The 288,358-nt window shown below is 38.3% G+C and overlaps 2 protein-coding genes across 3 annotated transcripts; both read right to left on the reverse strand.

Moving 5' to 3' along the window:
* Positions 1-70,889: 70,889 nt before the first annotated feature.
* On the reverse strand, positions 70,890-183,485 carry PLOD2 (procollagen-lysine,2-oxoglutarate 5-dioxygenase 2; the record flags this gene model as incomplete). Of its 2 annotated transcripts, XM_084231277.1 has the most annotated exons (20): positions 70,890-71,045; positions 71,223-71,348; positions 71,455-71,601; positions 72,773-72,877; positions 73,901-73,966; positions 84,252-84,365; positions 85,358-85,420; positions 86,542-86,683; positions 88,831-88,956; positions 90,859-90,963; positions 93,411-93,532; positions 95,069-95,194; positions 98,946-99,047; positions 109,058-109,155; positions 110,419-110,482; positions 112,220-112,332; positions 122,428-122,591; positions 135,958-136,094; positions 138,232-138,323; positions 183,371-183,485. In XM_084231277.1, 20 exons carry the CDS (start codon positions 183,483-183,485, stop codon positions 70,890-70,892), a joined length of 2,283 nt encoding a protein of 760 aa, XP_084087403.1. The 2 variants fall into 2 exon arrangements, with proteins under 2 accessions (XP_084087403.1, XP_084087404.1); XM_084231278.1 differs by lacking the exon at positions 85,358-85,420.
* A 42,132-nt stretch (positions 183,486-225,617) lies between these two features.
* On the reverse strand, positions 225,618-243,122 carry LOC311170230 (phospholipid scramblase 4-like; the record flags this gene model as incomplete). The annotated part of the gene is made up of 7 exons (XM_084232617.1): positions 225,618-225,668; positions 226,575-226,733; positions 230,744-230,905; positions 233,048-233,274; positions 234,172-234,214; positions 236,997-237,232; positions 242,957-243,122. The coding sequence occupies 7 exons, from the start codon at positions 243,120-243,122 to the stop codon at positions 225,618-225,620; spliced, it is 1,044 nt and encodes a 347-aa protein (XP_084088743.1).
* Between the last annotated feature and the right edge of the window lie 45,236 nt (positions 243,123-288,358).

Raw genomic sequence — 288,358 nt, forward strand, 5'->3', positions numbered from 1 at the left:
AATACTTCTCAAAGACATTTATCATGCTTAACAATTAGTCTTTAGTTTACAATCCTGTACTCATTTCCTGGAGCATGGCAGAAAAATGTAACTGTGACATCTCCAAGTACTTACATTAAAGGAAGATTGAGTGCTGGGTCAGACTCATTCAATAATTCCTCATAGACGGAGGGGCTCTAGTCCTTCTTCAGGTTGGCTAATGATTATTTTAGCACTAGGGAGGAATATTTAGACCTTATATCCCTTATTCACCTTTGACTGTTTGTTCCTCTCCATTCCCTTCCCTCTTAGCCTCAGAAAGTTCACTTTGCTTTCTTTGTCAAATGTCTGCTATGTAAATACCCAATATTTGTCATTTCAACTTGCTTTACTACAAAATTAATTCTTTCAAACTCCTTCCATTTTGCTGCAAATGGAAACATTTGATTGTTCCTTCTACTGAGAGGTATTACATTGTGGTGCCACTTTATAAACAGTCAACTCTTAGAATTCTGAATAGACACACACATGATTGTCCATGGCATCCCTAAAATGACCTTATCTTATTTGAACTCTTTCTGGATAAGTTCTAATTTAAAGAAAGTTACAAATCTTACACTAACTTGTGGTCTTATAGGACCTCAACACAGAAAAATGAACAATGCCATGGAAGTTTAGTTATTACATTGTTCCTAGTCAATGGTTACAGGGACATGCCAAGATAATTTCCTTCCTAGGCATCAGGTATTACCAAAATTAAAAACCTCCAAAACCTCCATTAAGTAAGGAAAGAATAAATGTGTTTGTTAGTTTTGCAATGGAGGCTGCCAGAGATAAATAAACCAAACTTTTCTAAGAATTCATCTCGACATCTGTACTAAGCATGTATAAATGTGAGGCAAGTGGCTGGAAAGGACAGAAACAACCAGTGAGTTATAGATGGATCAAGCTAGATGAAGCCAAAAAGAAAAAAAAAAAGGAACATGGTAGGATAACATAATATTTAAATCATTGTAGAGTTTCACTGTACTTTTTTGAAATTACAGTATTAACAAAATGTTTTGTGTATGTGCAGACAATGGTGAAAAGAATAAGTGCCCCAACTAGCAGTTACTTTTATAAAGTGGATGAAAATTATATTCCTTAATCATTGGAAAGAAATTACAAATAAGTCGGAGATAATTTGTTTTAGCTATATGAGCTTCAGTTCCACATCTGTAAAATCGCTATTTTGCAATTTTGAATGTACACATAAATAATCTGGGAAATCACCGTTACTGAGTACATTTCATGCTACAGAATGGCAACTTGTAAAAGGTGGCTGATAGTAACAATTGATGACTGTTCAATGCTATATCTTCCCTAAAATCTTCATGGTAAATACAGAGAGAACAATGTAACCTAGGAATTTTGAAAGAACTTAATGAGAATAAGCAACAGATTCATTATGTCAAGGCCAATTCACCATAATGTCAACTTTCACCAAGACTTTATTATAAAAAGCCACATGTTAATTGCCTTCCATTTAGTCCGTTCTAACTACTGTTTAAAAAAAAAAAAAATCCCCATTCTTAAAGAAGTAATGGGAGTGATTTATAAGAGAAGATACAGAAATTAGCCCAAGATCTTCATCTCCAGGTTGAAGTGTTCATTCTTAGAAATCTTTTCCAGAAATCTAAACTTTTTCTTATGGGTTCTTGCTGTGCCAGAATATGCAGCTCAAAACACACCCCACAAACCATTTCCTGGACTTAGCAAACTTCAGTCATCTTAGCCCGAAAGATACCGCTTATGTCATTTGTATATTCTTCATTATCCAGTATGTTTTGGTAAGTCAAACACTAGCTACAAGCAAAAATGGGAAAGGTAGAAATTCAATTACATAATTATGCACCAATCAAGACAGTGTTCCCAAGCAAGTCAGAGGCAAAAAAAAAAAAAAGAAAAAAAGAAAAAGCAGAATATTAATTGAGACTCTCATAAATTCAGAGCATTAGTGAGTAGAATTAACCATCTAAAAGAACACTACCCAGGCCTTCCTGGTGATCCAAGGGGTAAAGTCACAGCACTATGAAGCTGTCCACAGCCACTGCAGCAGGGTATGGCTTCCATCCACAGCCAGCCAGGGAGCTACCCACATGGCACAATGGTGCAGCAGACCTTTCCTGTTTTGCCTGCTGCTCCCTTTAGCAGTGTATTTCAGTCAGTCTGCATGTTCTGTTCCCAACTCTGTCTCTGGTGAATCCTCTCACCTCCCTCTCCTCTGGCCTGTAGCCCAGTTCTTGTCTGGAAAAATAAATAAATTTTAAAAAATAAAAAATAAAAACTACCCAAGATAAAAGGAGAGTGAAAGTTAAACTATGAATTTGAAATATTGAGTTATTTTAAATTTTTTAAATTTTTAAGATTTATTTATTTTTATGCAAGAACTGGGATACAGGCCAGAAATGAGGAGGGGTGAGAGGATGTACCAGAGACAGAGCAGGGAGCAGAACAGGCAGACTGACTGAAATACACTGCTGAGGGGAGCAGCGGGCAAGGCAGGAGAGGTCTGCTGTGCCATGTGGGTTGCTCCCTGTCCAAGGGAATGGAATTGAACCCACACTGCAGAGGTTGTGGACACAGTCCTGCACTCAACCCGCTGTGCCATAGGAGAGGCCCTTGACTTATTTTTAATTTGTGATAAATCACTCTTCTAAACCCTTCCTATGAATATATTTATTATTCACACATTATCAAGTTTTTAAACTGAGGCCCACAAAAGATAGTTTCCTTACTCAAGATTAGACATGTGTAAGGTGTGAGGCCATGTTCAAACCAAAGATGAAATGAATATTTAAATCAAAGATTTCTTGTTGCAGAACCAGAGCTCTTATCATTCCATGATCATGCCTTTCTAATTTGTTAAATATATTCATTCATAGTTTTTATGTTAGAATACATTACAAATAAAAATATATTTTTACTGGTTGTGAGACATTTTTTTTTAATTATGACTCCCTCTATGATTCGGTATCATTAATTATTACTTTATCAAGAAATAAGACAATGAAAATTTATGTCTTCTGTTTGAGGTAGAGAGCTTATGAAAGTTGTTTTGGTTTTTGGTTTTTGTTTTCCTTTGCTTGGTAAGTATGTCTCTGAAAGAAATACTGGAGGCTGCTTTTGGATCACAGACCCGGCTGCCGTGGATGGCATTATATTGTCTCTGTTTGGATCCTGCCCAGAGACCCATCTCCTCTGCTGCTATCACTTTGAGAGGTGAAAAGGTAATCCCATGTCCCTGAGCTATGGCAAGGAGAAGCCACTACCCACTGCCTCAGAATCAACACTTGTTCCAAGGGGAGGAGTGCCTGCACCTTAAAATAAGCCTGTGCTGGTGAAAAGATAATGAGATGACCACAGCTTACGACACCTACTTTTTGGTTTATAGCAACCAATAAAATAGTTCTCCCCCCCCCTTTCTTAAATTCCTCATGTAAAAGTAATTATCTTAGTTGATCTTTTTATTTAGGCATGAAACATTTTATACCAGCTGATGGAAAATTAGTCAAGCTCTTCTGGAAGGTGTTCTGGAACAGCCTTAAAAGGAGTCTCCCTAAGGATATGCTAGAGGACTTGAGCAGACTAGAGCATATCAAGGGTGATATTATGTAATTTTAGAACTATCTTTCCAAAAATAAAGGTTAAAGTCAGTTGAACAAATGAAAATCAAAGTGTGTTCAAAAAATGAATAAGTATAGAGAATAGCTTTACAACATCTTGGAAGAACTTTAAAGTCTATCAGAAAATTAATCAAATGTAATGTAAATTTGTATTTTAAGGCAATTATTGATATCAGAGCAATAATGAGGATTTTTCAGCTGTGATCAATATTATTTGTTTTTCCAGGATGAGAGCATATCACCAGAGACAGAAACAAAACAGTAAACTAGAACTATACTAACATAGAACCACTTAGCTTTGAAGAGAGGCATCTATTTCAAAGATCAGCAAACACAGTAAAAGGGAGGAAGCATTGATTGCAGCCAGATATCATGAGGCAAGTACAGCACAGAAATAGAGGAACAACAAAAGTAGTCATTTACCTCGGAAGGCGAAAATGTCAATTTTTATAATGCTTCAGAATATCACCATTCATAAATAAAGAAAAGTCAGTTAAGGAGCTTAAATTCAGTCATATTTACCAAACTAGGCATTCATACAAGATGCATGAATCTAAACACTAATTCTGCCTATAAACTTTATATCATAGTTATGCAAATTCTTTCCATAAGGTGAATTGGAAAAATATTAACAGAAAACCCACTTTCATTAATATAGAATTCCAATTTAATTAGTTATCAAACATTGCATGGTGGATTTTCTGTAATTAATACAAAGTAAAAATCAAAATCAACAAGCAACTATAAACCAGAGACACACTTGGGGGGGTGGGGAGAGGAAGAATTAGGTTCAAAATAAGGGGGGTGCAATTGTATGGGGAATATAACCAAAATGAAAATGCATACATTGTGAAAAAATGAAAAATTATGTAAGAATTATAGAAAATAAAATATTGAAAAAAATATAATAAATAAATATTGAAAAGCAGTGGTGAGAGTGGACATCCTTGTCTTGTTCCAGATCTTAATGGGAATGCTTTCAGCTTTTTGCCATTGAGAACGATACTGGCTGTTGGCTTGTCATATATGGCCTTTATGATGTTGAGGTGTGTGCCCTTTATCCCAAGAATTTCCAGGGCTTTTATCATGAATGGGTGTTGCACTTTGTCAAAAGCTTTCTCAGCATCTATTGATATTATCATATGGTTTTTATATTTCTTTTTGTTGATGTGTTGGATAATGTTTATTGATTTTCGGATGTTGAACCATCTTTGTGTCCCTGGAATGAATCCTAGCTAGTTGTGGTGAATTATCTTATGGATACATTGTTGGATTCTGATAGCTAAAATTTTATTGAGGATTTTTGCATCAGTGTTCATTAGGGAGATTGGCCTGTAGTTTTCTTTTTTTGTGTTGTCCTTGTTCGGTTTTGATATTAGTGTAATGTTGGCATCATAAAACGTGTTTGGTATTATCCCTTCCTTCTCAATTTTTGGGAAGAGTTTGTGAAGGATAGACACTAATTCATCTCTGAATGTTTGGTAGAATTCATTTGTAAATCCATCAGGTCTTGGTTTTTGTTTTTGGGGAGGTTTTTGATTACCATTTCAATTTTGCTGCTTGTAATTGGTCTGTTTAGGTGTTCTATTTCTTCTTTATCTAGCTTTGGGTGATTGCAGAGTTGTAGGAATTTGTCCATCTCCTCTAGATTGTTGAACTTGTTTCCATATACTGTTCATAGTAGTCTCCGATTATTCTTTTGATTTCTGCTGCATCTATTGTGATTTCTCCTTTTTCATTTGTGATCCAGTTTATTTGTGCTTTCTCCCATTTTTTCTTGTGAGTCTGGCTAGGTGTTTGTCTATTTTATTTGTTTTTTCGAAGAACCAGCTTTTGGTTTCATTGACCTTTGGATTGTTTTTTTTTAGTTTTAATTTCATTTATTTCTGCTTTGGTGTTTATTATTTCCTTTCTTCTACTGGTTTTAGGGGTTTTTTTGTTGTTCTTTTTTTAGTTCTTTGAGCTTTGAGATTAGGTTGTTTCTTTGAGTTCTTTCTTGTTTCTTAATGGAAGTCCTAGCCAGAGCAATAAGACAAGAGAAAGACATACAAGGAATCCAAATAGGAAAAGAAGAGGTTAAAGAAGTTAAACTATCACTATTTGCAGATGATATGATATTATACATAGAGAACCCCAAAAACTCCACAAAAAAACTAATTCAACTAATCAATCAATTCAGTAAAGTGGCAGGATACAAAATCAACATGCAAAAATCAGTAGCCTTCCTATACACAAACAATAAATCTGAAGAAGAAATAAAAAAAATACCTTTTATTATCAAAACAGAAATAATCAAATACTTGGGAATAAATCTAACAAAAGAGGTAAAGGACCTATAAAAAAAAAAACTATAAAACACTGTTAAAAGAAATATAAGACACAAAGAAATGGAAAGACATCCCCTGCTCATGGTTTGGGAGAATTAACATCATCAAAATGGCCATCCTACCAAAAGCAATATACAGATTCAATGCTATTCCAATAAAAATTTCGATGACATTCGTCAAAGAAATAGAACAATTATTGATGAAATTCATATGGAAGCACCAAAAACCCTGAATAGCCAAAGCTCTTCTGAAAAAAAAAAGAAGGGGATGGAGGCATCACACTCCCAGACTTCAAACTGTACCACAAAGCCATAATCATCAAAACTGCATGGTATTAGAACAAGAACAGACACACAGACCAATGGAATCAAATAGAAAATCCAGAAATAAACCCACAGATTTATGGTCAAGTAATATTTGACAAAGGAGCAAAGAATATGCATTGCAGAAAAGAAAGTTTGTTCAATAAATGGTGCTGGGAAAACTGGATCGCTCCATGCAAAAGAATGAAGTTTGACCACTACCTCACACCATGTACAAAAACCAACTCAAAATGGATTAAAGAACTAGACATAAGACTGAAACCATAAAATACATAGAAGAAAATATAGGTGAAACACTACATGACATGCACATCAACGATATCTTTACAGACACATCACCCAAAGCAGTGATAGTGAAGGCAAAGAGAAACAGCTGGGACTACAGCAAATCAAAGAGCTTCTGCACAGCAAAAGAGACAATAACCAAAACAAAGAGAAACCTCACCAACTGGGAGAACATTTTTGCACACAACACTAATGATAAAGGACTGATCACAAAAATCTGCAAAGAGCTAATGAGACTCAACAAAAATAAAGAAAATAATCCAGTCAAAAAATGGGCAGAAGAGCTAAAAAGAAACTTCTCTGAAGAGGAAATGCAAATGGCCAACAGGCATATGAAAAAATGTTCAATATCACTTCTAATCAGGGAAATGCAAATCAAAAGTACAATGAGACACCGTCTCACACCAGTGAGAATGGCACATATTAAAAAAAAAAAAAAACTAGCAACAACAAATGTTGGTTAGATTGTGAAGAAAAAGGAACTCTCCTGCACTGCTGGTGGGAGTGCAAACTGGTCTAACCACTATGGAGAGCTGTGTGGAGATTTCTTGAACTACTAAACATAGAGGATTTACCCAAATGACCCAGAAACAGTAATTCCAAAGAGCACCTGCACCCCTATGTTTATAGCAGCACTATTTACAATAGCTAAGCTATGGAAGCAACCCAAATGAACAAAAATAGATGACTGGATCAAGAAGATGTGGTACATATCCACAATGGAATATTACTCAGCAATCAAAAAAGATAAACACATGCAGTTTGCAGCAACATGGATGGAGCTAGAAGGGATCATGCTCAGCGAAATAAGTCAGAAAGAAAAAGAAAAACACCGGATGGTCTCACTCATAGCAGGAATTTAGAAAACCTAAATAAGAGACCAGGAAAATGACTAATGAATACAAAGTAAAAATCAAAATCAACAAGCAACTATAAGCCAATGACACACTGTGGGGGAGGGGAGGAAAGGGCAGGGAAAGGAAGGACTGGAGTCAAAATAAGGGGGGTGCAATTGTATGGGGAATATAACCAAAATGAAGATGCATACATTGTGCAAAGATGAAAAAAGATGTAAGAATTACATAAAATAAAATATTTAAATTTTAAAAGATAATAAATAAACAAACAAACAAACAAATGCCCCAGGAACCCTAAACTTAAAAGGAAACATGAGAAACTATTTGCACACAGCTGCAGGTAACTGCTTTTTCTCTTTGTTCCCTTGTTATTTTACCTGTCATTTAGGGAGGTGAGAGGGCAAAATGCAGAGGGAGAAGCAGATGAGACTTAGGGAAGAGGAAGAACATGACGAATGAGAGTGGGGAGAAGAGAAAGCAAGAGAAAGAAGAAGAAGAGAAGTGTGTATTGGAATGAAAACCAGGAGAGGAGAAAAATAGAAGAGTAGATGGGAAATGTAATGGTGTAAGGTAAAAGTCTACTGCTCTCTATTTCTCTAAAGGATTATGTAGGATAAATGCAGATTGTTCAGGCTTTTGTGCCATTGGCCTCTGACTGTCACCCATGTCCTTGAATGCAGGAGGCATTTGGGAGCGTGAGCTCGGGATACAAGATGTCTGACGGTGGACACCTGGAGTATGGTGAGCTGAAAGACTGAGGCATTGAGGGCAGCAGAGGACAGTGCGGAGTGGGCAGCAGTAAATAGCTATCACCACAAGAGGAAGAGACCATGAGAGAATGCTAGGGAGTGCAGAGGGAGTAAAGATTCCCCAGGGCTGGGAGGCCTGCCAGCCCCTGCCTGCCCTGCACATGGTTGACTCACTGCAAATTTTGTAGAAAGAGCATTCAAAGCCACTGAGAGCTCCAAGACTCTCTTTTATCCATCTGCCCAGATCTACGGAGAATTTGCCCTATGTCATGCTGACACTACAAATTAGAATATTGTTTTAGGTATAAACTGAGCTGAAGTTGTTTAAATTTTTAAGGCAATGTGAATTTTAACCTTGCAAATTTTATAGTTAAACCATTTTTTCTAAAGATGGGCAGGAAGCCTTTTTTTTTTTTTTTCTTTAAGTGTGTCATCTAGTTCTAAGGATGATGGTTAAGGGAAAAAAACAGTGCCTTCAAAGAAAGCTATAAAGAGATACATGATGTAGAAAATCTACCATTTATAAAGAAAATCTGGTGAAGAACAAATTTCTGGTTATGTTAGTAAAATCTGGTCTTTTACTAAGATTTTCCAGCTTATTTGCCAGGTTGGAAAGGAAAATTAGATGTAATTATTGGTTTTCCCATTGAAAATTACAGGCTTTTTGTGATGAAAGGAAAGTATCGGAGAGATCACAAGCCTAAAATCTTTAGGTCATAAATCAAAGTGCTTGCAGACATCGAGTACATCAATGTTTGAAGAGGTGCAATGAGTGCAGTAGCAATCAGGAGAGTGTATGACCCATGTGAAAATGGCAGGCAGTTCCACTTAGTTTCAACTGACATTCCCATGTGGAGCCCTGGTTTTGCATTGTTAGATATTCTAATTTCTCAAAATAAACTCAAAATACAGATCTGCACATAAAATAACATATATGTGTACACACATGTGTAAATGTATGTGTATAAATATATATGTATATATATTTAAAGACTTTATATTTAGAGCAATTTTAGGTTCACAGAGAGATCAAACAGAAGTTACAAAGATTTTCCATAAATCCTGTCCCCACATGACATAGATTCAAATAATGCATATCTGATTTCAAAGACCATGCTATTTCCAAAGTATCAAATGGTTTCTCAGTTTGAAATGCCCACCAACAATTATTTTAATTAATAAACTTAATTCTTTAAAGCAGGTTTAGATGTATGGCAAAACAGCAGAAACTGAGCATAATGTGCAGTGCTCCCCTATGCTCCATGTCCCCCCAAGCTCAGTCTCCCCCACTCTAAGCATTGCCCAACAGAGTGGTACATTTGTTAGAGTTGATAAATATACATTAATATATCTTTATTTCCCAGAGTCCATAGTTTGCATTAAGGTTTACCCTTGGTTTTGCATATGCTATGGGTTAGGATAAATATGTAAAGACTTATCACTGTAGTATCATACTGAGTATTTTCATTACCCAAAGTATTCTCTATGCTCTGCTTGATCATCCCTCCCCTACCATCCAGACATCCCTAGCAACCACTGATCGTTTTAGTGTCAACATAGTTTTGCCTTTTCCAGAATGTAATTGTACAGCATGTAGAGTCTCTTCTTTCACTTACTAATGTGCATTTAAGGTTCCTATGTGTCTTTTCATAACCTGATAATAACTCATTTCTTTTTAACATTGTATAACATTTCTTATGCGATATACCACAATTTATTCACACACTGCAGAGCATCTTGGTCACTTCCAAACTTTGACTATTATGAATAAAATGACAATAAACATCCAAGTGCAGGAGGTTTTGTGGATGTAAGTTCTGATGCTCTGGGTAAAAAAACAAAGAGCACAATTATTGGATCCTAAGATAAGAGAGTATTTTCAGTTTTTAAGAAACGACCAAACATCTCCCAAAGTAAATATATTGTTTTGCCTTTCCACCATCAGTAAGTGAGAGTCCCTGTTGCTTACAACTTGAAGTTATGAGTATTCTGGATGTTGGCCATTCTAATATGCATGTAGCAATATATATTTGTTATAAGGAGTTTTAAATGCTCATGACTCTTTGAGAGGCAAAGAAATATTCATAATGCTGTATCCTCTGACTTAAGAAAATTTATTAATTAAGTTCAAAAGAAAAATAAGGGGAGAAGGAAGAAAAGGAAGGAGGGAGGGAGGGACAGAAAGGGAAGGGGAGCGTGAGTACTTCATGAATCACATCCAGGTGCTGCTAGACTTCTGCTGCCATCCAACATTTTAGAAAATGATTTGGCCCAGGAAAGGTAAAGTGCTTAGGGAATGTTTCACAGTTTGGATTGGTAGAGAACAGTTCATTTTAGAATGCAGATTTCCTTTTTCCCAGTCCTGTGCTGCCTGGACTGTACAGACATACATATTTTCACAGATTCTTACTGCAACTCTGACTTTGGCAATGGCTTTGCTCATGTGCTTCTGTCTCCTTAGCAGCTTGGTCAGAAAGTCCTCACATAAACTCCAGCTCTACAGCCAACGCTGCTGTAGTCCATCCAGTAAATCTCCCAATCTGGGAGGCAAGTTGGAAAAGAAGGTTAGACATTGATGTTTTGTAGAAGTTCTAAGAGTCTGAGTAAGTGTTACTGAAACTTCATGCTAGGCCCAGTGCTTTAGAGTCTGGCTTTTCTTTCTGTTGAACATTAACAAAGTGTTGGCACTGAGATTAATATAAAAGTTGCTACCAGAATAAGGATTTTTACAGATCATAGGTTTTTGTTATTATTGTTTTGTTTTATTTGTTTTAATGCTCTGAATTTTGTGGTAAAACTTGGAGTCAAAGATTCTCTGCATGAAGCAAAGTTGTACATGGTCAGAAGCTTAAAGATGCTACAGAAAATGAAGATCTTAAAAGGTGAAAGGGATAGAAAGTTGGTAAATTATGAGAGGAAAAGTCAAACCCAAGTTAAGCAGAAAGTTAATACTCTGAGGAGTGATATTATTTTATTACATTATAAGTCTAACTCAAAAGATATTTTTAGGAACGTGATTCCTTACTACACCTTCAGTCATATATAGGAAGGAAAAAAGTTTCAAGACAATATTTGAAAAGTAATTATGTGAAATAAGTAAAAAGTTATCTAAGATATGTAGATCCTTCAATGTTAAAACTCAGTCCTATAATTACCAAGCAACATGTATCTGTCTTATACTTTAAAAATGAGTCCTACACAGAATTTGATGGATTGATTTCAAGAAATTCTCTTACATTCATAATTAAGAATCATTATTATTGTGAATTGTGAATATTTATATTATATTATGTCTGCCTTTATACCAAAAAATGTTCACTATTTAAATTCATGAAAGAGTCAGAGAGAGCAATATATTATAATACTGGGTAAGACTTGGTGGTCCCTGGAATCTCAAAGAGCTAATTATCTTTTCGGAGCTAATGTGACTATTTTCATCAGCAGTGTCCTTTAAAATGTGGAACATTTGATAGAAGGACCATTGAATGATGCATAAACGGAACACTCATGTACTTTCAACTAACAATTTAATTAAACATGGTTCATATGTTTTGTGATTTATTTTCAAACAAATCTTCAGAGTTGTGTGCTATTATTGAAAATTTTAGTTCACAGGACAAATGTCTTGGGTGGGAAAAGTAATGTATGTAGTATTTATTATTAATGTAGAGGAAGAGAGGAAAATAAACAAGATGGTGAAGAAATTAGGACTGAATTATATTTTTCTATATCACTATTTTTAAAGAAACTGGTTTTCAATTATTTACTTCTAGACATGCTATAACTATAAATGAAATAATACATGGAGTATTTCAAAGTGTAGAATTACCTTTTGAAGCACTCTCTAGCAAATTGCTTCCTTCTTCCTTGCTTTCATTTTGAGATGACCCAAGTTAGCCTTTGTAGGAGAGGCAGAAATTCCTAGAAACTCAGTTGGTCCATCCTTGAAACTTTTCCCCTATACCTCCACCTCACAAACCCTCAATTTCTATCACCAGTCCTGAACCAAAGAAACTGCTTTCCATCATGTTTTAAATTCCTGTATTTGGAGAAGTGGTCTCATCTGACCCCATCATGCTAAATATTATCTTAATGATAAAGATTCCCATATCCATCTCTCTTTTAGGCAAATCCTTGTTCCTAATCTTAGATGTCTGTATCTAACTGCCTTAAAAACACCTCAAATTCAACATATTCAAATGAAGTTGTCATCTTTCTCTAAACACAAATTTACTTGTGTCCCTGTGGAAGACAACTATCCATCCACGTGCCCAAGACAGAAATCTGGTTGTATTGGTCCTTCTTTGCTATTTTCCTAAATCCAATCATTGTGCATTTCTGCTTTATTCAGTATTTTCATTTGCCTATATTCTGCCAAATCTTCTTAATCGTCACATTGAAGGGCACCATGATGTATTTCCTAGATTATTGACATGTCATTTTGGGATATGCTTTTCCATTTTTTAACCCAGTAATTCATTTTTTAAGCCAAACTGACCTTTATAAAATGGAATACTGACGATGATTGAAACACGTCAATAGCTTCCCATTGTTCCGAAGGTAAAGTCTTAAGACTGACATGGCCTACACAGCCCCCACCAAACCTTTGGCTTCCCTTTGCACTACTTTTCCCTTTTCTACTTCCTTCACTCTTTCCCCAAATATTAATTGCTTAGTTTATCATTCTGCAAAACTTATCTCAGATATCACTTCTTTGAAAACTTCCCTTTATCTATTATGTGCTTCACTGGCATACTGAGGTTGCTTAACTTGGGACTCATAGTAACTACTGCAATTATATATTAGTTTATTCAACAGAGATTTACTGAACATTCATAATGTTCAAACATTATTCCAGATTCTCTAAGCTTAATGGTGAGCCAAAAAGTTTCTTCTCTGATGGATTCTATTTATATAGAAACTATTAAATCAGCAAGCAGGTGAGAGAGTGATAAATGCCATGAAGAGGGATGGAACAGGAATCAGGATAGCATTTCACTGGAGGAAGAAATCTTTGGTTCAGGGCAATCAGAAAACTTCTCTCATAAGTCAACAAGGTAAGTGAGCCTTGAATATGAGGGAGCAAGTTATGCCAAATTCTGATCAAGAAGATTACAAGCAGTAGAACAAGACACACAAAAACACTAAGATAGAATTGAGCTGGGCATCATCCAGTACAAATGAAGGACTAGTGAATCTGGAACTGGAAACCAGGGGGAAAGCTCTAAGAATGAAAGCAGAGTATTGGGAATGTGAGGCAGGAGGTGTTGGAGGCAGCATCATGTGGGCTATAGACAGACCTCACATAAACTTTAGGTTTTATGTTAACTGGAGTAGAAGCATGGGAAATTTGAAGTGAAGAGAGGAGTTCCCTGTCTTAATCACTCTGACTGCTATTTGGAGAACAGACTGTAATCGTCAAAAGGTGAGTAAAAAGGAGACTACTTGAAAACCAATTACAGTTAATAGTCTCACCAAGAAATTATAGCAACTTAACTTCAATGTAGTATAGAGACAATAGGAAGTGAGTGTGCTGGAAATACCTTCAAGGTAAAATCAAAAGTATTTGCATATCAGGCCTCCACTGGTGGCACAGGTGGTTGAGCACCGCGCTGTGAAGCTGTCTGCAGCTTCTGCAGTGCGGGTTCGATCCCGGCCTGCCAGCAAGGGTCCCACATAGCACAACAGACCTCTCCTGTCTCACTGGCTGCTCCCCTCAGTCAGTCTTCCTGTTCTGTTCCCTGCTCTGTCTCTGGTGAATCCTCTCACCCTCCCGTACATCTGACCTGTACCCCAGTTCTTGCATAAATAAATAAATAAATAAATAAATAAATAAATAAATAAATAAATCTTTAAAAAAATAAAAAAATATTTGCATATGTAGTGTAAATAATAGAGAGATATACTTGATAAAAATGGATTTATCAAGGACCACACCATATTTTTTGTCTGAGCGACTCTCAGAATAGAATTGCCATCATATTAAGAAGGGGAAAGCAGTTTAGAAAAACGAAATCAAAAATTCACTTTTTGATGTGGTAGACTTGAGAAGCCCATAGGAGAGAAAATAGAAATGAGGCATATCAGTTGGCTATATTAATCAGAAAGAATTCTGTTATCTTGGCTTACAACCTGCAATTAAACTATATGAGGACAGGGGAATTTTGTGTTTTAACTGATAAATTCCTATGCTTAGCTTCTAACTGGAATAGATTAGGTATTTAATAAGTAATAGATATTTTATTAGTAAATGGATAAATGAATTTCCAATTTCATGATTTGAAAAGAGGACTTCAGGTATATTAAGTAATTTCCGAGTCACCACCAGTGATTCTATAATTTCATATTTATTAAGAAATAATAGTAATAGAGAATGAGAAATTGTTCACTAAGGCAAAGTGCACTCTGAAATAATGTCAACAAGGCAAAACAATTATTTTTCACTGGACAAGGGAGCTGGAGTATTAACTTGAAAAACTTCATCTTGTAAAGGTCTAGGTGTCTATGACCAATGTACAAAAGATACTTAGGCTTTGTTTCCAGAGCCCACCATATAATGGACTAATTATTGCCTCTGTAACTATAATAAAATAGGGTCCAATTGCCTCCAATTTGGAGTTCATACAGAGTCTAGGAAGGTGTTTTCAAATTGTCCTCAAAATCTAGATCTCAGTTTTGGCCTATAGATTGATTTAAAAAAAAAAAACAATAATTGCCAATGAACAATGAAAATAATTTCACTTGTATTTGGAGTGTGGTTTTAAAAACATGCAAAAATTATCATATTAACCAACACTGTGTTAGCTTTCTGGCAATGCATTAACTGGCTGGCAGAGTGGCTGCTGTGCCCCTAGGATGTACACTCCTAAATCTCCACTATCATTGTGATGTAATTAAAATTACTTTGGGCAATGATTATAGAAAATACAGAATTTCCTTTTTTTTTTGAGACTTTCTAAATTTTTTGAGAGAAAATTGGTTTATATCACTGTACATGATTCAAAAGAATAAGTTCATATCTTCTCATCTATAAATCACCATACCCCACCTACCCAGACCAACTATATGCCTTTTATCATATCCCATTGGGTCCCTTCCCACTATGTTTCCATGACCAATCCTCCTTTTCCAGCAACCTTCATCTACAGTCATTGCTAGACTTGTGTTAGTTTAATATTGATAGTCTGTTTTGTTTCTCTATATGCCATGAATTAGTGAAATCATCTGATATTTGTCTTTTTTTTAAGATTTATTTATTTATTTATACAAGTGGGTACAGTCAGAAGCACGGGAGGGTGAGAGGATTCACCAGAGCCAGAGAAGGGAACAGAACAGGCAGAATGATGAAATACACTGCTGAGGGGAGCAGCGGGCAGCGGGAGAGGTCTGCGCGCCAAGTGGGACCCTCGCTGGTGGCGGGGGACCAAACTGGCGCTGAAGAGGCTGGGAGCAGCTTCCCAGCCCAGCGCTCAACCACTGCGCCACCAGGGGAAGCCCCTGTCTTTCTTCTTTCTTACTTAATTTAGCTTAATCCCTTCCAGTTCAATCCATGTTGTTGTAAATGGCAGGAGCTCATCTTTTCATACATAGTTGAACAGTATTCCATTATGTATATGGGCCACATCTTAATCCAGTGAACTGTCTCAGGCAGTTGTAAATGGTGCTGAAATGAACATGAGTACCTATATCCCTTTGAATAAGTGGTTTTTTTTTTTTTTTCATTCTTTGGGTGACTGTTGGATCAGAATTGTTGGATCATATGGTAGATCTATTTTTAATATTTTTAGAAACTTCATGTTTCCATAGGGACTGGAACAGTACATATTGCCACAAAAAGTGTAAGAAGTTTCCCTTTTCTCCACAGCCTTGCAATATTTTTTGCTTGTTTATTTTTTTCTGGTTGTTTTGATATGGGTCATTCTCACTGAAGTGAGATGGTATGTCATTGTGGTTTTGATATGCATTTCCCTGATAAGTGATGTTGAACACTTTTTCATATGCCTGTAGCCAGCATTTGTATGTTTCCTTTGGAGAAGTGTCTATTTTGTTCCTCTGCCCATTTTTTGATTAGGCTCATTTTTCACTCTTCATTGATTTTTATTTTATTGTGTGAGTTCTTTGTAGATCTTGAATATTAGACCCTTATGGGATGTATAATGGGCAAATATTTTCTTCCATTCAAGAGGGTGTCTTTTTGTTTCAATAATAGTTTCTTTTTTGTGTATAGAAACTTTATTTTGATATGGACCCTTTTTTTTTTCTTTGCCATTAGATTGAAATCCCTAAAGATATCCCCAATGCCATAGTGTGTTTTGCCTATGTTTTCAACTGTGAATTTAGTGTGTTTTCATCTTATATCCAAGTCTTTAATCCATTTTGAGAATTTTTGGTACTGTGTGAGAGAATGCTCTAGTTAACATTTCTCAGAATATTGCTGTCCAGTTATCTCAACAACATCTGTTGAAGATACTTTCCTTTCTACATTGTATAATCTTGTCTCTTTAGTTGTACATTAGCTGTCCATATATAATATGCACTTATTTCTTGGCTGTCAGTTCTATTCTATTGATCTATTTGCGTTTTTTTATTCTAATACCACACTGTTTTTGAGTAGTATGGTCTTGTAATGTATTTTGAGATCTGGAAGTATAATACCTTCATTCCCTTTTTGTTGCTAAAAATTCTTTGACTATTTGGGATCTTTTGTAGTTCCATAAAAATTTAAATGATGTTTACTCTATTTCTTGAAGATACTGGAACTTGACAGGCATTATAATGAATCTGTAAATAGCCTTAAGTAAGATGACTATCTTGACAATGGTAATTCTTCAAATCCATGAAGATGGAATAAATTTCCATTTCCTTGTGTCTTCTATTTCTTTTAGCACTGTCTGAGTTCTCACTGAAGGAAATTTTCACTTCCTGTGTTGTTTAATTCCTAGGTATTTAATAAATCTTGATGTTAATAGGATTATTTTCTTAATTACTTTCTCTTCATTTACATTATTTGTATATATGAATGCAGCAGAATGTACTTTAATTTTTAAGTCTGCCATTCTCTGTATTAATGGGTTCTAGTAGTAGTTTAATGGAGTCTTTTTAGCTATACATACATACATACATACACACAATTCATACTGTATATGTGTGTGTATATATATGTGTGTGTGTGTGTGTGTGTGTATTCACGTTATCTGCAAATAGTGGTTATTTCAATTCTACTTTTCCAATTTGAATTCCATTGATGTCTTTGTCTTGCCTAATTGCTATAACTAGCACTTCTAATACTATGTTGAGTAGTGGGGATAAGAATGGACATTTTTGTGGTGTACCTGATCTTAGAGGAAAACATTCAGTTTCTCATATATGAATTTTTATGTTTAGATGCATTTCTTCTAATTTCATTTTACTAAGAATTTTTATCATAAAGGGATACTGAATATTGGGGCCTCCCTAGAGGCACAACAGGTTGAGCACAGTGCTGTGGAGCTGTCTGCAGCCTCTGCAGTGTGGGTTCGATTCTTGGCTGGCAGGAGAGATACCCACATGGAACAGCAGACCTCTCCTGTCTCGCCTGCTACTCCCCTCAGTAGTGCTTTTGGTCTCTCTGCCTGTTCTGTTCCCCGCTCTGTCTCTGGTGAATCCTTTCGCCCTCACACGCCTCTGGCTTGTACACCAGCTATTGTATAAATAAAATAATTTTTTTGAAAATTAAAAAAATAAAAGGATACTGAATCTTGTTAAATGTATCCTCTAAATCTTTTGATATAACCATATGGATTTTATCTTTCCTTTTGTTATTCTGGTAAATCATGTTGGTTGATTTGTGTATGTGTATACTGAACCATGCTTGTAGCCAAAGAATAAACCCCATTTGGCCATGATATATTGTCCTTTTCAAGTATTGTTGTGTTTGGTTTGCTAAAATTTTGTTGAAGATTTTTACATCTGTGTTCATCAAGGATAATGTGCTATAGTTTTGGGGGGTTGTTTTGTGTGTGTGTGTATGTGTGTGTGTGTGTGTGTGTGTGTGATGCCCTTGTCTGCTTTTATAAAGATAGTAACAGTGGCCTTACAGAATGTATTTGGGAACATTCCAGCTTCCTTAGATTTTAGAATAGTTTGAAAAAGATAGGTATTAATTACTTTATGAAAGTTTGGTAGAATTCATTAGTGAAACCAGCCATCTGTTCCTGGACTTTGGCTTTGTGAGAGATTTTTGATTACTGTTTCATTCTTTGCTTATGTTTGACTGTACAGATTTTCTGTTTCTTTTTGTTCAGTTTGAGAAAGTTCCATGATGCTCAGAATTCATCCATTTCCTTCAGATTTTCCAATTTTTGGTGTAAAGACATTAATAATAATTTCTTATGGTTCTCTGCATTCTTGAGGTATGTGTTTTAGATTTCTACTCTTTCAAGTTAGACTCTATCTATGAGATTTTTCTCTTTCAGCAACATAGGCCTTACCATATACTTTACTAAACATTAAAAGATCTGCCTCTATTAGTATTTCTACTCAACTCCCCATTTTTCCTTGCCCACTAGCAGAAGCTGACTGAAGATATTGAAATTATTATTATTATTATTATTATTATTATTATTCCTCAAACTCTTGAAGCTGGGAAATATGAGATCAGAATGTCAGTAGACTTATTGTTTGGTGAAAACCATTTTCTTGTTTATAGGTTGTCCCTCTATTTTTTATGTGTCTTCATGTAGAGATCTGTTTAGCATATTATAAGATCATTAATCTCATTCATGAAGGCTCCACTCTCATGTCCAATCACTTTTCATAGTGCCCACCTAATGCCATCAGATTAGGGATTAAAAAAAGATTTATTTATGTATACAAGAACTGGGATACAGGCGAGAGGTGCGGGGGGTGAGAGGATTCACCAAAAACAGAGTGGTGAACAGAACAGGTGGATTGACTGAAATACACTACTGAGGGGAGCAGCGGGAGAAACAGGAGAGGTCTGCTGCTCCATGTGGGTACCTCTCTGTCCAGGGATCAAATGCTTGCTGCAGTGGTTGTGTATAGCTTCACGGTGCTGACTCAACCCTTGTATCACCAGGGAGGCCCTGCCATCAGATTAAGGGTTATTTTAACACATTAATTGGGGTGGGGGTTACATGTTCAGCCTGTAAGAGATCTCCGATCTCCTTGAAATTTTTTAAAATGTACATAGTTTACCCAACTTCATATTTCTTAGGAAGCTTCTGAAATAAACTTAATATAAAGTGCCACATCACTTTTCATCTATTGCCCTGAAGAAAGAAGTTAGCAACTTGCATCTCTTAATATCTTGCTTTCTTTTGCAGTCACTTTCTGAAACAGCATGTGTCTGTTATCACAGATGATTACCACTTGAGTATTTTCAAATGGAAACAAATCAGATTTTACAAACAGATATGAGATGTTTTGGTTAAAAAGGAAAAGCAGTTCTACATTGTCTGTCCAAAGAAAATACAAATGTGTCTTGCTTACTTTAAGATTGAAAGTCTAAAATCTCATAATTTTTTTTGTCTTATACTATACAGAGTTTCAAGATTACTGGAATCTAGGACATCTCCCCAATTTTTTAAAAGTTCATGTTTCCAAAATAAAAGCTTTTTATACAGGGACCAGTAGTTCATGGCTGATGTGGTGTCCTGACCAGGAAAGGATGAGAAATTGAATAGTCCACATTCCAGCCTGATAAGTGGAAAGAGATGAAAAATTGGAGGTGGTTTTTAGGCAGCCATAGCTCACCTTAGTCCATAAAATAACATTTTATTTTATTAATTGATTGATTAATTGATTGACTTGACTTGAACTTGATACAAATAAGGTACCAAAAACTTACTAGAGATGGAATTATTCTGCACATATATGGAGTATATTATGTCTTTTTTATTATATGTATTTACAAAAGTTTTTGGCTATGCTTAAAATAAAACAAATAAACTATGTAAATTGTTTTAATAAAAATAAACTGGAATATTGGCAAAGCACATTAAGATAGTGTCCAGAAAATATTTCTGTCCAGAAAGTACAGTTGATCTCTCAATAACACAGACCAAATGTTAGATAGATTCAAATTTGACCCCAAATATGACTTTGTTGTTACTTTGGGTAAGCTTAAATTACTACTCTCTATGCTTTATTTAACCTATCCTTGTAAACTTGTAAGTAATAGTAGTTTGTACTCACAAAATGCATGGGTGGAAAACCCCAGGACTGTCTGCGTGGCAAAGACTACAAGCATATGGGAATGATAAAAATCTACAGAGAGAACTAGTGGTAAACTAAATCCATAATTACAACTAAATTATAATGTGATAAAAATGTATAATGATTATCTTTTAAAAAGTTGATTCCTGATCAAAGTTGAGGACTTTTGTGAATATAAATTCCCCCATTTATTACTTCTTAAAATATACATATGGATATATATATTGACAATACAGTGGCCCATTTCTGGAATTATTTCTCATTGTAGTGAATTTAAGATTTGAAACTGATTTATAAATTAGCATATACTTTAACTTCAAGATGTCAATTTTTCTTTGAATAAAGTTATATTGTCTTCATTTTTTCTTATCATTAATGTGGATTTTGATTGCATTTTCTGCTATGATAAATTCATTTACAAAAAATTCTGAAGTGCAGGAGATAAATGATTTTTAATGAATTCCAATTTGAACATGATTGGTAGGAAACAACTAAGAATCCAATAAGGAAAATGAGATCATATGCATGAAACATACTATTGTGTTATGCTCCTAAATTCTAAAATATACCTTTCACCTGAAATCATCCAGTGAATGTAATCCTGATATAGTTACAGGATAATAATCACATTTCTTAGGTCCTAGGTTTTATCTCTAGTACAAGAAATAAAAAGAAAATACACTGGATTCTCACGAGAATGTCAGATTCTAGGAGTGTTCCTCTAACTATTCTCACACTAACACACTATGGCTTGGAAATTCAAGACACGGAAAACTTTTACTTGAATGAAACTTCAGAAAGATATCCAGACACATAGTTTGTTTTGTTTTTCGTATGTTTCTTTAAAGCTTAATGTTTTCTCCAAATATCTTCTGCACTCAAGGTTCCTAGCAGCAAGACAGTTTTATGGATTTTTGAGAATGGCCAGGTTTTGCAGAATTTGGATCCTTAACTTTGGACTTAGAGCAAAACCTCTTTTTGAAGCTCCCAAAGTCCCAGACTCTGAACATTTATGTTGGATTCCTGAATGCCAACGGGTCTTCGAAAAAATAAAAAGTAAATTGCTTGAAGCACCAGCTTTGGGATTGCCAGACCTCAAGAAGCCTTACAGACTCTATGTCCTTGAAAGACATAGAGGAGTTGAATTGGGAGTGTTGATCCACTTATTGGGACCAGAAATACAGCCCATTGTTTATCTGTGCAAACAGTTGGATCAGATGACTAAGGGATGGCCTTCATGTTTGCAGGCTGTGACTGTGACTTGTGACCTTCTGCATGAAGCAGAAAAGTGTACTTTGGGTCAACCCATTACTATGTATTTACCACATCAGGTTCTGACATTGTAAGAACAAAAGAGTGAAGTTTGGCTGACTGCTGGGTGCATGGGAAAATATCAAGAGGCCCTACTGGATAATCCCAATGTGCAGTTAAAAATGACCAGTTATTTAAACATGGCTACTCTGCTCCCATTTATATAGGAAACTTTAAAGATGGGAGCTAGCCCATAATTGTGTGGAGGTTATTGAAACAATGTATCCTAGCCTCTGCCAGATCCAGATTGGGAGCTGTTTACTGTCGGGAGCAGCTTTATGAACCTGGGCCGCCAATGTGCAGGATATGCATTGGTGACTCTTAAAAAGACTATAGAAGCCAAGTCCCTCTGGCAGGGACATCAGCACAGAAAGCTGAATTGAGAGCTTTGACTGGAGCCCTAGAACTCTCTAAAGGTAAAGGGGCAAATATCTTTACTGACTCCAAATATTCCTTCACGATTCTCCACTCACATGGTACCATTTGGAAAGAGAGGGGACTCCTTGCAGCCAACAACAGGGATGTTAAACACCCACTAGAAATTCTGGCATTATTAAAAAGCAGTAACCCTACAATCAGCTGTGGCAGTGGTGTAATGTCCTGGCCACCAAAGGGACAGGACTGAAATTGCAGGGGACAACAGAACAGCTGACCATGAGATTAAGGCCGCTGCTCCTTCTGCTATACAAGGTGCGTTAATCCATCTCGTAAATTTGTATAGGTATGTTCTCATATACAGTGACCAAGATGTGGAAAGGGCCCCAAAATGGTAATTTAATGAATTTGACTCCAGTTCAACTTGAAAAATGAACTCTCATTCTTCAGGATGAGAATGAATGATGATTCTCCCAGAGACCCTCCTCTATCTGGTATTGAAACATCTACATGAAGGATCACACTTTGGGAGAGATGCATTGCTAGAATTGATACACCCACATATAAGGGACCCAGTTTGCACCAGGCAGCTTAACAAATCACAAAATGTTGCCATATTTGTGCCAAAAGTAACCTAAAAACTGATTCACAACCCAAAGTTACTGGGTTTCAATATCAGGACAATTGCCCTTTTTGAGGATTGTTAAGTGGACTTTACACAAATGCCTAGAGTTACTGGAAATTATAGGTATCTATTAGTTTTTGTAGACACCTTCTCGGAATGGGTAGAAGCATTCCCCAACAAGCCGGATGTTATGCTACCTCTGAAGCATATTTCCTGTTAAAGGAAATAATTCCTCATTTTAGACTGCCGAATTCTATTCAAAGTGATAATGGGCCTATATTTGTCTCTGAAGTTAATCAGAAGATAAGTAGTGCCTTACAAGTAACTTGGAAATTGCATGCAGCTTGGAGGCCACAATCTTCCAGTCAAACAGAAAAAAAATGAATAATACACTGAAGAAGACTTTGGCAAAATTATGCCAAGAAACATACCTGCACTGGGACCAGGTATTATCCATTGCTCTCCTTTGTATTAGAGTGTCCCCCAGAAGTGGGCTACCATCAAGCTCCTTTGAAATTGTCTATGGGAGACCCTTCCAGGCCTCAGTTTTAAATGCTACACCAGAGATTAAACAAGAGTGCAGAATCAATCAAGATACAAAGCACATCCAAGAGATTTTGGCAGACACCTATAATTTTGCAATCTCTAGAATTTCTCTCCCCCCCAGATGAACCATTTCACCCTTTCAGATCTAGGGACTGATCTGGAGACCAGGTCTTACTTAAGACCTGGCAGAGTGAAGCTGCCCCAGCCCAACAGTCTGAGAAATGGTCTGGTCCTCATGATGTATTACTAACCACACACATTTCTTTAAAGTTTGTGGTTATAAAACCTTGGGTACATCACTCGAGGGTAAAGAGAGCTCTAAAAGATGACCCCGAGACCAGAACTCAAAGGACTTGTGAACTTGTTGAGGACTTGAAATATTTAAGAAAAAGGAAAGCTGATGGTACTCTTATTATAATGGTGTGGTCCTCCTGTTGTTGCCTTTTGTATTATGTAACATTTTTTACTTGTATGAGTGTAAGTTGTACATTTTTTGTGCTGTGTAACATAATTCCTTGTAGTTAACTGATGTAACTTATGGTATAATTGTAAGTAATGTATAATATTGTTATTTATAGCTAAGACAACAGGTGGACTTGTTCTATAGATCACCATGGAAATGGTAGCAAAATTGAAAGTGGGGAATTGTTACTGGAACCCAGCCATCTCAGCAGTGGGATCCAGCAGGAGCAGTGGTGTACTTTCAACCTGCTGCCCCACCACAAGTCAGTTGTGGCAGTTGCTCCTCATAGCCTGGTAACTGCACTTTATAATGGACCAATCAGGTGCGAGCTATGAGTTGATTGGTGCTAAATGGTTTAATCAGGCTTGTGGGTGAAAGAGGATATAAGCCAGGGTTGGAGGAGGCTGGGAAGCCCCCAAAGGAGGAGGAGAGATGATGGCAGCCTCCGCAGGAGGAGAAGACAACGCCAGCCCCTGAAGAAAAGACGATGGTTACAGCCTTCGAAGAAAGAAGAAAAGAAGCATCCAGCAGCCACCCTCTGAGGAAGGAAGAGAAGCCAAAGGACTCCATCACAGATTGGGCCTCAGTCCTGTCTCTGACATTGCCTGAAAGGGGCACCAAAGGCCCTGGGCCTGGTGTCTCAAAGAGCTGTTTGATGTTGGTATAACCCAACAACTCACGAAGAGCTGTTAACACTGGGTGTCTCTGACACCACATCTTTGGGACCAGCATTGGCCATCACTACTGGCTAGTGCTGTCCAACACTCCTGGTGAGCGGTGGCGACCATCACTGATGGTACCTGGGTGAGGCAGCCGCTGCTTGTGGATATGGTAAGCTCTTTATTTCCACTGTTTGTAAAATAAACCCCATGGTTGTTGTTCCTGGAGTCTAAGGTCTCTTGCAATTGTGCACGCAGGTGAGAACCCACAGTGAGTGGCCTGTGCTCTTATCAGGCACTGTCCTTTGTTGGCATAGCTCTTGGTTTTGGTTTTTGGCCTTTTGGGACTTTTTTGGTGGCTTTCTGGTCGGAGAGCCTGGGCAGGTGGGTGGCCATTCCATTATTTTCTCTCGATAACTGTGTGACTGTCTGTCAGCAAATGTTTCAATTTGATTTTCGTTTAATTCCTATGATTTAAGTGAATAGCAACGATTCTGCCAATGCTTAGACTACTCTTAATTGTGTTCAAAATGTCATAGGGAAAACTTTGGTGGGTTTATAATATATAGTTGTGCATGTATTTCTATTTAAAAAGACCCAACAAAAGCAGCAGACATACAAGTACCAGAGCTCAATGTACATTATGCTATCAGAGTCCTGAAGCAGATAATCTTGTTTAATTTTTTTAAAATGAAAGTTCACTACTTTGCAGATTCTTTAATATTTGTTAACATGGCATATTTGGGAACTTGCTAAAAATGGTAAGGTTGAAATGGGAAAAAAAATGTTACTCAATTTACATGCAAGCATTCACATAAGTATTCAAGTCATTATATCACTATTGCCATTATCATAAGGTAATTTAGAGTTTACAAAACACGTTTAAAAATTTCATTTCATTATATTACAGTAAACATCTTTGGAGTTAGAATGGGCATGTATTAATCATATCACTTTGAAGTGTATACAATTTAAGTTATACAAGTTAAGGTTCTAATAAAGATAAACATGTCCACTTTGTCTCTTCAACCAAATGCAAACAAAATCCCTTCACTGATGTCCACTCTCACACTGCTTTCCAATAAATAAATACACAATATTTATTTATTTGTGTATGGAGTAGCCTTACACAAAATTCCAATAAATAGCAAAAGGTGACTGGGGTAAGAAAATAAGAGTTTGAAGTATAGATATATAGTGGAGAGTGTGCTTATTTTCTCCCTTTTCCAAGGATATCTCCTGTCTTTAAATTATTATTAATCTCAAAATAGTGGACAAGGTATGAACTAAATGTTTTCCAAGAGAAATTACTCTTCCATTGGTCTTGGGATGAAGAAATAGACCCTTCAGATGTTAGAGAAACTGGTGGGGGGAAACTCCATGACTGTTTCTGTTCTCTTTGAGCTTTTCCTCAGGAAGACCCACTCCTGAAGCAGATACCCTGTAGTAGTAGTGGCAGAGACAGTAAGGCCATACCTAATGAGAGGAAAATTTTGCTTTATTATTATTATTATTTAAATTTTATTTTTACATTCCCCTTACAATTACAGCCCCCTTATTTTGACCCCAAGCCCTCCTTTCCCCGCCCCCCAACCCCCATAGAATGTACCTGGCTCATAGTTGTTTGTTGATTTTGATATTTGCTTTCTTATAGTTATTCTTTTTCCTGGTCCCTTATTTAAGTTTTCTAGATTCTTGCTATTAGTGAGACCATCCGGTATTTTTCTTTTTCTTTCTGGCTTATTTCACTGAGCATGATTCCTTCCAGCGCCATCCATGTTGCTGCAAATTGCATGTGTTTATCTTTTTTGAATGCTGAGTAATATTCCATGGTGTATATGTACCACATCTTCTTGATCCAGTCATCTATTTTTGGGCATTTGGGTTGTTTTCAAAGCTTAGCTATTGTAAATAGAGCTGCTATAAACATTAGGGTGCAGGTGCTCTTTGGAATTGATGTTTCTGTGTCCTTTGGGTAAATACCTAGGAGTGGAATTGCAGGATCATATTGAAGCTCTATGTTTAGTAGGTCAAGAAATCTCCACACAGCTCTCCATAGTGTTTGGACCAGTTTGCACTCCCACCAGCAGTGCAGGAAAGTTCCTTTTCTTGCTCCACATCCTCGCCAGCATTTGTTGTTGCTCGATTGTTTAATATGTGCCATTCTCACTCTTGTAAGATGGTATCTCATTGTAGTTTTGATTTGCATGTCCCTGATTACAAGTCATGTTGAACATTTTTTCATATGCCTGTTGGCCATTTGCATTTCCTCTTCAGAGAAGTTTCTTTTTAGCTCTTCTGCCCATTTTTTGACTGGATTATTTTTTTTGTTTTTGTTGAGTCTCAACAGCTCTTTGTAGATTTTTGTGATCAGTCCTTTATCATTGATGTTGTGTGCAAAAATGTTCTCCCAGTTGGTGGGGTTTCTCTTTGTTTTGAATATTGTCTCTTTTGCTGTGCAGAAGCTCTTTAATTTGATGTAGTTTATCTTCGCCTTTACTATCACTGCTTTGGATGATGTGTCTGTAAAGATGTCTTTGATGTGCAAATCACGTAGTGTTTCGCCTATTTTTCCTTCTATGTATTTTATGGTTTCAGGTCTTATATCTGGTTCTTTAATCCATTTTGAGTTGGTTTTTGTGCATAGTATAAGGTAGTGGTCAAGCTTCATTCTTTTGCATGTAGCGACCCAGTTTTCCCAGCACCATTTATTGAACAAACTTTCTTTGCTCTAATGCACATTCTTTGCTCCTTTGTCAAATATTACTTGACCATAAATCTGTGGGTTTATTTCTGGATTTTCTATTTGACTCCATTGGTCTGTGTGTCTGTACTTGTTCCAGTACCATGAAGTTTTGATGATTATGGCTTTGTCGTATAGTTTGAAGTCTGGGAGTATGATGCCTCCATTCCCTTCTTTTTTTTTTTTTTTTTTTTTTCAGGAGAGTTTTGGCTATTCGAGGTTTTTGGTGATTCCACATAAATTTCATCAATAATTGTTCTATTTCTTTGAAGAATGACAATGAAATTTTTATTGGAATAGCATGGAATCTGTATATTGCTTTTGGAAGGATGGCCATTTTGATGTTTATTCTTCCAAACCATGAGCAGGGGATGTCTTTCCATTTCTTTGTGTCTTTGTCCATTTCTTTTAACAGTGTTTTATAGTTTTCTTTGTATAGGTCCTTTACCGCTTTTGTTAGATTTATTCCCAAGTATTTGTTTCTTTTGTTTCAATAATTAAAGGGACTTTTTTTTATTTCTTCTTCTTCAGATTTATTGTTTGTGTATAGGAAGGCTACTGACTTTTGCGTATTGATTTTGTATCCTGCCACTTTACTGAACTGATTGATGAGTTGAATTAGTTTTTCTATGCAGTTTTTGGGGTTCTCTGTGTTTATTATTATATCATCTGCAAATAGTGATAGTTTGACTTCTTCTTTTCCAATTTGTATTCCTTGTATGTCTTTCTCTTGTCTTATTGCTCTGGCTAGGACTTCCAGCATTATATTGAAAAGCAGTGTTGAGAGTAGACATCCTTGTATTGTTCCAGATCTTAATGGGAATGCTTTCAGCTTTTTGCCATTGAGAATGATACTGGCTGTTGGCCTGTCATAGATGGCCTTTATGATGTTGAGGTATGTTCCTTGTATCCCAAGAATTTCAAGGGCTTTTATCATGAATGGGTGTTGCACTTTGTCAAAAGCTTTCTCGGCATCTATTGATATTATCATATGTTTTTTTATATTTCATTTTGTTGACGTGTTGGGTAATGTTTATTGATTTTCAGATGTTGAACCATGCTTTGGCTCCTGGATTGAATCCTACTTCATTGTGGTGAATTATCGTATGGATACATTGTTGGATTCTGATAGCTAAAATTTTATGAAGGATTTTTGCATCAGTGTTCATTAGGGAGATTGGCCTGTAGTTTTCCTTTTTTGTGTCGTCCTTGTTCGGTTTTGGTTTAGTGTAATGTTGGCTTCACAGAACGTGTTTGGTATTATCCCCACCTTCTCAATTTTTTGGAAGAGTTTGTGAAGGATAGGCACTAATTTATTTCTGGATGTTTGATAGAATTTATTTGTAAATCCATCAGGTCCTGGGCTTCTGTTTTTGGGGAGGTTTTTGATTACCATTTCAATTTTGCTGCTTGTAATTGGTCTGTTTAGGGGTTCTATTTCTTCTTTATCTAGCTGTGGGTGACTGCAGAGTTGTAGGAATTTGTCTATCTCCTCTAGATCGTTGAACTTGTTTCCATATAACTGTTCATAGTAGTTTCTGGTTATTCTTTTGATTTCTGCTGTGTCCGTTGTTATTTCTCCTCTTTCATTTATGATCCTGTTTATTTGTGCTTTCTCCCTTTTTTCCTTTGTCTGTTTTATTTATTTTTTCAAAGAACCAGCTCTTGGTTTCATTGATCTTTTGGATTTTTTTTTTTTAAGCTTCAATTTCATTTATTTCTGCTTAGGTGTTTATTATTTCTTTTCTTCTACTGGTTTTGGGTTTTTTTGCTGTTGTTGCTGTTCTTTTTCCAGATCTTTGAGCTTCGAGATTAGGTTGTTTCTTTGAGTTCTTTCTTGTTTCTTGATGTGAGCCTCTAATGCTATATATTTTCCTCTTATTACTGCTTTTGCTGTGTCCCATACATTTAGGATATTGGTGTCCTCCTTGTCATTCAATTCAAAGAATTTTTTAATTTCCTCTTTGATCTCCTTATTAGTCTAGTGGTCTTCCAGTAATGTGGGTTTCAATCTCCATGAGGTAGGAGATTTCCTTGCCTTCTTTTTATGGTTTATTTCTAGATGATGCCTTCATGGTCAGAAAAGATGTTTGGTATGATTTCAATCTTGGTGTATCTGTTGATGTTTGTCTTGGTTCCCAGTATGTGATCGATCCTGGAGAAAGAACCGTGTGTACTTGAGAAAAATGTGTACTCAGATTTTTGAGGGGTTAGTGTTCTATAGAGGTCTGTGAAGCCCAAGCACTCTAGATCCTTATTTAGAGCTTTAGTGTCTTTACTTATTTTTTGTCTTGTTGATCTATCCATTGTTGATAGTGGTGTGTTGAAGTCTCCCACTACGTATATGTTTTCTCTGATGTCTGTTTTCAAAGATGATAATAGTTGTCTGATATATTTTGGTGCTCCTTCATTGGGTGAATATATGTTAATGAGTTTTATTTCTTCTTGAAGTATTGTCCCTTTGATCATAATGTAGTTACTGTTGGGGTCTCTTTTTACCTTTTTGAGTTTGAAATCTGTTCTATCTGATATAAGTATAGCTGTTCCTGCTTTCTTTTTTGTCCATTTTCTTGTAGGATTGTTTTCCATCCTTTAACTTTGAGTCTATTTTTATCTTTTGTAGCTAAATGTGTTTCCTGGAGACAGCAAAAGGTTGGGTTTTATTTCTTAATCCAGCCTGAGACTCTGTGTCTTTTTATTGAAGAGTTTAGTCCATTTACATTTAGATTTAATATTGATATGTTAGCATCTGTATTTGCCATTGTGTTTTTCTTTCCTTTGATTTTATTATTTATTCTTTTAATAATTTTTTTCTACCTTCTTTCATTGTTATTTGTCCCTCTGAGGTTCTGGCTTTAGGATTCCTTGTCGTATTTTTTGGAGTGGGGGTTTAGTCGTAATGAAATTCTAGAGTTTCTGTTTGTCTGGGAAGATCCTTATTCTTTCTTCATAGAGGAAGGAAAGCTTTGTGGGATATAGTATTCTTGGTTGGCAGCTGTTTTCTTGGAGTCTGTTGACTATGTCCCTCCACTCTCTCCTGTCCTGTAGCATTTCTTCGGAAAAGTCTGATATCAGTCTGATTTGTTTTCCTTTGAATGTTATCTGTTTCTTCCCTCTTGTCTGCTTGCTTCATTATCTTTTCCTTGTCTTGGATTCTTGGGAGCTTTACTATTATGTGTCTTGCTGTGTTTTTCCTTTCAGCATGGAAGTTTGGTGTTCTTCTTGCTTCTTGTATATCAATTTTCAGCACCTTCTTCACGTTTTGGAAGTTCTCTTCAATTATTTCCTTGATTATTTTCTCTGTTCCTACATCTCTCTCCTCTTCTTCTGGGATTCCTATAACTCTTTTATTTCCTTTCCTCATGGAATCAGATAGTTCCCCAAGTCTTTCTTCGGTCTTTTTCCTTCATACTTCTCTTTCCTTTTCTGTTTTAGTTCTTTTTATTTCTGTGTCTTCAAGGGTACTTATTCGTTCTTCCATTTCATCTACTCTGCTGTCATTGCTTTTCCCAGAGTTCTTCAGCGTCTCCGTTAATTCTTTGATCTCCTGCATTTCTTTTACTTCCCTCTTTAGGGAATCAATCTCATTCTTCTGAGCATTGTTTTCCTTAATGACTTCCATCAGTTTTTTCATCATGGCAATTTTAAATTCTTTTCCTGGAAGGCTCAGAAGTTCTTCCAAGTCACCGTAGTTGCAAACTGGTGGTTGGTTTTATTTTTTTGTTTTTTTGTGGTGTGTTTTTTCTGAGGCATTGCTACTTTCCTTGTAGTTTTTCTTTTCCCTGCTGCCTGTCTTCTAATTTGCCTTATGTGTTGGGACACTGTGCCACTAGTACTGGCTGGCATCTTTTTGGTGTGTTCTTTTGGGACTTTCAGAAACTGGCAATCCAATGAGTCAAAAACTGTTATGCCAAAAGTCTAGTGAGGCAGGGCCTCCCCAGTGGCACAGCAGTCGAGTGCTGGGTTGCGAAGCTGCCTGCAGCCTCCGCAGCGCCGGTTCGATCCCCGGCTGTTCCCGGGCCTCCGGAGGAGGGTCCCACATGGCGCGCAGACCTCTTCTGCTGCCCGCTGCTCCCCTCAGCAGTGTACTTTGGTCCTTCTGCCTGCTCTGCTCCCCGCTCTGGCTCTGGTGAATTCTCTCACCCTCCCGTGCTTCTGACTGTACCCAGTGCTTGTATAAATAAATAAATCTTTAAAAAAAAAAAAAGTCTAGTGAGGCAGTGGTACTTTGAGTATGTTAATGTTCACTGTCACAGAATCTCTCTTCCTTCTGTGTTTAGTTACAAATGTGCGTCTTGAAGTCCCACAGACTTTCCTGGAGGTGGGACAGCTGGATTACACTCTGGGTTCCAAATCTATGGATCCTCCTCTGGGCTCAGACTTCCTGCCAGATGGGACCAGGCTTGTGGGGGCCTCCAGCTCACCACTGACTGCACAAGGAACCTTCTCCCTCTGGCTCCACAGGGAGCCTTCTGCCAGATTCAAGCAGTCTTTATTGAAGAAAAATCCCTGTTCCAAAATGGCGCTTTGGAGACAGGCACACTCTTCTGCATGCCTGGTCTGCCCCAGCCGTGGGTGCCCGCTCCCCCTCTGGGTTCGGACTGCTGGCCTGAAGGGGCCTGGCGTGGGCAAACTTCCCAGCTCACCTCTGGCTCCTCCGGGAGCCTTCTGCCAGTTTCAAGCAGAATGGAGATTCAGAGATAGGCACACTCTCCAGCACACTGGATCTGCCCAAGCCGTGGGTGCCCACTCCCCCTCTGGGCTCGGACTGCTGGTCAGAAGAGGCCTGGCTTGGGCAAACTTCCTAGCTCACCTCTGGCTCCTCTGGGAGCCTTCTGCTGGTTTCAAGCAGTCTTTATTGAAGAAAGGTCCCTGTTCTAAAAAGGCGATGCGGGTATGCACTCCCCTGCACGCCTGGTCTACCCCTGCGCCCGTGTGTGCCCGCTCCCCCTCTGGGTTCTGACTCCTGCCCAGAAGTTTCCTGGTGTAGGCAAACTTCCCAACTCACCTTTGGCTCCTCCGGGAGCCTTCTGCCGGTTTCAAGCAGTCTTTATTGAAGAAAGGTCCCTATTCTAAAATGGCAGTTCAGAGACAGGCACACTCTCCAGCAGGCTGGATCTGCCCTGGCCATAGGTGCCCGCTCCCCCTCTGGGCTCGAATTGCTGGTCAGAAGGGGCCTGGCTTGGGCGAACTTCCCAGCTCACCTCTGGCTCCTCCAGGATCCTTCTGCAGGTTTCAAGCAGTCTTTACTGAAGAAAGGTCCCTATTCTAAAATGGTGATTCAGAGACAGGCACACTCTCCAGCAGGCTGGATCTCCTGGCCGTAGGTGCCCACTCCCACTCTGGGCTCGGACTGATGGTCAGAAGGGGCCTGCCTTGGGCAAACTTCCCAGCTCTCTGGCTCCTCCAGGATCCTTCTGCAGGTTTCAAGCAGTCTTTACTGAAGAAAGGTCCCTATTCTAAAATGGCAATTCGGAGACAGGCACACTCTTCCACGCGCCCAGTCTGCCCCGGCCGTGGGTGCTCGCTCCCCCTCTGGGTTCGGACTGCTGGTCAGAAGTGGCCTGGCTTGGACGAACTTCCCAGCTCACCTCTGACTCCTCTGGGAGCCTTCTGTAGGTTTCAAGCAGTCTTTACTGAAGAAAAGTCCCTATTCTATGGGGTGTTGGTGATTTTTTTCTGGTCTCTAGGTGGCGCCAGAGATCTCTCCTAGTGTCCTTGGGGAGCTCTTTTTTTCACCCCGTGGGACGGGGAACAGAGTGGGAGTGGTGGGGAAAGCCTCAACGGCTTTGCGGTGCTGTGTCTGCCTTGTGCCCCACCGTCGTGGGGATCCCATGCCCCAAATTTCATGCCCCGGGTCTCAGTTCCAAAACCCTCAGGTCCAGGACACAGGCTGTAACCCAGTTCAGTGTCCACAGAAATGGAGCCTTTTGCACCCCGCTCCCATGTCCGGGCGCCTGGTTTCTGATTACTCAGTGAGGGACATTCACATCAGTGAGGGCCCCTGTGAGTCTCCCCGCAAGCCTAGGTCACAAGCGTGGGGACCTGGGCAGCTGTGATCCTCGTATCCTTTTCAAGCATGCCACTTTTCTGCACAAGCTTACCACCTGGCCTGGGGCTGTTTGTAGGTCTTCTGGAGTCTTTGTTTTTCTCTAATGGCGCCTGGAGCCATTCGCTCACCTCTGAGGTGAATCCTGCAGGGTTCTCCACAGCTCCCATTCACGGGGTGTGGTGGCTGAAATAGTTCCTTTCCACTCAAAGTCCCACTTGATGTGTAATTTGTTCTTGTTGGTTGTTTTACTTTTTTTTGTTTTTGTTTTTTCCTCCTTTCTGTTGGTTGGAGTGTGCTGACTTTGTGGGTGGGGGAGGGTAGCAGGGTTCTGAACTTTCCTCCCTTCTAGTCCTCTTTTATGGCAACTTTCTTCTTCGGGTAGTTTGCTGGAGTCGTCCGTTTATCTTCCGTGTCCCAGTTCTCACTGGGACCTGCCGCTTTTTCTCCCTGTTAACTTTTTTTTTAATGGGAGATCTCACTCGCAGCATTTCCTTGCCGCCATGTTGATCTGCCCTCTCCTAAGTCTACCGAGAGGGAAATTTCTAATCAGAAATACTGTATAGTCCAAAGGCCATCGGTTAAAATTAAAACAAACAAACAAAAAAAACTCTATTCCCCCTCTATCCTCTTGCCACATGAATCGAATCTAGAAGCAAAATGAAGCAAAGGACTTGAAAGACAGGGTAAGGAGACCACTTAGAAGACTGAGAAGGAGGGACTTCAGCTGTCAATAGTCTGGGAAGACTTAAAAAGGGATCTAATAAAAGGGTCCTAAGATTGTTTATATGCCTTAAAATCACCCCTGATAAACTGATAAGTGGATCTGGTGCTAAATAGTGTACCAATCACTTTGAGATTTCAAGTATGAGACCGACTATTCCATAGACTTCTCACTAGTGTGTCTGTGAGTGGTACGCATGAAGAGAGTTGAGTAACATTGCAAAGACTTTGAAAAGTATAAAATGACTTAAACCACTATCCACATAAGGCATGTCAGAAATTTCACTCAGCATCTAACTGACACAATAACCTACTAAGATGAAAGGATAACAATTATCTATAGAATTTAATTAACACCAGACCCTCATAACATAATATTCAAAATATCCAGCATATAATCCGGAATCATTCAACATAAGGGGAATCAAGAAAATCTGACAAATTACTAAGGGAAAATAAAAAGCATTGGACATGAACATAATGTGATCCAGATGTTGAATAATGAGACAAATATTTATAAAACATTCAAAGTATGAACAAACATTATTAAATTTTTTTAAAGGAAAGATAAATAGAAAACATTAAAGAGAAACAAATGAAAATTTTAGAACTGAACAATATAAACATGAAAAAAAATCACTAGTGAACTCAACACCCAAAAATAAAAGAGAATCAAGATAACTTACTCAATGAATAAGTTAAAGACTCCAGCGATAACTATGAAAACAGAATAGCCAAAATGGAGGGTTAATCAGTGATTGAAAAATAAAAATGCAAAAAGAACTCAGTGGGAATATACAACAATCTCAATGAGATGTACAAATTTTATTTTCTCATTTTTTATAAGATTTATTTATTTATGCATACAAGAGCTGGGGTACAGGCCAGAGATGGTAGGGGGGTGAGAGGATTCACCAGAGACAGAGTGGGGTACAGAATAGGCAGACTTACTGAAATACACTGTTGAAGGGAGAAGCAGGCAAGTCAGGAGAGGTCTGCTTCGCCATGTGGCCGGCTGGGGATCAAACTCGTACTGCAGAGGCTGCGGACTGCTTCATAGTGTGGCGCTTAACACTTTATGCCACTAGGGAGGCCCAGAGACGTACAAATTTTAAAATTATACAATCACCCAAGGTGAATAAAGAAGAAATAGAAAAGTTAAATAAACTAATTACAAGAAAGAAATTTGAAATAATAATGAAAAATCTCCCTGTCCTTTGAAAAAGCTGAGGGTTTCACAAGTGAGTTCAACCAAATATTCAAAGATGAACTAATGCATATCCTGCAATAACTCTTTCAAAATATTGAAGAGTACTACTAAATATATTTCACAAACTCATCATTACACTAATACAAAAACCAAACAAAGACATCATAAGCAAAGAAAACTACAGACCAATCTCCTCAACAGATGGATGCAAAAACTTCAACAAATTCTAGCAAACCTGGGCCTCCCTGGTGGTGCAAGAGGTTAAGCATAGCACTGTAAAGCTGTCCACAGCCTCTGCAGCATGAGTTCTATGCCCAGCCAGCCAGGGAGCTACCCACATGGCACAGCAGACCTCTCCTGTCCCGCCTGCTGTTCCCCTCAACAGTGTATTTCACTCAGTCTGTCTGTTCTGTACCCCACTCTGTCTGTGGTGAATCCCCTCACTCCCCACACCTCTGGCCTGTACCACAGTTCTTGTATGCATAAATAAATAAATCTTAAAAAAAATTCTAGCAAACATAATCCAACAATGCATCAAAAGGATAAAAAATCATGACCAGGTGGAACAGACACCAGGGACACAAGGATGGTTCAATATCTGAAAATCAATCAGTGTAACTCATCACATCAACAACAAGAAAAATAATAAAAACTATATGATCATATCAATATGTACTGAGAAAGCATAAAGTATAGCATCCATTCATGATGAAGGCCCTCAGAATTATTGGAATAGAAGGAACATACCTTAAAATAATAAAATTCATATAGGGCCTCCCCTGGTGGTGCAGTGGTTGAGTGCTGGGCTGTGAAGCTGCCCGCAGCCTTTGCAGCACCAGTTCAATCCTGGCCACTGGCAAGGGTCCCATATGGTGCGCAGACCTCTCCTGCCATGTCCACTGCTCCCCTCAGCAGTGTATTTCATCAGTCTGCCTGTTCTGTTCCCCGCTCTGACTCTGGTGAATTCTTTCACCCTCCCACACTTCTGACTGTACCCAGTGCTTATATAAATAAATAAATAAATCTTTTAAAAAAATAAAATAAATAAAATAAAATAAAAGTCATATATGAAAAACCTACAGCCTATATCATTCTTTTCTTTTTTAAAATTTTTAAAATATTTATTTATTTATTCATACAAGAGCTGTAGTATAGGCCAGAGGTGTGTGTGGGGAAACAGAACAGGCAGATTGACTGAAGTCCACTGCTGAGGGGAGCAACAGGTGAGTCAGGAGAGGTCTGCTGTGCCATGTGGGTTGCTCCCTGGCCGATCAGGGATCGAACTCCTGCTGCAGAGGCTGCGGATAGCTTCATAGGTTGCTTCTTAACTCCTTGCACCACCAGGGAGGTCCACCAATAACATTCTTAATGATGAGAAACTTAAAGTTATCCCTTTAATCTGGAACAAGACAGGGATGTGCACTCTCACACTGCTTTCCAATTTAATACTGGAAGTCTTTCTAGAGGATTTGTTAGAGCAATTGGGTAAGAGAAAGACATACAAGGTATCCAAATAGGTCAAGAAAAAATTAAACTATTAATATTTGCAGATGATATAATAACATATATAGACCCTAAAAATGCCACAGAAAAACTAGCTAAAACAATAAATCAAGTTAGTAAAGTTGCAGGTTACAAAATCAACACAAAAATCAATAGCTTTCTCACATGCAAACAATCTCTGAATAAAAAGTAATCAATAAAAACATTCCCTTTAAAGTTGTACCAAAGAAAATTAAATAACCTGAGAATAAACCTAAGAAAGGGAGTGAAAGACCTACACAAAGAAAATTATAAAATGCTGATAAAAATCATAGAAAAACAAAGAAATGCATAGACATTTACTGTTCATGGATGTGCAAAATTAACATTAACAAAATGGCCATCATATGAAAAGCAATTTGCAGATGCAATGCAGTTCCAGTAAATATTTCAATGGCATTCTTCATAGTAATAGATAAAACACTGCTGAAATTCATATGGAATCACAAAAAAACTAAAATAGCAAAAACTCTCCTGACTGAAAAAAGGAAGAATAGAGCTATTACACTTCCAGACTTCAAACTATACTACAAAGTCATAAAAATTGAAACATCATAGTACTGGAACAAAAACATACAGACAAATGGAATCAAACTGAAAACCCAGATATAAAGCCTTACATATATGGTCAACTAATCTATGACAAAGGAGCAAAGAACATGCACTGGAAGTATAGGATAGTTTCTTCAATAAAGCTGCTGGGAAAAATGGACTGCATCATGCAAAAGAATGAAACTAGACTACTACTTCATAACACACACAAAACCAATTCAAAATGGATAAAAGCCCTGAATGTAAGACTTGTAACGATAAAATATATAGAAGAAACACAGGCAAAACAATTCAGAAATATAGCTCAGAACCATCTTTGAGGACTCATTCCCTGATGCAAAGAAAATGAAGGAAAAGATAAAGAACTGGAACTACATCAAACTAAAAGGCTTCTGTGTAGCAAAGGAGACAATAACCAAAATGAAGACACACCCCACAGATTGGAAGAAAATATTTGCTCTCCATACAGCTGATACAGAACATATGTCAAAGATCTACAAAGAACATGCACAACTCAATAAAAACAAAGTAAATAACCCAATGAGAAAATAGGCAGAAGACTAAAAACACACTTCTCCAAGGAGGAAGTGCTAATGGCTAACAGGCGTATGAAAAAATGCTCAACATCACTTACAATCAGGGAAATGAAAATCAAAACTGCAATGAGATAACACCTCATGCCAGTTAAGAATGGCCCACATTTAAAACAAAACAAAACAAAACAAAACAAAAACTGGGAACAACAAATGCTGGCGAGAATGTGGAGGAAAAGGAACCTTCTTACACACTGGTGGGGATGCAAACTGGTTCAACCACTTTGGAAAGCTGTGTGGAGGAACTCAAATTACTAAAATATGAGCTACTATATGACCTAGCAATTCTATTCTTTTTTTAAAAGATGTATTTATTTATTTATACAAGAACCAGGGTACAAGCCAGATGTGTGGGAAGGTGAGAGGATTCACCAGAGACAGAGCAGGGAACAGAACATGCAGACTAATGAAATACACTGCTGAGGGGAGCAGCAATCACTACAGGAGGGGTCTGCTACACCATGTGGGACCCTCGCAGGCTGGCCAGGATCAAACTGATGCTGCAGAGGCTGAGGACAGCTCCACAGTGCTGCGCTCAACCACCTGGGCCACCAAGGGAGGCCCAGCAATTCTATTCTTAAGAATCTACCCAAAGGACACAAAAACTTGAATTCACAAGGAATCCTACACTCCTATGTTTATTGTAGCAATATTTACAATAGCTAAGATATGGAGAAGACCTAAATCCCCAAAACAGATACTGGATGAAGAAGATGTGGTCTATATACAGGTTGGCATACTACTCAGAAATCAAAAATAATACACTAGTCATTCACAGAAACATGATGGAGCTGGAAGTGATTATGCTCAATGAAATAAGTCAGAAGGAAAAAAGAAAATACCAGATGGTTTCACTTATAGGAAGAACATAAGGAACCATATAAGGGGTTAGGGAAGAACAAAAAAGACAATAGTGGCAGTCAAACTATAAATTGCAGACATTCATCAGGAGAGGGAGAAAGAAAGGGGTCAAAACAGGAGGGAAGAGTACAAGAGTCTATAGTAATTGTTCATGGGTCTTCCTGACGGTAATTTAATGGGGACAACACCTGAGAGGAGAAATCAGACATTGTGCAAAAATGAACAATGTAAATATATAAATGAAAAATAATAATTGGGAATAAATGAGGAATTAAATTAATGACTATCAGAAAAAAAATCTAGCTAGGCCTGAAGAGTTCTACACATTAAATGACAGTAATTATGGCATCAATTAAATGTCGAGCCAGGATGGAAGGAGAAACCACAGGTGCTTCTCCAGAGAGAAGACCTGGCACAGGTATTTGTCCAGGTTGTGGGGCTTCAGGTCTGTCTGCTGGGAAATTGAAGCAAACCTTCCAGATCCCCTTCCAGCAGGATCTTTCTCCTTGCGGGGGTGGGGAGGCGGGATAAAAGGGGTAATAAAGTAATAAGGGGAGAGGGGTAATAAAAGATCCAGCAGGATCTTTCTCCTTGCAAGGTACACCTGGATGGAGCTGTGGTGACTCCCAGACCACTGAGGGCTGTGTGAGGAAGAGCAGCAGCCATAGCCACCCTCTGCATGCCCTGGAAGGACACCTGGATGTTGGCCAGGATGTGTCTCAGGTGGGCAAGCTCCTTCCTCAGCTGTGGGGCCATCGTCTGGTCGCCCAGGACTGCCATGAGTCTCCACTCAGCTTCTCCTTCATAGGACCCACTCATGCTCAGGTAGAAAAGGCTGGTCCTCTCTATCTCTCCTCCGTGTCTCCTCCCATCTTCCTGCAGAGGCTGGGTGCCAGGTCTTCCTGCAGAGCGGGGTCCTCGGTGTGGATGGAGTGGTTGGGGTAATTCCCTAGACACCAATATTTTCTGCATCTGATGAACAAAGCCCTGATGGATTCCAGGACACTTCTGGAGAGTCAGCTGAAGCCTGGATGTCACTGCTGAGCTTGGCATTATTAGACTACAGAGAGTCTAATAATGAGTCCACTACAGCCTGACCTCCTGTGACCAGCTTCTCTGATGGTCCTCCCTCCAGACTGCTCTTCAGAATGACACCCACAATGATCACACAGACCAGGAGCACCCAGGGAAGCCCCAGACTGGTGTGAAGATTTTTGATACAGAACACAGAGCAGCCCATGGCCTCTGCAGCACCTGCTGGGGAGCTTTAGAGGTTGGGGAGGACAGGCAGCAGGCATTCACTAGCTCCATTGGGCCCTCGGAGTCTGCCTGAGTAGCCAGCGTCCTGAGGAGACACTCCTGACTGTTGGGAATCCTGAGGAGTCCTGGGTCTCCAAAACAAACCTGTGCCAGGCAACTGGCCACGCCATCACCAGGCAAGAATGGGGGGGGGGGGGCGGAGACTGAAATGGTTCTAGAACACAGTGTTCTCTGGCCACTCTGCCCACTGCACTGATATAGATGGAATGGCCTGTACAGGACAGGGACAGGTTGGTAAGTGGTGTTGCTGAGGACAGCTGTTTTCCTAATAAACTCTCTTTTACATTTCAACTGTAGGTGTATTTGGAGTGAGCTTTGAGAGGGTCAAGTAAAAAGGGGGAGCATGTGGTGAAATTCCTGTGAGCCACCACTTGATGCCATTCCTCCTTTGGTGACAATCAAATGAAGTGACACACATGTAATGTCACACATATTAAGTCATTATGGATGCCATGTTATGGTGTGATGTGTGATCCCCACAGAAGGGGAGTTCTAGGTTCCCTACTCCACCTTCAGTGATGTAGCTGAGCAGAGAGCGAAACTAACAAGGACTTGGGAGAGAAGACTTTACAGAAGACTTAGAGAAGGAAGGTGGAGCAGAGAGACATGTGAAGAAATCTCCCCTGCTGGCCTCTGCAGCACAAGTTCGATTCCTGGCCAGCCAGGGAGAAACCCACTTGGCGGGACAGACCTCTCCTGTCTTGCCCACTGTTCCCCTCAACAGTGTACTTTGGTCTGTCTGCCTGTTCTGTTCCCCACTCTGTCTCTGGTGAATCCTTTCACCCCCTGCATCTCTGGCATGTACCCCAATTCTTGTATAAAAATGAATAAATCTTAAAAAAAAAAGAAATCTTTTCTGCCACTTGGCCGTGGGCCCCAATTGGGACTTGTGGGTCGTATGTATGGGCACCTTCATCTTGACAATATTATAGTTCTGCTCCTTTCCCTGCGGGCCTACCTGGCCCCTCCTGCCCTTTCCTGTTGTTCCCCAACAAAAGGTCCTTAGACTTCTGGCAAGGATTCAAGTCTCAGTGCCTGATTGCCTGGGCATTTGCCCACTAGGGGACAGATACCATTATCTGTTGACTGGAAACTATTTTTTTCTCTCTAATGTGCACAATTCTTTTAAATTCCTTGTCTATTGAGAGTCTCATGCACCAGGAGTTTGTTTTGTGTTTATGTGGTGGATGGCAGAACCTATTTAGAGTGGGCAGGTTTGGGGATCCAGAGGTGCTGCACAGTCTGCTGGCTAACAAGGGCACATTACATATGACAGTATATACAATGTTTTTAAAGATTTATTTTATTTATACAAGAACCAGGGTACATACCAGATGTGCAGGAGGGTGAGAGGATTCACCAGAGACAGAGTGAGGAGCAGAACAGGCAGACTGACGGAATACACTGCTGAGGGGAGCAGCGGGCCAGACAGGAGAGGTCTGCTTCCCATGTGGGTTGCTCTGCTGCCGGCAGGTATGGAATCGGCATTGCAGAGGCTGCGGACACCTTCACAGCACTGTGCTTAACGGCCTGCGCCATCAGGGAGGCCCTGTATATACAAATTAAGAATAATATGTGATCAGTCCTTTATCATTAGTGTTGTGTGCAAAAATGTTCTCCCAGTCGGTGGGGTTTCTCTTTGTTTTGGTTATTGTCTCTTTTGCTGTGCAGAAGCTCTTTAATTTGATGTAGTCCCAGTTGTTTATCTTTGCCTTCACTATCACTGCTTTGGGTGATGTGTCTGTAAAGATGTCTTTGAGGTGCATGTCATGTAGTGTTTTGGCTATATTTCCTTCTATTATTTTATGGCTGCAAGTCTTATGTCTAGTTATTTAATCCATTTTGAGTTGATTTTTGTGCATGGTGTGAGGTAGTAGTCAAGCTTCATTCTTTTGCATGTAGCAACCCAAATTTTCCCAGTACCATTTATTGAACAAACTTTCTTTGCTCCAGTGCATGTTCTTTGCTCCTTTGTCAAAGATTAGTTAAACATAAATCTGTGGTTTTATTTCTGGGTTTTCTATTTGGTTCCATTGGTCCATATGTCTGTTCTTGTTCCAATGCCATGCAATTTTAATGATTATGGCTATGTAGTATAGTTTGAAATCTGGGAGATTGATGCCTCCATTCCCTTCTTTTTTTTTTTTTTTTCAGGAGGGTTTTGGCTATTCAGGGTTTTTGGTGGCTCCATATGAATTTCATCAATATATTGTCTATTTCTTTGAAGAATGACATTGAAATTTTAATTGGAATAGCACTGAATCTATAGATTGCTTTTGGTAGGATGGCCATTTTGATAATGTTAATTTTTCCGATCCATGAGCAGGGGATGTCTTTCCATTTCTTTGTGTCTACTTCTATTTCTTTTAACAGTGTTTTATAGTTTTCTTTGATGAGACTCAACAAAAACAAGGAAAATAACCCAGTCAAAAAATGGGCAGAAGAACTAAGAAGAAACTTCTCCAAAGAGGAAATACAAATGGCCAGCAGGCATATGAAAAAATGTTCAACATCACTTGCAATCACGTAAATGCAAATCAAAACTAAAAATGAGATACCATCTCACATCAGTGAGAATGGCACATATTAAAAAAACTAACAACAACAAATGTTGATGAGGATGTGGAGAAAAAGGAACTCTCCTGCACTGCTGGTGGGAGTGCAAACTGGTCCAACCACTATGGAGAGCTGTGTGGAGATTCCTCAACCTACTAAAGATAGAGCTTCCATATGATCCAGCAATTCCACTCCTAGGTATTTACCCAAAGGACACAGAAACATTAATTCCAAAGAACACCTGTACCCATTTATAGCAGCACTATTTACAATAGCTAAGCTTTGGAAACAACCCAAATGCCCAAAAATAGATGACTGGATCAAGAAGATGTGGTACATATACACAATGGAATATTACTCAGCAATCAGAAAAGATAAACACATGCAATTTTCAGCAACATGGATGGAGCTGGAAGGGATCATGCTTAACAAAATAAGCCAGAAAGAAAAAGAAAAATACTGGATGGTCTCACTCATAGCAGGAATCTAGAAAACCTAAATAAGGGACCAGAATATGGGGGGGGGGTGAAGTAGGGATAGGGGTCAAAATAAGGAGGTTGCAATTGTATGGGGAATATAAAAATAAAATTTTAAAAATAAAAAAATAAATAAAAAAGAATGATATGGGAGGGGTGGTGTATAAATTAGTTGTGCTCAATAAGATATTTATTCAAAAGATTTAAAGTTGAAATGTACTCAAGATACAAAGGGGATTAAATTCTCCATGTCCACCAAAGTCCCTAAATTGCAAGTTCACCAGCCTCTTGTCTGTGCTTTCAGATTATAGGTGAAAAGCCAGCATCTGTACAGTTATTTTGCATATCTCTTAGCATGAGGAAGTTGTCTAATTATTTTATTTGAAAGCCTGCTTTTCCTTTCTTGTGGACTCTTGTCATCTCTTTTTGTCAGTTTTCTTTCATACTTTTGATGTTTTTTTGACTTATTTAAAGGAATTCTTTGTGTATTAGGGAAATTAGTACTTTGTTAAAGGCCTGTTCTACCACAAATTTCTTGTCTTCAGGAAAGTATTTTAGATTTTGTATCATGTAGCTTAGTAATTAAAGAAACCTCCCCTAGTCCAAAATTATTTTAATATCCCCTCATTGTTTCTCCAGTGCTTTCATGAAATCGTTTTTTTTCCCCACATTTAGATTTCAGGTCAGTTTCACTTATCTTTTAAGTATCATGTCAAGCAGCCCCGACTTCATATTTCCCTCCACAGCAAATAAGTTACCCCAATACCATGGACTGCACATTTCATCTGTCTCCCAATTGATTTGAAAGGCATCCTCTACATATACTAAATCCCTATGTGTTCTTGCGTTTAAAATGTAGGATTGCAAAGACAACATGTTGTAACTAATATGTCCAGGCAGAGCATAAGAATTTGTGAACTTGAATTTACCCATTCAAAATCGTACATGGAACAGGGACTATTACCAATTGAGAACACAGTGGATTAAAAGAGAATATATTTATTAAATTCATTTCTTAAGTGTGTGCATGTGGGTAACACAATACTCTTGGCATTGTGAGCACTTTTGGGGGGTCACATTTCTTCTACCAAATCATTGGTTGGTTTAGAAGTAGGTTTTGGTACTACAATGACCAACCACCTTGATCTGAGAATGGTTAGCTTAGATGGAAAGTTTTCCTTAAGCTTAAAGCAGGTCAAAATGCAGGGACCTTCCTATCTGTCTCTGGATAAGGCATCTCCCTGACTAAGAAATTTGCAGCATCTAGGTCCCAAGCTGGGAGGCAGCCTGAGAAAACAAACTGAGAACAGGAGAGTAAAAGAAGGGGATTGGGTGGACCTACCTTTCAAATTAATTAATTAAATTGCTACCCCTAGAGATTTCCTAATATCACACTTTGATAGAAGGCTAATCAATGACCTTCTCTTTCAAGACCTGCTACTTGTACTTTGATACTTGCATCTAAATTATCCTTACATCCATCTTCTCTAAGATGCTGAAAAATCTAGAAAGTTCTCTTCTTGCATGATCTGCCCCTAATCTCTCTTTGAAGTCACTCTCTTTCAGTGCAGAACAGGGTGAGAAGGGAATTTTTTAAAACTCAATAGTGTCAAATAAAATTCTAAAAGGCTCACATTAATACCAAACCAAGCAAAGACAACACACAAAAAGAAAACTACAGATCAATCTCACTAATGAACACAGATGCAGAAACCCTCAAAAAATCCTAGCAAATCGAATCCAACAATGCATCAAAATGATAATACATCATGACCAAGTGGGATTTACACTAGGGACACAAGGATGATTCAACATCAAAAATCAATTAATGTAATTCACCAAATCAATGAATAGAAAAATAAAATCCATATGATCATATAGATAGATGCCAACAAAGTGCTTAATGAAGTTCAACATACATTTATGATAAAAGCCCTTAATCACTTAGGATAAAAGGAACATATATTAACATAATAAAAGCCATATATTACAAGCCTGCAGGTCACATCATTCTCAATGGTGAACAATTGAAAGCCTTTCCATTAAGATCTGAAACAAAAGGAGTATATTCATTCTTGCCAATGCTTTTCAATACAGTATTGGAAGTCCTAGGAAGAGTAATTAGGCAAGAGAAAGACATAAAAGTAATCCAAATTTGGAAACAAGAAGTAAAAACAATGACTGAAAACTAATTAAAATAATAAACTAGTTTAGTAAAATAGCAAGTTACAAAATCAACACAGAAAAATCAGTAGCCTTGGGCCTCCCTTGTGGCACAGGTTGAGCGCTGGGTTGAGAAGCTGCCCGCAGCCTCTGCAGCACTGGTTCAATCCCCAGCCACCGGGTGAGGATCCCACATGGCGTGCAGACCTCTCCTGCCGCCCGCTGCTCCCCTCAGCAGTGTACTTCATCAGTCTGCCTGCTCTGCTCTCTGCTCTGACTCTGGTGAAATCTCTCACCCTCCCACACTTCTGACTGTACCCAGTGCTTATATAAATAAATAAATTCAGTAGCCTTCCTATATGCAAACATTTAGTCTGAAGATAAAGAAATTAAGAAAAACAACCCATTTGCAATGATACAAAAAAAATTGTGAATAAACCTAACAAAGCAGGTGAGAGACCTATATAAGAAAATTACAAAACATTTTTAAAAGTAGAAGACACAAAGGTATGTAAAGACATTCCCTGCTCATGTAGCAGATGAATCAACATTATCAAAATAGCCATCGAATCCTACAGATTCAATGGAATTCCAATAAAAATCTCTATGGTATTCTTCAAAGAAATGGACAAATATTGCTGAAATTCATATGGCATCTTAAAAAAACACTGAAGAGCTAAAGCTTTCCTCACTAAAACAGGGAAGGGAGGTATTATACTCCCCAACTTAAAACTATACTAAAATTCCATAATAATATAAACAACATGTTATTGGAATGAAAACAGATATAGAGACCAATGGAATCAAATTGAAAACCCAGAAATAAAACCACACATATACTGTCAAGTAATCTTCGACAAAGGAACATACACTGGGAGAAAGGAACCCTCTTCAATAAATGGTGCTGGGGAAACTGGACTGTCACATGCAAAAGAATGAAATCAGACCAAAACTATCTCACACCTGAAGAAAAATTAATTCAAAATGGATAAAAGACTTGGATGTTATACCTGAAACCAAAAAACATAAGCAAAACACTCGATGACATAAACTTCATAAACATCTTTGAGGACTTGTCTCCTGAAGCAAGAAAAATAAAGGAAGAGATAAACAGTGGGAACTACATCAAACTAGAAAGCATCTGTACAACAAATGAGACAGCAACCAAAATGACAGCAACCACAATACTGTAAGGGAGAAAATATTTTCACATTATGCATCTGATGAGGGACTTTGTAAAATATCTGCAAAGAGCTTAAAAAATTCAACGAAAACAAAGCAAACAACTCAATCAAATAATGGGAAGAAGAGAAAAAAGACACCTCTGCAGAGAACTGCAAATGGCCAAACATCGCTCATATAAGGGAAATGCAAATTAAAACCACAATTATATACCACCTCACACCTGTGAGATTGGCCCATATTAAAATACTAGAAACAACAAATACTGGCAAGGATGTGGTGAAATAGGAACCTTCTTACACTTCTGGTGGGAACGTAAACTGGTCCAGCCACTATGTAAAGCTATGTGGTGGCTCCTCAACATATTAAATATGGATCTACCATATGATCCAAAGAACAAGAAAACACTAATTCAAAAGGACATATGCACCCCTCTGTTTATTGCAGCACTATTTATAACAGCCAAGATGTGGAAACAACCTAAATACCCCAAAACAGATGAATGGATCAAGAAGATGTGGTAGATATACAGAATAGAGTACTACTCAGTGATCAAAAAAATATAAATCCATGCCATGGATGAAATTATGTTAAGCCAAATAAGGCAATACACACACACACACCCATATCTATATCTATATCTATATCTATATCTGTATCTATTAGATGGTTTCACTTATATGTGTAATATAGAGAAACCAAACAAAGGTTCAGGAAAATGACAAAACTTACAAGCTGACCATATATCTGAGGCATACAACAGGAATGGGGGAGGGGGAGAAATTTTCAAAACAGGGGACTGTGGTGATGGATCACGTGTGTTATCATGGTAGGAGAACTACAGGGACTACACCTCCGAGAAGAAATCAAATACTGTCCAAAAATTAACAACAATGTAAGAAAATATATAAATAAATTTTATTAAATAAATAAGACCATACGGTAAAAAAAAAATTACAGAAATTCATCTCAATCTAAGAAATAAACCAGACATTGCAAACCAAAAGGCCCAAAGAGTTCCAAACAAAACAGTAACAGAGACACACACACACCAAAATACATTATAATAAAGGTGTTCAAAAACCAATGACAAGAAAAGAATATTTAAAAACGAAACGGAAAAAAAAAAAAAAGAGTAACTTACAAGGGAACATCAATGAGACTGTCAGCAGCAGAATTTTCTGCAGAAGCACTATGGGCCTGAAATGACAGAAAGGAGATACTTAAATTACTTAAAGAAAAGACTTCCAACCCACAATCCTTACACATACAAGACAAATACTCAAGACAGAAGAAAGAATAAGGTGCTTCACAGAAATTCCAAAAGGGCTGTTATAAAGCAATAAAATGATGAATATTGTTGCAAAAGACACTTAGCATGGAGGAGGAAAATAACAATGTGAGGACTCCCTGGTGGCGCAAGGGGTTAAGCACCGCACTATGAAGCAATTTGCAGCCTCTGCAGCACGAGTTCAATCCCCAGCCGGCAGGGAGCAACACACAAGGCACAGCATACCTCTCCTGTCTCGCCCACTGCTCCCCTCAGCAGTGTACTTTGGTTGATCTGCCTGTTCTGATCCCCACTCTATCTGGTGAATCTTCTCACCCCCTGCATCTCTCTGTACCCCAACTCTTGTATGCATAAATAAATAAATCTTTAATAAAGAAAATAACAATGTGAGAGAACCAGTCAGAGTCCATAATGTTCGGTGGATCACACACATAACACACCACATACTAACCTCAGTAGAACCTTCAAACAAAAATTAATAGAAGTAACTCAATAGATAATGGAAATGAACTTGAACAAAACGTAACTAGAAGTCCTTAAAATATACAAAGACAAGAAAAACAAAAAAAAAATCAAACAAAGAAAACAAAAAGCATAACAAATGGCAATAAGCCATTACATATTGTATAATATCTATATAGTGAGCCTTTATATATTCATATATATTTATGTCTATTGAGTCATAACAAACATATATCTCAATAATAGCCTTAAACATAAATAGCTTGAACTCACCAGTCAAAAGGTATAAAGTGGCTGAATGGATATCAAAATACAATTCAATCTTGTGTTGCTTATAAGAAACTCTTTTTTAAAGATTTATTTATTTATGCATACAAGACCTGAGGTACAGGCCAGAGGTGAAGGGGTGGTGAGAGGATTCACCAGAGACAGAGTGGGGAACAGAACAGGCAGACTGACCGAAATACACTGCCTAGGGGAGCAGCGGGCCAAACAGGAGAGGTCTGCATAGCTCCCTGGAAGGCAGGGAATAGAACTCATGCTGCAGAGGCTGCGGATAGCTTCACAGTGCTGTGCTTAACCCCTTGTGCCACCAGGGAGGCCCTATAAGAAACTCTTTTTATCAACAAAGACAAGCACAGACCTAGAGTTAAAGACTGGAAGATAGTTATACAAGCAAATGGCAACCCACCACCCCACCACAAACCCCAAAAAAAAAAAAAAATCAGGATCAGCTATACTTATATATGGTGAAAATGAACTTCCAGTTAAGAAAGGTAATGTGAGATAAAGATGAATGCTATTTTATGTGCAAGTGTCTAATTGAACAAGAAATAATAACATTCCTAAACATACATTCACTGAATGATAGAGAACCCAGATACGTAAGACAACCAATAAGTGAATTTGAGAGATTTTGATAACAACTTGATAATAGCAGGGAATTTTAATACTCACATACAGCAACAGAGAGATCAACAAGAAAAACAATAAATCATGAAATAATATCCTTAAATTAGGAGTTAGACCAAACAGACATCAATAAAACCTTCCAACCGAAACCACTGCATAGATTTTATTAAAGGACACACAGAACTGTTTAAAGAATTTCAACAAATTCAATAATAGAACATATCTTGGGACACAAGTTAAGTGTGAGTAAAACTACAAAGATTTAAATTATGCCTAGTATTTTCTCTAACCATAATTCATAAAGTTAAAAATCAGGAAAAAATATGACTATATGGAGATTAAACATGTTCCTTAATAGCTGGATAAATCAAAGTAGAAATTAAAAAGTAACTTGAGACGAATGAAAATGATGATAGAAGCTACCAGAATCAAAAAGCAGTCTTAAGGGGAAAGATAATTGCAATGCAGGCCAAAGTGAAGAAAGTAGAGAAATCCTAAATAAACAATCTAATATCACATCTCAAGTAACTTGGAAAAGAGGAACAAACAAGACCAAAGTTAGTAAAAGAAGGAAATAGTGAAAATAAGGACAGAAGAGAATGAAATGTAGATCAAAAAGCCTATTTAAAAAAAAAAATGTAACTCATAGTCTGGCTTCACCTCCAGAGAATGGAATTTAATACATCTTCATGGGGTTCACAGTATTAAGTGCTTTTGAAAACTTCAAACTGCTTCATATCTAAGTCATTGCTCTAAAACTTCAGGATTCTTTGCTTATTTTCATTTAACTGCATTTAAGCATGTTGTTTGTTTAAAAAGAAGGAAATTTTAAGTGTTGTATTCATACAACTGAATAGAAAAGAATTAAAGTAAACCATGCTCTCACACCATACAGCAAAAACAACCTAAAATTAATCAAAGACTTGGGTGTAAAACTTGAAACCATAAAAATACATAGAAGAAAACGTAGGCAAAACATTTCATGATATAAGCTTTAGTGATGCCTTTAGGGATCCATCCCTAACAGGAAAGAAAACAAAAGAGGGCATAAATAACTGGGACTACATCAAACTAAAAACTGCTGTACCATGGAAAAAAATAACTAAAATAAAGGATACCCAATTGATGTTAGAAATTATTTGCATAGCATGCATCTTACAGAGGACTGATGGAAAGACATATAAAGAACTTGAAAAAGTCACCAAAAATAAAACAGATAATCCAATTAAAAAATGGGCAAAAGAACTAAGCAGACACTTCTTGAAATAGGACATTAAAATGGCCAACAGAAACATGAAGAAATGTTCACATTATCTTATTAGAGAAATGCAAGTCAAAACCACAATGAGTTACCATCTCACTCTGTGAGGATGATAGCAAGTGCAGGTGATGACGTGGAGAAAAGGGAACTCTCCTACACCATTGGTGGGAATGCAAAGTGGTGCACCCTTACAAAAGCAATATAGAGGTGTCTCAAAACATTAAAAATGGATCTTCAGTTCAACCCAGGAATTCTACTCAAAAACACCCATTCAAAAGGAAATGTACACTCTCTTGTTTACTGCTGTGCTGTTTACTACAGATAAATTATGGAAACAATCAAAGTGCTCCAGAACAGATGAGTGGATCAATAATACAGGAGATATATATAAAATGGAATAGTACTTAATGATCAAAAAGATAAATAAATAAACTCATGCCATTTGTGGCAACATGGATGGAGCTGGAAGAAATTATGCAAAGTAAAATGTCAAAAGGAGATAAATAAATACCAGATGGTGTCACTAATATATGGAATATAAAGTAGTAAAATTAATAGTCAGATAAAGGCAAGCTTGAAAACAAACCCTTTAAAACTGTGTACAGAATGGAAGCACCAAGATGGGGAGGAGATGGGAAGGGTTAAAACCAGAGGGAAGGAAGCACAATGGTCTATGGTGACAGAATACGGGCGACTTGGTGATGGGTGCACTTTGTTGGTAACATCTGATGGGGGTATCCCAATATTACTCAACTTAAAAAAATTAAAATTTTTTAAACAAGAAAGTTATTAACAGAAAAATAATTGTAGTCTTTACACTGATTAGAAAATTCTCCAAAGCATTCCGATTTTTGTTGGGTTTTCAGAAAAGTTTTATAAATTATCAGGATGCAGTTATTGAAGACTCACTCATCATTCTGAGTGTCATGAACCAGAATGAAAATGACAAACCCATGTTTGTCAGTCGAGAATTATGCTGAGAGCACTTTCTAAACATTGCAAAAATATAAAACCATAGTTTAAAACTAATAAATTTAATAGTCTTCTATACTCAGCTCAATGAAAACAAGTTCTGTTAAAAAAAAAACATGGCTCACAAATTTCCAATGTGAAGAAAACATATGAACTAACTGCATATTGTTAGTGATATAATACCATTGCCCAATCTCCAACAAAAGTGATTTGATACTAAATTCACAGAAATCCAATATATGAGTGACTCTTCTCTTTGTTTATATATCCTTTTATCTTACTTAGTGTAATGAATTTTGTTCTGGGCCCCATAGCCACAAACATATTGACATATCATCTCAAGTGTAAAGATGTTTTGTAAAACGTTTTGTAAAATCATCAAGGCACGCTAAGAACAATAGGCTCTTATATGCTTAGCCTTGGGAGTGATCCATACGCTTTGGTCACTGCTCAAAAACAGTCACAAGGCCCCACCTAACTATGAGTGAGTTGGTAACCTGAGAAGCATGCAGATATTCAATGAAGAGTACATGCAGCTCTTACAAAAGTAAATCATCACTGAAGATTTACATTCTGTTCTATACGCCTGAGAGTGGATACAGATAAATTGTGTAACATGGACAAGTTCATATGCTGCACTGTTTTGTCTTTAATTAGGCTTTTAAAAAAAAGTGCAACATTGAGCTAATTATTTTCAAGAAAGTCTGTTATAGAATCAAACAGTGCAGACAGTATGTTTCCCCCCAAATAATAGAATAATCTTAAATCTTAACATCAACACAAATGTCCCAAATTAGTAGAACACCTGAAGTCAATGTAGAGTTAACAGGGGTTTATGTCATTTTTACATTCTTACTTAGGATATATTTACATTGACTATACATCCTGAATGTCACTGCACTCTCCCAGGTCTTTATTATTTCACATAATTGAATACACTGTTTGCCACCATTTAAATATATGAGGTCAGCAAAATTCATTAGCAATTTTGAACAGATAAAACTATCTCTTCAATATTTATAAAAAAAAAAAAACCAGTAACTTCCATATCTGTTTCATTCAAACTATTAGACACAGTCATGAATTTTCTAAGTGTTGTTTTTTTTCTTTTTTCTGACATCACATCTCCCATAAATAATTCATTTCTTGAACAGCTTCATATAGGTCCATACTTTTGAAATTATAATTTTAGTTCCATTATTTATCACATTTTTAAGACCACACTGAATAGATGTTAAAATGGTGTTTTTTTAAAATCAACAAGGCACGCTCAATGAGAGGTGCAATCTGTAACCATAGTAACAACAGTAGTTTCAGTGAAAATACACATTAAGGACACACTCTCCTTGGCATTTGAAAACCCACTGTTTTCACATTCTATTTTGAAACTATCTTTTAGTTTGAAGTGAAAAGATAAAGCATAGGGCCTCCCAGTGGTGCAGCGGTTGAGCTCTGGACTGCAAAGCTGCCCGCAGCCTCTGCAGCACCGGTTCAATCTCTAGCCGCCAGCGAGGGTCCCACATGGTGCGCAGACCTCTCCTGCCACGCCCGCTGCTCCCCTCAGCAGTGTATTTCATCAGTCTGCCTGTTCTGCTCCCCGCTCTGGCTCTGGTGAATTCTCTCACCCTCCCGCACTTCTGACTGTACCCAGTGCTTGTATAAATAAAATAAATCTTTAAAAAAAAAATAAAGCATAGTTTTTAGTCAATAGATAGACATAAGGCTTTTAAAAACATTCCACTAATTGCTGTTTTAAAATCTGTAATATCAAACTTATTTGTTTCAAAATGCTTATTTTGAAAAATCTAATACACATTAAGTATGTTACTCATAATCTGACCACTCTCCAACTCAGTTCTTTGGGCCAGAATGCTAATAATAATAGTGATAGAAGTTTCTTTTTATATCATCTTAATACATCACTCTATTTAAGCTACATATCACTTTATTAGGAAGAAACTGCATAATTTTTCTCAAGTCTTTAATCCACACATCATAACCAAAGTACATATAAATTTATTTTTAGTTTTAGTTTATCTGTTAAATTCAAAACTCATTCCCTTCAGCATGGTTTTGATTCAAATACAAACTCACATACAACCAACTCCCAATTACTCATTCCTGAGTACCTACTATATGCTGGACTGTAAGCTAAGCTATGAAACAGAAAAGATGAATAAGGACTAATACCTTCCCTCAAGGAGTCTTATAGAGAAAAATGAAAGGTAAACAAATAGTATAGTGTGGTAAGTACTCAGAGTAGGACCAATTATAGAGGCAGTAAAAGCCATTATTTTCGTTTCCATTTTCTATTCCTGAGTAATAAACTACACAGAACTTTGTAACTTAAAATAATATTAACTTTTCCTCTCATGGTTCTGTGGGTTCACTGAATTGGTAACAGCTGATGTACGAGCTCAGCTTCAATTGTTGGCCAATGCTTTTGCATGGCCTTTCTAAGTAGCTTCCCACAGAATGGCACTTGGGTTCTAGAGTCATATCTCTCAGAGTCAATGTTCAAGAGATTAAAGACACAAAGTCTCTCATACCTCAATTTAGAAAATATGATCACTTCTTTTGCACAGTTTTGGTTACCGAGTGTCCACATAGACTCAACATGTAAGGTAAATTGTAAAAAGATATGAATCTTGATAGACATGATTTGTTGGGGAACATCTTTGGAGACTTTCTATCACAGGAGGCAAATCATTTCAGTTTCAATAATACATATATTCTAATCTCTTCTCCTTTTGGCTCACAGATGATCAATAGGGTAGCTATCTTGGACTAATATGAAAATCAATGAAGAATGAAATCACTACAGTTTAAAAAAAAAAGGAGCACCTTTATTCAGTCAAGCAGTCAAGTAACATGTTTAACCAATGAAAAATTGATCAAGAAGATGTGTGCTCAATGTACTGAATATGGGAGAGTTGGAGTAAATTAGAAAAATTTTAGCATATCTCCCTTCAACAACTTCAGCAAGAACAAATTTCATTAATCCTAAAAAAGTCAAAACAGAAATTATTACATTTACAGTTCATCTACATCAAGTATTTTTCTTGTGTAAAATTATAGTTTCTAATTTTTATTACAAAACATGTCCAATGCATATAGTTATACCTGATATGACTAGAATTATTAAATCAATGGCTAAATACATCTTAAATATTGACATACCTTGCCAAATTGCCCACCCAAAAATCTGCATTGACATACTTTCTTCAACAACAGAGCTCATTATTTACATCAACTCCAACACTAGATATACCCAATCCTTTGACTATTTGCCATTTCAAGGGATTTAAAAATAGTATCTCATTTTGGGCCTTCTCTGGTGGCGCAGGCGGTTGAGTGCTGCACTATGAAGCTGTCCGCCGCAGCCTCTGCAGCACCTGTTCTATTCCGGTGGCTGGCCAGGGTCCCACATGGCGAGCAGACCTCTCCTGTCGCGCCCCTCAGCAGTGTGTTTCATCAGTCTGCCTGTTCTGTTCCCCGCTCTATCTCTGGTGAATCCTCTTACCCTCCCGTGCATCTGGCCTGGACCCTGGGTCTTATATAAAATAAATAAATAAATCTTTAAAAAAATAAAAATAGTATCTCATTTTAATTTTGAGTGAAGTTTAATGGTTATACATATTATTCATATTTACATTATATTATGGAGAAATATTTTATATCTTTTGTTAATGATTTTTATATAATTTTTATTGGCATAGGTGTTCTTTATATTGAGAATCTTTAACTTTCTGTTCACATGCTTTCCCAATCTTTTGTCTATTATTTTAGTTCCATCACAGACAAGATACAGAATAGTTAAACACTAAAAACAACTCCATTGCACAATCTATGATCAAATCCTCTCCCCACTCCAGCAGTTGGCAACCACTGTTCAGTATTTTTCATCTTTTTGAGAATATAGTATGAACAGAACCTTAAATTATGTACCCTTTTGAGATTACACCAAGATATACAGCCTTTTGGTTTCTTTTACGCAATATGACTTTGAGATTCATCCAAGTTGTGTTACATGTATTAATATTCATATATAAATAATATATTCATTTTCATTCCTGAGTGTGAACACACCATCATTTATTTATCCAAATATCTGTTGGAAGTCATTTTTGTTAATATGAATGTAGCTGCTATAAACCCCATGTATAGTTTTTGTTTGTTTGTTTGTTTTTTATGAGCATGAGTTATCATTTTCCTGGCATAAATATTCAGATTTGAGATTGCTAGGTCATATGGTATGTTTAACATTTAAAGATAGTGCAAAACTGTTTTGAATGGCTGCATAATTTTGCATTCCATCCAACAATTTATGAGAAATTTAGTTGTGCATCCATCCTCACCAATTGTTGGCACTGTATTATTTTGGACATTCTAATAAACACAGTGTGGTATATAAAATGATTTTGAATAAAGGTGTGTTAAAGTCTTTTATCATTATTGTTTTTTACATTTTTCCTCACATTTCAAAAACCTTATTACACAGTTTACTCTGCTAACTGAAAGAATAATTTTACAATTTGGTAGGTTATTTGGGGACCTGAAATTGTTACTATCATTTAATTTAAGTGGAAAAAAATTTTGAGCATTCCCAGGCCAAAATAAACAATCAAGTCAAACTTCTTTAGTGCTCTACTTTAAGATTGCAGGGGAAGCATGCAAAAGTTTTGAAACAGAGTTTTTAAGATTATAATACATTAAAAAAAAATCTTTCTGCATAACTGTACTTTCATTGGCCAAAAAAATACCCCAAACTTTACTTTGTTCCTCCTAAAAAGTATTTTTGTAGGATTCTATTTAGTCTTAACACAACCATATATACTTTTGTTAGCATCTGTGTGGTATACTTTTTGCCTGTTTCACTATAATCTGTGACTGAATTTTGTCTTTTGGGCATAGCACACAGTTGGATTTTTGTGTTTCTGGTCAAGGTTAAGAAATCCCAGAATTTTACCTATTCACTTTTATTTTGAGAAAATAACTTGTTTTTATTTTGTGCATTTTTTTCAATGTAGCCTTTGATTTTCCTGGCTTTTGTTTGATTTTTAAATTCTATCCCCCTTTTTTGGTATTTTAGTTTGACATATATTTCCTTGTCTTTCTTCTCTGAAGAGAAGAGAATGTTTCAACTAAGCACAAGTTTTAAGTTAGTGGATACTGCACTTAAGTGTTTTGTTTTCAAATCATATCTTTAATTTCCTGAAAATCTAGAAAAAAGGAGGTATTTTTTTAACATCCCATTATTTATGGATATGATATCCTTAAAATCTCTGAAGATCTTAATAACTACATTATTTTTAAAATTTCTTGTTTCTTTAGTAACTATTTTGGTAAATAAGTTAATTTGTTTAAAATTGGTGTCTCCTTTTATGTTACTTGTTTCCTTTAAATTTGATGATACTTGGCTTTCCATATGTATAGATGAAGACTTGAGGTAAAAACTTGAAGTGCTTTTCCTCTGCCATATGAGAATTCTATTTTACTTTCAGTGAACACAGATTCTAATCATAGGCACCTTCAGTGATTATAAATGGAGTGGCAAGTCACTGTAGCAAGACAATGTGTGGACAGCCTATCTTCAGTTTCTTTTTGTAGGTAAGTGGCCAATGCCCTTAATCTCCAGTGCTATTGTTTTCTGTGTTAGAACTCCCACCTCAGAGAGACCTTTTCTTAGTTTTAGCATGTTGGCAAACTCCTAACCTAGGTACCTCAAAGATGAATGGAGAGGCTTAGCTGGTCCACTCTTTAATTGATTGAGCTTTCAATAATCTGCTGCCTTCTAGAAATTCCACATTATACATTTTCTGCTTTACAGCTCTGCTGTTTATTTTTGTTTTAGTATTTCTTCAGTCATTTCAATGGAATTCTACTTTTTTAAAGATTTATTTATGCACACAAGAACTGGGGTATAGGCCAGAGGTGTAGGGGGCGAGAGGACTCACCAGAGACAGAGTGGGGAACAGAACAGGCAGAGTGACTGAAATACACTGCTGAGGGGAGCAGCTGGTGAGTCAGGAGAGATCTGCTGTGCGTATGGGTAACTCCCTGGCCGGAGATTGAACTTGTGCTGCAGTGGCTGCGGATTTCTTCATAGGTTGCATCTTAACAAATTGTACCAACAGGGAGGCCCCCTCAATGGAATTCTACTTTGGTAATTTCTCTGAAGATCTGTTATTTCTAGATAATTCCTTTTCTTTGACTTCAGGTTCCAGAAATCACAACTGCTAAAGGAGTACATGTTCTAGCAATGAATTTATAGACTCCAGTCCCTTCTTAGTGACTCAGAATCCGAAGTTGTTATGGAAGTTTCTGAGGCCTCCTAAATAGAGGCTGGGATAGGGAAGGAATCAGGAGGCAAAGGTATTCTAGTATTATCTGCAATTTTCTGAAATTGGGTACTTTCCATTTGTCCTAGGGTGTTCTGCTTTGATTCTGGTTTTCTTCAAGTGTTTGGTCTTCCTTACTTGAATTACTATAAGTAGAATTCATCTGGGGAAAACCTAGTGAGTGAAAATTTTATGGATATATACCAGGCACTGGAGCAAGCTGCCCAAGCCCAGCATCTTTAAAGAGATCAGGAATGCATGGCACTTTTGCAAAAAATTCTCAATGCTGCCCAAAATACTTACATCAACCAAGATCATGTTTGTCAATGACCTTGTATGCAGGCTTAAGACAAAGAAAAATTTACATATCTTAATTGAGTATTTTCATGTTCCAGCTCACTGACTTTTGTTTTTTAATTAGCCTTAATTCCTCCAGTTTTTCCTGTAATACTTCTTGCCTTAAAATGCTTTTCTCAGGCTTTTCTTGAACACACTCTGAAGAATTATTAGCCTTTTTATTTTTTGAGGAAAAAGACTTTCTACTCTCATAGTTACAGGAAAATATGATTGCTGCAACTGATTTTATACATCAAAATTTTGAGTTTGTAGAAAACCCCCTTTTCCTTTTGCACATTCTGCAGGTCGCCAAGGCAGGAAACGACACATGCCAGGTGGTAGAAGTTCAGGAACATATTATTCTCTACCAAGGGAGTGTTTTATTTCTTTATTTACATGTTCCTTTTTAGCCCACACAATTCAAATAGTGCCTTTTCCTTTTCCACCACTTCCCAGTTTTCTTTTTCTGTCTACAGTTCTGAATAGTTCCTTCACTGTTAGAGAAGTTATCCACTAGTAATCTGAATTGAAACTCCAGTCTGAGGAACTTTATTTTTTTGATAACTACTTTCATCACAGAATGATCAAATGGTGGATTTTTATTTCTTTTATCCAGAACAACTAGAGTCCATTGTTTTCAAGGGCCTTTAGTAAAACCTCTTTGCTCCTTCATTCGTGAGTCCACAATCCTACAAAGTGTTGTAAGTCATAGATCTTCACTAAGAGATTCTATGAAAGCTTTTGCACCAAGGTCACCACTAAGCATATTGCATTTCAAAGTGATGCATCTCAAGCCAGCCATACAATCAAGGTCACATCTTCTATAACCAAGACCCTCAGGCCAGGTTTCATGCTGCCTCCTTGTGGTCTGATAATTTAAGAGCTTAGCCATGTGATTTGTTCCCTGCCATCTTAAATTACAGGCCATAAGAGTGCAGCACAGAAGAAGTATTCTCTCTCTCTCTCTCTCTCTCTAACCCCGCCCCCCCCAGAACAAGTCCATTTACCTCTCCATGTTCCTTGGAGCACCTCATATACTTGAAAAGTATTTCAGAACTTTTCCATGCCTGGAAGGTTACATTAAGTTTCTTAACGAGGGAACACAACTTCTGCAAATTTTTCTTTCTTTCTAAAAATGATTTATGACTGTTAACTTTTGGGCAGTGTTTGATTTCTCCTCTTAGGTATAGTCCCTGTAGTTCTCTTACCACCATAGCACTTGGGATCCATCTGAGCACTCCCTTTGTGTATCATTTCCTCCTTTGACCCATTCCTCTCCCTGTCCCCTGCTACATGCCTCAGATCTATGGTCAGCTTGAAAGCTTTGACTTTTTTTTTTGAACCTTTGTTTGATTATATTCCATATAAGTGAAACCATCTGATATTTATCTTTTTTCCTTCTGAATTATTTCGCTTAGCATTTTCCCTTACAGTTCCATATTCCCTTTCAGTTCCATCCATTTTGCCGCAGATTGCATGAGTTTGTCTTTTTTGATCTCTGAGTAGTATTTCATTGTGAATAAATATCACATTTTCTTGATCCATTAATCTGTTTTGGGGCATTTAGATTGTTTCCATATCTTGGTTATTATAAATAGTGCTACAATAAACACAGAAGAGCAAGTTGCCTTTCAAATTAGTGTTTTTATGTACTTTGGGTAGATTCCTAGGAATGGAACCACTGTGTCATAAGGTAGATCCACTCTTAGTGTTTTAAGGAAACTCCACACAACTTTCTATAGTGGATAGATCAGTTTACATTCCCACCAGCAACTAAGAGTTTCCTTTTTCACCACATCCTCACCAATATTTGTTGTTTGTTGACTTTTTATTGTTATTTTGGGCCAGTCTCACAGGTGTGAGTTTTTGATTTGCATTTCCCTGATAATAATTGATGATGAACATTTTTCCGTATGCCTGTTGGCCATTTGCAATCTTCTCTGGAGAGGTGTTTTCTCAGCTCTCTTCTCATCATTTGATTGGTCACTAGCTTTGTTTCTATTGAGTTAACTTTATGAACTTTGGTATCTATTCTTATTAGATGAATAGTGTACAAATATTTTCTCCCATTCAATAGTGTATCTCTTCATTTTGGTTGCTGTCTCATTGGCTGTACAGAAGATTTCTAGTTTGATATAGTCCCCACTGTTTATCTCACTTCTGGAGACAAGTCCTCAAAGATGTTTCTGAAGTTTATGTCATGGAGTGTTTTGCCTGTATTTTCTTCTGTATGTTTCATGGTTTCAGGTCTTACATCCAAGTTGTTTATGCATTTTGGATTTATTTTTGTCTATGGTGTGAGATAGTAGTCTAACTTCATTTTTTTGCATGTGGCAGTCCAGTACCATTTACTGAAGACAGTATATTCTTTGTTCCTTTCGTTCCATTATCACAGATTAGTTGGATTAATTGACTATATATGTGTGATATTATTTCTGCGCTTTCATTTCAATTCCATTGTTCTGTATGTCTATGTTCTGGTACTATGCTATTTTCATTATTGTGGCTTTGTAGTGTAGTTTGAAATCTGGGAGTATAAAACTGTCCATCTTCCCCTTTTCAATCAGGAGATGGCTGGCTTTGAAGTGTCTGGCAAGAATGTGAAGTGTCCAGGCAAGAATGTGAAGAGGGCAGCTACACCCAGTCCTTCAGAGGACAAAGATACAGTGCTAGAAGAAGCCAGTGGCACTGTCAGGGCACAGGTTCACCCTGTAGAACATACTGCAACAGGGTGGTCCCCAGGAAAGGGGGAGGTTCCCTGCCCCACCCAAGGGAGGGTGGAGCTGAGCAGGAAGAAGAGAAGCTGCAGAAGAGACTGAGGAAGGAAGGAAGCAGGATGGAGCCAGGAGACCTGGAGGAGGCGCATGGAGCCTAGAGACATGTGAAGAAACTGCGCTTGTCTTTTGGTCGTGGACTGGGTGACACAGATGTGGGTGAGACCTGTGGGGAGGTGACAATGGCAGCTTTTATCTTGATGTTGATTTTGCTCTTTTCCTTCCGGGCTTGTCCGGTTGTTTGTGACCCTTTTCTGTGGGTCCCCACTGGAAGATGCTTTAGACTTGTAGCAGGCTTTGGGGCCTTGTTCTGGGCCGATCCCGTATGGATGGACTTTTACCCACGAGGGGACGGGTAACTTTGGGTGCTTCATTTAGAAACTAGACTCTTTGCCTTACCTGTATTGTTTCCTAGTTTTATTAAAGTTCCTTCCCATTAAAGTCTCCTATGTTTTGTGTTGATGCGGCGGATGGCAGAACCCATGTAGAATAGGCAGGTTTGCGGGGTTTGGGCTGCCCCTCTCCCTGTCCTATAACAGATTTGGCGTCCCTGGACACCACTGCTCCACAGTTGGCTTGCAAAACCGGTCAGACACAGGGCAGGAAGTAGTCAAAGACAAAGCAACATATTAATGAAGAACCATTATTGCCTTAGAAATGCTAATGAGACAGCAGAGATTACAAAAAGAAAGAAAAAAAAGTTTCGAAGTCCTAGCAACAAGAATCTCTGAATTTTACAAGAGCACGCCAAGTGGCCTCAGACGCCATCTTTGATCTGACCACATGGTCCAATGTACTGCCTAATCTTGAGTAAAACCGGCGCAGAACAATTTCCACAAATTAAAATCTCTTAGCAAGTCACTACAAACAAATTACACACAAACACACAGAATCTTCACAAAGCCCAAGCCAGTTTTTCAACAGCAAATGGACATATGAAACAAACACACAGGAGAAACCAAAAAATCACATTTGCGCTTATGGTAGCCAGTGCCATGGGGAAGCCCAATTTCCCCATGGGGCTGACTAACCACGGATGGCTCTGTCCTAAATCACGTTGGACGCCACCCAGGGACGCCAAATCTGTTATAGGACAGGGAGAGGGGCAGCCCAAACCCCGCAAACCTGCCTATTCTACATGGGTTCTGCCATCCGCCGCATCAACACAAAACATAGGAGACTTTAATGGGAAGGAACTTTAATAAAACTAGGAAACAATACAGGTAAGGCAAAGAGTCTAGTTTCTAAATGAAGCACCCAAAGTTACCCGTCCCCTCGTGGGTAAAAGTCCATCCATACGGGATCGGCCCAGAACAAGGCCCCAAAGCCTGCTACAAGTCTAAAGCATCTTCCAGTGGGGACCCACAGAAAAGGGTCACAAACAACCGGACAAGCCCGGAAGGAAAAGAGCAAAATCAACATCAAGATAAAAGCTGCCATTGTCACCTCCCCACAGGTCTCACCCACATCTGTGTCACCCAGTCCACGACCAAAAGACAAGCGCAGTTTCTTCACATGTCTCTAGGCTCCATGCGCCTCCTCCAGGTCTCCTGGCTCCATCCTGCTTCCTTCCTTCCTCAGTCTCTTCTGCAGCTTCTCTTCTTCCTGCTCAGCTCCACCCTCCCTTGGGTGGGGCAGGGAACCTCCCCCTTTCCTGGGGACCACCCTGTTGCAATACCAGAGAACAGCCTTGAAGAACATCAGCAGTGAAAATGACAGCCAAAGTCTGGAAGCTCTAGGTCACTGTCAGGTGCCCTAGGCCAACCTGGCAGCTGTGACCCCACATCCGAGCATAGAAGTGGCAGCTTAGCCAGAAGACATGGAGTCACCTACTCCAACTAGTCTGCTTCCTAAACACAGAACTCCTGCACAAACTTCTACCCAATGGGCCACATTCTAACCCTCCATTGCCTCAATCACCCAATTTTTGTGCATCGGATACCTATCTTCATTGTTGCACTTATAAAAACTGCTTATTATGATGAAAAAAATGCGGTTTACCTCAAAGTGATTTTTAAAAATAAATTTATTTTTCTAATACAACCCTCCAGAACCACTATAAAATTATGCAAGATATTTTGCCTACACAAAGCCAATTACTCTTTCAGTTGTAATTGACTCTGATCAATTGGACACCAATTGTATTATTAAACCAGGTCCATATTCCTTAGTGAACACAGATTAGCCATTTACAAAATAGACAAAGAGTAGAAGCAAATTGCTTCATTGGTATTGGAAATATGCCATAACCTATTTGAATAAAATGTGTACTCTCCACATTAGGGGTGCTCTTCAAGGAGCCCTCTTTGGTGGACCCCACCACATGGAAGTTCATGCAGCACAAAAGTAGGGGCTGCCCCAGAGAGGGATATAGGATCCCACCATCTAGTCAAATAGAGGCATTTACCTTTCCTCCCTCTTCTCCACTATGCAACCAGTCAAATGTCAGAAAATGGGAGCAGAGGGGGGAATCATGTGGATCATATAACTTAATTTCTTTAATCTCTTTACCTGTAGATCTGGTTAAGTCATAGGAATACTAATTTTGGACAGCATTTTTACATCCTAATGTAACATTAAGTCATGTTTAGCAACTATAACTTTTAACATCTATAAAACATATACATTTAAAGAATCTAATTTTGGAATTTAAAAAGTAACTTGTTTTATATTTCTTTGAAAAAATAATATACATCTCCCATAGAAAATATAAAAAGAATAGATAAAAATTTTAAAGATAAGACCACACAGCATATTTATCCCTTAAACAGTTAAGCTTTTAAAAAGGTAAATGTGAACTGAAATCCCACTACTGAGAAATAACCGTGATTAAACTTTGTAATAGGTACTTTTAAAAAATAAAATAATATGATGTACTAATTCCTCCTTTTAAACTATTGCATTTTTGAGAGGATAATGCTGAGAATTAAGTCAGAAGGAGAAAGAAAAATACCATATGTTATAACTTATATGTGAAATATAAAGAAACAAAACAAAGGGTTAGACAAAAAAAACAGATCAGTAACAAACTCTGACTGTAGAATTGAGGTGGGGGAAGAAAAATGGGGAGGGGCACAATAAGCTATGGTGAAACACTATGGGTTCATTGGTATGGGAACACACATCTGCAGGGTGTGATCCTATACCTCTAAATCATACATTTCAACATTGGTTTCAACCAATGTTGCCTAAATAAATAAATTAAACAAAATAATGTATTGCATCACACTACAATTCCTATAGAAAAGTGAAACTCTTGAAACTATCAAAAAATCAATCTATATTATTTTTATTTATATTAGCTCAAGAAAAAAAAATGAAGCATGCATTACAAAATGTTCAGCTCTTGCTTTTTGCTTACATTTTAGACTATTAGTTATCTATATTGACCACAAGATGGGGCTGTGATGTCATATTCCTGCAAGATTTATAAAACAGATAAAACTTTTTGCAAAGACAGATGAAAAGAGTTTAGTAAAAGTTTAATGTGATAATCATTTTTCAGTTATTAATAGTCTTTCAATTAAAAATAATTGTTAATGCTTAGGAAAAGAAAAATATGCTTAATTAAAGCATATGCAAAATTAAAGCATATTTTTCTTCTCCTAAGCATTAACAACTATTTTTAATAGCCTATCACTTAATAGCATATTACTTAATATGCTTAATTGTCCATTTCTCACTTGGAATTTATTAAGATTTGTCAAATATAAAACTCTCTGAGTAGGTGCAAAAATACAGGTCAGCATGCAATTTTCTTAAGGATTCTTTTACCACTAAGTCTCCCAAAATTAGTTTATTGTTCAGCAAAAAGTTCATTAGTCATTGAAAATTTACATGAATTTTTATTCTTCACCATTTTAATTCCTTTTTATAATCTAATATTTTCTTTGTAGTGAGAGTGATTTGAAAGTAACAGTATTTTCTTTATAGAATTCATGAAAGTTTCCATTCCATGTGTTAAAACTATTATTAAATTGTACTTATGTTTTATATTGTTAAATAGGCAGAGATTCGTTTAGATTTTTCAATTGAGTATAAGTATTCAGATTTTTTTTAAGATTTATTTATTTATGCATACATGAACTAGGGTACAGGCCAGAGGTGTGGGGGTTAAGAGGATTCACCAGAGACAGAGTAGGGAACAGGCAGACTGACTGAAATACACTGCTGAGGGGAGCAGTGGGCGAGTCAGGAGAGGTCTGCTGCATCATGTGTGTCACCTCCCTGTCTGGGTATTGAACTCATGCTGAAGTGGCTGTGGACAGCTTCATAACGCTGCATCTTAACCTTTTGCGCCACCAGGGAGGCTGCTTCAGATTTCTTAATCAACCATTTTTCAGTAAAGAATCACATGCCAAAATAACATTACCACCTCAAAAATCAGCAAAGAATCTACTTTTCCAAATATATATTTCTAATCTATTTAAATATAAGGATAAACAAAACATATTTTTTAATCTTTAAAATTACATAAAATGCTGTAAGGAAATTTTAAAATTTATTAAATCCATACATTCCTAGGGCATATATATTCATCTTTCCAACTTTCTAATTTCATTTATTAGAATAATTTAGGTATAGACTACTTTGCATTTAAAGCATGTCCACATGTACAGTTTACTAGTCTTTTTATTAATAATTTCTCATATTCTTCTTCAAATTTAATCTAAAATTCATTGTTCACATTAAATAACTTTTTCCACTGCCCCTTTTTCCTCCACAGTGGTTCTTTTGATAGAGTTATTCTTAAAGGAGTCTGTGACTGGCTGTTCTAGGAAAAACACACACACACACACACACAAACAGTGCTGATTCACAAAGGCTACTTTCATGAAGTCTTGAAGACTTTAATTTTCCAAAACAGTCAACTCTAGTCAGAGAGGTATTTACCAAGACTGGCCCTTTGCCATGCTAAAAATTTTATTGGGATTTCCTGTAACTTGAAGAACACTTGGTGAATAGACCAAGCCATGTCTCCAATGAATGACAGATCCCAAGTCACTCTGGGAAACTAGGACAAACAGTAAAATAAGAGTGAGGGAATATATTGAAGACATTCTGTCATTAGGATGAGTCATTCAAGTCACATGTAGATTACTTCCATATTTTTATTCTGTTAAGGTGTATTTGACAAATCACCAGTAGAAGTTAAGTTACTAGCATTTTCTGGATTCCACCCACAACATGGCAGAATAAAGAGATTGGAACTAAGGTTGGTGACCACTGAAAACATGATAAAAAATATTATTTTTTGAATAATGAGGAAATGAGAATTTCCCACAACAGAATTAAATATGGAAATAAAACAAGCAGAGAGAACATCTAAATTTTTAGATGCAAAAATATCTACACCCACATACACCATTGTCAAACTATCAAAAATAAAAAATAAAAAAGGATAGAATTTGGCAGAAAGAAAGGAATACAAAATAAGGGCTCCAAAATTAAGATTTTCCCTTATTTCAGTCTAGACAATCTCCAAGCAAGAAGAGAATGGAAGAAAATATTCACAATCCTAAAAAACAGAAATTGTCAGTCAAGAATTCTCTATCCCACTAAATAATCAGCTAAGTATTAAGGAGTAATAAAGGTTATCTCAGACAAGTAGAAGCCAGTGGATTTTGCCATCAGTAGAACAGATCTTCAAGTCATACAAAAAGGAGTTTTTCTACAAGTTAAAAAAATTGAAGCACAAACTCCTTAAGAAAATGGCAAAAGCGGTAACAGTACCAACAAGAATACTATGACTCAGCAACACCAAATACTAAGGGTGTGGAAGAAATGGGTTGACCAATATATCAATTTTTGAATGTCAGAAAACAGATACCAGCTCATTAAGGATAAAAACATAGGAATTCAAGAATAACCCTCATGGTAATCATTAACCAAAAATCCAGAATAGACACCTACAGAAGAAGCAAATAAGTTGATAGAAATATTAAGGAAAGCCATCCAGAAAAAGCAGAGATAAATAAAGAGAAATAGAAACCACAGAAAAATAAACAGTTCATATCAATAATAGCCCTAAATGTGAATGATCTGAATATACCAATAAAAAGATATATGCCAACAATTTAGGTTAAAAAAATTCTATTCAGGGTCCTCCCTGGTGGCGCAAGGGGTTAAGCACCACATTATGAAGCAATCCGCAGCCTTTGCAGCACGAGTTTGATCCCTGGCTGGCCAGGGAGCAACCCACATGGCACAATAGACCTCTCCTGTCTTGTCTGCTGCTCCCCTTAGCAGTGTATTTCAGTCAGTCTGCCTGTTTTGCTCCCCACTCTGTCTCTGGTAAATCATCTTACCCCCCACATCTCTGGCCTGTATCCCAGCTCTTGTATGCATAAATAAATAAATCTTTAGAAAAAAAGAAAAATTTCTATTCATTAATACTTTGATTACAAACAACTTATTGAAAACCTAAAGATAAAATTGAACTAAAAATGATAGACTGAAATAAGTTTATACATGCCAATAATACAAAAAATAAATCAGAAACTACTATTCTTATATCTACTAAGTTAGACTTTCAACTTTCAACTAAAAAAGCAATCATAGACAAAGATGAACACTATATAATGATCAAGGGAACAACAACTTACCAAGAAGATAATACATTAATATTTATGCTTCAAATATAATAGCACCTAGTTATAGACCTAGGTTTAGATCTGTTAACAGACCTAAAACAATTTATCAACAAAAATACATCGTTGGAAATTTCAACATACCACTGACACAAAGGAATAATTATTTAGACAGAAAATTAATAAAGAAATCAAAGCCGCAAATGAAGTACTAGAACAGATGGAATTCTCATCCGCTGTTGGGAAGGCAAGCTGGAACAGCCCCCATGGAAAATGGTATGGACACATCTCAAGAAAATAAAAGTGGAAATTGCATTTGATCCAGCATTACCACTATTAGGTATCTCTCCAAATAACATGAAATATGTAATACAAACAGATCTATCAACAACTATGTTCATACCATGTTTTACAATAGCCAAATCATGGAGTCAACCCAAATGCCTTTCAGCAGATGGATAAACTGTGGATCACATATTCAATGGAAGTTTACACAGATTTGAAGAAAGACAAAGTGGTGGCATTTGGCTCAAAATGGATGGACTCTGAATTGATTATGATGAATGAAATCAGTCCAAAAGTAAAAGACAGCTATCAGATGGTTTCCCTTATCTGAAGAATATAAATATATATAAAAAAGATAATGTTTATCAGAAATGTTAGGGAGAAGGGTGGAGGAAATGGGACATGGAAATAAGATGAGTTATGGGCACTGGTATTTGGTGGAGGTAATAAAAAATATTAAAGAGAGATTAGACTGGGTACTTTCTAGAAGCATAGCTTCTTAAACTTGTGTTAGGCCCTGAAGGCCATGTATTCAAGTTATGCTGACAGATGGTTTTTAGAATCATCCAGGAAGCTGTTAAATCTTCAGATCCTGAAATCAGGCCAATGACAGTTATGTAGCATTCTGTAAGTAAGACTAGGACTGGCTTATGGGATTCATAACTATTTCATATTCTGGAATATATTCTATCAAAAAATTGAGTTCAGCAGAACAGCAGAAAGAGGTTATTTCCTATTTCTGGAAGCAGAGTATTTTTCTAATTTTATATTCTTTTTGAGCAATCCAAATAACTGGCTTTGTGGTCTATCATATTCACCCAAACAATATGCCAAACCTTGTGCTGGGCAGTGGGTAGACACCCATACACACACTTACACACACACAAACACAACATTGTTTTCCTAAAAGAGTTTGGAGAAAATGAATATGCTGGACCACTAATTCATATTTGGAGAACATATTCACAGTCAGTTGTCTGAGCATAAGGCATTAGAAATTACTGCCACCATGACGAGCAGTTAAAGCCATTCGATACTACATGTATAAACACATATGTGTACCTGCACACACAAATGGTTAATACTGACATAAGTATACTTCCATTTATTCATATTAGAATAGTTATGGTAACTTCTCTTTCCTATTAGTTATGGTAAGTTTATCTTGAAATCACATAATGCACAAATATATTTCAAAGTAAATTATTTCCATTTCTCAAAATATTAATATGATCTAGCAATTCCACTCTGAGTATATACCAGAAATATCCATTTCTGATATTGATCCATTTCTGAAAACATGGCATAAGATTAAAACAGCATTTATTAGTGACAGCCTACATATACTACAACTGAAAAGAACCAGGATCTGGGAGAAGACTTTCCTCTGCGGTGGTACCACAAGGGACATTAAGCTGACTTGCATGGGTAGAACTCTGCTTTTTAATTCATCTGTTCTGACTGAATGCTTGTATGACATGCTGATTGTTACATATTTGGAATACCATCCCTTAACTATAGTTAACATAACCATGCTAAATTACTAAAATATCTCTTCAACCAATGCTTCTTTCTCCTCTTTGGTGGCATTTACTTTGGGTATTACATACCACCAAAGAGGACAAAGAAAGCAGAATCCAACTTCCTTACTTCCTACAAAGTTCATCTCCCAAGATGTTAATTGTAAATTTTTGTTCAACACCATATCCTCTGGGCTGGAAGAGCACCAGGTCCAGAGTAGGTATATAAAAAAACAACACACACACACACACACACACAACACACACACACACACTATATGGTTTCTTTCCGCACTTGTAAAATGATTAGATAAAATCCATTTTAAGATTACATATAATACCATTCAATTTATAATTCAATAAACACAGTTTTGACTAAGTCATGATCAGTGAATATATCAAACAAAATTGAGGGAAAAAAGGACAGATTATTACATCCAGTTATTTTTTCAGGCTAGTCTACCACATACTCACTTTTAAAAAGAAATCAACAATAATAAAGAAAACAAAAGAAACTTTATTTAAATTACTTTATTTTTCATAATTTTCTAACACACAGTGTTAGAAAGTGAATTTTGGCACCATGGCTTAGAACTTTATTTCAAGTTTAACCTTTAAATTAAAAACAGCAGCTACAATAAAGATACTTAAACCTTACTCAGAGAAATGGCAAAAAAAAAAAAAAAAAAAAAAGAGTCCAACAATGTTGTGTGTTGGGGAAATTTTGGAAAGATAGAGGGGAGCTATTAAAAAGAAAGATAAAATGAACACTGTACTAGAAAGAAATCAAAGTGAGTAATTCTGCCTAAAAAAAGAATAAGGAGACAAAATGCAAAAAGGAAGTAGAAAGGCTCACCAACTTTATTTTCCTGATATAAAATTCAAGTACTTAAAATGTATTTTTAAATCATAAAATGTTACTGCAAAATTTTCTTTCTCCTCATTATTTTCTAGAATTGAAAAGCTAAGCAAAATCTGTTTTGACTTAAGGACATTTGCTGATCTTAGGTAGATACTTGATAAACTTTAAGAAAAGGAAAAGATTTGAAAGCTTTCCTAAATCTAATATCTACTTAATAGCATATACATTGGAACATTAATCTGAGAAACACAGGGCTTGATTTCTACTACAAATGTAAAAAAAAAAAAAAGTGTCTAAATATCTAAACAAAATGCTTTCAACTGGACATGTGTGTATATTGTGTTTTACTGTTTCTTGGGAAAAATATGATGTGTAAGATTGTTCCTTGTATTCCCTCAGTAATTATTAAAAAGCTACCTGCATAGGTAGGCAAAAAAAAAATCTTACACAATCAATCAATCAATTGCATCATATTCAGTTAGAAGCCTGGTTTTCCGATTGGAAATTGTCAATTTTCATTTATATCAATTTATCTATATGTTATTAAATATCATACTTCCCAGAATTTTGTTAAATAAGAAAATATTATTTATCACTTGTACATTTGTACCTGAATATTTCATCAACTGAAACACAAAATTAAAAAAAAATTATCATTATTCTTAGAGACAATAAGGCACAGAAATAAATATTTGCTTTAACTTTTGTCCTTTCTTTTCTTCTTCAATCTGTGTTTTAAGGCTCAGAGCAGACAATAAGAAATATCAAACAATTTTTTTACAAAAAGTTTTTCTAAATGTTTGGCCCAAAATGAAGTTGTTCTGTTGAAGTTATTTAAATATTCCTCTCATCTTCTCAAGCACAACTTCAAAGATATATTCATGTCCGTCATTCATTCCCAAAGAAAATTCAATTCCAAGAAAAGTAAAAAGCTTAGGGATCTATAAATGACACTGCAATGTATCTAGTTCCATTTTTAACAGGAAGCCCTTCATGCAAATGTGTGAGTCTCCCTGGATGCATGAAGCTCCAGCCTTTTCGTGGTGATTCAATAGAGCAATTGTACCTCAGAAATTTGCAGCCACCTCCCTAAAAGAAATGGAAAAAAAGTACATCAGCTTACTATGTTTAATTTTTAATTAGTCATAAAATTCAAATTGTACCATCAAAACCAAAATCTAAAAAAATAAAATAAAATTAAGGCAAAGGCCTCCTCATAATAGCATATTTCTTTTGAATAATGTAATAAATAAAAGCCATAATTACCTGAAAATCTTCTCCCACATTATTAAGTGCAATATTTATGGTAAACGTGGAGGCATCGTGGTGAGGACGAAGAGAACGCTGTCTATCAGGGGAGTATTTTACTACAAAATTCAATAGCGCGAAACCCTAAAAAAAGCAAAGTAAACTGATGGAGTTACTTATCAACAAAAATATAACGTAGAACATTTGTGTGAAAACAGGCCATAAGCAAGAGGAATGGGAGGATAACTACCTTCGTATAATACCCTGCAAAGACCTTCAGTGTAACTGGTGCAATAAACTCCCGGATAAAATGAAGCCATACAGTCTCCAGATCAATTTGCTTCATGTGGATATCATCAGTTGGGACATTTTCATAACCACCAGATATACGGCTATCCTAGAAACAGCATTAATGAAATCATAAAATGTGGTCCACATGCAACTCATATTTATATAGTCTCTTGGAATTTTTTCAACTGCAAGATCATAATAAACAATAAAAATAACAGTTCAATTATAGCACACCATCTGCTTTAACTGTAAAACTATCAAAAATAACTTACATGCCAGGCTTGCAAATGTATCAATAATGAAACAAGTATTACAGACTCAGTAGACTCCTTTCTTTCTTATTTAATGTGTGTGTGAGGTTTGGCTATAAAGTAAATAAAATTGATTTCTGAAGCTCTCCCTTATTCCCTAAAAAATAAATTTTTCACAGAGATCCTTCTGGAAGCTTTATTTACTGTGATGGATGATAGATTCTGCTTAGCTCCTTTTTGGATTACCTACCACTGTAGCGATCTTTCCCTGCTAGGTGTCTCACTTCTATTTTGGAGCACTGCAAAGTCCTCCCATGATCACTTTTCATTATGCTACAACTGGTGAAGTCAAGTACTTCCTCACACTTTGAACTTTTGTCTCCCTGCTCAGCTAACTAGCTGGGTGTGTAAATATTCAGAAGCAGTAATATTCCAAAATATTCCACTTAAATTCCTTGGTATTAAGGAGCTAGCATCTATGGATTTTTAGAGCAAAAAAAAAACATGTTGAATACCCACAATACTTCCTGCCAAGTCTTTAACACTGAATGTAAATGCAAAACTGAATTATGCATTCAAACACATTCCCCCTTACATTTACACACACACACAAACTTGGCAGTCAATCAGATAAAATTTTATCTTAGTATTCTCACTATAACTCCCTGTGAAAATGCAGAGAATAAAAGGTGACTTGTTGAAAAGCAATATCCCAATATTGCTTAATATTATAATAATAATGCATCTTTCCATCCCCAACCTCCAGGACACTGACCCTGAGGGACTATCAGGTCTAATTATATGCATAAATGAGAAACTGAGGCCCAGACAGGTAAAAATGTTAAATAGTTACAGAATTAGAGTGGAAACAGAGCTCTCCTGAAGTACTGGCTAGCCATTTCATTCTAGTGTAGGACTCAGAGATGTATGACAACATGGACAAATCCCCTCTGAATTCTCATAATACCTACTATTTTCCCAGCCCACATATGCACTTTAGTTTTTTTGTGTGAAATTTCAACTTACATGATGTTTTCCCCCAGACCACTTGCCATAGTTCTCCATTTCTTCCACTAATTCATCACATGCTTTTTCAGAAAATATGGGAAACCAAAAGACATCTGGACAAGGCTATAAAAGATGGCATCACCATTATGAGAATAACATTAATGACTTTTAACTAATAAATGGCATTTTGAAAATGGTAGGACAGAATACTTAATATTCACCTCACATTTTAAGAAGTTCACCCAACATTGTTGACATTATATTTACAAGCAATTCTAATAGGGTTTTCCTTTTTAACTCTCTCATACTAACTTTTTTTTTTTTAATTTAAACATCTGTGAAATCAAGATGTATTAGAGAAATGATCAGAGAGCCATTGTGATGTAACTGTAAGATCACAGTATAGGTATATGCTTGGTAAAATTTTCATTCTACCCTCATTGTATTTCTTTGTGCACAAGCACAGCAGATTTAGTTTTTGTTGCATTTGCTCAGATGACTTTTGTTAAAGTGCATTTTAAAGTGACTATTTTATTTCAAGTAACTCTATGATTTGCCACTGAAATGAAAAATTGTCACTAGGATATATGATAAACTCTTTGTTTTAACAAGTCTAATATAACTCTTCCAGCATGTTCAAGATAAAAAAAAAAATCTAAATGACTAGCAAACAATTGTCATAGTTTGGTAGTATTTTTTTTTTTCTCACAGTAAAAAAAAATAAATTTCAGACTTGAGGAAGCTTTACATTCTCTGAAATGAGGTACTAGTTGGAACACTAAAAGAGTTCATTTTTAAAAGGCCTCTCTGAACATATTCTTGGATCCCAATTTCCTTCAAATATAATCCTTCACTGAACAAATCTGGTGCCAGAGATCTGCCAATCCTTATATTAGTTGTTTCAGAGAACTATGATATTTGGGGTTGTGCTGAAAAAGAAGGTATTATATAAAAATCATTCCTAATTTCCATGCTCGCCATTTCTATAACTACCTGATCCTTGATTCTGCTGACCTAGTAATTCAGTTATATGAATTTAGTCATATGGTGTTTCACAACTTTTGCTGAAGCAGTACTGCAGTGAAGTAATCCCTTCTGGAAATCATCAAAGATGCTCTAGACATCACAGTAGTAACTCATACAAACCTGTTCAACAATATTTTCAGTGAAAATCTTTGGATAATCACGGTTTATATACTTGTCCTTCCAATCCTACAACAAAATCAAATGCACAGATTAAAACTAATTACCTTTTCAGAAATATTTTATACAAAATATAAATTATGCACATTTTAGAAATCACTAAATTTTTTAATGACTGTGTAGTGAACACAACAGGAATTCTCAGAAACCACTGTTTGTTTTTAAAATTTGCCTGACACTGTGCGTACTCATATAATTCTATGAAACATGACATTTTCATAGGTGAAGATATATACCACACGATTTTAAAACTTGAGTAATTTTTACAGTGATTAGATTTGGATGCTACAATAAATCTAATGCATATATGAAGGGGTAGTGATTTAAAGTGTAAGTCCAGGGCCTCTCTCGTGGCACAGGGGTTAAGACATAACATATGAAGAAATCCACAGCCACTGCAGCACAAGTTCGATTCCCAGCTGGCCAGAGAGAAACCCACATAGGGGACAGACCTCTCATCCACTACTCCCCTCAGCAGTATACTTCAGTCTGTCTGCCTGTTCTGTTCCCCACTCTGTCTCTGGGGAATCCACTCACACCCTGCATCTCTGGCCTATGCCCCAATTCTTGTATAAAAAAAAATTTAAAGGAGAGGGGCGGAGCAACATGGCGGGGAGGAGACGCTGCGAGTAAGATCTCCCATTAAAAAAAGTTAATAGGGAGGAAAAGCGGCAGGTCCCAGTGAGAACTGGGACACGGAAGATAAACGGACGACTCCAGCAAACTGCCCAAAGAAGAAAGTTGCCATAAAAGAGGACCAGAAGGGAGGGAAGCGCAGAACACTGCTCCCCTCCCCCGCCCACAAAGTCGGCACTCTCCGACCGGCAGAGAGGAGGGAAACAACAAACCAAAACGGCCAACAAGAACAACGGACGCAGCAAGTGGGAATGTGAGTGGAAAGGAACTATTTCAGCCACCACACCCCGTGAATGGGAGCTGTGGAGAACCCTGCAGGATCCGCCGCGGAGGTGAGCACCAGGCTCCTCCCCCAGGAGGAGACCAGCAACAGCACACAGCCCCGGCCGCCCGGTAAGCTTGTGCGGAAAGCGGCGCGCTGAAAAAGCAGACGCGGATCCGGATCGGATCGCAGCTGCCCAGGTCCCCGCGCCTGCGACCTAGGCTTGCGGGGAGATGCGCGGAGGCCCTCCCTTAGTGAGCAGGAACAAGGCGCCCAGGCAGGGGAGCTGGATTCAAAAGGCGCCATTCCCGCGCCACTGATCTGGGCTACAGCCCGCGTCCTGGAACTGAGGGCTTTGGAACTGAGACCCGGGGCATGAAATTAGGGGCATGGGTTCCCCACGACGGTGGGGCACAAGGCAGACACAGCACCCCAAAGCCGTTGAGGTGTACCCTACCATCCCCGCTCTGCTCCCTGTCCCACGGGGTGGAAAATCAGCTCCCCAAGGGCTCTAGGAGAGGCTCCTGAAGGAGCTAGTGGCCAGCTGGGGAGTTAGCCCACACCGGGCCCCTTCCGAACAAGTAGTCTGAGCCCACAGGGAGAGCGAGCACCCACAGCCGGTACAGACCAGGCGCGCAGAAGAGTGTGCCTGAGACCAGACGTGCAGGGAGTGTGTCCCACATCACCATTTTAGAACAGGGACATTTCTTCAGTAAAGACTACCTGCAGAAGGCTTCCTCAGGAGCCAGAGGTGAGCGGGGGAAGTTCGCCCACGCCAGACCCCCTCTGGCCTGCAGTCCAAGCCCAGAGGGGGAGCAGGAACCCACCGCCGGGGCAGACAAGGCGCACAGGGGAGTGTGTCCCCACATCGGCGTTTTAGAACAGGGACCTTTCTCCAGTAAAGACTGCTTGAAACTGACAGATGACTCCTGGAGGAACCAGAGGGGAGCAGAGAAGCCCACCCAAGATGCCGGCCAGTCCCAACAACACAGTGTCCCAACGCATACGGCAAATTAGAAAACAGACAGTAGGGAGGAGAAGAACCACACGCAACCTAGCAACTCTCCAGAGAAAAATCACACCACAAAAAGAAAACCAGCCCCCAGATTGCAACGACAATAACTTGGAAGAATTTCTGAGCCTTCCAGAAAGAGAATTTAAAATTGCCGTGATTAAAAAAACTGACAGAAGTCATAAAGGAAAACAATGATAAGGGAAAAATAATCAACGATCAGAAGAATGCAATTGAGTCCCTAGAGAGGGAAAACAATGGTCAGAAGAAAGAAATTGAGTCCCTAAAGAGGGAAGTAAAAGAAATGCAGGAGATCAAAGAATTAATGGAAGAACTAAAGAATTCTGGGAAAAGCAATGAAAGCAGAATAGATGAAATGGAAGAACGAATAAGTAATCTTGAAGACACAGAAATAAAAAGAACCAAAACAGAAAAGGAAAGAGAAGTACGAAGGAAAAAGTACGAGGAAAGACTTCGGGAACTATCTGACTCCATGAGGAAAGGAAATATAAGAGTTATAGGAATACCAGAAGGAGAGGAGAGAGATATAGGAACAGAGAAAATATTCAAAGAGATAATTGAAGAGAACTTCCCAAATGTGAAGAAGGAGCTGAAAATTGATATACAAGAAGCAAGAAGAACACCAAACTTCCACGACGAAAGGAAAAATACAGCAAGACACATAATAGTAAAGCTCCCAAGAATCCAGGACAAGGAAAAAATAATGAAGCTGGCAAGAGGGAAGAAACAGATAACATTCAAAGGAAAACCAATCAGGCTGACATCAGACTTCTCCGAAGAAACACTACGGGCAAGGAGAGAGTGGAGGGACATAGTCAACAGACTCCAAGAAAACAGATGCCAACCAAGAATACTCTATCCCGCAAAGCTCTCCTTCCTCTTTGAAGAAAGAATATGGACCTTCCCAGACAAACAGAAATTCCGGAATTTCATTGCAACTAAACCCCCACTCCAAAAAATACTACGAGGAGTCCTAAAGCCAGAACCTCAGAGGGACGAATAACAATGAAAGAAGGCCAAAAAAAAAAAAAAGTTATTAAAAGAATAAATAAATAAAATCAAAGGAAAGACAAACACAATGGCAAATACAGATGTTAACATATCAATATTAACTCTAAATGTAAATGGACTAAACTCTTCAATAAAAAGACACAGAGTTGCAGCCTGGATTAAGAAACAAAACCCAACCTTTTGCTGTCTCCAGGAAACACATTTAGCTACAAAAGATAAATATAGGCTCAAAGTTAAAGGATGGAAAACAATCCTACAAGCAAATGGACCAAAAAAGAAAGCAGGAACAGCTATACTTATATCAGATAAAACAGATTTCAAACTCAAAAAGATAAAAAGAGACCCCAATGGTCACTACATTATGATTAAGGGGACAATACTTCAAGAAGAAATAACACTCATTAACATATACTCACCAAACGAAGGAGCACCAAAATATATCAGACAACTGTTGTCCTCTCTGAAAACAGACATCAGAGAAAACACATACGTAGTGGGAGACTTCAACACACCACTATCAACAATGGATAGATCAACAAGACAAAAAATAAGTAAAGAAACCAAAGCTCTAAATAAGGACCTAGAGCAATTGGGCTTAACAGACATCTATAGAACACTAAACCCAAAAAAAACGGAGTACACATTTTTCTCAAGTGCACACGGATCATTCTCCAGGATTGATCACATACTGGGGCACAAGACAAACATCAACAGATACACCAAGATTGAAATCATATCAACCATCTTTTCTGACCATTAAGGCATCAAACTAGAAATAAACCATAAAAAGAAGGCAAGGAACTTTCCTACCTCATGGAGATTAAAAACCACACTACTGGAAGACCATTGGACTAATGAGGAGATCAAAGAAGAAATTAAAAAATTTTTTGAATTGAATGACAAGGTGGACACCAATATCCTAAATGTATGGGATGCAGCAAAAGCAGTAATAAGAGGAAAATATATAGCAATAGAAGCTCACATAAAGAAACAAGAAAGAACGCAAAGAAACAACCTAATCACGAAGCTCAAAGATCTAGAAAAAGAACAACAAAAAAACCCCAAAACCAGTAGAAGAAAAGAAATAATAAAAACCAAAGCAGAAATAAATGAAATTGAATCTAAAAAAACAATCCAAAAGATCAATGAAACCAAGAGCTGGCTCTTTGAAAAAATCAATAAAATAGACAAACCCCTAGCCAGGCTCACAAAGGAAAAAAGGGAGAAAGCACAAATAAACAGGATCATCAATGAAAGACCAGAAATCACAACGGACACAGCAGAAATCAAAAGAATAATCAGTAACTACTATGAACAGTTATATGGAAACAAGTTTAACAATCTAGAGGAGATGGACAAATTCCTACAACTCTACAATCACCCAAAGCTAGATAAAGAAGAAATAGAACACCTAAACAGACCAATTACAATTAGCGAAATTGAAATGGTAATCAAAAACCTCCCCAAAAACAAAAGCCCAGGACCTGATGGATTTACAAATGAATTCTACCAAACATTCAGAGACGAATTAGTGCCTATCCTTCACAAACTCTTCCAAAAAATTGAGAAGGAAGGGACAATACCAAACACGTTCTATGAAGCCAACATTACATTAATACCAAAACCGAACAAGGACAACACAAAAAAGGAAAACTACAGGCCAATCTCCCTAATGAACACTGATGCAAAAATCCTCAATAGAATTTTAGCTATCAGAATACAACAATGTATCCATAAGATAATTCACCACGACCAAGTAGGATTCATTCCAGGGACACAGGATGGTTTAACATCAGAAAATCAATCAACGTTATCCAACACATCAACAAAAAGAAATATAAAAACCATATGATAATATCAATAGATGCTGAGAAAGCTTTCAACAAAGTGCAACACCCATTCATGATAAAAGCCCTTGAAATTGTTGGGATACAAGGAACATACCTCAACATCATAAAGGCCATCTATGACAAGCCAACAGCCAGTATCATTCTCAATGGTGAAAAGCTGAAAGCAATTCCATTAAGATCTGGAACAAGACAAGGATGTCAACTCTCACCACTGCTTTTCAATATAATACTGGAAGTCCTAGCCAGGGCAATAAGACAAGAGAAAGACATCCAAGGAATCCAAATAGGAAAAGAAGAAGTCAAACTATCACTATTTGCAGACGATATGATTCTATACATAGAGAATCCCAAAAACTCCACAGAAAAGCTAATTTAACTCATCAATCAATTCAGTAAAGTGGCAGGATACAAAATCAACACGCAAAAGTCAGTAGCCTTCCTATACACAAACAATAAATCTGAAGAAGAAATCAAAAAAACCATCCCTTTTGTTATTGAAACAAAAAAAATCAAATATTTGGGAATAAATCTAACAAAAGAGGTAAAGGACCTATACAAAGAAAACTATAAAACACTGTTAAAATGAAATAGAATAAGACACAAAGAAATGGAGAGACATCCCCTGCTCATGGATTGGAAGAATAAACATTATTAAAATGGCCATCCTTCCAAAAGCAATATACAGATTCAATGCTATTCCAATCAAAATTTCAATGTCATTCTTCAAAGAAATAGAACAATTATTGATGAAATTCATATGGAATCACAAAAAAACCCGAATAGCCAAAGCTCTCCTGAAAAAAAAAGAAGGGAATGGAGGCATCACACTCCCAGACTTCAAACTATACTACAAAGCCATAATCATCAAAACTGCATGGTATTGGAACAAGAACAGACATACAGACCAATGGAATTGAATAGAAAATCCAGAAATAAACCCACAGATTTATGGTCTACTAATCTTTGACAAAGGAGCAAAGAATATGCATTGGAGCAAACAAAGTTTGTTCAATAAATGGTGCTGGGAAAACTGGGTCGCTACATGCAAAAGAATGAAGCTTGACCACTACCTCACACCATACACAAAAATCAACTCAAAATGGATTAAAGAACTAGACATAAGACCTGAAACCATAAAATATATAGAAGGAAATATAGGCAAAACACTACGTGATTTGCACATCAAATACATCTTTACAGACACATCACCCAAAGCAGTGATAGTGAAGGCAAAGATAAACAGCTGGGACTACATCAAATTAAAGAGCTTCTGCACAGCAAAAGAGACAATAACAAAAACAAAGAGAAACCCCACCAACTGGGAGAACATTTTTGCACCCAACACTAATGATAAAGGACTGATCACAAAAATCTGCAAAGAGCTGATGAGACTCAACAACAACAAAGGAAATAATCCAGTCAAAAAATGGGCAGAAGAGCTAAAAAGAAACTTCTCTGAAGAGGAAATGCAAATGGCCAACAGGCATATGAAAAAATGTTCAACATCACTTGTCATCAGGGAAATGCAAATCAAAACTACCATGAGATACCATCTTACACCAGTGAGAATGGCACATATTAAAAAAACTAGCAACAACAAATGTTGGCAAGGGTGTGGAGAAAACGGAACTCTTCTGCACTGTTGGTGGGAGTGCAAACTGGTCCAACCACTGTGGAAAGCTGTGTGGAGATTTCTGGACCTACTTATCATAGAGCTTCCATATGATCCAGCAATTCCACTCCTAGGTATTTACCCAAAGGACACAGAAACATCAATTCCAAAGAGCACCTGCACCCCTATGTTTATAGCAGCACTGTTTACAATAGCTAAGCTTTGGAAACAACCCAAATGCCCAAAAATAGATGACTGGATCAAGAAGATGTGGTACATATATACCATGGAATATTACTCAGCATTCAAAAAAGATAAACACATGCAATTTGCAGCAACATGGATGGCGCTGGAAGGGATCATGCTCAGCGAAATAAACCAAAAAGAAAAAGAAAAATACCGGATGGTCTCACTCATAGCAGGAATCTAGAAAACTTAAATAAGGGACCAGGAAATGAATAACTATAAGAAAGTGAAAATCAAAATCAACAAAAAACTATGAACCAGAGACACTTTTAGGGGTGCGGGGGCGGGAGGGGAGGGATTGGGGTTAGAATGGGGGGCTGCAATTGTATGGGGAATATAACAATAAAATTTATATAAAAAATATTTAAAAAAAATAAAGTGTAAGTCCATGAGACAGGGAGTAGGACAGCAGCACCATAGCTTATTCTGGGTAGGAGTATCTGTTTACTTTTATTTTTCATTAAATTTTTTTCTTACATAGTTGTTAATTTTTGGACAGTATATATTTCTCCTCTCAGGTGTAGTCTCCATAATTCTTCCACCGCCACAGCACCTGGGATCCATAGCCGCAGTCCCTGTGCTTACCCTTCCCTTGTCTTTACCTCTCCATGCCCTTCTCCCACCTATGCCTCAAGTCTATGATTAGCTTGCAAATTTTGTCTTTTCTCTGACCCTTTGTTCAATTTCTCTATATTCCCCATATAAGTGAAGCCATCTGATATTTATCTTTTTCCTTCTGACTTATTTTGCTTAATCCCTTCCAGTTCCATCCATGTTTCCACAAATGGTATGAGTTTATCTTGGGACTATTTGCTTAAAAGTAAAGGATAATGAACAAACTCCTGCCAACAAATAAAAACAAAAAATAAATATCAAATCAATTGACAATCATAGTTTTATATGAATTATTCTTTAACAATCTTTATTTTTTACTATATTTCTGATTAAACTTCAGCTTTTAATATGTATCAAAGAATGATCGTGGGATTACTAATACTTTCACTTTTTAGCTACTGAAATTAAGATATAAAACTGTATACTGAAAAAGAGTTCCACTTCATGCTAATTCATGAAACTGTTCTCTTTGATCAATCTCTGAGGTATAAACCACATAATAAGATACTTCAACTTTGTCAACACTGGCTAAGTAATCCTTTTCTTAGGATTTTGTCTCTTAGGTGAGACAGCCTAGGTAAGAGAAATTGCAGTGATAGGATAAATTCCCAAAGTCCTGTTTGACCATGTGAACTAAATCTTGGAATTGTGAGCCGTGTACACAATTCGGTACCCCACACAGACCATAAGATGTCTTGACTTATATATCATGAGTTACACCTTGACTAATGGTTATCTTAGAATTTCCCAGAGGGAGAAAACCTAGAGCCCATACTGCACGCTTGGAATGTAACCCATCTATGCATCCCAGGCACAGCCTAAACCAAAACAAGCTATGGCACAGCTCTCCAATTCCCCACCTCATGGACTTACCCTTTAAATACCTCCTCCTAAACCCATCCAGGGAGCGAGGTTATATTCTCCTTTCCCACACTGGCTCCCTCATTCATATGTCTCTTTAATAAAGCCTTGCCCTACAATTAGTGCTCTCTGGTGAATTTCTCCCAAGAGGACAAAGGACTCATTTTTTGTGTCAGGACCTGTAAAATGGATCAAGTGTTTTATTTAAAAATCCAGTTATATATTGAATGATTTGATCCAAAAAGGTCTCTTCATAGACCTATTTAGGTTGCTTATCAAAATCGTTAATTTTCTCTTTACAAAGTACAAATAGAGGGAGCCAACAGGAAAGAGTTGTATGGCTCAAAATAATTATAATCAAAAAATGTTTCAAAAGATATTTGTCTGAAATATATCTTTTGTGGTCACATTCAGAGAACCCCTGCTAACTTAATCATAAGGATCAAATTACTTTATTATCTCATTTTGATTGATGAGTGTTCTGATTAAAAAATGAGGGGAAATTAGTCATACGTTATGTACTTTTTCCTAAGCCTCATTACTGGTTTTTTTTTGAAAATAAAGAAATAAGCCCCTAAAATTTTACACTAAGTATTTAATATTATTTTTCATTTTAAACTATCTATCAAATAGTCAATAAACTGTGTTACTTTACCTAATATCTTTTAGGTTCTGAGTGATAATGAGAAATCATCAAATATTTGCTATGAAATATTCCTCAAAAGGTATATTGATCAAACTAATTTATGAAAGACAAAGCAAAAATATGGAACAAAAAGCAAGTCCCATTAATATCTGATACTCTCCTCACAATTACATTCTTACATTAATATCTAAAATTCAATATAATGTGGACATTGTTGTCAGGAAGCTAACATTACCCAAGAAATCAAGTAAATCTATACCTCAAAATACCAAGAAGCTTAGTACTGATGTAATATATGTAATTTCACCCAAACCATGAAGAAAAGTCTCTTTTAAATTCTGCTGCTGAGAAATATGAAGATACTGCAGCTAAAAATGGAACAAAAGAACTTTTTCAATGCAAACATGTCAAATGATACTTTTTCCCCCTTACAACAGTGTTAAGATATCATTATGGGGCCTCCCCTGTGGCGCAGCGGTTGAGCGCTGGGTTGCAAAGCTGCCTGCAGCCTCTGCAGCGCCGGTTCGATCCCCGGCTGCTCCCAGGCCACCGGAGGAGGGTCCCACATGGCGTGCAGACCTCTCCTGCCGCCCGCTGTTCCCTCAGCAGTGTACTTCGGGTCTTCTGCCTGTTCTGCTCTCTGCTCTGGCTCTGGTGAATTCTCTCACCCTCCCTCGCTTCTGACTGTACCCAGTGCTCGTATAAATAAATAAATCTTTAAAAAAAAAAAAAGATATCATTATGTTTACTGTCCTCAAATGTCAAACACTCCTACAAAATAAAAGACACTTCTAATCAGGTTGACCCAATCTTTTTAATTTATAACTTCACTGTGGCAAAGGAAAATCTTAAATAATTGTATTACAAAGATGGTTAGATGGTTATTCAAGAGAGTATTTTCTCTTGGATAAATATGCCAACTTGACTAAAGAAATTAGGACTCAGCAAGGCAAAAAAATAGTTAATCCCTGTATATTCAAATCCTTAAGGGAGATAAGTTTAGAGTCTAAAAGGAAATAGTTTCCTTAAGACTTTCTTTATATGCTGATTTCACTTAGTCAGCCATTTGTTATGGTTATCTTTGGTGCACATTCACAAAACTTTTATAAACAACACATAAAGTGCCTATAGTAAGTGTATTTTCCAAGCTAACATCTGTAATTTCCTCTTAAAAATCAGAATGTATGTCATATGTGAGCTACTTGCAAATACTTTTTCTAAAATCGTGATTAAAAATTGATGGTATCTTTGTACATATAAAACTGAAATACTGGAATAAATCAAAGATGTTGATGATTCCATCCCCATTTCAAATGCATGTTTTTTTTAAATACTATTAATCAAGTTTATAAGTATTTTGCAGATCATGTAGTTAATTTATCTTTTTAAAGATAATATAACTTAAAAAAAAAACAAACAAAAGCTTCTGACCACAGTTTCCTATTATCATCCCAATTGATTTACATCCATTTAGAGTTATGAGAAAATAAATAATAAATATAGCTGAGTATAAAATACATACCACAGGATTTTCAAAAATCTGCCAGAGGTCATTGTTATAATGGGAAGTATTATAATTGGCAGTTGATAACAGTCTTCCAAATTCATGTCTATTAGAAATGTACATAAACATACCCTAAATGCCAAAAAACATCAGTATTAACAATCTTAGAAGTACAAAAAATACATCTAACCATAGGAAAAATATACAGACAATGCAAATTTTAACTTTTATATTTAATTCATGAACATGCATTTTCATTTATCATATAAAACATGCATGATTTAAAATTAAAAAAAATAAAACTTGGTTATGTATTCAGACACCACACAAAACTAATTGATAGCACTGACACTCAACTGAAAAAAAGAAGAGGAAGAATGGACTGTTTTTGTCCCTTTCTCATTGATGCTAGATGTAGACATCTGGGGGAAAAAATTCCTGTTTAGAAGGAGAAATATTTTTGAGACACCAAAATACAATGAATTTTACCTCTTCTGGCTTTTTTTCTCTTTCAAATAAGCCAACATATTTTTAAACAAGAATTCAAGTGTCAATATTATTTCATCGGTTTATTTTAATTTTTCATCTTAATTTTTGAAATCTGACCACAGAAATTACTCATACATTATAAGGCAGCTAAAGCAATTAAGTCTTATATCCTTGCCCCCAACCAAATAAAAGTGGCAAATACCACTAAGGTTAAGAAGTTTCTTTCTGTACCTGTTTTAAATGATAAAACATTAGTTAAAAAAAAAATAAGAGTATCCAAATCGCATTTTAATCAATATGTATCTATACTTACATCTACCCCTTCTTTCCCTTAATAAAACAAAAAAATATAAACTGGAAAAGCTAGTGAAACAGTATTGGGTTAAATTTTCTCATCCATAAATATCTTAACTATAAAAAGTAAATCAGCCCAAAGAACTAAGAGTTGACTATGACACAATGTTCACCTCCAATGCACAAAGCATACACACGCATATGTACAGATTGAAAATCAATGATTACCAACATTTTACCAATCTAAGTGGAAAGGAGACTTTTGAAGAAAATTTACTGCAAGGCAATACCATATATAGTATTAATAAACAAAAATAAATAAAAGTAAATAAAAAGAACACCTTTGGGGGGCTGAGCATTTGGAATGTTTCCGGAGTAGGGGAGTCTTTTTCCCTTTGTAAAGTCTAAAATGAAGAGAAGCATTGGGTAAGTTGACCTGCAAACCCACTCTCTCAGTATTCTTAGGTAATAAAAATAGCAGCCCTGATCAAAAGCTGACATTCCAAAATGCGCTTTATAAACAACATGCAGAACAAGCAAAGCTCTCAGCGCACATAACTCCAGCCCTTTCTTTTTCTTTCTTTCTTTTTTTTGGGGGAGGGGAGTGTCAAACATAAATCCAAGCTCATTCCTTAGCAGAATTTTCATTAGACACAAAATTAAGACAAAGGAAAAAATGTGTAAGAGAGGCCATTCCAGTATGCACCACTGAGTCAAATTAGCTGAACATGAGCACAGATTACAATCACAGGTACTGAGGATATTCAATGAAAAAGTGCAGAAAGATTTGTAGGGAAACAAATATATTCAAACAATACATGCCTTATTAAAAACAAAGAAAATAATACTTGCCAATTTTTCTGATTTTCCCCAAATCTTATTTGCTTAGATAAATTTGAATAATCTCATCATTTATATGACGGAAATTTTAAAATATACTTTAAACATTTGCACATTTTGAAAAAGCAAATATTTTCTGTAGTTACTCAAGTTTTAAAATGAAAGTTGTTTTTAGAATAGCAATATATCATTAAATTCATATATATACATATATATTCTACATATCTTAATCCTTCACCCATTTTAGTGGTAAAGAAATCATCTTATTATAAGAACAATGTTAATAATGATAGAGAAAACATGGATATTTATTTCAGAACAAAAATGTGTTCTTAAATGTATAAATGATCATTTTACTTGGCCTTACCTAATTAATTTAATTAAGTCATTTTTACTGTAATTTCAAATGAAATTAAAGATGAACTCTTAAAAATGCAAAGCTGATTTGTAACAAATCCACATTTACCACTGAAATTCTAGTGTTTATGAGTTATCCTAAGCACCAAACCTAACATTTTCAAATTATGTTCTATAATTGCTCCCAAATATTCAAAACAGAACCAAAAAAATTGGCTAGTACTTACAAATTAGAAAGACAGAGATATCAAACTCACATTGACATATCAACTGTTAAAGCAAGCCATTTTATAAGGACTTTGAAGCAAGTCATCATTTTAAACCCTACCATTTCTCTAGCATTTCGGCAAAGAGCCATATCAGGATCCAATTTATCACGAACAAAATAATTCCTTTCACTCATCTCTGATCGCAGTGTCTTGCCTTTAATTAAGTACACATTAGCCATGTATGGGACATTCCATATCCCTCTAAAAGGAAAGAGAAGACATTCCAAAATACCACAAATACAAAATATTGAATGTTTTAGTATCATGTTAAAATAAATTCTTCACATGTTTATCAATTTTGTATATATGATTATTGGATTATTTAAAATTGCAAACACATTTAAGATAGCTGACAAATATATAAACACAATATACATATAATACATATGAGATTACTTGACAACTTGGTCTATACCACATTTTTATGAGCTAAATTACTATCTCCCTTGATAAACTTCAATTTTAGATTGATATTCATTGGGCATTATGGCTGTTGTCCCTCAATTTGTCATTAGAGAAAATATTGTTATACCGCAGTTTTTCCATTTAAGATTAAACAATCTGATACCAAAAATAATCACATACAACAGATGGTATGCTACAGCCAACTAACTCACCCTGGTTCCCCAGAGCTGATTTTTAGCTTCACTTTCTAAATTAATACTCGCTTATTTCACATTTGCAAATTTGAAATCAGTCATGGAAGAAGGATTTACATCACAGAAATTAGGAAACACTACAACCAGGGCACCCCCCACCCCCAAGAACTAGTTATTAAGATATTTGTCAATCATTCCCAAAATATATTCTCTTGAAATCCATTAAGCATCTCAAGTGTTTGTACAAAAATGAAGGTATGAAGAAATATGCATTGTTCGGGGCATCCCTGATGGCTTAGGGGTTAAGTCTCAGCACTGCTACCACCATGGCTTATCATGACAGCCTGGGAGCTAGCCAGGGACCTGACCCAACAGAACGCACCAGACCTCTCCTGTCTCGCCCACTGCTCTCCTTAGTGTACTTCAGTAGATCTGTCTGTTCTGTTCTTCAATCTGAAATCTCTCAGATCTCCCACCACCTCTGGCCTGCACCCCAATTTTTCTATGCAAAAATAAAATAAACCTTTAAAATATACACTGTATAGGATTTATCACTTGAATTAAAAAAGTAATCACTGGTAGATTGTGCAATGTTTCAATTTTGAAGAAAAACACAAATACATGTTTCAAAAGATGTCAAATTCCTTCATGTAGTTTTTGGATATGAAGTGTATTCCTTTATTGACTAAATCAAAAACCTCTACCATATTATTTCCCGTATATTTTAGACAACAATGACAGGAGGGTGGACAAGGACATCACCAGTGCTTAAGGCAACTTAAATGAAACATGAGTTCTCTATTCCACCTCTGCAAATGCTTATTCCAGCTATACCAAGCCGATATCAAGTGTATGGTCCATATAAATCATCCCAGTCAACAAAAGTACTTTGAAATAATAAAATTTGACCTCAGCGGTATTGTCTCAGATGTCAAGTTTCTTACCTGAAGCTAACAAAGGTCTTTCTCATATTTATATCATTTAAATTCACTATTACTATTCTCACATCTTTTACCACTCAACTGTTTAATGACAAGTATGTATGTTTTTTCCCCTAAATTTAAGTGCATATATTTCCAGTCATGAAAGAACTCAGTTCTAATTGTGGCAATATATCTCTGTCACTCACATCCATCATTTGTATGGAAAAAAGTCATACTTAATATTACTTGAGCAAAAAAAAAAAACAAACTTCAATTGCGAATATTTTAGTTAAAAACAACTGTTATTTCAGAAGTAAGTATCAATCATGGTCACATTTTATAAAAAGTATATATATTTTTAAATTCTTGAAATGGAAATCAGATATTGGTGAACAAAGTAGAATATGATCTATTTCATTTAACAAACTCCTGCAATAGAAAGTGTGGGAAGGCATTAATTATTGGTGATGTTCCTGTTTGTTTATTTATAAATTTTAAAAACTATCAAAACAACCTTCAACCTGGTCACTAAATAAATTAACTAACCTAAATTCCATTGCCCAAAGTTTTAACTAAATAATATTATTTTCCTAATAACCATAAAGTGGCTACCTATTTTCCATTAACAGTTCATTCTTTTGAACTTCAAAAAGTTTATAAAATATCAATTTGATAGTAGTATTTCAGGATCCTAAGTGATCACTGGATTTTCAAATTTCCATTAAACATAAAGAAAAGTAATAAAAAAAACACATTAATGTTAACAATGTTAATCACATTTTGGATTATAATATTTTAAATTAAACTAATAAATTAAGTCACTTACACTCTATTCCCTTGAACAATATCCACATAATCTTCAGATCGAGCATAATATCCATCAGGACTCAGTGCTCCCCAGAAGTTGGACCACAGCTTTCCATGACGAGTTACAAGAGGAGCAATGATCTTTCTAGTTAGAAAAAAATTCAAATCCAAGTAATTATGTATTTGTAAATTGCCACAGAGTTAAGTGTTCTGGGCTTAGCATGACAAAGAAAACAACAAAGCCATTCAATACACATGTAGTTAGTCTAAAAAACTAAAGGTAACATAAAGAAGGAATTTCTTTCCATTACTTCTGCTTAAATAAGTACACAATTGATGTTCAACAATGCTTCTTAGAATAAAATAACAAAGAATAAGACAAAAGTAATTAAAAATACTAATGAAAGCATAAAAATGAATTTAAGAAAAAATTATTGAAGTAATACTGGTTTACATCATAGTTTGTATTTAGGAAGTACAGGAGTCTCCATTCAGGCATTGCTAAATAACACTCCCACCACCAAAGCTCCCTTAGCCCAAATGACTTCTAAAAGTAACTTAGTTGTATCTAAAAAAAGTGAAGCTACCTTAATCATTTCAAGCATTTCAGAAATTATGTTAAATAAATCCAGTATTTTTGTCACTGGGCAGACATAATAGCCCCTGGTGCAATAAAGTATCTAATAAATATTTATTGAATTTTAAAGAAAAAATGAATGAAGATGGGCTGTAATATTTGTCAGTATGTTAGTTTTCTAAATTAAGTCCCACATTACTTTAAAGTATTACTTTTGCTTTACATATTTTAAAATAAGTTGTGTTATACCAGATAACAGTAAAATTTTTATGATCATTTAGCTAAATTAAAAAAAAAAATACAATCGAGGTAATTGCCAAGGTAACTTCTCTCTCACCACTACCAGAAAGTTGTCCCCTTGAAACAGCCCAGTTTACAATTTAAAAGATGCCAGGGAAATCTAATTTATAATCTAAAATTTACCAAGTAACCATGAAATATGAAGTTCCTCAGTATTACTTCTATTTTTTTTTTTATAGAGGCATGTTTTATTTATTTATTTGTTTGTTTGTTTTGTTTATACATGCACTGGGTACAGTCAGAAGCATGGGAGGGTGAGAGAATTCACCAGAGCCAGAGCAGGGAGCAGAGCAGGTAGAAGGACCGAAGTACACTGCTGAGGGGAGCAGCGGGCAGCAGGAGAGGTCTGTGCGCCATGTGGGACCCTCCTCCGGTGGCCGGGGAGCAGCCGGGGATCAAACCGGCGCTGCAGAGGCCGTGGGCAGCTTCGCAACCCAGCGCTCAACCGCTGCGCCACCGGGGAGGCCCAGTATTACTTCTAAAATGAACTGAACAATAGTAGTGTTCAGTTCAGGTAAGTAATTTTAAGAATAGCTCATGAAACTACTCAAGAGGAAGTATATGGACCAACAGTTCTCTATTAAAAAAAATGCAAAAACTTGTATTAGTCATGTCATTATTTCAACTAGCTTTCAGCTTAAAAAAAGCCAAATATAATAATGATATATTACACTTGTGATCATAAATAACATTAAATATATCTAATTGTATCAGGTTTTCTATTTGACTTAATTAAAACTAATTAGAATAAAAAGATTACAAACTTTGGAGACTAAGGTGTCCACACAGATGTAGAAAATGACTATCATTTGGGCCTCCCCGATGGCACAGCGGTTGAGCACTGAGCTGCGAAGCTGCCCGCAGCCTCTGCAGCGCCGGTTCGATCCCCGGCTGCTCCCCGGCCACCAGAGGAGGATCCCACATGGCGGGCAGACCTCTCCTGCCGCCCACTGCTCCCCTCAGCAGTGTACTTCGGTCCTTCTGCCTGTTCTGCTCCCCGCTCTGGCTCTGGTGAATTCTCTCACCCTCCCGCGCTTCTGACTGTACCCAGTACTTGTATAATTAAATAAACGAATGAATGGATAAATAAATAAATAAATCTTTAAAAAAAAAAAAAAAGAAAATGACTATCATTTAAAAAATAAATGTGTAAGGGATCTTAAGTAATACCTGTTTTGTTCAATCAAAATTTTTAAAGTCCTTGCATTTGTCAAAACAACATCTGCATCCACACTAAAGTAATATTCACAGTTTTCATCCTGACGGCAAAAATCCCTGCGGTTGAAAAAGAAATGAAAAAGAATTAGATAAAACAAATATTGCTGAATAAAAATGTTAACATGAAATTTATATGTAAGGCGCCTCCCTGGTGGCTCAAGGGGTTAAGACGCAACCTACGAAGCTCTCTGCAGCCTCTGCAGTACGAGTTCCATCCCCCGGCTGGCCAGGGAGCAACCCACATGGCACAGCAGACCTCTCTTGTCTCGCCCGCTGCTCCCCTCAGCAGTGCATTTCAGTCAATCTCCTGTTCTGTTCCCCATTCTGTCTCTGGTGAATACTCTCACCGCCCCGCAAGCCTTATGGACTGTACCCCAGCTCTTGTATGCATAAATAAATCAATCTTTAAAAAAAGCTTAAAAAAAAAGAAATTTATATGTAAAATAAGATTTCTCTACCATACTTTTCAAATCAAAATAGTAAGGACAAATACTGTCTTAAATTGTAAAATGGCAAGTTTATCAACACAGATGTTCATAAGTAGAGCAACACAAAAACGGTAAGCCAGGTGAAACTAATTACTTTCAGGTATTTAAAAAAATAATTCCCTCCTGTCAGAAAATGGTAATTTATAATTAAAATTTAATTTTCTCTTAAAGGGGGAATAATTTACTGAAATAAATTTACCAACAACTTTCTTCATAAATCAAAAATTTGTTGGGCCTTCCCCGGTGGCACAGTGGTTGAGCACTGGGCTGTAAGGCTGCCCACATCCTCTGCAGCACCGGGTTGATCCCCAGCCTCTGGCAAGGGTCCCACATGGTGCGCAGACCTCTCCTGCCGTGCCTGCTGTTCCCCTCAGCAGTGTATTTCATCAGTCCGCCTGTTCTGTTCCCCACTCTGGCTCTGGTGAATTCTCTCACCCTCCCACGCTTCTGACTGTACCCCAGTGCTTGTATAAATAAATAAATAAATCTTTAAATAAATAATGTGTTGCGCTCACTCACAGAGAGTGAAAAATCTTATATATCCAACCACTCAGCTTTGCATGAAACTTGGAGCTACAAATGTATAATTCTTAAGGTATTGGCACTTTTTAAAATTTATTTGCATGAAATTCTTTCCAAGGTAGTCACTTTCCTGCTTCCTAATGAGAAACTATTATGTACACATTTCTTGGTGAAGTCTATATCATTATCACAAAGAACAGTAAGGAGGACCACTCGTAACACCAATATGACACATTACGACTCCACTTATGGTTTCTGGAATTGAGCTTTCCTCTTTCCTTTTCTGAAATCCTACCCTCACTGCTGGCTCCAGTTATCATGTCCTGTTGTTGTCAGAGTCCAGCCCCATATCACATCCTTTTCCAAACAATCCATTGTCAAACACAACATTAACCAGGAAAGCTTATTAAAACTGCAAAAGTGGGCCTCCCCGGTGGCGCAGCAGTTAAGCGCTGGGTTGCGAAGCTGCCTGAAGCCTCTGCAGCACCGGTTCGATCCCCGGCTGCTCCCCGGCCACTGGAGGAGGGTCCCACAGGGCGTGCAGACTTCTCCTGCCGCCTGCTGCTCCCCTCAGCAGTGTACTTTGGTCCTTCTACCTGCTCTGCTCTCCCTCTGGCTCTGGTGAATTCTCTCACCCTCCGCGCTTCTGACTGTACCTAGTGCTTGTATAAATAAATAAACCGTTAAAAATAAATAAATAAATAAAACTGCAAAAGTTAGAGACATTTTGAATGTGAATCCAATGGATTCTCCAATGAATACGTTATGCAACTAATTAGCAGCAACATTTGTTTAATTTTTCTGAGGCATGTTTTTCTGCCACACACCTTAACCCCCATACCAGGTAATAGCTATCATTTTCAGTCCTGAACTTTCACAGCACAAGAAAGAACATCTGATGAGATGTCTCTATGACTCATTTTTCATAGTTCTTAGGCTGCAGCCTGGTATAATCACTAAATATTCACTGAATGCATGATTACTTTTACAGTACTTCAGATTTACTAGTAGTCTGTCTGAAGTATTACAGAGTCTAAAAAAAAAAAGAGCTAAACTAATTTTATGTGCATCAGTAGGTAACTAGAAATAAATAGTACCATTTCCCCCCTACACAATATGACCCACACATTTTATCACGCAACAACCTTTAGATAGTAAGCATTTAAGTCACTGCTAACACTAGTCATACTATTCACTTGCCTAAGCATGTCTTTAAATCTTGATCTGATTTTCACTTAGTAGTATTATTAAATTTGTTGACTCTTAGCCATAAAAAGAAAAGATGAATAACTTCCTTAGTCATTTTTGCAAGTAAATACATCCAAACATGAATATAGTATAGATGAGTTCACATGTGCACAGAGATATGTGTGCACACATACATGTACATACACACACATGCACACACACAAGTTAACATCCAAGTTTAAGGTACTAATTTTGAAGGATTGTGTCTTTTTTTAGTAGAAATTATTTAAATTTATCAAAACATACATTCCCATGTTTCTGGCTTCGGCTTGACTTAGATTTTCTTCTGGTCCTACTATTTTTATAGAACTGATTTCATGTTTAGCTTTATCAAAAAATGTCTTGATGTCCTTTTCATGATAAACTTCCTATAATGTATATAAAAAATTGAAAATTAGAGAAAACAGAAGGCAATAATATGACTGAAGTATTCATATGTAGGAATGGTGAAGTTGTGAATTTCACATATACATATTGAGACAAAATTATGACAATTACAGACTAAATGACAACCACATTAAACATGTTATATTTGAATATCACCTAAATGCCACATGAATAATCTCAACTACATAAAATTTAGTACTTTTTAAACAGAACGTAATTCAAAATTATTTTAACAGCTACTATACAGATCCTTGCACAGATATTCAAATATTCAATGCTATAAAATGTTTCTAACTTGAGGGATAAAATGGTTATAGCCTGAGAATTTTAGACATATGTCATAAAATATCTATTTAAAATGTCTATTAAATTTAATAGATATTAAACTTTACAAATATAAAATAATTTTATAAGGTTTTATAAAATTAATCTTTTGCTAATCTGTGAAGCTAGAGAAAAAATTAACAGTCACATACAAAATTGTGCTTTTACAAGAAAGGAGAGTTTAACAAAATTTTGCCAACAGGGAAATACAATGTGAAATTCATCACATAATAATCATCAATTAGTGAGACAGAGCTGTGCTAAAAATTCAATAGGATTAGCTGTCTCCAAGCATATGAAATGCTTCATGAAAAGCATTTCATAGCTTTTTATGTATCAAGTTCTACCAAAAATTCTGAAAGATTTTCAGTTTCTCACAAATACTTATCACATAAAAGCTATATAGACTTAACTGTTAAATAAATGAAGAGCAGATTAAAATCCCTGCCTCCTATGAAGGGAAGAAAAATATAAATAAAAGAAACAATACATAAAAACCCAAAACACTTAAATGTAATTACATGAACTACAACACATTTTACAATGCAAATGTTCAATGATTCACCCTTTTAAGTTAAATTAGCAGGTTTTCTGCAAATTTAACATATTCTCTAAAAAAGGCAAATGTTTATCTGACAGATACATTAGAAGGAAATAAAAAAACAATTGTTCAACAAAAGTATTGTGACAGGAGAGTGAAAAAGGCATCTTTTACAGTCTTTGAGTTTTTATAGCTGATATTAAATGCCAATTGTTTCTGTGGGAAAGAGTCAAGTAAAAGGAAATATACTGAAGGAAAATATCTTTAAATTTAGCTTATAAATGTGAGGTGTTTGGGAAACTGAATATTTTTGAAGGCAATGATCATATCAAAAATTTTGGGAAGAGCAAACTTTCTGAAAGTGATTTCAAGTCCTGATGTTATGGTATCAGCATAAACTGTGAATAATTTAATAACTGGTTTTACAAAAAATGAAAGAAAATAATAGCACTAGAACTAACCCTAAGGCAAAGCTTTTAGCATCCTAACTTTTGACATCTTTAGGTACTAAAAAGTCAAGAGCAGTAATAAGTTCAAAAATCATTCCCTGACTTTAACTAAGTGTATTTTTTAATACATAAATAGTAACAAATAGTTTCAAAGAGGATCAAAAACAGTTTTCACATAAAATAGTTATTTCTCAAATACTTACTTTGTTATGAATAAAGAGTTTAAGTGCTTTTTTTGGGTAATCCAGTACCAACAGTCTGTCCAGAAATCGAGGTAGAAAAGGGGTTGGTTGCTCAATGAAAACACCTATTGTTACATTTGGATAGACCTTTGTTTTGCAGTAAATAAACAAAAAGATAAATTATCATCAACGTGGTATTACTTTAACTACTATTCAAGTCTTCAAGTCTTAATCAGTACAATACAAAACACTAGAATATCTGTTCAGCATAAGCTGCCAAATTTAAATTTCTCTATAGCAGTTTTCTAACACTATAAATACATTTTCATGAACCTCAAGTGGTTTTATCCAATCATATCTTGGTATTATGAGGTAGGTTTATAAAGGAAACTCACTGTCATATTATGTGGGTATAATAAAGGATATTGTCTACTTTATTTTTCAATTCCTTCTTTATAATGCACTTAAAGAAGCTTTCATCAAATCTGAATGTATTTTGACAGCTGCATTTAAGAAACCAGAATGTTAACTGTGTTTCCCTTTTTCCCCCATGGCTTGGAAGTTCAATGCTTAATTTTTAGTTCAAATAAAGAAATCATAGCAGACTTGAGCCTTCATTTTCATCTGTGAATAGCTCCCCTAATTATTTACTGATAGTACTTTATTTTATTTTATCATCTGATATGTAAGGAAAGCTATTTTCTTTCATTTATATATTTTATATTTTATCTATTTTAAATGTTTTCCTAAATACTCTCTGGTTACATTTTAGGGGACTATTTAACCTTTCATTCATTGCATGAAAAATTCTGAAATATTCATTATATTTGTCAGTTCTCATTACAAAAACATTTTCAGAAAATGGAATGAAATTTCCTGACTTGAAAAACTTACAGTATGGAAAGACAGAAACTTAAATAAATGACCATGTAATCATATTATTACCAGAACTATATTAAAGATTTTTTTTAAGTTTTTTTTTTTTTTTTAATAGAGGCATGCTTTATTTATTTGTTTGTTTGCTGGTTTGTTTGTTTGTTTTGTTTATACATGCACTGGGTACAGTCAGAAGCGCGGGAGGGTGAGAGAATTCACCAGAGCCAGAGCGGGGAGCAGAGCAGGCAGAAGGACCGAAGTACACTGCTGAGGGGAGCAGCGGGCGGCAGGAGAGGTCTGCGCGCCATGTGGGACCCTCCTCCGGTGGCCGGGGAGCAGCAGAGGCCGCAGGCAGCTTCGCAACCCAGCGCTCAACCGCTGCGCCACCGGGGAGGCCCTATATTAAAGATTTTTTAATAATTTTTGAAACCATGTTTTAAAGCTTGAATTTAAGAATTATAGATTTAAGTTCCATGTAAGTAAATACCTCTCCCCACCTCTTCACACATTGTAACTGATATATTCCTCTTTTATCTGTTTTACAGCAGCATTTGTTTGCACTACAGTATAACTTGTACACTGTTGTACTTCTTGATCAATTCATTTACTCATCCAAATATTCATTACTAAATGATTAAACTAATATAAACTAAAGATGGGTATCCCTGGTGGTACAGGGGTTAAGTCTCGGTGTTATCAAGCTATACCACAGCCAGGGAGATAACCCACATGGCAGCAGACCTCTTCTATCTCACCTGCTGCTCCCCTCAGCAGTTTATTTCAGTAGATCTGCCTGTTCTGCTCCCTTCTCTGTCTCTGGTGAATACTCTCACCCCTGGTGACACTGGCCTACAGTCTAGTTCTTAAATACATAAATAAATAAATCTTTTTTAAAAAGTATCTATTATTTGTGTATTATTGCTGGGATGCCTGCCTTGTTAACTTATTGTCATGTTACATTTATAATCATTTAAGTGACACATTTTTGATGACTATCAACACAATCTTTGATGCTGCCATAGTTAGATATCACATATGGGGGTTAAGTCTCAGTGCTATCACCACTATGGCCTGAGTTCAGTCCCTGGCCAGGGAGCTAACTCACTTGGCACAGCAAACCTCTCCTGTCTCATCCACTGCTCCCCTCAGAAGTGTATTTCAGTCAATCTGCCTGTTCTCTCCCCTCTCTGTCTCTGGTGCATCTTCTCACCCCCTGCACCTTTGGCCTATATGCCAGTTTTTGTACTAAAGAGAAAGTATCTACCCCCTGGAATTTCTCAGTTTAGTAGGGAAAAAAGAAAATAAAAAGTGAATTACAACTCTCCTTCATATCAAGTGGGATGAAGCATTTCATAACTTCAGAGAGTACTTTATTATTCAAATTTACACATAGAAAATAGAATTCAGAGAAACTAAACAACCTGGGACACATGGATTTGTAAAGAGCTGGGTATCAACATGCTACACAGCCATTATCAATCAAAGTTAATTTTTATATACTAATGATAATAATACAACAGTTAACATTTACTGATGAGTTAGCACTTCAAATATTTATGCTTGTAAATATTATTATATATAAAATATATAAAATTTCATTTAATGCTACCAACTCTCTGGGTTATTATTTTTACATATAAAGAAATTTGCCCATGACCCACATCTAAGAACAGGTCTGACATTGTAACAACACACATAAATTTACATAATTTTGATAACATTATTAAAAGTAAAATTTTAAATCATAAAACAGTTTATCTCTATTACATAATGACACATAAAACACATGAGAAATTTATTTTTGTAATAGAATGGATATTTTCTAAGACTGTAGGAAAAAACAATCAACTGATTTACTTATCTATGAAAATAGATAAAAATTTTGAATATGAAAAATGTAATATATTTTTGTATCTTTGCACTAGGTTTATGTAACTAGAACAGTTAAAAAGTATTAACAATTCCTCCAGTATACAACACTGCTTTCTGCAAAAAAGATCAAAATTAATCTTTAAATATCCTCATGCTGCAAAAATATGGTGACATTCTTTCCAGATGGGAAACATTCAGTTTGTTATTTGAGAGAATGTCCAAAAAATCCTTATTTCAAGTAAAACTGAGCTCTATTCAGAAGTTCCTAAATGTGCAGAAGTTACTCTTTTTCCTCCTTTCTGACAGTTACAAGAATAGAAACTAATTTAGGAGTTTTAGTTACTACGGACATCCTAAAACTGCTCTCATTAATGACAGACAATTCATATACATGTTTTTAAAATAATAAACACTTTCAATTGCTCATTGGCCCTCAAAGAATAAATAAGTAAATAGCTATAATTCCCTCTGAAGTATATATATATATATATATATATATAGCAGCATGCTTGGCATACACTATGTTTGAAACATCCAAGCAAAATTGTAAAGCAGTCAAGGATATGGGAACTGGAGCCAGACTGCCTAAATTAAAATCCCATCTCCAACACTTAAAAAATTATGTACCCTAAAGTAGGGAGGTAACCTGTCCATACTTCATTTATCTCATCTATAAAACTGTCAAAAGTACTACTGACTTGTGAGATGTTGTGAAGTTTACTAGATGTAAAATGCTTAAGGCCTTCTTATATAAACATATATTATTATTTTTAAAAGACCAAATTTTGAAAAATAAACACAAATAAAATAAATTAATACAGATGCTGAGGCATGTAACCATTTTCTTCTCAATGTGTGACCAAGGTAGTTGAGTAAAATAAAACATGAGCACCCAACCATACCAAGCTATTAAATATTAACAACCAACTCACTATTATGTGGGTAAGTTATTAGCTGGTTTTGTTTTCAAAGCAGTTCAGAAATATATAAATCTGGCAAATTTTTTAGTCAGCATATTTTATTTTCATAAATGCACTATAATAATATCAAAACTATAGAATAAGGTGACTTTTTTCCTATATATAAACCTCTGCAATTCATGACATGTAACTTTTTATAACCACATTTTTAAGGAGTCAATCCTACTTACATCTACTTCAGACAAGTCAATTGTATCCAAATTACAAAAAGTGCAGCCATTATCCTGGGTCCATGCATTAGGTACATAGTTTCCAAAATAATTCAGAAGAATCTAGTAAATGAAGGAAAACTATATTAGCAAAAATGAGCTTCTCCCATCAATGTCTAGAAATGAAAAAAAAATTCCACTATAAGTCATAAAAGTCACTTTATTTCATTATATAGCAAATAACAGGAGAGACACAATTAAGGGAATATGTCAAACAATGAAACAGTTTTTATTGGGCTAATAAGACTTATTAGCAAAACAAAGCAAATAAGAGCAGGTATGTGAATAGTAATTTAGGAATAAGCATGGATTGCCAAGGTGAATGGGAGAGTGTCAAAATAACTTTTTTTTTTTTAAGATTTATTTATTTTTATACAAGAACCAGGGTACAGGCCGGATGCGCAGGAAGGTGAGGGGATTCACCAGAGGCAGAGCAGGGAACAGAACAGGCAGACTGACAAAACACACTGCTGAGGGGAGCAGCGGGCAAGGCAGGAGAGGTCTGCTTCGCCATGTGGGATTCTCGCTGGCCGGCTCTTAACGAACCCCTGCTGCAGAGGCTGCAGACAGCTTCACAGCGTGGCGCTCAACTGCCAGCGCCACCAGAGAAGCCCCAAAATGACTTCTTAAGACCATCACCACATGAAACAAAAACTGTACAAACTTTATCACCATAGGCCTAAACTCTTTCAGAAAACCCTACTTACTATAACCAGACTTCTAGACAGTGATTCAAGGGCACTGACTTCAGGACAAGAAAGAATGCAGAATAAAACAGATCTAGAACAAGGACCTAGAAACTACCCCAAAACTACCATCAATAAACTAAAGGGGGGCCTCCTTGATGGCGTAGGCATTAAGTCTCAGCACTATCACTGCTATGGCATAAGTTCGATCCCCATCCAGGGAGCTTACTCATATACAGCACAACAAACCTCTCCTGTCTCCCTCGTTACCCCCCTCAGCAGTGTATTTCATTAGATTTACCGGTAATGTTCCCACCTATCTCTCACCCAGCACCCGCGCCTCTGGCCTATACCCCAGTTTTTCTATGCATAAATCAATAAATGAATAAACCTTTAAAATAATAAAGGACAGTATTGTTTCCCCACTCACCCCTTTCAGATCTCTCAGAGAGTCTCCCTTGTGAGTTATCTCCCTTTTCTTTGAGTAACTGTTAGCACTCAATTTGATCTATGAACTTTGAGTCCTGGGCCTCCCTAGTGGTGCAAGTGGTTAAGCACAGCACTGTGAAGCTGTCTGCAGCCTCTGCAGCATGAATTTGATCCCCTGCCAGACAGGGAGCTACCCACATGGCACAGCAGACCTCTCCTGTCTTGCCCGCTGCTCCCTCAGCAGTGTATTTCAGTCAGTCTGCCTGTTCTGTTCCTAACTCTGTCTCTATTGAATCCTCTCACCCCCCTACACCCCTGGCCTGTACCCCAGTTCTTATATGCATAAATAAATAAATCTTTTAAAAAAAAGTTTGAGTCCCTGTGTGTGTTTTGAGTAGAGAAGAGGGTGGGGACAGATGGATGAGGAAAGAGAAGTAAACATGCTACAATAAGCCTGAGTCCTCAAACAAATCCTGAATATCACTACAGAGTGGACATCATAGGGAAAATTCTCACAAATTACTTTTAAAAAATGACTCTACATGCTATGACAATTGAAATAATAGTTGCAGCATGAACATTTGTAGTTTTTTTATTTTTACTTCTCTTCACAAACTGTAATTGTTTTACCCCAAGACAGTGAAGGTAAGGCAAATTAGCATTGACTATAATTTTAGAGCTCTGCTTAAAGGAGCAGCTAAAAATTCTTGCCTACATAATTATTAATTTTTCACTGGAAATCCAAGATGAATGCAAAAGAAAAATGTTTCTCTATGAATATGATGGCCAAAAATGTACAGAATTGCCAACTGGATTTTTCAAGCTTACGAAAGACTCTAAAGGCTCAAAAAGAGTTCTTATGGTATACAATAGATGAGGTAATTAGTCCAGTACTATGACACCAGATTCCACCAAAATATGTGGCATTCCATTCAAATAGTTCTATTGTACTAAAACTAAAACAAATACTTGTGAAAAAAGAATAGCATTCATCACCATGGGAAAATCTTTGTGCTACACAGTTAGAGCAGACAGTTATATTTAATCTGTATAGCACAACCACACACCATGGGCAAGTACCTCAAATGCCATTTGAACTACGTGATAATTTAGGAAACAAAGTAAAAGAAGGGAAATATGCAGGCATATTATTCACTAACATATCAATAATCAATTTGCACATTTTAATGTATTCCTATAAAAATTTACTGTCATCAGTCCTCCCAGTGGCCTAGAGGTAAAGTCTCAGTGCTATCACTACCACGGCCTGAGTTTGATCCCCGGCCAGGGTGCTAACCCACATGTCACAGCAGACCTCTCTTCTCTCACCCTCTTCTCCCCTCAGCAATGTATTTCAGTAAATCCACTCTGCTCCCCACTCTATCTGGTGAATCCTCTCACCTTCCACACTTCTGGCCTACCCCCCAGTTCTTCTTTGCAAAAAATAAAGAAATTTGAAAAAAATACTGTCATCAAATTACAAATGCAAACATTAATTTAATCATGTATGTTCTATACAATATATACAATGTGATTTTGAAGGAGGAAAATGAATATAGTCATATGAAAATCATTATTATGCATTAATTCTACTGACTTTTTAAAAGCATTGTTTTGTTTAAAATAGTCTGGGAGGGCCTCCCTGGTGGCGCAAAGGGTTAAGTCTCAGCACTAAGAAGCTAGGGGCAACCACTGTAGCATGAGATTGATACCGGGCTAGAGGATAACCCACAGGGTGCAGCAGACCTCTCCTGTCTCACCCGCTGTTCCCCTCAGCAGTGGATTTCAGTAGATCCACCTGCTCTACTCCCCACTTTGTCTCTGGTGAATCCTCTCACCCCCCGCACCTCTGGCTTGTACCCTAGCTCTTGTATGCATAAATAAAATAAATCTTTAAAAAAAATGGTATGGGAAATAAAACATTCTTTTATTTTGTAAATATAAATTTGAGTTTTCAAATATAAATTTTATTTTGTAAATTTTCTACTTTTTAATTTCAATTTTATAGATTCTTGAGGCATTTTAAAAACATTACTTTTGACTGGAAACCTCCCTCTTTTGAATTTCTCACCACACAGGCAGAGTTTGTCTGCCACACCCACGCTCCATGTACATCTGTTTTCTTCATTAAAATGTGCAGACATAATGCTGGCAACTTTGGAAAGTACAGAAAACTGTTTATGCACTTAAGCTGTTCTGGGTGGTTCCTGAGTACTAGGTGATAGTATTTTCTTGATTCTTCTTTCATAATACCAAATGTTTCCAAATATGATGTCATTTTATTGGTGGAGAAAATTTTCCCATCAAATCCTTCCTTCACTTTTCTCCCCATTCTTATTGTTTGTTTTAGTTTCTTTTAATAACGTACAATTCTTATAAAGACACCTGAAATAATCCTCAATATCTATTAAACTTATACTCAAAGAGTACAAAACCTGATTAAGTAAAACAAAATGGAGAAAAGGTCTGTTCAAGATGATTAAGATGAAAGAAAACAGGTTAGTATTTGGTAGATGTGCAGCAAGTACACTGAAGGCATTTCAATTAGGCAGAATTTGTTCTAAAAAGCATTCACATTATTCAGAATACTCTTAGACTTACTCCTGGGTGGCAAAAAGGACAGCTGCTAAAAGTGGTATGGACAGCCCTGCTTTCTACATAGAAATCAGTAGAGAGAGAAACTGTCAAAGTAAGTGCTGTTAGGACTATCACCCACCCCCTTTCCCCAATGATCACGACCCAAATGAAGACCTCGCAGAATGTCAGGGAATTTCTAGGATATACTAAAGCCAGGTTGGGAGATTCTGCTTGGTTTATAATCAATTAAATAATTTAGGCTACACTGACTTTTCTCAAGAGTTGTGTTGACTTTTGTCCTCAAATCTTGACTGTTAACTTGTCTATAGTGGTACCAATTTTAACAGAAGAACCTTGAAGGAAAAAATCCAATTTTTTGAGTTATTTTTTCCTTCCTCATTTGTGGGTTTTGACACACTTTTCCATCTGAGCCATAAAACTGTCCATTTCTTTTTGTCAGCTGATCCTATTGAATACTCTAAATGACTGCTCTCAAGCCATTTTGTCTACTCTGAATGACTACTCCTGCATCAAGTCCTAACATCTTCCTGCTCATTTTTGCTTCTTTCTTCTCTTCTTGAGCCCTCTTTTGCCTTGCATTCATCTCTTGCTTTGATTTTTTAACAAAGGCTATATAGGATGGGACTGTTCTGGCATCAAACGCTTGCTGAATAATGTTCCTTATCCTGGGTTCAGCTGTATACAGCACACACAGTACAGACTTCATGACCTGATCCATATCACCCTTTAAGTGCAGATGGGCCTGTTTAAAATCAGCTAGCTCTTCTTCAGAACCTTTGATGTCTTTTCAAAAGCCAAAATGTTCAAGAGTAACCCTTTAATAAGCCCCCCAGTCCCAATTCTGGCTCTTGCTTGAGCACATCAGAGTCCTCCATTCCCTGCTTATCTACACTGCTCTCTGTTAGTTGTCACTCAGAGTGGAATACACTTTTCCAAGAACCTGGAAGCAACAGGTGGCATCTTACTTGTCACCTTCATCCAACCAGTCTGAGTGCCTAAAGAAATACCTTATGGTAGCATTTCGGACATTGCTATCCCAGGCACTGTTTCTCATGCACAGTGCTCAGTAAAGGTCCCAGGCCCTGAGCACTTACTCACAAAGCTCCAGCAGCACCATGACCAGCAGAGGTGTGTAGTGCACTGAGGCCTCTGCAAAAACAGCCAGTCCTAGCCAACTAGACAGAGATCTGAACTGATTCCTTTTCTGGCATAAAAAGCCCTGATCACTCTTTTCTCTTTCCTTCCTTCCCTCCCTCTCTACTTCTTTCTTTCTCCTTCCTTCCTCCTTCTTCTTTTCCTTTGCTTTTCCTTCCTCTTCCCTTTTCAAGTCATCCAATTATTCCAGGTCACAGTAAACTCAAGCATTGTGGTTTACATGCACAAAATTAAGGTCCTTACTTTTATTGCAAATCAAATTTGTCTCAGAAATGACCTGTTAATGTGCTATTTGATTTTATTTTCTTCTAATTTCTTTGTATAAAAATATCACTAATTCCATAATGATTACCTTAAATGTATTATAGCTAATATTTAAAGAAAAGATTGGTTATTAAAATAAACATCTGGGCCTCCCAGGTGGCGCAGCGGTTGAGTGTTGGGTTGCGAAGCTGACCGCAGCCTCTGCAGCACTGGCCGGTTCGATCCCCCGCTGCTCCCCGGCCACCGGAGGAGGGTCCCACATGGCGCGCAGACCTCTCCTGCCGCCCGCTGCTCCCCTCAGCAGTGTACTTCGGTCCTTCTGCCTGCTCTGCTCCCTGCTCTGGCTCTGGTGAATTCTCTTACCCTCCCGCGCTTCTGACTGTGCCCAGTGCTTAAATAAATAAATAAATATTTAAAAAAAAAATAAAATAAAATAAACATCTTATGTGTTACTGACAATAAAATGGACTTCAAGAATAAAAAATAAAGCTTCATAGTTTCTATCTAAAACTTGATTCATATTAGCTTGTATCTAGAGAAGTATGAAAATAATTATGTAAAATATAGAAACATATTTCAAATAAAATGTTAGGATCACCAAATGGTTTATATAAAATTATGAAAATTTTGAGTGGTCATACATATACATTGAAAGAACATAAAACTGAAAGAAGTTATCAATGAAAAGAATATGGGGGAGTGGTGGGATCATTAGTGATTTTTTAATTCATTTATAATCAGTAGAGGATCATACTGTCTGAAACGCTAAAAACAATCACAGCCCATACTCAGAATTTTTGTTAGAAGACTTAAAATTTCTTAGTTTATACACAGGTCTTTTTTTTTGAAAGATCTAATTTAATTTATGCGTACAAGAACAGGGGTGTAGGCCTGAGGTACGAGTGGTGAGAGGATTCACCAGAGACAGAGTAGGGAGCAAAACAGGCAGATCTACTGAAATACACTGTGGAGGGGAACAGCAGGCGAGACAGGAGAGGTCTGCTCTGCCATATGGGTTAGTTTCCTGGCTGGGTATCGAACTCATGCTGCAGTTGCTGCTGCTAGATTCATAGTGCTGAGACTTTAACCAGGGAGGACCATATACATAGGTCTTACTAAATGATTAGTGCTGCCTCTCTTGTGAGAAGTCCTTCCATCACTCCATAAAACTCTATTCAGCATTGTCCTGGAAATTTGGAAGGACCTGGTAATCACTGAAATCACTGACCATCAGGTCTTATCCACAGTAGTTAGATTCTCAGGATCAAGTTCCCTCTTTAAAGACACTTAAATTAGGGGCCTCTCCCGTGACGCAGTGGGTGGAGTGCAGCACTGTGAAGCTGTCCGCAGTCTCTGCAGTACAGGTTCGAGCCCAGCTGGCCGGTGAGAGTGGCAGACCTCTCCTGTGGCACCCACTTCTCCCCTCAGCAGTGTACTTGGGTCCTTCTGCCTGTTCTGCTCCCTGCTCTGTCTCTGGTGAATCCTCTCACCCTCCTGCACCTCTGGCCTGTACCCCAGCTCTTGTATAAAAATAAATAAAATCTTTTTTTTAAAAAAAGACATGTAAATTAATTTAAAACATTACATTACCAATGTAATGCATACTCTTCAGTTACATGAGATGTCTGGCTGTACAAGCTTAGCCCAACTGGTGCCAAAGGTATCAACAGAAGACCAAAACAGAAACTGAACAAGCATTTTTGTGCATGTGCACACATAGGTATACATACACACTGCAAAGGGCCTTATAGACAAAATTTTCCATTCATCAAATTTGTCCGGAGGCAGTTATGATGACACACAGCAACTCCTGTGCCCTGTTATAAAATAATTCAACTTACCACTCCTAAGAATGCTAAGTCATTAGATTATAGAATCTGACAAGCCAATATACGCTACATAGTGCTAAATACTGGGAAAAATAACAATGAACAGCTGGCCACATATGACGGCTATAATTCCAACACTTAAGGCACAGTAGGTAAAAGAGACATGGAAACAGGTAAATCCCATCCCTGTTAAAAGTGTGATATATACTGTGGAGAAAGAAGTTCCAGATGCTCTAAAAGCACATAGGTTATGTGAGGAGTAAAGACTAAGCTGACACCTTAAAATTAACAGGTAAGGAGTATAGTGGTTGGAATTAGGAACAGGGAATTGAATTAGTAAAATGAATTACAGAAGACTTGCAGGCGGAGAAAAAATGAAAGTTTGCAAAGCTGCAAATAATTCAATATGGCAGTAGCTGATGGAGAGAAAGAGGGAGAGAATGATCGAGTATGAGAAATGTGTATACAGATGTTCATTGTCCCTGTAGGGTTTGGGGATATAGGTGGGGGGTGGTAGACTAGTGACCGCCAAAGCAGGAGCAAAATTTAAAGAAATTGGTAAGACAAGTTGAGAATTTGGAACTTCATAATTAAGTCCATGGAGAATATAAGTGAGTAATGTCACTGGAGTTCTGCTTCTGCAGAATATTCTAGCTCCAGGCTGCTCACAGGTAATTGTGACTGGTATGAGGTAGGTAGAGTGAACTGTGTAAGTTGATATAGGCATTGAGGAAATTAGATAAAGCTACTATGCATAAGAATTTGAAAGGTCAGCTTTTGGCTAGGGAGGGGGAAGTGCAGTAGAGCTAAAACAAAACCCCAGGTTCTGGTTGTCAATTGGATGGAAGAGCTGAAAGTTCTTCAGATTTTTATGACACACACATAAATCTATCAATTGGGTATTCAGACATGGAGTTCAGAAAAGATAACCTTGCTAGAGCAAGGATATGAAAATCATCAGCATTCAAAAAGGATTTGCTGACAGGAATGAAGCAAAAAAGTCAAGTATGTATCGGGAAGAGACAAGAATCAATACCTGTGGAACACATAACTAAAACAACACAGGATCATACCACCACCAATACATACACACACACACACACACACACAGGCAATAAGTTAAATTTTAAAAAAGTATATTAAAAAATGAGAAATTGAAGGTAAAGACTTAAAAATTAGTGGGCAAACCAACAGAGCACCATGAAAACTTTGAAGTGAAAGAGTATTTCAAGTAGGGCCAATGGGGTCAGCAGTGGCAAATGTTATCTTTGGGTGAGGTCAAAATGAGTGCAGAAGAGTTACTATTCTAGATGTCATAAGAGACCCTGATGGAACCATTACTGGCACAGTAGAAGAATAGCGGTAGCAGTGAATTGTCTCTACTTTAAGAAATCTGGCTAAGAAGGAGTTAGAAAAGACAAGGCAGGCTGGGGACAAGTATGGATTGAGGAGGATGTTTTAGTTTGTGTTGGCTTAGCTTTGTTTTGCTTATAAGGCAGGAAAGACTTGGTCCTTAAAATACTAAAGAGGAGAGAACAGAGTCTGGAAAATTGAAAATACAGAAAAAGGAGAGCACAGGGACAGACTGTCGTGTAGGGGGCTAGAATGGGAAGAAATGCAAGATGGAGTGATTACAAGACAGGAAAATCTACTTCTTCCATTTTTATAGCAGAGTAGCTGCAATGTGGGCATTTCCTTGAATTTCTTCCCATGCATATAAGCTATTCATTCCTCTATAGCAGCCAAATAATAACTTGTACTCATCTTACTCAATGCAATTACATATATATTTCTTGTCCAGCTACTGATCAGTAAACAGACCTCTTAGTATCTAAAAATATTATTTTAAGCACATTATTACTAAAAGTGTTTTTCTGTATACCATGTGCCATTTCAGCTGGATACCAGCAATTCAAACTTGTCTTTAAATTTTGTAGTCAATAACATTTTAATCAAGCTCAATTGTGTGTATATATATATGTGTGTGTGTGTATATACACACACAAATATACACATATATATGTATATATACATATATATGTGTATACACACACACACACACACACACATATATACTTGAAACAGGCAAGCACCTAAAATTCTACCCATCAAATTAAGTCTTCATCAACTGAAATTCATCAAATGTAGTATAAAATAAGTGCCAGGTGCAGCAGACTTCTCTTTCTCACCCACTGCTCCTCTCAGCAGTGTATTTCATCAGTCTGCCTGTTCTGTTCCCCCCTCTGTCTCTGGTGAATCCTCTTACCCTCCCACACATCTGGTCTGTACCCTTGTCTTGTATAGATAAATGAATCTTTAAAAAAAATAAATAAGTGCCAGAGGAAGCTTTCTGGTTGCACAGTTATACCTCAATCTTAACTGAATTAACTTACATTATGGCTACTCAAATGAATCATTCTCTAAAATCTCAACAATTCCTATTGAGAAAGGGTACACTGGGGGTGTTTATCACACAGGTAGTGTGGGAAATGTGGTTCACTCTCAAATTAGCTGTTATTAAAAACTCAACCTTCTGGGCCTCCCTGGTGGCGCAGCGGTTGAGCGCTGGGTTGCAAAGCTGCCTGCAGCCTCTGCAGCACCAGTTTGATCCCCGGTCACTGGGAGAGGGTCCCACATGGCACACAGACCCCTCCTGCCATCCGCTGCTCCCTTCAGCAGTGTATTTCTTCGTCAGCCTGCCTGTTCTGTTCCCCACTCTGGCTCTGGTGAATTCTCTCACCCTCCCGTACTTCTGACTGTACCCAGTGCTTGTATAAATAAATAAATAAATTTAAAAAAAAAAATAAACTCAACATTCTGTGCTACAAACAGAATGAAAGGTTATAGTTCTGATGCAAAAATTCATCAGTATGATTCATATGAATGAAACCTAGTATTATACCATGTAAAAGATGAAGTCAGTAAGTTATTGGCACCAAAATAAAACCTCTTTAATATATTTAAAGGAGAAAGAGGAGGGAAAAAAAAAAGAAAGGAAAGAAGAGGGGGTGGGGTGGGGGGGGAGGAAGTAAAGGAGATGCCACCATTTTATATATTGTTCCAAGTCTACCTCCAAAAAATAAGGAAATAGGGAAAAGTCATTATGACTCACCTTGGTGGGTCCATTTCCATTAATTGCCACTGGTAATGTTTCATAAAATACATTTTTAGCCCTGGCTTTGCCATTTTCAAATTTCAAAACAACTTCATCTGGGTTAAAAAGGAAAATAGGAAAACAGGTTTTAGCAATCTAAAATGTGTGTGTGTGTATCTTGTTATAAAAATCTCACGCCTACTACTCCATGTGCTACAACACTTTCAGGAATTCAGCTTACTCCAAGTCAGCAGATATCCAAAATGTAGGACCACATAAATATATATTCTGAACAATCTCACTTACTACGACCTGCACCAGCTACCAAGTAAAGTGCAATGCCACCAGGGTAGGTGGCAGAAGGAAAGCATCTTTGCATTTCTGTCTTTGCCTCTTGATAGAGATGTGATCCTAGACAATTGCCTTTATTAACTTAACTTGTTCATCTGTAAAATGGGGCCCATGTATAGACACTGCCAGACATAAGCAAGGTTTCTGTAATTGGCCACCTTTGATATTTATTTCTAGTTCTTGAAAATAAGGACTAATGCAAATTCCAGGAATTGACAAGTCAAATGGGAACAGAAAATGCTTGTTTTTGTTTTCAGGTTGTTTTTCTCATAATTCCTGAGCGCTCTAAACTAAAAGCTTTTCATCCTGAAACCTTTTACCGTCTGAATTGACTTGAAGAATAGTACTGAATTGCAATGTATATTTAACTTTTAAAGTATTAATGCCTTGATGGATTATTGCTTTTTTTCTTTTTTCTTTATATTATATATATATATCTTTATATTATATATATCTTTATATTTTTATATGTATTTATTATTACATAATTCTTCCTTTTTGTACAATCATGCTTTCTCCTCTCAGATGTAGTCCCTTATTTAATCTTAATGTATTTATTAATAAATTTTAATGTATTTATGGATATTTATCACAATGTGTGTCTGTACAGGAAAACACAAAAGGTTATGAACTTATGCAAGCAGAGATACACACACACCAAAAAAAAAAAAAAACACAGCATATTACTGCCAGTTACCTTCCAGGTAGATTAACATACTACAATACTCCTGGGTAATACACAACACAAAGTTGTACATTGAAAAATGTGTACAGTCTCTAGATTGTGAGTCACTAAATCCTAATTAGTAAGACCAGAAATTTATCTTTCCTGCACTAGTCTTAGGAATGATGTTAACTGAATGTATTTAACTATGTCAAGCTAACCTCAAGTCTATTATTTTTAGATGTTGCAACATCTACATAGTAAATTTTAGTCACAGCCCAAAATGGAGTTAACAAAGGAAAGACAGTTGAAAACACAGGTGTTCACTGGTAGACATGAGTAATTCAGTATTTAAGAAGCATACCTACAGCTCCATTTAAGGTTTGGAAAATTTTGCATTTGTGATCCAAAGTAATATTAATAGCTTCCTAAAAATGAGAATAGAGATATTATTGAAAGATAACAACAACAATGGAAACCAAACTCTCATGTTTATATACTTTGAGCTTTGAGTGCACATAAAGATCCCATATGAAAATATTCCAGCAATATTCTTCAGAAGGACAGAAGGACTATAATCTTACAGTTGATTAAATTAGAGGATGAAAGGTATGGTGAGCACACATGCTCTTTTCTGAATATGTCCACTCCTCCACCATAAGACTAGTATGACCAATGACATGTTAGCAGAGGTGAAATGAATTACTTCTAACCTGAAGCATATTAATTGCCAATTCAAGACCCTAAGTGATCTTTCCCTCTGGCACATAAACCCACAGGATCCCTAAGTTACTACAATAAACAGAAACCCTTTGATAATCTATTATGAACAAGTGGCAGAAGAAATATATCTTTCTTGATGCCTCCCACTCCAAATTCATATCTTGAAACTCTCAACATGAATAGGATAGTATTTAGAGATGGAACCTTTGGACAGTAATTAGGTTAAATTATGGTAGTTAGAGTCCAGACCCTCATGATGGGATGAGTATCCTTGTAAGAAGCAACACCAGGGAGTTCATTTGTTTGCTCTCTCCTCTCTCCCTCTCCTCCCCTACTTTTGCTGTCATCTCCATGCTCTGCTTCCCCAAACCCAGGTGAGAAGACAGCAGGGGGCTGCTGTCTATAGGCCAGAAAGACAGTTGGCACCCTGACCTTAGCTTCCAGATCTCTGAGAAATAAATTTCTGTTGTTTAAGCCCCTTAATCTATGATATTTTGTTATGTCTGGACAAACAGTGTAAGACACGTGCTAACCAGATAAAATCTTATGTGCAGAGAGAAATTTAAACAGCACTTATATAACTAAATATATTGCAAAGCCAGCAGTGAGCTTACAAAGGAAGCATCCCAAAGCAAAGACAGCTAAATAAGACTCAGAGTACTTCCACAGTTGAATTTCACTAAGAAAAGACCAGCATCGAGCAACGTGGGCTAATGCTCAGGCCAAGAATAGTTTCTGGTCCCGGAGGAGAGACCACATCCTCATGCTTGCCATGTCAAACACACAAAAGAGAAAGTAAAACATGGAGATGAAGAAAAATAAACATTTTAGGAATGAAGATTCTTCAATACTAGGTATCTAATGAAAATATTCATATGATTCAAGTATATTTATGTAAGAAAGAGAAACAACTTTAGCTGCAAACTCATTGTAAATCATAATTTAAAAAACCTTGTTTCCTAAAGACAGCACCATAAATACATAATCCAATAAATTTTAGAGCTGTATCTGCCATATAGTAAATTATGAAACATGAAACTATTAGGTTAATATATTTAAAATATTATCAAATTATATACATTCAGTCTCATTTTTGCCAAAGTTCTCTTAAATCAATTTCAGGAATATTCAATCTAGGGTCTTTGAACTGTTATTGTCCCAAACATGTTTCCTGTAAAAAAAACAGAACTCAAATTTTAAAATAAAAGACAATATTTCTTTGCACATTATGTGTGGCCACATTACAAGGTTCTACTCAAAAGAAAGTATGAGATAGTGTTTTGAGAGACTTGTAGAGAAACTAATTAAAAAGAGTTGACACAACTGAGGGCTCCTTCCTTACTCTTCTGCCTATAAATGCCTAGAATAAGGACACAGTGGATGGAGTGCAAGAAACCATCTTGAACAAGAATGGTACATCAAAAATGGGAACTATTACATACCCTCTTCAGTGGATCAATGTAAATTTTAGTGTAAAATAGCTGATCATCATCATTATCCTGGAGATTCCACTGTTGGACTATACGGTTGATATATGGAGCATAACCAATAAACCCTGTATTATAAGAGAAAGAAGAAAGATTTTAGTATTCAAGACCAAAACTCCTATATGTTAATTGCACTGACTACACAGAGTTATAAAGCCCTTATATCTAATCCTTAATTTGGAATTTCACACCACGGAAAAAAAGTGAGTTATTATGGGCCTTTTATACAAAAACTATAACAGAGTAAGTTTTGCTACTGATTGTAAATCAAAGACTCTTTTTGAATAAACACATGCCCAAAATCAATTTCTACAAGTAGGAGAACTAATATTTTCCAAGGTTCCTACAGAAAGAGAATTATTAAAGCAGTAGAATGTTCTCTGAAACCATGTTCTTCTTGGATCCTTTGCAGGAGTCATAGTTTTTTTAAAAAAGATCTACTACAGAGATGTATGAGAGTGCCAGAGACATTTACGTAATCAAAGGAATGTCGGATTTGTCACTGACAGAAAACATCCCAAAGAAATTTTATATCTAGAACACTTTGGGAATTTTTCCTTTCCTTGAGCTAGTCATTACCATGCCTATTAAACCATTTTCTGGCTAGGTTCTGTTTGTCATAGTCTGGGGTAAGGAAGTCTAAAGTTGGATTGTTCCCCTTAGTCTTAGAGCATACTCATTAAATTTGCCAACACAGTTGTCTATAAAAGACACAGACAACGGGATCATTTTTCCCTCGTTTAAATCTTCCTCCAAATTTCATAAATGTAGCCAACTTGTTAATTTCATTGAACCAATTTTATTCTTGTGAATTAAAAAAGCCTCAATTTTACCTTCAAACATAAAATTTCCTAACAGAAATAAAAGAATAAAAAGAAATAGTTACAGAGATATTTCTTTAGAAAAAACAAGACAAAATGAAAACATGGCTAGACCAAACACTGGTTGCTCATTTTTTATTATTCTTTCCAAATTAAAAAAAAAGTTGAATCGCCAAAAATTTTTTTTTAAATCCCTATGACCAATGTTTTGTGATGAAATACATATTCAATGAGTGGCATGTAACATTTTATAAACCAAACTTTTGTATCATTGTTTTTCAAAAGTTATTTCCTTATCCATTTTATGAATTATAAACAATCCAAAAATGAAAGGAATTATGTCTATTTTCATTGCATGTGATATAGACATACATTATATTTAATTTACACATCACTTAAATTGCAATAGTAACTTCTTTTAAAGATAACTTTATTCCTTGATTCTCATTTTTTTAATTTTTAAATGTGGAATTTTTTTAAAGATTTATTTATTTATACATACAAGAACAGGGGTACAGGACAGAGGTGTGGGGGTGACAGAATTCACCAGAGACAGAGTGGGGAACAGAACAGGCAGATCAATGGAAATATACTGCTTAGGGCAGGCAGCGGGTGAGTCAGGAGAGGTTTGTTACATCATGTGCATTGCTCCCTGTCTGGAGATCAAACTCATGCTGCAGCTGCTGCGGACAGCTTCATACGTTGAGTCTTAACCCCTTGTGCCACCAGAGAGGCCCTATTTTTTTTTTTTTACTTTTTTTTTTTTAATTGAGACAACATTGGTTACACCGCTGTATATTATTCACAGGTATCTATGTTCAATACATTAATATATTTTATATGATTTATATTTTCACTTATATTTGCATATTATTTTAAGCCAATGGTTTCCAATTTCCTAATTTTTCCTTATAACATGTTTGTTTGCTCTTCATGATAAAATGTTATATAAACTTGAAATAAACCTATCCAGAATTTCTAACATTTTTTTAATAACTTTGATGACAGAAATATAGTAAGGGTGATGTTTTTATGTTCTTATATGATCCCTTCCCCATTTATAAAACACCTTTTTCCACAGTACTGTACATATGTCTGATATTTGGATTCCTGAGTACACATATCACTATCTAAATATTCATATATTTTACTATGTTTGGCATATTTGCAAAAATTAATATAAATATTATTTTAAATCCCAGAGTTCCATATCTAAATAGATTTTAAACTTTCTAGTCCTGAGGATAGATTAAATGATTTATTACTGAGGTCCTAACAGTTTGGAGAGACACTAATCTATAGTCCAAATGCTCTGGTAAAAAATCCAGAGTGAGAGTTGAGAGGGTAAGCCATTCAAATCTCAGGCTTTAACAGACTATAAGTCTAGGAAGGAAAGATTGTTAAGGGAATGAGGCTAGAGTAACCAATATGATAAGACCTAAGTTCTGAGTTGAATATAAAAGTAAAATTCAAAGATGAATATGAAGGTAAAATAAAGTAGATATATCAGGAGATAATAAAATGTTAGAGATCTCCAAAACCATAACCTATAGGTGTTCTGAGATAGAAAAGGACAGGTAGGGCCTCCCCAGTGGCGCAGTGGTTGAGCACTGGGTTGCGAAGCTGCCCACAGCCTCTACAGCGCTGGTTCAATTACCGGCCACTGGGTGAGGGTCCCACATGGTGCACAGACCTCTCCTGCTGCCCGCTGCTCCCCTCAGCAGTGTACTTCGTCAGTCTGCCTGCTCTGCTCTCCGCTCTGATCCTGGTGAATTCTCTCACCCTCCCAAGCTTCTGACTGTACCCAGTGCTTGTATAAATAAATAAATAAATCTTTCAAAATATATATTTAAAAAAAATTTAAAAAAAGGACAGGTAAAACTAGGCAGTGCAAATTGGAATTTGAGCTTTCAGAGATGAATATTTAAATCGACTGACAAAGCTCCAAAGTACAACTATGATAAAATAATGTGCAGTGCAACAAAGTTGTAATGAGGACAGCTCAGAGAAAGTAAATTGCTTATTAAAGGTTTCATTGTTACAAGTGGCTAAGTTTACTGAAATAAAGGTATCATGAGACCACAAGCAGCACTTATTTAAACAAGCCTGAGTAATATGACTTATGAAAATACCAAGCATCCCCAAAATCTCTCTTACCTATGTGGTTGCGATGTCACCTGACTTGTATTTATATCATGCCCGCTATCTTTACATTAATCTTAATCTAAGGAAAGTCAAAGAGATAATAAAGTTCTAAATCAAATTTTATTTCTATTGGGAGGAAAGGGTAAATATGATTTTGTATTCCTTTAATCCTTGCTATAAGAGTTAATGCTGGACTTTAAGTGTACCCATATACTCAATGCCAGACATTTTTGACTAGCGATTTCAAGATAAATCATTCACTTTCATCAATATATTAAAAATATCAGTAAAGTTCAGTTATATCTATTCTTAAAGCTACATAATTACAAACTAAGAATAAAATTCCAAAGTAAGTGAATTTGCTAAACTCATTATCTTAGAGCCAGAAAATTCTCAGTGAAACTAAAATAAGAACAACTTAATCCACACTCTTTTTCTTTAACAACTGACTGTCTTTAGGTGACACTTAAATTTGGAGAACAGACACTACCTACAAGATGGCAGAATAGGGAGTCTGCTGGAATCACTCTCTTTCCTATAAAGAACAATAATTAGGAAGAGTCAGACATTCTGTCAGTCATAGAGTCTCAGGACTTTCCCAAAGAATAAGGACTTCCCCAAATAAGGCTGGTGGCAGCAAAGGGGAAGGGGTGGGAGAAAGTAACAAAGATAGTAGCTACCCCAGCCAGGAGAACAGGCTGGGATAGACCACCTGAGCCACAACAAGGCAACCCAGCATATTGTGAAATTCAATGGAGAAACTATGCTGACATGCATGTAAGCAGAGACCCAATTTAGGGGAATGGGAATTCTGCAGGCACAGATCTTGGAAATTGGGAATGCTATGATCCATCTGGGCACCAAAAGCTCCCTCTCCACACTCCTCCCAGAAGAGATGAAAGAGACACCAGGCTACAGAAATAAAAGAGATGGTATATGGATATCACAGTGCTGCAGAAGCAGTAGCAGAGGTAGGGATAAGGTGGCAACAACAGTTCTTGGTGTAATAACTACAAGATGGCACATGCTGACCGCTATACCTGGTGCAGTGCCGCTTCACTGCCAGGCACAACTTAGTCTCACAGTTTGAGCCTGATGATCAAAACAGTGAATTTCCAATAGATATTACAGAAAACCTTAGAAACCTAATAATCCGTTACAAAAGTTTCTATGCAAACAAACTGGACAACCTAGAAGAAACAGACAAATGTTTAGGCTCATACAGTCTTCTAGGATTGAATCAGGATGAAACAGACAGCTTAACCAGTCCAATTAAAATTTTTGAAACAGAGAGTAATACAAAGTTTCCTAAGAACAAATGTCCAGGACCATATGGCCCCTCCATTGAATTCTCCCAAATCTTGAAAGAATATCTAACTCCCTAATATATTCTATGAGACAAACATTACCCTGATCATGAAACCAAACAAAGATGGTACAAAAAAAAAGAAAGTTACAGACTAATATATGTGATGGACATAGATGCAAAGATCCTCAACAAAATTCTACCAAACCAAAAACAGTAACATATCAAGAGAATTATCCTCCATATTCAAGTCGGCTTCATCCAAGAGATGCAAGGCTGGGTCAACATACCCAAATAAATTAATGTCATTCATCAGGTCAAAAAAATGAAATATAAAAAAAAATCATCTCAACAGATACCCAAAAATATTCAACAAGATTAAAGAAGAAGTTATCTATTCTTTATAAAAAAAAGCTATGGCAAACCCACAGTCAACATCATACTCAATGGTGAAGAGCTGAAAGCATTACCACTAATATCAGGAACAAAACAAGATGTCAACCATCACCATTATTATTCAGCATAATTTTGGAAGTCCTAGACAAAGCAACTAAGCAAGAAAAAGACATAAAAGGAATCCAAATTGGAAAAGAAAGGATACTGCCAATATTTGCATATGAAAGTTAATACAGTTAGGGAAACCAAGACTCTACCAACAAACTAATAGAAATAATAAATGAATACAATAAAGTGGTAAAATACAAAATCAATACAAAAAGATTGATTGCATTTCTATAAGCAAGTAATGCATCAGAAGAAAGGGAAATAAGGAATACAATCCAATTTACAATCGTATCAAAAAGAATGAAATATCTCAAAATTAACTTAATGAAAGAGGAGAAGAGTCTGCATATTGAAAACTATAAAACTCGGTTAAAGGATATATAAGACATAAAGAGATGGAAAGATAATGTGAGCTCATGGATTGGAAGAATTAACATAATTAACATGGCAATAACACCTGAAGCAACATACAGATTCAGTGCAATACCTATCAAAATATCAATGGCATTTTCAAGAAAATAGAACAATTGTAAAATATATAAAGAACCACAAAAGGCCCAGAATAGCTAAAGAAATATCAAAAGAAAAGAAAAATGGAGGCATCATACTTCCTGGCTTCAAACTATATTACACAACAACAGCAGTCAAAACAGTTTGATACCAAAACAAAAACAGGAAACAGACCAATGGAATTGGATGGAAAGCTCACAGATAACACCACACAAATATGGATAATTAATCTTTGATAAAGGACTTCCTTTGTCAATTAATCTCCCTATATAATGGAGAAAGAATAATCTCTTTAATAAATGGTGCTCAGAAACAGGGAAAGCCACATGCCAAAGAAGGAAACAAGATACATACTTAACTCCATACACAAAAATTAATTCAAAATGGATTGAAGATCTGGATAAAAGAATCAAAACAATAAAATAATGAAAGAAAATACAGAGGGTACATTTCAGAGATACACCATTAAGATGTATTTGGCAAGTCAACCCCAATGATAAAGGAAGCAAAAGTTAAAGTAAACAGTGGGACTACATCGAACTAAAAAGGCTTTTTTTCACATTTTATTTAAACTTTATTTTTTATAATCCCAATACAATTACAACCCCCTTATTTTGGTCCCAAGCCCTCCTTTCCCCACCCCTCAACCCCCATAGAGTGTCTCTGGTTCATATTTGTTTGCTGATTTTGATATTTTCTTTCTTATAGTTATTCTTTTTCCTGGTCCCTTATTTAAGTTTTCTAGATTCCTGCTATGAGTGAGACCATCCAGTATTTTTCTTTTTCTTTCTGGCTTATTTCACTGAGCATGATCCCCTCCAGCTCCATCCATGTTGCTGCAAATTGCATGTGTTTATCTTTTTTGATTGCTGAGTAACATTCCATGGTGTATATGTACCACCTCTTCTTCATCCAGTCATCTATTTTTGGACATTTGTGTTGTTTCCAAAGCTTAGCTAATGTAAATTGTGCTGCTATAAACATAGAGGTGCAGGTGCTCTTTGGAATTGATGTTTCTGTGTCCTTTGGGTAAATACCTAGGAGTGGAATTGCTGGATCATATGGAAGCTCAATGTTTAGTAGGTCCAGAAATCTCCAAACAGCTCTCCATAGTGGTTGGACCAGTTTGCACTCCTAACAACAGTGCAGGAAAGTTGCTTTTTCTCCACAACCTCACCAACATTTGTTGTTGCTAGTTTTTTTTTTTTAATATATGCCATTCTCACTGGTGTAAGATGGTATCTCATTGTAGTTTTGATTTGTATTTCCCTGATTACAAGTGATGTTGAACATTTTTTCATATGCCTGTTGGCCATTTGCATTTCCTCTTCAGAGAAGTTTCTTTTTAGCTCTTCTGCCCATTTTTTGACTGGATTATTTTCTTTGTTGTTGTTGAGTCTCAGCTCTTTGCAGATTTTTGTGATCAGTCCTTTATCATTAGTGTTGTGTGCAAAAATATTCTCCCAGTTGGTGGGGTTTCTCTTTGTTTTTGTTATTGTCTCTTTTGCTGCACAGAAGCTCTTTAATTTGATGTAGTCCCAGCTGTTTATCTTTGCCTTCACCATCACTGCTTTGGGTGATGTGTCTGTAAGGATGTCTTTGATGTGCATATCATTTAGTGTTTCACCTATATTTCCTTCTATGTATTTTATGGTTTCAGGTCTTATGTCTAGTTCTTTAATCCATTTTGAGTTCGTTTTTGTGCATGGCATTAGGTAGTAGTCAAGCTTCATTCTTTTGCATGGAGCGACCCAGTTTTCCCAGCACCATTTATTGAACAAACTTTCTTTGATCCAATGCATATTCTTTGCTCCTTTGTCAAAGATTAGTTGACCATAAATCTGTGGGTTTATTTCTGGATTTTCTATTTGATTCCACTGGTCTGTGAGTCTGTTCTTGTTCCAACACCATGCAGTTTTGATGATTATGGCTTTGTAGTATAGTTTGAAGTCTGGGAGTGTGATGCCTCCATTCTCTTCTTTTTTTTTTTCAGGAGCACTTTGGCTATTCAGGATTTTTGGTGATTGCATATGAATTTCATCAATAATTGTTCTATTTCTTTGAAGAATGACATTAAAATTTTTATTGGAATAGCACTGAATCTGTATATTGCTTTTGGTAGGATGGCCATTTTAATGGCAGGGGATGTCTTTCCATTTCTTTGTGTCTTCTTCTATTTCTTTTAACAGTGTTTTATAGTTTTCTTTGTATAGGTCCTTTACCTCTTCTGTTAGATTTATTCCCAAGTATTTGTTTGTTTTTTTTTGTTTCAATAATTCAAGGCCCTTTTTTTTTATTTCTTCTTCTTCAGATTTATTGTTTGTGTATAGGAAGGCTACTGACTTTTGCGCATTGATTTTATACCCTGCCACTTTATTGAACTGATCGATTAGTTGAATAAGTTTTTCTGTGGAGTTTTTCGGATTCTCTATGGGTATTATCATATCATCTCAAATAGTGATAGTTTGGCTTCTTCTTTTCCTATTTGGATTGCTTGTATGTCTTTCTCTTAAGCACTGTTTTCCTTAATGACTTCCATCAGTTTTTTCATCACGGCAATTTTAAATTCTTTTTTTGGAAGGCTCAGAAGTTCTTCCAAGTCACCGTAGTTACAAGTTGGTGGGTGGTTTTCTTTTTGTGGTGTGTCTTTTTTCTGAGGCGTTGCTACCTTGCCTGTAGTTTTTCTTTTCCCTGCTGCCTGTCTTCTAATTTGCCTTATTCCTTGGCACACTGTGCCGCTGGTACTTGCTGACATCTTTTTGGTGTGTTCTTTCGGGAGTTTCAGAAACTGGCAATCCAAACGAGTCAAAAACTGTTATGCCAAAAGTCTAGTGAGGCAGTGGTACTTTGAGTATGTTAATGGTCACTGTCACAGAATCTCTCCTCCTTCTGTGTTTAGTTACAAAGGTGCGTCTTGAAGTCCCAAAGACTTCCCTGGAGGTGGAGCAGCTGGATTGCACTCTAGGTTCCAAATCCTTGCATCCTCCTCTGGGCTCAGACTTCCTGCCAGGTGGGACCGGGCTTGTGGGGGCCTTCAGTTCACCTCTGAATGTGCAGGGAACCTTTTCCCTCTGGCTCCACGGGGAGCCTTCTGCCAAATTCAAGCAGTCTTCACTGAAGAAAGGTCCCTGTTCTAAATGGCGCTTTGGAGACAGGCACATTCTTCCACATGCACGGTCTGCCCCAGCCATGGGTGCCCGCTCCCGCTTTGGGTTTGGACTGCTGGCCTGAAGGGGCCTGGCATGGGCAAACTTCCCAGCTCACCTCTGGTTCCTCCGGGACCCTTCTGCTGGTTTCAAGCAGTCTTTATCAAAGAAAGGTCCCTATTCTAAAATGGCATTTTGAGACAGGCACACTTTCCCGCACGCTGGATCAGCCCGGCCGTGGGTGTCCGATCCCCCTCTGGGCTCGGACTCTGGTCAGAAGGGGCCTGACTTGGGCAAACTTCCCAGCTCACATCTGACTCCTCTGGGAGCCTTTTGCGGTTTTCAAGCAGTCTTTACTGAAGAAAGTTCCCTATTCTATGGGGTGCTGGTGATTTTTTTCTGGTCACTAGGTGGCGCCAGAGAGCTCTCCTAGTTTCCTTGGGGAGCTGTTATTTTTACCCTGTGGGGCAGGGGAACAGAGTAGGAGTGGTGGGGAAAGCCTCAACGGCTTTGGGGTGCTGTGTCTGCCTTGTGCACCACTGTCGTGGGGATCCCATGCCCCGAATTTCGTGCCCCGGGTCTCAGTTCCAAAGCCCTCAGCAGGACGCGGGCTGTAGCCCAGTTCAGTGTCCGCAGAAATGGCACCTAAAAAGGCTTTTCTTCCTCAAATAAAAACCATCACAAATACAAAAGGCAATCCACAGAATGGGAAAAAAAATATTTGCACATCACACATCTGACAAGAAACTAAAGTCCTTATCCAATACAACAACAACAACAAAAACAAAAACAACCCAATTAAAAAAAATGGGCAAAGGAATTAGAGAATTAATACATAATTAAATAAGAAAGGAGCTCTTTTCCACTACTGTTGGCCATGCAAGTTAGTACAGCCCCTGTGGAAAACAGTATGGAAATTTCTTAAAAAATTGATGGAAATTCTATATGATCCATAAATACCTTCATCAGATACTTATCCAAATAATATGAAACCTCTAATATGAAAATATTTATCTAGCTGATGTGCATACCAGCAATGTCCACAATCTTCAAGTCATGGAACCAACATAAGTGCCCTTTGACAGATGGCTGGCTAGAGAAACGTGGAATACATACTCAATGGGATACTTCCCCACGGTGAAAAAAGATGAAATAGTGGCATTTGGAACAAAATGGCTGGATCTTGAGGTGATAATTTTGAAGTAAGTCAAAAAACGAAAGATATCAGATGGTTATCTGTGGAATATAGATAACCAAAAATATATACAGGCAAAATACGGTAGGAATAAATCTTTAACTCAATGAAAAAAAAAAATTGATGCTTACCAGAGAGAACAGAAGGGAGAAGGAGAGAGGTATATGGGGTACTGGCATGTATGGTTTAATAGAGGGTGAGTGGAACATGTGCACATATGGAAGAGCAGAAATGTAACCCCCAAATTAAAATGAAAATAATTAAAATAAATGGAGAACACTGGTTTTATCAATTACAAAGTGAAAATGACAACAATTATACTGCCTAATGCTGTTAGAAGCCTCAGAAGATATAATATATGGGAAAATGTTTTCCAACTAGAAATGCACTATGGACTTTAAACATTTTTCTACAGTAGTAATAAAATATGGGTCATTGTAAATTTCATGTTATATAAAATATGCAAATAGGTTGTTTCATCAATATTTATAATTCATTATTACTGGCATTAACTTTTCTGTCAGTATCTTACTCACCTCCTGAATTCAGATAGCGTTTCCCAATGTGCACAATGGGATACTTGTCTGCAAGTCTTTTATCTGGCCATAGGATTCCATCTGCTGCAAAGACTACTTTGTGGTTTGCCTTCTGGAACTTTTTTAGAACTTCTTCTGGACCACCAGCAAATATGACATCAAAGCTGTTTCATCAAGGAAAAAGATGAGTTTCAAAGTACAATCTGAATTTAGGTGCATAAAACAAGAAAAAGCTCCTAATAAATATCAGAGTTTAGAAATCAATACAATATTTTTACCAAGTATTTACAGGGCACATCAATTTTTTTTCTCTCAAATTATATGTCTTATATGAGATTATGCATGTTTATAGTACATGGGCAAATGAAGTCCATATAAAAGATTTTTTTGTATTAGCATTATTATGCTTTTCAATAACCACTATTCCTCAAAATTCTAAAACATTAATGAATTGTTAGAAATTCAGTAAATTGCTAAATAACGTGCAATGAAGACACAGTCATTGGCAGGAGTAGCCATTGTAACTCCCTAGTATTTCAATTTAAATTGTACCTATCCATTTTAATTTCTGAAGAATTCATTAACTTTGACAAAATGTGCTCAACTACTAAATCTTATCAATATGAATTCATATACGAATTACCATTTAGGCTGAAATCCTAAAAGTATAAGGAAGCATATCTCGTTAAAGCACAGTAAATTTGAAAGGGGGGGGGGATGATACTATAAATTGACACATAGTATAAAAGCCACTAGCTAGTGTGTTTCTACTCAGCATTAAGTTCTCTATTCTTTCTCCAACCACAAATTCTTTTGTATCACTTACAACACTGTACCTCAAAGCCAAAGAGAACAATTCCATGATTTAGTATCCTCAGTGGCAAATAGTAGGAAGAAATTACTAGTACTCGAAATGAAAATCAGGTCAGTCTAATAGCCAAAAAACCAGATGCAGTGAATAGAGGTCATTCCCTGTCACACTGAGTCTCAAGGAGCTTTTTAACACTCTAGATTGCAGGAATGCATCAGGCAACATTTAATAACTTCCTACATTTGAATTATTTTATAAAAACAAAAGACTATTGCTCATCTTTATGACAGTAAAAACTCAAAGAACATTTTAAAAATTACATGAGCAATAATTTAAGCTTATGTTTGTGGCAGAGATGGTAACTGGCCCCCACATACATCAGAATGCCTTTTATTTTAGCAGCGGCATCCCCTTCATCACATTAACTGAGCACCTGGCCACCCTGCTAAAGATATCTGGGAAGCCAAATACGGCACATGTCCAGTGAAGTGTGAGTGGACCTGGTTTGGTGCTATAATCTCCAGGTAACGTGCTTTACAAAGAAAGCAGCCTCCCCTCTGCATCCCCTTGTTTTTCCCTCTTTATGATGAATCAAACTTTACAAGTCAAGAGTGCTTGACCTGTACACAAGGATTAAAATGTTGGTAATGTGTAAATAAATTTAGTAATTATACCTAATTTTCTAAAAAAAAAATAGTAAATATAGTTGTGATCAGATAAATAGAATATTTCCTTTGCATTTAAAATTTTCTACAGGATTTATATTTTATTTTTATTTCAATGGAATAAAAGAACTTTAAAATTCAAATACACACACATTTTGATACATAGTTTCTTCTTTCTTCCAGGATCAACAGGCAAGAAATGGTTAATAGCATGACAACATAAAGTGACTCAGGGCCTACAGTTTGAAGTCTGCAAGATGGGTTTCTAATCCTAATTATGCCACTTGCTATCTGAGGAGCCTTAGACAAGTTAGTTACTAAAACTCTTCATGCTTCAGTTTTTTTACATGTGTGATGTAGTGCTTATCTCATCAAGTTTTTTAAAAAATTAAAAACTGGGAACAATCCATGGCACATTATAAGCACTCAAAATACAAAAATTACTATTATTGTTACTAGAGAAAAAGGAATGAAGAAAAAGCAAGAGGTGAAAGGAAAACGCACTTTTCAGTTTGTACCAAGCTGTCATTTAAAATAATTTTATTTTTAGCCATATAAACATGTTTTAAGATAAATTTTATTTTATTTTTTTAAATAATAAATTTTATTTTTATATTCCCCCATACAATTGCAAATGCCCCATTCTGACCCCAATCCTTCCCCTCCCGCCCCCCACCCCCCAAAAAGTGTCTCTGGTTCATAGTTTTCTGTTGATTTTGATTTTTACTTTCTTATAGTTATTCATTTTCCTGGTCCCTTATTTAAGTTCTCTAGATTCCTGCTATGAGTGAGACCATCCGGTATTTTTCTTTTTCTTTTTGGCTTATTTCGCTGAGCATGATCCCTTCCAGCGCCATCCATGTTGCTGCAAATTGCATGTGTTTATCTTTTTTGAATGCTGAGTAATATTCCATGGTATATATGTACCACATCTTCTTGATCCAGTCATCTATTTTTGGGCATTTGGGCTGTTTCCAAAGCTTAGCTATTGTAAACAGTGCTGCTATAAACATAGGGGTGCAGGTGCTCTTTGGAATTGATGTTTCTGTGTCCTTTGGGTAAATACCTAGGAGTGGAATTGCTGGATCATATGGAAGCTCTATGTTTAGTAGGTCCAGAAATCTCCACACAACTCTCCATAGTGGTTGGACCAGTTTGCACTCCCACCAACAGTGCAGAAAAGTTCCTTTTTCTCCACACCTTCGCCAGCATTTGTTGTTGCTAGTTTTTTTAGTATGTGCCATTCTCACTGGTGTGAGATGATATCTCATGGTAGTTTTGATTTGCATTTCCCTGATTACAAGTGATGTTGAACATTTTTTCATATGTCTGTTGGCCATTTGCATTTCCTCTTCAGAGAAGTTGCTTTTTAGCTCTTCTGCCCATTTTTTGACTGGATTATTTTCTTTGTTGTTGCTGAGTCTCATCAGCTCTTTGCAGATTTTTGTGATCAGTCCTTTATCATTAGTGTTGGGTGCAAAAATGTTCTCCCAGTTGGTGGGGTTTCTCTTTGTTTTTGTTATTGTCTCTTTTGCTGTGCAGAAGCTCTTTAATTTGATGTAGTCCCAGCTGTTTATCTTTGTCTTCACTATCAGTGCTTTGGGTGATGTGTCTGTAAAGATGTCTTTGATGTGCAAATCCCGTAGTGTTTCGCCTATATTTCCTTCTATGTATTTTATGGTTTCAGGTCTTATGTCTAGTTCTTTAATCCATTTTGAGTTGATTTTTGTGTATGGTGTGAGGTAGTGGTCAAGCTTCATTCTTTTGCATGTAGCGACCCAGTTTTCCCAGCACCATTTATTGAACAAACTTTCTTTGCTCCAATGCATAGTCTTTGCTCCTTTGTCAAAGATTAGTTGACCATAAATCTGTGGGTTTATTTCTGGATTTTCTATTCGATTCCATTGGTCTGTATGTCTGTTCTTGTTCCAATACCATGCAGTTTTGATGATTATGGCTTTGTAGTATAGTTTGAACTCTGGGAGTGTGATGCCTCCATTTCCTTCTTTTTTTTTCAGTAGAGCTTTGGCTATTTGGGGTTTTTGGTGATTGCATATGAATTTCATCAATAATTGTTCTATTTCTTTGAAGAATGCCATTAAGATTTTGATTGGAATAGCATTGAATCTGTATATTGCTTTTGGTAGGATGGCCATTTTAATAATGTTTATTCTTCCAATCCATGAGCAGGGGATGTTTTTCCATTTCTTTGTGTCTTCTTCTATTTCTTTTAACAGTGTTTTATAGTTTTCTTTCTATAGGTCCTTTACCTCTTTTGTTAGATTTATTCCCAAATATTTGATTTTTTTTGTTTCGATAATAAAAGGGATGGTTTTTTTGATTTCTTCTTCTTCAGATTTATTGTTTGTGTATAGGAAGGCTACTGACTTTTGCATGTTGATTTTGTATCCTGCCACTTTACTGAATTGATTGATGAGTTGAATTAGTTTTTCTGTGGAGATTTTGGGGTTCTCTATGTATATTATCATATCATCTGCAAATAGTGATAGTTTGACTTCTTTTCCTATTTGGATTCCTTGGATGTCTTTCTCTTGTCTTATTGCTCTGGCTAGGACTTCCAGTATTATATTGAAAAGCAGTGGTGAGAGTGGACATCCTTGTCTTGTTCCAGATCTTAATGAAATTTGCTTTCAGCTTTTCACCATTGAGAATGATACTGGCTGTTGGCTTGTCATAGATGGCCTTTATGATGTTGAGGTATGTTCCTTGTATCCCAAGAATTTCAAGGGCTTTTATCATGAATGGGTGTTGCACTTTGTCGAAAGCTTTCTCAGCATCTATTGATATTATCATATGGTTTTTATATTTCTTTTTGTTGATGTGTTGGATAACGTTGATTGATTTTCGGATGTTAAACCATTCTTGTGCCCCTGGAATAAATCAAACTTGGTCGTGGTGAATTATCTTATGGATACATTGTTGGATTCTGATAGCTAAAATTTTATTGAGGATTTTTGCATCAGTGTTCATTAGGGAGATTGGCCTGTAGTTTTCCTTTTTTATGTTGTCCTTGTTCGGTTTTGGTATTAGTGTAATGTTGGCTTCATAAAACGTGTTTGGTATTGTCCCTTCCTTCTCAATTTTTTGGAAGAGTTTGTGAAGGATAGGCACTAATTCGTCTCTGAATGTTTGGTAGAATTCATTTGTAAATCCATCAGGTCCTGGGCTTTTGTTTTTGGGGAGGTTTTTGATTACCATTTCAATTTCGCTAATTGTAATTGGTCTGTTTAGGTGTTCTATTTCTTCTTTATCTAGCTTTGGGTGATTGTAGAGTTGTAGGAATTTGTCCATCTCCTCTAGATTGTTGAACTTGTTTCCATATAACTGTTCATAGTAGTTACTGATTATTCTTTTGATTTCTGCTGTGTCCGTTGTGATTTCTCCTCTTTCATTTATGATCCTGTGTATTTGTGCTTTCTCCCTTTTTTCCTTTGTGAGCCTGGCTAGGGGTTTGTCAATTTTATTTATTTTTTCAAAGAACCAGCTCTTGGTTTCATTGATCTTTTGGATTGTTTTTTGAGGTTCAATTTCATTTATTTCTGCTTTGGTTTTTATTATTTCTTTTCTTCTACTGGTTTTGGGTTTTTTTTGTTGTTCTTTTTCTAGATCTTTGAGCTTCGAGATTAGGTTGTTTGAGTTCTTTCTTGTTTTTTGATGTGAGCTTCTATTGCTATATATTTTCCTCTTATTACTGCTTTTGCTGCATCCCATACATTTAGGATATTGGTGTCCTCCTTGTCATTCAATTCAAAGAATTTTTTTAATTTCTTCTTTGATCTCCTCGTTAGCCCAGTGGTCTTCCAGTAGTGTGGCTTTTAATCTCCATGAGGTAGGATAGTTCCTTGCCTTCTTTTTATGATTTATTTCTAGTTTGATGCCTTCGTGGTCAGAAAAGATGGTTGGTATGATTTCAATCTTGGTGTATCTGTTGATGTTTGTCTTGTGCCCCAGTATGTGATCGATCCTGGAGAATGATCCATGTGCGCTTGAGAAAAATGTGTACTCCGTTTTTTTTGGGTTTAGTGTTCTATAGATGTCTGTTAAGCCCAAATGCTCTAGGTCCTTATTTAGAGCTTTAGTTTCTTTACTTATTTTTTGTCTTGTTGTTCTATCCATTGTTGATAGTGGTGTGTTGAAGTCTCCCACTACGTATGTGTTTTCTCTGATGTCTGTTTTCAGAGAGGACAACAGTTGTCTGATATATTTTGGTGCTCTTTCGTTTGGTGAGTATATGTTAATTAGTGTTATTTCTTCTTGAAGTATTGTCCCCTTAATCATAATGTAGTGACCATTGGGGTCTCTTTTTATTTTTTCGAGTTTGAAGTCTGTTTTATCTGATATAAGTATAGCTGTTCCTGCTTTCTTTTTTGGCCCATTTGCTTGTAGGATTGTTTTCCATCCTTTGACTTTGAGCCTATTTTTATCTTTTGTAGCTAAATGTGTTTCCTGGAGACAGCAAAAGGTTGGGTTTTGTTTCTTAATCCAGGCTGCCACTCTGTGTCTTTTTATTGAAGAGTTTAGTCCATTTACATTTAGAGTTAATATTGATATGTTAGCATCTGTATTTGCCATTATGTTTGTCTTTCCTTTGATTTTATTTATTTATTCTTTTAATAACTTTTTTTTATTATTTGGTCTTCTTTCTTTGTTATTCGTCCCTCTGAGGTTCTGGCTTTAGGATTCCTTGTAGTATTTTTTGGAGTGGGGGTTTATTCGTAATGAAATTCCGGAGTTTCTCTTTGTCTGGGAAGGTCCATATTCTTTCTTCATGGAGGAAAGAGAGCTTTGTGGGATAGAGTATTCTTGGTTGGCATCTGTTTTCTTGGAGTCTGTTGACTATGTCCCTCCACTCTCTCCTTGCCCGTAGTGTTTCTTCAGAGAAGTCTGATGTCAGCCTGATTGGTTTTCCTTTGAATGTTATCTGTTTCTTCCCTCTTGTCAGCTTCATTATTTTTTCCTTGACCTGGATTCTTGGGAGCTTTACTATTATGTGTCTTGCTGTGTTTTTCCTTTCGTCGTGGAAGTTTGGTGTTCTTCTTGCTTCTTGTATATCAATTTTCAGCTCCTTCTTTGCATTTGGGAAGTTCTCTTCAATTATATCCATGAATATTTTCTCTGTTCCTACATCTCTCTCCTCTCCTTCTGGAATTCCTATAACTCTTATATTTCCTTTCCTCATGGAGTCAGATAGTTCCCGAAGTCTTTCTTCATTCTTTTTCCTTCGTACTTCTCTTTCCTTTTCTGTTTTGGTTCTTTTTATTTCTGTGTCTTCAAGATTACTTATTCGTTCTTCCATTTCATCTATTCTGCTTTCATTGCTTTTCCCAGAGTTCTTTAGTTCCTCCATTAATTCTTTGATCTCCTGCATTTCTTTTACTTCCCTCTTTAGGGACTCAATTTCCTTCTTCTGATCTATCACTTTTTTAATCATGGCAATTTTAAATTCTCTTTCTGTAAGGCTCAGGAGTTCTTCTAAGTTGCTGTCGTTGCAATCTGGGGAGTGGTTTTCTTTTTGTGGTGTGCTTCTTTCCTGAGGAGTTGTTAGGTTGCGTGTGGTTTTTCTACTCCCTACTGTCTGTTTTCTAATTTGTCGTATGCGTTGGGACACTGTGTTGCTCGGACTGACTGGCATCTTGGGTGAACTTCTCCGCTCCCCTCTGGCTCTTCCAGGAGCCATATCTGTCTTCTGGGGGAGCTTTCTGCTGGTTTTAGGCAGTTTTTACTGAAGAAATGTCCCTGTTCTCAAATGGCGAAGCGGGATGCAGTCCCTGCACCTCCGGTTTCAGGCACACTCTTCTGCGCACCCGGTCTGCCCCGGACGTGAGTGCCTGCTCCCTCTGTGGGCTCAGACTGCTGGTCGGAAGGGGCCTGGCGTGGGCTAACTTCCCGGCTGGCCACTGGGTCCTCCAGAAGCCTTCTGCCCTTTTCAAGCAGTCTTAAGAAATTTCCTGTTCTATGGGGTGTTAGTGACTTTTTTTTCCTGGTCGCTAGGTGGCGCCAGAGATCTCTCCTATTGTCCTTGGGGGGCTGTTTTTCGCCTCCCCCCACCCCGTGGGACAGGGAACAGAGCGGGAATGGTAGGGTACACCTCAACAGCTTTGGGGTTCTGTGTCTGCCTTGTGCCCCACCGTCGTGGAGAACCCACGCCCCGAATTTTCGTGCCCCGGGTCTCAGTTCAAAGCCTTCAGTTCCAGGACGCGGGCTGTAGCCCAGTTCAGTGGCACGGGAATGGCGCCTTTTGCACAGCTCCAGTGCCTGGGCGCCTGGTTCCTGCTTACTCAGGGAGGGACCTTCACCTCAGTGAGGACCTCCGCGCGTCTCCCCGCAAGCCTAGGTTGCAGGCGCGGGGACCTGGGCAGCCGCAATCCCAGTCTGCACTTGCTTTTCAAGCGCGCCCAGCGTGCTGCTTTTCCGCGCAAGCTTACCGGCAGCCTGGGCTGTGTGCGAGTCTCCCTGGGTCTTTGTACTTCTCTAATGGCGCCCGGAGCCGTTCGCTCACCGCTGCGGTGAATCCTGCAGGGTTCGCCTCAGCTCCCGTTCACGGGGTGTGGTGGCTGCAATAGTTCCTTTCCACTCACAGTCCCGCTTGCTGTGTCGTTTGTTCTTGTTGGCCATTTTGGTTTGTTGTTTTCCTCTTCTCTGCCGGTCGGAGAGTGCCACCTCTGTGGGCGGAGGAGGGGAGCAGGGTTCTGTGCTTCCCTCCCTTCTAGTCCTCTTTTATGGCCACTTTCTTCTTCGGGTAGTTTGCTGGAGTCACCCGTTTATCTTCCGTGTCCCAGTTCTCACTGGGACCTGCTGCTTTTCCTCCCTATTAACTTTTTTTAATGGGAGATCTTACTCGCAGCGTCTCCTCGCCGCCATGTTGTTCCGCCCCCTTTTTTTAAGATAAATTTTAAAACAATAAATTTGTTCTAATACAAACCTTAAACTTTCCCATTTCTTTATAAAACAGAATTAATCTGACTTCATGAAATCGTATTTACAAAAATACATTCCCTTTTGTCTTATTAATACAAATGATCTCATCAGTATGAGTTCATCAGTATAACCAATACAAATGAGCTCATCAGTATAGCCATGTTAAAATTCTGCTCCCTAAAATAATCCACTTTTGAAACCAGGTTATTTTTCCTCAAGACTACTAGTACTTTACATAATTTCTTTAATATAAAAGATTAGGAAATAAGACCAGTTTTATGGGTAACGGAGCCATGACAGCAAAACATTCTGAGACAGAGACTGTGATGCATATTACACAGAAACTACAACACACTGTCTGGAGATGGAAGAAAAAGAGTTTATTATGTCAGAGAATTGAAAGACTGGAGACTTGGGCCAACCTGAATCAGTAAATCTGCAGGTAGTACTACATATTCAAAGTTATTAGTGCACCTGTGGGAAGTGAAAGTTTTCTGTCTCTGTAGCCCTAATGATGGGCAGAGTGAATAGTGCCTATGACACAGCCTATGACAAACTATTAACAGAAGTCAATAGCATGAAAATATTAAATGTTAATATTTTATCAGCATGCATTACCTTTATAACAAAAAGCAATTATTCCAAGGCATAAGGGGAAAGCAAAAATTATTTTCACATAATAACTATTTCAATGTTTATGTACTTTAGAATGGTTCTTTGAACCTATTTAAAATTTTTCAAAGATCATGAAGATATTTCTATTTAAAATTGCTTTGGCTACAAAAACCCAAATAGTATGATTGCAAGGTGAAAAATGAGCTTACCAATCTCACTTTTTTAGCACAATTTTTAATTAGAAGTTAAATGCAACAAGTATTGACTGACATGAAAAATCAGAAGCAAAGCATAGTTTTCCATGGATTCTATCAAAATTCAACCTTTTAAATAATTTTAATCTTTGAGATTTAGAAATCCAGGGTTCTTTCCAAACTCTATTAGTCGTTTTATTTCTTTAAAGGAAGAAAAGTAATCTTTAAAAATAGTTTCAAATTATCCACCTTATTTTTCCCTCTTGCAATATCTGTTTCTTTCTACTAATGCAATTTACTCTGTTACCTAATATATACTTATTCCTTGCTTTATGCCTTGACACTATGCAAATTAGGTACAGCCTTTAGCTTCACTTTCTATAACATGAAAACAATTATAACTGAGCATAAATGAAGTTAGCCACATACCCTTGACCATTGAGCTTCAAGGACCCACTGACCAAAGGATTTTTTTCTATCCAAAGATTCAACCTATTGTAAATGTCAGAGGGTTGAAACTACGGCTGTGGAACCCAAGGATACAGAGGGGATAAATTTCTCAAGGATTTTTGATTAGGGGATAGGGAGGCAGCATTGCTAATGTCCACAATGTTTAAAGGTCAACTGTACAATCAAAGCAATTATTTATGTATGCTGACTACAGAGATTTGTGTATTATCCCTTCATTTTTCAGCCAGCATTTATTCATTTCAAATTAATATGCCAGATTAGAGTTAGCTAGAAACTATTAAAACACTGGCTTCCCTTTATATTGATTTTAATTTTATATCAACTTTAGTAGTATTGGCTACCATATCAGTCTTTTAAGTTCAGTCTTCATCAGTGCTACCATTAATTAGCAAAAGTCTATAAATTAAAAATTAATTACTTTATCTTATATCAAAATCATATAGTTACCCTTAAACAAATGCTTTACAAACTTGGAAATTTCTATATACCATAATCCTTGGGTAAATATTTTCATAGTGGAAATATTCTTTTTGGTGAGGCCAGTAATATTTCATACAGTAGGACTTTCTCAAAATGTAATATACCCACATTCTGATAATGGCATTTCATTCAGAGGTGCCAAAAAATGTAGATTTCTGCTCCTTCCAAATTCACATTCAAATAATTGTACTGCCTTTATTCCTAACTACTTTTCTTCTAAACAAGATATTCTTAAGTCTAAAAGACAAAATAATAAAATAAACCACAGTTTTTATTAGATATTTATCTTAGACCTGAAAGTATTACACTATATGCTCTTTTTAGTTTATGAATCCTGCTGGTTTACATTTTACTGTACCCAGCACAGCACAAGTTTATAGGGATATTGCATATATTTTTAATTTAATCAGAATAACACAACCATTTTTGTTACATATTACTTTATATATTATTAAAAATGATAACTATATAATAGTTCTGATCATCTGTTTTAAACTTGACTAGAGTAAAAGAAATACATGCTTTAAAAGGTTATTAGATTCATAAGGTAGTTCTGAAAGTAATGCAAAAAGTACTTCAAAATGTTCTGTACCCTTGACTAAGGTGAATTTTAAAAATAATTTGCAGTTATTTATCTCTGTAAGGAAATATGCAGTTACCAAGTTATAGTATTTGTCCCCAAAATCTTTATGAATCTATTTTAAAAAAACTCATTGTACCTTGTCCATTAAAAGTCCAAATTCTTTACAATTATTGGCAGTTGTTTTAATCAAAGGAAGACTGTCAGCTTTACAAACCATCTTGATTGCAACAAAACACACACACATTGCAGTTTGAAATAAGTTGAAAAAAATTTGGTGATTTTTTTTTTATATGTAAAGCTTCAACTTTACTTTTGAGATGAGACCACAAATCTCTGCCAGTATCTAAATTAAGTGATATATCTTACCCTTCAGAGTCTATTTATATACATCTGCCTCTAACTTTAAATGTTCACCCAAAAGTCAGTTTAGAACACATATTGCCAAGGAAGCAATGTTATGAAATTGTTTTAAATCAATTTATAAAAATGTATCCAAATAAGCACAGGGAATCATTTTGGGATATTAAAAATGTTCTATATTTAAGTAGAGTTGATAATTGCACAACTCTGTAATTTTACTAAAATTTGTTAAAATTTACACTTAATTTTAGTGTCCGTCATGGTATGTAAATTATACCTCAATAAAGCTAATTTTTAAAGGCCTATCTAAACCACTAAGTACATAAATTTGTACATAGTTTCATATAGTAGTGACCTATGTTTTCATAGAACTAACTACTAGATTCAAATTGTGCTAAAGTCACTTAAGAAAGCGGAATTTGTTCAATTTATTAAAATTAATAAATTCTGAATTCTAAACCCCAGGGGTAAACTTGGTTAGGATAGTAATAATTTTCTTTTGAATATCTCATTTCAAATAGCTTATAATGTAATTCATTTGTCTCAGAACTTACTCAGGATTTTCAAATCTCTTGATCACTCTAACATTTTTAAAGAATGTTATTTTAAAAATAAGATGGGAAAAAGCTTTAAGATGGCACCAATTGCTCATCTCTCTTTACCTCGGTTACCTTACCATCATCAGAGGGATTTTCCAGAAGCACAAACATGGTAGGTGATGATGGAGGAAATTGTTAGTGACTCTTCTTTGACAATGACCTGGATGAGTTGAGCCTCCATATTTTCAGTTAACTGACTGTTCCCTAAGAGGATTTGTCCAAATTTTTGATTGTTGTATTTTGATATATTCCCCAATACTACCATTACTTGGCATACTCTGGGTTTTCCATTAAAATTTTATTGTCCCTTTTGTCAATCTGGTCTTAAAGTATCACTTAAATAAATACAAGCTCAAGCAGTTTTTAGATATCTTACAATTTACTTTTCTCTCAGGAAGAGACCAGAGTCCTTATTAAACTAGTTACCGCAAAGACTAAATCTTATATGGGGGAGGAAGGAGGAGAAGTGATATAGGAGGGTATAGTTAAAGGGAAAGGAGTTCTTCCTAAAACCTAAAAAGAAGCTTAAGAATCTAAAAGCATTACAGCTACATTCAGTAACTTTTACAAGGAGATTTTCCTTCAGAATCAAAATTAAAATACACATGTAGCAAGATCCAGTTGACCTAAATGGTTTCAAATCCACAGAAATTTTAAACCAAAACATACTAGATCTTTAGTCTAAGTAGTTATTATGAGCTTCTCACTCTTTCTTCATGGGTAAAAAAATACATCATAATAGATTTTGTAGAAAGTGACCCAGTATATAAGCTAACATCATCCATAACACATCTCATTTAAAATGCAAATGTCAAGGCCCTTTTTTTTTATTTAGACATTCGCATAAAAATCATGGTTCTTACTTTCATCTAAAATAATTTCATTTTTGGATTCTCAAATTGAGGGCAAGATAAGGAAACTTTCCTAAGAGGAAAAAAATGCAAAGAGATTTAAAGGGAGCAACCAATAATAAAAAAAAACTTAAAAGGCAGAGAAAATGGAAGGTAGCAATCACTAATGTCTCATGAAAACTTGACATTATTAAAGCAATATAAGCAGACACTCCAAATTATGTGGAGGGAGAGAAAGGTAATATACAAAAACATATTTATACATTCAAAAGGTTCCTTTTTCTTAATAGCATAAGCTATCTATGTCTAACATACATTACCTCCTGGCTGACCAGAATCTATTGAGTTATTCTTTTTAAAAATAAAGCTGAACAGGGCCTCCCTGGTGGCGCAGCGGTTGAGCGCTGGGTTACGAAGCTGCCCACAACCTCTGCAGCGCCGGTTCAATCCCCAGCCACTGGGTGAGGGTCCCACATGGCGTGCAGACCTCTCCTGCCGCCCACTGCTCCCCTCAGCAGTGTGTTTCGTCAATCTGTCTGTTCTGCTCCCTGCTCTGGCTCTGGTGAATTCTTTCACCCTCCCGCACTTCTGACTGTACCCAGTGTTTGTATAAATAAATAAATAAATAAATAAATAAATAAATAAATAAATAAATAAATATTAAAAATAAATAAAGCTGAACATGGCTTTTATTTCAACTCTAAGTTAAGATTAAAACATAAGTTTCAAAAAAAAGTTGTTTCTGCCACTTTCTCAGTAGTGCTTATGATAAATTATCAAATTTGATAACTATACATAACTACCTCAGACTATGGTTTCAAAACTGAGTAATATTTACCCATTAAAACAATGATTTGGATGAATAAAATGATGAAACATATATGAACTATAAATATGAACTTCAAATCTTTTTAAAAATATGTTTAATATAGACTTAGAAATCCACAGGTTATTTTTCTTACCATTCAGTAAACAAGACAATCAAATCTTCTTGATTGGCATAATGCTCCATGACTTCTTTCATTAATCTCACTTTTTGGCCCCCTCCAATATTATTAATTCCAGCACCACCTCTCCACTCTTCTCCTTGACCAAGGACCTAAAAGGAAATCAACTTTCATCCCTGAGTAAAACTCAAATTATGATAGCAAAAAAAACACATTTCATTAGCAACTTGCACTGTATTACACAGTAACTACTCTTCAAATGTCCAATTAAGACATGTTACACAGAAAAAAAACTTCATGCCAACGTCAGGAAATAATTCTTCAAAGTCAGGGGCCTCCAAGGTGCTATCAAGCTATAGCTAGCCACTGCAGCATGATTTGGATCCCAGGCCAGGTTGCAACCCACATGGTGCAGCAGACCTCTCCTGGCTCGCTCACTGCTGCCTTCTGGCAGGGTATTTCAGTAGATCTGCTTGTTCTGCTCCCCACTCTCTCTGGTGAATCCTTTCAACCCCTGCACCTCTGGCTTACCCCCCAGTTCTTGCACGCATAAATAAATAAATCTCAAAAAAATAATAATTCTTCAAAGTCATTCACCCCATAAGATGCCATCCCCAGTTTCACACTTTCAAAAGTAATCTAATCCAAGGAGGTGCGGGTAGGCGAACCACAAGTATCTCTCATATTTTACTTTTATTTGTTCAGACTAAAATGAAAAAGAAAATGAAGGAAATTTTCATAACAGTTTTCAATCTGGCAAGAAATCTAAATGAAGCTCAGACTCTGAATTGGGGCCCATACGTGATTTTCACACTGACTTAAAATTTGTTGAGTCAGGGAACACAGAGCATTAAGTCAAACATTGCCTTCTTTACCTTCTAAATCTTGAATTTACATTATTTTCAAAAGCTTAATAATATCTGGTCAATATGATAAACTAAGCAGAACTAATCAACTTTGTAGCTTATCTTTTCACTATTTGCCTTAGCCTTAGCAGTTGCCTCTTGAAGTAAATTGCTCCTGAAGTAAATTACAGACATACCTTGACTATGAGGGATTAGGGAACATATGCCCCCCCCAACCCCCTATCCACACCACATGTACCTTGTATCAAAGTGTCTTCATAACAAAGTATGAAGTTGCCCAAATAAAATTTACTCAGAGGTTTGTAACATTAAGAGTGAATTAAACTAAAAATAAACACAGAAGGAAAGGATAAATATATTTATAAATATATTTATAAATATATTTATTTTCTAAATATATTTATTCATATTGAGTCAAATATAAACCTGGCTGGCAAGGTTCATGGGATCTCAGACTCAGATCTCTAGTTATCACCTCATCACTTCCTATATCAAAAGTTGGAGAGAAATTTTAACCAAGAAAACTCAAACTCAACCTGGACCTGGATTCATACTGGGGGCTAGTCTAGTATAATTATTAGTTTTTGTACTAAAAAGTGGCCTCCTCTGGCCCTGAGACTTTTTACACTTCAGTCTGCAATCTTTCTGGATTTCTTTGATACTACAATAACACTGGGCACGCCACACCTCAGAGCCTACTGTGTGTCATGTACTGTGTTAAGCTCTTTTCTATGTTTATGTCCCACCATATCAGTATGTCAAACTTCAGTGTGCATGAAAATCACATGGAGGGCTTGTTAAAACACATACTACTGGATCTTACTCCCAGGGCTGATGATATAGCAGATCTGGAGTGGAGTCTGAAAATATTTATTTCTATTTCCCTGATGATGCTAATGGACTATTGTGGACCCAAAGTAAATATGAAAAAATAAACTTTTTTTTTTATTTTGCAGAGCATGTTTATACAAGCATTAACAAATACAAAGAAATTACATGAGTGGCAGAGTATTACTAAAGCCTAAAAGCATCTTTAAAACAATCAAGTATGGTGGCCTAGGGCTATCACAGCTATGAACTGAGTTTGACCCCCAGCCAGGGAGCTAAGACACATGGCACAGCAGACCTCTCCTGTTTCACCAGCTACTCCCCTCAGCAATGTATTTCAGTAGATCCTCCTTTCCTGCTCTCCACTCTGTCTCTGGTGAATCCTCTCACCCCCATACCTCTGGCCTGCACTCCAGTTTTTCTACACAAAAAAATAAACATTAAATAAAATCAAGCAATCAAGTATATATAAAATTAATGTACAGAACCAAATTTTGTCTTCATTTTGTTCAATGGAGATTGTTATGTTGCTGATGTCATGAAAAATGTACTATTGACACACATTCTCACATATGAATTAAAAGACATACCATACCTTCACGGTGTAATTGAAGTATTTGGCTGACTGCATAAATCGATAGAATCCATCAGTTTCTTTTGTTGCTACTGTTATGACTAATAATTTATCTGGGGAGACAGAAAGAAATGATGTAAGATGGTTTACCAAGAAGTTAAAAGCCCCAACTTTACAACTTGCTACAGCAATTAGAGACTTCATTAAAAAACAGGAATGTACAGATCAGTTAACTTACATAAGGCTAAACAAAAAAGTTGTTGGAAAAAGTTAATTCAAATTAGTTATATCACTGCTTAATTATAAACGATCAAATGATTAATCATTTTAATGGTAAAAAAGAAGTATTTAAGGAAAAACAAGCCTTCTGCAGCAAATTCCAACACTAAGAGAGAGACTTAATCAAGTACTCAAAATTTCTATCTGTAAAGGCACTCTCCTAAGCACTAAACTAATCAATGAGCTTCACTGTCTTCTATAATACATCACTGCATTTTTACAAACATCAATGAAGACTGGAAGCATATTATAAGCATCAAGACACTAACATAGAAAAAAAAATCAATCCTGAAACTAATCCTAATGTTTTTCATAAATTATGATGCATTGGTAACAAATACTTAAAAACAGATGCATTTCTCTCCATCTCCTAGTAAGTTATAATACTAATTGAAATTATAAGCAGCAGTCCCCAAGACTTCTGCACTGATCTCTGAATTGCACATTACCCATTTCAAACAAATGTCTATATGGTATTCTTTTCAAAATACTAAGATATCTAACCATGTGAAACCTCCTTCTCACCCCTCCCCATTGCCAAATATACTGAAATGGCCTCCCATGATTTTTAGGATGGCAGCCAAGCTCCATTATCTCAGTCTGGTCCTTGACTGACTCTATCCTCTCCAATCTCATCCACCTCCTCTCTCCCCTTTACTTAATCTCTAATAATTTTATTATTTTTCAATGATGCCTGTTCACTCCCACCAGAAGCTTCTATGTAAGACCACTGTCTAATGTCCCTCCTGATCTCCTGACAGGAACCTGTTCAAATTTGACATTCTTACACACATGTAATTTTCTTAGGGAGACTGACCCTGATCTACTAGAACAGGCCAGTTATCTGTTATGTATTTTCAAGCACTCTGGCTCTCTCAGGGCACTTAACCACAAATTGTAATTGCATCTAAGATGCATGTCATCGTGTGAGATTAGAAATTCCTCTAATCCTCAACTAGAATACAAACTCCAGGAAGCAAGACATCTTTTGTTCAGCACTATACCTCCAGAGCCTAGCATATTGTTTAGAACAGACATGAGTTGAATGAGTAGATTCAGAGACAAGTGACATTACATTGCATGCGCATCTGTAAAAATATTTCAACAAAATCCCTAACTACCTTGCATTACTATCTAAAATTCATTAATGAGGAAGGTATGTTTAAATAGTAATAAGCAGACATGTTTCAATAGGTTAAGTAACTTAATCATAGTCCCTCAGTAAGTCAGTAGCAAAGCAGGTATGGACCTTAGTTATTCCTCAAAGTCCATTTCTTTCCAGTGATCCTTGTGACCTGTTGTGTTAGTGAAATATCAAAAGGCAAGAAGCAAATTTTGAATTTTATTTCATGTGCAATAAAGAGATAATGCAGCAAACTTGAGATTTCAATCTTAGGAAGAACTGGTCCTTGGCTGGCAACTGAAAAGTTGTATTTGGGGGACATTTCCCACCAATTCTTGATAAGGATGGCTCAGTGTTTCTACATTGTACAATGCGTTTACACTGCACACCTGCATTCTTTCTGGAAGTTTAGAACTTTGGTATAGAGGATGCTTATGTGACTAGCCCACAATAAAAACCTTGGACCCTGAGTCACTAATGAGTTTTCCTTGACAAATTATATTCCAAGTGTGTTGTCATAATTAGTCGCTGAAAGAATTAAGCAAATCCTGTGTGACTCCATTAGGAAGGGACAACTGAAAACTGTCTGGTTTCCCTGGACTTCTCCCACATGCCTTTTGCCTTTGCTGATTTTGCTTGGTGTCATATCCTGTAATACATAATAGTCATGATTATAACAATATTCTGAATCCTTTGAGACCTCCTAGTGAATTGTGGGCCCTGACAATGGAATTGGTGATACCTGACCCAATGTGCTCCCCACTATAGGCAGCGTACATTCATCTGAAATAGGAACTACACACTCCAGAAAATAAATACTTAGTAGATAAAGCAATCATATTCTGTGTTCCTCTATGGACTCAGAATCATTCCATTCTAAGTTAAATGATGATCTCAGGGGCAGTCTAAAAAGCCCACTTATTTTACAGAGGAGGAAACCAAAGCCTAAAGAGAAAACAAGACTTTCCAGGATATTGCACCTAGGTGATAATGAATCTAGCACTAGAACTCAGAATTCACAGTTACTAAAAAATATGCAAAATCATGGTCTTTCTGCACAATTCTGTTGCTTTATTAAGTACTGATTCGGCCAAACACTATGACAAACAATTTAAGTGTCAATGGCAAGGAATCAAATTTGACTTTGTGGAATTACTGGAAGAAATTTACAACAAAAATTCCTCAAAAGCGATTCACACCACAATTTCAACATGGAATAAAATATTGTCATCTCAGAGATACCTGAAGATTCTTCAGAATTTTTGTAATAAAGGAGGAAGAGATGGGTCCAAGAGACAAAGGGTAGGATGCCTAGGGTTAGGGATACCAAGTAAAGCAGATACCAAGTAAAGCAGGACCAGATACCAAGTAAAGCAGGACCAGAATAAGAGCTCCGCAGGCCTTAGGCACCTAAAAAGTCAACCACCTCTCTTATAAGTACTTCAAATTACAATATACATTTTGACCTTGTTTTCACATTTAAAAAATAAAATTGTACACATATTAAAATTAACAGCCTTTTTTAAAGATTCCCTGATGTCTCGTTAGGGAGCCCATGACTTCTGATGGCATATGACATAGTTATCTATTGGGTGGCTACTATTTAATGAAAAACAAATTTTCAGATAGAGTCAAAAGGGTTATTAATATTTTGCTCAAAAATTCAGGGCTCCGCTATAACCAATGTTCAAAACAATTAAAGGAAATCTTGATATAGTGTCGTTTTTAAGTAAATTTATATTTACCTAAGTTATCTATAATCTAGAAAAACATTTATAAATATGAACATATAACCTATTCAATCTGCAAAAAAAAAATGCCTAAAACTATTCAAAATCTCCATTTAATACTTATCTCCAGTAACACCCCACTCTCCCTTAAAATGACTATCCAAAACTTAGATGTTAAGAACTCAATCTAGGGCCCCCCCCCCGGTGGCGCAGTGGTTGAGCACTGAGCTGCGAAGCTGCGGGCAGCCTCTGCAGCACTGGTTCAATCCCCAGCCGCCAGCAAGGGTCCCACATAGCGCAGCAGACCTCTTCTGCAGCGCCCACTGCTCCCCTCAGCAGTGTATTTTGTCAGTCTGCCTGTTCTGTTCTCCGCTCTGGCTCTGGTGAATTCTCTCACCCTCCTGCACTTCTGACTGTACCCAGTGCTTGTATAAATAAACAAATGGATCTTTAAAAAATAATAATAATAAAAAGAACTCAATCTAAGTATGATAGACAAAAATAAATTAAAGGGAACTTACTCCCCCACAGCCTTCTCAATCTACGTCCAGAGACATGGATTGTAGCCAAGAATTATATACTGATTTCAACAAATATATCTGGAATTTAGAAGGAAAAAGCAAAATTCAAATGCCGGAATGAACATACTCAAAGGATTCCTCATTATTGTAAGTAAAGCATGACTTAAGAATTGGAAGGAGGGGGGAAATGTCCTGCAAACTTTAAAATACAAGCTCAATATAAGCCAATACATTAGAGAGCTGGTCAAAACACACAAAAAAGAAATCTTAACAAACTTTAAAAGAGTGATCTCACTGTAAGTTGTAGAGTCTATGTGTAGAAAATTATGTGATATTTGACTTACTATGTTTAAAAATAAATTTGTAAACATTGAGTTTGATCAACATGGTAGGAAATCTGGTCATTCATTACCCCACATAGAGAAAAGTTGATACATTGAGAATTTTTCTATCCAGAGAAAGATATTTACCATTTCCCCACCTCATAACATTTTAAAGGAAAAAATAAATAATGCAGAAAATGTAGATTTTGTATCAATATGATCTTAAAACTGTTTGGGCTCCTGTAACAAAATGCCATGAACTAGTGAACTTCTAAGCAGCACAAGTTTATTTCTCACACTTCTGAGGTTCTAAGTGCAAGATCACAGCCTCAGCACAGGCCAGCTCTGGCAAAGGTCCTCCTCCTGGTCCATACCAGCACCTTCCTGTGACTTCACTTGGTGGAAGGCAGCTAAAGGTCTCTCTGGGACCTATTTTATAAAAAAAGTAATCTGCTTTGTGAAAACTCTACCCTCTTGACTTAAGCACCTCCCAAAGACTCCACCTTTTCATGCCATCATCTTTGGGGATTATGATTTTAACATATAAATTTGGGAGTACACAAACATTCAAATCTGAGCAGATATAAAATATAATTAAAAGCATCGAGTATAAATGCTCTGTCTTGGAAAAGGAGTGTTTCCTCTCCTTACAAATATTAATACAAAGAGTATGGGACTAATTTCCAGGATTTATGATTTGAAGACACACTTGATTCTTTCAAAAGTTATGAAATTTATACCTTGAATGCTAATTTAATGCCATAGCAAAAAAAGATCTCCCCTCTTCAGTCAGAGGAGACTTTAACTTTTGAATTCCAAGGATTCAGAGGCCTCAGCAACTTCCACAAAACAAAGATGTACCAGCAATAAGAGAATCTCCTTTGTGTGAGGGTAACTCATTTGCTGGCTAAATGCTTTTGCAGAGCGTATGAATCGCCACCCGCCTCAGAAACATGGGCCCAAAATTACGTAGTTTGTTCAAACAAATTTGATCGGTTACTATTTATTCAATATTTTACGGAGGTACTAAAATGATCTGCTAGAATCATTAGGGTCACCAACAGGAAGGTTAATAATCAGAAAAAATCAGCAGGAGCTAATATACTCCTGCTAATTCAACTACAAATGAAGAGCTGGCCTGAACAAATATACCTTGAAAAGGATTTGAAGGTAAGCAAGGAGTGCTCTTAGAGAAAATGTGAGAGGGTAAGGTGTCTGAACCAGGACAGAAAAAGAAAAATCTCTTGGAAGAAGACTGCCTAACCTAATGGAAAGTAAGGAATGAAAATAAATGAATGTGAGATGCAAAATTAAAACCTGTCTTGACCAAAAGTTGTGTGACTGAATATTGATGAGAGACAAGTCAAACTTTCATTCATTGGGCCTCCGTGGTGGCCCAAGGGGTTAGGACATAACCTATGAAGCTGTCCTGCAGCCACTGCAATACAAGTTTGATCCCCCAGCTGGCCAGGGAGAAGCACACATGGCGCAGCAGACCTCTTCTGTCTTGCCTGCTACTCCCCTCAGCAGTGTGATTCAGTCAGTCTGCCTGTTCTGTTCCCCACTGTCTCCCCCCTCGCACCTCTGGCCTATACCCCAGTTCTTATATGAGTAAATAAATCAATCTTTAAAAAAAAACAAAAACTTTCATTCATCATCTTCAAGAATGGTGAAAATTTCCCTTGTTCCATGCCACAATGTCATGAACACATTACATGTTGAAAAAGAGAATATTTTGTTCTGTATTTCCCATGCATAAAATGAGTATGTTTTACCTATGCAGCATGCCATCCACACAGTCATAAGAGTTTTACGGCATCTATTGAAACTACTGAATCCTTCCCCACAACTTGCTACTTCACCACTGTTCAACAAGTCAAAGTTATCAAATAAGAGACTTCTAGAAAACTGAATCAGTACATAGTTAGACAGAATTTTTACATATAAAATTATAAGTAGATGATTACAACAAGATTTCTTCTATTGAATTACTACAAAACCAAAAAATGGCTTTATTTTTAATTTTGTGTTGTAAACTGTAATAAATGTTTAACTTTATGTAAGAGAAATGTATTTTTTGGAGTACACCCCAGAAAATGAGAGACATTTTAGTATTCACTGTGCCAAAGTAGAGATTAAAAATTACATTCATATCTACACATGATTTACTTTTCTTTCCTGACCCACTCTTTTTAATTCAAAATTTTTTTACCTAGCTGATGAAGTAGGAAGTGATATTATTTTCTAGCCCTTTATCCAGATATCCAGCTGACTCCCAGGAGATATCAAAGATGTTATTCATATGAATGAAGACATTGTCAATGCATATAGAAGCAAATGCCCTATACCCTATATTTTACAACTCTTTTTATAAATTTACTTAGGGCCTCCTCATGGTGCAAGGGGTTAAGACACAACCTATGAAGCTGTCCGCAGCCACTGCAGCACGGATTCGATCCCCAGCCGGCCAGGAGCAAACCCACATGGCTCAGCAGACCTCTCCTGGCTTGAGCACTACTCCCCTCAGCAGTATATTTCAGTGGATCTGCCTGTTCTGCTCCCCACTCTGTCTCTGGTGAATCCTCTCAACGTCCGCACCTCTGGCCTGTACCCCAGTTCTTGTATGCATAAATAAATAAATCTTTAAAAAAAAAAAAGGGGGCCTCCCTGGTGGCGCAGGGCTGAGTGCTGGGCTGTGAAACTGCCTGCAGCCACCGGCAAGGGGTCCCACATGGCGCGCAGTCCTCTCCTGCTGCGCACACTGTTCCCCTCAGCAGTGTACTTCATCAGTCTGCCTGTTTTGCTCCCCGCTCTGGCTCTGGTGAAGTCTCTCACCTTCCCGCGCTTCTGACTGTACCCAGTTCTTATATAAATAAATAAATCTTCAAAAAAGAAAAAGTATTAAAAAAAGTATATTAAAAAAAATAAAATTTACTTAGCTTTGAAATATTTTCTAATGGAATTCAACTACACAATAATCCATTTTACTATGAACTATAGTTAACCAACATGTTAATGACAGATAGTTGCTTCCAATCCACTGCTATACTAAAAAAAAAAAAAAAAAAAAAAAAAGAAAATCAGCAATTGAAAATGATGAGCATAATTATGTCTTACTCTGACATGGAAAAGTGTATTTGTAGAATAAATTCCAAGTAAAATTTCTGGATCAAAGATTTTCCTCCCATTTCCATTTATCTTTGTCTTTGTTTTGACTGCATGATTTCTGTCATGTAGAAGTTCTTTTCCTATGGTATAGTTATTAATTAGTCATTAACTTATATTTTCTAGGTTTTGTGTCACAATTCAGAAAGGCCTTTCACATGCTGCAATTATAAAAAAAATTCTCCCATGTTTTTGTGTAGTACTTACCAATTTTTTACATTTATATTTTTTTTTAACCAGAGTCGATGTAGAATAAATAAAATGCTAAACCTACTGAGCCGTTATTTCATATTATTCCAAATAAGGAGGTCCTAAGTTCCAATCTGATTTACCAAGATCTGCAATGAGTTAGCTTGTTAGTGCCTTAATGAGAAATATTATTTGAACTAGGAGTTTAAGGTGACCTGTGTTTTATTAAGAAATAGAATAAGCCAAAAAATAATTTATATTTCTCGAAGTGTACAAATTCTGAAAATATAAACAGTAACAGGAAGAGAATACAGCTCCATAATTTGCTTTCTCTAAGTAATTGGCTTTGTAACTAGTTTAAGTGCTTGCAATTATAATCTCATACATAAAGCTCTCTATATATATTATCTGCCACACTGACAAGAAACTCCCATAAGTTGTGAAACTTCAGATCCAATGAGTGCCCTGTTGTCTAATTGCCTGATTTTCTTCCATCTTTAATGCTTCTTTCAATTTTTAGTATTGTTTTCCTTGAATTCTGAACCAACTCATAGGTTAAAAGGCATACATCGATAATTCTCATGGACAAGTCGTCACTGAATTCTGGCCTGTGTCTATATAATCTCAGGACCTTGAGACAGTCACTCACCTAGTAGAGACTCAGTCACACCATTCTTGGCTTACCAGAAACCTTACACCTAGACTTAGGTAATTCCACAGGTTGGAAATGGCATGGAGTATGTAAGTATGCACCTTAACATGGTATTTAGACAGTTTGAAGCACGGTGGCAGAGAGAGTATACACAGTTGATGGAACTTTTACCTCATTCATACAAAACAATATAAAATGCTGAATAGGTTAACTTTCTTGCTTTAGTCCCATTACAATGTGTATAGGTCAGTTTTAGCAGGTCAGTCTGTCTGAACATGTATTTGTTATAATCACTTCTCAGCCTTTGGGCAAAGATCAGGTGAACATGGGTTAATATCCCCCTAGTACTTGAAGTAAATTTTTTATTCATGTTCAAAATTGGGGGTGGGGATTGGTATATATAGTAAACATACCCTTATATGATTAAAACAGTGCTCACAAGCAGCAAGTTATTAGTGTTTACTTCAATCCATTATTATTCAGACAATAAAAATACAGAAAGATACATAATATGCACATCTCCTGCCTTTAAGTAAAATTAAATTTTGATAATGGAGCACTCAGTAGATATTCCTGACCTTAGTAATTACTGTGATGTATAAACACCATCCCTAAGGCCATTAACCTTGCTATAAAAGCTCACAAATGGGGCCTCCCTGGTGGCGCAAGCGGTTGAGCGCAGCACTGTGGAGCTATCCGTGGCCTCTGCAGTGCCTGTTCGCTCCCTGCCATACTCGGAGCAACCCACATGGTGAACATATCTCTCCTGTCTCACCCGCTGCTCCCCTCAGCAGTGCACTTCATCACTCTGCCTGTTCTGTTCCCTGCTCTGTCTCTGGTGAATCCTCTCACCCTCCCGCACATTTGGCCTGTACCCCGGCTCTTGTTTAAATGAAAAAAAAAAAAAGCTCACAAACGCCTAGGCTAGTCCTCAGGTTCTTCCAATTCCAAGTTCTTCTGCAGAGACATTCCTTTCCTTAATAATTGAATTCATTGATCTTTAATTTTTTTTTTCCATCAGTGGTCAGATAACTAGCGTGACATTATTTCAATAGGTTACTAAAATCTAATGTTGTACCCTCTTCCTCAATTCTAATTAGTGTCATATTCCAGTATCAGCACTCATATCCCAAACTCTCAACCCTATAGAAGACTACCTGCACTGCTTCAGTTTTTGCCTCACCTGCCCTCTTAAGATACACCCATGGGTAAAGCTCATAATTTCCAAGATTTTTTGCTAACCATTAACTTTCCAAAATTTATTCAACCAAAAGAAAATCTGAATCATTGACTTGAGAATTAACTAACAGATGTCTATTCCCCTGACCTTCCTTGACCTGGTAAACATATTTCCCAGTTTCTGATATTTTAGAAAAATGTTTTCATTTGCTCATACTTGGAATATTCTACCTCATACCCTCCTACTCTCATTTTAGGTTTTTTTTTTTTTTCCATTCCTAGGGCTAACTGAATCACAAATATCCAACTGAACTCTTAATTAATCCAGATGCTCCCAGTCTCGTCAATTATGCCACTGTCTTGTTCCAGAGGTCCTCAAACATTGGCACACATCAGAGAAAACCCCCAGACATACTGATTCAGTTTGTCTTGGGAGAGACACAGGAATAATTTCTGACTACCAAGCTTCAGCATTAGGATGCTGATCATGCTAAACAGAGATTACATTATAAGAACTACCTCCTAAGAATGCCTATGAATAAGTACAATTAGTATCTCTAATTTTACATAACAGTCCAATGAGAAGGTTAAACATGAAAGAAAACTAAAAAGTCAAAAGTATTTGTGTAGTGTAATGTGCTACACCTCCCCCTGCAGTGACCCTTAGGGCTAATGGCTTGCGCCACGGTCCCTAGGTCCGGCTGGGCAACCAGCGTGCAGGGGGCGAACAGCAAAACCCCCTGAAGACATACCTGCTGCACCTCCCCCTGCAGTGACCTCTAGGAATCCCTAGGTCCGGCTGGGCAAGGAACCAGTGTGCAGGGGGAGAACAGCAAAACCACCTGAAGACATAGATAAGACTGAAGCCTGTTGAAAGATAACGACCACCAGGAGCCACTACAGGAATGCTGTCCACATGGAAACTTATCTCGCCTTCTCAAGGCCCACAAACTTTATTCTAATACAACTGTCTCTCTAAAATCTTTTCTCTCTCTCTAAAATCTTTTCTTTCTCTGTCTAAAAGGTCATGGGTTTGCTGATTAAAAAATAACATACGAAATCTAATAACTAGGCTAATTCAAATGAAATGTTACTAAACTCTGTGTATTAATAGAACTGTTAGCTTAATAATTTCTCTGTTGTATGCTTAGCCTTGTTAGTATTAATCTTAATGATAAAAATATTACATTGTGAAAAGTAAAATTCACCCATGTTAATTAATAGTAATTTAGTGGTAGTGAGTAGTTTAAACAAAAAGTATTCACATAAAATAAAAAGAAAAATTAATAGCCTAACTACTTAGGAATGCGCCTGGGTCCAGATGCAAATCACTGCCCTGTCAATGATAAACTAAACCTATAAGCAAGCTGATTTCTTCACTGATGTTCGCCATTCCTATGCTTTTAGAAAACATATATATACTGGTCACCAACTCAAATTAAATTACACTCAGATTTTCACTCTTGAAGTGTGTCTGTTTGTCATTTCTTTCACCGATGCCCTGACCACCCTGCACGCTTCTCTCAACCCTGAGGTGGCCTCATCGTCTACTGCTGTGCTGGTCCGCGGCAGTAATGGAAGAAAAAAACAACTTCAGTGGGCCTCAAAAGTGGAATAAGATTTATTTCCTCAGAAATGAAGAGTAGTTAACAGCAAATCATCAACTAGGAGTAAAAAAGGGCAGTTTGAAGTTAAGATGAGCTCTACATCAAGGTTACTAGGCCCTGAAAGGGAGAGGTGCTGCTAAGAAGACTTTGAGCAGAGAATTAACAATCTTACAGTAGCATGATTTCATTCTCTCCTACAAAACCAACATCTATTCTGTGCCCACTTCATTCCAGACATTATTCCATTGTTCTAGAGACTTAAGTTCAATATCGAACAAAAGAGATTGAAAAATGAGTCTCTGTCATTATGAAGTTTACATTCTAATGCAGGGGGACAAAAGGCAAAGAGTATTTTCAGCTAACTGGCACAGCTAAAGAAAAGAGCCACAGTGAATCCTGCCTGTTGCAATTTTGCACAACAGAACCAAATATCACTAACAGGGTGAGATAAAAAGCTTAATGAGCTAGCAATACAACTATATGAGGGAAAACATTGCAGTAAGAGGAAACCACAAAAAAAAAAAAAAGAATTTGATAGGTTCAGCCCTCAAATGTTGGTGGAGAGAGGAAAGGACCCCATGGGAAGTAGAATGAATAGAAGAGACTAAGCAAGAGAGAAAATGAGTTCAGAAGTCAAAGTAAATATAGCAGGGCCTAGTTTTGGCTTTTACTGCAAATGCAATGGAAAGTTATGAGGATTTTTAGTGAAAGGCTGCTAAATACTGATAGTTGCTAAATATACTAATGTTCAGTTACTAAAATACTAACAGTGCTATTAGTAGCTGCTAAAATAATACTATCTTAGTTTCCACCATGTAGATACTATAAACTCAGTATTCTCCAAGTCTCACCGTTCTTACAATTTTAATTTAATTACGTTGCTCAAAATTAAACACATTGTTAAATGGCAAGGTACAAATTTGAATCCAGATAGTCTGGTACCAGAGTCTGTGCTCATAACTGCTACACAATAGTGTCTCAGCGTCTGAATAAAATTTAACAGGAATCTTCTGGTTGCCATGAGAGAGATGTCAAGGGTAAAACTAGTAAATGTAATTGGTAGTGTTTATAGCAATCAACTACAGAAGAGATTATGGTGATATGGATCAAGAAGTAATACTAAAGAAGATAAAAAGTTATCATTTTGATGTGTTTTGAAGGTAGATTAAACAAGATTGCCTGACGTGGGGTTTGAGGAAAAGAAGTGAATAAGGATTCTGGATTTAAGAATACTAACCTTAATCCAGCCATCTATTTTTGGGCATTTGAGCTATGGTTCAAGAAGATGTGGTACATGTACATAATGGACTATTACTCAGCAATCAAAAAAAGATAAATTCATGCAATTTGCAGCAACATGGATGGAGCTGGAAGGGATCATGCTCAGCGAAATAAGCCAGAAAGAAAAATACCAGATGGTCTCACTCATAGCAGGAATTTAGAAAACCTAAACGAGACCAGGAAAAAGACTAATTATAATGAAGTAAAAATCAAAATCAACAAGCAACTATAAACCTGTAGTAAACATACTACAGGTGGGCGGAGGAGAGAAAAGGTTTAAAACAAGAAGGGGGGGGAATTGTATGGGGACAATAGCCAAGATGAAAATGCATACATCGTGCAAAAATGAAAAATGATGTAAATAATACATAAAATAAAAAAAGATAAAAAGAGTATTAACCTTAATAGTTTAATGCCATTAATTTTAATGCCAATTAATGCCATAACTTAATTAGCCATTAAGTTTAATACTAACCTTAAAAGTTTAGCCATTTTGTGAGTAAAACAAGAAAGTGTTTAAATCAAAACAATTTACTGTGATCTTCTAGATGTTAAAAAATCTAAACACTCTATTCCTATTTTGAAGGTGATACAATCTGTAGGGTAAAGAGAATGTCAGGCTTTTCTGCCCTTCCGCCATCAGGGTAGATGATGGATCCTTGTCCTGAATGCATGCCTGATGGCGGGCACCTGGAATAGGGTGTGGGCATAGGTAGATGGGATTCAGCTGAGTTAAGACTGCACTTTTAAGGGCAGCGTCACGGGGGGACGCCAGCAGCAGCACCAGCAGTAGCAGTAGAACCTGAAAGAGAAGCCGAAGCAGAAGCAGAGAACGCCAGAGAGCCCAGATAGAGTGAAGACTTGCTGGGGGCTGGGAGGACTGCCAGCCTCCCAGCCAGCACCCCTGCCTGCCATATGCCTGGTGGACCCCAATAAAAGACCTGCAAAAACCCATTGAGGACTCTGACTCCTCCTTTACCCGGTCTGCATGGCATCAGGAAAACCTGCACTGTGCCCAGTCCTGCCCTTACAATTGGCGTAAGTCGGCAGGATCCATGCAGACGGGTATTAGAGCCCTCCGAAGACCTGGAAGGGACTAAGGAGTAAGTGTTTGCCTGTGACGACGCTGGAGGAGCCAGGGCGGCACAGAAGATGGATACGGTCCGGGAGTGCAGGACGGGACCTGGCGTGAAGGAGACGCCCGAAAGGACCAGGCAACGACACCGGAAAGGACCAGCCAATGACCGCTGAGGCAGCAGGCCGCTGCTGACGCAGGGAGAGGCCAATGGACTTGGACTGATAGACTGATGAACTGATGATCTTGGACTGACAATTCCGCCAGAAGGCGGAGGACCTTGCAGGTTGATATGTTTTGGGACCCTGGGGGTGGAACAGTTTTGTTTGTAAACCCCAAGAGATGGGAATCTGGGGGTGGCCAGTGGGCCTAGATGGCCAAAAGCAGCCTGTTATGCCCAGCAGCCAGGTGGAGGAGAAAAGCCAACTAAGAAGGCAAAAGCTGGTACTGATGCTAAGTTGAGAAGCCCTAAGCGGCTGTTAAGCAGCCTGGGTATGCTGAAGAACTGTGAGTCTCGTAAAATCACCTGTGGGTGATGCCCTGCTCATTCTTGAGTGAGGGTGAGGAGCTGAGGAACCTGTCCTTGGGGGACGGGTGGGGAACGTGGCTTGGGGTGGAGCCCAAGCCGAATGCAGAGTTTGGATCCCGACCCATGTGCTTGTGCAGTGGGTTGGCCTGAGTGCAGGGGTCTGTGAGTTGCATGGGTGGCCATGAAGGCCGAGTGTTGGAGCGACTGCAGACAGAAACCCTGAGGGTTGGCGATTACCCCCAACAGAATAAAATTGCCAATCCCAGAGCTAGTGCATCCTGGGGGTGGATGCTGTGTGTGCCTTGTAGCCGAGACTACAGCCAGAGAAGGCCAGGAAGCCTGACGGCTCCTGGTGTGATATAGTAGATGCCGTGAGTGATTCCCCTCCCTCGTATGAGCAGTGCCTTCGGCAGCAGATTTGGTGGCTTATCTGCTGGTACCAATAATTGTCTTTTGCACTAAGTTGGTGCCCTGCCTGGACTTATTTGTGTTCTGTTGTATTTTGTTATATTGTGATGTATTTGCTTTTGTGGGCCATGGCTGCATTGTTTGTTTAGAAAATTGTATATATATGTATATACTGTATGGCAGAAAACCCTGAGGGGGTGGACTGTAGGGTAAAGAGAATGTCAGGCTTTTCTGCCCTTCCGCCATCAGGGTAGATGATGGATCCTTGTCCTGAATGCATGCCTGATGGCGGGCACCTGGAATAGGGTGTGGGCATAGGTAGATGGGATTCAGCTGAGTTAAGACTGCACTTTTAAGGGCGGCGTCACGGGGGGATGCCAGCAGCAGCAGTAGAACCTGAAAGAGAAGCCGAAGCAGAATCAGAGAACGCCAGAGAGCCCAGATAGAGTGAAGACTTGCTGGGGGCTGGGAGGCCTGCCAGCCTCCCAGCCCCCCAGCCAGCACCCCTGCCTGCCATATGCCTGGTGGACCCCAATAAAAGACCTGCAAAAACCCACTGAGGACTCTGACTCCTCCTTTACCCGGTCTGCAGGGCATCAGGAAAACCTGCACTGTGGCCATTCCTGCCCTTACACAATCCTTGTGATTTCTCCTGTTCTGATACTCGTTGACTCCTGAAAAGCTGTAAACACCAACTATCAAACAACCTAAATATGTGTTAAGTGTTTTATTATAGTAATACAGATTATGACTCTGTTCATCCTAACTTATAAATCTTTCTTGCACTTAATATTTTATTTAGATTTTTACTGGGGTTAAGCAGAAAGCAATATGCAGAGGTTTTTCACTTTTTAAAATGTGTCTTTGTAGAAAAGTAAGCCATAGTTTCACCCCTGGATAAATGACATCACTAATAAGAAATGTGTTATAAGAATTAGAACATTCATGTTGAAAGGAACTGGGGAAAAGAAACATCAGCTCTTGGCAAAAGAAGGTTATTGTGGGAAAGAGGATTCCTCCCTTCTTCTCTCCTTCCCTATCTAGTAATCTTATTCAATTAATACTTAATCACCAAAATACAGCAAGGCATTAAGAAGTTACAAAGAGGATGCATTGTAGGGTAAGTGAAAAGGTATCAGGCTTTTCTGCCCTCCTGCCATTAGGATTGATGATGGATCTTTATGGTCCTGAATGCATGCCTGATGGCGGGCACCTGGACTAGGGTGTGGGCATATGTAGATAGGATTCACCTGTGCTGAGAGACTGGGCTTATAAGGGTGGTGTCACAGGGACACCAGCAGAAGAGAGAACAAACAGAAGCAGAGAGAATGAGAGCGAAAGAGAGAACCATGAGGAGCAGAGAGCAGAAAAGCATAGAGAAACACGAGAAGAGAGAAACAGAACCATGAGAGAAGCAGAGAGAACGTGAGAGAATGCGGGAGAGCTCAGATAGAGTGAAGACTTGCTGGGCACCCCTTGCCAGCCATATACCTGGTAAATCCCAATAAAAGCCTGCAAAAGCCATTGAGGGTTCCAGAACTTCTCCTATACCCATCTGCTTGGATCATAGAGAACCTGCCCTGTGTCCTCCTGCCCCCTACAGCATATTTAAGAAGTTATAAAGATACATATTAAGAGCTATAAAATTCTTCTCTTTTAAATTCAATCTGATTTCAGCAATAAAAATCCATACAGGGACAGCATGCTCATATGTTCTCGGTAAGGTTGTATCTGGTTTGTATCAGAGTCAGCAGCTCATCGGGGAAGTAGTATAACAGGAAATTAAGATCACCTGTTAGAAAACTTGACCAGTTTCACATGGGACAATTTTTTGAGAACTCCTCAAAAGTCCAAGCAAGCAGTCAAAAAAGTCTGACTCCAGTGTTAAACAAGGAGACATTTCCTCTGTTGAACAGGTTCGTTATGTCATTTCTAGCAGAGAACTACTCCCCAGTGAGGTGTGACTTCACTGTTACCTAGAAACATGGGTAAGCACTCAGTATTTTCTTCACATCAATGATATCTACAACACTCCTCACTCGCTCTTATTCGAGTATTTCTCAAAGTAGAACTCATGTCATAAACTGATATATCGTCATATATATAAAAAATAGAAAAGTCTGTATTAAACTATACCATGCACTTGTCAGAAATAGACACTCTACATTAAAATGAGTTTGAAAAAAAGTTCAAATTTACAAATTACTGTTTGCATATTTTACTCAGTATTCTAGTCGGTTAAACCCTGATTTTTTTTGTCTCTATATTTTAATAGAAATTATTATATAAAATTATACTGTAATTAAGAAAATATACTAAACAAATATAACCTCTTCCAGATATTTCATAATCATTTCTTACTGTAACTTACAGATATAATTTCCCAAAACACATTATACATACCTATTTATTCCCCATATACGTAGCCCTTAAGTATTTTTTCATATCTTGTTTCTGAACTTTAAGTTCTTGGTCTCCATTCTGGTGTCTGCATACCAGTATGCCCACTTCTATCAAACAACAAAGCACTTTTTTTTCCCCAGATGTTGCCCCCTTATAATTTTTGTATTTTGTATGACAGATAAACTCATTTGTTCATCCTGTGTAGTAAATAAAGGCAGTAAATGGCTTTTTTATCTATAATCGTAAGTAATATAAAGTGCCAGATGAATTATGGCCAAAAGTACAGTTATCTTTATTAAAATTAAAATTGCTGTATTAAATAAATGTCCCCTAATAATAAAATGATGACTACAACATAAATTTTTAGAGATTATTTTTCAACTTCATTAACTCTTCCTAGATATAGCTTGCAAAATAACATGTAACATTCAGTATGTTCTAGTTTTTATTGAAAGAAAAGTCAGGCTGACTGAAAACATTTTCAGGCTGAAGCTGTGAAAAATATCTCAGGCTTCTATGGTATTTGTTAAAAAATTGTGTTGGTTTGATAATTATTAGAATGGCATGAAAAAAATTCAGACCTGAATTTTGGAAAAATAAGCACATACACATACACACTTATCTTACCTACAAATTCTTTTTGCCAAAATAAAACAAGTAGTATATAAAGAGAAGTCTAGTGTAATGGCAGGATGGGCCACTGTGCAAGTTTTCTGTGATTCTATGCAGACGGGGTAAAGGAGGAGAGAGTCCTGCAGCCCTCAGTGGCTTTTGCAGGCTTTTATTGGGATTTACCAGGTACACCTCAGGCAGGGGTGCTGGGGGACTGAGAGGCTGATAGCCTATCAGCCTCCCAGCCAGTCTTTACTCTGTCTGGGCTCTCCGGCATTCTCTGGCATTCACTGCTGTTCTGCTCTCTCATGGCTCTGCTTCTGCTTCTCATCCCTGTGACACCATCCTTAAAAGCCCAGTCTTACCCAGGTTAATCCCATCTACATATGCCCACACCCTGTTCTAGGTGCCTGCCATCAGGCATGCATTCAGGACTTCAGGGTTCCGTCATCTATCCTAATGGCGGGAAGGCAGAAAAGCCTGATACTTTTACCTTACCCTACACTAGACATTAACTCTGCATTATTCCTCCTTCAGGAGAGACAGTAATCCTGAGCCCTACATGCATAATACAATGAAAATGTTGTTTGTTTGTTTTTTTTAATACTGATTGCCCGGGGCCCACCTCAGGCCAATTAATTACTCAGAATCTCTTGGGTATTCTTATTTCCTTTTTCAGAGGGATAAATCACTATGTGACAGAGAAACACTTGTGTACCAAATGGTTACCTCAATGTCAGGTCACCTGAATTTTTTGCCAGTGATAGGGAAAGGAAGTTCCAACCTCAAGAGTAGTCTGTATGTTGCTTATCTACAAAGTCTGATCCCAGTTCACTGTGAAGGCTTGCCAACAATGTTCAATGGCTTTCATCTTCATTTTTCAACAAATAATTATTGGCTTTTCTCTATAAACCAAGCACTGTACTAAATGTTAGAAATACAATTCAATGGAAACCAACAATATTGAGGTCTCAGGGGTTCCCCTCTTTGCCATCCATTCTGGATTTTTTTCATTTCTGGCCCTAGAAAGTTAGAGGATTTGTCACAATACCCCTTACAGTTTCACTGAGGAAATGTTCCTGACAGAAAAGCAATTACCAAATTATAATTCCACGCTTACTTTTCACGCTTCCTTTTAACGTAACTCTAAAAAATCACAACTAAGCTACCATCTACTGCATATATACCTTTTACTAAAAGAAACTAACATTTATACAGATTTTTGTCACCAAAATCAACATGTGTACAGTATTTTCTTTTATCAGTAAATAGAAAATAACATGAGTTTCCATATTTGATTTAATCAGCTAAAAAAGTTTAGTGGCAAATTCATTGTCCAGCTGTATCAAATTATTACCTTCTGATGCTTCTCTCTAATAGTTTTCCCCTCTTTGCTTATTCACATCTCAAACCTTTAATTCCAGTTTTTCTCCCTCCAGGTGCTTCTGAAAACTAAGACTGACATATATCATAATTACTAGGAACCTCTGCAAAGGTTCATCAGTCAAAATATGACAAAACCCAAACTTCTTGTATTAAAGATAAATTTTCCCATTGAACTAAATGAAAAGCAGGGGGAGAAAAGAATATATTTTTTAGCTACACAAATCTCCCAGAGCTTGCTTATAAGCATACTTATGCAAAACAAATACAAACAATAAAATCTAAAAGCATAATGAAACTTTTTTAATTGATATGTTGCATCAACTCATAAAAGAGAAGCATCAACACATTCAATCTCCTGTCAAATCAATTATATTGATGCCCTGGTGCAAAGAGCAGCTGACTGAAGGAAGTACTGCAGGGGCACTGACCTTAATATCACAAAGCCAGATCCCTCCCCCACCCCAGTTGTTTCCCCTTACTTTAGTTATATGACAACTTCTGTAAACTTAAAAATCTGCTTCAAGCCGCTCTGTAATTTTTTAGCACATTACCAATTTGTAGAATGTTCTCTCTCAAACTCACAGCTTGAAGAATCCCAGTAGCTACTTTGACCTTTGTAGGGGCAGGAATGACACAGCGCAGGTTTTCTGATCCAGCAGACTGGGTAAAGGAGAGTGCTTCCTGGAGTCCTCAGCGGGTTTTCAGGCTTTTATTGGGATTTACCAGGCACATGGCAGGTAGGGGTGCTGGGCGGCTGGGAGACCTGCCAGCCTTCCAGGAAGTCTTTACTCTATCTGGGCTCTCCAGAGTTCTCTGTTTCTCTCTCAGCTTCTGTTGCTGCTGGCATCCCCGTGACGCCGCCCTTAAAAGTCCAGTCTCTCAGCCCGGGTGTACCCTCTTCAGGCGCCCGCCATCAGGCATGCATTCAGGACCACAGGGTTCCCTCATCTGTCCTAATGGCGGGAGGGCAGAAAAGCCTGATACCTTTTACCTACCCTACAACCTTCTTCCTAGAATTTAACACTCTTGAGTTCCTTTGCAAAATTTTATTGTGGAGGCCTACTTTTCAGCGCTGGCTCTCTGCTGAACATTTAGATAAAAACAACTCAAAAACAAAAACAACTAAATTTCAGTAAAAGTGTTTGTAAAATAGTCACCAAAGTCCTTCCAGGAAGTTCCAATTCATATAAACAAGAATGAGAATATAAGGAATGGTAGGTTGAATCTTCCTAATTGATGTAGACTTAGGCAAATTTAAACTTTTTAATGTAAAATTTTAACTCTTCTGTTCCTCATCCAATCTATTTACAAACTCAACAGCATTACAGAATCCAGCTGCACCTAGTGTGTTTTCTGTTACTGATTTAATTAGGACACCATCATCACTTCCCAGACTTCTGAAACGGTCTCCTGAGGGATTTCACCACTCTGATCCCCACCCATTTCAGTCTGGTCTTTACACTGCCACAAGAATCACACTACAACTCTTTGCATTTGATGGCCACACATAGAGTTGAATCGCAAGTCACAATGCCACCCTATTGAAGGTCAAAGGGGACAGTGGAGCTGAAAGCCACTTCTACTCTATTCACAGGAGGTTTATTCTAATTCACACAGGTATTTTGTCTCTTTTTGTTTCAAAATATTTCCATGATTTCCTTCTTGTTCTTAATGAAATCCAAACTCTTTACCACAGTCTCCTAGTGCCTACAAAGTCTGGTCCTGTTTTCCTAACATGTTCTTGGAGTGGTGGCCTCTCTTGGGCCCTACCAGCCACAGGAGAAAACCTGCTATTCAAGGACGCATCAACCACCTTGTCAGGCAAGATGCAAGACATCTGTACCTGTGATTCCTGCTGACTGCAAAGCTCCTCCCCAGCAACACCTGCTCCCTTCAGGTGTTTACTCAAAAGTAACCAACATTAAAAGTCCCTGAAAACAGTACCTAAATGGGATTTCCAACCTTAGCATTCTTGCCCCAATCTTATTTTACTTTTCTTTTTAGTACTCATGGAGACCCAGTGTATCTGTCTCTACTGATAAGAATATGCAACTCACAGAAGAAATAGCAATGACAAAAAAAGTTTTTATTTAGATCAGTAAAGAAATAAATCATTATATATTTAAGAAATAAATAAGGAAGATAAAGAGACTCAAGGCCTATCCCCCCATCCCTCCCCCACACAAAAAAAACCCTATAAAAAATAAGACTCTAGGGAATTTAAACTGTAGATCTTCTAGTACCCTACTCGTGGAGATGCCAATCCACTGGAAATGATTGTGTTGTATACAATCCCCAGCAGGTGTTGCTGGGATATATAAATACACACACACACAAATAGATTGGATGAGGAACAGAAGAGTTGAAGAGTTGGGGGGAGGGGATGGAGAGAGAGAGAGAGAGACAAAGGAGCTACATGAAATCAAACTTTCAAATAAATATCATAATCTAGACACCCTACAGACTATGACAAATAATCTATAAGTAAATATAGTTATGGTGATACACAATTTTTTCATTTCTACTTTGCTTTCATGAACACTTAAACAGAATCAAATTAAATCCCTTCCTCCTACGTGTATACATCACACTTACATTTAGTTTACATATTTCTATATATTTTATATATTATGTGTGATTATGTATGTGTATATATTGTATATATTTATATATTACATGTATATTATATATGCATATATCATATATGTGTATGTATATATTATATATATGCATATATATAAAAAAAGAGAGATGCAAAATTTCACATCCTTTGATTTCAACATTTTGCCTTTAGGGCCTGATATGCAGAAACAGAAACCAAAAATCCTTAAACAGAACACCCAGGTAGTATTAGTATTAGTGTTGTTAGCATAAATTAGCAAAAAAATTATATAACCAGTAATAAGATAATGCTTATACAAGTTATGGTATAGCTCATGACAGATATGAAAAGGGTACTTAAAAATCAGAGTACTTGAAATCATGGGGAAAAAGTATTTTTTTGTGGATGAAGTAGAACACAAAATTATCTTTCTACTTGTGTATGTACCCAGATTTTATAAAGAAAATAGATGACGATATATAAACATGTGGGAAAAGAAAATATACACAATGTTTTACATTGTTAACTAATAATAATAGGATCATGGACAAACATAATTTCTTCTTAAATATCCTCATTTTTCAGTGATAAGCATGTATTTTCATCGTAACTAAAAAACAAATTTTTTTAAAGATTTATTTATTTATTTATACAAGCACTGGGTACAGTCAGAAGTGCGGGAGGGTGAGAGAATTCAACAGAGCCAGAGCGGGGAGCAGAGCAGGCAGAAGGACCAAAGTACACTGCTGAGGGGAGCAGCGGGCAGCAGGAAAGGTCTGCGCACCATGTGGGAGCCTCCTCCTGTGGCCCAAGCAGCCGGGGATCGAACTGGCGCTGCAGAGGCTGCAGGCAGCTTCGCAACCCAGAGCTCAACCACTGTGCCACCGGGGAGGCCCTAAAAAACAATTTTTAAATGAAGTTACACCATCCTCATGAAGATTATTATACTTTAGCTACTACTGATTCTTACTGGCGTTTCAACATTTCCAACAAAATATAAGTCACTTCTTACTACAGCTTGCAGGATGACTTATAGATGAAAATCATTACTAGAAAGGACTAAACTGACCACATACCTTCTACATGTTACTGTACTAGGTTTATGACACAAAAATAATTCCAGACACAATGAAGATTTCTTTTTATCTTCACCAAATTGAAAGCAAAAAAAAAAGTAAAATAATTTTAAACACAAAAAACAAAACATGTATTTAAATATACAAAACCAAAAAAAGATAAAACTCCCTTGGGCAGTATATATGTAGAAATTTGTTTGTTCACTGTAACATTAAACTGTATCTACACTTCAATTTGTCACAACAATTAAGAAAACAAATGTAATTTAAAAGTAAACAAATGTCATGAGTAGTTGGGGAATAGCCAAGAGAAATGAAACATATTTGCAAGTCCAATTCCAAATAATTTTGAGGAAGACCAATATACTAATTCTAATGCAAAATACTCTCCTGTGAATTTGCTCAGCAAAAATTTCAGACACAAGCTTAGAATTTCTGCTATGAGTAAATAAACTACCAAAAAAGAAAGAAAGAAAAGAGCTACATGAAAATCAAACTTTCAAATAAATATCATAATCTAGACACCTTATAGACTATGACAAATAATCTATAAGTAAATATAGTTATGGTGATACACAATTTTTTCATTTCTACTTTGCTTTCATGAACACTTAAGCAGAATCAAATTAAATCCCTTCCTCCTACATGAGCCAGAATTTCCTGTTATCTCAGCCTTCTCAAATTCCAGAACACTGAGTAAGGGCCAGTTGTTTAATCTCAGAAAAGTGACTTTAGCCAGCTAAGCATTTACTGAAGACTAATAAGGGTGTCTAAAATGAAAACACTAGAAAACATGAAATTGAAAGTTAAACAAACACTATGACCTTGTAACTAGAGATACTGTCCTCACATAAATTTGACCCATTGCCCTAAACAAAAGGAGGGAAGATGAACTCCTGTGACTTAGTTGCCTCTATTTTACAGTTTAGTTTTTTATTCCCATGACTTTCTTCAGTGATTGTTCTTGAAACTTGAAAAAGCATTCAATAACAGAACTCTATAAGTTAACAATAAGTAGAATATGTTTCATGTAATGCTGAGTCCATACTTGCATCCCTACTGTAAAAATGACTTACCTTAAAATTCTGAAATTATTATCAAACCCTGATTCATTTGGAAATTCTGCCCACATGGGCAGCTGATCTCCCCTAGCTCATATTGCTGTCTTCACTTTAAAACTCTAAGTGCCTAAAACAAGAAAATCCGTAAAATATGTAATCTCCTTATACGGACAGATTCACTCCATGTGGACATTCGAAGATAGATTTTCTCTAATTACCCTCCCTCTTTCTCACTCTCCACCCCTGGTCCTCAATGTCATTTAACTAATTCTCCATCCCACTCAACCCATGCCGACTATTTCCCGGGTCCTAGTTCCAGATTAATTGATTTTCCACAGAGTCCCCCTGAGGGCTCTGCATGCTGAAGAGGTCCTCAGGTCCAACATTCACTAAAGCTCTTCACAGCAAAAATTCTCTCACACAGATTGTTAATATATTTAGCAACTAGACTCTGCATTTGTTAATTTTTCAATTATTTTGTATCATATATTCATCATCAAAAATAATTCTTGCATGTTTAGTTTTTGTTTGTTTTTTTTTTTTATAAAAGTTACAGTCTGTGATATGACCTATCACCCATTAGAATGGCTATCAAGGAAAAGAAAATAACATAAAACAATGTGTGTTGACAAAAATATGGGAACCTTGGTATATTGCTAGTGGGAATGTAAAATGGAATAGCCACTATAGAAAATATTATGGTGATTCCTTAAAAAATTAAAAATAGAATTACTGTATTAACCAGCAATTCCCCTTTGAGGTATATGCCAAAAAAAAACTAAAAACACAGTCACAAAGATATTTGTATATTTATGTCCATAACATTATTCACAATAGCTAAAATGTGGAAGCAACTCAAGTGTCCACCAATAGATGAATGAAGAAGCAAAATGCAGTGTGTACACACATATGTACACACACAGAGGCACACACACAAAATGGAGTATTATTCAACCTTAAAAAGAAAAATATGATACATGTTATAACATGGATGAACCTTAAGGACATTATGCTAAGTGAAAGAAGACAATCATAAAATGATAACTACTGTATGATTCCACTTATTATGTGATACTTAGAATAGTCAAAATCCAAGACAGGAAGTAGAGCACTGATGCCATGGGCAGACAGGCAGGGAGAAAAGGGAATTGTTGCTTAATGGGTATAGAGTTTTAGTTTTGTAAGAATAGATCCAAAGATGGATGATAGTGATGGTTGCAAAATATAAATGTACTTATACCAAAGAACTGGATATATAAAAAATACTGACAATGTTAAATTTTATTATATGTTCTCTTGCCACAGTTTTAAAAATAGGAAAAACTGCATACTGTGAAATATTTTGACATGAGTTTTGACAAATGTATAAAATAGTGTAACCCAACTCGTATGAAGAAAGAATATTTCCCTGGAAAGAAAGAACATTTTCCTAAGCCTATGAATGCCCTAAGAAAAAAAAAGAAAGAAATTTTGAAATTACTAAATGATTTGTCAAATTTCATGAATAGTTACTGAAGAAATTCATGGTAATAAATATCAAAACTATATGTCCCAATTCCTTTGGAGCTAATCCTCTAAATGAATATTATGCCCCTTCCTTTAGACACATTCCTGAGATTCAAAGGACAAGTAGTATTCTCCCCACTATCTCCAGCTGTTTTCTATCAGTAAATATGGCAGGGAAGATGGGGGGGTTAGTCTGGATCAGTGTTCTGGTCTCCCATCTGTGTAGAAAGTAAGAGAAGGGAAGAAACAGGAAAGGAGTGGAATAAAGGGAGGAGAGGGACAAATAAATATGCTGCAGAAGCAATGACTGAATTCTGTTTTCTAGAGTCCAGTTACCACTTTTCTGAAAGGCGTCAATGGTGATAGCTTCCTAACCCCTGAATTGTATTTATGAATATGAATAGTCCTATAGGAAGTCTCACAATTTCCCCCACTGGGACTGAGGTAGTAACCCCTAATCTGGTCAGCTCTTTCTGCTATTCTAGGAATCAATGCACGGGTCTCAGCCTAACGTATACTTTTCTAGCCTTTCCAATAATTGTGTAAACTCATAATTACTTCTTTTAAGTTCCTTTCACTGAAGATAATTAAAATGACTTTCTCTTCCTGAATGAGATATAGATAGACATAGATGCCCACTCCTTTCATGAGTTGTGAGTGAGGTGATTTCTCAACTGACTATCCCTCTGTAGTGCCTCTAGACAGCAAATTCCAGAGGCTGGAAGTTCTGAGGCATAGCAATTCACAGACTTAATACTCACAGTAGGTGACACTACTTGCTCTTGCCAGTTAAAATCCAGCTAAGAATAGCAAGTCAATTGACAGGAACAGACTGAGATTAACATACTAAATACTTAACTAAGTAACAGATTATACATGAGCAAATAATGCTACAGAAGTCCAGCATGGACAGAAGAACAAAGAATTAAGGGAACACATCAGAGATAATCAGTTAATGCTTCTAGGTCCAGTATCTTGGTTTGAGAAGCTGGGACTGTAGTGAGGAAAAGCGCTAAACTAAATCATCTTTAAGAAAGTTTCCAGTTCCAATAAAATGATTTTTGGTGTACAATGTGACAGCATTATCAAAAGCAGGTCCATGAATGGGCAAGACGTAAACCTTAAAAATGCTAAGTAGGATTTTGAAAGTGGGCAGGAACTGAAAAAGATTATGGGTTAGAAAAGACAAAAACGTGGTATTCTGACTCACAGAGAGTCCAATATGAACATAAGATGAAAACTGGGAAATGATAATAAATATATTTGGAAATAAGGAAGGCACCTGAAGGTCTGAACAGGCCAGTGGAAACAGAAATGTGCCCATCAGACTAGTTTTTCAACCTAAGTTTTCTTGACATTTGGAGCCAGACAACATTTTCTTGTGTGGATCATACTCTATATTTTAGGTAGATTTAGCACCCCTGGGCTCTACCGACAAGATGCCAGATGTACATCTTCAAGATGATCAAAAATCTTTCTAGATATTACCAAAATCACCCCTGGGCAAAAGCCAGTGGGCTGGAGACAAAACTAATATAAGAAAGATGAGGCAAGGCTAATTAAGAAGTAATTATAATTACCTCATTCTCTGGTATATGCCCCAAACAGCCCTGGCACGCACACAGCAGAGGTCAAGTGGAAGCCACAATGCCCAGGAGAGCATACACACCAGCTACAGGAGAGCATGAGCCTCAGCACCACCAGCAGCCACTGTCCTGTGGGAAAGTAAGTCCAGGGTTCCCAGGCCTTCCTCCCCCCACTCCACAAAGAGAAATAAATTATAAAATTTTGAGTAAAATTTCCTGATTTTAAAACATAGGACTTAATCCACATTTTCTGGAAAATAACATATTCAAACTGAATTTGACCTTCAAAATGCAGAGATCAGTAGCTAAAGTAGTGATAGTTTGGAGGTGTGATTATGAGAAAATGGATCCTCATCAAACAAACCAGCTATAAATTGACATTTTTGAGAAAATAGAGAGAGGTGAACTTGAAAAAGTATTAGATGATATGAAGGAATTAATATTAAATGTATTGACATTTAATGTCAGTATTAAGATTATTTTCTAAAGACCTCATCTATGTGGGGTATCTAATAATATATACTATATTATAATTTAATTATATATTTAAATATAAAACACACACATTATATAGTAAACTTTCCATTAAAGAAAAAAATAATGGGTAAAAGTCAATATATCTAATCATGAATAATAAATTAAGGGAATGAAGAATTCAGAGTTTTGAATTTGAGTAAGCAAGTAATCAAAGAACATCAAAGGGACTGCACACTACATTTGTTATTTCCTTTGCATTTCCCTGGAAAATGTTGTCTTTATATCTTAATTTTACAACTTATTTTCAGTATTCAGTGACAGTCTGCACTTTTCTCTCTATTATCAATCAGAATACAAAAATTAATTACATACATTCTAGGTTCCCCTTTAAAATAATGCTAACTAAAGCACTTTCTTCAAAATAACAATAGTGGCATTTATTGAGCAATTTCTGTTTTCCACACTAAATAAAGCCTTTTTTTTTGATGTATTTATTTATTTATACAAGCACTGAATACAGTCAGAAGCGTGGGAGGGTGAGAGAATTCACTAGAGCCACAGTGGGGAACAGAACAGGCAGACTGACGAAATACACTGCTGAGGGGAGCAGTGGGCGCAGCAGGAGAGGTCTGCAAGCCATGTGGGACCCTCGCTGGCAGCCAGGGATTGAACCGGCGCTGCAGAGGCTGCGAGCAGCTTTGCAGCTCAGTGCTAAACAGCTGTGCCACCATGGGAGGCCCACTAAATAAAGCCTTTTACTGGCATTATCACACTTGATGCTCCAATCAACCCTAAAAGGTAATTACCACTAAAAACTATGATTCAGAGAGGTTTAGTAACTTACTTCAAGGACAATCAGTAAATAAGTGGTAAGATGGGGTTTAAATTTAGGCTGTCTGATTCCCAAGTCCCATCTTGCAAAATTAGCAAGTTCATGAGCATCTAAACTCAAATCCAGTATCCTAGTAAATCAGGAAAGGACATAAATTATTTGAATTCCCAGTTAGAGAGGCAGAGGCCCCTTCCTGTATGGTGAACCTTTTCGAGCTATATCTAAAGAAAGCAAACACCCTCTTCTGCACTACCTCTGAAGTTGCCCTAAAGTTTGAAGAGCAAAATAGCACCTTTCTCAAATTCTTTGTAAAATATTCAAGATGAACATGGGGCCGATATAGCTTTCCAGATCATCAAAGCACAACAGACCTGTGCCTCAGTGTATTAAAAATACCAAAGGCAGAGAAGTGGTTGCCATCAGAGTCACTGTGTTTCTGAACCTCCACTAATCACTAAGGCAACCAGCTAATTCCCTACAAATGAATGAAAAACAAATTCAGTACTACACACTGTCTAAATATCCATGTCCTTCCAAGGTCCACACACAACAGGCTAGAGGCTGGGAGTCACAAAGTGGCAAGAATGGCTGGGATATACAATTTATTACATATAATACAATTTATCACATTTGATGCTAAATCATCAATTAGCATAATCCAGAAAAAGAATCTCTCACATGAAACTATATTTCTAGGGCCTCCCGGTGGCGCAGTGGTTGCGCACTGGGTTGCGAAGCTGCCCGCAGCCTCTGCAGCGCCGGTTCAATCTCCAGCCACCTGGCGAGGGTCCCACATGGCTCACAGACCTCTCCTGCCATGCCCTCTGCTCCCCTCAGCAGTGTATTTCGTCAGTCTGCCTGTTCTGCTCCCCGCTCTGGCTCTGGTGAGTTCTCTCACCCTCCCGCACTTCTGACTGTACCCAGTGCTTGTATAAATAAATAAATAAATCTTTAAAAGAAAAAATGAAAATGATTTTCTATAATTAATTTATATTTTCAACTAACTCAAGTATTGGCTATTCTGATACTTATTAAGAAAAATTCATACCTTGAATCTACTAAGAATTTTAGCCCAGTTAAAGAGGAGCTCTAAATATCAATTGCAATCATTTCTAAGCTTATACATATGTTTTAAAGTAAGTTTCTGAGTTTATCTTTTATTTCAACCTGAAAAATCTTACCTATCTACTCAGTCATCAGCTGTTCCATCACAGCACTGCTGGAGCGGATATAATAGAGCTATTCAGGGGGAAGCTACGGACAGGGCTCGACTATTCAGGCTTGTACACCCCATGGAAAAAAAAACCTGTGCTTAACATTTGACATACTTAAAAGCATCAACTACTTCATATTAAATAGTACTACAAAGGTAAGTTTACATGTTAGTTAAACAGATTCTACCCTACTTCCGCCAAAGGGGAAATATCTATTAATGCTTACTTGCTTATTCTCTCTATCACAGTTAATCTCCAAGAACAACATCCAGGCTAAATGGTTCTGTTTTTTGGTAATCTTACACATAAAAATTTAACAACTATATAATTTCAATATTACATCACCCTCTTCCACCTCAATCAACTCACCAACTTTTATTATTTTTTTTTCTTTTGTGGAGTAAAAAATTTGCAAAAGAATACTTTCTCTTCACCCTCCCCTACCCATTAACAAGGCATTTTTTGGTTGTGAAATGTAATACTTCTATTACTTTATGTTTTTCTTTGCTTCCCCCCCACCATGATCCCTTATAGCTCCTTAAACTTTGACCTCCCTATACTCCTTTAACCCCAGACTCTTCACAGTGTTTCTTAATATCCATTAGTTTTTGTAAATATCTTACTTTACTAAATTGTCTGCTATATGTAAAATATCCAGTATTTTTTGTTATTCTGATGTGATTCTCTCAAAATCCCTCCATATTGTTGCAAATGGTTCATTTCATCTTTCCTTATGGCTGAGCAGTATTCCACAGTGTGGAAAGACTGTATCCAATGGTGTACTGATGAACATTTAGGCTGATTTCATTCCCTAGCTATTGTAGATAATGTCATATGAACATTTTATTTTTTTTTAAGATTAATTTTTATTTATTTATACAAGCACTGGGTACAGTCAGAAGCGCGGGAGGGTGAGAGAATCCACCAGAGCCAGAGCAGGGAGCAGAGCAGGCAGAAGGACCGAAGTACACTGCTGAGGGGAGCAGCGGGCGGCAGGAGAGGTCTGCGTGGGACCCTCCTCTGGTGGCCGGGGAGCAGCCGGGGATCGAACCGGCGCCACAGAGGCCGCGGGCAGCCTCGCAACCCAGCGCTCAACCGCTGCGCCAGCGGGGAGGCCCCATATGAACATTTTAGAACATAGTTTCTTAGTGTTGATGGTTTCATAGTCTTTGGATATATGCTCAAGAATGGAACTGCTGGGCCATATGGTATTTCCCATCTTAGTGTTTTGTTTTGTTTTGTTTTTAAGAGGGCCACAATGAGATGTTGGTGAGGCAACTTTATTTTTTTAAAGATTTATTTATTTTTATGCAAGAGCTGGGGTACAGGCCAGAGGTGCGGGAGGATGAGAGGATTCACCAGAGACAAAGTGGGGAGCAGAGCGGGCAGACAGATGGAAAATACACTGCTGAGGGGTGCAGCGGGTGCAACAGGAGAGGTCTGCTTAGCCATGCTGGAATCTCCCTGGCCACCCACGCTGTGGAGGCTGCGGACAGCTTCACAGTGCTATGCTCAACCCATTGCGCCAAAAGGGAGGCCCCTTCTTAGTGTTTTTTTGTTTGTTTTTGGGGTTTTGGGGGGATTAATTTTTTTTTTCAAATTTATTTTTTTTCTTTTTATATTCCCCATACAATATAATTGCACCCCCTTTATTTTTTTATTTTTGTCCCAATCCCTCCAATCCACGCCCCCCCCCCAATAGTTTGTCTCTGGTTTACAGTTCTTCATTGATTTTGATTTTTTCTTTCTTATAGTTATTCTTTTTCCTGGTCCCTTATTTAGGTTTTCTAGATTCCTGCTATGAGTAAGACCATCTGGTATTTTTCTTTTTCTTTCTGGCTTATTTCGCTGAGCATGATCCCTTCCAGCTCCATCCATGTAGCTGCAAATTGCATGAGTTTATCGTTTTTTGATTCCTGAGTAACATTCCATTGTGTATATGTACCGCATCTTCTTGATCCAGTCATCTATTTTTGGGCATTTGGCTTGTTTCCATAGCTTAGCTATTGTAAACAGTGCTGCTATAAAAATAGGGGTGCAGGTGCCCTTTGGAATTAATGTTTCTGTGTCCTTTGGGTAAATACCTAATAGTGGAATTGCTGGATCATATGGAAGCTCTATCTTACACCAGTGAGAATGGCACATATTAAAAAAAAAACTATCAACAACAGATGTTGGCGAATATGTGGAGAAAAAGGAACTCTCCTGCACTGCTGGTAGGAGTGCAAACTGGTCCAACCACTATGGAAAGCTGTGTGGAGATTCCTCAACCCATCTTGGTGTTTTCAACTAAATACATATTGTTTTCCATAATGGGCACACCAGTTCACATTCCTACCAACAGTGTAATAGGGTTCCTTTTCCCCCACATCCTCTTCTCTAACACTTGCTACTGGGGATGTTTTGAACATGTCCAATTCTCAAAGGTGTGAGGTAATAACTCATTGTGGTTTTAATCTGCATCTCTCCTATTGGTATTGATGATAAACTTTTTTTCGCATGTATATTGGCCTTCTGGACATCCTCTTTCGGGAACTGTGCATATACGTTGCCCCTTTTTAACTGGATTGTTTATTTGAACTGCTTACTCTTATTTACATAAAGTCATTTTGTAAACAGTAGGGGGACAAAGTCAGAAAAAGAGGAAAAAATATGGGCAGCACTATCCCCTCCAAGGATTGAGTCTAATACTACCACTCACTAGATTTGTTCCATTCCAGAGATGCAAACACATGTAAAATAGTTGAGCAGTATATCAAAGAAAAAGTCAGTATCAAAAGCCATCCCAACTTCCTACACCATTCTTTTTTTTTTTTTTTAAGATTTTATTTATTTATTTATACAAGCACTGGGTACAGTCAGAAGCATGGGAGGGTGAGAGAATTCACCAGAGCCAGAGTGGGGAACAGAACAGGCAGACTGATGAAATACACTGCTGAGGGGAGCAGCAGACACAGCAGGAGAGGTCTGTCGCGCCATGTGGGACCCTCGCCGGTGGCCTGGGATGGAACCAGCGCTGCAGAGGCTGCGGGCAGCTTCACAGCCCAGCACTCAACCACTGTGCCACCAGAGGAGGCCCCCTACGCCATTCTTAACAGCAATCTCCGTGACTAAAATCACATACACCTACATACACATATATACACCACACACAAATACAAACTGATTTTATTGACATATTTCTTGTTTACTATATGTGATTATATTTTAAAGATATTTAATGAATCTAAAAAGTAGAACTAGATGATTTGATAACTGTTCCAGGAATAATTTGGAGGGGTGCCTACAGTTTTGAAATAGCACATTTCATGAATTTTTTTAACTTCGTATTGTTAACTAATATGATTTAAGCTGTACTGAAACAGAAAAATAAAAGTATTTTTGATTTTTATTACATATATTTTTCATTTATAAATATATATAAATGTATTTTTTCTTTACACAATCATCTGTCAACAGTCACTTCGGTTGTTTTTATATCTTGTCTATCGTGAAAAATATTGCAATGAACACTAAGGTTCAGTTCTCTCCTTAAGGTAGTAATTTCATTTCCTTTAGAATTTCATATCCTTCCTACATGCAGGATGAATAACTCCTGGAGATCTAATGTATAGTGGGGTGGGTATAGTTAATATTGCACTGTATACTAGAAATTTGCCTTACAGAGATCTTAATTGGTCTCAAAAAAAAAAATGAACTCAGGTAAAGGAAGAGATGACAGATAACTCATGTTATCAGAGGCATTAAAAACAGCAAACCCCTTGGTGCAAGGGGGAAGGTGGAAGATATGTGTCAGGCACCACATCACAGCTAGAGTTTATCATGGAAGACGCAACTAAAATATAAGTAAATGGGCCTTGAATGTGGGCACAGAAGCTTAGTTTCCTTACCCTCCATGTTCAGACATCTGTATCTGCACTCATCCTTAGTTACTGAAGTCCCCACCCCTTATAGAAGATCAATCACAGAAAGAGATATGGCATTCCCTGTTCACATTGTCTCTTGCTATGCTGTAGTGCCTCTCACTGTGTGCACACTGGGTGATATACTCTGATATCAGGAGAGGTGTGGTTAATTCTATCTAGTTTTCAGATACTGTGTACTGACAATGTTATCCAATCTCTGGTTTATAATGTCATTTAGCATCTCCTGACACCAGAATCCTGTGGATTTCCTAATTCATTCCCAGACAGCTTTCTGGATGCTCTATCATACTACACTAAGCCAAGCTGCCAAAATTCCTTTGTAAATGGTATGTGGCCTCTTGGGTGCTGTACTGGCCTTAAGATTTGACTTCCAGGTTTGCACTTTTTCAGGCTAGAAGCAAGGCACGAATCTTCCTGCTTCAAGGTTTATTCAAAGCCCACTGGCTATCTGTAGAGATCATGAAAACATGCCTCTGAGATCCTGACTCTGGAGAATGTAAGTGAACGTCAACTCTACCTGCCATGCTCAGAAATGTGGGTGAGCCAGAGCACATGCTCACACAGGCTTGAGCATTTCCCAGGGACTGCTCTGTTCAGTAAGGAGCATGGCCAGGCTCTGAAGTTCAAAAAACAACCTGAAGGCACAGGGTCATTGGATGGGTGACTTTGGCTCAAGGATTCTCTGTTGGTTTTATCAAAATCTTCCTAGAACTGTACCCCAATCTATATGTCCTCCCTCCTTTCTCTTTTACAAGATTCAAACTTGTCTTATGGTTTCACAATTTGACTTCTTCCCTCAACAGAGTTTCGCCAAATAAATCCCTTTCGTGTCTAACCCCATCTTGGAATCTGTTTTGTAGAGTCGAAGAATATATAAAAATTTAGAGTACCTAGAATTTAATTATTCTGCTTTATTTCTTGGAGATACTCCTGTAGGATCTAAAGCTACAATATGTAACTGTACTAACAAGGACATGATTCCTCTCAAAAGATGAAAAATAACCTTACATAAACATCAGACTGTTTCCTCTTCTCCTATTAAAATATTTGGAATATTTTTACATACAAACCTAATTCTAGTTATTCTTGGCCTTGTTTATTCCTAAATCAAAAGTTAATTAGGGAAAAAGCACTATCAAGCCCTGTCCAAGTCCAGCTCCTGATAAAATAACTGAAATATTAAAATACAAAACAACTTTGTATCTGTTTTCTTTGGATGATCAAATACATTAATAATTTTCCTTAGGGCCCCTTTTCTGGTTCCACAGTACTATATCTCCACCTAACATCCTGCCATTTAGAATTCAAGAAACATCAAATTACAGAGCTATAAAGATCACAAATAACAGAGAAGTCCCAGGAGGCGAGGTAAAGGGATCAAGGTCTGTGAGTGGAGAGGTTGAAATTAGATCGAGGTTTCCTGACGCCCAGATGTCTATGGCCTTTGCCATAGGCCAGGGTGCTTTACAGTAAGTGCTTCTTTCATTGGTCAGATTCTCATGTGTTCTATTCCCTGCAGAATCTTAGAATTTCAATGTGGAGCAGAAACCGAGCCTGGAGTTTTTTTGCTTGTTTTGTTATATATCTCTATGTTCCCCTACATGAAATAACTCAGAATACAGAATAGCCACTCAATACTTGAATTAAAATTTGAAATATTGTCACTCTTCAGAGTACACAAAATAAGAATTATTTATAGCATACATTTGTATCTAAGCGATTAGAACACTGTTATGTCTATTAAAAATGTATTCTCGGAGAATTTTTAAAGTTTAGTCAGTGAAACAATGTAGATTTGTTAAAGTATATAAATTCATAAAAAGAAATATAAATCACTACTCAAAAACAATAAATAAAGCAATATCAAAAGAGCTATAAGCAAAATGCATAAAAACTTTCACTACAGAAGGAAATACATTATCTAATGACTAGGGTTACACTAATAAGTCATTGCGAAACTATAAAAATTCGAGTCCACCTGTGTATGTCTGAGGAAAATACGGTCACGTTTCCCCTGTATTACTCACACACAGTATTTCTGATACTGTGGGTATCAGATTTCTGATATGTGGGTTTTTTCCCATACTGAGCAATTTTCATATACCAGTTGGGTGTCCTGCAAACTAATTTAATTGACCAGAATTAGTGTGGACTCCAAAGTTAAGATCTAACCCCATAAGATTCTCTCCAATATAGATGCCAATCTACAGTAGTAAGCCCCCACAATATTTTCTGACTTGATTATAAATCAGAGACTCCCAAGTTCCCCTCCTCAGTTTTCATAATTTGCTAGAAAAACTCCCAGAACCAAGGAAAACTGTTTGATTAAGACTGTCAATTTATAACAAAGGATATTTTAAAAAATAAAGAATCAGATGAAGAGACGTAAATAGGACAAATCTGGGCAGATACCAAGCTGATGAAATAGACTCAAGAGTTCTCACACTACATACTTAGTAAGAGGAGGTATAAACCTTATGGTTCATTGTTTCTGTGACCTCACTTGGCTTTTCTTTCTCCACTCTTTTATCCCACTCTTCACCACTCGCCACTTTCTTTAACAATGACAGCTCTTTCATACCCAGGTTTGGAGTCCATGAAGTCAGTGGGTAGATAAGCATTATTAGGTTGTAAAATAGTTTAACATATATGTTTTGCTCAGGATTCAAACCATCTCAATTGCATAAGCTTCTGCCTCCAGACAGCACCACTTTCCTGGCATGTAGATACACTCACTAACCCAGAAGCACATGTAGGTGATTGGTCATATATATTTTCTGTCCAAAAGATATGGACAGGATGGGTAGGACAGAAAGCTCTGAGCTTCCAATCATGACTTAGTCTTTCAAATGTCCAAGAATTCTCACATTAGAACAAAAGAACAAAAGATGCTCTTATCATCCAGGAAAGTGTAAGGGATTAAGGAACTCTGTATCAGATGCACCTATCACTCAGGAATTTACAAGGGTTTTAAAAGCTCTGTGTCAGGATCCAGGGTCAGCAACGAAATATTAACAGGAAATGGGGGTAGGGGCCAAAATATGCATTTTCAATTATTTTACAGCTTATTAATGCTTATCTACCCCTGGGCTTCATGGACTCAAACCCCAAAGAAGAAAAAGCTGTATAAAAGAAAGTGGAAAGAAATGAAGAGTGGGATGAAAGAATGGAGAAAGAAAAGCTGAGAGAGCCCACAGAAATGATGAACCCTAAGATGTGCCAGGTACGCACGTCTTCTCACTAAATCACATAGAGTAAGAAGTCCGAGGCTCTACAATTCTTTGCTTTGGTGGTTTTCCAGTTTGGGGTTTGGTTTGGTTTGGTTTGGTTTTGCCCTTGGCTACCTAGTAAAGTCACTGTTTAAAAAAATCCCAACCTTATTTAACTGAACTAAGAAGAAAAGAATAATTGTCCTTCTCTAGACAAGAATTTTAAAGGGTCTGGACAAGCAGGATACTCTGGTCATAGCTGTGCTGCCAGCTGGAGGCCGGGAAAACCCAGCAAGACTGAGGCAAGAAAGAGGGAAACTCTAAAGACAAGGGATCTCAGAGCTAGTTTGGGAATGACTGGAAATGCCCCACAAAGAGCCAGTTTGCCCCTGCACAGCAGCTCTGTAAGACCTCCCGAGGTGATGGAATGAGGGGGGTTTTTAGTCTGCCTGAAAACTGTTTGTTTTTGTTTAAAGAAAACTTAAATTCTGTATTTGCTGAAGGTTGTTTTTTGGCTTTTTTTTTTATGCCAAAAAAGTTGCTGGTGTTCAGTATACTATGAGAACCAAGAAAAAAAAATGTTTATAGCACTGGTTAGAGTATGCATTGATAATATCTAAAAGCAGCTCCCTTCTTAGTCCTGAATGAAGCAACTATAAGCAATTCCCACTGAAAAGCCCCACAAAAGTTGTGGCTTCAAACCAGTACAACAGACTAGTCAATGAAATAGCCTTGCTAATGAGACACTGGTTCTGAAACTTTGTATATTTAATCTATCTTTAGTGCCCTGGGGGTAGTAGTGAAAGCAATAATAATTGCTTTGTGTTTGAAGGTTTCCTCATGCTGTAAGAATCTTTCCCTTATGGTGTTCACAGCACAGAGAAACCAAGCCACAGCACTAAATCAGATACAATCCTGCCTCTTTTTCATTAGAAATAATTTTAAAGCAGATGAGCAATAACTAGAAAATAAATAGGAGAATTCACTTTAATTTTTTGTGAATAGTCCTAAAGCAAATGTTAACGTAATAAACAACAGGATCTTATATATCTGAACTAATGAAAGCAATATTAAAATCAATATAATAAATGATATTTAATTTTAACTATAGACAATTTTAGAAACTCAACCATGTTTTTCAGAAACAATCTTCCTGAGCATTTAGTCCCTCATTTAGCTATGCTCCAAAACTCCTATTTGTATTAAAAGTTTTAGAAAGTGTACTTCTAGATGAGCATTTCCTTTGAATTTTACTGAAGTTTAAATGTGGCATTTTGGGGGACCTCCCTGGTGGTTCAAGGGGCTAAGTGTCAGCACTATGAAGCTATCCACAGCCACTATAGCATGAGTTTGATCCCCGGCAAGGGAGATGACACACATGGCCAAGCAGACCTCTCCTGTCTTGCCCGCTGCTCTCCTCACCAGTAGATCTGCCTGTTCTGCTCCCCACTCTGTCTCTGGTGAATCCTCTCACCCACCACACCTTTGGCCTGCACCCCAGCTTTTGTATGCATAAATAAATAATAAAAAATAAAATGTGACATTTTTCTTGATTTCTAATGAAGATTTTGAATATAAATGCAGTAAATCTTCAGAAATATGTACCCTCCACCCAAAGGGAGTTGGTACTCAGAATAGCCCTGTCACTCTGCCTTGATAGTAATTGGGCAGTGACCCCCATCCCTCAGAAACTTGCAAAGAAATTGATACTCGCTTGTGAGATGAGGAAAAGTCAAAAGAACAGTGAAAGAAAAAATTTCCGTGTTGATTGTTCTTGAAACAAAAGCAATTACTGTCTGTTTTGTATTTGTTTAAAGTTTTCTCCCTCATCAGACAATTTACTCTAAGCCTATACAAACTAAACATAAAAACCAATTATCTTATAGCAAGATAGGAAAAGGAAACAAAGTATATTTTCACTCTAAAAATTAAACATTTTTCTCAATCACATTTCTTTTAAAGAAATAAATTTAAGGCAGAAGATAAATCCATTTTCCAACAGGAATTTTAAAAAGACTGTTATTTTTCAAAAAAAAAAGCGCTATAAGATGCTACTAATACAAGAAGCATACTGAAAAAAAAAATACTATGAATCAGTATGGTAATTAAATTTGTTAATATGCTAATCTAATTCATTTCAATAAAGAAATTTTATATTTAAAAATGAAATTTAAATTATTAACAGCAGTTTCCATCTTTCAATAAGAAAATAAAATATGTAATGGAAGTTTCCTCTAGGTATAAAACTAGCATGAGTCTGCTATTTCAGTTTTTTCTTAAAGTAAAATTATCCTGAATGAGAAACATTAAAACCTATTTGAAGTTTCTGTATTTTTTATTATAAATTTCACTTTGACAGTGCATTCTTATGACAGTTATTAGCATAGTAATCCTGTACTACTGGGACATATTCAGTAGTATCAATATTGAGCACAGGCTGTAACACCTAAGTCATAAGGTAATACATAAGTAGCACAAGGGTAACAAATCATAGTGCACTCTATAAATTCAACAACTGCTCTGAGTCACTATACCTTGGTTAAAATCTTTTTCTTAAAGATGTATTTATTTATGCATACAAGAGCTGGGGTACAGACCTGAGATGCAAGGGGCGAGAAGACTCAACCAGTGACAGAGTGGGGAACAGAACAGGCAGACTGACTGAAATACACTGCTGAGGGGGGCAGTGGGGAGTCAGGAGAGGTCTGCTGTGCCATGTGGATTGCTCCCTGGCAGGCCAGGGATCGAACTCGTGCTGCAGAGGCTGCAGACCACTTCACAGAGCAGTGCTCAACAACTTGCGCCACCAGGGAGGCCCTAGTTAAAATCCTTTTTTTTTTTTAAAGATTTATTTGTTTATTTATTTTTACAAGCTCTGGGTACAGTCAGAAGCATAGGAGGATGAGAGAATTCACCAGAGGCACAGCGGGGAGCAGAGCAGGCAGAAGGACAGAAATACATTGCTGAGCAGAACAGCGGGCTGCAGGAGAGGTCTGCGCACCATGTGGGACCCTCCTCCAGTGGCCGGGGAGCAGTGAACCGGTTCTGCAGAGGCTGCGGGCAGCTTCGCAACCCATCTCTCAACCGCTGCACCACCAGGGAGACCCTCTAGTTAAAATCTTAATAGCAAAAAAAAAAAAAAAAAAAATCTTAGTAGCTCTGGAAATTAGTCCTCTTATTTAAGCTTAGTTTAGTAAAGTCAAGAACACCAAAAATTAAAAAAGTAATAATAAGCCTCCCTGGTGGCGCAGCAGTTGAGTACAACGCTGTGAAGCTGTCCACAGCCTCAGCAATGCAGGTTCCATCCCAGCCAGCCATCGAGATATCCACATGGCATGGCGAACCTCTATTGTCTTGCATGCTATTCCCCTGAGCAGTATGTTTCAGTCAGTCAGCCTGTTCTGTTCCCCACTCTGTCTCTGGTGAATCCTGTCACCCTCCCACGCATCTGGCCTGTGCCCCGATTCTTGTATAAATAAATAAATCTTAAAAAAAAAATAATGAAATGTAAAATAAAAATATGTCACTTTAAAGTCACCAATAGGGCCTCCCTGGTGGCGCAGTGGTTGAGCACTGGGTTGCGAAGCTGCCCTCAGCCTCTGCAGCACCAGTTCGATCCCTGGCTGCTCCCCGGCCACAGGCGGTGGGTCCCACATGGCGCGCAGACCTCTCCTGCCGCCCGCTGCTCCCCTCAGCAGTGTACTTCGGTCCTTCTGCCTGCTCTGCTTCCTGCTCTGGCTCTGGTGAATTCTCTCACCCTCGCCCGCTTCTGACTGTACCTAGTGCTTGTATAAATAAATAAATAAATCTTTTTAAAAAATAAATAAATAAATAAAGTCACCAATAGCTGTTTAGCCTAATTTATAGCAATGGTTAATGAAAAAAACACCGGACGATAAATGTACTAATCACTTCCTCCCAGGAGCTAAGCCAAAATTTATAACCAAGTTTCTAGACCATATTTCTAGAAGGCACACCTCTGAAGAACTATGCAGCCCTATCCAACTGACCATAAAGGTGTTTTCATCTTTGATTATGGGTACACTATATTACAGTACATGTCTATTTATTTAGTATCAAGCATATTTTTTTCAAAATATATGACAGAGAAGCTCTACATTTAAATTCAAAATACCACAGAACTCACTGGCAACATCAAAAATGAAAAACAGGCTTCTCAAATGCCCAGAGCTAGCGGCTACTGTCCAGATTCTAGCTCCTTCCAACAGAGCACTGGATCTGCTTTAGCCACGGCTTCAGAGGGAATGCCATCTCCGAAGGAAAGAATCAGTAAGGTTTTTCTGTATGAAACCAGATGGTAAATAATTCAGACTTTATAGGCCACACAGTCTCTGGCAACTTACAACTCAACTCTGCCTTGAGCAGCAAAGTAGTCACAGCAATATGTGAAAGAAATTAATATGGCTATGAACCAGTACTACTTTATGGACCCTGAAAATTAGATTCATACAACTTTCACATGTCACAATTTATCATTTTTCTTTTGATATGTTCAACCATTTAAAAATGCAAAGAACATTGTTAGCTTACCAGCCATTCAAAAAGCAGATATCTATTTAGGGCTGCCAGATCTGGCTGTGGGCCATAGTTGCCATCCAGTTTTCCTTCATTCTGTACCTATTATTTTCCTTTACATAAGCCTAAAAATTATGTGTGTTTTCTTTTGGCAAAGGATTCCTTTTTCTTCTCTAGGTCTGTGACACCTAGTCACTCTTTCTTTTAGGTCCCCAAACTAAAATAGAACAATGACGAGGTAAAGCAAGGCACAGACTGTGGCCTGAAGGAAGAGCACCGAGTACCACTTTTGTTACTTCCCAGCTATATGCTCTTCTGCAAGTTACATATCCACTTCAAGACTCCATTTCATAATTTAATCTTTTAAAAAATATCATTATATCATTATATCTAACCACCTGAAAGTATTTCTGGAGGTATGACATTACATTGAGTAAGGTAGGAAGAACGGAAAATTGAGCATGTGGAAAAGTTTCCAACCACTTCAAAAACAAGGTCCTGCCTTTATGTTTCCTTGGTAAGTTCCCCTGTTAGAGAAAGGAAGTTCAGTGAATTCAGTTAAAATTTTAGGAAAAATCCTTTTTAGAGCAGCTAGCAATCTCACTGACTGCATGCCAATATTCATAATTCTCTGAGTGGGCCAGAAACAACCAGATAAATTGAGATTCTTGGTTGTGTTAAAAGAAGAAGTAATGTACTACGAGGAGTACAAAAAATTAAAAAAAAAAAAAAACTATTCCTTCATTTCAAAGAATTGATAATTAACCAAAACACCTATCATACAAAGTAGGTATGGTTTATATAAACCAAATGTATTAAGAAGTTAAAAAGAGAGCCAAACAAAAGATAGTATGGGAAAAATTTCCCAGAAGCTAGATTTAAACAATGAATAGAATTTCAAGGAGAAAAAGCAAACATAGAAATCTGAGGGAGAACCATCCATACATATCTAGGATTGTAGGATTCTCAATTCCACTAGCTATTTCTAATTTTTCTACAACAATACTGTGCTTCCACCAACAGTTTGAGAATTCCCATCTTCACACTTGGTATGGTCTATTTATGTTTAGAATACTTTAGTCAATGTGATGAGTAGAAGGAGTATCTCAATTCATTTTTCACTTCTTGTCCTCATGTTCTCTGGGATTTGTGTGTGTGTTTGTGTGTGTGTTTGTGTGTGTGTATGTGTGTTTACATTATGAAATAAAAGGCACAGTCTGTTTAAGGATAATGAGTTGTTCTGCCTGGCTGGAATCCAAAACTCAAAAAGCAGTCAGAGGACAAGTTCCTCTGCCTTTCAGAGGTGTCTCCTGTACCTTGGTCTTTTCCTCTCCACCCCATAAATTGCTGGTCTGCATCAGCAGATAGGGACAAACCTTTCCTTTCCTCTTTGAATGTTCCCATGTTAATTAAAAAGTTTACAAATCGGGCCTCCCCGGTGGCACAGCGGTTGAGCGCTGGGTTGCGAAGCTGCCCGCAGCCTCTGCAGTGCTGGTTCAATCCCTGGCTGCTCCCCGGCCACCAGAGGAGGGTCCCATATGGCGCGCAGACCTCTCCTGCCCGCTGCTCCTCCTCAGCAGTGTACTTCGGTCCTTCTGCCTGCTCTGCTCCCCGCTCTGGCTCTGGTGAATTCCCTGCTCTGACTCTGGTGAATTCTCTCACCCTCCCCCACTTCTGACTGTACCCAGTGCTTGTATAAATAAATAAACAAATAAATCTTTAAAAAAAAAAAAAGAGTTTACAAATGAACATGGTTGAAAAATACTGGTCTTGAAAGAAACATAGGAAACCATTTCCTCCATATTTTCCCAAAACTTGGTCTCTACCCAATTTAGATCATGAAATTGTCAAGGTAGTTTGGAAAACACAAAAATGTTGTGCCAGGTCTGAAAACCTGGTGCAAATGCTTGGCGGGAATACTTCTCTCATCCAGAAGGCAGAAATATACAGGAAAGGTAAATCAGGTCATGAACATGATTTATTGACACAGACATGGGGATAAAATTTTAAGGTAAAATTCCTATAGAATGTATAGAAATAAATGAGTATTTTTAACCAAAATCTTATTTAAATACTTACCATTCTAAGAACAATGTGGCAGCCAAAAAAGAATAAACACAGTACCCAACAGAAGTCAGAGTAAAAATGCCAAAAAGCAATGTTCTCAACTGTGGTCAATATACAGCACCAAAATTAAGAAAAACTATATTACAACCATTGACTGATGTAATTCAAAGAACACATTCCCTCCTACAATGAAAATAATAGTAAAATCACTTCAAAGACTTGCTTTCGAAAAAGCATCATACTGGGAGTCACAAAGCCTCAAGTACAAATATCTTTCTCTAACCTAGTGGTTTTCAATGCTAGCCTATTCTATCCTTCTGGAGTCACTTAACTATGTTTTTATTTTGAGACATTTTAATTCTCACACCTAGAGGAGGGTACTGCCAGCATCTAGTGGTTAAAGGCCAACGATGCTGCTAAACATTCCTACAATGCACAGGAAAGTCCCCACTTCAAAGAATTACCTAGCTCAAAATGTCAGTAGGGTTTTGAAAGCACGGTTTAATATATTTCTAGAAAATCTGTTTCTAGCCTAGCTAGGATGGGGGTTAGAGATGGTTATCATTCTCCTTAACGACAGTCTATTAAACTAGACAACTTAGAATTCTAAAATTTTCTTACTATTTACACAAGGTAGATAAATGTTTCCAATTTAGTAATTTTTAGTTGTACCATTTAAGGGGCAAAATAGAACACAGTCCATGATTTTGGCCATGTTATAATGTACTGCACTATCTATATTTACTAACTTTTCACATGTACCTACACAAAAATTCACACTGAAACAGGCTACGTTGGCTCGACTTACTATGAATTAATATTCTCCTGCATTTCAGCAATACCCCAATTCCCCATGTCCACCCCCCTAAAACAACGAATCATCAGATTTCAGCATGGGTTTTATGTTGTCATTTTCTGAGGAAAGTATACATATCTTAAATTCACTTTTTCTCATGTTACAATCTATTAAAACTTTACTGTCTAGCTCCATGAAACTTAAAAGCCAGAATAGAAAAGGAAGCTGATTTTTTAAAGTAAGCTTAAAAGCGGCTACAAAGATATGCCTTCTATTAAAAAAGTTAAAGGTGATAGTAATGAAGTAAAATAAAATATTCAAAAATCTTTAAGGTCCCTCTAAAAGTAGAAAAGTCCTTAGGAGTTATTTTATTTCCGAGTAAATGTTCTTGGGTGTTTCAACAAAGAAAGTCATTTTTCCTGGGAATTTTTTTCAAAGCCTCCATTTCCAGGTTTGCTAAAAGCAAACTTGAAACTTGTCTATTCTCTAGGTGTTATACTAAAAGAAAAATTTAAAGTTAGGAAGAAAATTAAGCTCAAATGTAAAGGACTCACACAGTTTTCAAAACTCCATTTTGAAACTATCATATATATCTGAAAGAAAAGCATGGAGTAATTGATGGAAATTCATCTGAATGCAGACGTTTCTCAAGCTAACAAAGCAAGTACTGTTCCGAAGAAATGTAGAAAGATGGGGAGTGTAGCCCACTTAAGTTTTCCGAAACACTTAGATGAAGACAAAACTATCGCTACACCCATTTGCTGGCATTATACACGAAATGCCAACTTCTGAATTTGAGCCTGAAATAGAAATTTCTGTCCTGATCCTTAAATAAAGTACAAACAGAAAAAGCACTTTTCTTTACTTACCAAAAAAAGGTGCCAAAAGAAACTGTTTTAAAAATAACAACAGGACAGCAGAAAGGCGATTAAATGCAAGATCTAATTTCCAAGAGTTGAGGAGCATTAGGGCAAAGAGGAATACCCCAAGGACATCCCTGTGCGCCAAATGGCAACAAAGTATGTTTAGCCAAACTGGTGGTGAGACTCTTTAATCTGCCTAAATGTAAAAAGTTTTGTTTTACATGAACTTGACCAGACTATTCGTTGAAGTTCCAGCTTATGAAAATAAGACAGGGCACCAGTCTTCGAAAAAGACTGGCTAAGGGGACTAGCTATGTGTGCGCAGCTTGCCCTCCAAATCTCCAAAGAGGAAAACTGCTGCCTGGAGGTACTGGGTAGCCAGGCCGCCTTACTGAAAACAACCAAGGGTTTGAGCGTTGTTTTTGGCAAGCGGTAGGTGTTACCGGCTGCTTCCCGAGGCGCTGGAAGGAATGTGTCACCATCAATCAGAAAGTACACTGAACCCCGTGTTTAGGTCACAGCGAGTACTGCCACATCCAACACGGATAAATTACGCCAACTCCAGAAAAGAAGAAAGGGGAGCTGCAGGAAAGGTTTTGCATCCCTATGACCTGCAAGACCAAAAGAAAACCTTAACTTGTGCTGAAGGGAAATTCGCGCTTCCTCTGGTTGCGAAGACCTCCTAGAGCCGCTGACACCCCACACACTTCTCCCGGGACCAGCACAACCCGAGCGCAGTTCTGGGGGAGAACTCGGCAGCCACAGCAGAGACAGTCCACCCCACTCACCTCGGACGTTCCGGAGAAAGACGAGCCCCCCACCTCCTCACTTCTGAGGTTCTGGTAGGCTCCTCGCTCACGAGGCTAGTACGGAGCAGGGGGCGGTGGATGAATGAACTGCCCACCCCGCCGAGCCCTGCCGGACAGGCGCGCTGCGAAAGTGCTCACCTGTGGGGATGCTGAAAGACTTCTCGGAGTTTGTACCCAGGCAGGGATCCCAGGGCTGGAAGACGAGCGCCAGCAGCAGTAGCAGCCGCCGCAACTTGCCGGCGCAGGACCCCATCTTCCTCCCTTCGAGGGAGCTCGCCCGCTCCAGCACCCCAGCCCCCCACCCTCCAGCCCTGCAGCTGCGCATTTCTCGCGAGAGCGCGAGGACAACCCCCCACCCCGGACACACCCAAGTCCGCCCCGGGGCGCACGGCCACTGGAGAGAGGGTGCGCGCAGCGCTCCCGCGGGCAGCAGCCCCAGCCGTAGGGCAGAAGGCCCAAGTCCAGCCGTCGCAAAGCACAGACGGGCGGGCGTCTCTAGCGGCGGGCAACTTATAGGATCCCCCGAGGGGGAGGTGACGGGGCGGGCCGCGTCCCGGCTATTGGCCGCCGCTTGATCCGCGCACTGCTGCGTGCGCCCTGCGGTGGCCTCCGTTCGCCTTCTTCAGCACCACGTCCGGAATTGTTTGCTTAACGTAGACCTATTTAAGGAGCTGTCTGCGGCTACGTGTAGAGCCTCACGCAGGGCTCTTGTCTGGAACTTGGAAGCGTGTACTTAAGTAGGGAGTGGGCCTGGGGGAGAGAGGAGGAGCCGCAGGGAATCTGGCGGGCGGTGCTCCCTTCTTTTTCCTCTGCTGCCCCAGCTTCGGAAGCTTCCCACTGGCCTCAGGGGTGTTTCTCTGGATTTGGATACTGCGCTACTCAGAAGTGACAACAAATCCACAGAATCTGAGCGGAGTGGGATCTTGCCAGACTCAAAACCCTGGAAGTGGATCTCACCCCACCGCTCAACTACTGGGGCAAGTTTCGTCACCCTGTAAAGGAAGGCCCTGATTTTATTTTACTCTGTAGACCTAAAGTTTTTATTGTCCAGTGAACATTTCTTCCTCCTCCTTTTGTGCCAGGAAAGCCCTAGACACTCTCCAGCAATAGCTTGTAAATCCTGGGGACTCGGGAGTTCACCGTGTGTAACCTGGGATTGTGCCTTCCTCACAAGAATACCCTTCATTCCACATTGAAAATGAATCCCAGAGATATTGTGGGAAGATCTGTCAGCACCCTGGTGTGTCCTCCCCTACTTAGACTTTTGACTGTTGTCTACGCAAATTCCTTTTTTGTGTATTCTCATCACATTTTATCTAGAGCTGTGTTTAATCTGTTGGAATGAGCAAAAACAAAAGCACGGGTTTAAGCAAAAACGTGATAATTTTGCCTCATATTTGTGGGCATGCCATATCTTATGGAGGAAAACACTCAGACTGGCAGTATGGCTTTATTTTGGAATTTTCTACCTCTAACTTCCAAAAGTGAAAAATATATTTGAGTCATAACCTTTCCAATTCTGCGTTTTTAAAATTACAACAGAAAATTATTGGGATAAAGTATGTTCCATTACGGCCACATTTTGTGTAAAATTAGACACTCATCTCTATCTAGATGAGTACTGAATGGGCCAGTTAAAAACAGGTGGAAAAACCTGGAAAAGGTGTTGCTAGGTGTGACAATTTAGAGAAAGAATCAATTCCTGTGTCCAGGACTAAGCCTGTATTTCTGTATTCTGAAGGTTTAGTCTGTTTTTTTAAAGAGGAAAATTCGAGAAAGTTGAGAGAAGAGTAACAAATAAAGAAATGGAAAGTATGACCTCTGAGAAGAATCAAATAAGGTTTATTTAGCCTGAAGAAGAAAAAAGCTAAGGAATGGGTTACTTAATAACATCCTTCAATGTGGCCAGCACAGCTCCATAAAACTTTAAAACATTAGTCCCCGAATCCCAGAACTCTGCTTGGAATTGCTTGTCTTTTGGCCAAATCTCAGTCTTCAGAATTCCACACCTGTATATTGTGCCTGAACTCTGCCAAACATCTTGAACTTGATTTCTTCTTTCCTGGTTCTTCAGTATCTTCAAAAACTTAGATGTCCAGAGCCCGGCTATCTGCCCTCCCACAACATTTCCTGTCCTCAGACAGACAGACAGATGGCACCAAAAATTGCAGGTTACTATTGACGTTACTTCTTTTGTGCTGAGAATCACAGATCAGAACTGTAAGGCTTGTGTGAAACAAGTGTTTCCAGAGGATTTTTGAAGAAGCCAGATATGCCCATCACAGTCTGAGTAAACCCATTTTGAAACCAAATCCTCCTGTCTTCTTTTTTTTTCCTTTTTTTAAGATTTATTAATTTTTATGCAAGAACGGGGGTACAGGTCAGAGGCATGGGAGGGTGACAGGATTCACCAGAGACAGAGCAGGGAGCAAAACAGGCAGATGGATGGAAAGCACTGCTGAGGGGAGCAGTGGGCAAGCCAGGAGAGGTCTGCTGTGCCATGTGGGAATCTCCCTGGTTGGCCAGGAATCAAACCTACACTGCAGAGGCTGTGGACAGCCTCACAGCGCTGTGCCAACCCGCTGTACCACGGTGGAGGCCCCTCCTGTCATCTTTATACTTCTAGTTGCTTGCTGAATATTTTGGCTGGACATTCCCCTGCCACAAACTCCAAATGTTTTTAACTCATCAAATCCATATCCAATTCCAACTTCTTTCTCTCTGTTAATGATCCTGTTGCTCTCTAACTCACATAGCCGAAGGCATTTTCTACTTCCCCTCACCCCCTGTAGCACAAAGAGCTGGAATCCAAATCCTGCCATTATTTCCCTTTCAGATTTTCTTTTTTTTTTTTTTTTTTTTTTTTTTAATAGAGGCATGTTTTATTTATTTATTTATTTGTTTGTTTGTTTTGTTTATACATGCACTGGGTACAGTCAGAAGCGCGGGAGGGTGAGAGAATTCACCAGAGCCAGAGCGGGGAGCAGAGCAGGCAGAAGGACTGAAGTACACTGCTGAGGGAAGCAGCGGGCGGCAGGAGAGGTCTGCGCGCCATGTGGGACCCTCCTCCAGTGGCCGGGGAGCAACCGGGGATCGAACCCGCGCCGCAGAGGCCGCGGGCAGCTTCGCAACCCAGCGCTCAACCGCTGCGCCACCGGGGAGGCCCACCTTTCAGATTTTCTAACCATATATTCTTTTTTCATACTACCACCTCACTAATGCACTCCTGAGTATACTCTAAATGTGCTATTTGAACTGTTTCCTAACTTATTATCTTTCTTGTTTTTCCTTCTCCTGATATTACAATACCACAGTATACCACAGCTAGACCCATCATATTCAGATATTCTTTTTATCATTCCACAAATCAAAGATTTCATAAGATATTTGGAAACAATCCAAATCCTTAATCTAAAATCAAATCCTTTCACTATCAACCTAATCAGCTATGTCTATGCTAAGCCCAACAAAGCTGGTTTGCTTTGTTGTCTGCCAAGCAGAACGAACACTGTCACTTTTATTTTCTAGCGTTTGGCTAAGAATCACTGTTTTCCTTTTGGTTTCTCCTAGAGCCAACTGGGAGCTAAGTTTCAAGGACTGACAGTTTTGTTGGGAGTTTTAAGGAAAAAGGATAGATGCATGAAGTGACATAGGAAAGAAAAATTAGGCAATAACGAGGCATTATTTAGTTACCACATTAAAACTCAAATCTACAGAACTGATGTTTATCACGCTCTTCAGTCTAACTTTTATCAGACTACTATGCCACTTTCTAATAGGAAGTCCAACTTGAGTACCTCACTAATTCCATATTGTCTAACTCTTTAAATATTTTGTTTTCATTTCTGACTGTTTTATTACACAATTTACTTCTGGAGTGCTAAGCAGAATCCCATTCCTTTTCAATGTATACTAAACAATGGTCACAAAATGCTATTTTTTGTCCATTGATACAATGTTTATTGTCTTCTTACTGTGTCTCAAGCACTGTTCTAGACACTGAAGTGTGTGTGTGTGTTTGTGTGTGTGTGTATATAAATGAACAAAAATATCCCTGCCCTTATGGAGTTTTTATTCTTTTGTAAAGAAAAATAATATACATATTATGGTGATAAGTAGAGAGAAAATAAATCAGGAAAAGTAAATGGGAAGGCCCAAAAAGGAGCGAGTATAGTATAACTTTGACTAGAGAGTCCTGGATAGTCCTCACTAACCTGATGCTTGAGCAAAGACCTGACTGTGGAGAGGAAAGGAGGTGGTGGTCTTATATGAGGGAACTATGTTCCAGGAAGAGAAATGGGAAGTGCAATAACGCTGAGGCCAGAACATACCTGGAACATTGTAAAAAGTCATGTGGGCCATGAGGAGATGTTCAGTAATTTGGGTAAATTTGTAGAAGATGAAGCCTCAGAGCTGTGGAGAAGGGAAATGATAAACAGCTTATAAACACTATGATAATATATAACTAGATAACCACTTTGACACTTGAGGACATTATGCTTAATGAAATAAACCCTCACATAAGGAAAAATACAGCATGATTCCACATATAGATGTGTCTAAAATAGCCAGACTTATTTTGTTTCAGAAGCAAATATAGAATGGTGGTTGTCAGGGGCTGGTGGGAAGGAACGTAGAACTGTTAACCAATGGGTATAATTTCACTTTTGCTAAAGAAATAAGTTCTAGAGAGCTTCTGTGGAAAAATGTGTTTGTAGACAATGATACTGTATTGTACATTTAGAAATTTGTTTGCAGGATAGATTTCATGTTAAGTGCCCTTAGCACAGATTAAAAAAAAAAAAAAAAAAAGGAGAGATAGTCATTTGGATGTTTGTAAGCAGAGCAATGGCATAATCTGCTCTAGATTTTGAAAAGAATTACAAAGTTCAGATGATGGGTTAGGTTAAGACTAGAAGATGTGGGAAGAAAATGAAATATAAAGCCTGGAGACCAATATGAAGGTCAATGCTTTGGTCCAGGAGACCATTGATGGTGATTTCAACCAGGCTGGTACCATAAAAGCCTGGTTAGATTTTGACTGTCGTGCCAACAAAATTTCATGTTTTGAATATAGTATAAGAGAAAAATATAGAAGTTATGGATATTTATCCAATGAATATGTGTTGAATGAATGAGAAGTAAGGCACTGGAAATATATATTCTAGCCTGGGGATGAAGAAAGGCCTGGGAATGAAGAAGGAGGGAAAGATTATCTGAAATTTTTGAGGAAAAATAACAGCCAGAAAGCCAAGAGCTGAAAAGCCAGAAAGATGGATCTTATTTATTTATTTCTTTTGAAGGGGTAGGGGTTGAGGAAAGGAGTCAGCAAAGGGGACTGATAAAGTCTAACAGATAGGAAAATAAATCTACAGAAGAGAGACTTGGAAAATTAGGAGGAAAACTGAGAAAAGGTTATTGATTTTAACATTGGGAACAGTAATTTGAGATCAAAATTTTATTTTATTTTATTTTTTAAGATTTATTTACTTATATGAGAGCTGGGGTACAGGCCAGAGGCACTGGAGGGTGAGAGGATTCACCAGAGACAGAGCCGGAAGCAGAACAGGCAGATAGACCAAAAGCACTGCTGAGGGGAGCAGCGGGAGAGACAGGAGAGGTCTGCCGCACCATGTGGGTATCTCCCTGGCAAGCCTAGAATTGAACCCACGCTGCAGAGGCTGTGGATAGCTTCACAGTGCTGTGCCCAACCCATGGCACCACAAGGGAGGCCCTGAGATCAAAATTTTAGATGGGAGCAGAAACTGCAGTGAATGTAAAAATCTAAATAGGAGATGAGGCCATGAAACAGAGCTATCATTCTGTGCCTCTTCAGTCTAAATGAAGCCTTTCCTGCAGATGTCAGATGCCTTTCTAGTTTTATTATTTTTTTAAGATTTATTTATTTATTTATACAAGCACTGGGTACAGTCAGAAGCGTGAGAGGGTCAGAGAATTTACCACAGTCAGAGCAGAGAGCAGAGCAGAGAGCAGAGCAGGCAGAAGCACCAAAGCACACTGCTGAGGGGAGCAGCGGGGTGGGGGCAGGAGAGGTCTGCGTGCCATGAGGGAACCTCACCCAGTGGCTGGGGATGGCTGGGGAGCAAACCAGCGCTGCAGTGGCTGCGGGCAGCTTCGCAACCCAGTGCTCAACCACTGCGCCACTGGGGAGGCCCTGCCTTTCTAGTTTTAGAGAGAGTTAGTTACCACCAAGTTGAAGGTATCCTTTAAAAATCAGAGGCCTTGGCATACTTTGTGCGTATAGAAGTTTTCTTTTTAAATTTTCCAAGCAGCAAATTGAATGAAACAATTTCAAAATTGAAGAAAAAAAAAATAAGAGTTTAATATCCAGAAAAAAAAACTGGTATGAGAAAATAAAGTGAATTGCTTAACATAAAGTAAGCTAAATAGGTTTCTTTGCTAAACAAAAACAGTGTATCACTGAAGAAATATGCCTGGGTTATCATCTGAATTTTTTTACTCCTCTAGTTTCTTATCATCTTATCTTCAGCAAAGAGTAAGAACTCTTTAGTTATAAATTCCAGTTTTTATTTAGCCCTGCCAACCAAAGTACCTTTTTTTCCTAGACTTCATTATATGTTTTATTCATCTGCACATGATTATATGGAATCTTCCCTAGGTAAATATGAACTGTGAAATCTTTGTACTTAGCAAAATGATGTCAGATGTAAAACTAAACTCAGCTGGATTTAAAGAAATCCAGGCCAAGATAGCAGAGTCTGAGAACACAAGTATTCTAAAGATGGTCCTAGCAGATGTTTGCTGAATAGTCACACTGATTGGGACAGAGCTGTCTAGGCTGTGAGTCAGCAACAGAAGTTTGTGGCTTCTACACTCCAAATATATTTTACCAAAGTTCCAAGTAATGACATATTTGCTGGCATAGGTAATACCAGAATAACATAAATTATGATTCAACACAATATAGTGTGAAGAAATTCTTGTTCAACAGTAGTTCCTTGTAATTTTTTTATGCCTCTCTACTCTAATGGTCCCTAATCATCCTGCTTCTCAGAAATATTCAGCTCCTTTCTCAGGAATCATTTCTGCCCAAGGCAAATCTGCCCTGAAGTTAATGCAAGGAAAGTCTCAGTGTCCCTCACTGGCAAGGGCAACTGTGAGTTTTGGGAGCAGCTGGGATTTTCACAATCTTAGATTGGGAAGAAATTCAGGTTATAATCAGGAATAATTACTAAAAAAGCAGTTCTCAGAAACTATCTAAAGAGATTTTAGGAGAAAAAGGAGTCCTGGTGTCCAAGGATTCAGTAAATTGTTAGGTTTTCTTTTTTTTTAAAATCTTAAATAAGAACTCACTTCTTTGTCTTGTTTAATATTTGTAAATCTATAACCATTTTTTAAGATCCTGAAAAGGACAAATTTTAGGTCCCATTAAAACTTTGTTTTTTGTTTGTTTTTTTTTTTTTGTCTTAACCATAGAATCTAGAAGAAATCCTCTCCGAAAGAATCAAAAATGTAAGGGGTTTTATACACAACAATTCCAGGATTCTGCATGCAATTAGACCTTCTTGAGTTAACTCTGTATGTTGTACCCAGTTCACAATAATGGCATTATGATATTACTTTATTCTTCTGTGACTGTGACTTCCTTACATTACTTAGTATAAGGCTCCCCCACCCGTGGCCCCAATCTTATTAACAAGTCTATTGATCAGTTAGTTTCTGGTATCAGTTAGTTTCTGGGAAGCAAAGTACATCAGTCAACACCCTCTCTCCCCCCAGGCTTTCCTGGTCATACTTCATGATGTATACTCATTGCCCCAGGGTCATCAAGTGTCCTGCTCTTGTCTAACTTGAAAGGAGTATATCAGCAGACTCACCCTCCCTAGAGCCCTAAACCCAGTTCTTAGTTTGACCAACTCTTTTCTCTGTCAATAAAAAAGCCAGGATCTAACACTTGAGCAGCATCCTGCATTATACAGCTTGTTCCATGACCCCTGTCTATCAGTGTGGCGTTGCTGAGGTAACAGTCATTATTTGACTCCCTGGCTGACAATCTAGTTCATCTCAGGCTGAGTTCCTTCTTTGTCTCATAAATCTCTAGAGAATATTCTATAGCTTCTCCTCTTGATCTCCTAAGGCTTCCTGCTGGCACTATATTACCACCTATTACTGAGCGCTTCCTTGCATACCCTGCCCCTGGCTGACTTACTAATCATGCCATCCCTGTTCTGGCAATATTACCCATCTGCTTGTTCCAGCAGAACATAACACATGTATTGATTCCAAGTGCCCCACTCAACCAGAATGCCATGAGTTACATGGTTGAATTATAGCATTTCCTTTGCTAATTGGAAATGAAGCATCACCTAAGAAAATATAAAGATCAATTATGCAGTAAAACAAATGAAAATAACTGGTATACATTATTAAAAGAACCAAGAATATAAAATAATAGAAAATTATAAAATATTGACTTTAGGGAAATGGGTATTATACAGAAGTATGCCATAGTAGTACCAGTGCTAGTAATGTTTGTGTTTCCATCATTCTTAAAATCTGGAAAAGGAATTCTGCAACACTAAAAGAAATATTTTTGCAATTAACTGAAAGGAAGCACTTATTTTAATTTGTTCCAACAGAGAAAACCATGGTATCAACCAACGTGCCATGTCATGTGCCATCTAAATGAAGATCCCAGAATTGTGTCTTCATTAGTGCATTTTCCACTAGTTTTCCAAAAGGGATGGTTTTCATCAGATATAAGTTTTTGTATTGTACAGTGCTTCCTTTCATATGCTTTGAGGATAGTGATAATGATTGTATAGACCATTTGCTAACTGCTTATCAGCTGTTTTATATCACATGTGAAAGGTTCGGTGAATTCCCTGTGGCATCATATTTTTAAAAGCTCTCTGACATTATCCTAACACCACTCTGGAATATGAAGGTAGCCATTCAGTGGCTGCCCTCTAATTTAACTTTTTTAATCACAGTGTTTTTCTTAATTGCCACTCTAGTGTTACTTTGTTAATATAGAGTCCTCTCATTTTTTTCAACTGTTAATATGATTTAAAAAAACCACAATGTAGAGATAATTAACACCAATGTTAGCTCAAATTAAAAAAAAAAAACCCTAGGTGCAAGGATAATCAGTATTCTTAAAAAGCCTTAGTGTACAATTACAAAAAATGCCATTTTGGGCCAAAATAATGCAATGAAACTTAATGAAAATAATTCAGTGAGAATTAGGGTTCCAGTGCAGATTGAAAGTATATTCTGAAATTTAGCAATGTCCATAAAGATGTTACCCATGATCTTGACTCAGGTAAACCAGGCTTACATCGTTAATTCTTTTTTTATAAATATTTTTTTTAAGATTTATTTATTTTTATACAAGAACCAGGGTACAGGCCAGATGCATGGGAGGGTGAGAGGATTCACCAGAGAGGGTGGGGAACAGAACAGGCAGGCTGAAGAAATACACTGCTGAGGGGAGTAGCAGGCGAGACAGGAGAGGACTACTTCACTATGTGGGATTCTCGCCGGCTGGCTGGGATCGAACCCATACCGCAGAGGCTGCGGACAGCTTCACAGTGCAGCACTCAACTACCTGCGCCACCAGGGGAGGCCCTACATTGTTATCTTTTAATACCTTGAAACCTTGGTCTGGTTTTGTAACCTCTCAAATTTACTGAAATTAAAGAAAATTTCCTGTTGCACATTGGAAGATATCCTGAGGTAGAGATGTCCCTAGGTAGAATGTATTAGGTGCCTGGCTCTATTTCTTTCTGAGGCTCTTGCCTCACCTCCTGTGATTCTTGGTCTGGTTGTATCATGTGCAGAATTTGTGGGCACTACTCTGACAGGAAGGCATTCGGAAAAAGAAAATGTGTTTACTGTGTTTGCCCAAAGCTAAAAATAAATAAATAAATAAATAAATAACATGTCAAAACACTTCTTTAATGGCATGGCTAATGTCTTTGCCCTGAATTAGGTTGCACAGTGATTCCTAAACCACTCAGTGGAGGAAAGCTTGGCACTCAGTAAGGACAGAGTCATCTTTCCCTTCAAACATGGGAGGGAGTTCGCTTTGGAAACTTAAAATTGAGATTCCTTAGAAGAATGAGTAAATGGTTGGCAACAAACATAGTCCATTATCTATTTGATTACCACGTAACAAGGAAGTTGGGGATTCAGTCCTCTCTCCTCTCCTCCCCTCCCCTCCCATCTCCTCTCCTCTTCCCTCTTCTCTTCTCTCCTCTCCTTTCTCCCTTCTCTCTCTCTCTCTCTCTCTCTCTCTCACACACACACACACAAACTAGGGGAAGGGATTGGGACTCAACTCATGTCCAGCTGATTGGGATCCATCCATACCGAGAGTTAAGGACAGAGTCCTCTTTCTCTCCGTTACATAGGAGGGATCTATCTCCAAGTCTCCCAATGAATACAACAATTTTAGATAAAAATATAAGGTCTACATGATTATGGATATAAAAATAATAGTATTAATCTAAGTAATTTACTATAATTTTATTTCCATTTTTGTATGCCTACTGGAATTAATAATTACATTAAAAATTAACTATCTTGTAATCACTGTAGTACCTTATATCATATTCATCTTATGTGGGTTCCTGAGTCCATGGACCTCTGTTTCACATTTTGTAAAGAATCCCTAGACTACTGGGAAGAGCTGAAGAGAGGAGTCAAGAAAAGATATTTTTCTGTGAGAGTTTTTTGCTTGCCTCATAGTACAGGGGATCTGAAGTCTATTTACTTTCTTACACTGCCACATAAACTCATATTGCAAGGTATTAAGAGTTCTAAATAATTAGCATTTTTTTTAAGATTTATTTTTATTTATTTATACATGTAAGAACTGGGGTAGAGGCCAGAGGTGTGGGGTGGGGCGGTGAGAAGATTCACCAGAGACAGAGTGGGAAGCAGAACAGGCAGACTGACTGAGGGGAGCAGTGGGCGAGACAGGGAAGGTCTAGCTCCCTGGTAGAGGATTGAATTCATGCCACAGTGTCTGGTGATAGCTTGATAGTGCTGAGACTTCAATCCCTGTGCCACCAGGGAGGCCCTGGTTAGCATTCTTTAGCAAGAATGATTTTGTTTCTCATTGGAACCCCCATCTACAGGCGGTCAGAGTCCATAGTCCTCCACCCTGCTAAAAGAGTAACCAAGGACCTAAATGCTTTTCATCTTCCCATAATTTAGCAATACCACATGTTCACATCCCATTCATATTGCCCATTTGTATTTTATTTCTTCACTTTCATTTTCCCAGTATTCCTAGAGAAATAAGAGGACTTAAGTATGTGTATTAAATCTGCTACACTTAATTGGGTGTTTATTTCTGAACTATATTAAGCCTCAGTCATTTCATCAATAAAATGAGAATGGTAATAGTACCTGTCTCATAGTATGTGTAGGGTAAATGAAGATTGCTCAGGCTTTTGCTCCACTGGCCTTTTTGGCTAACACCCATGGCCTTGAATGCAGGAGGTGCTTGGAAGTGTGGGTGTGGAGTACACAGGCCTGATGGTGGACACCAGGAGTATGGTGTGGGCCTGCGTGAGTGAGCACACCTGACCCTGGAGGCTGAGTATGTAAGGGCAACATCACACAGGGAAGTAGCGGCAGAACAGCTATAGAAAAGACTGCAAAACTATATCAGATAGAGCCCAAAGAGAGACTAAAGATTTGATGGGGTCTGGGAGGTCTGCCAGCGTCTTGGGCCCCAGCCTTGCTAGCCTGCAGGCTTCCCCCCACAATTGGCATAGAAAGAACATTAAAAGCCTAAAAAAAACCACTGAGGGCTCCAGGATGCTCCTTTACCCGACTCCCAAAGCAACAGAAAACCTGCCCCATGACTTATGCCACTACAGTATGATTGATGGATTAAAAGAATGAAGCATTAAAATTTTTAGAACATTGCTAGCATTAGTAACAACTTAATATTTATTAGTTATTGCTACCTTTATTATTCTTATTAAGATTACTAAGATACAGGGCCTCCCCTGGTGGTGCAGCAGTTAAGTGCTGGGCTGCAATGCTGCCCGCAGCCTCTGCAGTGCCGGTTTGATCCCAGGCTGCCTGTGAGGGTCCCACATGGAGCGCAGACCTCTTCTGCCATGCCCACTGCTCCCCTCAGCAGTGTATTTCATCAGTCTACCTGTTCTGTTCCCTGCTCTGACTTTGGTGAATTCTCTCAACTTCCTGTGTCTGACTGTACCCAGTGCTTATATAAATAAATAAAAATAAATCTTTTTTAAAAAATTACTAAGATACAATAAGTAATGCATAGGGAGATATATTTTATTTTCAATATTTGACATAGAAAATTCCTGAAGAAATGCTACTTGTGTTGATTAACATATATATGTTTCCTAATTAAATTTAATTGAATATCTAATACTTGCATTATAAGGAAATCATAAAAGAGGAAACTATTGGTTTTAATAAAATAATTTAGTGGATTGGAGTTGTAGGGTAAGGTAAAAGTATCAGGCTTTTCTGCTCTCCCGCCATCAGGATAGATGAGAGAACCCTGTGGTCCTGAATGCATGCCTGATGGCGGGCACCTGGAGTGGGTACACCTGGGCTGAGAGACTGAGTTTATAAGGGCAGCATCACGGGGATGCCAGCAGAAGCCAAGAATGAACAGAAGCCAAGAGAGAAGCAGAGACATGAGAAGAGCAGAGAGAATGTGAGAGAAGGCTGGAGAGCCCCGAGTGAAGACTTGCTGGGAGCTGGGAGGCCTGCTAGCCTCCCGGCCCCTCAACACCCCTGTCTGTCGTATGCCTGGTAATACTAATTAAAAGACCTACAGAAACCACTGAGGGCTCCAGGAATTCTCCTTTACCTGGTCTGCTGGATCAGAAAACCTGCCCAGTGACCTATTCCTGACCCTTACAATAGGCGTAAGTTTGCAGGATGATCATGCAGACAGGTATGGAGTCTCCGAAGACCTGGAGGGACTAAGGAGTAACAGACTGTGTTTGCCTGTGACGACACTGGAGGCGTCATGGTGGCACAGGAGATGGACAAGGTCCGGGAGCTGCAGGACGAGACCTCGCCAGCAGGAGACAGCCAAGAGGACCAGCCCAAGACCGCCAAGGCAGCAGAATTGTCGGGGAAGAGAGGACCAGGATTCAGAGCTCACCAGTGGTGATGCAGGGAGAGGTCAACGGACTTGGACTAATGAACTTGGACTGACAATCACTCCAGAAGGCTGAGGAACTTTGGCGACTTAAGTTTTTGGGACTGTAGGGTAAGGTAAAAGGTATCAGGCTTTTCTGCCCTCCCACCATTAGGATACATGATGGATCCTTGCGGTCCTGAATGCATGCCTGATGGCGGGCACCTGGAATAGGGTGTAGGCAGATGGGATTCACCTGGGCTAAGACTGGGCTTTTAAGGGCGGCGTCACAGGGACGCCAGGAGAAGCTGAAAGAAAAGCCAAAGAGAAGCAAGAGCAGCAGAAGCTGAGAGAAGGCTGGAGAGCCCAGATAAAGTGAAGACCTGCTGGGGGCTGGGAGGCATGCCAGCCTCCCAACCCCCCAGAACCCCTGCCTGCTGTATACCGAGTAAATCCCAATTAAAAACCTGCAAAAAACCACTGAGAACTCTGACTCCTCCTTTACCCGGTCTGCTGGATCAGGAAACTGGCTCAGTGTCCAGTCCTGCCCCAAATTGGCGTAAGTCAGCAAGATGATCCATGGAGCCCTCTGAAGACCTTGAGGGACTAAGGAGCAACAGACTGTGTTTGCCTGTGACAACGCTGGAGTCATCATGGCGGCAAAGGAGAGGGACAAGGTCCAGGAGCTGCAGGACGAGATCTTGCGTGAAGGAGACACCCGAGAGGACCAGCCAATGACCCCCGAGGCAGCAAGAATCATTGTCGGGGAAGACAGGACCATGATTCAGAGCTCACCAGTGCTGATGCAGGGAGAGGCCTGTGGATTTGGACTAATGGACTTGGACTGATGAACTTGGACTGACAATCCCACCAGAAGGTGAAGGACCTTGGCAGGTTATGTTTTTTCGGGAATCTGGGGGTGGCCAGTGGGCCTTGATGGCCAAAAGCAGCCTGGGTATGCCCAGCAGCTAGGTGGAAGAGAAAAGCCAACTGAGAAGGCAAAATCTGGTGCTGATGCTAAGTTTGGGAAGCCCTGAGTGGCTAATAAGTACTAAATAAGCTGAGGAAGGCCAGTGAGTCTCGTAAAATCACCGGTGGGTGATCCCCTGCTCGTTCTTGAGTGAGGGTGAGGAGCTGAGGAACCTGTCCTTGGGGGACAGGTGGGGAACGTGGCTTGGGGTGGAGCCCAAGCTGAATGTAGAGTTTGTATCCAAGGATCCCCGACTCATGCACTTGTGCAGTGGGTTGGCCTGAGTGCAGGGGTCTGTGAGTCGCATTGGTGGCTATGAAGGCCGAATGTTGGAGCGACTGCAGACAGAAACCCTGAGGGTTGGCGATTACCCCCAACAGCAGAATAGAATTGCCAATCCCAGAGTGAGTGCATCCTGGGGGTGGACGCGGTGTGTGGCTTATAGCCAAGACTACAGCCAGAGAAGGCCAGGAAGCCCAACAGCTCCTGGCGTGTTACAGTAGATGCCGTGAGTGAGTCCCTTCCCTTGTATGAGCAGTGCCTTCGGCAGCAGATTTGGTGGCTCATCTACTGGTACCAATAATTGTCTTTTGCCACAAGGTTCGTGCCCTGCCTGGACTTATTTGTGTTCTGTTGTATTTTGTTGTTATAGTGTGATGTATTTGCTTTTGTGGGCCATGGCTGCATTGTTTGTTTGCTAAGAAAAGTGTATATATGTAGATTGTATGGCAGAAAACCCTGAGGGGGTGGACTTTAGGGTAAGGTAAAAGGTATCAGGCTTTTCTGCCCTCCCGCCATCAGGATAGATGATGGATCCTTGCGGTCCTGAATGCATGCCTGATGGCAGACACCTGGAGTAGGGTGTGGGCATAGGTAGATGGGCTTTCCCTGGGCTAAGACTGTGCTTTTAAGGGCGGCGTCACGGGGACGCCAGGAGAAGCCAAAGAAGAAGCTGAAGCAGAAGCCAAAAGAGAAACCCAGAAGCAGCAGAACGAATGCCAGAGAGCCCAGATAGAGTGAAGACTTGCAGTCCAGAATGCATGCCTGGTGGCGGACACTTGGAGTAGGGTGTGGGCATAGCTAGATGGACTATGCCTCCCAGCCCCCCAGCCAGCACCCCTGCCTGTCATATGCTTGGTGAACCACAATGAAAGACCTGTAAAAATCCACTGAGGACTCTGACTGCTCCTTTACCCAGTCTGCATGGGATTAGAAAACCTGCTTTATGTCCATTCCTGCCCTTACAATTGGCGTAAGTCAGCAAGATGATCCATGGAGCCCTCCAAAGACCTGGAGGGACTAAGGAGTAACAGACTTTGCCTGTGACGACGCTGGAGGCGTCATGGTGGCACAGGAGAGGGACAGGGTCCAAGAGCTGCAGGACAGGACCTGGCATGAAGGAGACGCCCAAGAGGACCAGCCAACGACAACCGAAAGGACCAGCCAAAGACCTCTGAGGCAGCCAGAATCATCGGCAAAGAGAGGACCAAGATTGGGAGCTCACCAGTGCTGATTCAGGGAGAGGCCAAGAGACTTGGACTGATGGACTGACAATTGAACTTGGACTGACAATCCCTCCAGAAGGCGGAGGACCTGGCAGGTTATGTTTTTTTGGGAATCTGGGGGTGGCCAGTAGGCCTTGATGGCCGAAAGCAGCCTGTGTATGCCCAGCAGCCAGGCAGAGGAGAAAAGCCAACTGAGAAGGCAAAAGCTGGTGCTGATGCTAACTAAGTTGAGAAGCCCTGAGTGGCTGTTAAGCAGCCTGAGTATGCTGAAGACCTGTGAGTCTCGTAAAATCACCTGTGGGTGATGCCCTGCTCATTGTCAAGTGAGGGTGAGGAGCTGAGGAACCCGTCCTTGGGGGAATGGGTGGGGAACATGGCTTGGGGTGGAACCCAAGCCAAATGCAGAGTTTGGATCCCCGACCCATGTGCTTGTGCAGTGGGTTGGCCTGAGTGCAGGGGTCTGCGAGTCACATTGGTGGCAATGAAAGCCTAGTGTTGGAGCGACTGCAGACAGAAACCCTGAGGGTTGGCGATTACCCCCAACAGAATAGAATCGCCAATCCCAGAGTGAGTGCATCCTGGGGGTGGATGCTATATGTGGCTTGTAGCCGAGACTACAGCCAGAGAAGGCCAGGAAGCCTGACAGCTCCTGGCGTGTTACAGTAGATGCCGTGAGTGGTTCCCCTCCGTCGTATGAGCTGTGCCTTCAGCAGCAGATTTGGTGGCTTATCTGCTGGTACCAATAATTGTCTTTTGCACTAGGTTGGGGCCCTGCCTGGACTTATTTGTGTTCCATTGTATTTTGTTATATTGTGATGTATTTCATGTACTTTTGTGGGCCATGGCTGCAGTGTTCATATTGCCAAGAGATATGTGTTTATGATTTGTATATAGAGACTGATAAAGACTATAAGGCAGAAAACTCTGAGGGGGTGGGCCTGAGAGTAAGGAAAAATATCAGGCTTTTCCGCCCTACCGCCATCAGGATAGATGAGGGAAGCCTGTGATCCTACATGCATGCCTGATGGCGGGCACCTGGAGTGGGTACACCTGGGCTAAGACTGGGCTTTTAAGGGCGGCGTCACGGGGACGCCAGGAGAAGCCGAAGCCGAAGGAGAAGCCGAGAAGCAGCAGAACGAACGCCAGAGAGCCCAGATAGAGTGAACACTTGCTGGGGGCCTCCCAGCAGGCAGGCCTCCCAGCCTCCCAGCCAGCACCCCTGCCTGCCATATGCCTGGTGAACCCCAATAAAAGACCTGCAAAAAACCACTAAGGACTCTGACTGCTCCTTTACCCAGTCTGCATGGGATCAGAAAACCTGCTTTGTGTCCATTCCTGCCCTTACAGTTAGTGATTACCCAACAGTATAGAATTGCCAATCCCAGAGTGAGTGCATCCTGGGGGTGGATGCAGTGTGTGGCTTGTAGCTGAGACTACAGCCAGAGAAGGCTAGGAAGCCTGATGGCTCCTGGTGTGTGACAGTAGACGTTGTGAGTGGCACCCCTTCCTTGAATGAGCAGTGCCTTCAGCAGCAGATTTGGTGGCTCATCTGCTGGTGCCAATAATTGTCTTTTGACACTAGGTTGGTGCCCTGCCTGAAATTATTTGTGTTCTGTTGTATTTTATGTATTCTGTTGTTCTATTGTGATGTAATTATTTGTTTTTGTGGGCCATGGCTGCAGTGCTCTATTGCGAAGAAAAATGTATATGACTTATGTAGACTGTCTGGCAGAAAACCCTGAGAGGGTGGATTGTAGGGTAAGGTAAAAGCATCAGGCTTATCTGCTCTCCTGCCATTAGGATAGAAGAGGGAATCCTGTGGTCCTGAATGCATGCCTGATGGCGGGCACCTGAAGTGGGTACACCTGGGCTGAGAGACTGTGTTTATAAGGGCAACATCACGGGGATGCCAGCAGAAGCCAAAAACAAACAAGCCGAGAAAGAAGCAGAGCCATGAGAAGAGCAGAGGGAATGTGAGAGATAGCCGGAGAGCCCAGAGTGAAGACTTGCTGGGGTTGGGAGGCCTGCTAGCCTCCCGGCCCCTCAACGCCCTTGCCTGCTGTGTACCTCGTAATATCAATAAAAGCCTGAAAACCCGCCGAGGTCTCCAGGACTCTCTCCTCCTTTACCCCGTCTGCATGGGATCATAGAAAACCTGTTTCGTGGCCATTCCTGCCCCATACAGGAGTGGATAGTGAGACTTGAACTAAATTTGTAAATATTTCCAAGATTTCTAATTCTGAAACTTTGGCTTATCAGAATTGGAGCACTTCAAATTTTTCCTTGATGAAATAAAATGTGCCAAGAGGTGCTTTTAAATCAGTAGGTATGGCTTTCCAGGTTGAGATGGGGACATTTTCACAGTTTTGCCTGATGCTAATTGTTTTGCAATCATCCTAAGCTGGGTAGGTTCACCATAGGTTCTAGCGATTTGAAGGAGAATTTTGGAGTGCTTGGCATCATTTTCACAGGTTTTAATGGTAGGCAGGGAAACAAGCCAGCAGGGAGACAGCAACATGAGCCCCCTGTGAATCTATATGCTCTTTTCTTTGGGCTTTCTCAGGTGTTTTCTGATGTTCTCCTCTAGTGGCAGTTGCTTGTTGGCTTATAGCCACTCAGCAAATGTGCACACAGCCATGATCAGGTGTCCATAGTCAGGCACACCTGTTCCCACACCTACTATGTGCCACCTACAGTAGCAAAATCAAGGCCACAGGTGATAGCCACAGAGGCCAATGGCATAAAAACCTGACCAACCTCAATTTACCTTGCAGAAGCTAAAGTGATTGTAGTGCCAGCAAGGCACAGTGCCAGATCTCTATGATCTGGGCAGAAGTGTAAAGGAGAGTCCTTGAGCCCTGGTGGCTTTTCCAGGCTTTTCTGAGCTCTTTACAAGGCAGGAGGGTGGGGTCCAGGAGGCTGGCAGGCCTCCCAGCCCCTGGAGGGGCTTCACTCTTTCTGAGTTTTCTGGCATTCTCTCGTGGTCTCTGCTTCTCCTTAGCTACTCTGCTGGTTCTGTTTGCTCCCATTCTCATTCCTGCTACTCTTTCTCATTCTCCTGATTCCAATGGCATCCCCGTGACACCATCCTTATAAGCTCAGACTCTCAGCCCAGGTGTGCCCCACTATGTATGCCTACACCCTACTCCAGGTGCCCACCATCAGGCATGCATGTAGGACCACAAGGATCCATCATTAATGCTAATGGCAGGAGGGTGGAAAAGTCTGACAATTTTTCACTTACCCTGTCCGGAGCTGTCCGGAGTATGTGCCGTGTTGCATATGCGTGCCATGAGTTCGCTTTACCGTTTCGCCTTCAGAGAACCACAGGTTTTTCCTGTAAAGCACATGAGACTGGGAGGTATGGGGGGAGGAGCTACAAGGGTATAAGAGGAGAACGCGGGAGAGAGAGGGGAGAAGATAAAGAGATTTAAGAGGCGAACCATGAGAGAGGAGAGTACTGCGAGAGGAGCAGAGAGAAGGCCAGGGAAGTAAGAAAGACAGGGGAAAAGAAAGACATGGAAAAGTAAAAGAAAAGGATAAAGGAAAAATAAAGAAGCAAACACTAGCGGCAAGTTGTCAAGCCCCTCATTTCAATCCTCAGCCCTTCTCTTTTCGTGCCTCTGAATCCCGCGGGTCGGGACAGGTGGCGCCCAACGTGGGGCACGAAAAAGAACGAAGGAACAGCTGAAGGACCAGCTATGGTGAGCCGGCAAGTAAAGTAAGGTAGCTGGGATCATGGGCAATTCAATGTCCAAGGGGCAGTTAGTTATTTCCCTGGAAGCTCTCCTAAAAGAGTTTGGGGTTCCTCTTAGTAAGAAAAATTCTTAAAAGATTTGTAGAGACCCTTAGTATCACTAGTAAGTGGTTTCTGGAGCAGGATCAGGTCGCTAGTGCCATTTGGAATAAGGCAAGATGGAGGAGAAGCCGACATTCAATTAACAAAGGTCATTCAAGGGTTGACAGAACCATATGCGGAGTTCCTATCAAGACTGATGACTGCAGCTGGCCGAATTCTAGGTAACACTGATGGCTTCCTACCGATAGTTAAACAGCTTGTGTTTTGAAAATGCTAGTAAGTGGTGTCAGGAAGCTATTAGACCCTGGAAAGCTCAGGCTAGTTTGTATGAGTATGTGAGACTTTGTTAGGATATTTGTGTATGTAATAACCGTTCATGTCTGGACAGGTGCCCTTTTGCCCTGGTGGGCCAGAGTGAGGTGAAATTATATAATGGCACTTATTCTGCAAACAGTACATTTGAACAATCCGTTAGTGTCCAGAATGATGGGTCGGAGAGTTTGTCTGCTGCTGTCTGTTTGTCCCCTCCCTTCTTTCTTGTCCTTTCCAATAATGCAGGGAATGCCACTGTGTTGAACTGTTCAGCGGAGACCTGAGCCCTCTCTGCCTGCTGGGCCCGGAGTGCGGAGAGGGCAGTGGTCGTTTGTCTACCTTCTATTTTAGTCATGCCCGTGGATGTTTCTGCACACCTTTCCCCTGTTCTACCTAGGAGGAGACGTGATTTTAGCATCACTGCAGCTATTGTTGCCGTTTCAATAGCAGTGGCCGCGGTTGCTGCCGCCGTTGCTGTCACTCAAGCTGCTGCAAATACGGACACTATGGACAATTTGGCTGCCGGTGTTGCTTCTGCATTGTCAACACAGTAAGATATGAATGGACATTTGCAGAATGGACTTTTTGTGCTTGGTCAGCAGATAGCTCTAATGTAAAAAGGGATAGACACAATTTTGTTAATTGCTCACATACCTTGTAACCCTCTGTACAGTTTTATTTGTGTTACCCCTGTTACGGATGAGGGCCTCATTGACTGGTTTAGAGGACTCCTCTCAGAGTTGTAAGCTTGGGGCAGGGTGGTAGCCTTAGCTCTTGGCTTTTTGTGCATTCGGCTTGTGGTTTCTCCGTTGGCTATGGAAGTAAAACAAAGAACTATTGTGCTATTGCGATCAGGCAAGTACTTGGCACCATGATACTTGACCAGGACTCCCCAGTGGCACCTGAATGGGTCACCTTAGTCTTAGAGAACCTGTGAGCCAAAGACGGGTAAGGGCGTAGCCCGTCCAGACCAACCTAAGACAGCGGTCTGGACCAAGTGCGCCGGATTAGCGATGACGGGTAAGGTTGGTTATGGGACGTGCCAACCTAAGACAGGCCAGGTGTCTCATTTAAAAGAAAAAATGGGGAGATGTCCGGAGCCGTCCGGAGTATGTGCCGTGTTGTGTATGCGTGCCATGAGTTCGCTTTACCGTTTCGCCTTCAGAGAACCACAGGTTTTTCCTGTAAAGCACATGAGACTGGGAGGTATGGGGGGAGGAGCTACGAGGGTATAAGAGGAGAACGCGGGAGAGAGAGAGGAGAAGAAAAAGAGATTTAAGAGGAGAACCATGAGAGAGGAAAGTACTGCGAGAGGAGCAGAGAGAAGGCCAGGGAAGTAAGAAAGGGAAAAGAAAGACATGGAAAAGTAAAAGAAAAGGATAAAGGAAAAATAAAGAAGCAGACGCTAGCGGCAAGTTGTCAAGCTCCTCATTTCAATCCTCAGCCCTTCTCTTTTCGTGCCTCCGAATCCCGCGGGTCGGGACATTACCCTACAATGATCAACCTATAATAAAGGGATATTCTTTAAAACCAGTATCAGAAACATAAAATTAGTCATTAAAAATGAATATAGTATTGTCAGCATTTCATGGAAAAGGGGAAGCAGTTAATCATTTCATCATTAAGGCCTTCCTGGGTTTCTACAGCTGTGAGTGCTGCCACCCTGTCTGCAGGGCCTCAGCAGTGCCCTTTCATCATGTTTTCTATCTTAGGATGTGCTGAATTTTTCATATATGAATTCTATTTTCCTTTGAGGCAGAGCCATGCCTGACTCATGTTTGTATTCCCCCAAACTTGGCATGATGCCTTGAAAATTGTAGGCATGCATTAATATTCTGGTAAATGCATAAGCATATTTCCTTTTACCCCCTTTCTGTCACACTTAAATGGTCAATGAACCCAATTCATTGGTTCTTTTCGCAACAAGGCTTTCAATTATTGGTATATGTCTATCTTACCTAATATACCAGTATTACTAAAATAGAAAATTAATCTTTCTTACAAAATTTTAACCATTCCTTGACCTGAAAACTTTTGTAAGTGCGCTTCATTGTTTTTCATTGTTCCTCTCTTCTTCATGATTACATCTGTATTTACATTTTCTCACTTTGTGGTTCAAACATTAGGATGCTGATGCTAATCCTACCATGATTTGCTATCATTTGGGATTGCACATTGTACCATTTCAGTCCAGTGAAGGATGTTCAGTGGAGCCATAATTTTTTTCCTGCTAAACTATAAACTTTTATATAAACCTTTAAATGCAAAACATGTTACTCAGCAATCTTCTTTGTGAATCGTGAATCATCAGAAAATAATTATTTAAAAAATTATTATTGGACCTCCCCTGGTGGCACAGGTAGTTGAGCATAGTGCTGTGAAGCTGTCCACAGCCTTTACAGCACTGGTTGGATGGCGGCCGGCCAGCAAGGGTCCCATATGGCGTGGCAGACCTCTCCTGTCTTGCCTGCTGCTCCCCTCAGCAGTGTATTTCGTCAGTCTGCCTGTTCTGTTCCCCATTCTGCCTCTGGTGAATCCTCTCACCCTCCCACGCATCTAGTCTGTACCCTTGTTCTTTTATAAATAAATAAACATTTTAAAAAATACTATTTAATAATAAGTGGTATAGCCCATTATCACCATCTCCATGTATATTTATTGAAATACAGGTTTGAAATGATAACATGTAATAACAAAATTTTTTCTGTAAGAGCATCTCTCCCATTCTGTAATAGAACTAAGTAAGAAAAAAAGAAGCAGCTTTGCAAACTATGACTATTTGATATAATAATTCTTTATTTTGATCAAATATATACTGGTACTTTGTAAAATCTATCAATATTTACTGAGTATCACTAATAGCATGCTATCATGATGATTTGTTTAGCAGATATTTTCATTTCAATTATTTGCTGTTTCTTCAGGGTGTTGAATTACAGAATTCTTTTAAGGATAATAGGCTGTATATGTTTTCAAAGACTAATTAAAATTTGATTGGGGACAATAGGAATTTATTTAAACATATACCTGCTTTCCTATTGTGTAGCTAAGTAGGTTTTGGTGTGTCTCCAAACCTATGGTGTACATATGATGTTATAACTAATAATAATCATGGGGCTACAAATTTCAAAATACAAGTAAAGTCTGTTTAGAAAATTCAAAATAATTTGAATAAAGAAGTTATGAATTGACCAAATTTCTTGTATTTTTAAATTTCTTTTTTTCCTATCTGCCTGTTTTTAGCCCTGAGGGCTAACATTTGCTGGATGTCCTAGAGCAGAGCAGATCTAGGTCTGTACATAGAGTCAGCCAAAGTTGTGCTGAAGAAAGCATTTTAAAATATGACTAATCATAGAAATGGTATGGTAATGTAGTGTATGCTCTTTGGTTTCTGAATTCTTTCACTCAACATTTTTTTTTTTTTTGTGGGACCCTTGCCGGTGGTCAGGGATCGATCTGGCGCTGCAGAGTCTGTGGACAGCCTCGCAACCCAGTGCTCAACCGTTGCGCCACCAGGGGAGGCCCTCATAATAATATTTTTAAGATTCATCCTTCGTATGTGTTAATGAGTGATAGTTTTGTGAGACTAGATATCAGAACAATGAGTGTTGCTGGGATAGGAGGGGGATTGACTGGAAAACAATATGAAGGAATATTTTGTGGTGATGGAAATCCTGATAGGTATGCTTTACATAGGTGTATATATTTTATAATATGTAACATTTGTATATTTGACTGTATCAATGTGCCTCAATACAGTTTTAACTTGATCTAAAGGAAAAAGGGGGGCCTGGGGAGAAAGATTTTTATGAGGTCTTTGTAGATAGCTTGTGCTTGTTTCATCTTTTTTTAGTAAAAAAGTTTTTTTATTTTTATTTATTTATGCATAAAAGAACTGGCATGTAGGCCAGAGGTGTGTGGGGGGGAGGTGGGAGAGAGGATTCACCAGAGACAGAGTGGGGAGCAGGACAGATAGATCCACTGAAATACACTGCTGAGGGGAGCAGCAGGCAAGACAGGAGAGGACTGCTGCGCCATGTGGGTAGTTCCCTGACTGGGGATCCATAGCTTGATAGCACTGAGACTTAACCCCTGCACCACCAGGGAGGCTCTTTTTAGCAATAAATTAGTTAGCCCCTCTTAGAGGAATGTAGCTCCAAAAGCAGGCTCATTTCATAATGACATGAAAGGTCACCTTTTGGACCTTCAGATCCCCTATCTCCAATGAGTCTTCTCACTTTCCAAGCCCCTGACATGGCAGGCCCAGAATTACACCAAGCCCTTCCACCTGGTTTATAGACTGAAGCTAAATTCCAATCAATTAAACTTTCTTAATCATTCTGAATATGAATTTAGTTGATACAGAATTTTTTCAACTTTCTTGAAATTGCCAGAGAGAGATTAGGTTGTGATGGAAACAACATAGAGCCCACCACATTTTACCTTTAAATTTATATCAAGGGGGCCTCCCCGGTGTCGCGGCGGTTGAGCCCACAGCCTATGCGGCCCTGGTTCCATCCCTGGCTGCTCCCCGGCCACTGGAGGAGGGTCCCGCATGGCGCACAGACCTCTCCTGCTGCCCGCTGCTCCCCTCAGCAGTGTACTTCGGTCCTTTTGACTGCTCTGCTCCCAGCTCTGGCTCTGGTGAATTCTCTCACCCTCCTGCGTTTCTGACTGTACCCAGTGCTTGTATGTATGTATAAACAAACAAACAAACAAACAAACAAATACATAAATCTTAAAAAAAAAAAATTATATTTATATCAAGGGCCTCCCTGGTGGCGCAGCGGTTGAGCACTGGGCTGCGAGGCTGCCCACGGCCTCTGCAGCACTGGTTCTATCCCCGGCCTCCAGCGAGGGTCCCACATGGCTCGCAGATCTCTCCCCCTACCCACTGCTCCCCTCAGCAGTGTACTTCATCGGTCTTCCTGCTCTACTCTTCGCTCTGGCTCTGGTGAATTCTCTCGCCCTCCCGTGCTTCTGACTGTACCCAGTGCTTGTATAAATAAAGAAATAAATCTTAAAAAAATAAATTTATATCAATACAATTTAGCTTTAGATAATTTTGGTTGCTAGTTCCAAGAAGAAATTTTTTATTCATGAGTTTCCAAATGATGTAGCTCTTGTTCTATCCTTTTAAGCCATGGATTATAATTGATTTTTATGTATAGTAGACATGAAAGAACATAGTGACTTTTCTAAAATAGGAAATAAAACTTTAATCAAATTTGCTATTTAGTTTCATAAGATTTACCTGAGATGTCTAGCTTCATGTTATCATTATTTTTATATAATCACATTTTTATCACTTTTTACTTTTCGAATGAGATAAGCACAGTGTGAATGAATTATATTAAATAATGACAAAATTAATTATTCCATAGGAAGGTTCAGGAATTCAAGAATTCATCTTTGATCACTTGCCAATATAGGACTGGATGCTCTTGGAAAACTTTCTCTTTTACTCCTTTAATGGTTTATAGAATTCTTTGCTTCTTTCCTCAAAATTCAACTCACAATCTCAATCTCAAAAGAATTTTTTGTCTTCTACTTAACATAAAAAGTGGAAAACATCAGTATAAATATTTTGAACTACTCTCTCTTCTCCCCTTTCCCATTGTTCCTTATGTGGATGTACCTGCATTCATAGTCATCACTGATCCTGCCAGGCAGGTCTGTCCACCTGGGCTCTGGTCAAACTGCTTAGTCACTGTCCTTTATCCATAGTCTTGTCTCCTCTATTGTCACATGTCCCTCTCTTTGCATGTCTCTAAAAGCACATATATGCACTACAGATTCTATTATAATAAAGTCAAAAGACATTTTTTTTGTCCTTATCCATCCATCTCATTCTAAGCCAGAGTCTTAACATTTTGGCCTTAGCAACACTTTAAATGCTTTTAATTACTAAAGGTCTTTCTAGGTAGTGAATACTTGTCCTCTCCCCAAATTTATATAACCATATGCTAAATCCCCAATGTAATATATTTGGAGGTGGAAACTTTCTTAGGAAATTAGGTTTAGATAGGGTTAGGAGAGTAGAACCTCCCATGATGGAATTAATGCCCTTATAAGAAGATGAGGAGGCCAGAGCCCCTCTCTGTCACATGAGGATAGAGCAAAAAGAGACCATGTACTAACCAGGAAGATAACCCTGACTGAACAATGAACCAGCAAGCACCTTGATCTTGGACTTCCACATCTCCCTTCCCCCACCCAAAAGGAAGGAAGGAAGGAAGGAAGGCTGACTGGCTTTCTGTTTAAACTAATAAGTAAATGGTATTTTGTTCTATCAGTACAAACTTCTACAATAAGTCCCAAAGACTTTTGTTTATGTAGTTTACGTTCATCAATATCTGCCATATCCAAAATTTGAAAGCATTTTGATAATATTTATTTTAAAGTAACAGTGAAAAAATACTACATGTTAACATAAATACAATGCTTAATGAAAAATAACTATACTTCCCATAACAAAAAACTTAATGGGTGGCAAATTTAATAGTTCACTTAATAGAAAACAGTTGTATTTTCAGTGCTTTTTGTATTTAATTTGTTGTGATATTTTTGCTTTTGATTGAAGTATATGAATAATATCTAGTCTCATACAAATAGATAGTTGAAAAAAGATAGGATTATTATAATACCTTTTTGAGATAATTTTGGATATTCTTTGATTTCACAGAAAAATTTACAAAGTAGTCATTTCTGAAAAGCTAGTCTAAATGAGAAATGCTAGTAACACTCTAATATGCTAGTAACACTCAAATGCTAGTAACACTCTAATATGATGAAAATAGTTTTGACTCTGTCTAGACAGTGGGGGCGTGTATGTAGGAAAGCAGGATCTTGTATCAAACTATTGGGTTAAACTATGAATTCTGCCCACCGTACGAAAAAAAAAAAAAATTGTGTATCCATTTGCTGTGAGGATGATGAAAATATGTTCATCATTAAGACTTGTTGTGTTGAAATGACACAATACATTTACATAAATACATCTTTTTATATTTCCCTTAGTTTCTGATTTTCTTTTATGCTTTCAATTTATATTCATGTTCTCTGTTTTACCTTGTCTCTGGTCTCTGACAATATCTGCCATATTCAAAATTTGGAAATATTTTGATAATATTCATTTTAAAGTAACAGTGAAAAAAATACTACATGTTTACATGGACTTAAGTCAGACCTGAAAGAAAATTTCAGAGATTAGAATCTTCCTCTAAATCAAAATTGAATTTTCAGAAGATAAACTATAATGCAAACCTGCTAGAGAATGAGAATATCTCTAGAATTTGGGAAGCAAAGAAAATGAGTCTTTAAATCACAGGGATCCAAAAGTTTCACAGGTGAAGAATATGACCTATTAAAAGGAGTCGCTATTCCTAGGTCCTCATTGGACATCTCTGTAATAGGAAAGAAACTCTCCTTCAGGCCTCTTGTGTTGATGGCACACTTGGGGAAATATATTTACTGAAATTCACTGCTAAATGGGAGCAGCGAGCAACACAGGTGAGGTCTGCTGTGCCATATGTGGGTGAGTTCCCTGACCTGGGATCGAACTCAGACCATATCTGTGATAACGCCGAGACTTGACTCCTAGGCAACCAGGGAGGGCCCTGATTTCAGCTCTTTGTCAGAAGTTTAACTCATGGTTGGTTGTTTCCTGATGAGGATACTTTGCTCACTTCGAGATTGGGAAGACGTCCTAAAACTGTCAAATACTAAAAAAAACAATAACAGAAATTCAGTGGCAGGATATTGGTACTCGTCCACAGAAACTGGAACAAGGAAACTCTAGCAAGCTAACTTAGCTGACATTGCTTAAGTGAAGAAAGCTGAAATATCGATCTGTTGAGAGTGGGATGCGAAAGAAAAGCAGTTGAATGACGAGTCATAAAACTGATTTTTATATGATATGATCACATTTCTTTAGATACATGCTCATATATATATTTCACATAATACGTAAATATCCACACTAAAGGAAACATCAAAATGCAGATTTGGTCACTTTTGGGTAGTATGAGTAAGAGTGATTTTACTTTATTTCTATTGTTTTGTTTTTTTTTTCCATTTTCCTTGCCTAACTTTCTCCTTCAATCTCTTCATATACAGCCCTGATACCAAAGGATCCTTGATTTCATCAAACCCAACCCAACCAAGTCTCAAAATGTCCAAGTCTAACTCTGACTCAGTAGGTCTGAATCTTTTTGTTGCTTCTCCTGTTCATACTTCACCCCTGGGTCTAAGTTCATAGTATCAGACTCCTTTTCACCTTAAGTTCCAGAAAACCGAAATTCTTGTTTGTAACTCAGACATATTTAAAAGATGAACAAAACTTTCTTTGATACTTCTATTGAGTTGTGAGTTCAATGTCCCCTCCCCTTAAATATGGGCAATCTGGACTTTAACCAATCCAATATGGTAGATGTTACACTGTAACTTAGGCAGTTGGGTTATAAAAGGTATTGTAGTGTAAATTTACCCTGTTTTCTGGAATATACAACATTTGAAGCCTTAAGTCACCAGGGCAAAATTCTGATTACTTTGAAACTGCCATTTTGTGAGTTAGCCCAAGTCCCATGGAAAAACTGTGTAGGCGCTCAGCCAAATAATGAGAATGAATGAGCCTTCACATAATTCCAGTCCAGTAGGGTTTTCACCACCTTCAAATCTCCCTGAGGTCCAGGCAAGAAGAAAAGGAATCAAATTTTATATACTGTGCTTTGTCAGCATTTCTGGTGGCAGAATCCATGGGTCTAATAAATGGTTGTTTTAAAATGTACCATCAAATTAAATATATACTGTGTTGTGTTTTTAAATAATTTTTTTTTTCTTATGGCTGATGTATATTTCTAAATATACTCCTTGAGGGAAGAGGACAAAGGGACTATGGTAATGATTCATAGGTGATATGGTAGTTGAAGATTTTTGGAGACTGCACCTGAGGGGAGAAATCAAATATTGTACAAAAATGACCAATGATGCAAGAAAATAAAAAAAAATAAGTTAATAAAGATACCCCTTTATTTATTTTCATTATTGATTTCCAAATTTTTTTAAAATTTTATTTATTTATTTATACAAGAACTGGAGTACAGGCCAGATGCGCGGGAGAGTGAGAGGCTTCACCAGACACAGAGTGGGGAGCAGGACAGGCAGACTGACAAAATGCACTGCTGAGAGGAGCGGTGGACGTGACAGGAGAGGTCCGCTGCACCATGGGGGACCCTCGCCAGCTGGCCAGGATGGAACTGAAGCTGCAGAGGCTGCAGACAACTTCACAGGACAGTACCCAACCGCCTGTGCCACCAGGAGAGGCCCTCCAAATATTTTTTAAAACGCCTGTTTTGAAATTATTATTATAAAGCCTGCCATAATATTTTACTTACATTCAGTGACATTTGTTCAACATTTATTTAGACTGTTCTTCCTATTAGTCACTGCTATAGGCTGTGAGGATATAGTGGTCAACATGATGGACAGACTCTGCCTTCTCAGAAAATGTGATAAACAAACAAGCCAACACAATTTCTTATGGTTTTAAGGGCATACAAGGAAAAAGTGACTTGAGGGACTGAAAATAGGTAGAGGTATCAGGGCATGCCTTTCTGAAGAGATGAACTATGAAGAAAATATATAAATTACCTCAAGAACTGGGGGAAATGATGTAGGATCCTGAAGGGAAACAAACTTTGCCTTTAGATACTGGTAAATGGAAAGCTACTGGAGGGTTCTCAGAGGATGTAACATAATCTGATAAATATTTGTAAGTGGACTTGAGATAAGTGGGTGAATGTGGTTAAGTGATTCAACAGTCATAACATGACTGGGAATTTATAGTACAAACGGAGTTTTACAGTTTGAGGAGTTGTTTATAAAAGGGGATTTTCAAAACTGTATCAGCAAAAAGACTAGAAGATCGTCCACACAGGCCTCAACTCTACTAAGTCCTCACAAAGAATAAATATCCTATTAATAGCTCATGCATATATGAGGGCAGTTAAGTTTATAAAGAAATTAGTATATCTAAGAATTCAATATATAAATTATATGTAGATATGTAATATGTTACTTACATTGCTTTTTTTTTTTTTTTTTTTTTTTTTTTTTTTTTTAGAGGCATGCTTTATTTATTTGTTTGCTGGTCTGTTTGCTTGTTTTTGTTTATACATGCACTGGGTACAGTCAGAAGTGCGGGAGGGAGGGTGAGAGAATTCACCAGAGCCAGAGCGGGGAGCAGAGCAGGCAGAAGGACCGAAGTACACTGCTGAGGGGAGCAGCGGGCGGCAGGAGAGGTCTGCGCGCCATGTGGGACCCTCCTCCGGTGGCCGGGGAGCAGCCGGGGATCGAACCGGCGCCGCAGAGGCTGCGCGCAGCTTCGCAACCCAGCGCTCAACCGCTGCGCCACCGGGGAGGCCCTACATTGCTTTTCTTTATGGGAGGGTTAAATATGCTTTTTGATTTTTTTTTCATGAAAACTGAGAGTATACGGAATTCTATAGCTTGTAGAAATAATCACCTATTGTAATGCAATCTCCTTAAAATCTGAAAACCGAAGTGGATTTCATTCACAAGGGGAACTTAAACTAGCTAATCTACCTAGATATATGGAAATATGACATCCACACACATTTTTTCCATTTTATTTAGTCAACGGTAAAATCCAGACTTTGGAGATCTTCCCGTAAGTTTGTCTGTGACTCAGTCTTGGGTCAGATGACTTAATGCTTCTACCAAAGAAGAGACAGGAACATGATTATTTAACAAATCCATGATCTCCAGTCAGGATGCCAGGAGCCTCCAAGAGGACTAATCTTGTGGCTTGGCACAGTTCATCTTTTCTTTTTCCTTAAAAAGTCAGTTGGCCTTCTAACTGGCTTTTTTCCCCCTCTTGAGGATACTTCTGGGTCAATTTGCTTTGCTAGTTCACAAAATATATAAAAGCCTGACTTAGTTTCCTTGCATAGAGGAAAATAAGCCTTATTCCTACTTGATTATCTTTTACTTAATAAAAATGTTAATGTTTGGATAATCCAATCTTACCTACTTTCGCTCTCTCATTGGAATCTTTACAATAATATTGTTATCAAAACAAGTCAGATATCATACCTTTAGTTTTACTGATGCAGAAGTGGAGGAACACAGCTTCATTTCTAGCCTAAGTTCACCTAGTTAGCAAGGGCAGCTCCTGAACTCAGGATCTAGCACACTCTCTGATACATCACATATCTATGCAGACAATCTAATACCTGATAGGTGTTTCCCTACCCACTAAATATTAGACACTATTACAATATAAGTATGTGTTGTTCTTTTATCATATATTTGTAATCTATAGTGATGATTTATGTGGTTAATGGATAATTCTAGACAATGTAGTTTAGAAGTTGGCAGAGATAACAGTCTTTCTTCTCTTCAATAGACAATTAAAAGAATGGGACTCTGGCTTGTTTGAAACTGATAGTGAAGGCACCACTTCTAGTTTAACACTGACAGGTTATACCCTGCTACCTGAAGAAAGGGTCCAAATAGTTGTCCCATGTTTGTGGGGGTGGGGGTGGGGTAGAGTGGGGATGTATGTGAGTGCACACGCACGCACGCACAAACACACACACACACACCAGTCAACCCATTTGTGCATTCTCTTGTATTAAAATCTTTTCTTGTGATTCAGAAAAATGATGAGTAAGGGCTCAAAGTTAGTTGGTTTAGTTACTTGAAAGGAGGAAGTATTTAGGGTGTGGAGGAAGTGACAGAAGCAGAAATTAGAAGTTATTTGCTAATTTATTGAGTTTAGAGAAATCCAGCAAATAAATAGTCTTGTAAATAATAGGACTACAGTGGGGAAGAGAAATGAAAAACTTTCAGAATGTTCTACTGGATGTTAGCAAAGTGAAATCACTTTGCTTTCTCAAGTATTCAATCTCCTTAAAGTTCCTTTACAAAAAGAAAATAACTGCCTTACTCTACAATGATCATTTGTGCACCATTTTTTGTAGGGTTGCTGGATTTCACAAATAAAACAACAGGATGTCCAGTAAATGTGTTTTATACTAGCAATGAATAACTTTAATAAGTGCAAGTCTCAAATATTACATGGGACAGTCTTACTAAAAAAAGACTTTTCTTTTTATGCTATGTTTTTTCATCATCCTTTATCATAAGGAAAGAACTTAAACAAATACATTACATTTAATTAAGCAATTTCTTGGACAACAAAACAAAGTTCTAACTGAAGAAGATAGATCTGAAATTCAAATTTTTGGCAAGCTGAGTTTATATAACAACCTTCCTCATTTGGCTAAGACATGGATTAAAACAAGTAAGTTTATTTTATTGACATGTGCAAATTAGAGGAAAGTATCACTTTTAGCATTAACAGCTATTCTCTAACGTTATCTCTATTAAAATTACCTGAAGAAATCCATATCTTATGCTGTTCCTCTGAGATTCAGACAAGATTTAGGATTTTTCAAGGCAATTCAGAAAATGCCAATATGCCAATTGCCAGGAGCTACTGATTGATATTCAATAGTTATCATCCCAAAATATACAAAAGAGACACCTAAGGAGCATTTTTAAATAATAACACATGTCCAGATCAAAAGCAATTATGCCCATATATTTGGGCAGTATCCTGCATTGATATTAAGGAAAAGCTTCCAGTAAATTTTAAGGTTACTTCAGAGTTCAGAAACCTTTTATTATCACCTAAAATATGGCATTTTAGGTAGTACCAGCTGTGAGAAACTTTGAAATGTTTATCCATAATTATTTAGTTATGAAATTAATATTGAGGGCCTCCCCGGTGGCGCAGCGGTTGAGCGCTGGGTTGCGAAGCTGCCCGCGGCCTCTGCGGCGCCGGTTCGATCCCCGGCTGCTCCCCGGCCACCGGAGGAGGGTCCCACGTGGCGCTCAGACCTCTCCTGCCGCCCGCTGCTCCCCTCAGCAGTGTACCTCGGTCCTTCTGCCTGCTCTGCTTTCCGCTCTGGCTCTGGTGAATTCTCTCACCCTCTCGCGCTTCTGACTGTACCCAGTGCATGTATAAACAAAAACAAACAAATAAAGAAAGAAAGAAAACATGCCTCTATATTAAAAAAAAAGAAATTAATATTGATTATAAAAAATTCAAGTCATGAAGAAGTATATAAAAGAAAGATGAATTCCCTCAAGTCCACTTTCCAAAAGTATTCAATATTTGCTATCTACCTCCCCCACCACTTTCTCTGGCAGATTTTTAGGTTGTTTTTTGTTTGTTTGTTTGTTTGTTTTTGTTTTTTTGGGGTTTGTTTTTGTCTGGTCCTTCGATTTCTTTCTCTATATTCCACATAATGCTTTTGTCCATCACCTTCTGACATCACTTAATGAAATCCCCTCTAGTTCCATCAATGCTATTGCAAATGGCAATGGTTCATTTTTTTATCATACTTGCACAGTACTCCATAGTGTATATATACCATAACATCTTTATCCACTCATTTGTCATTGGGTACTTAGGTTGTTTCCATAACTTGAAAATTATAAATAGTGCTACAAAAATCATAAGAGTACATATATACCTTCAAATTAGTATTTTTTCATTCTTTGGGTAGAATTCTAGGAGTGGAATTGCTGGATTTACTTTTAATATTTTAAGTAACTTCCATATGGTTTTCCTAGAGGACTGTATTTCCCATATCTAGTACTACCTAAAATATCATATTTTAGATGATAATAGAAGGTTTCTGACCTCTGAAGGAACTTTAAGATTTACTGGAAGCTTTTTCCTAATATCAATACAGTCTATAGTCCCACAACAATGTATGAGGTTTTTTTTTCTATCTACACCCTTACCAACATGTGTTGTTTCTGATATATTTCAAATAGACATTGTACATGTGTGTGATAGTATCTCAGTGTGGTTTTGAATTGTATTTCCCTAGTAAAATGTGATGTGCACTTTTTCATCTCTCTGTTGGCCCTCTTTTTATCTTCACTGGAAAAATATCTTTTTAGCTCTTCTGCCTATATTTTGATTCTTTTTTAGAGTTGGATGAGTTCTTTCTAAATTTTGGATATTAGCCCATTGTCAGATGTATGCTGTCTAAATAGTTTTTCCCATTTGGTAGGATGTCTTTTGTTTTAATGATAGTTTATTTCACTGTGCAGAAATTTTAGTTTGATGTAGTCACATTGTTTTTGCTTTTATTACCCTTCTTATTGGAGAAAACCTCCAAATACATAACTGAAGCCAATGTCATGAAGTGCTTTGACTATGTTTTTTTTTTTTTATGATTTCAGCTCTTGCATTGAAGTCTTCAATACATTTGAGCCAATTTTTGAATATGGTATAGATAGTGGTGTAGTTCATTCTTTCACATTGGGCTGTCCAGTTTTCCCAAAACCAATTGTTGAAGAAGAGGTTTTCATTTCTCCAATATACTCCTGGCTCCTTTGCCATGGATTAACTGTCCATATATGTGTGGGTTTATTTCTGGGCTCTCAATCTATTCATTGGTCTGTGTGTCTAATTTTATTTCAATACCGTATGACTTTGATTACTACAAATTTGTAGTATTGTTTGAAATCTGGGAGTGTGATACCACCATTTTTCTTTTTTGTCACAATTTTTTTTTTTGGTTTTAGGGGTCTTTTATTGTTCTATGTGAATTACAGTAATGTTTGTTCTATTAATATTTTTTTGAACAATGTTAATGAAATTTTGATAGGAATTCCACTGAATCTGTATTTTGTTGTAGGAAAGATGGCCACTTTAAACAAGATAATTCTTCCAAACATAAGCAAGGAATATCTTTACATTTCTTTGTGTTTCTATTTATTTTAATGTGTCTTATAGTTTTCACGGCCATTCACCTCCTTAGTTAACTCATTCCTGAGTATTTAGTTCTTTTTTGATGTAATAATAAATGGGATTGTTTTCTTTGCCTTATAGTTCTTCTTTGCATATAAGAGCACAACAGATTTTGTAAATTGATATTGCAGACTGCTAATTTACTATATTAGTTTATTTTTTCTAGTGATTTTTATGGCAATTTTAGGGTTTTAAAATATATGTAATCTGCATATACTGATTACTTTGCTTCTTTCCCAATTTGTTTGCTTTTATGTCTTTCATTTTCCTGATTTTTCTAGCTTGCACTTCCAACACTATGTTGAACAGTAGTGGTGAAAGTGTTCTTCTTGTGTCTTACCTGATCTTAGAGGAAAAGTTTTCAGTCTTTTATTTAGCATTGAATACAATGCTAGTTTTTGGTTTGTCATATATGCCCTTTATTATATTGTGATATATTCCTTCTATCCCCATATTTATCATCACAACCCAAACTAGCTTACTAAGACTGTCATTCTGACCATGCCCTAATCAGACAATCTGATGATGCTAAATTGCAACTTTCCCCTTCAGATGTTGTGTGTAGTCTCTAGTCTTCCAGCCCCTAGTAATCCTATCTCATTTATCTGTGTCACTTAGTGGTCTTTCTACTTATTTGAGTTTATGATGTGATAATATATGCTAAACTATAGTTAGCTGTATTTTACTAGGAAAGTCCACTAGAATAAAGATTTTATTGATAAAAATAAACTTAAATAATGAGTCTCTTCACTGAAATTGCTTGAGTTACTCATCTACAAAATGAGTCTGTATGTATTCCTTGAGACATGGTTTAATCACAGGGTTTTGGAGGGTCTATTACATATTGGGAAAATAAGTGGGATAATTTAATTCACTTGAGAATCAAGAGAGAGAAAGGAGGACCAGGAACATTCAGTATGAAGAAGACTTGTCTTCCCATTTATAGTCAAGGGTAGTAATCAAACAAATAAGAAAGTCATTGGTAAATAAGTTTATACTCTGATAAGAATATTCCCTGAATAGAAAAATCAAAAAGTCAATTAAAATAACTTTTTCACTGTTGAATTAAATTCATCAACTCTTGAACATATATTTTTAATGTAAATACCTTCTTTTTTTTAAGATTTTATTTATTTATTTATTTATTTATTTATTTATTTATTTATTTATACAAGCATTGGGTATGGTCAAAAGCGCGGGAGGGTGAGAGAATTCACCAGAGCCAGAGTGGGGAACAGAGCAGGCAGAAGGACCAAAGTACACTGCTGAGGGGAGCAGCGGGCGGCAGGAGAGGTCTGAGGGCCATGGGGGACCCTCCTCCGGTGGCCGGGGAGCAGCCGGGGATTGAACTGGTGCTGCAGAGGCTGCGGGCAGCTTTGCAACCCAGCGCTCAACCGCTGCGCCACAGGGGAGGCCCTTGAACATATATTTTTAAATAGACATGATTGTGTATTTTAATTTTTTTTAAATTTTTTAAAGATTTGGGCCTCCCCTGGTGGCGCAGGCAGTTGAACACCGCACTATGAAGCTGTCCACAGCCTCTAGCGCCAGTTCGGTCCCGGCCGGCCAGTGAGGGTCCCACATGGCAAGGCAGACCTCTTCTGTCTTGCCCGCTGCTCTTCTTAGCAGTGTATTTCGTCAGTCTGCCTGTTCTGTTCCCCGCTCTGTCTCTGGTGAATCCTTTCACCCTCCCACAATCTGGCCTGTACCCTGGTTCTTGTGTAAAATGAATACATAAATCTTAAAAAAATAAAAGATTTATTTATATACGCATACAAGAGCTGGGACACAGGCCAGAGGTGTGGCGCAGGGAGAGAGGACCCATCAGAGACAGAGTGGGGAACAGAACAGGCAGACTGACTGAAATACATTGCTGAGGGGATCAGCGGGCAAGTCAGGAGAGGTCTGCTGCGCCATGTGGGTTGCTTCCTGGCTGGGAATTGAACTCATGCTGCAGAGGCTGTGGATAGCTTCATAGGTTGAATCTTAACCCCTTGTGCCACCAGGGAGGCCAGGTTTGTATTTTTGAAAACCATATACAGTTAAGTGCATTATTGGACGGTCTAGGAATCATATAGCAGTGCTGTGTTAGGATTACTTAATCTAAGAAATTCTCAGGACCTTGAGTTTCTTCTATCTTTTATTCTACTACTCATGGTTTCTCACTCCTAAGATCTGCTCATAGGCCAAGAAAAGCTCCAGTGCAAATGACATCCATTCTAGAGCCCAAAGGGAGGAAGAGAAAATCAATGAGCTGCAAGGGACAGGTATCAGAAATCTTTTCAAGAAGTTGCCATACTTCATTTCTAATGGGCCAAAACTTTACCATGACCCCACATCAAAGAAATATTGTGTTCATTCTTGGCTATGCTGTGAGTCAGTGAAATCAGAAGCTATATTAGAGAAGAAAGTTGGAAAAGTCATAGGCGGCAGGCATAATCTCTTCCACAATTATTTTCCATTCATGGCATTTCCATCTGACAGTGACAGTCAAAACATTACTAGTCATCCTCCCTCAATTACTTGCCTCAGGGAATGGGGATGACTTACCTGTTGTTGAGTATACAAAAAATAATAATAATACTGGGCATAAGTAGTTCAGTCTCTCATTTTTGCTTCTTTTGAAGGAGGCAGCTTGTCAGCAGAGAATGCATACATCCAGCACCTCCATGGACTAAGTTTTATTTTTTTAAAGGCTTACTTATTTATGTATACAAGAACTGGGGTGCAGGCCAGAGGGGAAGTTGAGAGGATTTGCCAGAGACAGAGTAGGGCACAGAACAGGCAGATTGGCTGAAGTACACTGCTGAAGGGAGCAGCGGGCAAGTCAGGAGAGGTCTGCTGCACTATGTGGGTAGATTCCTGGCCTGGGATCGAACTAGTGCTGCAGAGGCTGCAGATAGCTTCACATAGTGCTGACACTTAACCCCTTTTACCATCAGGCAGAAACATGGGCTAAGTTTTATAAAACAAATCTCTACCCCTCTGTTCTCCTACTCTTCTACACTATTTTTTAAGCCTAGTATTGCCAAGGAATACTGCATGTCCTTACAAAAAGTCCTATTAGGATATAAATAATTTGTGTTTCCTTTCTGTGTCTCTTGGTTGGTTCCATTCACAAAGTAATCTCTCAAAACACTGACAATATAATTTCCCTTTGAAAGTCACAGAGCTATCAGTGAAGAAAACAGGACAAGTTTTACCTGATTTATATTCCAGGTAAGCCCTGTGGCCATGCCTCAAACAAGTGTCATAAATGTGGTATAACAGAGATGCACAAATCTACATAAAACCAGGAGAGATGTACACACAGGAAACACAGAGGCAAATAGAAAGGTTCTAACTAGTAGAAAAATATATTGAATTAAAAAAAAAAAAAACCTGAAGGTGATAAAATAAACACAGAGCATTGCCTGAAATTGTCCTCATAGCTGATTGACATCTGATCTACATATCCATGAGTAAGGCATTCCTACATTCCCAGTCATGTTATCTGTTCAGTGTCATCAGTTGAGCCAGGCAGATAAGATTTGTATGCAACATTATTAGCTATGTTTCTCTTCTTTACTGGTAATAGTGTGATTTTGTCTTTGCTCTAATGATAACCTTTTTTGAATCAACATTAACGTTTCCTCATACCAGGAAAATCAATGAATGAATAGCTCTTTACCAAAAAAGTCAAAATATCTATATTTTAATAAATAAATCAAACTCAAATGTGAATGGTGTCTACAGAAGACACAATTTTATCAATGCATACATGAATGACTAAAGAAACCTTTACACAACCCATGAGATAGACATTTAAAATTTTTTTGTAGGGCCTCCCCTGGTGGCGCAGGCAGTTGAGCACAGCACTGTGAAGCTGTCCACAGCTTCTGCAGCGCTGGTTCAATCCCTGGCCGCCAGCCAAGGTCCCACATGGCACTACAGATGTCTCCTGCCCTGCCCCGCCCACTGCTCCCCTCAGCAGTGTACTTTGTCAGTCTACCTGTTCTGTTCCCTGCTCTGGCTCTGGTGAATTCTCTCACCCTCCCACGCTTCTGACTGTACCCAGTGCTTATAAATAAATAAAAAATAATTTTTTTTTTTTTGGTAACATAACAATTTAGTTTTTCCCCTGGAGTTACAAGACCTCTATTAAACTAATCTGGTTTATTAAGTAGTCTCCACAAACCTGTGTTTCAAAATGATTTTAAAAGATTAGAAAAATTGAAACTGGGATTTTTTATTGCTTAAAATCTCAATGTTATGATAGATGTTACATTAAAATATTTCAAATAACTACTAAATACTTAGTGTGATGGCAAGGAGATTGGAATAAAAATAGAGAACTCTTCTTTATGTCTGGTTTTATTACTAATTTAAGGAATAACTTTGGGCATGGGACCTAAACTACTTTCAATTTCTTCATTCTTATGTTAGAAAATAGAGCAGAACATACTTATGCCCTTTCTAACTGTAACATTATCTGCTTCTATGCTTTAAAACTTACAGATTAGTACTATTATATCCTTGGTTGAAATAAGTATTACTTACTAAAGAAATCCACGAAGTGGCACTGCCCCCTTCAGTGTACCAACATGGGGAGGTGCAAAACTAAATATTTTGTCTTTCTCTAGCTCCTTCTATATGCCTATTTCTGAATTATCAAGAATTTTTAAAACTGAGCTGTAAATGCTCTATTATGATGAAAAAATTAAAATTATTGTAGATTATGTTTAATGACTTATTAGCTAAAGTACAAGCAAGAGTTATTTAAATGCAAAGTGAAGCTCTTAGGAGGTAAGATTTTGTATAGGTCAAAAAACAGGAACAATCTGAAATATCTGATGACCCTTATGACTAATTACCTCCCAAAGCCCTTATCTCTAAAAGCCATCATCTTGGGAATTATATTTTGATATGTAAATTTGTAGGAATCGGGACACAAATATTCCAGCTTACAGCATTTTGTTTCCTTCCCCACATGTCATGCCCTTCTCATATGTAAGATATAATTCATTCTTGTTTCTGCATTAACTAAGAAGTCCAAAGCCTCATCTAAATATGTTATATCAGACTTAAGGTCATATTCATTCTGAGACAAATTGGTCTCTAGCTATGAACCTGTGAAAACAAGTTATAAGATTCCAAAATGGAGGGACAGGCATACAATGGACATTTCCATTCAAATGGGAGAAACAAGAAAGAATGAATGGGTCCCAGGTCAATTCAAGAACTAACATCACAATCATTACACATTTAAAGTTCATTTGAAATCTAATGGAGGCAGCTCAGTCCCTAAAGCTGTGCACTCCACATGCCAGCAAAGACAAGGCTGTATGGAGATCATCAAATTTTGCTGCTTAACGCACCAAAGGCACAGCCATTGAGGACTACCAGTGACATTTGAAGCAACTGAGAGTTGTGGAGCCAGAGTATAGAGCAATGCCTACACAGACTCCACAGATACCAATAGCCCCTTTTCTAGACCCTCTACACCACCCCAGGCTCTTGCACCTGGGGGACCTGTTGGACATATCAATTCTGTTGATCTTTGAATCTCCTTTAGGGTCATTACGGTCATTCTTCCATGTTTTAGAGAATGTGGCTTGAAGAATAACAAACATTTATTTCTCACAGTTCTGGAGAATGAGAAGTCCAAGATAAGGTTCTGGCAATTTACAAGGGCACTAATCACACATGAGGGCGCCACCTGCCTGACTCATCACCTCCTAAAGGTCCCACCTCCAAATATCATCACTTTGGAGTAATTTGTAAATTTCTTGGGGAGATATAAACATTCACTCTATAATAAAGACTCAATGAAATGTCAAAAAATAAAACAGTATTTACTAGAAACCATATTTATTTAAAGCCAAAAATAATATGATGAAGCATATACATTTCAGAGAATTAGTTATTTTTTAATCAATCACCAATTTTACACAATGAAATATCACATTAATGTCTATATTTCTTTATGGCAATTGTAGTATACAAAAAGAAGATACATAGCATTATTTTTAAATGGAGAGAAACTACAGTAAGGGACTTGTTCACACCACAAAAACTTTAAAAATAAATTTAAAATATCATATGCTAAAAATAATTTTTGTATTATGCAGATCTTGGAATATAGGGATATAAGCAAGTAAAAACAAAAGTTTACATTTACTTTCTGAATAACTTATAGTTAAGTCTGATTTTCCATGAAAAACATGGTATCACAAGAAATAATACACACTTCTGTTTAAGTTTACAATTGCATTTTCATGTACAACATAGTTATCACTACAGGAAGAAGCAGGTTTTATTTTCTTTTTTAAGAAAAAGGCAGAGTAGCACACAAAAATGAGCACTACAAGAAACAGAGTAGAATGAGTTTTACCATGAATACTTTAAAAAGAGGCAACTTTCTTTCACTTTCATGAGAACAGTGAGCTAAGGTTCGCATCTCAGAATAACCACATCTAAGAACACAGACTTGATTTAATAAGGAACACAAAAATGCATTCCATTCTGCTGATAAGTCTTGTGTTGAAAAAATACATTACATATCCAGGAAGGAAGCTAAAGTGCAGTAGAGACAAGGTGATTTATGAGTATACAGTCACTGATACATTACACTTTTAATTAGTACAAGCAAGTACAAATAATACTTTAATGATTGATCCCACATAATCTTTACTCATAAAACTATAGATCACAGAGAAATAACATTTGCTGTGTTTTATTATCTTTGAATAAATATTTATCTATTATTTAAATAAAAAGCAGCAAAGCTTTTATTAAGCAGTGTCAGAATTTGTAGTTTTTGTTTTTACAAAATGCAACACACAATGTCACATTTCAAAATTTAAAAACAAAACTCCAACTCTTGTGCAATTAGAATACCACAGTGATTATCAGGATCTTATAAGAAAAATCAACTATCTCCGCTGTATACAATCAAATGAGATACTAAATTTCAGTATGTAATCTTGGAGATTTGGTCAAAGATGTTTTATGAATAAAGCATGTGTGAGCAAGAGCTGTTAAATATACAAAATGTAAACTTCTTAGGAGGGTACAGATGTCTCTAAATTAATCAAAAATCTAGACTGGCTACAATCCTAGTCACCTCTTATTCTGATAGTCTGATCTGTTTTCTCACACTCTCTCTCTCTCTCTCTCTCTTTCTCTTCTATAGGCAGCTCCTGATTTTCCAATTAAGACAGGGAACAGGCATGAAAAATATAAACCTTATTATTAAAAAATGTAATTTATATCAAAAATCAAAAATTCTTTTAAAACAGATGAAGTTTGCAAAATAAGGGTTTGATACATGTGCACAAATAAAATTTTCTTATAGAGTATCATGATATTTGTATCTGCCATTTTTTTTAAAGGTGAAGAATGTCATTTTTTCCACCTGGAATCAAATTTGTCATCAATAAGAGGACATACTGTTGGACAGATTAAGAGTAAGAATGGGTTAGCGATGGTATCTCTATTACTGTCTCAACAAACATTGCTGTGATGATGTCCACAATTTCATTGCATGTTAATGTGATAGCCCTGTGATTCATTTTCTGTTATCTCATGTTAAATTATTTTCATCTCATTCTATATGTTGTTTTATGAATCACAGAGTAAACTCCTAGTCAACCAATTAGACAGACACTCAGTTGAAACACACATTTAGACTGTTCTCACACTTATATTCTCAGCTTACCTGTCAAAGCTAGCACCCAGTAAAAAAATAATGTACAAAAGTAGGAAAATACATTCACAAATCACTGAGGGTTGATTATAAGCCTGAGCCAACATGTCTTTTTCATGTGTCCATCTATCTTCTTGCATGTGGTGGTGCTGCTGATTTTTCAAAATACATGAAATCCTGAAATGGGAAAAATAATTGTTATGTATGGGTAGAAAGATACGTAATTATGTGTATATAGACAGAAATTAGATGCAATACATGTAATATTGTTCGTTATAATTAATCAGGCGATCCTCCCAACTGAGCTAGGAATAAATACATTTAATGGAATCCTTATGAAGAGGACTTAATACAAAGGATGGCAATTAAAACATGAAAATGGTGATAGCCATTAAGTTTTCCATTTTGGGTAGTTAACTAAACTTTCATTGTCAAAATGGAAAAATTGATAGTGTTAAATATTTTAAATGAATAAACTGAAATATATCAAGTTTATAAGTAATATTATCAATTTTATGAGTGTTTTATTTGTGATTAACCAACAATCAGGAACACGGAAAGGGAACTGTACCTCGTAAATCCAAAGGTGGTATAATATCAACGAATATACTGACAAAGTGGTGGAAAGGTGGGAGAAAAGCCAACAGCTTTGAGGTTATTTTATTTAATTAGGTAATAAAAGGACAGGAATTTTATAGTAGTGAGAATAATTACATCAAAGATGACAATTACACCTATTGGATGCGTTATATCATTGGATGCCAAGCACTATGCCTGACCCATTACTCATATAGTTAACACCCTGAGAAATGGAAGTACTTTGATCTCCATTTTACAGATGAGGACACTGAGGTTTGCAAATATTAAACACTTTACACACCCTGTAACTAATAAGTAGCAGAGACAGATAATGCCTAGTTTCAAAGCTTATTGCCTGGCTACACCTCATTGCTTCTCATCAAAAAGACTAATTCTCAATTTATAAAAAAAAAAAATAAATAAATAAAAAAAAGTGATAGTTCGTTAAAAAAAAAAAAAAAAAAGACTAATTCTCTCAGGATAACTCAAAATCAAAAGGCTTACAATGAGGAAACAAGCTCCAAAAATCATGGCTTTCATCTTCACATCCAGATCCAATGGGAAGTGAATGTCAAAATGGTCAGCATCAGCCATTGTTGACAACACACCATTCCACTTCCTAATAATACTGCCGACAGTGGATATGCCATCAAGGGATTGGACCTAGAGAGAGAAGAATATGACTTCATGGTGATAAAAATCTATATATGTTTTTCTATTTAGAAGCAGTTTACACTAAGAAACCATAAATATAGTACAGGAAATAATCTCAAATAGAAAATTTTGGCCAAGAAGAGAAAGTGCCTTGTAAATGGTCAGTCACTGAGTTGGGATATATTTTCCAACTTTCATTTCAATACTCTTTTTTCAACTTCAAATGTGTTATTGAAAGTATTATATATGAATAGATTCTGTAATTCTTTTTAATATAGCAAAAGGCAGGAATTGGGCATTGGAAGGAGTCTTTCATAGTATAACATAACATGTGAGCAAAATTAGGGAGACATGGTTCTTTGTACTTCACAAACCCTGTATCATTATTCTAGTTTCTGTGGACATAGCCACCCTATCTTATTGTTTTTAAGATTTATTTATTCATGCATCCAAGAACTGCGGTACAGGCCAGATATGTGGGACGGCAGGAGGATTCATCAGAGACATAGAGGGGAACAGAACAGGCAGACTGACTGAAATACACTGCTGAGGGAAGCAGCAGGTGAGACAGGAGAGGCCTGCCACACTATGCGGGATTCTTGCCGGCCGGGAAGGAACAAGCACTGCAGAGGCTGCAGACAGCCCCACAGCACTGTGCTCAACTGCCTGCACTACCAGGGGAGGCCCATACCCTATCTTCTTAAGGTGTATCAGGAGACCAAAGGGCTTCAGTTTCTCAAAGGGGTATGGTAGGAGAGAATAGGGGAAGATGACAGATGGGTAGGATCTGTGAATCACTACTACTTTCATGGACACTGGGGATCAGTGTTTTGAGGGAGCAACCACATCTGTAATAGAACTGGGGACAAAAGGACCTTCCAGTGTCATAGCAAGGAAGAGAGCCAGAAACTATCAGAAAGGGAAGGAAGAATGAAAAACAGTAAGGGATGGTGCTGGTTCACCTAAAGGGATACCTGCCCTTTTCTCACCTGTCCCCTGGGCTCTTCTGCAGCCCCAGCCCAAGACTGAGAGCACACACTTCTAGCAAGAACATACCCTGTTTGTTCAACAAAGGGTAATAAGGTGACTGGTTTGGCAGTGAGTAGAGTCTCTTGAATCTGTCCCCCCTCCCTGTCTGGTCTCTGGGGTCTCAGGACTATCTGCAAACCTCCACCCCCCAGAGAACTAGGGAAGCCACTAACACCTCCCCATATGTGACCTCTGACCTGTGCCCAGAGTACATGAAAAGAAACTGAGTGGCCACAGTGAGTTCAGTCTGCCCATTGGTATTTGTGTACCCACATTGGGAAGTCACTGAGGAGCAGTTCTGGAACTACCATAGTTTCTTCACCTGCCTCACAGCACAGGAGAGTGCAAGACCTCTGTGTTTTGCATGGAGCCTCTGCAGCAGGGGTTTCATTGACAACAGACTTTGGAAAGCCTGGGTACACACCCAACCCTCTCCACTGTGACACCTCCAACCTGTGCCTAAAGTACATAGAAACAGTGAAAAGTCAGAGTGAACTCAATCTACATTGTTTTTGTAACTGTTTTGAGGAGTCACTGGAAGACCAAACCTAGAGCTGGCACAATTTCATGTGCTATATTCCTTGTACAGTGGGAAAGTGCAGGCTCTCTGGTCATATTGAACATACCTTGTCTGCAGGGAGGGGATGAATGGACAGGTTCCAAAAAAAACCAGGTAAGTCACCTTAATCCTTCCCCCTGCATGACCTCTGGAACTGTGTTCACAGTGTATGTTCTAAAACTACAAGTAACCACAGTGAAAACAGCTTTCAAATAAAGCATCCTAGCTGCTGGTGGAAAGTATGAGAAGCCTCCACCAAGCATGCTCTCTTGGGCTTCTACTAAAGCTCCCAACTTGCTAATGCTGGAGAGTGTAGAATCTGTGTAGAAGATCTAACACAGCAAAAAGTCAGACATAAGACCTGGAACTGCAAAACATTAATGCCATTACCTTCAACGATATCTTTGCAGATTCATCTCCAATGGCAAGAGAGACAAAAGTAAATATAACAAATGGGGCAACACGAAATGTCTGTAGAGCAAAAGACACTACCAATAAAGCAAAAAGACACCCTATTGAATGAGAGAAAATACTTACACTATCTACATCTAACTTATAATATAGAGAACTCATGCAAACACTTCTTGTTACTCATGTAACAAAAAGGAAACAACCCAAATCAAACATGGCATAAGAACTAAATAGACACATATCCAATTTTACGTATCCAAAGACAAATTGATGGCAAGCAGGCACAAAAAAAATGTTCATCATGACTGATGAAGGAAATGCAAATAAAACCACAAAGAGGTATTACCTCATGCCTGTGAGAATGGTCCTTATCAGAAAGTCAGAAACAACAAGTGTTGGTGATGATGTGGAGAAAAAGAACCCTTGTATACTGATGATGGAAATATAGGCTGGTCCAGCCCCTATGGAAACAATATGGCGGCTTCTAAAATATTAAAAATAGATCTACCATGTGATCCAGCAACTCCACTGCTTGGTATCTACCTGAAGAACACAAAATCTTTAACTTGAAGGGTTATATGTGCTCCTATGTTCATTGAAGCATATTTATAATAGTCAAGATATGAAAACAATCTAAATGTCCACAGACAGAGCTGTGGATTAGGAAGATGAGGTAGACTATTCACAGTGGAACAATACTCAGCTATAATAAAGATGACCTCTTGCCATTTGCAACAACATGAAGGGAAGTCAAGGGGTTAATGCTGTTAAACAAGTCATAAAAGAAAGACGGATTTCAGATGATTTCACTTATACGTGGTATATAGAGAAACACAACGAGGGGGAAAACGAAACCAAACCAATGATAAACCCGAGAAACCTGGTCATGGAATTGAGACTACAAGATGAAAAGGAGGAAGGGTGAAACAGAGTGGAAAAGCAGCACAAGTGACTATGTTGGAGAACGGAGGGTGCCTTGGTGGTACGGGTGGTATGGTGACATCCATCCGAGCAGATGGGTTTCTATGCCTTTGAGTCACATACAGTATTGTAAATAAATGTTGCCTCATTAAACAAATTTTACAATGATAAAAAATGAGCCTATATTTTCTCATATATAAATATCAAAAAATAAAATAAAAAGTAAACCGTAACTCTTTCCACAGGGAAAATACCCAGAAAGATCCTGTGCATCCTTCCCTTCAAATCTGTCTTGTCTATATTATCTGTTTCTCTACAATGGTCTTCAAATAAATTAACAATGTTTAATGGTAAGATGATGTAAAGTGAGAACCAAAGAAAATGTATGTTATCATAAATAGCTGAATGAGTAACTTTACATGATGAACCTTGCTGAGTTGCAAGGCATTCAGGACTGGTTGAGAAGCTTAGGAAATATTTCGCTGAATCTCCTTTGTCAGATTTATCAGACATGTAATCATTTTATAGCCTTGAGAAAAGGGAAAACAAAAAGAATTTTCTTTTCTTGAAAAAATGTGATAGCCTATTCTTATGAGTTTTATCTATGAGTATTGTCCTAGTCCTCTAGGATGCTGACAGCTAGCCTGCAAAACCCAAAGTGAACAATCTCATGGGTATTTCCCCATGAGATTGAAAATATTGTCCTTTTTGCTAATTACCATTGCAATCACATATGTTCTGTGATATGATGGTGCTTTCATTACTCACGACCTACATGCCAATCCTGGAAATTTTTTGGGAGAAGTGGTTAAATAAATATAGTAAGAGAAAAATAGATTGGTTTAGGTCTAATATTGTGTGCTTCTCCTTATCTTTATCAAACACTGGGATCATAAAAAAGGAGATCATGTTTTGGAAAACAATAAGCAAGTCACTAAACAGTAAGTTGAAAATCATTTATTTGCTCTCAAGCTGTTATTTAATACTTCCTTCATAATACTTTACTCAACATGAAATGATGATCTAAAACCAGATCATTCTGAGGTCTGTTAGTACCTGTAGAAAAGGTAGTAGAAACATTACTTTTAAATTTGTTTACCTCAAAAACAGAATCTGAACCACAGCCATAGGTCAAGCATGGTCCACGCACTCTCAACACATTTTCTTTCTTCTCATTCTGGAGACTATAAACAGCCCTGCACAGGTTCCAGTGCTCCTCAACAAAGCCAATGGTGACACCAGGAGGACATTGCACCTCCAGCTGTAGAGGAAGCAGTGACAGAGGCAAGGATGTAACAGACATGTATGTGCACACACCACCTGGATGTGCTCCTAATTCACTAAAGGGCTAGGAATAATAGAGGGAAAGAATCTTCAACTTTACCGGGACTATTTCATGCTCATGTATTTTAGTGAACAGTCTTAAGGGATGGGGTCACACTTTGCTTGTAACAAAGTTACTGCTTATTATAAATGGTAATTCTCCCAGATAAGCCCTCCTCAGCTGTGTATGTGGCACCTGCCTGGGCTCCTCCTGGACACTATACAACTTGAAGGAAAAGGGACCTATGCAAACACCTGATGCTCATGCTGTAAAAAAGTCCTTTGTCGGGCCTCCCCGGTGGCGCAGCGGTTGAGCGCTGGGTTGCAAAGCTGCCCGCAGCCTCTGCGGCGCCGGTTCGATCCCCGGCTGCTCCCCGGCCACCGGAGGAGGGTCCCACATGGCGCGCAGACCTCTCCTGCCGCCAGCTGCTCCCCTCAGCAGTGTACTTCGGTCCTTCTGCCTGCTCTGCTCCCCGCTCTGGTGAATTCTCTCACCCTCCCGCGCTTCTGACTGTACCCAGTGCATGTATAAACAAAACAAACAAACAAATAAATAAATAAAGCATGCCTCTATATTAAAAAAAAAAAAAGTCCTTTGTCTCTGATCTAGGAGTCTCATTTCTCTTAGTGCCATCTATGAAATATTATAAGCTAACTTCTTAGATTTAAATCTCAGACATGCCAATTATAATAGAATCCTAGGACTGAGATAAAAGACAAAAAGAGATGAAGAGATTAAAAAATCAAAAGTATATAATAATCAATTACTTAAAATAATTCATACTATAGTATGAATAAAAAGGAATGAAATATTGACTCCTGTAACAACTTTAGGAATGTAAAGGCAATTAAAAAAGTCAGCCCTAGATGGTTTTATACTATACAATTATGTTTATATGCCAATCTTGAAATAACAGAATCAAAGAAGAGAAGAATGAAATAAAAAAGAAATAAAATAAAATCTAGATAAGAAATCTAGATAAATGGGGAAATTTTCCATATACTGGACTAAGGTTACAATTTTGATTTGCTGTAGTTTGTCCTTGCTTCCTATTTTGGGAAATCTTTCATGTAAAAATCCCTACTTATAAATATAAGAAAAAATCTACTATACAAAATCACCAAGAATATGAGGTCAAGATTCATATAACTATAATACTTTTGTTAACAATGACAAGAATGACAGATGAATATCTGACAATAGCTAACACTCACTGACCAATACACTGTTTTCCAAGTGCTGTACTAAGCAGCTAGCATCTAATTACTTAACCCTCACAGCAGTCAATCTATGAGATTGGTACTAAGGGTTGTCAATAAATTGCTATTGTAAATGTTAATACTTAACATATAATGCAAGTATCTCAGTGATCCTATGGGATATGGTTCTACCCACTTCTTGTATAAGAATACTAAGGCTCAAAGAGGTTAAGTAAATTGGATGAATTTAAGTAGGTGGCATATGTGAAATTCAAGTATTCTTGGATCTCTCTCTAGCAGGGCTTTTCTATTCCCTGAGGTGTCTTCTCAAGCTGCACAGGCTATAGAGGAATAACCAAACAGTAACTCAGCATATCATCTTTCTACTTCTATTATTGCCTACTAGTAAGTAAAACACCATTGTTAGACACGATCTTCATCCACCTTTTCTTCTGGTAGAAAGGTGTAGATTGTGATGATTAGTGTAAATTTATCTCAAGTCTCTTCTAATTCTAAAAGCATGTTTATGCTCAGTAATATCTATATGGGGATATACAGATGTATGTGACTATTGCTCTAGGTGATAGGGACATTTTTAGTATCGAACATACAACTGACAATAGGATTGTCATCATTGACTAAGTAACTCTTAACTTGTGTTTGACCCACCAATTATCACTGATGCACAAGGAGCAATAATAAAAAGCCTTCATGATTTTGCTTAGGTGAAACATCTTGCTTTTCTCCCTCTTCACTATTATCTTTCATTCTGACTGGCAGTCAGTGAAAATTCCCTCCCGTGTAGCTTTGAAAGGAGCACAACCATGCCCTGAGGAGTTGAATGAAGAAGTGACAATGGATTAGACTTCTGTTCTCTGACCTCTTGCCTGGCGGAGGGACAACAGAAGCAGCAGCAGGTGCATCTGAAAGGTCTCTGCATTGTCATGACTTCTCGGCCCATACAGTCAGTGACCCGGAGGACGAAGGGCCTTAGCGTCCGATAAGTATTCCTGGTGAAGTCATTTGTGTCTTCATTTACAACGTAAACCATCTGGTCCACACTGTTCTTGACATCATATCTATTATTAGTTTCAAAACCTGTTATCACTAAAAATCAAAACAAGGAGACATTTTAAATTAGAAGCAGTTAAAATAGGCCTCAAGAAATGCTTTTTGTAGTATTTCTTAGGCAGTTAAAGCAAAATAGTTTAAGAAACATTCAGCTGAAACGTATATAACTGATTAAAACACCAAACTAGTTCACATGCCCTAGGAATATTTAAAGGACTTTGAGAATGTAAAATTTTTTAAGAAATATTTAAAAACTCCTCCCCCATAAAAAAAACAGATTATATTTCTGTAGCTCTTGAATTCAAAGAACTTTAATTATTAAATAATTTAAGGGAGATTAAATATTGGACCATACATTAATCAGTTCATGAAATGTGCTGACATGATTTGGGTCATTGCTAATTGCAAATAAGAAAATTAACCAAAAAAAGTTTAAGGCCCTGTGTGGCAGTAAGGGATGTATTGACCTGGTATACTGATGGTCAGTGATCTTGTGAGGATGAACAACATCCAATATCAGGTACTTTGACTTCTCACTTCCAAAACAAGGGCAATGGACTAGAACTCAACAAATCAGAGATTAGGTTCTACTTCTACCTACTATCTGAATCTGGATGTCTCTAGCTAGCTCATTCAGTCTTTTGGTCCCTTCCTTTTTCCATTCACGAGAGGTGAATATGGAGGAGATGGAATGTATAAAGGGTTGTGGTTGGATCAGATAAAATACAACTCCTTTTCAAATCTAAGAGTTTATAGATGATAGATAAATTAATTAAATTGTACAAAATAATTTTTTTTCTTTCTTGAAGACATTAATATATTGTCTTTGCTCGTTGAATCACTAACAAATGATCAATATAAGGAGCTAGATATTGGATAATGCAAATTTTCATCTGATTTAAGGACTGCTGCACACTACAAAATTATACATACTTTCCAGAGGTTCAAAATGCTGAAGAACGTGTATGTTGTCCAACTGTTGAGATAAAACACAGTAACTTGAAATAACAGAATTAAATCATCACTACAAAAGAAACTGATGAGACAGGTATTAAATCAATTAATACCAAAATATCTTTTTTGAAATCAAATGAAATAAAAAACTACCAAGTGCAATCAGCCTATCTATATCTAACCAGATGTTTATTAGCAGACTGTCTAGTAGAAAACCACTTTCTTCCAATTCCACTAAAAAAGATCAAAATATTTGTCTACAATATTAGAAAAGCTGGCCTTCCCTGGTGGTGAAAGGGTTAAAGTCTCAGTGCATCAAGCTATTGCCAGCCAGCCAGCCACTGCAGCATGAGTTCAATCCCAGGCCAGGAAAATAACCCACATGGCACAGCAGATCTCTCCTATCTCGTCCACTGCTCCCCTCAGCAGTGGATTTTGCTCCGTCTGCCTGTTCTGCTCCCCACTCTGTCTCTGGTGAATCCTCTCAACCCCCCACACCTCTGCCCTCACCCCAGTTCTTGTATGCATAAATAAAAATATTTGTAAAAAATAAAGTATTAGAAACGCATCTTCTTGCTATATATATATATATATATATATATATATGTACAATAAAAGCATCTAGAAGAAGCTGTGTTGACATAGATTGTTCCTACATATTCCCTTGTCACTGTTTTCTCTGACAGGAGTTACTGAGCAAGTTCAGGGAAGTTTAACAGTCATAAAGAAAGCAATTTTCTCCATGGCTCAGGGAGAGTAAATCAGCCAGTGCGGACCTCAAGCAGGAGTGTCCAATTTGCAGTTACTTCTCAGGTACTTCTAAGAGATTAACATACTGATTTCTATTCAATTAGCTACTAATACCAAGGTCTTCCCTAGGTGCACACCTTAATAAGGGGGAGGGTTATGGAGCCTGGAAGGATGTGCATATGACTAGGGCAAAGGAGAAGAAACATTCTTGAATAGGGTTCTTTAAAAGCGAGATTGGGAATACTATTATATAAACTTCTATATGAACTGTTCTTAAAAATCACACTAAAAACATAGTTTGATTATCTGCGAAACCTTAGGACAATTTAGCAGCGGAGAAGAAACCACTTAAGACAGAATAATCATACCCATGTGATTTTATTTATTTTTTTTTATAAATAAATAAAAAAAAGTTGCCTTTTTTTTAAGATTTTATTTATTTATTCAAGAACTGGGGTACAGGCCAGATGCACAGGAGGCTGAGAGGATTCACCAGAGACAGAGTCAGGAATAGAACAGGCAGATGGACAGAAGTACACTGCTGAGGGGAGCAGTGGGCCAGACAGGAGAGGTCTGCCGCGCCAGCCATGTGGGATCCTCGCCGGCTGGCCGGGATCGAACTCGTGCTGCAGAGGCTGCGGACAGCTTCACAGCACGGTGCTCAACCACCTGCACCACCAGGGAGGCCCATACCCATGTGATTTTAAATACTAGATCTTGGATTTCCAATGACAATTTCTATATCAAGTATAAAATAGTGACTTTCTAAACATGATTAACTAAAGAAATTTTGTAAGTTTCTGCAATAATGCAGGAATTAGTTCTTGAACTCTACCTGAATAACTGGCTTTCAGTTATGTCAATTTTAACAAAAGTACATTTTTTAAAGATTTCTTTATTTACTTATGCATAGAAGAACTGGGGTATAGGCCAGAGGTGCAGGGGGACAGAGGATTCACCAGAGACAGAGTGGAAACAGAGCAGATTTACTGAAATACACGGCTGAGGGGAGCAGCAAATAAGGCATGAGAAGTCTGCTGCGCCATATGTGGGATCGCTCCCTAGTCGGGGATCAAATTCAATCCTTAGCGGTAACAGTGCTGAGACTTAATACCTAGGCCACGAAAGAGGCCCCGAAATTACAATTTTTTGTTTTATGTAAACTCCAATTTTACTGATCCAATTATACCGACTGACAAATATCAACATAATAATATTGTACCATTTTTTTTTCCAGAAAGGATAAGGACTGACCCATATTAAGCTATGTGCATCTTATACAGATTTTAATCACATTGAGTCTTAGATTCAATTAGATTTTTTAATCACATTGAATCTTATTGCAGTAACAGTGGTTTGTGACACTGTGTATGATTCAGAGAGATAGGTTCACACCTCTTCAGATGTTAAGTTACCACACTACACTCACTACCAAAGTACCCATATTCCTCTACCATACTTCATGTACCAATGGTTTTCACTGTACATGATTAACAGGTTCTCTAACAATATACAAAACTGAAATGAGAAAAATGTCAATTACAAGGAATATTTGGTTCACTATGTAGGGAGACATGTATCAAGTTGGCAAATTCCTTGCCTCTAATGTATTTTAGTATTTCCTTTTCCTAAAAGGAAATCATGATTCAGTATTTCTATTAGACGTCTTATAGTTTATTTTGATTAGAAAATATTTTTTATTTCTTAAATAGATTTTTGAATAACACCACTTAGTAGACTAACTTGATATATTGGCCCAGTTTCTGATCTGGCTATCCTGTTAACTCCAGAATGTCTATATAGATGGAAATTAGAGTGTAATGTCACATTGTGGGATGAGGTTCTATGGAATTTGGCACAAAGCAGTATCCTGGGTAGGTTTCCTACTTTTACCCTTCACATTTCTGAAATTCTTACCATCACTCCTATAGTCTCACAAATTAAACATCTGTTATCACAGACCTGTCACCTTAATGTATTCATCTAGTCTTGTGTTTCTTCATTTCAGATCCCCAGCCATACTTCATTTGAAAAATATTCTTTGATCTGTGTACCTGGGCTAAGTATTCTAGACCAGGAGGGCAGTTTGGCATAAGAGGTGGCCCTGGCATCCACACTACTGGAGCAGACTGATTTGCCATAGGATATCTTCCAGGTTGGTATTGGATAGGAAATGTACTACCAGTTGGCTGGTATAAGGGGAAGGAACTGGACTGCTGTGGATTGTAGTATCCGAAAGGCATGCTTCCTGGGCAGCCTGCATGTGGAGGGACACCAGGTCCAGGGGGTCCTGTGTTCAAAAACAAATTAAAATAGTATACATTATTAATACTCTAATATACTGGATTTTTTAAAGATTTATTTATTTATGCATACAAACTGGGGTACAGGCCAGAGGTGTGGGAAGTGAGAGGATTCACCAGAGACAGAGTGGGGAACAGAACAGGCAGACTGACTGAAATACACTGCTGAGGGGAGCAGTGGGTGAGTCAGGAGAGGTCTGCTGCACCATGTTGGTAGCTCCCTGGCTTGGGCTTGAACTCAGGATGCAGTGGCTGTGAACAGCTTCATAGTTTGCATCTTAACCCCTTGCACCACCAGGGAGGCCTACATTGGAATTTAACATGACTTATTACATGACGTTACACAGATCACACAATACCTACTTAAAAATAACAAGGGATCACACAAAACCTAGTTAAAAATAACAAGATGTTCCATTTTCTGAGTGTGTATCTTGTAGCAACAACACTGGGGAATTTACATATTAACTCATTTAATCCAAAATGTTATGAAATAATCATTCCATTCAGAGGTCTAAAAATAACATTGGAAACATCAAGTAACATATCAGGCTTTCTATGTACTACACTCCTCCTTTGGAGACAAAAATGTTTCTACTTCATTAGGTTGTAGTGGGATTAGCATAAGGAGCATTAGCTAATTAGCATTAGCTAACACATAATTAGCAACGTAATTTTGCTATTATGTTTATTGTTATTATTGTTCATGATCACAAAGCTAGTACTACTTAACTTTAAAGGGCTGCTATTCAATTCCAGAATTGTTTCATCATCCCACACTATTAGCAATTACTCCCCATTTGCCCCTAATCCCTGCACACCCTGGAAACCACTGTGTCTATAGATTTGCCTAATCTGGATATTTCATATGAATGAAATCATATATCATGTTGCCTTTGTGCTTGATTTCTTTCACTTAGTGTTAATATTTCCAAGATTCACCCATCATGTAGCACGTATTAGTACTTCTCTCCCTTGTATGGATAATACTCCACTATATGAATATATCATACTTTATTCATCTAATAATCAATTGATGGGAATCTGGGTTGTTTCTGTTTGGTGGCTATTACACGTAACATTGTTTTGAATGTTGGTGTACAAGTTTTGGTGTGGACATATGTTTTCAATTCTCTATCTGGAGCATAAGATAACACCATGTTTAACTTTTTGAGGAATCATCAAACTTTCCAAGTGGCTTCGCCACTTTACACTTCCACCAGAAGAGTATGAAGGCTCTAATTTCTCAACATGTTCACCAATACTTGTTATTGTGTCTTCTACTTCAGTTATCTTAATGAATGTGAAGTGGTATCTTACTGTGATTTTGATATGTATTTTCCTGAGGTCAGTCCTAATAAATCCAGCCACTACCAGAAAAGGGCATTGCCTAAAAATTCCAGAAATTCTTTTGAAACAGACTTAAAGCAGGGGCCTCCCTGGTGGCACAAGGGGTTGAGCACAGTACTGTGAAGCTATCCACAGCCTCTGCAGCACAAGTTCAATCCCAGCCAGCCAGGAAACTACCCACATTTCGCAGCAGGTCTCTCCTGTCTCGCCTGCTACTCTCCTTAGCAGTGTATTCCAGTCAGTCTGCCTGTTCTGCTTCCGCTCTGTCTCTGGCAAATCCTCTCACCCCTTACACCTCTGGCCAGTACCCCAGCTCTTGTTTGCATAAATAAATAAATCTTAAAAAAAAGGAAGTATAGCAAAGTTGACATTTCTTATAAGGTAAATTGGATAGCAGCTCAGATTCTGGAGATTTGCACATTAAAGAAAAGTGTGATTGAGGCTGATGAAATCTGGGACATTTTGTTTACTCATAAAAATTACACTCATGAAAGTCACAAATTGGGAAACTATTTTTCCTACTACTGAAAACAAGACTATGAGATAAATCTGAAAACAAGACTATGAGATAAATCAACCGTTCCTTTCTCTAGGAAATACTTTTTACACCAATGTCAAGGACCCTAAGTTATCTTGCTGCTGGAGATGAAAGCTATATACAGACAGATTTGGTCTTCATGGACATTTGATTTTGTGAAGGACACAGAGAGTTATAGCCAAACACGAATGGCTATAAAAAAGTAATTGGTGTAACATAGGTAGATGCATAGTGTGCTACAGGATTAGACAGGAAAAGCAATTAACAGAGGCAGAGGAGTTATCTTCTAATGTAAGTGTTGATAGTAACATTAAATTCAGCTAGCACAATGGGCAGACGTTTTACAGCAAGAGTGTACACAATGAGTAGTTACACAAAGGAGATTCAATAGAGTAGGAGTCAAGGCCATGTATGGAGATTTAACAGACAAGGCTAGAAAGGAAGGTGAGGATGGAATGAAGATTATGAAAAACCTGTACTTTGTGCTAACAACTTGACCTTTATATATACTGAAATAATAGAGAATGGAATGGTTAGTTCTACAATTAGAAACTTTATGGATAACAAAGTTATATTAGGGAGGAAGTACCTGAAAAAATTCAGATAGAAGCAAGAAAGCTGTTTGTGAAGAAAGGAGTAGAAAGTGGAGAAATAATAATTACCATTTGAGAAATAATATTGTCTTGGTAATAGTCTGGATACAAGAAAAACATCTCTAGTTACTGATTTGTGCTCATAGCTGTAGGCCTTCATGGCAGGAAATGAATAGAGAACATGTATTCAGAAGTAGGATGCCAAAGTTGTATTGAGGAACACTAAGCTTGAGACCCAGTCACACAGGGGAAGTGTCTATAAGCACTTGGAAATGCAAGAATAGAGCACAGGAGATGTTATGGGCAGGAGCTAAGAGATTTATAAATGGTTAATGACAAGTGAAAGCATGGGTATTACTTAGAAGAACAGTAAAAAGATGGAGGAGGTAAGTGAGGGAAGCAGAGCAAGGCAGGACATGGGAGCAGACCTAGATAACTCTGAGCAATACCAATTTTAAGGGTAGGGAACACAAAGTTCTTGATAGAGACTAAAAGTTAAAAAAGACAAAAGAAAACTATAATGGTAATTATAGTTGGAGTTAAGTAAAAACTCTACTATCTTTAAAGAAAATCGAGGAAACTACAGGTTTCAATTGTTCAAAAATAACCAAAGGAACAATTGTTTAAACTATAATTCAACTAAAAGTCATATAAACTATCTTAAGAATAACTGATTTTTTTTTTAAGATTTATTTATTTATGCATACAAGAACTGGGTACAGGACAGAAGTGCAGTGGGTGAGAGGATTCACCAGACAGAGTGGGGGACAGAACAGGCAGATTGACTGAAATACACTGCTGTGGTGAGCAGTGGTGAATCAGGAGAGGTCTGCTGCACCATGTGGGTAGCTCCCTGGCTAGGGATCGAACTCGTGGTGCAGAGGTTATGGACTGCTGCAGTGGCTGTGGACTGCTGCAGTGGCTGCATCTTAACCCCTTGTGCCATCAGGGGGGCCCAGAATAACTGTTATTTCAATGAGTTAATTAAGTCCTCTGATACTTTGTGATTTCTACATAAAAATACCTCATACAAAAAAATTTGTGAATCAACAAATTCCCTTCCCTTCGAGCTTGGAAATTGTTATTAAGGATTCTGATTTGTTCTATGGGGAAAAAGTCATTCTTAACTTTGTATAACTTTGTACAACTTTGTATGCCCCACTTAAAGAAAGAACTCTTCCCTATAAAACATTGCCCTTCCAATACTTGTTTGAGGAAACTGCCTTAAGGGATTTGTTTTCTTAGTTATTCTGATTATTATCTTTTTTTATGTCAAGAAATTATGTGATTTTTCTCTTTAAATGGACGGACTATAACAAAAGTTTCTTTGTTAGCTATTCTTTCATACATACTATTTTTCAGTGGGAACACTCATCTATTGTTCTACAATGCTAATGGGAATTATATGGCTGAAATTAAAGAAAGTCATTAAAGCTAACTATTTCTAGTATTTCCTTAATGTAAATATCAATACTTTGTATCAGTCATCATAAATTAGTATGAGTATACAGTTTAACCAGTAGGTGGCAATCAAAATGAACATTTGTGAACAGATACATTTCTTAACTGAAAATTCATTAGTTGTAAGCACAGCACCATATTTTTCAAGTTATCTAGTAATTTAAATTTAAGGCTGTCTTTTACTCTCTTGCTGCTTTTGATACAGCGAGGAATAGACAATACTTTCTCAGACAAGTACAACATGACTTACAGTTAGTATTTGCATCTTAGAAATGGTGGTGCAGAATTCTGTTCTAGTAGAATCAAAGTACTTGAATATAGTGATCAGTAATGTAAGATAGATTTTGTAGATCATGTTGTATCATTAACTGAAATCATTTCATAAGAAATGATTGGATATAATATGATTCTAATACAAGAATTTAATGCCTTGGATTTAGGAACGGTTGAGTCAGTAATGCTGAAATATGAAGAGAATGTATCAGATTCACACAGTGCACAAATGCAGCAGGAAAAGGGGAAAAGGAAGCCCTCCTGCTTCAGAGAACCCTACAGTAGCAAAGGCCATCTGAGCTCCATAGATCATATGTCTAAAGCCAAACAACACTACTGCTGTAAAGATACTGAGGTTCCTTCTACCCTTCCAAGGCCTAACTCATTGAATTCCGTGTGTGTGTGTGTGTGTGTGTGTGTACTAAATATATATTTAAAATATATATATAGTATAGATACACTAAATATAATTTAAAAAATTATGCTGTGTGGGCCTCCCCTGGTGGTTTAGGCAGTTGAACGCCTCGCTGTGAAGCTGTCCGCAGCCTCCGCAGGCTTGTTCGATCCCAGCCGGCCGGCACCCGCAATGGCGTGGTAGACCTCTCCTGTTGTGCCTGCTGCTCCCCTCAGCAATGTATTTCATCAGTCTGCCTGTTCTGTTCCCCACTCTGTCTCTGGTGAATCCTGTCACCCTCCCGTGCATCCATCCTGTACCCTGGTTCTTGTACAAATAAATAAATCTTAAAAAAAAAATAATAAAAATTATGCAGTCCATTTTCTGTCATTTCCAAAGTAATTAAAATATATTTGACTATAATCCTAATTAAATCTATTTCTTTAGTCAAATTAAGTATATTTTTAATTTTTAAAACTTCACAAATTGCAAATTACTTTATGAAAAGACTACAATAATGCCTCTAATTTTTACTAGCAGAATTAATATCCAGTTCTCTGAGTCATCAGTTGTATATTCAGACTTATAAAAACATTTGCAGAACTACAAGTTGCTTTATCAGCACTCCTCATTCATTCACCTTTATTTATTTGCCTTTCTCATCCCATTTGTGCCATGGATGACTCATTCCAGACTTTGTGCTTTTGGAAATCTTATTATTTCAGCCAAGCATGAGTCCTTTCCCTTTTCTTTGATTGAGAAACTCCTTAGCACATTAATAAAACTTGAATTCCGCCATTACAGTATCCATCAGATTCCTGGTAGCGTCAGTTACTAACTTCTGTTCTACTACAATAGTCTCTTCAATGTTCCATGATAGAACAAAGAGAATCCCATAAATGTTTTTACAACTTCTTCCTTAGTAGCCTATAACACCTATGAATACAGGAATATAGTCTAATTGACAAAGAATATTTACTACCCTACAGGCACTCAGTATTTATTGAGTCATTCCATTAATTAATTAGTTAATTTAAAGAACAATCTTAACAACTGGTTGCTTTTCTGTAGAGGAAAGATGGTTTCTAAATATTTAGCATACCTGGCACGAAGTGGGAATTATAAGCAGGAGGGACATCAGGTTGATCAGGCAACCTTACTTGAGTTTCCATTTTATCTGAAGGCTGTTCAGGGGCTGAAGGGACTGCATCTTCAAGGAAGGAGGGCACATGACTTATAACGGAAATGGTAGTATGATTGCAGAACATATTGTTTCTGGTTGCTATGTATTAATAAAGGTAAACAACAAGAAATACACTCATATCTCTAACCAAAAAATGCATTATGTATAGTAGATGTCAATCTATTAATATATTTGATGAATTTTCAGCTGAATACATATAAAAAAATTAAACTAAGCAATTACATTGTGCTGTGATTAAAGCAATGTGCTTTCATACTCATTGCTGATCTGATGTGGATTCTTATCTACATAAATTCCTGACAGTACTGAAAACTCTTTTTTCCACATGGAATATGGAGAAAACAGTCACACATAGAGTGATTCTGATTTTTTTCCCTAATTCTTTCTGGACAATGGCTATATTTTTAAATAATTCCAACCATAACATGGTAAGTAATTAATTCAAAACATGACACGATGGTTTAGAAAGCAGTGGTGCCACACACAACTCAATTAGAGATGATTCAGTCTGCATCACCCATGACTAACATTTTTATCATATTCTTCCTGTCATTACTGCAAGAGATAAGACAAGTCATTTCCCAAGATAACATGAGTAACGAAATTTCTCCTTGGATTCACTATAGGGAAAAGTTCTGAATTTCTTAGCTGTTGACTTTTTATCTAATTAAAAAAACAAATCCCCCAAAAGAATCATTTCTCTCCTTATACCATCTCCTTATATCATCTCGCACTGTTTGAAAATATAGGGAGTGCCCTTTGAGCCCTTATCCAGGCAGACTGTCACTGTAGGCTTTTACTTATTATACTTTGTTCCCTTTGCAATCATACTTTGCTACCTCATTTTTCCTTACCTAATTTTCCTCACATACTTTAAAAATCTTTCAGTTAATATGTTCCAATATAAATATCTTTGAATCCCTTTCTGTCAAAGATAGATAATAATGTTCATATGAATATATTTATACACTTACACATTTATAGGTATATATAAATATGTCTATATGTATATATCCTCAAAAACTTTAACAATAAAATATTTCAAAGTGACATAAACTCATTTTTAAGGAAAGCAATCACAAATAAAGTAGATTAAAATTTATTCACAAAAACATACCTGACATTTTGAGGAATTCCTATTCACCCTGAAAAATAAACCAATTTAGTATGTTAAAAAAAACCTTTTAATATGTTAAAAAAGTATGTTTAATCAGTGATACATGTAACAAGTTCTGAGATATTTTGCATCATTACCTTTCATGCATTTCTTCATTAGCTCAAGAAATATTTACTAAACCATTAGTACTGACCAGACACCATAACAAATATAGAAAATACAGCAGTAAACTAGAAGGTAGGGTACCCACCCTGCTGAGATTAAAAGGCATGTCAACGAATAAATAAGATTAATTTATTCATTGAGCTAGTATAATTATGAAGAAAACAACATAAAATGTCTAAGAAAAACATGGACAGGGATTAATAGATGGATCAGGGAAACTTCTCTCAGGATGTGACCTTTAAGCTATTTGAACAACGAAAACACATTACACTAACTGTGGGGAGTTCTAGGAAGGCAAGGAAGTGAGTGTAAGCATCCTGCAGTGATAACATAAAGAATACTGAAGAGAAAGTTTAGGTGTGTCTGGGACACAGTGAAGAGGAGAACTTAGGTAAAAGATGTCATAACTTAATGACAGTATGTCTGGAATTTGGTCTTACTGCAGTTTGTCTTTGGTGGTCTTTGTTCAGTAGAGTAGTCAACCTGACAAATATTTTATCTTAAAGGGACAAAGAAAATAATGAGCAGTGAGGAAGGGATTACTGCAGTAACCAAGGAGTGGACCCAGTTGATATGGGTTTTGACTGGGAAAGTAAAAGGTTATGTAAATGACTGGTGCGAAGCAGAACCTGCAGGAGTTGCTGATGGATTAAGTAAAAAACAGGAGTCACACGGACCTCCCTTGTGGCACAGCAGTTGAGCGCCGGATTGCGAAGCTGCTCGCAGTACACTGCTCCCTGCTCTGGCTTGAATTCTCTCACCATCCTGTGCGTCTAACTGTACCCAGTGCTTGTATAAATAAATAACTAAATCTTTAAAAAAAAAAAAGAGAAGTCACAGGGCCTCCCCTGCTGGCGGAGCGGTTGAGTGCTGGGCTGCGAAGCTGCCGGCAACGTCTGCAGAGCCGGTTTGATCCCCAGCTGCCGGTGAGGGTTCCACATGGCGTGCAGACCTCTCCTGCCACCTGCTGGTCGGGCCTCAGCAGTGTACTTCGTCAGTCTGCCTGTTCTGCTGCCTGCTCTGGCTCTGGTGAATTCTCTCACCCTCCTGCGCTTCTGACTGTACCCAGTGCTTGCATAAATAAGTAACTAAATCTTTTTTTTTTTAAAAAAAGGAGTCACAGATTGATCTCAGTTATAGGACAGGAAAACTGAGCTCATGGTGATGCCATTAACTGAACTAGAGTGGAAGATGGTGGGAGAAATGGTAAGAAAAAAATGGAGGGTAGGAATCAAAAGTCCAAAGTGGTACATGGTATCTGTAACAAGAGGTCAAAAGACATACTAAACCTTTAAAAAATACATGTGAGCATAATGAGAATAACTTGGAGAAATAAACTGGAAACTGAGATGAGATCTGAAGAAAGGAGTAGGTGGGGAAGAAATCCCATGAATTCAAACAAAACAAGAAAAGATTATCAGTGAAATGATCTTCAGTATTTCAGGATTTCTGAGTTCTGGGTGATGACAAAGAACAAGAACATCAGCAACAGCTATAATTTACTGAATGCTTATAAAAATACCAGAAAATATGAGCACTTTTCATATATTATCTCTAATAACAAAATCTAATATTTACTCACCAACTCTGCTAAAGACAAATATATCTAAATCCAAAGTTCATGTTTCTTCCCAAGACGGACACCCTGATCTTAGTGTACAGAATGAGATTATATGTATTATTCAAGTAGAGTACAAAGTCACCAATTTATCAATTGAATGGATGTGAATGAAGCATTAAAATACCACAGGTGGGCGTAATCAATGTGCAGAATGAGTTGACTCAGTGAACTTCACCCATATGTAAATTCCCAGCTCAAATGACTGTCTTGTCAAGCCCGGGCCAGAATTCCATCAGTCTTGGAGCATCTTAACTCATCTCTGGAGCTAGAGCTAGTTATATAGTTTCCTGTATGTCCTAAAAGTTAAAAAAAAAAAAAAAAGTTTTCTGGGCCATATCAACTGTTGTCAGAACAAAAAGTTCAAGAAATTGGTCCTATTCCTTCAATAATGACTATCTCTGGCATTTAGGAAAACAACCACACCTTTCTAGAACCTTAAATTCTGGACACTCCTAGGAATGCACCTTCAAGTGATTCTTGCACATGTACACTAGGATATGTACATGAATGGTTCTGGAACACTGTTCATATTGAAAGAAATAAACTAAAAGCAATAGTACATTAGGTAGATTCTGGCATACTCATGTGTTTTAATAGTAGACTGTAGTGAAAACAAAGTGTAGTCATAAATGAACAAAGATGAATCTCATTATGATAGCACTGAACAAGTAAGTCACAGAAAATGTGATTCCAATTAAGAGTGGCCAAAGCAGGAAAATGAAACAATATACTTTTTTTCTGATAGGTATTTGGGAGAAACCTTTAAAGAAAAGTTGGAATTGATAACACAAAATTCATGAAAATATTCACATGTTGAAAAGTGATTTGTGTGCAAATGTTTAGCACTGGCCCACAAGGGATTCAACTTGTTACTAAATTTCTAGTTTTAATAAGCTGGCAGGAACAGAGATGATGAGCTGCTATTAGTCCTTAAGGAGTATGTGCATATACACATAGACACACATACTTTTAAATATAGGTATTTATATTATTTACTAATTTAAAAAACAGTTATATGTTGAGTATAAACTTCTAACTAAATATCTATGGTTTCTTTTTGTACATTAAGCCTGGGGATTGCAAATTGTTAAGGAGGCATTATATAATAAATTAGAACAGATTACTGAGTACTTTAGTAAAACAGGGCTGAATTATCTGTCTAGCCATCTGTCTATTATCTATTCAATTATCTACAGTGGCAAATGGTTTAGCATAATGCAATAGTGTAAATTACAATGATTTGCTGAATTTAGATAAAGTTTTGAATTTATTTGAATATAAAATATTTTTACTTTCCAAAATAAAAACTGAAATGAAGTAAACACAGATTCAAGAAGCAGTACCTCTGGATCCAGACCTGAAAATCTGTATTGTGTGTGTGTGTGTGTGTGTGTTTGTATAGAAGAACTGGGGTGTACGCCAGAGGTACAGGAGGATGAGAGGATTCACCAGAGACAGAGTGGGAAGCAAACAGGCAGATCTACCGAAATAAAGTACTAAAGGGAACAGTGGGCAAGACAGGAGAAGTTTGCTGCACCATGTGGGTCAGCTCCCTGGCCGGGGATCAAACTCAGGCTATCGTAGTGATCGCGCTGAGACTTAAGCCCTAGGCCACCAGGGAGGCCCTGCACTTTTAACACAATGCTAGATGATCCTTATGACCAGGCATGTTGAAAACTGATATAATAGTTCCCAACCATACTAGGCTGACTTCAGAATTAAAATCTGATTCAAGTTATTGAATAACAACTTGAAAAACCCAATCTTGAATTTTCTTTAAATACATAAAAATATTTTTTAAAGCAACTACTATCAATGAATTTAAACAAAATAAAATGTGCCTACACATTAATCTACCAAGTGCTCAATAAGTTTACTTCACCCTTCAAGACATTAGTTTTTCATTTTCACCACCCTAAATTTTCTTCCCTATAATTTCTACAATATAATTTGAACCAAAATATTATATAAAACAAGATAATTTTCAGTTGGTACAAGAATGAAAGCAGTTAACTTGATTATCCCAGAATGTTTAATATTATTGTTTTAGATTTTTCTTCCAGTTAACCATTAAGGCCAAAAAATTGTCCCATATGCTGCAGACTGGTTTTTGGCTTTTATGAGATGAAATCCAGATTAGAGAGCTGAATGCATGTCCATTATAGGTTTGCATTACAAGATCCAGGAAGCTTTGAATTTAGAGACCTGAGTATTTTCAGGGCTTAGGCTGTAGACAGGGGAATCAATGTCTACTGGAATCTAATAAACAGGAAATGGAGACATGAGCAGAGAGGACAGGGTAATAGCATAAATGGCTTCCTACAGCAAGAAAACATTTAACCTGGATCACTTGCTGAGCCCAGTGCTGCTGCTTTGTTATATGGCCACTCTTTGATTTCATCTTTATAAATAATACCAAGTCAGAAAACCACAATAAAACCATAAGCCCTAGAGTCACATCATGGATATCTGAAATGCCAATCACAACAACTAGAAGGATGGTCAGTCTTTATCAGCTATTTACTGGACTCTGTCCTGGTCTGTTGGCAATGGAGCCACTGGACCTATGAGACTCCTGTGCTACTCCAGGCACTTGGAAATCTGCCCAGCAATCAAGGGGGGTGGGCGGGAAGGTTCTGCTTATCTCTAGTGTTGTCAGTTCTAAGAGTAGAGAAAAAAAACAAAACTGGAGGTTACTGTCTAAGCAATTCTTTCTGCTTCCTAATAGGGCATGTAAGACTGCAAGTTCCTACAAAGTCCTAGTCTGCATAGTCTCAATCTCCCATTTGGGTTTAATCATGTAATTAGGAGATGATATCCCTTGTCTAGAAGGTAGGACACTTGAAAGAGAACAAAATATTTTATTGTTGTTAACCCACTGGTTGGTAATTTAATTGTATGTCAACCCACTTCTGACAGAATAGACTATGGTTCTGATAATCAGATAGAGCCAAGGTCTATCACTAATAGCTATGTGACCTTGAAGGACTGTTTTATTCCTGGTTTACCCTGTGTCATAGACATAATGAAAGTTGGATCCACCTTACAGAACAGTAATGTTGCAAACTTATCAAACAAATCACTGTTGTTACATTTCAATTTAAGACTCACTTTAATTAGATCAAATACAAAATGTGATTCTTTTAAGTTTTAGTATTTTTAGAAGAGTTAAACTATTTTATTTTTTATTTTTTGAGCATTTTTATTTTATATATTTTTACATCATTTTTCATTTTTGCACAATGTATGCATTTTCATCTTGGTTATAGTTCCCATACAATTCCCACCCCCGCTTGTTTTGATCCTACTCCCTCCTGCCTCCTCTCCCCACCCCTTCAGTGTGTCTCTGGTTTATAGTTGCAGAGCTTCCATATGATCCTGCAATTCCACTCCTAGGTATTTACCCAAAGGACACAGAAACACTAATTCAAAAGGGCACCTGCACCCCTATGTTTACAGCAGGACTATTTACAACAGCTAAGCTATAGAAACAACCCAAATGCCCAAAAATAGATGACTGGATCAAAAAGATGTGGTACATATACACAATGGAATATTACTCAGCAATCAAAAAAGATAAACTCATGCAATTTGCAGCAACATGGATGGAGCTGGAAGGGATCATGCTCAGCGAAATAAGCCAGAAAGAAAAAGAAAAATACCGGATGGTCTCACTCATAACAGGAATTTAGAAAAGCTAAATAAGGGACCAAGAAAAAGACTAATTATAATAAAGTAAAAATCAAGATCAACAAGCAATGATTTAAACTATTTTAAATGTATAGTTATTAATTAATGAAGACAACTCTATCACTGATTTGTTGGATTTCAGTTTTTAGTATCAATTTGCTAATTATCTGTATGATGCCAGGAACTTTGTATATGAAGACTGAGGTGCATGTTATGATTTTGATTACACAAGTAAGGAAAGAGAATTCCACAGTTTAAATAACTTCTTCAAGATCATAGTTCTATAAGCCCAGAAAACTGTAATTGAAAACCCATCATCAAAAGCCAAGGTAACATTGAAATTCCATTGCAAATTACCTTCTGCATCCTTGCTGCCCCTCTTTTGCTACCATACTCATGTTGCTTTCAAACTATCCAGTTATCCTTATTAATATACCCTACTATGCCTTATATAATAAAAATTGGAACTTAACTCCTCTAAGCTCCTTTTCAATTTCTATTTTGTAAGTTTCTTGAAACATGTAAAATTTGGAAAGAAATTATCCATGAAACCAAAGTTGTAAAATTCGTAAAAGATACCATATTTCAGTTCTGGTTAGAAACAATAAAATTATACCACCCTAGCTCCCCCACTAAAAACAATTAATTACACTATACAGAAAGATTGGACATTTGAAGACCCTGGAAAACAAGGATTAGAAGTACCGCCAAACCAAAATCAGTTTCCTATTTTTAATTTGGTATATTGTCTCTGGTAATAAATTCCATACATTACATTAAAAAAGCTACTAAGTTTGTAGATCATAAACATTATACAGTTTGAAGAACTGAGAAAAATTTACTTAAAAAAAATCATCAAAACCTTAGAGATGTGTGAGACAATACCAATGGTTCATAGCCAAGTTTCAGAATGTAAGTGTGATCTGTGACACATAGTTGAACCTGCTTAACAGTTCTAACAAACACTTTTTGGTAGATTCCTTAGGAACTTCTATATGTAAGTCAAATTTGCTCATTTTTCAGTATGGATCCAAGACTTTTAATTGCCTGGATAGAACCTCCAGTATAGTGTAATAAAATAAGAATAGTCATTCTTGTCTTGTTTTTGGTATTAAATAGGAGTACTGATGTTTTCTCCAAAGAAAATTATTTTAGCTGTGGGAAACTTCATAGGTAGCTTTTAGCAAGATTAAGTGTTATTCTATCTAGATTATTGACTGAATTGTTTTGATCTGTCTTGAAAGAGTACTGAATTCTTTTTTTTTTTTAAAGATTTATTTATTTATGCATATAAGAGCTAGAGTACAGGCCAGAGATGTGGGGGGTGAGAGGACTCACCAGAGACAGAGCGGGGATAGAACGGGCAGACTGACTGAAATACACTACTGAGGGAGCAGTGGGCAAGTCAGGAGAGGTCTGCTGTACCATGTGGGTTGCTCCCTGGCCGGCTGGTGATTGAACTCATGCTGCAGAGGCTGAGGATAGCTTCATAGTGTGGTGCTTAACCCCTTGTGCCACCAGGAAAGCCCAAGTACTAAATTTTTTATTTTTTTTAAAAAAAGATTTATTTATTTATTTATTTATTTATACAAGCACGGGGTACAGTCAGAAGCGTGGGAGTGGGAGAGAATTCACCAGAGCCAGAGCAGGGAACAGATCAGGCTGACCAACAAAATACACTGCTGAGGGGAGCAGCGGGCACAGCAGGAGAGGTCTGTTGTGCCATGTGGGACCCTCGCCAGTGGCCAGGGATGGAACTGGCGCTTCAGAGCCTGCAGGCAGCTTTGCAGCCCAGCACTCAACTGCTGTGCCACCAGGGGAGGCCCCTGAGTACTAAATTTTTAAAGTGCATTTTCTTCATTCATTTAGGTGATTTTTTTTATCTTTATTACTACAAAACATTCATTTATTTGTGTATGATAAACCAATGTTTTGTTAAATCCACCTTTTTATACTTTATTAAAATGCTACTGGGGGAGGGGGAAGAACATAGAAATTTGTTAAAAGGATGATTAATAAGTGATATTCCTATAGGAATTCTCCAAATATTTGTTCACCATTTTTCTAGAGGACCTCTTTTCCTAATATGAGATTTTAAAACTTTTCCCAAATGATTTTGATATGTCCTTCAATACCCAAATGCATATCCTTCAATTAAATTCCAAGAAAATCTAAAACCAAATTTAAGATTTTTGTTTTAAGCAATACATTCTCATTCTCACAGAAGGAATATAGAATGTATACAGAATATACAATTAGAGAAAACTGTGATTGTAAATGACATAAATATCTAACACAATGGTTAAATGTGCTAACTCACTCACTCATGTGTTAGTCATTACATATGTGTTAACCATAATTTTAAAAAATGTGTAAACCATTAAGCTAAATATTATAAAATTATATTCCTTTAAAAATATGGTCAAACAGTTTTGAAAACAAGGTTAAAATTCTAACTATAATCTAGATAATTATTTTCTGGATAGTCTTATTTTTGAAAACTATGAATAACCAAAAAATTATGAAAAACCTTGAGACAACATGCTAAAAATAAGGGTAATATTTCCTGTTTAAATTTTCAACAAAAAATACATTTTATAGTCAGAGAAAAAACTGAATAAAATAATAAAAAGAGACAGAAGTGACTAGTAAATCTGGATCCACCAAGGATCGAATGTTTTACACACCCTTCCAAGAACCATACTTTTCACAAACTTTAAGCTGATGTCTTGGCAGTTTGTTATGTGGCTTTATTTTAAAATAAAAGAATCTGGGGCCTCCCTAGTGGCACAGGGGTTAAGGACACAGCACTATCAAGTTATTGCCAGCTACTGCAACACAAGTTCCACCCTGCCAGGGAGTTACCCACATGGCACAACAGACCTCTCCTGACTCACAGGCTGCTCCCCTCAGCAGTGTATTTCAGTAGATCTGCCTGTTCTGTTCCCCACTCTGTGTCTAGTGAATCCTCTCACCCCATCCCCACACACACACATTGGGCTTACACCCCAGTTATTATATACATAAATAAATCTTTTTAAAAAATTTTAAAAAATAAATGAATTAGAAGAAGTGGGTGCACATTAATAACCACAGTTTAAAAATAAATTTATTAAGCATATTAAACTAATTTAAATTGAAGAGAATTTCAGGACTCTACATTTTAACTTTTTTTTTAAGATTTATTTATTTATTTATTTATTTATTTGCTTGTTTGTTTATTTATTTATTTATTTATTTATTTATGCAAGACCTGGGGTACAGGTCAGAAGCATGGGAGGGTGAGAGAATTCACCAGAGACAGAGTGGGGAGCAGAACAGGCAGATAGAAGACACTGTTGAGGGGAGCAGAGGGTGAGTCAGGAGAGGTCTGCTGCATCATGTGGGATTCTCCCTGGCAGGCAGGGAATTGAACTGGCGCTATAGATGCTGCGGAAGGCTTCGCAGCGAGGTGCTCAACCGCTGAGCCACCGGGGAGGCCCTACATTTTAACTTTCAAGAAAAATGTCTTTGTTACTTGGAGTTCAGAAAGTATCTGAAGATTACCAGATAATGCTTTGTTGTGTCATTTTGTAGTTAGTCTTCTAGTATTCAAATTATAACAAAACAATATGTCATATGACCTACAATTAAATCATTTTGATAAGAAACCTTATGTTTATACAAGCAGACATTTTTAAAGAGGTGTGATCTGCAAATACTGGAATAAATCAGCAGTTTAGCAGTACAGTACATGCATTTACAACAAAAGTAAGGATTTCCTCATGCCTAACTCCCAATTTTCCCATCTCCAAAGGCCACCACAGAGATTACATTTTTTGATATGTCTTGGGAGAGCTTTTCTAAGCACACACAAATTAATATACAAGCTTTTTAATGCAAATGTCAGGCTTCTGTATCTCTATCTTTCATTTTTAAAAATGCCTTGATGTTGATTGCATTTCTTTTTATTTAAGTTCATTCATTGTAATGGCTACATCACAATTTATTTAACTGACTGCTTAATAATGAAAATTTCTATTATTGCCAAATGTATGTTAGTACACATAATGCTAAAATAGTCTTCTTTGTGTACCTGTGTATTGCATTCCTGGAAGCAGAATTGCTGGATCAAAGTTCTTTGCATTTTTATTTTGACACATATTGTCAAACTGTACTCCAAAGATTTTGAATCAATTCAGATATCAGACAAAAATTTGCTGCTTTCTTAATATAGTGGTTTTATCGAACTTGTTGTCTTCACCAATTTGAAAGTTTAAAAAAAAGAGTTTTATTTTTGACCTCTTAAAACGAAGATGATTACATCATCTGCATCTCCATTTCTGTGAACAGCCTGTTTGACAGTTGTCTATTTTTCTCTTGGCTAGTTTTTTTTTCTTATTTTAACATAAATTGAATAGTGTTAGAACCTGGTTTCATGTTAATTGTTTTTTCAAAATGATTATTTATTTTTATTGCATTTTTGTAATACATTCTTTTTTACCACTTTGTAGTACTATATGAGGGATATTCATTTTTAAATGACTGTAATGGCAAAAACGTGAACATTATGTACTTTCTGTTTATAGAAAAATTAACAAGTTGTGAAATTCCTCAGGCAAAATATTTAAAATACGTGCCTACATTAAAAAAAGTTAATAGGGAGGAAAAGCGGCAGGTCCCAGTGAGAAGTGGGACACGGAAGATAAACGGGTGACTCTAGCAAACTGCCCAAAGAAGAAAGTGGCCATACAAGAGGACTAGAAGGGAGGGAAGCGCAGAACCCTGCTCCCCTCCCCCACCCACAGAGGCGGCACTCTCCGACCTGCAGAGAGGAGGAAAACAACAAACTAAAACGACCAACAAGAACAAACGACGCAGCAAGCGGGACTGTGAGTGGAAAGGAACTATTGCAGCCACCACACCCCGTGAACAGGAGCTGTGGAGAACCCTGCAGGATTCGCTGCGGAGGTGAGCGCACAGCTCCGGGCGCCATTAGAGAAGAACAAAGACCCCGGGAGACGCACGCACACACAGCCCGGGCTGCCGGTAAGCTTGCGCGGAAAAGCGGCGCACTTGGCTCACTTGAAAAGCAAACGCGGACCAGGATCACGGCTGCCCAGCGACCTAGGCTTGCGGGGAGACGCACGGAGGCCCTCACGGGGGTGAAAGTCCCTCACTGAGTGAGCAGGAACCAGGCGCCCAGACACGGGAGCTGGGTGCAAAAGGTGCCATTCCGGCGCCACTGAACTGGGCTACAGCCCGCGTCCTGGACCTGAGGGCTTTGAACTGAGACCCGGGGCATGAAATTCTGGGCATGGGTTCTCCACGACGGTGGGGCACAAGGCTGTGTCTACAGCACCCCAAAGTCGTTGAGGTTTACCCTACCATTCTCGCTCTCTGTTCTCTGTCTCACGGGGGTGGGGGGATTGAAAAACAGCCCCCCAAGGACAATAGGAGAGATCTCTGGCGCCACCTAGCAACCAGAAAAAAAGTCACTAACACCCCATAGAACAGGGAAATTTCTTAAGACTTCTTGAAAAGGGCAGAAGGCTTCTGGAGGACCCAGTGGCCAGCTGGGAAGTTAGCCCACGCCAGGCCCCTTCCAACCAGCAGTCTGAGCCCACAGAGGGAGCAGGCACCCACGTCCGGGGCAGACCGGGCACACAGAAGTGTGTGCCTGAGACCGGATGTACAGGGACTGCGTCCCGCTTCGCCAGTTTAGAAAAGGGATTTTCTTCAGTAAAGACTTCCTGAAACCAGCAGAAAGCCCCCCCAGAAGCCAGAGAGGGTTCCTGGAGGAGTCAGAGGGGAGCGGAGAAGTTCACCCAAGATGACGGCCAGTCCGAGCAACACAGTGTCCCAATGCATACGACAAATTAGAAAACAGACAGTAGGGAGTAGAAGAACCACACGCAACCTAACAACGCCTCAGGAAAGAAGCACACCACAAAAAGAAAACCACCCTCCAGATTGCAACGACAGTAACTTGGAAGAACTTCTGAGCCTTCCAGAAACAGAATTTAAAATTGCCCTGATTAAAAAAGTGGCAGAAGTCATAAAGGAAAACAGTGATCAGAAGAAGGAAATTCAGTCACTAAAGAGGGAAAACAATGGTCAGAAGAATGAAATTGAGTCCCTAAAAAGGGAAAACAATGGTCAGAAGAATGAAATTGAGTCCCTAAAGAGGGAAGTAAAAGAAATGCAAGAGATCAAAGAATTAATGGAGGAACTAAAGAACTCTGGGAAAAGTAATGAAAGCAGAATAGATGAAATGGAAGAACGAATAAGTACTCTTGAAGACACAGAAATAAAAAGAACCAAAACAGAAAAGGAAAGAGAAGTACGAAGGAAAAAGAATGAAGAAAGACTTCGGGAACTATCTGACTCCATGAGGAAAGGAAATATAAGAGTTATAGGAATTCCAGAAGGAGAGGAGAGAGATGTAGGAACAGAGAAAATATTCCAGGAGATAATTGAAGAGAACTTCCCAAATGCAAAGAAGGAGCTGAAAATTGATATACAAGAAGCAAGAAGAACACCAAACTTCCACGACGAAAGGAAAAACACAGCAAGACACATAATAATAAAGCTCCCAAGAATCCAGGACAAGGAAAAAATAATGAAGCTGACAAGAGGGAAGAAACAGATAACATTCAAAGGAAAACCAATCAGGCTGACCTCAGACTTCTCTGAAGAAACACTACAGGCAAGGAGAGAGTGGAGGGACATAGTCAACAGACTCCAAGAAAACAGATGCCAACCAAGAATACCTTATCCTGCAAAGCTCTCCTTCCTCTTGGAAGAAAGAATATGGACCTTCCCAGACAAAGAGAAACTCGGGAATTTCATTAAGACTAAACCCACACTCCAAAAAATATTACAAGGAGTCCTAAAGCCAGAACCTCAGAGGGACGAATAACAATGAAAGAAGGCCAAAAAAAAAGTTATTAAAAGAATAAATAAATAAAATCAAAGGAAAGACAAACACAATGGCAAATACAGATGTTAACATATCAATATTAACTCTAAATGTAAATGGACTAAACTCTTCAATAAAAAGACACAGAGTTGCAGCCTGGATTAAGAAACAAAACCCAACCTTTTGCAGTCTCCAGGAAATACATTTAGCTACAAAAGATAAAAATAGGCTCAAAGTTAAAGGATGGTAAACAATCCTACAAGCAAATGGACCAAAAAAGAAAGCAGGAACAGCTAAAATTATATCAGATAAAACAGACTTCAAACTCAAAAAAATAAAAACCAACCCCAGTGGTCACTACATTATGATCAAGGGGACAATACTTCAAGAAGAAATAACACTCATTAACATATACTCACCAAACGAAGGAGCACCAAAATATATCAGACAACTGTTGTCCTCTCTGAAAACAGACATCAGAGAAAACACATACGTAGTGGGAGACTTCCACTATCAACAATGGATAGATCAACAAGACAAAAAATAAGTAAAGAAACTAAAGCTCTAAATAAGGACCTAGAGCATTTGGGCTTAACAGACATCTATAGAACACTAAACCCAAAAAAAAACGGAGTACACATTTTTCACAAGCGCACATGGATCATTCTCCAGGATCGATCACATACTGGGGCACAAGACAAACATCAACAGATACACCAAGATTGAAATCATACCAACCATCTTTTCTGACCATGAAGGCATCAAACTAGAAATAAACCATAAAAAGAAGGCAAGGAACTATCCTACCTCATGGAGATTAAAAACCACACTACTGGAAGACCACTGGACTAACGAGGAGATCAAAGAAGAAATTAAAAAATTCTTTGAATTGAATGACAAGGAGGACACTAATATCCTAAATGTATGGGATGCAGCAAAAGCAGTAATAAGAGGAAAATATATAGCAATAGAAGCTCACATCAAAAAACAAGAAAGGACTCAAAGAAACAACCTAATCTCAAAGCTCAGAGATCTAGAAAAAGAACAGCAAAAAAACCCCAAAACCAGTAGAAGAAAAGAAATAATAAAAACCAAAGCAGAAATAAATGAAATTGAAACTAAAAAAACAATCCAAAAGATCAATGAAACCAAGAGCTGGTTCTTTGAAAAAATAAATAAAATAGACAAACCCCTAGCCAGGCTCACAAAGGAAAAAAGGGAGAAAGCACAAATAAACAGGATCATAAATGAAAGAGGAGAAATCACAACAGACACAGCAGAAATCAAAAGAATAATCAGTAATTACTATGAACAGTTATATGGAAACAAGTTCAACAATCTAGAGGAGATGGACAAATTCCTACAACTCTACAATCACCCAAAGCTAGATAAAGAAGAAATAGAACACCTAAACAGACCAATTACAAGCAGTGAAATTGAAATGGTAATCAAAAACCTTCCCAAAAACAAAAGCCCAGGACCTGATGGATTTACAAATGAATTCTACCAAAGATTCAGAGAGGAATTAGTGCCTATCCTTCAAAAACTCTTGCAAAAAATTGAGAAGGAAGGGACAATACCAAACACGTTCTATGAAGCCAACATTACACTAATACCAAAACCGAATAAGGACAACACAAAAAAGGAAAACTACAGGCCAATCTCCCTAATGAACACTGATGCAAAAATCCTCAATAAAATTTTAGATATCAGAATCCAACAATGTATCCATAAGATAATTCACCACGACCAAGTAGGATTCATTCCAGGGACACAAGGATGGTTTAACATCAGAAAATCAATCAACGTTATCCAACACATCAACAAAAAGAAATATAAAAACCATATGATAATATCAATAGATGCTGAGAAAGCTTTCGACAAAGTGCAACACCCATTCATGATAAAAGCCCTTGAAATTCTTGGGATACAAGGAACATACCTCAACATCATAAAGGCCATCTATGACAAGCCAACAGCCAATATCATCCTCAATGGTGAAAAGCTGAAAGCAATTCCATTAAGATCTGGAACAAGACAAGGATGTCCACTCTCACCACTGCTTTTCAATATAATACTGGAAGTCCTAGCCAGAGCAATAAGACAAGAGAAAGACATCCAAGGAATCCAAATAGGAAAAGAAGAAGTCAAACTATCACTATTTGCAGATGATATGATAATATACATAGAGAACCCAAAAATCTCCACAGCAAAACTAATTCAACTTATCAATCAATTCAGTAAAGTGGCAGGATACAAAATCAACACGCAAAAGTCAGTAGCCTTCCTATACACAAACAATAAATCTGAAGAAGAAGAAATAAAAAAAAAACCATCCCTTTTATTATCGAAACAAAAAAAATCAAATATTTGGGAATAAATCTAACAAAAGAGGTAAAGGACCTATACAAAGAAAATTATAAAACACTGTTAAAAGAAATAGAAGAAGACACAAAGAAATGGAAAGACATCCCCTGCTCATGGATTGGAAGAACAAACATTATTAAAATGGCCATCCTACCAAAAGCAATATACCGATTCAATGCTATTCCAATCAAAATTTCAATGTCATTCTTCAAAGAAATAGAACAATTATTGATGAAATTCATATGGAATCACCAAAAATCCTGAATAGCCAAAGCTCTACTGAAAAAAAAAAAGGGAATGGAGGCATCACACTCCCAGACTTCAAACTATACTACAAAGCCATAATCATCAAAACTGCATGGTATTGGAACAAGAACAGACATACAGACCAATGGAATCAAATAGAAAATCCAGAAATAAACCCACAGATTTATGGTCAACTAATCTTTGACAAAGGAGCAAAGACTATGCATTGGAGCAAAGAAAGTTTGTTCAATAAATGGTGCTGGGAAAACTGGGTCGCTACATGCAAAAGAATGAACCTTGACCACTACCTCACACCATACACAAAAATCAACTCAAAATGGATTAAAGAACTAGACATAAGACCTGAAACCATAAAATACATAGAAGGAAATATAGGCGAAACACTACGTGATTTGCATATCAAAGACATCTTTACAGACACATCACCCAAAGCAGTGATAGTGAAGGCAAAGATAAACAGCTAGGACTACATCAAATTAAAGAGCTTCTGCACAGCAAAAGAGACAATAACCAAAACAAAGAGAAACCCCACCAACTGGGAGAACATTTTTGCACCCAACACCAATGATAAAGGACTGATCACAAAAATCTTCAAAGAGCTGATGAAACTCAACAACAACAAAGAAAATAGTCCAGTCAAAAAATGGGCAGAAGAGCTAAAAAGAAACTTCTCTGAAGAGGAAATGCAAATGGCCAACAGACATATGAAAAAATGTTCAACATCACTTGTCATCAGGGAAATGCAAATCAAAACTACCATGAGATACCATCTTACATCAGTGAGAATGGCACATATTAAAAAAACTAGCAACAACAAATGTTGGCGAGGTTGTGGAGAAAAAGGAACTCTCCTGCACTGTTGGTGGGTATGCAAACTGGTCCAACCACTATGGAGAGCTGTGTGGAGATTTCTGGACCTACTAAACATAGAGCTTCCATATGATCCAGCAATTCCACTCCTAGGTATTTACCCAAAGGACACAGAAACATCAATTCCAAAGAACACCTGCAGCCCTATGTTTATAGCAGCACTGTTTATAATAGCTAAGCTTTGGAAACAGCCCAAATGCCCAAAAAATAGATGACTGGATCAAGAAGATGTGGTACATATATACCATGGAATATTACTCAGCATTCAAAAAAGATAAACACATGCAATTTGCAGCAACATGGATGGCGCTGGAAGGGATCATGCTCAGCGAAATAAGCCAAAAAGAAAAAGAAAAATACCGGATGGTCTCACTCATAGCAGGAATCTAGAAAACTTAAATAAGGGATCAGGAAAAAGAATAACTATAAGAAAGTGAAAATCAAAATCAACAAAAACTATGAACCAGAGACACTTTTTGGGGGGTGGGGGCCGGGAGGGGAGGGATTGGGGTCAGAATGGGGCATGTGCAGTTGTATGGGGGAATATAAAAATAAAATTTATTATTTAATAAAAAAAAAATATGTGCCTACTTGAAATATCATAGCAATTGTTACAGGGTAGTGGAGGAGTTCCCCAGGACCCCCAAACCTGATCACTCTAAATAGGATGTGCCATCTGCCTCATCAAGTCAAAATCTACTTTAACAGAAAGGAGCTTTAATAAAATTAGTGTGCAAGAAAGACCAGAAAAAGGATAACGTTTTAATTCAAGCACCCAAAGTGACCCATGTTCCTGTGGGTAAATGCCTAGCCAAACAGTGTTGGCCCAAAGCAGGGCCTCTGAGATTGAAAGCCTGCCACAAGTCTAAGGCACCTCCTGGTAGGAACCCATAGGAAAGGGACAGAAAGGCCCAGCAGAATCATTATTAAGGACAGAGAAAACAAAAGATTTCCTTTTTTTTTTTTAAAGATTTATTTTTTTATTTATACAAGCACTGGGTTCACCAGAGCCAGAGGGGAGAGCAGAGCAGGCAGACTGACTAAGTACACTGCTGAGGGGAGCAGCGGGCGCGGAAGAAGAGGTCTGCAAGCTATGTGGGACCCTCTCCCAGTGGCTGGGGATCAAACCGGTGCTGCAGAGGCTGCCCGCAGCTTCGCAACCCAGCACTCAACCGCTGCGCCACCAGGGAGGCCCGAAAACGAAAGATTTTCAAATGATGAAGATAAAAAGGGACATTCAAAGAGAAAGTTAAAGAAGAGAAGAATATGGAAAGCTTTGTTTAAGAGAATATATTTCTTTTGCAATGTATGACAACTGATATACCCAGAAAGTAATCTGTATAAACTACTTATTAAATTCTCAGATCTTTATTATTTTCCTATTACGGTAACATTATTTATTCCTTATAAGCATACATACTTTACAGAACTATGTAATAGAATGTGAACATACTTAATACATAATTCAGTCTATGTTCTAAGTTATTACTTAGAAAAAGTTATATTATATACAAATATCTGTATAGGGCCTCCCCGGTGGAGCAGCAGGTTGAGCACAGCGCTGTGAAGCTGTCCACAGCCTCTGCAGTGTGGGTTTGATTCCCAGCCAGCCAGGGAGATTCCCACATGGCTCAGCAGACCTCTCCTGTCGTGCCCACTGCTCCCCTCAGCAGTGCTTTCGGTCCATCTGCCTGTTCTGCTCCCCATTCTGTCTCTGGTGAATCCCCTCACTCTCCCACACTTTCGGCCTATACCCCAGCTATTGTATAAATAAATAAATCTTTTAAAAAAATTAAATATCTGTATACATAGATATGTACACACATATCATGTTTCAACTTATTTTTATTTCTGCTTGTGTTTGATTTTATGATATATTTTGGAAGTATTTCTACATTAGGACATTTAGAGATATCAAATGTTTTAAAGCATGTATCTTCCACTTTTGGATATACTATGTATTATGTAATCAAATCCTCACCAATGGATATAGAATTATTTTCAAAGTTTGTATATTACAATTTTACTGTGATCATTTTGGGCACAAGTTTTTATTTGCACACTTGGGATCATGATAAATTCCAACAAATGAGTATTTGAACATTTTAATAAGTATCACCATTCAATCAGTTTCACCCAAATATTTCTATTAAGAGCTTCTAAAAGTTTATTTTCCTTGTGACATACTATTATTATTCTTTCAAAAAAGGCAAAAACTGTCTTTTTTTGTTGATAATTAGTGTAGCTAACAGCTTTTATACTGCTTGTGATGTGCATTTCTCCTTTTTGAGTTGAATATTTTTATCCTCTAATTGGAGAGTTAATTTTAAAAATCATTGAGAGTTCTAGCAACAATATTAACTTTCTGATAACTTTTCTGTTTGCATCTGTCTTTTTGCATGAAAATATTAATATAAATCATTTCTCTAACTGGGTTCTCAATTTTTGTATCAAACATGCTTTTCCCACATGCCATGCTCAAATACAATTATCCAGGTTTTCTTTTATTCTTAGGTTTCATATACTTGATTTAAATTAGCAAGCAATTTAGATTATGATGCAGAAAACAGGACAGGTCTTTCTCCTTGCTCCATCAGGTAAACTTTCCTATTTGTTGCACTGAACAAGTTTGTGTTCTTGCATTCTAAAGAAAAGGGAAGACATCCCTAAGAGGGTAATAAGGAAGTTAAACATCAGGTGTTAACAAAGCAAGGTGGTACCTACCCAAATCTCCCTATGCCTGCATCAAAAGGACATGCCCACTGTAAGATAAATGATTTTCAGGCTTTTCTGCCCTCCAACCATTAGGATTGCAAGCCTGATGGAGGGCACCGGCATTTTGTTACATTATTATATTCAGTTGTATTGTTTACTTCTGTAGGCCATTGCTACAATATTTATATTCCCCAAGAGAAGCAGAAGAGGAGAAAATGCAAGAGAGAGAATGCCAGAGAGCCCAGTCAAGAGTGGAGATTCACAGGGGGATGAGAGGCCTACCAGCCTCCTAAGCACCCCTACCCTGCCTGACCCCCCTTCCTACCTGGTTGCCACACTACATGTAAAAGCCCAATAAAAGCCTGAAAAGCCGCTGAGAGCTCCAGGACTCTCCTTTACCAGTCTGCTCAGATCATAGGGAACCAGCTCTGTGCCTTCCTGGCACTACGGCTGGCCCTTGCTCATCTCCCTTTTGTTTTACTTCTTTATATAAACACCCCTGAACTCTGCCTAAGAGTAGGATGGTGGACTTTCAAACATGAGCCTGCTGCCCCCCTCAGTTTGTAGACAAATTAAACTATTTTCCTTCTCCTCAAACTCTTATTCCTTTTATTGGCTGAGGGAAACTGAGGCCAGCATTCTGTATCAATTACATTTGTGCATTAAGAGTGAAGGAAAGTTTTAGTTATTATTTTTCCAAATACCTAATTGTCTAAGTACGATGAATTAAATGTTATTTTTCCCCACACCTTTATTTAGAATGTCTGCTTATCAAATTATCAGCTTTCCTTTTATCTTTAAATCAGTTTTTTTTTTCAGTTTCATTGATTTGCCTGATAGGTCTATTCCCTATTACATTGTTTTTTAATTACTATAGCTTTATAATATGTTATTATATGTTAAGGCACACACACACATTTTTCTTTTAATTGAAATCTTCCTGCAGTTTTTTTTTCCCCATGAGCTAAACAATTACTTGAAAACTCAGCTAATTTATTTACTTATGCTTTTAAAAAATACCTTTATCTAGAAAAAGTATTATTTATTTTATTGTATTCTTATTTATATATATGCACTTAAAGCATTTTCACATATATCCCTAATTCTACATAATTTTTTAAAATAGGTTTTTAAATCATGTGCTTTATCTTGCTAAATCGAATAGTGTATTTTATTGTTTCCTCAGGATGACTATCAAGAAATCCCTTTACGGATGCAGATTTCTCAGGTTACACAGAGTATTTTGAATTATTTCATTGTAAAAGTTTGTCCTGGACATGTATTATCAACACCCTTTGATGTAAGTGAAGTGGCATTTTTGCCTTTGGCCATTACAGCCCAGGAAGCTGAATTGTATGCCAGCACAAGAGATAGCAGCTTAGCCTGGGACAAAATTGCCAATACTTATACTGTTAGCAGATATGCTTTAGGAGTAGTTCACAATTTTGGAATGGCTTCCTTACTCACGTGGATGTAAAATTAAAAATAGCCTTTATGTTCAGGAATTGTTGGATCTACACTTTTACCTCCTGCCTAAGTTATTATTAAAATTCTGGGGCATTCTATAAAGGACTTGAAAGCTAAAGGCAATCACTTTTTTGGCTGGTATTTCCTCAAGTAACACTGCGCTCATATTCCAAAGAAACATTTTTCCAAATGATAATTTAGGAAAACTGACTAAAGAACCTAAGAATTGGCCCCACAGAAGGAGAAATAAGATTGGAAAGTCAACAATTGTTGGTATAATAAAAAGAAAAAAAAACTCTGCTTTAGACAAAATAACAACCCAGTCCTACTAGGGACTTTAAAATTTCCATTCCTGACCACTCTACATGCAATTAAACCACTAGCCCACCAGTAAAATGATACCATTCGTGAAGCAATATTGGTAGAGAGATATTAAAGCATAAAAAATGCCTTCCTTCTTGTGCTACCTGTTCAAAATACAACCAAAGAAAGCTGTTTGCATTGCTCCTGGACATTTTAAAATCCCTAATGAGACATGAAAGGTTTGACAAACCCATCTCATGGGTAAATATGTTTTGGTCATGGTCTGTATGGTTTCGCTATAGACTGAGAAACTGTTCCTTATTAACAGGTTATTGCCTCCTCTGTGGCCAAAGTCTTTTTGGAAAAAATGATCTCTACCTGGGGAAACCTACTGAACTCCACAGTAATTAACGAATCCATTTTATTAGCCAAGTGCTGATAAGTTTGTGCAAACTTATTTGGACAAATATTTGCAACATTTATATTTATGCAAAGTTTGTGCAAATATTTTGCAACATTTCCACTGTGCTTATCACCCTTAAACCTTTTGGTTTGGTCAAATGCAACACCAACACAGTAGTAGTATATTTCTGGTGGCCAAATGTGTAGAAATTCTAACTTATCTTGGCCAAAAGCACAGCCTTTGATTCTTTTACACTGCAGATCTTTGAGATAGCTACCATATTCCCAATTGCACCTAAACCCATTCCTCTTTCAGGCACACTGATTAAAGGAAATACACTTCACTATTGTAAAGGCCTACTTGCTTCTGTTAGGGGGAAAAGAAAGTCCTAAAGCTAAATTCCATACAGGCTTTGTGGACTCCACCCCCACTCTAGGCCAAAGCCAAAGACACTGGGAACTCCAAATCCCATCACCACCAAAGGCAAGGTGGCTGGGACCTGAGGGTGGGGTTAAGCAGCCAAGTTGGTATAAAGGCAGACACGTGGGCTTTCGGGGGGGGGGTCCCCATTTTGGCTCTACGCCAGCTCACAGCGTCCCAGCTCTGAGAGTGACTTTGGGTTTCCAGGTCAGCAGATCGGGTAGGACGCATTAAAGACTTTATTTTCCTATTTTCTCCCTGAGTTGTACATTTTCCTTATTTCCTTTTCCCTTGTAAATAAACCTTTTATTAACCTTTTGTGTGTGCCTGTAGTGGAGTATTAATAAGTCCCTTGTAAGAGCGCGGGTGAGGACCCACAGCCAGGCAACCTGTTCAATATCAGGGCTGCTCTATAACAACTTGGCGCCCAACGTGATTTCCAAGCTTCACCCGTGGTTGACCAGCCCAAAGTAATTTTTCTTGCATTGGTCACCATAAAGCACATTAGATCTGCAGGACTCGCAGTGAAAATCTTTGTTTCACGTCTTCTATAACACTTCTATCAAAAATAACCATGTCTGGTTGAGCAATCTTTACATAGAACGCAACAGCAAGATGAAGACTTTTATTGACATAGCTTGAAACCTGGAGATTTTAACTACTGGAAAACACACCTCCAGAAAGACTCTTCAGTCTTTCTGGAATCCTCCCCCATTTGCCCCTGTCTCCCCCCCCACCCTACCCCCCCATCAAGCATTGCTATCAAATCGATATGCAGCCAAACTTCAGACTCTTGGATTCACATGATATATTTAAGTAAAGCACCACATCCTCAATAGAACTGCAGACTATCTAGTAACCTGGAGGTTTACAATCTGCACTCTCTCCCTCCAACATGGGCCATGACATACAAGGAAGGTTAGTCCTAGCACTGAGAAAAAACAGGTCACTGAATTCAGTATAAACCCAACTCTTGTTGGGCAGTGCTTTCAGAGAAGGATCTTGATCAAAATGTGAAAATTCATATATAGCAACTATTTAAATGAGGTCCAGAAGCTGAGAATTCCCTCATATGCTTGCTCAATCAGGTAACCAAAGGACCTGATGCAACAGGACTTGCATCTCCAACACAAAAGGGAAGTTGCTATCCTACCTCAGAGGGAGGAGGAGGGTTTCTCTAGAGATATATAAGGGGCAGCTCGCTTTGACTGCAGTTTTATGACTCACCATAAAACTCTACTTTCCAAACAGCCCTTCTGCCATTGCTTCCAAATGAACACATTTTTGTTGGTGAAATAAACTGATTGCTGATTGCTTTTCATTTGAGGTCAGCACTTCTCTCTTGAGACCCCCAGGACTTCCTCCCAAGCCAATCCCTATCCCCAGTTTGTAGACATTATAAATCCTACCTGTGAGTAGGTACTAGTCCAGCAGAGCTGCAAGGGGATAATGCCTCAGAGACTAGGCAAGAGAAGCCCAGTCAGCCAACACATGAACTAACTCCCTTCCCTGGTTGCAAGGGCAGCCCACACAAAGCCACTTCTTCCTGAAAAAAAAAACTAGGGCCAAAGTGGCTGACAGAAAGCACAGCACTGTCTGCTCTCCTAGAGCAGATTTCTGCTTACAGAACAGTCTCTCCAAGACAAAGTCTCCATTGGCCAGGCCTTGGAGGCCAATATTAAGATTTGGGAAGGGGGGGGCGTATAGAAGGGAGGGGGGGCAGTCCCAATCCCGGGCAGGAAACAGGTAACCTACAGTCCCAAAGCGTACATGCTCCCGTTGGGGGCCCCAAGTTGGATAACCACCTGAGGATTCCGGGCCTGGTGCTGGGGACACCACCAGCAACTAACAGGCTCTGCCGGTCCCCCGGCTTGGATCTCCACCCCTGACGCTCTGGCTCTGAAGCTGAAGCGTTTTTTGGCCGACCCCGCTCTCCACGCACCCGACCCCACTCACCTCACGACCGGCTGTCAGCGCTGCACAACTCGCGATGCCTGCGATGCAAACGTTATCCGCAGAGGAAAGAGAAAGGGGCGGAGAAAAGGGGAAGAAAAAGGAGGGTTTTTCCAAACAGAAAACAAAGTATTAGGAGAGGGGAGGGAGGGGTGGCGGACTTGGGTGCGGTCGGGAGTGGCGGCGACCCGCCCCAAGGCCAGAGGCCTCCGGGAACTCGGCGCCCCCCGCCGCCGGTGCTGGGAGCTCCTCCCTTCTCGGCTGATGTTGGGGAGGCGTAGGACTCCCTGCTCTTCGCTTCCCAGTAAATACTAGGAGGACGAGGAAGTGGAGAAAATACTTTGTTACAGCTCTAATAGGAGGTGAAAAGAAATGTAAGAAGACATAAGCCCTAATCAGAGAAAGGAAGGTTTTTCCAGGTTGGAGGAAGAGCTGGGCTTCCCGGGTGCACTCCTAAACTTGGGAAACAAAAGAGGAAACCACTCTTTCGCAAGAGTCCTGTTAGCCTAGAGAATTGGCCTTGGCCATGCTGTGCTGGCTAGAGGCGCTCTGGCCCGGGGCCCAGGCATTTTGTTTTCTCTTTGGCGGAATCGCAGGCCAGTTAGAGGCTGGAGGGCGAAATGAAAGGAGGCCCGAAAAGAGGGGCGGGGACACAGAGTTTCCTGTGTTTGGTGTCTGTGGGAGAATGCCATTGTTAATTACTGTCCCTAGGCACGCAAGCTTTTTTTAAACTAATGGGGTTCAGCTGTGTAAGGGCTCAGGGGCAGGAGCAAAATCCAATGATGGCAACTAGGAAAATGTGAATAGCCCTGGTCTTCTAAGAGAATCAGGGTGGTTTAACTTTAAATCAGCACCAACTCTAAATGTTTTGTATAATTCAATTATAGGATCTCTCAATACACCTATTTTTTTTCCAATTACGTTTATTGAGGTAAAGTTGGGTTACACCGTTGTAGGGTAAATTGTTTTCAGGCTTTTCTGCCCTCCCACCATTAGGATTGCCCTGCCTGATAGGGCACCTGCAGTTGGTACATTGTTGTCTTGTTTACTTCTGTGGGCCATGGGAGAAGTACTGAGATACTCACCTGGAGAATCAGAAGCAAGAGAGAGGCAGGAGAGAAGAGGAAAAAAGAAGACAAAGCAGCCCAGAATGAAGACTTGCTGGCACCCCTGCCTGCTGTGTACCTGTTTGCCACACTGTATATAAAGCGCTGAGAAAGCCACTGAGCGCTCCAAGACACCTCCTTTACCCGCCGGTCTGCCGAATCATAGAAACCTGCTCTGTGCCACCCTTCTCTACAATCCTTAACTATGGAATTATGTAAAGCTTAGAAATTTAAAGGTTCATATTTTTCTGTATTACTGTAGTGGCAGTGTTAGGGGGAAAAGGATGTCCCAAAGCAAATTCCATATAGGCTTTGTGGACTCCACCCCCACCCCAGGTCAAAGCCAAAAACACTGGGAACTCCAAATCCCATCACCACCAAAGGGAAGGTGGCTGGGACCTGAGGGTGGGGTTAAGCAGCCAGGTGGATACAAAAGGCAGACACGTGGGCTTTGGGGGCTCTCCATTTTTGGGCTCTCCGCCAGCTCGCAGCGTCCGGTCAGCTCTGAGGGTGACTTTGGGTTTCCAGGTCATCGGATCGTGTGACGCATTAAAGACTTTATTTCCCTATTTTCTCCCTGAGTTGTACATTTTCCTTATTTCTTTTTCTCTTGTAAATAAACCTTTTATTAACCCTTTTGCGTGTCTGTAGTAGAGTATTCATAAGTCCCTTTGAAGCGCGAGGGTGAGGACCCACAGCCAGGAACCCGGTTAATATCGGGGTTGCTCTATAACAGCAGGAGGACACTGAGCAGGTTATTTATAATTCGGCAGACAGAGTAAAGGAGAGTCTTGGAGCCCTCGGTGGCTTGCTCAGGTTTTTATTGAGCTTTACATGTAGTGTGGCAAACAAGGACACGGCAGGCAGGGGTATCGGGGCCCTGGAGGCCCATAGGCCTCCAAGCTCCCACCAAGTTTTCACTCTGGCCTTCTTTCTCAACCTTTCTCTCTCCTGCTACTTTCTCCTGCCTCTGCTTCTCTTGGTGACTCTCTCAATACTCCTCCTGTTAGGGGGAAAGGATGTCCTGAGATAATCTCATACAGGCTTTGTGGACTCCACCCCCACTCCAGACTAAAGCCATCAGGACATTGGGAAAGACAAATCCCATCACCACCAAGGGGAGGGTGGCTGGGACCTGAGGGTGGAGTTGGGCAGCCAGGTTGGATATAAAAACCAAACACGTGGGCCTTGCTCGATCTCTGGCTCGCGATCACTCGCCTCCTGGCTTCACTGCTCCTGGCTGGCGGCCAACTCTAAGAGCGCCATTTTGGGATTCCTGATCGGCGGATCAGGTAGGACTCATTTAAAACTTTGTCTCCCACTTTTCTCCCAGAGCTGTACATTTCCTCATTTCCCCTTCCCTTGTAAATAAACCTTTTATTAACCTTTCACATGTGCCTGCAGTAGAGCATTGATAAGTGTAGAGGCAGGACAGGACACAGTGCAGGTTTCCTGATCCCATGCAGACCTGGTAAAGGAGGAGTCAGAGTCCTCAGTAGTTTTGCAGGTCTTTTATTGGGGTTCACCAGGCATATGGCAGGCAGGGATGCTGGCTGGGAGGCCAAGTCTTCACTCTATCTGGGCTCTCTAGCGTTCGTTCTGCTGCTTCTTGGCTTCTCTTTCGGCGTCTGCTGCTGCTGCTGGCGTCCCCGTGATGCCACCCTTAAAAGCACAGTCTTAGCTCAGCTGAATCCAATCTACCTATGCCCACACCCTATTCCAGGTGCCCGCCATCAGGCATGCATTCAGGACAAGGATCCATCATCTATCCTGATGGCGGAAGGGCAGAAAAGCCTGACATTTTCTTTACCCTACAGTCCACCCCCTCAGGGTTTTCTGCCATACAGTCTATACATATATAGACAATTTTCTAAGCAAACAAACAATGCAGCCATGGCCCACAAAAGCAAATACATCAAATATAACAAAATACAATATAACAAAATACAACAGAACACAAATAAGTCCAGGCAGGGCACCAACCTAGTGCAAAAGACAATTATTGGTACCAGCAGATGAGCCACCAAATCTGCTGCCGAAAGCACTGCTCATACGAGGGAGGGGAATCACTCACGGCATCTACTATATCACACCAGGAGCCGTCAGTCTTCCTGGCCTTCTCTGGCTGTAGTCTCGGCTACACGGCACACACAGCATCCACCCCCAGGATGCACTAGCTCTGGGATTGGCAATTTTATTCTGTTGGGGGTAATCACCAACCCTCAGGGTTTCTGTCTGCAGTCGCTCCAACACTCGGCCTTCACAGCCACCTATGCGACTCGCAGACCCCTGCACTCAGGCCAACCCACTGCACAAGCACATGGGTCGGGATCCAAACTCTGCATTCGGCTTGGGCCCCACCCCAAGCCACGTTCCCCACCTGTCCCCCAAGGACAGGTTCCTCAGCTCCTCACCCTCACTCAAGAATGAGCAGGGCATCACCCACAGGTGATTTTAGGAGACTCACAGGGCTTCAGCATACACAGGCTGCTTAGCAGCTTAGGGCTTCTCAACTTAGCATCAGTACCAGCTTTTGCCTTCTTAGTTGGCTTTTCTCCTCCACCTGGCTGCTGGGCATGCACAGGCTGCTTTTGGCCATCAAGGCCCTCTGGCCACCCCCAGATTCTCAAAAAAAAAAAAAAAAAAATAACCTGCCAAGGTCCTCCGCCTTCTGGCGGGATTGTCAGTCCAAGTTCATCAGTCCATCAGTCCATCAGTCCAAGTCCGTTAGCCTCTCCCTGCATCAGCAACGGCCTGCTGCCTCAGGGGTCATTGGCTGGTCCTTTCCGGTGTCGTTGGCTGGGTCCTTTCCGGCGTCTCCTCCATGCCAGGTCCCGTCCTGCAGCTCCTGGACAGTGTCTACCTTCTGTACCGCCATGACGCCTCCAGCGTCGTCACAGGCACACAGTCTGTTCTCCTTAGTCCCTCCAGGTCTTTGGAGGGCTCCAATACCGGTCTACATGGATCTTGCCGACTTACGCCAATTGTAAGGGCAGGACTGGGCACAGTGCAGGTTTTCTGATCCCATGCAGACCTGGTAAAGGAGGAGTCAGAGTCCTCAGTAGTTTTGCAGGTCTTTTATTGGGGTTCACCAGGCATATGGCGGGCAGGGGTGCTGGCTGGGAGGCTAGCAGGCCTCCCAGCCCCCAGCAAGTCTTCACTCTATCTGGGCTCTCTAGCGTTCGTTCTGCTGCTTCTTGGCTTCTCTTTCGGCGTCTGCTGCTGCTGCTGCTGCTGCTGCTGCTGCTGCTGCTGCTGCTGCTGCTGGCGTCCCCGTGATGCCGCCCTTAAAAAAAAGCACAGTCTTAGCTCAGCTGAATCCCATCTACCTGTGCCCACACCCTATTCAGGTGCCCGCCATCAGGCATGCATTCAGGACAAGGATCCATCATCTATCCTGATGGCGGAAGGGCAGAAAAGCCTGACATTTTCTTTACCCTACAATAAGTCCTTTTAAGCGCGCGGGTGAGGACCCACAGTCAGGCACCCCGTTTTGTGTTGGGGTTGCTCTACAACACTGCCATGGCCCAAAGAAGTGATACTGGAATTGTCAGGCCTAGTCTCCCAACCAGGAACGGATCCCAGGCTGCAGGGCAGCGCTGAGCCCCAGCCACTAGACCCCCACGGGTTGGTGTCTCACGAAGCCGCAGCAGGAACTTCCCAGACTCTGAGGCAAGCAAGTAAGAAGAGGCAGGCTTGTTTAGAGAAAGAAAAAGTTTATTGAGGAGAAAAAGAACAGAAATAAAGTGGGACTCCCAGGCCAGGGAACCAGGCGTGGGAGGGGCAAGGAAGCCAAAGTGGAGTCGTTTCTCAGGGAATATATACCATTTTTTCCCTCATTATTCTAAAATGCCACCAGTCTCTTTGTGATGGGTTAGTTCTCAGCTGTCTCAATTTGCTACTGAGTGGGGGATCTTCACATTCCTTATCTAACAGCTTTCTCTTTCCCCATTTGTTGCATCTTTATCTTTATGGCCCAGTCTTCTGGATGGGCATCCCTGCATTGAAGTTAAACAGCTGCCCTTGTAAGTTGTCCATAAATTAAACCACTCTCCATTTCCCCAATCTCTACCTCCCTTTATCACTTGAAGGAAACCAAGGCCAGCGTTAAATGTTGTCCTTGGTCCTGGGATGTTTGTTTTTCCAGGTGGAATTAGTTACACTCCTCTTGCTGCCCTTATCTCTGAAGCCTTCCTCAATTCTCCGAGGTCCCCTCCTGTAGTGTCCCTAAAACTGCCTAATTCCTACCTTGCCCTGTGTCTCAGAAGTAAACAACAGAACAATGTAACAACTGTAGGTGCCCCATCAGGCAGGGCAAGACTAATGGTGGGAGGGCAGAAAAGCCTGAAAACTATTTACCCTATGTAGGGTAAAGAAAATATCAGGCTTTTCTGCCCTTCCGCCATCAGGATAGATGATTGTCCTTAAATTCAGGATCCTTGTCCTGAATGCATGGCTGATGGCGGGCACCTGGAGTAGGGTGTGGGCATAGGTAGATGGGATTCAGCTGAGCTAAGACTGTGCTTTTAAGGGCAGCGTCACGGGGACGGCGGTGGCAGCAGCAGCAGGAGCAGCAGTAGAAGCCGAAGCAGAAGCCGAAAGAGAAGCCGAGAAGCAGCAGAACAAACGACAGAGAGCCCAGATAGAGTGAAGACTTGCTGGCAGGCCTCCCAGCCCCCCACCCAGCACCCCTGCCTGCCATATGCCTGGTGAACCCCATTAAAAAACCTGCAAAACTACTGAGGACTCTGACTCCTCCTTTACCCAGTCTGCATGGGATCAGAAAACCTGCTCTGTGCCCAGTCCTGCCCCTACACCCTACAGTTACCTGTAGAAAATAAATGATTTATACACACAGAAACTAAAATATTTTAAAATCTTGATTAAATATTAAAATTACATATACAAATTTAAAAAAAAATCAGAAACTGAGTAGAAGTAAATCAGAGCTCTGAAGAGTACTTGGCAGTATACTATGGAGAAGTTTGTATAAGAGAAGAATGAGACATAGGTCAAGTTAGGGTTATTGGGCAGTTTAGAGACATTGCAGGAAGGGACCTCTGAGGAGTTTAGGAAGGCTTCAGAGATAAGGACAACTAGAAGAATATAACTAATTCCACTTGGAATAATAAACATCCTAGGACCAAGGACAACATTGTTAAAGCTGGCCTTCGTTTCCTTGAGGTGATAAAGGGAGGTGGCATTTGGGGAAACAGAGTGGTTTAATTAGGGCAGAAGACTCATGTCTGGTAGACCACTGTTCTCCCCTTTGACAGAGTGCAGGGATATTTATGCAAGGAGGAGATGAGAAGGAGTCACCACTAAGACCAGTAGGCGGCAGCCTGTTTTTCTTCGATAGCTGATGTTTAACTTTCTCTTCCCTAAAATGCAGGGGTGCTCATCTGGGAGACTGGACCATAAAGATAAATCTATCAAACAAGGGGGAAGATGCAACAAATGGGGAAAGACAAACCTGTTAGATAAGGAATGTAAAGATCCCCCGCTCAATAGCAGATTGAGACAACCGAGAACTAACCAATCACAGAGACTGGTGGAGCTTTAGAATAATGAGGGAAAGAAGGTATAAATTCCCTGAGACACGACTCCACTTTGGCTTCCTTGCCCCTCCCTGGCCTGGTTTCATGGCCTGGGAGTCTCACTTTATTTCTGTTCTTTTTCTCTTCAGTAAACTTCTTCTTTCTTTAAACAAACCTGCTTCTTCTCGCTTGCTTGCCTGGGAATCTGCGAAGTTTCTGCTGTGGCTTCGTGAGACACCAACCCTAACTTTTTCATTTCCCCTTGTATCTGTGTTATTTGTCAGTATGTGTGAGTATGGATTTTGAAAACTATTACTGTATTTGTGTGTAACAATTACACAGGGCATTGCTCAAATACAGAAATAGTTTTATATTGAACACATAAACTAATGCCAAAACTAAAGCAAAATATAAAACTACTCATTACCTTTGTTTTAAGTTCATGGGAATGATCAAGAGATTAAGCTTAAGTGCAAATCTTCACAATGGCCACATGAAAGATGACAAGAAATTCAAGAGCAAACAAGTCTTGTAAAGCAATCTGCTTGAGGGAATACATAACTGAAAGTATGTCCTATACCCAAGATCACAGGTATTGAGGGCAAGAAGAATGGTTCACACCCATGTCTTTCTGATCTGATAGTGGTTCGATTTGAATACTTTAGGCTTTCAAAAATTCCTATTTCCTGTGCTAATTCTATTTTAGTAATGCCATTGTTCCTTAACTATACCTCTTTGTATTATTTTCTTTTTACTGGTAGTTCATAGGTTACCCCAGTCTGCTTAGAGTTAAAATTCTTCCTTAGACTTAAAATTGAACCCAAAAAAATCTGTACCAGTATTTTTCAGCTACTCAATCCTACTACAATTGCTGTCATGTATACATAAATACAATTACACAATACAATGTTAGCTTTTGCCAAAGCAGTGAATTGTCTTTTACAGATATTAAGAGAAGAAAAGCAAATCTTTATATTTGGTCACATTTCATGCACTTTTCATTTTTTCTTGTAGATCAGAATTTTATCTATTGTCAACTTCCTTAGGTTTGGAGAATTTCATTTAGTATTTCTAAACTATAGCTATTTTTCAACTTTTAAATCTGGAAATACTAGTATTTTGTGTGCATTCCTTTAAATGTATCTTCACTGGAAGTGGAGTTCTGGGTGGACAGATAGTTCCTTCTGACCCCCCTTTCTAACTGATGGGACTTATATTTTTGGTTTTACAATGAATTTTTGTAACTTCAGTTTTCTGTAGTTTGTCTATGATGTATACTTTTGTTTATATTCATCCTACTTAAGAGTTCTCTGAATATCATCGTGTGCTGTAACCATGCCAGGCCCGGTAGGTTTATCTTCGATTCAGACAGCTGGAAAGACAACCTTGGAGCTCTTGGCATCATCCCCACAGGTTAGGGGAAATGAGCTGCCAGGAAGACACAACTTGGCCCCCCTGTGAATCGTTATATGTTCTTTCTTCTCTTAGCCCTTCTCTGATACTCTCTACCACAAGGTCCTCTGCTGATGCCCTTAAATGCTGTCTCTTAGGTCAGGTGCGTCTAATCAACGCACCCCCCACACCACACTCCAAGTGCCACCATCAGGTGCACATGTAAGACCACAGGTGTCGATCATTGATGCTAATGGTGGGAGGGTGGGAAAAATCCTGCTAACTTCCACTTACCCTACTGTAGGGGAAGAATGGGCCACTGAGCTGGTTCTATGATCGGCAGACAGGGGTAAAGGAGAGTCCTGGAGCCCTCTGTGGCTTTCTCAGGCTTTTATTGAGCTTTTACAGGTAGTGAAGCAACAAGGTACACACCAGGCAGGGGTGCCGGGGAGCCAGGAAGCCAATTGGCCTCCAAGTCCCCAACAAGTCTTCACTCTGGGCTTCTCTGGCGTTCTTTCTTCTCCTTCTCTCTCCTGCCTCTGCTTCTCTTGGTGAGTATCTGTAGGGTAAGTAAAGTATCAGGCTTTTCTGCCCTTCCGCCATTAGGATTGATGATGGATCCTTGAATTCACGCCTGATGGCGGACACCTGGAGTAGGGTGTGGGCATGATCAAGTGGGTACACCTGGGCTAAGACTGGGCTTATAAGGGTGGCTTCACGGGGATGCAAGGAGAGCAGAGAGAAGCAGCAGAACCACAAGAGCAGCAAAGGACAAGGCCACCAGTAAAAACCCGAGAGCCCAGATAGAGTGAAGACTTGCTGGGGGCTGGGAGGCCTGCCAGCTTTCCGGGCCCCTGGCACCCCTGCCTGGTTTGTACCCAGTAAAATCCCAATAAAAGCCTCAAAAGCCACTGAGGGCTCCAGGACTCTCTCCTCCTCTACCCAGTCTACTCAGGTCATAGAGAACCCTCACTGTACCCTTCCTGCCATTACACTATTTCAATACTGAGCCATGGCCCACAAAAGTAAATAAGACAGCTTACAACAATGTAACAACTGCACGTGTTCCATTTGGCAGGACAATCCTAATGGTGGGAGGGCAGAAAAGCCTCAGAACTATTTATCCTATACCTACACATAGATATGCAGTTTTGTAACAGCAATTCCTAGAGAAATCAGGCAGTACTCAGAAAGGTGGAGAAAGGACTTCATTCCTCACATTGGCTGGCTCAGTGGGAAAGCTCCTGAGCCTTGAAAAGCAGAAATGGCAGGGTTTTGTACAGTTTGTGTGCAGAAGCTTGTCATCCCATCTATCATGGACTTTGCTTATTGTTTGGAAATGGGGCCAAGGTAACCATGGCTAGCACTTGGGCAAAAAGCAGACCCACTTTCCACTACAGTGAATCCAAGCAGCAGACTCCAAGCAGCAGACTCCAAGTGGTAAAGTTAGCAACTTTCTGCTTTAGTTTTATATTTTCCATGAAATTTGAGAAGCTTTCAAACCACCATTTGTAAAACAGTAAATCAGTAAAAGATATTTAATGACTAGAAAATGATGGGCAACATGTTTCAGGACAAAGTTTCCAAAAGTGCTAGTGGTCATAAAGGGTAAGGAGAAATTATATATTAAATCATTCCATCTATTCTAGGGAAGAATTGATCATGGACTTCCTGAAAAGAAATACATACATTGGTACAAATTGGCCATTGTTTCTGCTTCCTTGAAGCCATTATTATTATTTTTTTAAAAAGATTAATTTTCTTTACACAAGAACCGGGGCACAGGCCAGATGTGTGGGAGGGTGAGAGGATTCACCAGATACAAAGCAGGGAGCAGAGCAGGCAGAAGTACGGAAATACACTGCTGAGGGGAGCAGCGGGCAAGTCAGGAGAGGTCTGCTCACGAAGTGGGTTGCTCCGAGTCCAGCAGGGATTGAACCTGCATTGCAGAGGCTGTGGACAGCTTCACAGCGCTGTGCTTAACTGCCTTGAGCCACCAGGGAGGCCCAGCCATTATTTCTTTAAACTATATCCCTACACTATTCTCTTTCTTTCTCTAAATCCAATTAATCTATGTTAGGTTATTTGATGTCTCACAGGTCAGCAAGATTTATTTTTTTCTCATTTTTTCCCGCTGTAAATTGAACAATTTCTATGACTTTTCTCTTGAAAATTTTCTGGCCTATGTCAACAGTCCATTAAGTTTAGTACAGATATTATTGCAGTTTTCACACATAATATGTCTGCCTCTGTATTGCTGGGAGGACAGATGACCCCAACTTACCTCCTCTGCAGACTCTACCATCACCTCAGTGGACTCCATCTTTCATTGTAAAACATTTTATTTATGTTCAATTCTAGATTTTAGTCATTCAAGTAGGTATATGTAGGGTAAGTGAATAAATCAGGTTCTTCACAACACTAGCTTCTGTAGTTAGCACCTGCAGCCTTGAATGTATTAATGCAGAAGATGCTTGGGAGTGTGGGCAGAAAGCATGAGTGCCTGACTGTGCACACCTGGTGTATGAGTGTGGGCATGCGTAAGTATGCACACCTAAGCCTAGAGGCCAGGGATGTAAGGACTATGGGACTACTGCTATGGAAGGATGAGTGACTGCAAAAGAGGCGAGATCATGAAAGAATGCCCGAGAAATCCCGGAGAAAGAGTAAAGATTTGTGGGGAGCTGTGAGGCTCCCATTGCCTGCCTGCCTCCCAGCACCCCCTGCCCTGCCAGTGCCTCCCTCCTTGCATGCCAGCCTCCCTGCCTATTGTGCCTCTGTACCTGCTTCCCTGAGAGAGTGTTAATGTCTGAAAAATCCAGTGAGGGCTCCACTACTCTCCTTACTCCATCTATCTGCCCAAATCAATAGTCAACCTTCCCTGTGCATGCTGGCAACACAGTATCTCATTGCCTATTTTGATTTCCCTGATGACATATGTCATGGAGTACCTGTTTTTAGGCATGTTTTCCATAAGTATAGTATTTGCTGAGATATTTTAGACTGACCCATTTTTAATTGGGTTGTTTTCTTATTTGTATCTTTTAAAGTGTTCTTTGCATATTTTGCATAACATCAAATATGTCTTTTGTAAATATTTTTTCCCAATCTTTGGCTTGTCTTATCAGTTTCATGACATCGTTTTTTAGAGAGCAAAAATTTTTAAGTTTAATGAAGTCCAACTTATCAATGATTTGTTTTATGGATTTTGTCTTTGGTGGTGTTCTAAAAAGAAATCACCATAACCAAGGTCGTCTAGATTTCCTCTTATGGTGTAGGAATTTTATAATTTTATTTTTACATTTAAGTCTATGATTCCTGTTTATTCAATGAGCAAATAATTTTCATAAAAACTCTTCAAATGATAATGCATTCTGCATATTACTTTGTGATTATAGCCTATCTGTTTACATTTTAATTCAAGTGGATATGCAATGTTTTATACTTGCTATATATTTCAACTAGATATGTTCTGAAATGTTGTTACACATAGCAGGAGGCATGATACAATTATAAAATATGCCAATGATTTAAACTGAGTCTGGAGACTGTTTTGCAAGGAGGAAGCATGTAGAACTAGATAATTAAAAAAGTTGGAGATAGTTCATAGTTGAATTTATACAGCAAAAACCGTTAGACCATTTTCACATTTTCACCATTTTCATTTGGAAAGCTAGTAAGTTCAGCTTTTAGACCTCTAATGAAACAAGAGTTGAAGCACATCCATCATTATTTTGTTTTTTAATTCAACAGATATATTTAAAATATTTATGTTCTATATTCTGTTTGGGTGATAGGGAAATCAAAATAGTGAAAATGTGTCCTCATTTGAAATCATAAAACATTTTCTAATTTTTTTTCTTTTTATCCATAATAAAACAAACAAAAAGTCTGATTCATAAATATGTAATCTGTTTCACTTGAGAAAGCATGTATTAAAAAACGACTCTGCATTTGGCACAGGTGATACATCCCCCTTGTGACGCTAATGATGATGCAATAATTACTGCCTGCTTCCCAAATATCCACCTCCTGCTCCCGCTGCACCTTAGTAATATTATACATTCTCACTATCTGTTCCCAGTTACATATCTCTTCCTGATTAGTACTTTTCCATTCATCTACCAAGCTTTGTGAATTGGATAAATACTCCAACCTACAAGTAAAAAGAAAAAATATCTTATTGTGAAAGAAAAAATTTAAAGCTCATGGTAACTATTACCTTTCATTTTTGGATAATCTGTCAATCTTGCTAAGCTATTGTGCAGAGACGTGCAAGAAATGAGGCAGTGTGAGACAAGATCCTGAAGAATGTTTGTCAGGTGGTATACAGTTGTTAATAGACTGCAGATGCATGTTGAAATGAAAAGTAAATCTATAGGCCACAAGAGTCCTGTGAAGGGGCTGTCTCTGGCACAAAACTTGGTCTCGACCAAGGCTCAAGGACACAGCTACTTGACCATGATATTCCTTTCTGAAATCAGGGAAAAAAAAAAAAAAGCATGTTTAGCAGGCGGAAAACCTTAATGGGAGCTTGACTGATCAGAACAGGTGCTGTCTGTTTTGGTGTCTTTCTCCTCTTCCTGCAAATCATCCACTAGCCATACCTGGTAAGAGCCTTAACCAGTAACAGGGGAAGACCCAGTATCATCCGAAAGCTTGGGAGGACCAGCAGTCATTTGCCCCTCCTGGTAAGAGCTCTGACCAGGTAGGGGAGGAGCCACACCCAGCAGAAGTGCCACCTCTAACAGTGCAGTCCTGAAAGCAAATAATGGGGAGAAGAACACAACAAAATGGCCTTGTGAGCCCTCACGGTAATAATATACCACAGAGATAAAATATATATCTGGAATCTGTAAACAAAGACCTGTGTTTAATGTCAGACTTCAAAATATTCATGAGGGCCTCCCTGGTGGCTCAAGGGGTTAAGACCCAGCACAATGAAGCTATCTGTAGCCACTGCAGCACCAGTTGGATCCCTGGCCAGGGAGCTGACACACACAGCATAACAGACCTCACCTGACTCGCCCACTGCTCTCCTCAGCAGTGTACTTCAATAGATCTGCCTGTTCTGTTCCCCACTGTGTCTCTGGTGAATGCTTGTAGGGGCAGGAATGGATGGAGCACAGGATCTTTATGACCCCAGCAGACAAGGTGAAGGAGAAGAGAGAGTCCTAGAGAGTCCTCGGTGGCTTTTCAGGCTTTTATTGGGATTTTCCAAGGTCACAGCAGGAAGGGGGTGCTGGGGAAATAGGAACGGCGCAGGCCTCCCAGTCCCCAGCAAGTCTTCACTCTGTTTGAGCTCTCCAGCATTCTCTGCTTTCTGCTTGGCTTCTAGTTCTCTACTTCTGCTGGTGTCTCAGTAACACTGCCCTTATAAGACCAGTCTCTCAGCCCAGGTGAATCCCATCTACATATGCCCACACCCTACTCCAGGTGCCTGCCTGGAGGCACGCATTCAGGGCTGCTGGGTTCTTTTATCTATCCTAATGGCGGGAGGGCAGAAAAGCCTGATACTTTTACCTTACCCTACAATCCTCTCACCCCTAACAACTCTGGATTGTACCCCAGTTCTTGTATACATAAATAAATAAATCTTTAAAAATTTTTTCATGATAAAAATTCAAAAAAAGAAAATTCAGAAAAATAAATGTCCTCAGAAATAAAATCAATGAATAGATGATTAAAATTAAAGTTTTGCATAAGGAATTAAGGGGGATACAGGATATAAATAGAAGAGAATAATAATTATGGAGAAAGCTATGGAAGTAGAATGAACCAAATGAAAGAAGGAATCAGTGATCTTGAGGATGGGAATAAAAAAAAGAATCCTAGCAGAAGATGGAAGAGATCAATGAAATTTTTTTTAGAAAATGAAGATTTTGATAATTATCTGACTCCATGAGGAAAGGCAATATTAAAATAATAGGTATCCCAAAAGAAGAAGAGAGAGAGAAGAGAACAAGGACCCTATTTCAAGAAATAATAAAAGAAAATTTCCCAAACCTGGAGAAGAAACTAAATGTGCAAATCTATGATGAAAAAAGAATATCAGGGTACCTAAACAAAAGGAGACCTACACCAATATCTAGTTGTTCAAAACACAGAAATACTGAATTTCATTAGGAAGAAAAAGCAGATAACCTATAAAACATTCCCAACTGGGTTAACAGTAGATTTCTCTGAAAAAAAAAAAAAAATGCCAAGACTGGAATGAGCAATTGCAGGGTAAGTGGAAGTTATCAGGATTTTTTCATGATCCCACCATTAGCATCAATTACTGACACCTGTGGTCTTACACTCTCGCCTGATGGCAGACACCAGGAGTGTGGTATGGGAGTGTGTGGGTGGGGATACCTGAGCAGAGAACAGAGGGTGATGGCAGAGGACCATGTGGCATGGTGCAGTAGAGACCAGTGAAGAGCCTACAAAGTAAAGATTCACTGGAGGCTAGGAGGCCTGCCAGCCTCCTGCATCCCTTCTCCCTGGCCCCCTGCCTGCCCTGCAACTGATTCCCTCTCTACAAATGGTGTAGGAAGACCATTAGAAGCCTGAAAAAGCCACTTGAGGGCTCCAGGATTTTTTCTTGTCCCATTGGCCTGGATCATAGAAAATCTTTTCTGTGCCTTGCTGGCACTACAACCATCAATACACATAAAGACAAAAAATGCCATTTAAGAATATGCTCTCCGGCAAGACTTTCCTTTGGCAAAGAAGGAGAAGTTAAAGCCTTCTCAGACAAACAGAAATTGAAGTAGATTGCAAACACTAGATCCCCTTCTCCATAAAATATTGAAAGGAATTCTCCTGTCTAAACCAGAGAACAAATGTGAAGAATTAAACAAGGCAATTGTAGGGTAAATGATTGGTAGGCTTTTCTGCCCTCCCGCCATTAGGATTGATGACGGATTCCTGTGGTCCTGAATGCATGTCTGATCGCGGGCACCTGGAGTATGGTGTGGACTTTCATAGGTGGGAGTCACCTGGATTGAGACTGGGGCTTATAAGGGCGGTGTCACAGAACACAATGAGAAGAGAACAAGCGAGAGAGCAGAAGGAAAGAAGCAGAAGAGAGAGAACAAGAGCACGAGAGAACGCCGGAAAGCCCAGGAAGAGTGAAGATTCTCTGGGGGCTGGGAGGTCTTCCAGCCCTGCCTGCCCTGTACCTGGTAAACTCAAAAAAGCCTGAAAAAATCACCAAGAGCTCCAGGATCCTCCTTTACCTGTCTGCTCGTCTGCTTGGGTCATAGAAAACCTGTTCTGTGCCTCTATAGCAATAGACAACAAATTGAGGACAAAATGGCAACAATAAATTTTCCTATGTTGATATTTAAACAAAAATGGACTGAAATCTAAATGTAAATGGACTGGATACATTGGATATGGTTGAATTAGGAAAAAGAATCCAACCCGCTGCTGTCTCCAAAAAACACATCTGAATTTTAAAGATATAGACCCAAAGAATAGGACTGAAAAATAATCCTACAAGTGAAACTGACCACAATTTCAAGAAAACAAGTCACATTAAGTTGGTACATTGATATCCTTATTAGATTGTGTAAAAAAACCAAAAAACTAAAAACAAAAAACAAGGATTTAGGCTATTTTACAGGGGAGGGGGAAATTACATATTCATACTGAGTCAAAGTATTGAAATTCCCTAGTGTGTGAAAAATATGTTGAAAATCTCAAAAAAAAAAAAAAAAAAAGAATGCTACAGTGTAGGGTCAGAAATGGGCACAGGGCGGATTTTCTGATTCAGCAGACCTGGCAAAGGAGGAGAGAGTCCTGGAGCCCTCACTGGATTTTGCAGGCTTTTATTGGGATTTACCAGGTATACAGCAGGCAGGGGTGCAGGCCTCTCAGCCCCCAGCAAGTCTTTACTCTGTCTGAGCTCTCTGATGATCTCTGCTGCTATGCTCTCTCATGGTTCTGCTTCTGCTTCTCTGTTTCTGCTGCTTCTCTTCTGCTAACGTCCCCATGACGCTGCCCTTAAAAGCCCAGTCTTAGCCCAGGTGAATCCATCTACATATACCCAAACCCTACTCCAGGTGCCCACCATCAGGCATGCATTCGGGACCACAGGGTTCTGTCATCTATCCTAATGGCGGGAGGACAGAAAAGCCTGATATTTTTTACCTCACCCTACATACAGCTTTATAAAAGTAGACCCAACAGACAGCATGACTTTTAGTTAAGATACATGCTGTCAAATGCACCAAAACATGAACGTTTAGTGTAAAGATTATATAATTGGGATACAGAAGTCAAATGAATAATTGATTCTTTCATTGATTTGAAAGAACTTTGAGCAATCAAGCATAGTGCTGACCCCTAACTAGCACTAAATTATTTGCAGAATCAGGGAATGAATCCAAGTAACAAAGAACAGAGAACCAACCACAACTACAATATCTGGATTTTTTTTGCTTGGAGAAGAGTTTGCCATGAAATAAACAACCACGTTCCATTAATTCAAACTATTACTTATTCAAGCTTAAAAGAATGTTAAGTGAATGGTATCATTAAAAAAATTTTCTTTCCCAGTTTAAACTTCATTCAATGTCTTGATAATAGATAATTTAAAGAAAATTGCATCATTATTTTTAACGAATCACTGAGAAAGAAATGCAGGTATAAATTCAACTTAACAAAATAATAGCAGGACCAAAAGACTTTCATTTTATTTTTATATTTTTTAAGGATTTATTTATATATTTTTATACAAGAACCGGGGTACAGGCCAGAGGCGCAGGAGGGTGAGAGGACCCACCAGAGATAGAGCAGGGAACAGAACAGGCAGACTGACGAAATACACTGCTGAGGGGAGCAGCAGGCGAGACAGGAGAGGTCTGCCAAGCCATGTGGGACTCTCCCAGCCAGGCGGGATAGAACCTGCGCTGCAGAGTCTGTGGAGAGCTTCACAGTGTGGTGCTCAACTGCCTGTGCCACCAGGGGAGGCCCAAAGACCAAAAGACTTTTAATAACAAAATTAAAAGGAGAGTACACTTAAAGAATGTTTTGGTGAGAAAAGTAAAATGTAGTATTCCCTCACTTGTTGATTTCAAACATTTCCTCACTTTGATTTCAAACATTTCCTCACTGAGGAAATGTAGTATTTCAAACATTTCCTCACTGAGGAAATGTAGTATTTCCTCACTTGTTGATTTTCAAACATAATAATTTCATATATTAAAAGCAAAGTAAATAAATTTTACTGCTATATTTTTTTAAGATTTATTTATTCTTACAAGAACTGGGGTACAGGCCACAGATGCGGGAGGGCGAGAGGATTCACTAGAGACATAGGGGGAGCAGAACAGGCAGATCTACTGAAATACACTGCCTCATGAGGGGAGCAGCGGGCGAGACAGGAGAGGTCTGCCACACCATGTGGATATTTCCCTAGCTGGCCTGGGATCAAACTGGCACTGCAGAGGCTGCGGACAGCTTCAGAGAGCTGTGCTCAACTCCCTGCACCATCAGGGAGGCCCACTGCTATATTTTATAGCAAACTCTAGGAACCATTCCCTGTGATGAAATCTGTCTCCTTGGAAGTGTTGTTAAGCCATGCAGTTTTTCAAGGGAAGCTAAATGACTCCCGTGAAAGCATAGGAGAAATAAGCAAAATAACCCTAGAATGGAGGCATGGTAATATTTCTTATTGTCTGCATAGTGGAAATATTTGGATTTATGATAGCTATGTTAATTTTATGACAAAGAAATTGCTTAACAAAGAGGCACAATCTAAATTATATACAGATGTCCTTCCTTAACAAATATAAATAAATTTTTCCATAATGAATGGATTAAGAAATATTCTTAGATAACATCTTAGTTTGGCTTGTCAAGGAATGAGAAAAGGTTTAGAAGGAAAAGAGACAAAAAAGAATTTCTTAAGAAAAATTTGACAAATTCAGCACTTTAAAGGTTGTACTACTCATATGAAGAGATAACAATGTCCTAATTTCTGATGGCTGCTTTCTCACAGAGTGAACATGCATATTTCACACTTAAGACAAAGGGAGAGATGCCTGAAAAATCTGATAATATTTATATAGGCATTGATATCAGGTTGAATAAACCCAGGGGGATTGCAATTTTTTATATTCACTGTTGAAGAACATGACACTAGAGTTCTGCTAAATGAATTCAATTGCACATATTCTTTTTTTTTTTAAATTTATTTATTTTTATACAAGAATTAGGGTACAGGCCAGAGATGCATGGGGGCGTGAGAGGATTCACCAGAGACAGAGTGGGGAATAGAACAGGCAGACGGACTGAAGTACACTGCTGAGGGGAGCAGCGGGCGAGACAGGAGAGATCTGTCCCACCATGTGGGTTTCTCCCTGGCCGGCCAGGAATCGAACTTGTGCTGCAGTGGCTGCGGATTTCTTCATAGGTTGCGTCTTAACCCCTGCGCCACCATCGAAGCCCTCAATTGCACATATTCTTATTTTAAAATTTTTCATTTTTTATTATTTTTCATTATTTATTTTTAGAATGTCTCTATCTTTTAATTGAATTTTAAATGCAGTACCCTTTCTCTTACGTCACTGCTAATTTTTGAACAATATATGATTTCTTCCCTTACTGTGGTTCTCCTACCACTGAAACAAGTGTAATCCATTATCAAATTTCCTCATGCTTTCCCCTGCCCCACTTTACATTTTCACCTATTCCTTACCACCCCACCTTCCCTATTGGATGCCTCATATCTATGGTCAGCTTTCAAGATTTATCTTTGTCTGACCCTTTGTTTGGCTTTTCTATATTCTACATATAAGTGAAACCATCCAATATTTACCCTTTTCCTATTTTATTTTATTTAGCATCAACCCTTACAGTTCCACCCATATTGCCACAAATGGCATGTGTTTATCTGTTTTGATCACTGAATAGCAGTCTACTGTGCATGTATACCACATCTTCTTGATCCCTTCATCTGTTTTGTGGCATCTGTATCTTAGATATTGCTAAAAAGTGCTGCAATAAAAATAGGGGTGCAGATTGCCTTTTGAACTGGTTTTTTATTTTGTATTCTTTGGGTAGATTCCTAGGAGTGGAATAGCTTGGTCATATGACAGATCCGTTTCTAGTTTCTTGAGGAACATCCGCACAGCTGACCATGGTTGTGGACCAATTAACATTCCCACCAACAGTGTATGAGTCTTCCTATTTCACCACATCCTCAACAGCATTTGTTCTGTTTTTTTTTTGTTTTTTTTTTTTTTGTTTTGTGTTTTTGTTTTGTTTTAAAAATTGGGACATTCTCATGGGTGTGAGGTGATCTCTCCTCATGGTTTTGATTTGCATTTTCTTAATAATTGCTGATGAACATTTTCATATGCTTATTGGCTATTTGCATTTTTTTCTTTGGGAAATGTATGTATTTACCTCTTCTGCCCCATTTCTTGAATGGATTATTTGATTTGTCTTTGTTGAGTTGTGTGATCTTTGATAATATCATTCCCTTAACAGATATATGATGGGCAAATATTTTCTCCTTCTGCAATTCCTATGACTTATATTTCTGTAACATGTGGCAAAGACTGTTATAGGCTGTGATGTGTGATGCCTGCAGGGGCATACTGGTGAGGATAGATAGCTCCAGGGATAATGTGAACCAAGTATCACATTTGGGGTGGAGACTCTGATAAGAAATACAAGGGACTGGGCCGCCCGAGGTGGTGCAGTGGTTGAGCGCTGGGCTGCGAGGCTGCAGCCTCTGCGGCGCAGATTCGTTCCCCGGCCTCCGGAGAGGGTCCCACAAAAAAAAAAAAAAAAAAAAAGGAAATACAAGAGACTGCAGAAGCAGCCCCAGGGAGTCGGAGTCGGTGTTTGAGAATTCAGTGTTCAGAATTCAGTACTGGGGATTTCAGCATTTTGGGATTTTCAGCAATTCGGGATCAGTGACTTCAGCCTCCACCAAGCAAAAGTTTCAGAATGGTGTGGTGGGCTGCTGAAGGACTTGGATGGCTTCCAGCAGCCAACCTCAGAGAGGAAAAGTTTGCTGAGGCTTTGCAAGTACCCGAGCGACTGAAAATGTTGCTGGTTTTGCTGTTGTTACAGCCTGGCAGGGAAGACGAAGACCTGGAGCTGGGTGCCTCACTGAGCTGCATGACTGTGGGCTGTTTTTCAGGTTGTTCCACTGCTGTAGCCGCTCTTTTGTTGCTTGTCTGGTGCTGCTCTGGGGCATCTCAGCAGCTTCAGGGAGCAGCTCCTGTTGTGTCTTTTGTTGTCTTCATGAGTTGGATCCTGGCCAACGTGCTCCAGGTCCACAGTGGTGGAAGACACCATCTTGGGGGGGTTTGTGTTTAGGACTTTAAAACACTGTACACTGTTTCGGTGAGGTAAAGAGCCATTTCTGGCCTTAGTAACTCTTTGTTTTTCCCTGGTCTTTTAAATAAACCCCATTATTGTCATTCTCTGAACCTTAGTAGTCTTGCAATTGTGTGTGCAAGTGAAGAAATGAGACAGTGAATGGATAAGTTATTTGGGCAGTGCCTTTGGGCAGTTTTAGTGCCTCCATGCTGCCCTTTATCATTTCCTTTCCTCATGGTGTCAGATAATTCTTGAAATGTTTCTTTACTCTTTTTCCTTTATATTGCTCTTTTTCTTTCTTGCTTTTCCGTATCGGCAGCTTTGAGATTACTGATTTGTTCTTTAATTTGGTCTATTCACTCTTCATGATCTTTTTCCATTTTTTTTTTTAACCTTCTCTATTGATGTTTTTATATCCTAAAGTTCTGTTGTTTTCTTTTTTTTTTTTTTTTGAAGATTTATTTATTTTTATACAAGAACCGGGATACAGGCCAGATGCGCGGTTGGGTGAGAGGATTCACCAGAGACAGAGCAGGGAAAAGAATAGGCAGACTGATGAGATACACTGCTGAGGGGAGCAATGGGCTGCAGGAGAGGTCTGTGCGCCATGTGGGCTTCTCTCTGGCCAGCTGGGATCAAACCCGCACTGCAGTGGACAGCTTCACAGTGTGTGCCACCA

This window comes from Talpa europaea (assembly GCF_964194135.1).
Source record: "Talpa europaea genome assembly, chromosome: 4".
Taxonomy (NCBI): domain Eukaryota; kingdom Metazoa; phylum Chordata; class Mammalia; order Eulipotyphla; family Talpidae; genus Talpa; species Talpa europaea.